General features: G+C 36.5%; 20 protein-coding genes across 44 annotated transcripts; 9 read left to right on the forward strand and 11 right to left on the reverse strand.

Annotated features, from left to right (window-relative positions):
- Nucleotides 1-3,780: 3,780 nt before the first annotated feature.
- LOC106167502 (uncharacterized) lies at nucleotides 3,781-13,534 on the forward strand. Of its 2 annotated transcripts, none has more exons than XM_013546294.2 (3): nucleotides 3,781-4,006; nucleotides 9,528-9,727; nucleotides 10,456-13,534. In XM_013546294.2, exons 1-3 carry the CDS (start codon nucleotides 3,955-3,957, stop codon nucleotides 10,777-10,779), a joined length of 576 nt encoding a protein of 191 aa, XP_013401748.2. In that variant the 5' UTR covers nucleotides 3,781-3,954; the 3' UTR covers nucleotides 10,780-13,534. The 2 variants fall into 2 exon arrangements, with proteins under 2 accessions (XP_013401748.2, XP_086871427.1); XM_087015301.1 differs by lacking the exon at nucleotides 3,781-4,006 and adding an exon at nucleotides 4,069-4,219.
- Nucleotides 13,535-15,150: 1,616 nt separating this feature from the next.
- Nucleotides 15,151-18,752, reverse strand: LOC106167499 (uncharacterized). The gene is made up of 6 exons (XM_013546290.2): nucleotides 18,451-18,752; nucleotides 17,375-17,461; nucleotides 17,093-17,202; nucleotides 16,608-16,679; nucleotides 16,301-16,426; nucleotides 15,151-16,056 (listed from the first exon to the last, which is right to left on the reverse strand). Exons 1-6 carry the CDS (start codon nucleotides 18,464-18,466, stop codon nucleotides 15,973-15,975), a joined length of 495 nt encoding a protein of 164 aa, XP_013401744.2. The 5' UTR covers nucleotides 18,467-18,752; the 3' UTR covers nucleotides 15,151-15,972.
- Nucleotides 18,753-19,562: 810 nt separating this feature from the next.
- LOC106167505 (uncharacterized) lies at nucleotides 19,563-34,971 on the reverse strand. Its single transcript, XM_087015491.1, has 20 exons — nucleotides 34,894-34,971; nucleotides 34,412-34,640; nucleotides 33,321-33,485; nucleotides 32,796-32,903; nucleotides 27,603-27,677; nucleotides 27,014-27,208; nucleotides 26,326-26,439; nucleotides 25,720-25,828; nucleotides 25,399-25,419; nucleotides 24,996-25,090; nucleotides 24,621-24,671; nucleotides 24,326-24,427; nucleotides 23,661-23,804; nucleotides 22,984-23,100; nucleotides 22,446-22,622; nucleotides 22,070-22,206; nucleotides 21,817-21,880; nucleotides 21,302-21,507; nucleotides 20,719-20,905; nucleotides 19,563-20,267 (listed from the first exon to the last, which is right to left on the reverse strand). Exons 2-20 carry the CDS (start codon nucleotides 34,517-34,519, stop codon nucleotides 20,019-20,021), a joined length of 2,424 nt encoding a protein of 807 aa, XP_086871617.1. The 5' UTR covers nucleotides 34,520-34,640; nucleotides 34,894-34,971; the 3' UTR covers nucleotides 19,563-20,018.
- Nucleotides 34,972-35,346: 375 nt separating this feature from the next.
- On the forward strand, nucleotides 35,347-88,922 carry LOC106167503 (uncharacterized). 15 transcript variants are annotated; one of them, XM_013546297.2, is made up of 8 exons: nucleotides 35,347-35,649; nucleotides 53,279-53,323; nucleotides 75,193-75,250; nucleotides 77,375-77,425; nucleotides 82,128-82,280; nucleotides 83,608-83,881; nucleotides 84,337-84,487; nucleotides 84,728-88,922. In XM_013546297.2, exons 1-8 carry the CDS (start codon nucleotides 35,464-35,466, stop codon nucleotides 84,851-84,853), a joined length of 1,044 nt encoding a protein of 347 aa, XP_013401751.2. In that variant the 5' UTR covers nucleotides 35,347-35,463; the 3' UTR covers nucleotides 84,854-88,922. The 15 variants fall into 15 exon arrangements, with proteins under 15 accessions (XP_013401751.2, XP_086871623.1, XP_086871618.1 ...); XM_087015492.1 differs by lacking the exon at nucleotides 77,375-77,425 and having other exon boundaries at nucleotides 35,348-35,649; XM_013546304.3 differs by lacking the exons at nucleotides 35,347-35,649; nucleotides 53,279-53,323 and adding an exon at nucleotides 57,506-58,339.
- A 79-nt stretch (nucleotides 88,923-89,001) lies between these two features.
- On the reverse strand, nucleotides 89,002-95,244 carry LOC106167501 (zinc finger CCHC-type and RNA-binding motif-containing protein 1). The gene is made up of 6 exons (XM_013546293.3): nucleotides 95,020-95,244; nucleotides 92,197-92,305; nucleotides 91,921-92,028; nucleotides 91,471-91,565; nucleotides 90,862-90,952; nucleotides 89,002-90,112 (listed from the first exon to the last, which is right to left on the reverse strand). The coding sequence occupies exons 1-6, from the start codon at nucleotides 95,130-95,132 to the stop codon at nucleotides 89,981-89,983; spliced, it is 648 nt and encodes a 215-aa protein (XP_013401747.1). The 5' UTR covers nucleotides 95,133-95,244; the 3' UTR covers nucleotides 89,002-89,980.
- Nucleotides 95,245-95,260: 16 nt separating this feature from the next.
- On the forward strand, nucleotides 95,261-101,544 carry LOC106167500 (uncharacterized). 2 transcript variants are annotated; one of them, XM_013546291.3, is made up of 3 exons: nucleotides 95,261-95,416; nucleotides 95,967-97,654; nucleotides 98,839-101,544. In XM_013546291.3, exons 2-3 carry the CDS (start codon nucleotides 96,182-96,184, stop codon nucleotides 99,472-99,474), a joined length of 2,109 nt encoding a protein of 702 aa, XP_013401745.2. In that variant the 5' UTR covers nucleotides 95,261-95,416; nucleotides 95,967-96,181; the 3' UTR covers nucleotides 99,475-101,544. The 2 variants fall into 2 exon arrangements, with proteins under 2 accessions (XP_013401745.2, XP_013401746.2); XM_013546292.3 differs by having other exon boundaries at nucleotides 95,976-97,654.
- A 797-nt stretch (nucleotides 101,545-102,341) lies between these two features.
- LOC106167506 (uncharacterized) lies at nucleotides 102,342-113,340 on the reverse strand. The gene is made up of 5 exons (XM_013546306.2): nucleotides 113,182-113,340; nucleotides 112,141-112,775; nucleotides 110,482-111,819; nucleotides 105,258-105,425; nucleotides 102,342-104,645 (listed from the first exon to the last, which is right to left on the reverse strand). The coding sequence occupies exons 2-5, from the start codon at nucleotides 112,649-112,651 to the stop codon at nucleotides 103,873-103,875; spliced, it is 2,790 nt and encodes a 929-aa protein (XP_013401760.2). The 5' UTR covers nucleotides 112,652-112,775; nucleotides 113,182-113,340; the 3' UTR covers nucleotides 102,342-103,872.
- LOC106167507 (small lysine-rich protein 1-like) lies at nucleotides 112,869-119,182 on the forward strand. Of its 3 annotated transcripts, XM_087015503.1 has the most exons (4): nucleotides 112,869-112,887; nucleotides 113,420-113,568; nucleotides 115,269-115,409; nucleotides 116,953-119,182. In XM_087015503.1, the coding sequence occupies exons 3-4, from the start codon at nucleotides 115,407-115,409 to the stop codon at nucleotides 117,196-117,198; spliced, it is 249 nt and encodes an 82-aa protein (XP_086871629.1). In that variant the 5' UTR covers nucleotides 112,869-112,887; nucleotides 113,420-113,568; nucleotides 115,269-115,406; the 3' UTR covers nucleotides 117,199-119,182. The 3 variants fall into 3 exon arrangements, with proteins under 3 accessions (XP_086871629.1, XP_086871630.1, XP_013401737.1); XM_087015504.1 differs by lacking the exons at nucleotides 112,869-112,887; nucleotides 113,420-113,568 and adding an exon at nucleotides 114,790-114,809; XM_013546283.2 differs by lacking the exons at nucleotides 112,869-112,887; nucleotides 113,420-113,568; nucleotides 115,269-115,409 and adding an exon at nucleotides 115,795-116,389.
- A 12,336-nt stretch (nucleotides 119,183-131,518) lies between these two features.
- Nucleotides 131,519-182,196, forward strand: LOC106170810 (metabotropic glutamate receptor 6-like). 2 transcript variants are annotated; one of them, XM_087015731.1, is made up of 10 exons: nucleotides 131,519-131,938; nucleotides 153,630-154,745; nucleotides 173,460-173,676; nucleotides 174,152-174,439; nucleotides 175,027-175,152; nucleotides 175,927-176,121; nucleotides 176,470-176,596; nucleotides 177,097-178,027; nucleotides 178,464-178,644; nucleotides 181,008-182,196. In XM_087015731.1, exons 2-10 carry the CDS (start codon nucleotides 154,221-154,223, stop codon nucleotides 181,202-181,204), a joined length of 2,787 nt encoding a protein of 928 aa, XP_086871857.1. In that variant the 5' UTR covers nucleotides 131,519-131,938; nucleotides 153,630-154,220; the 3' UTR covers nucleotides 181,205-182,196. The 2 variants fall into 2 exon arrangements, with proteins under 2 accessions (XP_086871857.1, XP_086871858.1); XM_087015732.1 differs by having other exon boundaries at nucleotides 131,519-131,846.
- Nucleotides 182,197-184,036: 1,840 nt separating this feature from the next.
- On the forward strand, nucleotides 184,037-188,147 carry LOC147761086 (uncharacterized). Its single transcript, XM_087016303.1, has 2 exons — nucleotides 184,037-185,307; nucleotides 187,238-188,147. Exons 1-2 carry the CDS (start codon nucleotides 184,394-184,396, stop codon nucleotides 187,479-187,481), a joined length of 1,158 nt encoding a protein of 385 aa, XP_086872429.1. The 5' UTR covers nucleotides 184,037-184,393; the 3' UTR covers nucleotides 187,482-188,147.
- Nucleotides 188,148-194,134: 5,987 nt separating this feature from the next.
- On the forward strand, nucleotides 194,135-197,702 carry LOC147761087 (uncharacterized). The gene is made up of 5 exons (XM_087015158.1): nucleotides 194,135-194,265; nucleotides 194,861-194,994; nucleotides 196,721-196,803; nucleotides 197,197-197,433; nucleotides 197,689-197,702. The coding sequence occupies exons 1-5, from the start codon at nucleotides 194,155-194,157 to the stop codon at nucleotides 197,700-197,702; spliced, it is 579 nt and encodes a 192-aa protein (XP_086871284.1). The 5' UTR covers nucleotides 194,135-194,154.
- A 4,273-nt stretch (nucleotides 197,703-201,975) lies between these two features.
- On the reverse strand, nucleotides 201,976-205,603 carry LOC106170802 (uncharacterized). The gene is made up of 5 exons (XM_087015989.1): nucleotides 205,370-205,603; nucleotides 204,744-204,938; nucleotides 203,162-203,176; nucleotides 202,877-202,897; nucleotides 201,976-202,525 (listed from the first exon to the last, which is right to left on the reverse strand). The coding sequence occupies exons 1-5, from the start codon at nucleotides 205,446-205,448 to the stop codon at nucleotides 202,131-202,133; spliced, it is 705 nt and encodes a 234-aa protein (XP_086872115.1). The 5' UTR covers nucleotides 205,449-205,603; the 3' UTR covers nucleotides 201,976-202,130.
- A 3,060-nt stretch (nucleotides 205,604-208,663) lies between these two features.
- LOC147761088 (uncharacterized) lies at nucleotides 208,664-212,287 on the reverse strand. The gene is made up of 5 exons (XM_087015931.1): nucleotides 212,077-212,287; nucleotides 211,508-211,702; nucleotides 209,893-209,907; nucleotides 209,589-209,609; nucleotides 208,664-209,241 (listed from the first exon to the last, which is right to left on the reverse strand). Exons 1-5 carry the CDS (start codon nucleotides 212,270-212,272, stop codon nucleotides 208,847-208,849), a joined length of 822 nt encoding a protein of 273 aa, XP_086872057.1. The 5' UTR covers nucleotides 212,273-212,287; the 3' UTR covers nucleotides 208,664-208,846.
- Nucleotides 212,288-214,778: 2,491 nt separating this feature from the next.
- Nucleotides 214,779-241,003, forward strand: LOC106162055 (Fanconi anemia group D2 protein). 4 transcript variants are annotated; one of them, XM_087015463.1, is made up of 42 exons: nucleotides 214,779-214,836; nucleotides 215,334-215,455; nucleotides 215,862-215,981; nucleotides 216,332-216,399; nucleotides 216,653-216,705; nucleotides 217,120-217,231; nucleotides 217,391-217,446; nucleotides 217,973-218,060; nucleotides 218,591-218,715; nucleotides 219,176-219,263; nucleotides 219,575-219,774; nucleotides 220,177-220,282; nucleotides 220,611-220,790; nucleotides 221,156-221,290; nucleotides 221,769-221,900; nucleotides 222,140-222,247; nucleotides 222,641-222,690; nucleotides 223,060-223,119; nucleotides 223,350-223,533; nucleotides 223,844-223,920; nucleotides 224,216-224,359; nucleotides 224,683-224,783; nucleotides 225,491-225,606; nucleotides 226,250-226,358; nucleotides 226,603-226,714; nucleotides 226,956-227,028; nucleotides 228,292-228,374; nucleotides 228,745-228,826; nucleotides 233,396-233,512; nucleotides 234,018-234,146; nucleotides 234,648-234,766; nucleotides 235,279-235,392; nucleotides 236,000-236,127; nucleotides 236,296-236,395; nucleotides 236,922-237,044; nucleotides 237,289-237,382; nucleotides 237,771-237,842; nucleotides 238,374-238,412; nucleotides 238,731-238,880; nucleotides 239,352-239,498; nucleotides 240,486-240,599; nucleotides 240,894-241,003. In XM_087015463.1, exons 2-42 carry the CDS (start codon nucleotides 215,401-215,403, stop codon nucleotides 240,957-240,959), a joined length of 4,329 nt encoding a protein of 1,442 aa, XP_086871589.1. In that variant the 5' UTR covers nucleotides 214,779-214,836; nucleotides 215,334-215,400; the 3' UTR covers nucleotides 240,960-241,003. The 4 variants fall into 4 exon arrangements, with proteins under 4 accessions (XP_086871589.1, XP_086871588.1, XP_086871590.1 ...); XM_087015462.1 differs by having other exon boundaries at nucleotides 214,812-214,836; nucleotides 215,387-215,455; XM_087015464.1 differs by lacking the exon at nucleotides 214,779-214,836 and adding an exon at nucleotides 215,128-215,151.
- A 5,326-nt stretch (nucleotides 241,004-246,329) lies between these two features.
- On the forward strand, nucleotides 246,330-250,628 carry LOC106162087 (uncharacterized). The gene is made up of 3 exons (XM_013539216.2): nucleotides 246,330-246,476; nucleotides 247,080-247,328; nucleotides 247,580-250,628. The coding sequence occupies exons 2-3, from the start codon at nucleotides 247,091-247,093 to the stop codon at nucleotides 248,944-248,946; spliced, it is 1,605 nt and encodes a 534-aa protein (XP_013394670.1). The 5' UTR covers nucleotides 246,330-246,476; nucleotides 247,080-247,090; the 3' UTR covers nucleotides 248,947-250,628.
- LOC106162088 (uncharacterized) lies at nucleotides 250,625-254,193 on the reverse strand. Its single transcript, XM_013539218.2, has 5 exons — nucleotides 254,033-254,193; nucleotides 253,493-253,709; nucleotides 252,560-252,626; nucleotides 252,048-252,148; nucleotides 250,625-251,186 (listed from the first exon to the last, which is right to left on the reverse strand). Exons 1-5 carry the CDS (start codon nucleotides 254,164-254,166, stop codon nucleotides 250,821-250,823), a joined length of 885 nt encoding a protein of 294 aa, XP_013394672.2. The 5' UTR covers nucleotides 254,167-254,193; the 3' UTR covers nucleotides 250,625-250,820.
- Nucleotides 254,194-254,927: 734 nt separating this feature from the next.
- On the reverse strand, nucleotides 254,928-259,153 carry LOC106162068 (uncharacterized). Of its 2 annotated transcripts, none has more exons than XM_087015441.1 (4): nucleotides 258,617-259,153; nucleotides 257,559-257,982; nucleotides 257,053-257,092; nucleotides 254,928-256,667 (listed from the first exon to the last, which is right to left on the reverse strand). In XM_087015441.1, exons 1-4 carry the CDS (start codon nucleotides 258,702-258,704, stop codon nucleotides 256,134-256,136), a joined length of 1,086 nt encoding a protein of 361 aa, XP_086871567.1. In that variant the 5' UTR covers nucleotides 258,705-259,153; the 3' UTR covers nucleotides 254,928-256,133. The 2 variants fall into 2 exon arrangements, with proteins under 2 accessions (XP_086871567.1, XP_086871568.1); XM_087015442.1 differs by having other exon boundaries at nucleotides 254,932-256,664; nucleotides 258,617-258,925.
- A 722-nt stretch (nucleotides 259,154-259,875) lies between these two features.
- On the reverse strand, nucleotides 259,876-264,349 carry LOC106162079 (uncharacterized). Its single transcript, XM_013539205.2, has 6 exons — nucleotides 263,945-264,349; nucleotides 263,232-263,351; nucleotides 262,636-263,010; nucleotides 262,240-262,366; nucleotides 261,617-261,668; nucleotides 259,876-261,139 (listed from the first exon to the last, which is right to left on the reverse strand). Exons 1-6 carry the CDS (start codon nucleotides 264,060-264,062, stop codon nucleotides 260,612-260,614), a joined length of 1,320 nt encoding a protein of 439 aa, XP_013394659.2. The 5' UTR covers nucleotides 264,063-264,349; the 3' UTR covers nucleotides 259,876-260,611.
- Nucleotides 264,350-264,646: 297 nt separating this feature from the next.
- LOC106162083 (uncharacterized) lies at nucleotides 264,647-270,391 on the reverse strand. Its single transcript, XM_013539208.2, has 5 exons — nucleotides 269,997-270,391; nucleotides 267,417-267,510; nucleotides 266,662-267,162; nucleotides 266,282-266,330; nucleotides 264,647-265,953 (listed from the first exon to the last, which is right to left on the reverse strand). The coding sequence occupies exons 1-5, from the start codon at nucleotides 270,100-270,102 to the stop codon at nucleotides 265,300-265,302; spliced, it is 1,404 nt and encodes a 467-aa protein (XP_013394662.2). The 5' UTR covers nucleotides 270,103-270,391; the 3' UTR covers nucleotides 264,647-265,299.
- A 620-nt stretch (nucleotides 270,392-271,011) lies between these two features.
- LOC106162080 (uncharacterized) lies at nucleotides 271,012-277,065 on the reverse strand. 2 transcript variants are annotated; one of them, XM_087016162.1, is made up of 5 exons: nucleotides 276,197-277,065; nucleotides 274,345-274,761; nucleotides 273,872-274,040; nucleotides 272,647-272,701; nucleotides 271,012-272,403 (listed from the first exon to the last, which is right to left on the reverse strand). In XM_087016162.1, exons 1-5 carry the CDS (start codon nucleotides 276,255-276,257, stop codon nucleotides 271,711-271,713), a joined length of 1,395 nt encoding a protein of 464 aa, XP_086872288.1. In that variant the 5' UTR covers nucleotides 276,258-277,065; the 3' UTR covers nucleotides 271,012-271,710. The 2 variants fall into 2 exon arrangements, with proteins under 2 accessions (XP_086872288.1, XP_086872287.1); XM_087016161.1 differs by having other exon boundaries at nucleotides 273,872-274,076; nucleotides 276,197-277,063.
- Nucleotides 277,066-288,358: the final 11,293 nt, after the last annotated feature.

Below are 288,358 nucleotides of genomic sequence, written 5' to 3' on the forward strand. Positions count from 1 at the left end.
TGTTACACTTCATTATGATTTTTGCAGTCACACCGCCTTCGAGTCAATTCGTTTGCCGTATATTTTGGTACATCTTTTTAAATGTAAATATTCTTTGTGTAAATGTAAATATTTTAATGTAAATATTCTTTTATAAGCAAACTATGACAAATCAATACATAGACTTCCTTAAGTATAAACGGCTATTTGTTTTTTCATTAAAATATCAAAATAAACCAAATTTCCGTCTTAAAATGAGTCACATTTCTTGAATCAATATTTCCATCGATACCCGTGTAGAATACATGTATACGTAGACCTATCCAAATGTAAAAACATATTGCAAGTCGAAATCACGCATCTAAGCATTCAGTGATGAAAGGTGGTAGCAAAATATGAGAGAGAGAAAGAGAGAGAGAGAGAGATGAAACGCATTAGAAATATGGATATCGATATTCCTTTAAATGAAAGAACAAAATGCATTACTAGATGTTGGGCATAACGTAGAAACGAGCGAGCTTCGCAAACACAATCTCGTTGTATTGTGGAGTATTTCAAACAAAACAAAACAATGCATTCCCCTCTATGTTTTTTCATGCAGCACCAAATTGAACCATCAAGATAACCCTGCCAGAAGGATTGCTAAAAGCAAGCGTACTATTTGCTGCGCTTGCTCTGGGGTATTTGCAATTAAAAAGTATCATCGAGCTGATATACCCCAGCAAATTAATGCTCTCTTCAAAGAAGAAGTGGTCAATTTTTGTCCACCGTCGCTCCATGCTACGCATATCCATTAACACTTTCTTTCTTTTTTCCGGGTCTTTATTGATTAATTAATTTTTTCATTGTCTTTCTGGCATGGTGGACCACAGAGCGTCGCGTATTTAGTATAGCGAGATCGCTTCGGGAATACTACAACCTAGGACAAGTATAGGACAAGGCCAAGAAAGAAAGTGGATCTAGATCCGGGCGAAAAGATGTTAATATTAATATTAACGGCACGCTATCCGTATTTGAAAATGTACAGGGGTCACGTTTCTGCGTCAACATATCCTACAAAAACCTTCAAAACAATAAAACCCCTCAGTTAAAATAAGCTACTGATGTCGACGGTTTCTTCTGAAATGTACATGGCTTGACTGGACAGTCTTTTAAAACTAAATCATTCAATCATGAATTATATAAAACAAGAAATCCAAGTCCAGCACCGGTGTGACAGGAATGGAAGTCCTAGGAATGGAAGTCCAGGTTCCCATATGATAAGTACAGCTTAGGGTTAGTTGGGGTATTGAGATTAGTACATGTGACGAATGTCAACTGTACAAAGTGATGGAAACCGGACTACGGTTCCTATAGTGGACTTCCATTCCTGTCTCACCGGGTCCAATTTGACGAGGAAATCATTAGATAGGACATTTTAAAATGCATCCGTTTGTGAAAATGTTATCGAGCAATTGATACACTTTTTGGCAAATAACCAAATTTATCGTTTTCCATTTTTTTTCTTTATACGGCGTATGTGAGTATTTGGGTTTTCTTAATGCGTAAATTTGGCATACAGAATTCAATTAACGAATCTTTCTGGCACCTTGTGCTCTGTTCCAATGCTACTGACCGTTCCTCAATTGATTTCCGATCTCGAAAGTACTTTATACGTCTACACTTTTGGAAATTAATTTTCTTTGAGGAAGTGCAACACTCTGTGTAGATACAGTGTATGATGTGGCGGGGGGGGGGGGGGGGGGGGGGGGGGGGGGGTAGGGACACAGCGGGCGTGTGAATAATTTTTAACAAACGGTGTCAATGCTTATCACTTCTATTAAGTCATGGTAACTCTCCGAATCGTGGCTTGATTGCCTAAAAGAACTCTCATCAGTTTCTGCTAGTTGTGCCTTCTCACATTTCGAAAGAAAAGCAGACAATGTCACCTGTTTGTCCTTTGCGGATTTATTTGACACTGCAGTCACATAAAGTGGTACTTCTAACTTCTGAATAGCCTCTTAACTTCAGGAAGTACACGTTCACTAACATATCCTTGTTGAACAAGGTCTTCAAGAGGAGATAGTGGAAATTGTTTCCTCGGTTTTGTATGCATTGCTTTACTGTTTATAATTGTTGTATAGTCCAAGTCCATCTTCTTGCCAGTCAAGAGCTCACAAACTGTCTTCCTCTGACTCTTTTGTTTTTGTTTTCGCCTCTTTTGCCTCAGATCAGTCTTTTTTAAATCAATCTGGAAGGGGGGGGGGTGTGAATGCTATCAGGGTTGGTCTCGGGTTTCTTGTTTTGTTGTATTTTTTTTGTTTGTTTGTTTGTTTGTTGTTTTTTTTTTTTTTTGTTTTTTTTTTTGGGGGGGGGGGGGGGCACAGGAATTTTACCCGCAGCCCCATCCCTCTCCAACTTAATTACCAGTCCCTGAATAAGTATCGGATGTTTCAAAAGAAAAAAGGAAGGAAGGCCAAAGTATGACGACTCCAGGACTGAAATATACACCAACACTAGCGATTGATTTGAATAAATGCATGTTATAAATTCGCATTTATTGCAATAAGCTTTTTATCAACATTTCATATTCCAGATAAAGCGGTCTATCCATCCGCAGTGAATGTATAGTTGACATGCTTTGATTTGTTAGGCCTATCTGCTCATTTAATTTCTTTTTTATCCATATCATTTTTATCTTCGGTCCTCTCTGTATGCAAGTATATTGGCCGAGTTGACTCTGGCCCTTTTCCCATGGAGAGGTAGGCCCCTATAGCAGGCTCGTAGCCAAGGGGGTTCGGGGCGTTCCAAGAACCCCCTTTTTTTGTCGGGCTCAACTCGATGTGAATGCGGCCTTAGTGATTCGCGAATCGAATCAGGCTGACTGGCCGTGTCCAGTGCAACCTCCGTTCAGGCGACTCTTTTACGTAATTTACCCAGTTGACAATTTCTCAATTCGGTGCAAAAGAGGTAGGCCTACTGCTCCCCTCGATTATTTTCTCTACTTCTATGATTTTTTCAAATCGTCTGCGCGAATCATAGGGCTCATTCCCATTGAAACTATCGGTCTCCGTAGTTCGATCCAACTCTGCGGGGGCTCTCGCTGAATGCAATCAGATTCGCAGATTAACACAGGCTTGGGTGTTTTTTCGCATCTTTAAAATTGTCATCATTGTGTTATTTTGTCTTACGTACGTGAAGGATATTGAAATCTGGAATCATATATTTTGTCTTTCCTACGATCGAATCACCAGGAGTTTCAAGATTCAGCTTGCAACCAACCTGTAACAACATGTGTCGTTTTTAACATAATTGGAAGCGGTAAATCCAGTAAAATCTGAAAGAGACAGTCGATTAGATGGTGAGCAAAAATACGATTTTAATATAGCAGCCCGATATTAGGCCCCTTTTGTGATCTTTTGTTTGTCTATGATTTACTGGTAGAGAGAGGTCCACAGATAGATATAGTTCAGTGTATAACGGGCCCGCGTTCCAAGAACCCATCAATAAAGAAACTCTTTTCATCCCGGGGCTTTCTTTTTCCTTCCTACCCATTATATATAGTCTCGCCTTTTTTACAATTTGTTCCTCTTAAACTAAAACAACAAACAATATATCCGTGGTGTAATCAACGGATAAACACCCTATTTTAAATTCCAGTGCACTATTCAATTCTTTGTTACGGCCCCGCGGTTATTGACTGAGCAAATTTCCATTATTTAAAAGCAAATACGCCGCCTTTTGTTGAAGAAACTGAACAGTACAGTCACCCACTTGTTATACTTGCGCCTCCAGTGACGAGGCTGACCTTTGACCCTTCAGTTCAGGGCGCCCTACCTCAGTAAAAATACAGCTCGCTCAAATATGCTAATCGGTACACTCGCGGAGGCGAGAAACATCCGCGTGTGAGTTGTAACTTTCAGCGATTTCAACATACCGGAAAAGTTGCCAATTAGCAATAGATCTTCACGGTTTAACGCCAAGAGCAGTTGGAAGATGACACCGACAATATTGGAGCTGCTGGTTCTTATTCTGGTCGTTTTAATAGGTAGGGAAGAACCTTGTTAGTAAAGTTTGTCACAAGTTAGGGTTTATATTTTAAACATGGGCTGTTATTTAGGTCACCCACACCAAGCACTTGTAGTTTACATATGCACGTAGCTCGCTCTAAATTTTGATACCGCGCCATAGCATTTTAAGTGACCAAAAAGACCAAAAAGAATGATGCTTTTAAATAATCAAAGTTCGATGTTTGAACCAGGTTTGTAATTACGAAATTTTATAATACCAAATTATAGGTGGGTAACTTTCCATTCCTTCCTGTTGCTCTGAGGGTGAAATTGATACTGAAATTTATACTTCTAGAAGTGTTTTAAAAAGGAAAGATTTTGGCTTTACGAGCCGTAATTTATATATCGATAGCTGTACACGAATTGTGCATTTGGATCTGGTCTCACTTAGGGCTTATTTTTACTTAAAATTGACTGGTCTGGGGTTTGTGACGTCACTAAACGACCAGATTTGAGGGGGAGCCCATATTTTCTCAGACTGTTGCATCTCATGTTAAACTAAATGTATAAACATATACATTGATGTTAAACAGTGCTTTTTAGTATGGTTTAAGTTAGTTCTCTTTGTGAATGCACCCATATTGTAGAGCCCTTTTACCATTTGCGAAACATAATGAAAACTGGTTATTACATTCTCCACGCAATTGATATAATGACAACCTGTTTTCTGCTCAGGGACATATTAAATGTGTTTGTCAATAATGACCAAAGGGCTGATGATAAGTATTAATCATTTGGGATTTCAACATTGGCCAATATATATGTTCAAGTAATGACCATTGTTTAAGCGCACCGTGATGAAGGTCATGTCTGGGTGCCTCTGTCCAGTTTGTCATGTTATTATCAGAATATCTGAATGACAAGTAAACTTTCAATTAAGGGCAGATGTTAAATATAGACTAGTAAATGAAAATTCTTTTATATTTTGCATTAAAATATTGGGACCTTGAAAAAATGTCACCTGCCTCAGAGACTCTTCCAACTTGTGAAAATAATTAGTTACAAATTGAAATTCGAGTTCTAGTGAATTGCTAACATAACAGCCAGTTTGTTAGATAGTCAATTTCTCAAAAAGTGTACTGATACAGACTTAAGGTATCGCTTAAATATACTGCTCAGTGTGAAAAGCGTAGTAGATATTTTGCCAGCAGCAAAACACTCAGTGGGAAATCTTTTAAACAGCAGTTAAAGTTTAAAAACCTTTGTTTCTCGAATCTGTTTGCTACAGATGTTCAAGCACTTAATTTTAAAGTGAAATTTATTTTGACAGAAGACATTTATATATGTAGCATAATAAAAGTGTGTTAATTTCAGGATTTAGTGTGATGTCTATGGGTAGTTGAAGATTTTATTTCATATTTTATTGAGGGGAGGCGGGGGGGGGGGGGGGGGGGAAGGGAAGGGTTAAATTTAGAATTTTTGTAAGAGAATAAACCAACAGCTCTATCTGCTTAGAATCAAAGCTTGAAACTGAGTATATATCAGATTTTGCATTTGCACTCAGGTGCCATTGGTATTACTAGTATAGGCAAACTCTTATTATCTCCATTCTTAATTTATATCAAAAAGATCTTAGTTTAGTTCACTGCCCTTGCAGTGCACAAGTAAGTATTATCTATATTTAGTATTATTCTGAAGTAGCAGAAAAATATGCTGTGGGTTAGTGAACAATGCTGTTTGGCTGCTGGCAGCACAGTTTCAACCAAAAATGTTTTGAACCATTATTTCAAGGATTATTATGGTGTGAATGTTTGCTCCAGTCACGTATAGAAATTCATGAGTTCAGCATGTAATACAGTCAGCAAACAGGGCTGATGTACAACTCCCATGTATGACTGTGATGAAAATGTCCACTTCTACGAATCAGTCCACATACAGGTTTGTTAAACTGATGTTGGACGCGACCTCAACATATTAGCAAACAGGTGGCTTATTCCTTCCCATTAGTCTACTGAGAGTTGATGACAACTTCGCCAGCAGGATATTAGTGCCATTCACAGCCTCTAGAGAAACAAAAAGAAATTACAACTGCTAAAGGTATAGGCGGCTTTTTCTCTTCCATATATATATACGTTCATGAGTATTTTTCGAGACACTGAAGTAGTGAGATAAAAGAGTCCAAATATTGTAAACTTTGCGGGTATTTTTTTGCTAAAGTGCAATCAGTGGAATTGGCTTAATCAGCACACAATAGTTTATTATCCCAGACAACGAAGCTGATTGCATTTTAGCAAGAATCTCCCGAGTTCGACCAACCCAGCTAGTACGATTAATGAATCTAAATGCAGTCAAAGAGAACACGTTTGCCTTCTATTTGTAAGTTTTTGGTCAGACAAGTCGTTGTGGCCCACACGCAGAGAAGGATAACACTAAGAAGGGCTGGCTTATCTTCACTGTAAACCCATCTTTAGCCTTTTTAGACTAAAACTACTAGTACAGATGTGAAATTGGCCAACTGGGTATTGCCTTGTGAAAACCACAGCTGCTAAACTTCTTTAATGATTTACTGCTGCTATACATAGAAACTGTAGAACTTCTAACCCTGAAAAGAGATGGAATCTGTCAAAATGGCAAGGGGCAGAAGTAGTTACTTGATCACAGTTTTATTTATAGGACCTATAATATGGTTTTAAAGCCAGTTGTACATCTTATGGATAATCACTGACAAATTTTTAGTGCTACTGAAAAAAGATTAGAAGTATAATTTATTTTTCACTAAGTTCATTTTGCATGAAAATAATGTCACTGTCACAAAAAAAATAATAATAATAAATAAAATAATAAAATAAAATAATAATAATAATAATAATAAATTAATAAAAAATAAATTATTAAAATAGAATATGTTTAGGATGATCAAGCTAAGATGTGTCTGTAATTCAACCAATTCACACTTGCACCTTTCACATGCAGCTGTGTATTACCTATAAAACCTATTCTGTAACCTGAGATTAGTGAACATTGTCAGATTAAGGCACCTGGTATTCCGCATCTTCAGCAGACATCTTGGATCTTATCATTCTTCAGGTTCCTGAGTGTGACCCAGTGTTCTTTTGATTTTATAAAAGTGGGCTGTTTATATATATATATATATATATATATATATATATATATATATATCCACAGAAGTACTTCTATGATTTGGCCAAGTGATATTGATGTTTTGCTGTGTTCGTGAGTTCGTGTGCCATATGGGTACAAATGGGTCTTTTAGCAATTTATTCTTGCAGCCAAGTCAGTTATTTTTGTTAAGTCCATTATAGATAAGCAGAAAAAAACAGTGACATTACTTTGCATTACCTCGGTCAAAATAAATCACCACAGGGATGAGTATAGAAATACGTGTTTGTCAGAAGCTCAAGTGTGATTCTGCAGTTGTGCAAGTTTGGTAGGACTTATTTTGACTAAACAAATTCAGCAAAATCGAAAATTAGAACTGAGTTGGGGAGAATTTTTTTGAAAAACATAAGGTGTTTTGCATTTACTTTTACCAAATCGGAGGAAGAATTTAGCATTTGGAGAAAGAAAGAAAGAAAAATTAGCATAAGGCAAGAGTAAGTCCAGGGTCACATTGTCACATATCTGATGGATGTGGCTCTGCAAAAATGCCCGTCTCAGTGACATAATTAATGTGTTGTGGTCATCTCCCACCTGCCAACAACAATGGCAGTTTTCATACCTGGAACTTCAAAAGGTCGGAACTGGACTGTTATGTAACACAAAGGCTCCATTTACACTGAGTTGTTCGTGCACAAAATGTCGTAACTATTTGGGCTTATTATAAAGACTATCTGTTAAACACATCTTACTGTGCTAAATTAACTATGAGATATATATAAACGAATGTAGTTGATTCACCTAAAAAAGTTTTTGTCAAGGTAGTAATAGTTTGTTTAAAGGTATGTTTTTATTTTTGAACAAAAAAAAAGGGTAACTGGCCTTTAAGATTTTCTGTGAAATGTGACTCGTCTCTCTAACATTTTAGCATCCCTAGCTTTGACCAAATTTGGACTACATACAGTTCTTATGTGAAGTAGTCCCTACAACTTCATAAGAAGGAGAATCAATATACTAGTACTTAGTGTTTGACAGCACTGGACAATATTTCTATCTTAGGCGCCCTGGGTTAAAAATATTATTGGGGGTGGGGGGGGGGGTTGCTCTGAATATTATAGGTTTGCTGAAGTAAGTAAGCCCTATCAGTAGTCTGAGACAAGGGGAAATTTTTGAATGGCCAAAAAGTGGCCATAGATAAAGAGTGGCATGTAGTCAGTGCAGATATCCTATCAAAATGACAGAGAGAATATTTGGAAAATCGAAAATACCTTGATCACTGGGTGATGAGGATTTTTCTTTATTGGCACTAAGAGAAGAGTTGAAAGGGAAACCTGAATTGACCTGTCCTTTTCTTATCATAACATCATGGTATGTGTTTTGATAGCTATTGTTGCCTAGTCATCCTGAATGATGCACAAATACAGGTCTGTGACTTTTGTCAAGTAACCCTACTAAGCCCAGTTAGGCTTGTAAAATATTCATTAAAGGGTGTTCAAATTATTTTTTGTCTAAAATTTAATGGTTATTTAATTACTATTCTGATTTGGTAATTAATCATCTTTGTGGTACAAGATGAGTTTAGCTTTGTAGGCAGAAACTGAGTTTTGGCGTACAGTGGGTGTCCATTACAGCTGCCATGCTGTGCTCTATATCTAGTAAATCAAATATGTTTGGAAAAATACAGACTAAGTGTATTGTTGTCATGCTATAGTGATATTTAAGTGCACCATCTTCTGTGACTCCAGGGTCCATTTCACAAGAATTTTAGAAGAAAATTTGGTCAGAATATTTAGACAAAAATTTAGATAATAGCAGGGCACCTTAGTTGTCATTCTCTCAAAATATACCACTACAATAGGAAGATTAATATGTAAGCTCCATGGGAAAAAGCATTGAGAATTAAGCATTTGGCAAGAACTAATTAGACCAGAGAGAGCATAGTACAATTAAATTTTAATGTAGGTTATTTCACAAAAAATTACTCTCTGAGTCTCATGTATTTTAGTGACGCGCACATTTTGTGTAATATTTGCACAATTCTGTCTTGTCCCATTTTGTTTGCTATTATTTTATATTATACTATAGTGGAGAGAAATAAACAGTAATTGAAAGTGGTATAAAACTGTTATGCAAATATTACACAAATGTATTTGTCAGTGACATGTCTCAAAGAGTCAATTTTGTGAAATCGCCCTTGCAGTCTGAGGCCCCATGCAGAATAGGTTGCTAGCTAGTATGAGGGTCAAATCTAGCAACCCACTACAAAGCTTGCCGTCTAAAAGTAGACACTGAATAAATTACCTGTGGGGAAGTATTCAAGTGGGTTGGCCATATTTCACCCTCCGACTAGTTAGTCCCCTATTCTGAATGGGGCCTGAGCATTCTATTTTATTCATTAAAATACAAAAAGAAACAAAAGTAGTTAATTATATTCTTTAACAGCTGCTGTAACCCCTGAGTGCTACAAGTGCAAGTCATCGAGGTATTACTCGCCCACTAACAGTGAATTTGTTGACCAGACCCTGGGTCGCCTGCTTCGAGTAGATGCAGACTGTCAAGATGGAAAGTCGCGGAATACAGAACACTGCCCATTTGGCTGCTACAAGACCCAAGCAACAGTCAGTCTGCGTATGAGTACTTATGTGAGTAAAAGGTTTTGTTTACTTATCAAGCTTCGTTTGCATTATCAGCTTAATGCATTTGAAGAATAGTGAAATTTTTATATATGTGCAATACAATATATCAGTTGTTGCCTTTATAAAAGAATATTTATGTTTTGTAAATAATGAGCAGAGATTTTATCAGGAAATAAATTTTTTTTGGAATAAAAATGATGAATAATGAAAATGAAGTTTTTGAAGCATTTGAAGTTTATGAATTTAAATACCATAGATTGAAGTTGTGCTCTGTTCAGATTTTTTCATCATGAAGTTATTTAAGCTTTCACTACAAATACTATACACTTGCATTGGCAAAAACATTTGTGCTCTCAGACCGTCATAAACACAAGTAAGAAAATCGCTAACTGAAGATCTTTGCCTAATTTTATTCGCCCAACATCAAGCTTGTTGTCATTAAGTGTAGAGCTGGTGCTCACTCAATTACAGAACAATCCCCTCTTATGTTGTCCACCTATTCCACAGCCAGTAAATTGCAGTGTTAAGAATAGTGATTTCGTAGGCTCTCGTGCATGACCCTGATATTTATTATCATCCAGCTTGATTTTGTTAAGAAAAGGGGCATTTTCTTGTCAATGCATTATCACTTAACAATTAGTTGATACTATAGGGAAGAGGGGATGTGTTCCCATTAAAAATGTAATTTCGGTCAAAAGTAATGTATATTCATGAAATTTTTTCTCTCGGTTCAGGATCAAGAGAAAGTAATAGTAGACACCTTGGTGCGTGACTGTGCCTCTGAAACAGAAGAAAAGAGTGACGGATCATCGTCCACAACCACATCTCAGAAGTGTCACATTTTAATGAAGAATGACACCAGCCAGCGAACAAAGCTGTTAATGACCAGTTTTCAGTTATTTGCGACCGTGGAGGATATCAAAGGCACCATATGTACATGTACGGCTGACCTATGCAATGGTGCTGTAAACATTAACCAAGCCACCAGTGCTGCAACCCTTTGGCTTCTATTAGTTAGTTGCTTAGCAGCATCTGCCATTTGGTCATGGACATCATGATAGTTCATGAAACTGAAGAATTGTAAATCTTTCAACTACTGGGTTCATTCAGCATCCTCCAATTTTCCATGGACATCATGATAGTTCTTGAAACTGAAGGATTATACATCTTTACACTGCTGGGTTCATGCAGCATCCTCCATTTTGTCATGGACATCATGATAGTTCATGAAATGAAGAATTAATTGAAAATCTGTCCACTGCTGAATGCAAGGAGGATCCTCCATTTTGTCATGGCATAATGATAGATCATGAAACTGTACATGCTTGCCTGTTTGCATACAATATTTTCACTTAAAACTACAGATACTTTGGACAGAGAAAGAGAAAAGGATTTTTATTCAATTATATGCAGCTAATTTATATTCAGCTTCTCTGAAGATCATTAGTTATTTGCTCAAATGTAAAATAACCTGAAATGGGCTCATATCTATTTATTTTAGTTGTGTGACCCAGAACTTACATAATGTACATTGTGCAGTATGCTTGTCTTTATTGTAACATTTGACAGGTTCTAATTACACTAAGACTGGGTTCCCATACTTAGATCGATCCATCTGGATCGATCTAACTCCCTTTGGGTTTACGCTAAATTGCTATCAACTCTGGAGGCTTAAATGTCTGTCAAGCCACCAAATCAGCTAAGGTTAAATATAATTACCCCCTAACAGTTTTACTAGGTTTTACAGATGTTTAAGCCAGTTAGTTTGATAGCAATTTAGTCAGTCTCCCCAGGGAGATAGATCAATCCAAATATCTGTGGGAATGGTCCCAAAGGGGAGAGGGAGTGCTGCTCCCTTTTGCAGGTTTGCTTCACAGTGTTTGGACTGATCATAAATTGTCATAAATAAGTGACCATCTTGAGCACGGATTGGACAAATTCTTTAAAACAATGTGATAGAGACAAATGTACTGCACTATGTGAAAAGAGACTTTATTAAAATGATATAGGGTAAACTTAATGGGAGGTGTCCCCTAGGTTTTGCTGACTTTGTAATACTGAGTGCGAATAGTCATTCATTCTTCATACTTATTGTTGTCAAGGCTCATGTGTGAATATTTGGGAATATTTCATGTCCATGCAATTTTTTGATATATAACAACTGCTAGAAGCTGATATTCTGAACAAAATAATAGAATAATGTATGTGTGTAGGTAGCTTATATATATATACTAGATAAGTGTTTCAGGGCTCATTTAGGGCTATTTTTTATATCTATGGGTTTTGTCCATGTTTGACCTTCAGCAAAATTGAAAATGACAGTTTAAATCCAGTTTTTTAAAAACATTTTTGAGAGAAAAAAGCAACAATACAAGATTTATTATAAATATATAAATGCATAATAATTGTATCACCTAACACACAACTAAGTTTAAAACATAGATACAAATCTCCTTACAGTCTTAGTAGGGGTCATTTCAATAAATCAAAGAGGATTTTTAGAACAACAATACCACATTTAAATGTCACAGATTTTAGTTTGGGAAGCAAACCAATTGATGCATTTTGACTGTGCTGAGAAATTGTTTCCTTGATGGGTGCCATATTTTGATATGGAGTTGCATCATGCAGTACTTTGTATGATAATGGATAGTTGATAATATTTCATATTGAGATAAATTATTATTAGTCACAAATTATTTACACATTTATGTACATGAACAAGGGATCTTTTAAAGCTATATATTTTGCTCTTGCAACAATTTGAAAGCAGTTATTTTTACTTAATTTAGGTAGCTCAGGGGGAGGGGAGAGGGGGATATGATGCATCTCTCTCTCTAAAATGTTTTCACCATGTGAAAACAAACCAATTGAACTGAGTCAGAATTTGCCCCTCCCCTTGAGAAATCCCGAAGGGTCTACCAATATTGATAATAGAATTTGATATATGTATATATTTACAGTGCATTTTCATAGCACATAAGATAAAAAAAAAGATTTTTTTCATCCTAAAGAAGAATTTATTATCAGTATTACATTGTACCTGTTTAATATTATTGCTGGACAAATATATAATTTCGAACAGTGGACTAGGAAGAGTGGATTATTGGCACTCAAGTTTCTAATTTTTTGCCTCTAATGTGGATAAGAAGTACAACAGGAAAAACACTGAATAAAGATTTTCCATCATTCAGCAGATTTTAAATATAAGTATGGATTTGAAGCAAAGCAATTTCAAGACAGTTGTTTGCTTTTTATTTTCCAGACAAAAAAAAAAAATATATTTTTGTCAACTTGACAGCTAATATAGTTTCATTTAGTATAACCAAGCATATTTACAGCTTAAGTTTTAAACCAGGCCCCAGTTTCACAAAAATGTAAGTCAGTTCCCTGGCTTAGTTGACTAGGATTTCCATGACAGTGTTGCTACACTGCTCCTGATAGGGTAAGATGTGCTCATGTGATTATGTAACCTTGGTAATTAAGTTCTTAGCCAGGGAATCTGACTTAAGTTTTTTTTGTGAAACCGGGGTCAGAGCACACCCTGGGTTTCAGAGGTCTTAGAAATGACAGTAATATTGCTGATTACAGAGATGTGAGTTTCCAGTGACCTCCGAAACTCTGAAGTGTTTTGCCCTGAACTTTATACCTGCTAGCACATGTAAACTAGTATTTTGTCTTACATTTGATTCATTGTTTACTGTCATTTGTACCACAGCATTCCACGTGGTTTCATTGTGTATCTTATCAAGGATGTTACTGAAGAGGGATTTTGTAAACATTTTTGAAAATAAAATTATTATTAATACAGAATGTGTCAGTCTCTTTCTCTGTTGAGGTTCAAATTCAAAACGTGAACTGCCAAACGTGATGAAGTGAAATTGTAAATATGAAGTTACTTGCCAATATGATTCGTGGAATGAATTGTTGCAAACCACAAGTTTGTGCATTGACAAAATTGCTTTTAAGTTAACGCCGCCCTTATTTGAAAACCACGTGCATGGCTTAACCACTGTTTGATATGGAATAAAAGAGTGTCACTGTGAACACGGAATGAGATGGTGTGTGTGTGTGTGGGGGGGGGGGGGGGGGTCTATGAATGAGTTTGGTTCAAATACAGATTCTGTGCTGGGAGGACTCATTTAACTTTTTCTTTGTATTTATGAGTTTATCACCCGCTGATGCGATCGCTAATTAAATGCAACGATCACTTTCATCTGCGATATAACTAACATGACCAGAAGGCAATTCAGAGGATAAGGAAAATGCATTTGGTTGCAGCGAGTGGTAAATAGGTAATACAATAAAAAGCTATCTATATATCATGAAAGGGATACTGGGTAGAAACAACGGGTTTAAATTATCGTTCATTTGCCCAAAAGTAATTTTTGACCAATTGAAAAAAGTGATAACATTTTATTTGGCTTTTACCTAGATTTTCACCTTGTGCGCTGATAACGCACCTGTCGTCAGAAGCCTCGCGTCTTCGTATATTAAATTCATTTATTGGCTTATACTTGCAAGGAAAAATTCTGGCAGTGTTAGCTTTCGTCCTTCATATATTGGGCATTCATACATTTATCTGCTTTTGTTTAAACGATGTCAGTATATTTACGAATATTTTTGTCCATGAAACTCGCGCAGTGTCACAAACGTTCAAAACATATGAAAAATTAAAGTAATCCTTTTAAAAACTACAGGTTACGAACGCACTCACAAATAGACTAAAGCTCGTTAGTGTCATTTGAACACCACGCTTGATTAAAAATGCCGTTATGCTATTCTAATTCGGATGTATTTGATAATGCCATTATTCATAATTTAGCAGGATTATCAATCCTTATTTCAGAAATCCACAGACACAGAAAATAGTCTGGAGTACTTTCTGTTCGGACTATCGATTGGTATGAAAGTTAGAGAGGATGGGACAAAGCGCCGAACAGCAATGTTTAGTTATCGAAGTGGATATGTGGTTTGATATGACAAAAGAAGTACAACTTCATACATGTATAATATACGTAAATTTACACAACTTACGAAGGCGCCATAATCTCAAAACGCACGATTTGATAAAGAAATTGCAGGTGAGGGGGGTGGAATGTGATGAAACTAGAGATACGTTTGATGAAATATTCATATGGTAATTTGTTTTTCTTCTTATAGCTATGTAGATCCACTTTATCAAAAACCTGCACCATTTGCGTTCACAGTTTTACACCATTTTCTTTGCCATATCTCCCTGCCTTCTTTACTCTTGCGTAAATTAAACGTGACTTGTCACGTGGCTGGTAACTCGGCTTCCTTCTCGTTTGCTGTTAGAATCATTTGAAGATATAAGACGTAATATTAATTTAAAATACACTATTTAACGTAATTTGAAAGTTTAAAATGTCAAAAACATAATAACACTATCAATTTAAAACACCAGGTTGTCGAAAAACACGTTTATTTGCATCATATACTGCATCAAGAGCAATATTTGCTTTGCACTAGATAAATAGATCTAAATAATTTGCGGCATATTTAGAAACGCAGGTTTTATTTTCTACCTCCAATATTATATTTTTTATGTACAGACACATCGTTTCTGTCCATATAGCCATCACCTGCTTTGCTGAACCCTGGCCTTGCAAAATAATTCCATGCTGACATTGGGTGGCGGCATTTTTGTGTTTAGTTTTAATGGATCACAGACACACTTAGTCAAATAAAAATTCTTCTTGACAAAACACCGATTGCGCTTGCGGTGAACGTAAAAGCTCAACTTTGACTCATTGCATATAAAAACAAATCCAACTACTATGGAAGCAATAGTACAATCATTTAACATTCAGAAAATAGATCAAAAACTTAAATGATATTACCGCAGATAGGCTTACAATGTCATTCAGGACGTATTCATTAATGGCATACTGTACTCTTTAAAGTCGCACATATAATGTGCATCTGCTAAGTCTAAGAAGGATGCATATTTTTTTCAATTTGCCGTGCTAGAGGAAGCAAACTACCCTCAAGATACAGAAAAACTCCCGTTTTTACGTACCAACCTGGCATATACATAAACGCAAACTTTTTTATGCTCATTACATTGTACGTCAAACACTGAAAAGTCCCCCTGTACATTCACAAACACGCTTATTTTATGCGTGTTTATACATAAACCACCAACACAAACTCAAATTTTATGTGATCTTTGTAAGTGTCAAGCTACGTGTACAGACTTTTCATGAGTGGGTTGTGCGACCAGCAGGTCACGACAGAGCAGAAAACCATTGCAGAGCTTCTTGAAGTCCGGTGCTTCCTGACGCCGTTACGCTTGAAGGAATGGCCGTCCACTGAAAGAAGAGAGGAAAAAACTTGAAATATTGACCTGTGCTTGGCGGACACAAGTTTTTCTGCAGAAGTCTTTTCTGTTTCTGTTTACGCCCACATGTTTTCGCCCATTGCCCCCAAACCCACACTATAACGCTTGCCTATATTAGACCTCATTCAGATTCGCGCATCTTACTAGCTGGGTCGGCCCAACTCTGCAGGGAATTCTCGCTAAAGTGTACAATGGCTGTTTGCAGGCAGTTTTACCTTCCTATCCCTGATGTCTGTGAGAGAGAGTAGCTGCGTCACTTCCTCAGGGGAAAGAGCCCCGGGGAGGTCCTGCTTGTGTGTCATTGTACACAAGGGCAGGGCCTGAAGAGCTTCGTACTTCATCTGGAGTGAACAAAATCATGATAAAATATTGTGAGTTTTTTTATTGCATAGTCTATTTGCCCTAGGTGTAAAACAGAACGAAAAGCTGCTAAGAGTAAACCTGATGTACGGTACTGCGTGTAGAATTTTAAGTAAATATATTTCTAATTGTTTCCATTGCTAAACTGTGTTTGTTTGCTACCAGTCGTTCTATCTCTTCCTTTGCTTCACTGAAACGTTCTCTGCAGCTAGAATCGACCACGAAGATTATTCCCTGAAATAAAAAATATGCATGAATAATCAAATTCATCAATTTTGCCATTTTGGCGATTTCTGTGAATGCGTAAAAAGCCTAGCCTGAGGATTAAAGCCGACGTGGGTCAGTTTGTCCATTTTTTATTTTCCACATATGCAGTTACGTGTTTGTAAATTTCCCAGCTTTGCTGTCTAGTTAATTTTCCACATATATCCCCTTATCTATAAGCAAGCAAATATCGAGATTGGAAAACGAATACCAGCAAGCATCTTTGTAAAATAAGGGAGACGTCCACTTTTACTGTATTAAAATTAATTTTATTCGTTTAAAAAAAAAGACCACCCCTTAATCACTCTCCCACACTTGCCCTGTTTCTATCAAACATACATTCTCTCTCCAACCCATCCCTTCTCTCTCTCTCTCTCTCCTACCTGCGTATCCTTAAAGTATTGCCTCCATATTGCTCTTGTTTGGTGTTCGCCGCCGAGATCCCACATTTCAAAGGCTATGCCGTTGAATGAGACTTCTTCGACATTATATCCTACGGAATAAAAGCGCAATGCACCTACTTTGCCATTGGTAACGCATGTATTTTGCTTTTTACTTGTTTTTACATAAAATTTTTATACAACCATTCCAGTGGATAAAATAGGCAAAATTAATAAAATTATCAAAAGTATAATGAACGCAAATAACAGATAAACATTGCTTACCTAGCGTGGATGTAAGTCCAGTGGTGAGAGGAAAATTCCACTTCAAGGTGTACAAGATGGCCGTCTTTCCTGCTCCGTCCAGGCCCACTGAATAAATAACACCTCAATATTTACCCCAGCTTATCTTTTAAAATGTATGACATTTTTGTAATTTGCAGATATTGAAATATTAGTTTCTTGCGTCATCCATATGAATCATTTTGAAAAAATAGTGGACGTTCGTATTAGCATTTTAGTACATAGACCGGGTGTTGCAAAAACGTCGCTTTGGTTGTTGTCGTTTTTTATTTTCATCGTAGAAGTTTACCAACGTGATATTTATTTAGTAAGCAAAACGATAACAAAGACATTAAAATGTTTCTTTACTTAAATCTTTACTTTGCATAACTCGCTTTCTAGCGCTTCCACACAAACAATGGACGTCCAAAAGAACAAGACAAAGACGTACACTATTAGTGTTACTTTCGGGCTGCAAGTTTTCCATTGTTAAAGCCCCACCTTTAACTCGGCTGGTAAAAGCAAGTCACTACACCGTTACACTACAAAACTCGCAATCAATACGCTCTGCTAATCAACAATACCTAATCAATGCGATCGCCAGTTACAAGGGGATCGATAACGATAAGGTGTACATGTGTATGTATGTGTGAAAATAACACGCACAGCCCTGTCTAAAAGTGCAAACTCTCGGCTAAGCCGTCCGGTCTATAAAAAAGCATATATATGTTTTTTTCTAGGTTTCTACCATTTTCCTATTTTCTCAGTTCTTGGATAAACGTAGCATACTTCGTAAAGTAGGCCTACTGGGGCCAATACAAGTCTGAAATGGGTCGCGATCAATTATGAGCACTATCAATTTTTGGGGGGTATTTCGAGACACTGGCTCACTTAAAAAAGCATGGTTTACATAGTTTCCTAATCCATATTTCTAAGTTTACATACGCGGCCAGATTTGGTGAAAGCACACAGAAAACATTGCCATTCGGGACGGAGTAAAATTGCCCTAAAACAGATAACTTGTTATTCGTCCAACTATAACACAAAAATGCAGTGACACAATTTTCATAACCTCTCACCTAGGATGAGCTTCATTGTACTTGCACGTCAAAAACCCCGAACCAAAATTCGGAAATCATCCGAGGATCCATTCGTCCGTCAGCCGGTCCGTCCCCGCGGGCGGTGTGCTTCCTTCTACTCCTTTGCACACTTTGAATAACCTTCAGGCTTCCACAATGCCGAAAGCAAGAGGCTGCCAATAGTGAGAATCAATACGTCGCTGTTTCAGCCACAGAAAATATTGTAATCGTAATGTTCACCAAGCAAAAATATTCTGTAGATTTAGAGAAATTCCTAAATGCGTCATGGCCGCAGGTCTTTTACAGTTACCTATATGATTGGCATATTTTTTCATATGTAGCACCGTTGTGCAATTTATTGATTAAATTATTTGATTTAGATACAAATATCCCGCCGTTCCCGCTAACGCAGATATTTCAGCGCGACGGTCGTTCATATAACGATTTTAACAGAAAACGGTTAACTATAAAGTTCAGGGGCCTGTCAAAAAGCTAGGACCTAAATATTGAAACTTATCTTCTATCCTAGCAAAAAGTCAACGTTCTTATGCTCAGCGTGAACTTCTAAAAGTTGAACGGCGACTTTATGAATTATTGGTCTGTTGTAATGGTTTTATTTATGCCAATTTTACCAATAACTAATTAAAAGAAACCATAAGTTAGACTCCAGAGGAAAAGGAAAATACCCGAAATACAACGAAAAATAGTGTAAAAACATCATACCTATGGTACACCTATCAAAATCTCTACCCGTTCAGGACATTATAAGAATTTGTTTTGCAATACTAATTGCTTATTGAATGATGCATTAGCAGCAATCTCCACCACCCTCCCTTAAACAGGAGTCTGAATAATGATATAAACAGAATACTGTATTGTAAAGTGAAACTCAGATGACGTACATACATGTATGAGATAGATGGTCAGTCAAAATTTCCGTAAGAGAAGCAGCTGCATTAGAGCACTGGATGTGAAAATAAAACATCTACCTTACATCATGCATAGTAATTTATTCAAATTTTATATAATTTCTTTTCCTTTCAAAACCCCATTCTTTTGACCTCTTTCAGAAGTATACATGCGTTCCTGCTAGTAGAACAAAACACTAAGAGAATGCAGTATATCATTTATTCATTTATAAGAAAATAATTTCCTTGAAAAACCAAGGCTGTCACAAACAACTCTGGGGAGAACATATAGGGACATATGTAAATGCCCAAAACCTCAAACTGTTCAAAAAGTTTTAGAAAATTAGACCTTAAGTAAAGTAAGTCCGAATAATACTTGGTTCCTCATCAACTGTGTCTGCATTATACACTTCTTAACTCTATTAAGGAGTAAGTTGAACCTTTGTTGGTTTGTAATTAACATTCTTACTCAAAAAATAATGGACGGATTTTGATAGAATTTTTCAGGATAGGCCAGAAACGGGCTCGCTTAGAATCGACTAGATTTTGACGGCGATCCTGTAATTATTATTATTATAAGTAATAATGAGAATTGAGCTGTCTAGGCAGAAGTCTACTCTCTCTAAATTTTTTTCTAGTTCCTTTTAATCTCTTCTATCACTAGTCATCATCATCATCCTTTGGCATTCTCTTGGACACATTAGCCTTGGCTTGACCCAGAGCTATCTGCCTTGCATTGGAGCCAAACGTCAAAGTGCTTATTGTTTCAGTAATATTCCGAACATCGGGGCTGACGGCCACAAAGAGACAGGCCTTGGCATCGCCCCCAAGAGCTGGCTGAAGGATGTGTGTCAGCTTGGAATTCCTGTATGGTATATGCAGCTGGCTGGCACGCAGGGCACTGAACACCTGGAATGAGAATAAGGAACACTGGGTATAAAATTGTTGTAACGTTTTACTTGCAAAGTGCACCTCAAAGACCTGCTATAATCATATGGGTTTTTGTTAATTACCTGTACTTGAAGGCAATTTTCATTCTTATTTTGAATTATGTATAGAAACTATGACATATCTTAATTTTAGTTTACTTAATTTACAAACTCGTTTGTCCTTACTCTTAGTTTTTGCTGTTGTAAATTTAATTAAATTATTATAATCTTAATTTAATTTAAAATTACTATATGTGAAATATTTTCATCACTACAACAAACTTAAGCATCATACATTTGATTATCTAGATGTTTAGAACATTGATGTTAAATTATCATCTCTGCAGGCCTGTAAGTCAGGGGGAGGATGCCTTGCAAAATAAATAAATAAATAAATAAATAAATAAATAAATAAATAAATAAATGCCCACCTGTCCAAGTGCAGTAAGAGACTTATTAATGGCAGCTGCTTCCACTAAGCGCTGTCCCTGAGCCTCTGTCTTCCCGACTCTTTCTGAGCCAGCGAGATCACACAACATCAGACTTCCGCTGGAGTGGGTACCAGCTTTGCGGTTCATCCCTTCCACTGACAGCTTTAGAATTAGGTGAGACCGAGAGCTGGAGAAGAAATGTTGTGTCTGTCATTAGTGTTTTAAGTGAGAATACCCAGCAGAGTTGAATCCATCTAGCTAGTATGATGTGTCTATCTGAAATTTTTGTTGTGCAGCTGACCAAAGCTATTGCTTGACAATGTGTTTAAAGAAAGTTTTCTACTATCTTTAGTGCTATATCAGCATTGAATAGCCCACTATTAAATCAGCACCCCATAGAAAAAAAGTCAAGTATTATTTCTTATTTAAACTACAACACAAGAAAATGAATTAGAATGCATAAAGGTCAGATATACTTTGAGACATCTCCACAATACATTTAAAGAAGAAAAAAAAAAATACCATGTCAGTTCTTATCCTAATGAAAATAAATTATAAATTCTGTTATTTGCTATTTTCACACCTCTGAGAGTTCATCTTAGTAGCAGCTGTAGTTCGGTTCTTATTTCCCAGTTCCATAACGCGCTGGATGTCCGCCATCGAGGTCACCTCGACCTCAGTCAGCCCAGGGATGACCACTTTGTTCCCTTTGCTCTGGACAGGTAGTGTCTTCACATCACTGGACAGCAAGTCCTGGACATTCTCATTGTAGATTTCTAGGAGTGATACCTGAATTTCATTTGAAAAAGAGACAAAATCTTGAAAACATCAGTAAAAGTTGTTTATATTTATTCAAAGAGAAAAAAATGCTTGAATTGGTTAGAAAAAAATTGTCTCTATCCATTTTAAAAGAAACAAACATCAAATGAATAAGACTGTTACATTCTTATTAAAAATGCAGAAGTATGAGGGTGACATTCTATGTAGTGTGATGAATTTTTTTCATTATTAAAAAGTAAAATTTCCTTAAAATTTCTATTATTAGATATTTCTAAATGTCAGCTGCTGTTATAAATGTTCAATAAAGACACCACAGACCTTTAGAGTATAGTCAGCTTTGTCACTCCTCTCTTTACAAATCTCTAGCAAAGCCTTTATTGATCTGAAGACAATGAAAATAGATATATAAGTCAGAAGTATAATTGCATCACAAATACTTACAATACAATTTTAAGATCTATGATAACCAACCGTAATAATTATATAATTAAAAAATCCATTACACATTAAAATATTTCCCTTTAAAGTTTTTAGTACAAACTTCATAGATATTCTACAAGGCAATAAAGACCTGATATTGACTCCCGGGTCGTGTTCCGGTCCCATCATGGTGTGGGTCTTTCCCGACCCTGTTTGCCCATATGCCAAAATGCACACATTGTACCCGTCAACACAGGAGTGGATGATTGGCAGCGTGTCTTCAAACACCTGAAACACAGTTTTGTCATATTATTTGTTGCAGTACATTTAATTTATATATTTTATATCATTTTCACATCAGATGACAAAGTATCCTGGACTGCTCCAGTTTTAGATATTGTGACTGAAAAGGGTCCTTTTTTGATGTATTTACTAAGCTCCTTCAACTTTTTTCATAACTGCTGGTACAAAAGCGCAGCTGTTAAAAAAAGTTTTCAGTACGTCTGTTAAATTGAGAGGGAAGATACCTCAGTTTGCTTGGAGCTGGGGGAGTACACCTTGTCAAAGCTAAAAATCTTTTTCTGCTGTGTTGCTGGATTGAATGTTGCAATGTCCGAATCTGAAGGAAACTCTAAGGAGCACTCCACTCTGTTGTCATAGCGACATCTGGCAAAGACGCGGATGTTGCCCCTCAATTCTTGTAACTGAAAAATGTTGAGTAAGGGTTTTAAGAAAATTACGACTGGAATTATAATAATCCTGTTGTGCATTCTGAAATTGTTATTATTGGAGTTATATGTGAAATTAAGTATCATTCTCCATTATGAGAGAAACTAAAACATCACAAACTGGAACTCAAATCAGGTAAATAGATATTAAGTGTTTTGTCAGTGGTCTTGCACATGGGGCATTCTAGTGATTTGGGTTAAAGCAATGAAATTTCCAGGAAATTAATTGTTTTTGCGGAATAAATGTTCGATACTCAGTGTGTGTCTCTTTAAGTGAGCCTCAAGTTATCACTGTACATCTGGTTTCACATAAAAAACAAGCTCGTACAACATTCACCTTGTTATACAACAACTTTCTTTCCAGCGCTTCTTTCCTGTAAAGTTCCCTGAGATCTTCGATTTCTCTGGATTGTCCACTGTCACAGCTCCTGATTTCACGCATCCCTTTTATGGCCTGAAATGCCAAGTTGAAATATCACATTGAACACATATATTATGATCATTACAACTGAACATTATCATGTCATGTCATGCAGTGTCATGTCATTTCTATAACTGAATATTAACTCTAGTTATAACATTTACTGTTATAAAGAGCTGTAGATTTCAAAAGATAAAATAACAAATTTAAAGGACTATTATGATTATTTTAATGTCCAAGTGGCATGGTATACAAAACTTTTATTTTGTTTCATTTGTTGCAACCAAGGTATGGAGTTATTAGCTATAAATCACTAATAGTTCTGAGTTGTAGAAGTACTAGTAGTAGAGCAAGCAGGTTGTCTGTCAGAAGCCCAGCAGGGCTCAATCTACATATTCAATTGTAAAAATGTAATTGTCTCTAAAGATGGAAACACACATGCGTGTGATGATGTGACAGCAGTGAGTGAAAGATTAAAGCTGCCCTATACATGACAAAAAATGGACAAAAAAACTAGCTGCATAAATATCAAATTTAAAATGACCACAGATTAAACACTTATCCTTATAGGGTCATTACAGTTCAAGTCTCACCTTCTTCATGAGGTCTGATATCTCCCCCACATGCTTCTTGACTGCCATCTTGAGCTGAATATGGGACTTGTGCAAGTTTTTGGCTGATTCGCTCAGTGCCCTGGCTGTCTTAGGATCAACAGAACTCTTCTCCACAGTTACGACCTGGTATGTCAATGGACAAACAACATGGTAATTACTTGATTTTTTTGAATGGGGAAAATTGTGAATTTAAAATTCTTCAAACATCCATTCTTAAAATTAGAACCTTCCTACTGAGTGGTAGAAATGAAACTGAAAAGCAGGCTACCTAATAGTTCTGCATTTGACAGGAAAAGTACCAAGATCCTACAAAGATTTATATTTTTTGATGTTTTTATAATTTTGTATTTCTGAAAAATTGTCTGAGTGGTAGCAACAACACTGAAAAGCAGGCTACCTACATGTAATAGTTCTATTCTATACAGAAAAAGTACCACAAATGCTGCACAGATATAATGTTTTTTAAGTTAAGAAATCATATAGCTGAAAAATGTATAATTTTTCCCCATTGATAAGACTGAGTCATTACCATACATATCAATATCAGACAGAAATTTCTAATTTTTGAAAATATAGACCTTTTTTGCTCCTTAGTTAACCAAACTAACTCCTGAAGAAAGTTATCAACTGAAATTTTTCCTAACCTTTGCTGTCTTGGGTCTGGCTTCTTGCAGTGCTGTGAGACGCACATTGGTACTCTTGTTTTCTGCCTCAAGTGTCGACACTCTGTCTTCTAATGATACAACCTGCAAAAAACACAAGCAGTGTTATTAATATAGAAATAGCTTATTACTGTAATATATGTCAATATGGAAATTGTAAAAGTAGTATAATATTTGTAGCTAAGTAGAACAACAAGATATTGTTTTATTTTATAAAAATGTCCTTTATTATGAGTTCCGACCTGAAAATGCACATATTAAATGTACTGGCAGTTACCTTTTGATTGCTTTTCTTGAGATCTTCCTTGCTGTTTGCAAGTTGCTGTTCCTGTAAGAAGAATCAAGTTGTTTTTAGACGATGTATAAAAAAAAATTAACATCACTGTAACTCACTTTCATTGCCATCATGTTATAAAAGGTATTACTGGGAATTCTGGAGCATAACTTAATGGTTTATCTTAAATTTGTTTTTAAAATGGAGGCGACTGCATATAAAGAGTCAATTACATGTAACCTCCTTGAGTGTACAATTTTTGTGTGCCAAGTATTGTGATTGATGCACTGATACAAAGAAACATATGTCCAGGTAACAGAGAGCGCTAAAGAATCCAAGGTAGACCACTACATGTACAAGGACTGTTATCACGTTTACCAAGCTCTTGATAGTTTTTTTCAATTTTTCTATTTCTTTGTCCTTTTGTTCCATCGAGTTTGCATCAGCTGCACTGTTTTTTGTCCGTACAATTCCTGTAAATTATGGCAACATCAAAGACCTTAGTTCAATGGGAAAATCTCAGTACCAAGTATTGCAACACACACACACACACACACACACACACACACACACACACACACACTTCTTTACATCTTTAATAGTACATGATTTTTATTCTTAAATTTATTGAACTTAAACAATTTAGGTCATAGCTTTTGTTATTTGAACTTAAACAATTTAGGTCATAGCTTTTGTTATTAACAAATGTGCTTGAACTAAAAAACATTATAATTTAACTCAAGGATGTACTTTTTCTATTATGTGTACACCAAAAGCTTACCCTTCAGCCATGGGTCTGTCACTGAAAATAAAAAAATGAAAACTTTTTAAATGTAATGGTTGAAAAATGTAAGAGAAATGAACTTTAAGCTAATCATCATCACATTGATTTAAGAATAAAATCAAGATGGCAAGCTACTGAGTCTTAACCAACTTTAAAAATTAATTTAGAGGAAATCTAAAAAAAAAAAGAAAAAAAAAAAAAACTCAAATCTCAATCTTCAAACAGTTCATTATAAGTGATTTCTACAATGACATCATTATTTTGAGAACGATAAAAGGTTTCACTTATGTATGTTTGATAACAAGATGGCCACCTCACCTGGATCTCCAATATTGAAATACGTCGATATGCACTCATGTGGGTCATAGTTTGATGCTCTAAGTGACGCTAAGATGTCATGACTATTTGTCCAGTCTGGGATTGTCTCCTGTCATATAAAATGTCACAGTTTGTTATAATATGTCATATATACTGCAGACTTTAACATTAACAGACTTAACTGTCATTCAAAGATAATAAATAAGGATATGTCTTATTTTAAATAAACATTACCAAGCATTTACTGATCTTAAACTTTCTTTGGACCATGTCAAATATTCTCCAACAAATTTTGAAGAGATGAACTATGATCAAATAGTGCAAAATCAAAATTAAGGACACAAAGAGAAAATCAAATCATATTGTTCTTAATGCTATCAATCAACAGTAAACTATAGTTTTTTAAACTTAAATATGACAACTCCCCCCTCCCCCAGAAAATATTCAGCTTTTTAGCAAACATTTACCATTCTGTTAACTTTTTTATTTACAGGAGTATATCCCTGAGAAAACCCTGCATACATGTACCAGAACTTGGCGATAAGGGGATAAAACACTACCATTACAAATATAGCAGTACTACCAGAACTGGAATAAAAAATGTACCTGAATGATATCCATGAAGTCTTTGATAACATCAGAGTGGATTTCATATCCAATGGGCAGTTTGATCCACTGACCAGTGTCATTGTCAAAGTAACAGTGGACATTGACACGTTCCTGGAAGAAAAAGATTTGTCTCAATATGTCACCCTTTGGTGAATCATGTGCTGTGTAAAGTATAGTCCAAATCTTGGACCAGATTTCTTAAGTCATGCTACAATATCTTAGCATTAATTAGGAAAGAATAAGTTTGCTCATTACAAAGTAAACAAATCAGATGTGCTGTAAAAAAATCAATTTCATTCAAAAATTAAAAATATAACATCTGCTTAATTTATTATTAACTTTCCAATACAGACTATGAACACCTTTCAGGCAACAGTCACCTTGCATGCCATAGGTTACTGGAGAATAAATTCTGTTATCAACATGCACAGGTTAGCTTTTTGTATTATCTGTTAAACTCAGGGTTGCATCAGTGAACCCAGAATATTTTCAATTGGTACATTTTTGAATTTCAAAAAGCTTTTATCTCTGTATTGTTGAATAAGCAGTGTGGCCTTAAAGAACTATTTATTTTTATTATTACAACCATAAATTATTATTTTTATTATTATAATTCTCATAAATACAAAACCAGACTCGAAAACTGTATAAAATGGTTCACATTAATAACATCCTATTTTATTACCTCAAAGAGATACGTGGCCACTCTTCCCTTTAAAGGATGGTCAAGATGCCCTTCGCGGTCATCTCTGGGCCGTTCCCTTCTGCTGGGTCTGGCCTCACTGGCGGCGCCACCATGGGCAGCACCTGTGCCACTGGTGACGGTGTTGTGGGAGAGAGGTGGGGTTGCAGATGCAGATGCTGCCTGAGAGCTAGAGTCCTGAAATTACAAAAAACTTGGTCAGTCAGATAATCTACAATAAATGCGAAATAACAATGGACTTATTAAACTGCTTTCATTTTATGTAAATCCTTTCACTGGATTAGTTTTTTTCCTTGAGAAGGTAAATACTCAATAAAATAAAATAAAGTGAATCTGATAATTTTCATCCAAAGTTAATATCACTAGATTTCATTCATATTCAAGAAATAAATATTCAATGAGAATCAACTGCTGGATTACAAAGAAAACAAAACCTTAAATTGATCTATTGCTGACATTATCCTTCATCACTAATAGAAACAATAACCGGCATGTATATTTGGGATATGTATTTGATCATTTAACAGATAAAATGCTCATGATGTGTATGTTTTTCATTTTCAAAACTCACTGTTTCTCCTTGAATGACATTTTCCACAGTTATGTGTCCTTCATTGTACCACTGTACTGGGAAAGGCTGCCATTGCTGGAAGAAAAAAAAAGGATTTTTATTATTTACAATAAATATCTTACATACATTTAACAGAATTGGATGTGAAAATGTACAATTGAACATCTTATCTTTTCACCTGCCCAGTGTATTAATAATATCATGATATAATAATAACATCTTATGACAACTATTCAGCTTTTTCATTACAGCCAAGATAGATAGATGTTATTACATGTACCAGTATTTCCAGCCCAACTTTGTATAAATGAGCTCTCCATTGATAATTTCCTTCACCCACGACAAATGTTTGTACATCCACTACAAATATTATGAGGTATAGAAAGTTTCATTTCTGGACAAGGATAGATATTTGTTGCATAAAACCAATAACTGAAGATATTACACTTCCCTGTACTGGGTTCTTTAATATACCACCGGGTATAAAATTACTTCTAAGGGCTCTAACGCAAACGTGAAGTTCCAAGGTTCGGTACACGATTCCCGACTTGAGTTATGCTCAGAGAGAATATCAACGCAACACCACTGTTTCGTTACAAAATCACAAACTGACTTTTATTTGGCTTCGTAGCCTTCTTTATACTTCAAACCGGCGTGCCAGACCTTTAAGTTTACGAGTTTAAAGATAAGAAGAGCGTCTAAAGATAAGAGTGATTACTGCGATAGGGTAGAGGGAAAGAGCGTCTAAAGACGTGTAGTGTTCACAAATATAATTCCCAGTCATGTAAATTAATTTGATTAGAGTCGATTGCTTGTGCACTCGACTCGTTTTATGGCCTTACCCGTAGTTATGTAACTTAAGTGGACGTGTGCAATTTGAATAATTAAAATTAGTATGTACCGCCAAATACTGCAGCACAGAATCCACCTATAGATAAGAAATACGTATAAAAAGATGTCTAGAATTAAGATCGTGGAGAGAGACTGAAGAATACTCGAAGGAGACCGCTCGACGGAGCTATGGGAGAGGGCCTAGAGCTTGGAGGCTTCACGTATAGAACATGTAGTTAGAGATCGTCAACCAATAAACCATTAAACTGGTCATTATGTGGACTTGGGTTTTCTTTGCGCGACCTCACGTAAATATGACACGAACCGTGGAATTTTGAAATGCGTTATCCACTGAGTAAGTCTAAAACGAAATGTCCTATTTCGAGCCCACGCTTGAATTAAGCGTACAAAATTATATAAGTTTAGGACATTCATCTCATATGTATATGTAAAGGTACATAACATCCCGAAGGGACTGCATCATATCCTGTATAATAAATGTGTTAGATAATCAGTTCATCAATTCATGAAGTACTTATTTTCCTGGGTATTGTAAATATGCTTGCCTGTATTAAGTTACATGTCAATGTGTTCCATGCTACTATTTGTCCTCTTGTAATACCAAATTCAAGTGCAAGAATCCTATTGTTTATTACAGTGCCAGTCACTGAATCGATCTGCTACAAGGATTCATCACCCTTTTTGTATGTGATACATAGGCGTGCTATTGCCTTGGCTATGGTTTGATAATTACGCTCCTATTTATTGCATACAGTTGGCGAATCATTTGTCAATGTATTAAAGTGACAGCTATTTCAGAGAAAGAGTCTGAGGAGGTTTCTGATACAAATATGGGACAAGCTTCTATATCTCTTAAATGTATTGGAGTGGACGGACCCTCTTTAGGATATAATTCTTTTTTTTTATTAGATAATAAAATTATTTTGGTCAAATCTAAGTTTTGAGCTTAATCAGAGAAAGTTTGGTGAAAAAAAAGTTTTTTTCATTTTTATAAGCCAAATACGTGGAAGATAAGCATTTGGCTCAAATTTATCAAGTTTGATTGGCGCAGACTGGTTTCATGAGGAGACTTGTCAGACAATTAAGCTGATTCCTCTGCTTGCATTTAGTGAGAATCCCTGCAGAGTTGGGTCGATCCATATAGTCCAATGGTGTCTATGGGAATGGGGTCTAAAATCTATTGTACATATTTTTGTCCTGCAGTAATTTTAGAATAATACCTGAAAACATGATTGTATTATCAAACTGAGTAGACTCTACGAGTACAGATACTACAACTAAGCCACTAGCATACCATCAAATGCTTGGAAAGAATTGGAAGGACATGTATATAAATAATATATACTGGCTCTATGTATATATACGTATTATGTATTCTTGAGATATGTAGCTGTCATAAAATGGTGGCAAGATGTTTAAATTGTGTGCTATTGCGATGAAGTGGTATTGATTATGGCTCTAAAATCAATTCAAGTTTCTTCACAGGCCATGCTTTATGTATATCTCGTATCCACTGATTGAACAGAGAACTTTGGTCTATATAGGACTTAAACTAGTACCATGATTCCAGTATACAACACCTGAAAAATGATTTGTTTTATAGTCTAACTCAGCCTGCCCTCACAATTAAAACTAAAAATAAAAACATAGGCAATCCCTGTAACTGTTAAGGCAGAAGGATTTTAAAAATACATATAAATATAAATAAATGCTATTGGAGTTTGAAAGTCACATGGGAGATCATAAGATGCACAGGGATATGTCTGAAATTATGACAGTAATGACTGAATGTAAGTACAACTGAAGCCATTGACCATGGCCAATTCCTGACCAATGGTCCAGTTTTCGGCCAATAGGTTCTTAATTAGACCCTCCGGTCTGCCCAGTGGACTCTATATAGTGACTGTAGGTTTAAAATATATCTGCACAGTGAGACACTATATAGCTGAAAAGTCTGCTGAAAATGTTTCTTTTATGACTTGCACCCCTACACCCCAATATATTGCCCTTGGAAGTCAAAACAAATCTATTCTATTGTTAAGTCACCTCCCACCACTGTAGCTGTATACTTATCCGCTATCAATAAACCCAGTGACACAGGGGTCACCAGATACAAGCAACCTGATCAATTAAAATCAATCAAAGTCATGGTCTTAAAAGAGTTGGGCATTTGTTTGCTATGATACAATGCAAATGTTTTGCAGGAAACAACCAAGTTTTTTTTTCTTTGAGCATCCTCCACTAGAAGTTTAGATTTTTTCCTGAGTATTTAAAATGAAAACCAATATCTGGTACAAAGGATGATATAAAAATCAATTTGTTTCTAGGCTTGTCTGGTGTTATAGGCAACATTTTAATTAATTGTAAAGAACACAGAAAATATTTTTAATCCGTCTATGGAAATGAAAAAAATATTTTGAAGATGGCTATGGAAACGTAAAGCCAAAACGACAAATTTACAAGGCCCAAACTAATTTAGCTAAGAGCAAAATATGAATTGCTTTTGTTATTTTTTGTCATTTCATAATTTAGATGGTAAAGATTAGCAACTGGTTTACTATGCTATAATAACACTTGTTCATCATGAAGAATTATTTGTCTACACAATTTTATTTGTGTTTTTTCTTTTCCCTCCTTCCTTCTTTCTTTTTTTTTTTTTAATCCTAAAATTTTCAAGTGTAAGACCTGTTATAAGACCTTCATGCACCTTATTTACTCAAGTCTTATCTATGTATTCAAATTAATTAAACTGATATATCAATTACTATATTTAATTTATTATCAATATGTATGCTAATACATCGAGCACTAGGTACTTGTCTAAAAACAAATTCAAACCCCACACCCCCAATATTTCTATTGATCTGAATATGCCCACTCTTTTCAATCAATTCATAATAATGATGAAATTGCATAATAGTACATGTACACCAAACTGCTGTTTGTTATTGTTCAGGGCAAAAGAGAAAGAAATTACAGTATGTTAAGTTGAGATGTATGATGGTTATTATTTTGAGATTTGAATTTATCATTTATATAGTTTTTAATAGAAACCAGTAAGACCAAAAATTATGTGCAGCAGCTGGTATAAAATATATAAATTTGATTAAAATTATGACAATTACTCCTAAATTTTCAATAAAAATAATAAACCATTTTCAGAAAACAATAATTTTGAAGTTTTGAGGGGAGAATTTGGTTCAAGTCAGCAAAATGTTCTTGTAAGCTTCTCAAAATCATTGATCTTGAAATATATAGTAATGATATGTTTGTGGAGTATGACTTGAAGAACAGACCTTCCCTTGTTTTCCGATACAATTTATTTACCACACATAATAGCTGTAGTGTTACTGCATGATTATCAGCTCTGTCTCTGATTACTTAGTTTGCCTATCTTTAGAAAAATATTTACTCAACACTGACTAGGGCCCATGAAACTGTTTGACAGGTCTTAGCTGAACAGTAGCCATAGTATTGATGGATATACTTGTAATACAAGCTGAACTCTCCTAATTGTAGACCTTAGACTGAGTTTCACAGCCCTTTAGCCAGCGATTAAAGGGGAGGGGGTATTTTTTTTTGAAAAAGTGGACCTTTTATTAGAAACTGTGGTGTTCCTAGATCAAATTGTACCCAGAGCAGACCTTTTCCTAGCAAAAAAAGAAGTTTGTTTGAACTCCCCCCTCTCCAGCTCCAGGCCTGGTTACAGTGAAAATAAAACATATTTTTCAAACTCCCGATCAATGCATCCGTGCTGTTGAAAAAGAAATGTCACAAAAATAGAGGTGATCAACTTATTGGGTAAATAATTCTTGGATTGATTTTTTTTCCATTGTGTTAACTCAACAGACAAAGGGAATGACAAAAAGCTTAAGTGCAGGTTAGAACCTGTTTTCTCCTTGCTTGACGAGAAAGATCTATACAGAAAAAATTGTGAAGAACTCAATTTTTACTCCAGCAACATCTGTTTTTATATGCAATATATAAAGAAAATTACTAGTATAATATGAAGTATGTTACAGTAATTTCTAGAAGTACATACTGTGCATGGACAGATTAATGGGTAATGGATGGACAGACATGCAGGCATACGGGAGTTAGCTATTAGATGGAGCTTTTGACAACTTTGGAACTCTGGGCCAGAAAAATTTGTCAGAGTAATGCAACGATTTGAGACAGGCAACATTTGTGCTGTTTACACTATAATGAAAAAATAATGATACAGTACAATGGTCCACAAAATAAATTCAAGATAATTTTAGTTATAAGGTGCTGGCTATTTCAGAGTCTATTATAGATCTATAAACTACTAGACAGACAAATATTCTCACACATACTTACCTGTGTTTGCCAGGAATCCAGATAAAATCTTAATCCTCCCTGCACCAGACACTGAAACTCCTGGCCACTGGCATGGTGGAATGTCTCAAACACTAGGTCATCATTGTTCTGAAATCAAATTTAAAATATCATTAAAATTTAAACAGGAAATCTTTTTTTTTTCAAATTTTATTGAAAATGTTTTTTTAAACTTTAAACTGAAGTGAAGGTATTTTTTTTTCTGAGGAAACGATTGCTCAACTAAAGCAAATCCAGAAAGGGCGTACATGTAGTCCCTTGGCCTTGGAGGTCCCCCCTCCCCAAAATATAATAAATAAAAAAATAGAAAAAATGACAACAAGTGAATAAGATATAACTTAGCAATTTTTTCCTTCATTTTCCCTATATATTACAGTGAAATTGTCACCATGTACTATTTGTTTTGCTAGTCAAAATTCTTTTTCATTGCCCCCTCCCCCCTTTCCCCCTTAGCTAGACCAAGTCCAGTCATCACAGGAATGAGTCCTAGACATTCTGTCCACTCACAGTGGTAAAATGCTCAGGATTTTGGGCTGCCCTCACAACATCATGCAAGTCATAGTTGTTCTCTCGCCCGGCCGCACGCACAGCTGCCTGGCTCCAAAGATTGGCCTGCGGAGAACCCAAGGTCACATGGTCGTCAGCTTGTTGAAGCTGACGCTCTTGGAAGCCCTGTTCAAAATTTTAGAATAATTTATTAATAAAAAATAAATGAATAAGTATAATAATAATTATAATAAAATGAAAATAGTAATAATACAAAAACAGAGAGGTGTTTATCACTGTCAATGTAAAATGAGTAAAACTTGGGTCATTGGTTATGAAACAATTAAATAAATATCATATACTGTGGGTTAAATGATAATTCCCATCCACAGAATTATAAAAAATAACAATAATAAAAATGACAACAACAATAATAATAATAATAATAAGTGCAGCACTGGTATTTCAATTAATATTTGTAATGATAACAATAATACTTTCTTTTCCAGGCATCATTGAAATGTGTGCAAATATATACCCTGCTGCTATGATATTTTAATACAGTGACAGTAACCAATATACTGACATATACTGCAATGTTATAATAGCACAGATACTGTACATACTAGTGGTATACAAAGCTTGACTTCTTAGAAACAAAGTTATTTCTTATTAATTAAGTGCTGCTTATGTGACTAGCTATGGTATGTTGAGTCTTGACCATTTAGTAACCACTAATTACTTTATTTTAAAACTTAAAGCACTTGTCAAAATCAAATGTAGTTACTGAAGAATTTGTTTCAAAAAAAAAAAAAAAAAAAAAAAGAAAAAAAGGGAAGTAAGTACAGTAGGAAAGTTTCATTTGAGACATACACCAAAAAGTTTAGAATAATCAGGCATTAAACATATGACATAATGAAAATACTGATTTTTTAAAACTTTACTCAAAACACATACATGTATTATAAGGATATTAACAAAGCAAGGTACTGAGTAATCATCTATAGTTTTATGCTCTCTGCAGCACTTTTCTTTAATTCTATAATCAATAATCAATCTGGACTGGCAGGGTGAAATAACATAATTTCGATTTCTGTCCATGTTCAGCTTACCTGGTGTCCTCGGGGAGACCGGGACATATCAGCGTGGGATCTGCTAGTATTTCTATTCCTATTTATGGGTGAGCTATTCTCAGTATCGACAGAGGCTCCATTCCCCATCCCTCACTGCTCACAGAGCACCATTATCTCATTGCTGCACTGATGGCTGAATAACATGACTCTGGGTCTGTGGATGGTCTCCTTTTTTAACTATTTTTTTTATCACTTTGCACAGTGTAACCTGAATATGAAATACACTATTAAGTGGAGTATATCTTATGAAGTGGATAATCGGTATACATATTATGCAAAAGATTTCACTCACTCACTCACACACACACAGAAAATATATGTCTTTGTTAATTAATAAATCTTTTCTAATGGTAGAGGAACTTTCTTAAAAATCAATGTTGAAATAACAATTCATTTCATAGCTATCAGTATCAAACAGAAAGGAGATTTAACTTTATAAATAGACCTGCAAATTTACTCACCTTACAACAGCAAGGCAGAGATGGTTAAGATGAACTACAGGCAGTTGGACCAGCTTTCTTATTTCCCGTCTAGGAGTCTCGGGTGTCTGATTATAGATTCATGTTTCTCACGACTCGCCGAATATGATTGATAGTTTAACTGAAGAAATCAATATTCTATCTACTCCATTTACAATAGTCGTCAACACATATGCACCGTGTTGTGGTATCAGAAACTAGGTCAGCAGGGAGCTAAACGGTCACGTGATCAAACAAATTATCAGTCGCCGGACTACGACTAAATAAGAGTAGTTTTCTGTGTTATATCATAACGAAAGTATATCTGCAATTTCAAGTATTGTTTTGCGTATTAAACTAATAGTAGACGAATAAAGGTTATTGCTTTTTGCGTGTGAATTCCTGCTTTTTTTGCCACCGCAACCGACCAGCGCTTCCTTTCCCGCGAGATCTCGCTCGCGTGCCCTAGCAGGAAGCAAATGACATGCTAAGCACCGCTGAATTTGTTTACATCGTTCGTCACTAGCATGTAATCTCACCGTGGGATGCCACTAGGAAGATAAATGCACTACAATGGAAGTATTCAAGGCAATATGTGACTTTAAACCGCCCAAAGGGAGCTCCAGCCATAGCTTTCTACCATTTAAAAAGGGAGACAAGTTTGAGGTTTTGGAGCCGAACCATACCCAGAAGGAGTGGTGGGGGGCTCGGGCCTTGAAGGGCAACAAGATCGGGTACATTCCAGCCAAATACATGAAGGTGTGTATGTCCCCATAGCGGTTTATCACTGCAACATTATAGTGTTTGTTCAAGATAAAATATACGTGTGTGCTTAAATAAGAGGAGTTTGACGTTTGTGAGTATTTTGGGGGCGGGCCGGGAGGGGGTGACTCAAATGAGATTGTAAAAATGAAACATACATGGACTTGATGAGTTCACACAAGTTGCAGTGATCTTTAGTTGAACCATGTACTGAGGTAGATCAGGGATATTGGATCATTTCTGTACTGAGGAGACAAAAACAGACTGTAGTGCACAATGCTTATATGCTGTCTAGATTCAAATACCAGTATGTAAACATTTTAATTTAAATTAAATAAATATATTTATGTATAATTCAGTATATATTATATATCCCATGATACCTTTATTGGTCATTGTCTTTTTTTTTGTATTTGAACAGTTAGTATAATTACTGTGTTGATTGCCATAGTGAATTTATCATGGATCCACATTTTTATCATTCTCATTCTATATATTGCATCTTGTATGATAAGATAACTTAGGGCACTATTTATAAATGTTTTTCATTCATTTCACCTGGGTATCAGTTGTTAAGATTTTTATCAGATCCTGCATGTCAGAGGGAACCTGTATGTGCATTTGTATGGTGATTATTCATTTAAGGCAAACAACAGGAATTAAACGAATCCCCCCCCCAAACACACACACACACAAGAAAAAAGTTTTGCTAGTAATAGTTTATAAGTTAAAAAAATTGAGTTAATGTTGGAAAGCACTTTTTGGGGTGTCATCAAATAAAAATCAAAGATAAAAACTTGGAAGAAGTGAGATATTTAAAAAAAGAAGTTTGTGCGTACGATTTAAGTAATTACCATGTGTTAATAAATCAGTGTAATTTGGTATTTTCCAATATTTTGAACTAATAACTTGCTTTTCTTTTAGTTGTACTACTGAGGTAGTTGTATGAAAATCAGTCAAACAGTCCCTGATTATTTTTTTGCCAAATCTATACTAGTAACAGAAATGTACCATCTGTGAAAAGAGTTATCTGTTATGGATTTGTAGATTATTTGTATATTTTTTAAAATAAAATAATTGCCATTCCAAAGTTCCTAACTCAATCACCATGACTCTTGATTTTAAATAATGTCAACTAAGTACAATGAAATGAAATTCAATGTCATAACCACAACTAAATGTAAATGAAGGTCCTTGTACTGTACACTGCAGAATCAGTCATGTTTTGTATGATGAATGGAATGAATCACCACAGCTAGCCTGAGCATCACATACTTGACATCCCAAGATAGTCAATACACCTTATTCATCCCAGGTCACTTGGATTAATTTTACTATTGAAGCTATGGCCTCTTTAGAGTGGATTCTTCATTCGGGCTTCAATGGAATAGTTTACTATACATAGTATAGTCATGATAAGGTTTTGAAATAAGTTGGGTACTCTGCTGCTCTCAAGTTGAGATCAGTAAATAAATAAATAAATCCTATCCAAAAAGCCATTTTCTGAGGCAGTAACTTAGTGCTTTGCTTGCATAAACCATATAAAAGTTAACAGAAAATGTTATTTACAATTCATTTATTTTTACTGAAAATTATAATATAGAATAAATCATGCAATTTGGAAAGTGTGCCAAAATGTTTTCACAGAGTCTTAAACTAAAAGATGTCCAGTTTGTCATAATATTTTAAGTACTAAACAAGATTTACTGATATTCATTTTTGTAAAGTTTCATGCATAATGCGTTCAATACAGTCAAGCTCACTGTAGCTTAATATATATGCACAATTGTACTGTTCTGGTGACAGTTATTTTACTGTGCTAGTACTTAATGTCAGTCATCATCTGTGGATAGTATATCTGGACACTGGTGGACACCTGCAGGACAGACAGAGATTTGTTGGCTTAATCTCTTTTTTGAATGCAAAGATTAATTAAGCCTATGTCACAGCTAATTCCCCGTTTTGCCAAATGGTGGCTTTGAGAAGTAATGGTTGTCCTGGTTGAACTGCCACAACTTATACGTTATATTTTTTAAAAATCAGTCCACTTTGTCCAAGGATTAACATTAAAGTCCTTAAAGTTAAACAGTAGACTTTTTATAAACCAACCAGGCTCAGGATTATGACACATTTTGGTCATGTCAAGGGCTTATTTTGCTCTAGATGTGAACTGAATTGCAATAATGAACCAGTCACCGGTTTGGACGTACTATTATTATGGTGGTTCCATTTCCATAATTGTTGTTTGTCAGGCAAAGTGTACACAAAATATGATAGCTGACCACCATGCAAAGCTGGCATTGTTCAGATGCCCCAAATATTTAAGCCAAGCTTATTTATAAATGGCCTCTTGTTTGCTCTTGTTTGCAGATCTATATGAATTTCAAACTAAAATATTTTTAAATACTAGTTTATGAAGATGTATGTGTTTAAAATGTCATGTAACATCACAGAACCATGTTTAAAAGCATTCAGAGTGCAGTCCTCTACCAAGAGTCTTATTTCTCATTAGTGTTAATTGATTAATTAATGGATTGCCACCAAAATGTAATTAATTTTAAGTGAGTCCATTTCTGACCTATTCTAGAAATTTTATCAAAATCTGTCCATGGGCTCTTTAAGTTATAGGCTGTTAACTAACAGACAAACAACAAAAAACAACCTCCTTGACAGAAATAATAATTGTTTTGACTCCATATTGTGTTTAATTTAAAAACAAAAACATTTGCCAGAATGAGCACAGGAAAATGACTCCAGAAACACATTACACCTGTTCATTAGAATAAAAATCTCTGTCAGATGATGTTGGAGTTACTAACTTATATATATATATATATATATATAATCCCATTGCGATCTTATCCAGAGTCAACTAACACAACTTGCTGACTTGTGTTGGCTATGGAGTGATTGTGACATTTTGCAGTTCAGCTTTGCATACTCTAACACAGTATCAGCCTTGGCTTGCTATATTAATTTACAGCGCACAAAAACAGGTCTACTTTTTATGATTAACAGGTTCCCTTACTAGTACATTAGTGCAGTATACAATGTTAAATGATCAATAAGATCCTTTGCACAGTAATACATTTTGGTTATTTTGAGAACAAAACTTGAAAGACTTCCTGACTATGAAGTTTTATACTTATCATTTGTGTAGGAACCTGCATTTTTGCACTACTTCATTCACAAATTTAACTTTGGCAGCAACATCCAGATTCTTGGGGATTTAATAGATTAGTAAAGCTATGTTGCTATGATGATTCAAGGGGAAGGCAGTTACCCAGTAAGCAATTATTTTTGAAGAACATTATAATCAATTTTTATCACTTAAGAAGTACTATTTGTGTAAACTTTCCCAATATCTCTAGTTTTTGTTCAAATTATTGATTTGGCCAATGCTTTTGATTTATACAGACTAGTAACTGAAACAAAAATAATGTAGTAAGAGGTGAGAAATTGCTTCCTGTTTTGTTCATTAACTAATAGCACATTGATTTTTGTAGAATATGTAACTGCTGTAGCAGTAGCAAAATTCTGTGAGGCACATTCTTTTCATCCTTTCCGCCTCTGTTAATGTTGGAATAATAACCTATTATAATTCACTGATATAAATGTATAGCTATCTTGTCTAATTAAATCAAGACTATTTATCTTCTCACGTCAACAGAAGCAGAGTGCATCCTGAGTATTATCGAATAGATTTCTGCCTTACAGGGTAATGCAGAGCCAATATTTTGCAAATATACATTGAATTTATTTGATTCGTAGATTAAGCTGATGAAATATTGACGGAAACCTGACCTCCAGTGCAAACAGATTGCTGTAATGTTGCATCTGTCATGCACAGCAAGTCTGCTTGCTATCGTGTCATCCGTTGGGATTTAAATAAGGCAGTTCGCGTCATACATGTAGCATGTGGCTTGATCGTATTGGTCTCTGATTGTGCATCATTTTATTGTAAGATGAGAGTATGTTCTCACTGTTGGACAGATAACTTATTGCTAGAATAGAAACGTTAAATCTGCATTATTTTAGGTCTTTTGATCAACACAGTCTCTTCACTTGGCAATTCCCCCATAATACCTGCCCACATCAGAGTAGCCCTGTCATTTAATTCTAGTTTTTTGATGTAGGACTATATACATGTAGTTGATTTCTTGTCCTAGATGGAAGAGAATTGGCTTTGGAGCTCATTCTAAAATGAATATTAAAAAAAAAATTAATAGCTGGAGAATACAAGACAATTTAGAATTAAGAAATATAGAAATGCTATGTTTTGTTTTCTGCTTCCAAATTAGAATTGAAAATTTTATTATACTGTGTGTGTGTATATATATATATATATATATATATATATATATGTTTTGTTTGATACATGTGCTCAAGTAGTTTAGAAGATTGATTTTTAATAAGCCTTAATGCTTATAATGCCTTTATTAAATTCAATGTTGCCTTTGTATATTTAGGATCATTTCACTGTAGATTTAAAAAAAAGGATTGTTTTTACTTTTTTATTTGCCAGCCAACCAGGAGAAGAGCATTTTCCATGGTAACTTGTGAAAATATGTTTTTGTTTTTTATCTTTTTGATGTACACACCTTCTTTCTTCAGACTTGGTTTACAGTTATAACAACAACAAAAATGTAATTAAAAAATTAGACAGCCAAGTAAAGGAAAATAAAGGTGTATCTTTATTTTCAATGTTTTTGGGTTTGAGAAAAAAAAAAAGAAAATTATGAAACAATTTGTATATTTATCTGTAAACCAAGTTTATATCTTTTATCTTTAAAGTGAAATCTTTCATGTGGATACAGTTTTTTTTTAAACTTTGACTGGTTCTGATGCTTGTTTTGATAACTGCATTGTATTTTTTATATTTGGGTCTTTATCCATTTCAGCTTGGGGGTTTATGTTACAAATACAATTTCCCCTGAAATTAAATTCTGTCAACTGTTTTCATTCATCTTTTCATTTGACATGTCCTTAATCTTAAATTGAAGGTTTATTTGAGAGTGAATTTCCTTTCAAGTTTCTGTTTTACCAATGATTTGCATATTTTGCACAGTAGTTGACTTTTCATTGCCAGCTTTAAATAACTATATAGTTTTCTTTAAAAAATTGTTATGATTACAGATGGCTTAAAAATAGACAAACTTTTTATGGGCCCAAAATAAAAGTGTTCATTTTAGATAATCTCTGCACTGTCCTGTCCCTATTCATACTTAAACATGGTGATAAACCTTATAGACTGCTAAATAAATTAAACATATAGACAACTATATTATATGTAAAACTGGCATAGAACAATGAATCCCTTTCATTGATCTGAGGGTGTGTTTACATATTGGTTAAGTTGGCCCTTCCCTGCTTATTGCCAACTTGAGAGTTTATCATAAGCAGCATGAATGCACCCGCTACGTGGACCACTTATATTTTTTGCCAGATTTTCACAGATACTTCATTAGCTTATTCTGCCCATGTTTGTGTACTGTCCAGTGGGAACGTTTGCCAAAAATAATATCATCAACCAACTGGCTTCTGGTAGAGAGGTTTAAAGACGCAGGTGGATTCCCTTTTATCTTCACTGATATTTTGTTGTGGCCCGTGGTGGGGGTGATGGTGGGTAGGGGAAAAGAGGGTTACATCTGCTATTTTGCTGAACTCAACTTGCTCAGATACCAGGAGGAGGAGGTTTTCTGAGAAGGGAATGCCCAACTTGTGTATTAATCAGCCTTAAAACCCAAGGTTGTGATGGCTGTCTTGGTGGTGTTGAAAGTTGACAAAGGAATACCATTTCCTATGTGATTTTAAAGCCACAGTCAAAGAGGGTTTCATGGAAAAATACTATCTGGTCTCACAATTGACTTATTCTGTGTTAAATTATTTAAAGCACAGGAAAACATTTGCAGAGAAAAGTCCATTAAGATCACCCTGAGCTTCAGAGCTGACTTGACACTAACCTTTTCACTGTAGCCTATCTCCATCGTGTCAAGTAACCTCTGACGAAAATAGTTTGACCTATTTTATATAAGCCAATCGAATCCATGTTTCAAAATTTTTCACCAAAGTTTGGTGAAAACGCTGATTGGTTGATCGTCAATCGGCAATCCTCGGCTGATTCCGCAAGCTCCATACTAACAACATAGTTATTGTCGAGTGCGGAGACATCCGAGTAGTTCCGAGTGGTTCCGAGTGCATAACCGTACACAAAGAAAGCATGGAGTATATCGGAATTGAAACCAGAGCAGTATGATGCCCTGCATCATTATCTACTGAGGGATGATGTATTTTGCGTGCTGCCCACAGGTTACGGCAAGTCCCTGATATTCAGCCTTATCTTTGATTGGTCCGGATTTGAACAAAGCGCGCTTTGACTCGTTCGCGTTCATTGGCTAGATCGTTCAATGAGTCATTGAGTGCGGGCTTTAAATTTGATTGGCGGGCGGCGGGGGCACTCGAATCTGGTCAGAGGTTACTTGACACGATGGAGATAGGCTACAGTGAAAAGGTTAGTGTCAAGTCAGCTCTGAAGCTCAGGGTGATTAAGATGGGCTTAGATCACATTTTGATAGCCTTTCCTGCAAGTTTCCTCAAAGAGCTTTCCCTGCTTCACCATTTATTCAATAAGATGTGCTTGAAAATATTGTATTTTTATGGACAGATAATAGAACAAATAGCCCAAGTAAAAAATGTGGGCCTTTTATTTTTGATACCCTGGATCTATTAATGAGTTACCGCGATCAGTAGTGTAAGGTAAATGTCTTTTCCCTCAAAGGAATTTATAAAAAAATGGCAGCGCGTTATGCAGAGAAAACTCTCACCTGAGATACGATTCAGTTGTTGATAAAATTTCCCAGGTAATGTAGTATTTACCATGGGCCCTGTCTTTGTTCTCTGAAAGCTATAGTTCCAAAGGCTTAATCAATACTTGCCTTTATAGAAACTAGATATATTGAACGTCCATATTTTGAGCCTTTGTCTATGTAAGAGAAATTTTCTGACCTGGAAAAGATTGTTGATTATCCAATTCTCTGTCTGTGTTCAACGTCAGACTATGAACTCAGACGGGATATAGTCTTGTTTTGATATTGCAATTCTGGATGTTTAGTATTTTAAAATGCATTGCCATAGGTTGTTTTGATTATGTAAATGGTGTGTATTTTGATGATGCAAGGTTAATAGAATTCAATAAAAGAACCAGAGGTGTAATTTTGGTCAATTTTGCTCTTTACTGTTCTTATAAATATGCATAAATAAATTGTGAGGCTGTGAATTAATGTGAAGATATAAAGGATGAGAAATCCAAGACTTGAGGCAAATTGTTTAAAGTTGCATACTATTTTATAATGAAAAATAAACCATGATCATATTCAGTCATTGGACTGCATTCTTGGCCTTAATTTGGGTTTCTATGATAATGTCCTTTTCTCCATTAATTAAGCAAATCGATTTCGGGTAACCTTTATGTAGGAGTGCACTCACAGCTTCTGGTCTTGATAATGGGTTTTTATGGTGCAAAAGAATGGATATTTATCCACATGGTGGCCATTTTTTTTTACTTGGACAACATACCCTACTAACAGCTTGCTTGCAGATCTTTATTACATTGAATCACCGCATAACCGCATAGACCAATTTACCAGATGTTATAAAATTCAACATAATGAACGTGTCTGATGGCCCAACTTTGTGTTTGAACGCATTCAATGTAATATTATATGTGATGTGCTTTAGGGCAGCAGTCGTGTCTCAGCTTGAGACGGGATCCCACACGAAATTGAGGCTAATTCACAATCTGTGTCAACTTAGACCTGTTAAAAATCGATTGAAGTCAACCAATCAACCAACAAACCAATCACTCAAATGGAAAATAATTTTATTGAAATAAAACTAAATAATAATAAAAAATATAAAGGACAATTTCACCAGATGACATTATTGATTAGCATAATTTTTATTTTAAGTCAGCTTTATCCTGATATCAGCTTTCCATCTGGTGATTATAGATTAATAGAGATTTAAGTGTTCCAGATTTATCTGCACAGCCAGATGTTTGGGTGCTGTTTTTTCCCCAGACAGAGCTGCATTTTTCTGAGATTTAAAAAAATGTCCACTTTAATCTCTGCATTTTAGATGATACATTTTAGTCAGTTTTGTTCCAAGTTAGATCCTTGTGTAAACTGGCCCACAGTTCCTAGCCAGTCACTCGACTGGTAACTAGACACTATAGATCAGTAAGGCCACATTCAGAACAGTGGACTAACTAGTCTGTGGGTCAAATATGGTGACCCACTTGAATCCTTTTTGTGTCATCCCCGCAGGAAATCTATTCAGTATCTAATCCTGAATTAAGTGCCAAGCTTTTTAGTGGTTTGCTATATTTGATCATGCGGATCTGCCAGTCCACTGTTCTGAATGTGCTCTGAGTTCCCCTTTGATTGGCAGGCATGCTATTCTTGGGTGGGTGGTACCAGCCCATGTAGTCGTGATCTATGAGCTTCTCATCGACAGTCTTACAGCTGTGTGACATATGAGGAATGTCTAAGGTTGTCGTAGGCTTGGTAAGCCATATGGAGGCACAGTCGCTGGGTTGTCCAGTGCTTTGACAGTATTAGGAGGAGTAACGGCAGACATTGTGTTTTACGTGAAGTCCTGACTGATTCATTCAATGAGGACAGTGGACATGTAATTACTTCCTCGGGTGATTCTTTAATTCTCTGTCACCGGCAGTCAGTATTATTTTTTTTCAGAGGAATACATTATTTATCAGAGTACTTGGACATGTACCTGAATGTAATTACTGGTGCATAGGTGACATTTTGAGGTCAGTGACAAAGACAGTTTTTGGATATTGGGGAGAAGTGGACTTCATTGTTTGGTCAACAGTAGGTCAATATTGTCTGCACTATTTCTTTGACATTTTGTGTCTGACTTAGGAGGGAGTTGGCTTTACTCAACCTTGTGTAGGCAGCACATAAAATATGCATAGCTGGAGGGAGAGCGAGAGTGCTAAAGGTGTGACTGCATTGTTCATAAACATGCCAGCAAATTAAGAATATCTGCATACAGCCACCAGATCAATTATTATCGAGTGGTTTACTTTTCCTGCTATCAATAACGTTGGATCATCAGTATGGAGCATATGGAGTCCCTGGGGAATTGTGAACAATGGCAAAAGCTGGAAGTTAACATCTAGACATTACGTGTTAGCACGATCCTTAATCATTACATGTTGTCTGTTGTTTCTCACTTGTGGTCAAGGATGTAGGAGGACGCGCAGCATGTTGGATGCATATTGGTAATGTTCACAGGCTGTCTGCTAGCATAGACTAAAGGACAAGCTGATTTAGAATTAATCAAAGCATCTTCAAAGGATAGGATGGAAGTGAGTATGGATTCAGAGACATGCACAAAACACAGAACAGAGATTATCGAGGATCTGTGATTATTGCTGTAAGAGCATGGGGTCAGACTCGTGTGGAAAATAGTAGAAAGCATTAACATACAGTGCACTGTGTTCATATAAGGAATTGATGGACTTAGAAAACCTACTTAGAAAACTGATTCAGTAAATCATTCTAGTGCTATATGGAAAGACATAAAGAGGATGGTGTGGAAGTGTGTCAGCTGGTCCTAGCTGGTAATTCCCAAGAGACTTAATTGTCAGATTTTTTTTGAATGGCACAGAATCAGTAGAAAGTTCAGTTGGGGAAATGACATTGTTGTCAGTGGTTTGTGAATGGTTATTGTGGTTAACACCTTGAGTGCTTGAATACAAGTACACATGCTCAGAGTGCGTCATTGACAGTTAATACTGATCAAATTCATGAGAAGTTTGTGAATTAAAGCCTGCTGAGATCTGCAAAGTGTATCATAATCTAGTTGGAGGAAAAAAAAAAGAAGAATAGAAAAAAATCTTGGTGGAGGAAAAAGGAGTAGTAATTGTGAACATATTCTCTCTGGCATAGCTCCATTGATTTTGTGTCAGGAGTTTAGAAAATGGGTCAGCGTGCTTCGAAAAGGGCGTTTCGCCAGCTTGGATCCCCGGGGGAAGAAGACGCCTCAACCACCTCAAATGGTGACCCCCACACTGCCTACAGCTCCACCTATGTGCAGATGCAAGAACCACAGGGGGAGGAATCCAGCTCATCATGTGTGAGAGTTGAAGAGCCAGAACGGTCTGTAGAGGGCACCACAGGCAGTGTTACTTCAGCAGGAAGCAGTAATCGAGACTCAGATCTTGGATTCTCTGCTAAGACGCTCCTGAACTATAAAGGTTATAAGCGGCAGGATTCTGCTGTCGCCAGCTTGGATCGCATTAGTCACATGGCGAGGCAGGGGTCCAAAGCATCGCTCACAGATGTCGGCATTGAGGAGACTTCGGAAAATAACGAGGAGAAAACCTCCATGTTTTCTTTTGAACAGCTAGAAGATGAGGATGAGGAAGAACCAGTGTTACTATGATTTATTTATCGCTGTATCAGTAGGACTCTGAATTCAGTGATGGTGCTGATAAAGATAATGAACAGTTTGGTTTTATTTACAAATTAAATAGAAGTTTCCCTGACCCAACTTCAATATATTGTTTGCTGCACATAGTACATCAAAGCTATGGGTGTAATGGCTGGACCTTTTTTTTTTTTTGAGTTAATGGTAATATTTTGGAGTTCAAAATTGATCTGCCATTCAACAACAGTGGTTGCTAACACATATTCATATATTATTTGGCAATGGAATAAGAGAGGATTGTGCTTCTTTTTTTCTGAAATACAACTTGCATTAATATTAACGCAGTTCAAGTTAAGATACATGTGGATTTAAGATTTTGGAATGGCACGTATCAGGATTGCAACATGTGGCAGGGAAATCAATGTTTTCCCAAAACTCGGTGACATAAGCCAAGCCCAGTTCTAGTATAAACACTTTTATCCAACTGTACAATATGAATTTCTGAGATACTTGATTGTAAAGTGAGGCAACATAGAAGTATGTACGAAATGAGACCTGTATTTTATAGATCTACTAAATCAACAGTGATCATTGCTCAATTTCTTATCCTGAACACAGATCGAACAACTCCGCATTCAGAAACAGCCACATGCAGTACAGACACCATCATCAGATAGCACTAACTTCACAGGAGCTAGAGGATTTCATTTCATTCAGTGATGCTTCTATCTGTCTGTTTACCTAAATGAGTCTTCTACTTATCAGAGTAGTATGCTACTATGTGGCACTTGCTTCTGTCCAGAGCGACATGTTTTAGTCACTGAAATCAATGGTGATGCACGCAATGTATGCACAATATGAAAACATGGAAGAAAAGGAGAAATATATTGTAGATTTGTATGATCATAATTCCAAGGTGTTCATCGATAAAAACTTGACAGTGACAGATATGGAAAATGCACGTCGTGGTAAAATGCACGGAAGATACTTTGATACACGGAATTAGAATTATTATCAAGAATATCCGGAGTAACACTTAACGCAAGCTTCATGTAGTAATCATGTGTAACTTTCATAAACACCGTAAAGATCGATATTATCACTGCAGAGGAAAACGTGTAATTGGTATTGCTTCATTAATATAAGTATTAACAAGTACTGCAAGGATTACAAAAAGACAAAGTTGTTCTTCATAAAAAAACTTTGCTTATTCAGTCTGTGATAACATGCAGACACAGTAATTAAGCCGTACGAATCTTGATGTTGCATTAAGGCTGAAAAAATCCATATTGTCTTCTCTGGTGGCTATTTATAGACTGACCTGTTCAATCGTCCTTGGAGCTTTAACTGATTGCAGCCATTGGAGAGGAAAATTGAACTTGGGAGGCTGTAGTTACTATGTGATTTAGTGGAGCAACTAATTTTTCCACCATATTGTTGGACAATTGCAGAAAAAAATTAAATATCTTTTTTTCTTATTCCGTTGCCAAAGTGATTTACCAGGAGTATTTGGTGGAAAAAATGATGTAACGCATAGGCCTAGAACAATGGTCCTTTGCTAACAGCTAATTAGATGTTTGCCAGATATTGTCAGTCAGTTGTTGAGGGTTTTTGTGTGGTCATGATTTGCAAATCTGTTCCTCTTTCTTTTCCACATGTTCACTGAATAATTAACCAAAAATACATCAAGTACAATATATATATAAAGATAAACATTGTGGACAAAATATGATGATCTTTGCCCCCTTGATAAGAAATGTAGATTTTAAAAGTAAAATGGGCAAATTATTGGTGAATCATGCACCACAATTCAGATTTCATATTTCCTTGAATATTTTAAAACAAATTTTAAACATATTGAAGTCGCAGCAAATTAGTTGTTAAAACTTCCTTCACTTTGACTTCAAAAGTCACATGTATATTTCATTTTAGTTTGACTTCAAAAGTCACTTGTGCTACCTTCGATTGATTTTAGTAAAAGATAATGTACAAGTCATGCATCTTAATGTGAAATACAGGACATATGGTCATTACGCAATCTTTTCAGTGGGCAAAAACTACCAAACTTTCAGGTATGTAATTTTATACACAAAAAAAATTTATGCACAAAATTATTTTTCTGTGTAGCATTTGAGGTGCTTTTACTGCATAAAATATAACAACAGAGTAGCCTTTTAATCTGATTTCGTAGCTACCACTCAATAGGAAAGTTCTACTTTTAAGAAATTATGACTTAGATAATACGGTATCTGTAAATTTCACAATTTTTCCCCATTGAACAGATCTTGTAATTACCATAATTGATGAGATAAAGTCGAGCAAATTATCTCCTCTGTATTGCATAAAGCTTCAATTCATGACAAGTGCTTTATCGGACATAAACCAAGGTTTGAGCAAAAAACAATGGGCCAAATCATGCGTTTTTTTTTTACTTTAACATACTAGTATGTCATAACTACACAGAATAGAGCACAGTGCCACCTAGAGTTTTCTGGTCGGACCATGGTTTTACGTAAGAAGGAGCCTGTTCCCATATTAAGATATAAGTGCCTAATTGTAATGAAATGTGATAATACAGACATAATATTATAAACGTAACTTTTAAGTATGTCATTGGGCATAATCTTTGTTAGAACTAGGAACAAACTTATTCTTTGTGTTTCTGTGAGAAATATTGTCTGTCTGCATTGTATCGAACAGTAGCTGAGAATTAAACATTGATGGATATAAAGTAAATGTAGTCCGTGATGTTAACACTGGTTCCATGCCAAATGCCTTTAATACTGAAACCAGGCCATTAGAAAATTGAAAATTTGTTCAGTTACTTTCAGTTTTTGCTGTTGGTCAGCCAGACCATAGTGACTCAAAGGACCAGGAGGCTAAAACATTTTAGCACATGCTTAAGATGGCTTGAAGAAAAGACTATGGGGCCATTCAGAATGGAAGATCCGAGTATCAACCAGTCCAAGAATCAAACATGGGGACCCTGTAGTGGTCTGTCCACCTCTCAGATGCCTTTCCACACATCTGGTTGAATGGAGCTCAGATTTAATTACTGTGCCCCTGCAGGGATGACGTGTAGGGAGGCATTTGAGAGGCGGAGAGATCATGACAGGATTAAGCGGTCTTCCTTTCAAGTAGGGTCTGTCATATTTGATCCTTGGACCAGTTGATCCTTGGATCTTCTATTCTGAATGACCTCTGTGAGGATTTGTGCAAATCTAGGAGCATTAAGGTCCAAATATATATATATTTATATATCTATATATATATATTTTTTTTGCCCTTTGTTTAAAAACACATGGATTGTTTTGGCTGAAACATGTTTTTTTTTTTTGTTCTTCACTTTAAAAAAATGTGTGCATTGTACCCAAAGTGCCTGCCTTGACATCTGCCCAAAGGCTCTGTTTGTTCCAGACAATTTATATACTCTACAGCAACAAGAACTAGGGCCTTAGGGTATGTTAAATACTGAGCAATGATTGGATTGTAGATACTAATGGGAATTAGCTGATCTGAATGAAAATTGGGTGGCACATTGGTTGATGTGAATAAAAAAAGTGGGTGGAGCATTGCATGATTTGAATAAAAAGTGGTTGGCACATTGGATGTTTTGGATTAAATTGGGTGGCCTGGGGTATTGGTTGATTTGTATAAAAAGTGGGTGGGAGATTGGATGTTTTGGATTAAATTGAGTGGCCTGAGGTATTAGTTGATTTGTATAAAAAGTGGGTGGGACATAAATTGATATCATATGTCTCTTAAGATTTTACTGAGAACATTGATCCTATCCTCTACCTATGGTAGCTTTTAAAATTAGTCTCTCATGTGGATATGTGTACTTTGCTTGGGATGAAATTAGTATGGCTAGCCTAATATTTTGGCAAAGGCTAATAAAAACAAATTTTCAACCTGAAGTTTTTTTTAGCAAGAAAGCCAGGAGTGTTTAGAATAAGACCCAAAGGAGCATTTATACAAAGTGCACTTTCTCATTTGTATGAGAATGTTGTCATGGTTATTGATCATGTAAAATACATCAACCATTGATTGCGAGAGTTTATTGTCAGCATGTTAGGGTAATGTTTAGCTATCTGTAAGCATAAGATTACATAGTGATGATACTGCTGTATTTGATAAGATGGCTATATTTGGGATTGGAGTGATGTATGAAATTATGTGGACTCTTCCCATATCTTCTGCTCTATACTCTTAAGGAATATTTTTACACACAAAAACAGCCAAGGTACAAGCATAATGAATAGTGTTTTAATAAGAGATTTTGGTGTGGCTAGGGGGAAATATGTGTATCTGTTAGATGAGCAGACACAATTTTAAGTATGGCTGTACTTAGCACTGGAAGCACATTCAGCAAATAACAATTGGAATAATAAAAAACAAATACAACACAGTCCTTGATAAAATAGGAGAAAGCCTATTTCTTGCCATTTAGTGTAGAATTAAGTGATTTTACAGCATCTAGAGAGGAGAGTGGAGTCAGAAATAATGGCTGTCTTGTAATTGCAATGCATAAAGAAATAATTTATCCATTTATGTTTTTCTGGCTGTTTGCTTTCAAGTTCTGTCGAACATTTTTTTGCTCTATGGTGCAAATGCTACATATTTTGCATGTCTCTTTAGTATCACTTTCTAATATGCCATGTCCATCACAATGAGCTTACCCTGGTGCTGAAAAGTAAACCCCATCTCACGCAGAGCCTCGAAGGTTTCCTAGCATCGTATGACATCATGCAATGTTTGCCATTAATTCATGTGGGTTGTTTTCTAGGAAAGAGAGAGTTTGAGATCTGATATATTAGAAAGTAATTCTCTCAGATAATGTTCACCAGAGGATAATTGCAAAGAGCGACCCTGCAACGTGAAAGATGTTATTGATTTTATGATAGAATTATTGGTATCTTGATACTTCAGTGTACAGTTTTAGTTTCCAAATTGGCTTCTCTATCCACAATTATTTCTAATAAATCACATTATTGTATCTTGTCCACGCAGGGAATTGTCCAATATCAGTTTCTGCAGTGTCTGTGTGTGAGAAAATTCTGCTTGTACCTACAGTTGCCTTTTGTTACATACATGTGTAGCTCCTAAAATATTTACTTGGATTTCTACTTCTCTAAAAAGGCTAAATTGTGTACTTCTAGCTTGAACATCTGCCTTTTTAGGAGCAGAAGGTAACAAGGGGTGTGTAGAAAACCAAGATTGCCTTCCAATGGAACAAAACTTTAAAACATCAAAACATTTCAAGGCTCCCCATGTGAATAGAGCTTTTATTAGCTAGCATGTTTTCTTATAGACATTTTCCTCTGTCTTTGAAAGGGAGGGAACTTCAGTCAGTTCCTATGTGATACTTGCTACAAAGATGGAGATTTAAGATATAGCTTATATTTAAATGCATTGGCTAAAATTACACATATATTTGGCCAAAATGAATCTCATCCCAGAATTACAGAAATTTAAATGCAGTCTGGGCACTAAAATATTTCTAATTATCAGATGATGTCATTTGGTGTCTGTCAAAGTTACTCCTGTGTATGAAAACGTACAGTACTAAGCCAGTAGCTCTACTCCTGCAGTCAGCGCATGGAGAGAGAACCCATCAACTCATGACTAGAGTTACATTAAAGAGAGTAAAGGGTTATCAATCATTTACTTTCCTGACTCGATAGCTTTATCCAAAGCTTAGGAGCACTCTGAGATTACATTCACACTTTCTTGTTATTGTGCAGTCGAATGGAAGAAATAGACTCCGCCAGATAAGATGCATGAGGTTGTGCTTTTTTTAAATGAAAAGTCAACTGATTGCTAGTCTATCAGTGCATGAAAAGGGTAAATTTCTAATCTAGCCAGTTTTCTGCAGGGGAAGTGAGAGGAAATATGCTTGTATTGTGAAATCACATTTGCCTCTTCGAAAAGAAAGTTGCAGTTTTCTAGGGATGGCTGAGTAATGGGAAAACTCCCATGACCTGCTTCACAATAAATAAATAAATAAATAAATAAATGCCAAAGGATAATATTTTTGTCTACTTTGGCCCAAGATAAATGGTTAGTAGTCCATTGAAATAAAACAGTGAATCTACTTTAAAGATTTGGTGAAAATTGTTTGTGGTATTATTAATACTAGCAAGCATCACATATAGAAGTTCTCTGTCTGCATCACATGGATGTGACACAGAGTTCCTCTCAAAGACCCCATTCCCATAGATTTTAGATCGATCTATCCCTGTGGGGAGTCTTACTAGATTACTGTCAGCTTAGCTGGTTTAAGCGTCTGTACTGCCTACTAAAAGCTGTGCGCGCTCGGCTGACTGCAAATTAGTGTGAACCCCCAGGGAGTTAGGTCGATCTAAATCTAAGTCTCTGGATCGATCTAAATCTCTGGGAATGCACCCAAAGAGTCCTTCCTCATCTGTCACAATCAGATTCAAGATGTCAGGTGGTCCACCTAACACACTCCCCTCTACCAGGATGTTCACAGATGTTTCTCTGTCTTATTCTGTGCACATTTCTGTGATGTCCAGCAAAAAAAAAAAAAAAATAATAAAATAAATAAATAAATAAATAAATAAATAAATAAAATAAAATAGATAAAAATAAACAAATAATATAATTAAAAAATAATAATGATTTAGAAGTAAATTCAGTTCATTCTGCACAACATTTGGAATTATTGAGAACGAGGAATTTTCAGAGGGTGACCATTTTGCTTCATCCAGTAGTGTGATTTCACATAACAGAAGAAGATAAATGTTTGGGGTAATGCTGGCAATTTTTTTCTCTTAACCAAATCACTACTTTTTCATCACTTTTTTCTACAAATGGTTTAAATTTGACTAAAACAAGTGAAATCAACCATTTTTTTGCCATCTTGAGTCCATTTTAGCATTTGACTAAATTGGTGATTGTTAGCGCTACCCCAGAATGTAATTATGGATAAATGATACAACAATGACCAAATGCAGTCACCTGACCAGTCAGTTGGGTCACTTAACACTTATTTCCCTGTTGAAGATCAGTAGTACCAGTTGCAACCATAGATGATTGCTATATTACTTCACAAGTTCAGTGATAGATCTATTTTTTTTAGATGAATCAAGAATATTTTGTGAATTTTATTTTTTTCACGTATATATATTTATTTACTTTTATCTATTTCCAGTATGAAGAACGTAGGGCAGACAAGGCACTTCCAGAAAATTACAAGGTAGGAGGAAGTTGATGATTTAATGGAACTGTTCACTGTTATGTAGACCAATTTTGACTGAAAAGTGAATGAATTGTGGCATTTTGACACTTAGGCTTGAATTTTTTTAATCCACTTTGTCTGTATGTGTTTCTTTGTGTGTGAGGTCTTTCTCCATAAAATCATTTAACTCTGTGGTATTTATCAAGCTGTGGCCCCTGCTTTAAAAATGTAAGAAATAATAAGCCCCCCCCCAAAAAAAAAAAAATGCTCTTCAAAACTGAAAACAACTTGGTATGTAAATTTATGCCATTTAAAAATACTTTTTGTGTGAGGGGCACAATATCCTCATTGACCTTGACAGCTGCTCCGTATCATTTGTCAAATAAGATGCGAGCTGTTTGTCTTTTATTTAAAACCAACTTTTTACTTTGGTTCTGCATTAAACTGGTCCCTGGTCAACAACTGGACCCTGGCCATCATATATCTCTACATTCAGCAGTCCTAGAAGGATGACGGACATACATACTTGACGCGGTTCTTAACCATGACCAACAACAACAACAAGGCAGTTGACAGACCATTTTAACTGACCGACAAAATGCCAAGCTGAGATCAGATCTCAAAGTCAGATAACAGGCACAACCCAAGGCTGTTTGTTATGGCCAACTGTTATCTGTTAGAATCCTCACATGTTTGCTGCTAGGTTTAAGCATAAGGGGGACGTGTTTTATCTAGAGGTTGGTCACATGCTTGGGTAAAGGAACGTTAGATGGGTCCCTGATATGGCATTGCCAGTGCATTGGTTATATATGCTATAGAGAGTTCATCCCCCCAGGGAATAGTTTTCACATTTTAAAATCATTGAACAAAGTAAGTGGCTGTTCTTGGTCGTGTTCACACACTGGGCTAACTTGGACTGGAAATTGACTAAACTGTGTCATATGACATCATTAGTTCACTGTTTTACCTCTAAGATAAGTAAGCTTCTGGTGCTTTTTGTAAGGGAAGAATCATACTCAGTCTCTGGTTACAGAGGTTAATTTCTATATATCTCTGAAACTCAGGTTGGGATGTGTTTCATAGATATTTATCCTACTATCAACCAATCAGAAGCCTTGTTCTTGAAGCCTTCTGGAACAACTTATGGGGATTTCCTCCCTCAGTCTCGATTCAATAATGCTAATGAATTTTTGAAAAAAATTCACACTTGTTTGCTTACCTCAGCTTCAAGAAAATTTAATGTGATGACTTTAAATACTATATATTAAAATTTTTTATTGTAGATTTTTAGAATATAAAAATGTTAGTTGTACTGCATAAACAAGGCCTTATTTGTATAGGTGCCACCGAATCCTTGTAAAACAGATCAAAAATGTGAAATGACCTCTGTTTTATTTATTTATTTATTTATTTATCATTTCTGAGGCATGTTGTTTTGTTGGTGTCTGACATACATGTAAGAAAAGGACAAGAACTAGCCGAGGCTAAAGTAGTGTTGTTTTGATAGATATGGAATTGAAGAGAGCCTCTGTAAATTAGATGATTGTGCTGATATGAAGTGGTTTGATGTATTTTGATATGGAAATGACTTAAGATTTCTAGATAACCACAGTGCCGCACACTTATTTTTGTATGCTAGTCCAGGAAAAAGAGGCATAAATTGTTTTATTGTAATGTAAATGTAATGAATATGATATTTTTTCTTTGCCTGAAGTTTATCATTTATTGTGCCAATAATAAATATGGATACAGTCTTTACCTGATTTTAATGTCAGCTATTTTCAACAGGTTATTAGTAAGTATGATACTTTGACATGTTTTGTCAACATTTTAGCACCCACCAAGTAACAGGATGAAGAACATATTTAGATTGGAGAAGTTCCTTCGTAAAGGAATGAAATAAAGGTTTTGTTTGGAGGAAATTTTGATAGGGTATTATTAAGCAAAAATTGCTTTATGTTTCTTCATATTTTTAAAGGTAATTACTTCTGGTGAGGTGTAATATTTTTATGTAAGAATCATTGTCAAGCCCTCCCCCCTTTAAATCTCCCCCACCCACTCAAACATACATGGTTTCAAACACTTCAGTTAGATAAAGTTTTTAAAAAATTTGCTGTGGGCTTGATTCAAAATATGAATAAAGTACTCAAAGTGCTTGAAGATTATTTAGAAGAAAGGAAGGATTTATTATATTTTATGCAATGACATTTTTTTTTACTTTATACACATATATTCAGAACAATTACTTTTTATAATGTGCAGCATTGCAGTGTGAGAGAATACAGTAGACTTATTTCTCATGGCAACTCCTGCCCCTTTTCAGGTTTCTTTTTGTATTACGCATTTTTATCATTCATTGTGCAACAGAGGTCATTTCGCCTGTAGATGAACAGCGATAAGCTTTGTGGAAACCCTTTCAGCTGAATTCTTTCACTCTTGCATTATTTTTTAAAGCTAAATAACCTTTCTCTTTACTTCAGTAAAAAGATGATAATGAATAGAAGTACATCTGCATTGTACATGCTACTAAAAGAGAAAATTAAGATTTTGATAAAAGTCACATACATATCTGTACCCCCCCCCTTCCAAAAAAAAAAAAAAAAAAAAAAAGAAAGAAAAAAGATCCTAATCTTGTAGGAAGTTGTACATATATATTGTAGACGATGAACATTTAATATGGTAAATTTACATGTTTAGTGCCCATTCATCTACTGCAAATGGAAATTTTATTGAAAGCAGTTTTTGGTGATCGTTACCCATATGCTCAGTGCCGTTTTAAATGGAAATGCACAACAAATATGCTCTGTCTCCAGAATTCTTTCATTCACTGCAACAAAACCTGGATGTTGCATGAGAAAACTGATCAGTTACGAGTAAGTAGCAGTACTTACTGTGTCAAAATAAAGCTAGGTTGGTGATCTATAAGGCCTTTATGACTTTAAGTGGCACTATGTAGAGTTTTCATTGTTTTTAAATCTTCATATTTTCTGTTCAGAAAGATTGCTGATGCCTGAGACACACCGCACCATTTAGTTAATGGGGTTCCCTCCCTGTGGTGAAAAATGTGATTTTTTATCAAAGGAAATGGCAATGAATGCCTGTAACTGTTTACGTGGCTTAGAAATGGTCTTCAAAAAATGATAAAGATTAAAGGACATGTGTGAGTTTTGAACTACAACCCTTAGAACTTTTTGTGACATAATGGCATGTACAGATCATGTAAATATTGTGTGCTGTTTCAAACATGCAATCAGGACTAGTTGGGAAAAAAAATAACTTAAGATAACACGCAATGAAGCTTTGAATGGGTGTATGGCATGTCAAGTGTTTGACTTGTTGAACCAAATAAATAAATAAATAAATAAATAAATAAATAAATAAATAATGTGTTTGCATACACTTTTTTGTTGAGTAAGTAAAAATTGTTAAGTAGAAATAATATTAAATGAATTAGAGTCCTTTTTAACAGCAGTTTTGTCTGCATGGATTGCCTGCTGTAACATTGCCTGCTTGAAGAAATCACTCAGATACTGAGAAAAAGACATTTTTGTACATTACAGGTAATTGCAATGCATCTCAGCTGTCATTTGGTTAAAACACTTGACCTCATCTTTACGTACGTTGTAATGAAATAGTTTTATTAGCAGGTAAATCTTACGTGCAGAAATTAGTTATACAAAAGGGAGGATGAAAAAATGAAACAAACAGGTATTCACTGGATCAAAAGAAATACAGATGATCCTAAAGTCGTTTTGTTTTACCTCCACCAAGGATGTTATGTTTGCCTTGAGCTCCTTGGTGGAGGTCTTCACTCACTGAGTTTTTGAAAAACTTGAAATCAGTTTGGCATTATTAACTCAGAAATTGCTGATGTATCTGGATGTATTGTCAGTGTGAAAAAAATTTGAATTAATACAACATTAAATTGGACTGCAGTGGCTAAAGGGCAGATTAAAAAGACGCCGATTATTAGACACATAAAAGATATGTATCGTGGGCTTGAATAAGCTGCTACTTGTAAAAGTCTACTTTTAAATGATGTATGTTATCAATTTTGATTCAGACAGTTCAAAATTGAAACTTATTAGTAAACATGAGACAGAAAGGTGTGCCAACCTTGCTGTCTGAACAGTAGTTCAAGTGTAGGGATGGGATTTCGGAGGCCACGAACAAAATAGCATATATTATAAAACATTAACCCAAACCTGTTCATTTTTACACGACAGTAGTTCAAGGCTAATGCGTACTTACATGTTAAATTGATGTCATAGTTGGCACGGTTCAATGAAAATGTGTTATATATATTGTACGCACTTCAGTTAATTTGAGAGGGAGGTGTATACACGCACTTGGGTTGCCCACAGCTGCTCCGTTGGAATGTAAAAGGGTCCACATCAAAAGTGGTGGACAATGGGACAACAAAAGGATGTTTTGGGGATGGCAGTGGAGGCTGACAGCATAATGGGAGGGTCAGTGGATAAATGCCGAGGGGCAACGACCCAGATTTCCCATTAGTATTAAAAACAGAATTGAGCTGCGACTTGGTCATATTGGATGGTTTGAACCGATCAGTACTTTCCACTCTATCCAGAGGAACTAGGAAGCACTGTCAAGATTATGTGAATGAGGACATTCGTATGAAGTGTTTCTGGTGGTCATTTCTCTTCTGGCTCCTCTAATTTTGGACAATTTTTTCAAACCGACATTCCATTGACAATCATAGACAGAGATTGTGAAGAATTTGGTTTCAAAAAAAAAAAAAAAGTATTCCCATGTTGGTGTTTACACCATTAAGGCTAATGATGTGATTTATGGCAGCAGGTATTTTTAACCTTATACACGGATTTGGAGGTAGATAGGGTCACGGTGAAATTGTGGTTGAGATGTGAATTTCTCAACAGTATACCTTAAGATACATGTACTCCTGAAACTGTCTTCCAGTTTTGTTTTCCAAATCGAACTTTGATTTTAAAAAGCAAAGCAAAAATGTACAAAATTCGCTATTCGGGAATCAAGAGGATTCATCAGGAACAGGTGAGAAGTATTTTTAGACTGCTATTTTTTATTTGTTATCACATTCATGAGTATTTATTTAAAGAGAGATGGTTTAAGTGACATATGATAGTTGGCATTAAGAAGTTTAAATGTTGACATCAAGTGCAATTTTCATTTAATAGGAATAAATAATCCATTAAGTTTTTTAGAATGGAACCTCTCTAGCCATTACTGAAATTAATTGAAGGTTTGAGGGAAGTTTTGTGTATTCACCTTTAATTTACTGATGGTTTAAAGGCAGTTTTATACCTTCTGATCATCATTAATAATATTCTCTCAGTGTCATCTTTTATAATATATTCAATTTCAGTGTATATAATACAAGAATATGTTGGCTATTGTGCAGTATCTGTGGGCCCTACTGTTTTTACTTATGTTGCTGAAGAGTGGCTTCCATTTTGCAAGTGTTTACAAAAGTATCAAAACAAAACTAAGATTTTACTTGTTTAGAATGTGATGAAATTTTTTGTAATTCATGTGACAAAAGGCCATTATATTTTTTTTAAAATGTCCCAGACAGTTGCCTCTTGCCCTTTGATATCGATACATTTCCTGGCATACAGAACTTTTTGTCCATCCTTTCAATTTGTACATAATGGGTTATTTTTTTCTGAAAAGGTATCATTAACATGGGTGGATCACATATTTGAGAGAGAGTGCCAACGCTAGTGGCCTGAATTTACATGATGGCTATAGAATATTGGTGATCCATGGAACAGCAAAATGGCTTATCTGTACCTTATATGGTTTCCCACCTTTTCCCCTTAAGAAATTAAAAGAGCACCACACATTTGTATTTAGATGTATTTTTTATAGCTTTTCAGTTATTTCAAGTATTTTTGATATGCTTCATGTGCTTTCTGGATTATATATAAGTGTATGCAAAATATCCAAAATCATCCATCCGTCTTGGAGGCGTCATTCATAATTCCAGAAAATGAAATTCAGTTGATACATTAAAACGTGTACAATTTTTTTTTAATTGAGCAGTTGTTTATTGCCATACACTTATTAGTACCACCAGCGTGTACGCTGGCGGTACTCATGGTTTTAGTCCCGACCCGTCTCGTACAGCTCCGCAGGATGACGTGGGATACAAGTCACCGTTACCGCTTCTCCTCCTAGACCGCAAGGACCTGTGTCCCCATCTCTTGGATTTAGGTCACATATAATCTCAACTTGAACACCCAGGTTTTTTTGTCTCAGTTGGTGCATTGACCTAGGCGTGACGCTCGTTGAAACGCACCCTTGTCAAAATTTTTGAAAATTCAATGCTAAATATCTCCCAAACCAATGGAATTATGGGAAAAATTTCTACAGATGGCTGACCGAAAGTCATATGTGAGGATTTCAAATATGCCCTTGGATTTGACCTTTGACCTTTATTTCAAGGTCAAATGGGCCAAAATTTTCTAAAAATTGGAAATTTTTGCAAGAAAATTTTTATTTCAGCCAATTTTCAGAAACTAAACAGATCTTACCTATAATATTATGGGCAGGTGTTACCCTTAGGGTCATCTTTCATTTTCGTGAGTTTGGGGTCAATCGGTGCATTTTCATGGTAGCAGCAGCTATTAGATGTCGAAACTGAAAACTCTCTCTAATTCTGGTACTGTTAATGCTAGAGACCTCTTGTTTTATGCATTTTGTAGAACTTGTCAAGGGCAACACTGGGGGGTGGTGTCTATTTTTTTGTTTTCAATACGGCTAAGGCATTGCACTATATCAAAAAGTTCAACATCCTAAATTCAGTGGTGAAAATAAAATGTGAAATACTCAAAAATTAGCAGAGATATGCCCATAGTTACTTTTGAACTTGAATAGGAAGTCATATACTGGTAATATAACTGTGACCTTGAAATTGACCTTTGACCTACTTTTCATGATGAAGCACTTTGCAAGTTTTCTGATCTTTATATCTCCAAAACTGGCAAAGATACGCCCATAGTTACTATTGAACTTGAATAGGAAGTCATATAATGGCAATCTAACTGTGATCCTGAAATTGACATCTGACCTAATTTTCACCATGAACTGAACTTTCAAATTTTCCAGCCCTTATATCTCTTAAACTGGCAGAGGTACATCCATAGTTACTGTTGAACTTGAGTGGGAAGTCATATACTGGTAATCTAACTGTGACCTTGAAATTGACCTTTGACCTACTTTTCACCATGAACTGAACTTTGAAAAAATTCTCTCCCTTATATCTCAAAAACTGGCAGAGATAAGCCCATAGTTACTATTGAATCTAAATAGGAAGTCTTATACTGGCAATCTAACTGTGACCTTGAAATTGACCTTTGACCTACTTTTTATGATGAACTGTACTTTGCATGTTTTCTGACCTTTACATTTCCAAAATTGGCAAGGAAATGCCCATAGTTGCTATTGAACTTGAATAGAAAGTCATGTACTGTGACCTTGAAATTGACCTACTTTTTCATCATGAACTGAACTTTGCATATTTTCGTGCCCCTCACATCTTCAAAACAAGCAGAGATATGCCCAGTGTTGCCCCTAGGTTTTCTCTTTTCTCAGCATATATGCAACACTGATAACTCATTTCAAGGAAAAGCAATAGGCCTATTGTCCAGAAAATCACAGGAGTGATCAATGTTAGGAAAATACAGGCCAATTGGAAAATCCGCTTGATTGAACCATTTTTATGTTATATTTTTTTCGATTTTTTTTTCATACTTTGAGAATTCTTGTTTATTGCATAGAGCTTGTCAAGGACAAGACTGGTTGTGGTGTCCCTTTTTTGGGGGGGGGGTTCCATTCGAATGCTCTTACTCCAGCTGGTGGTACAATATCCGGAGGCGGTATTGCCTCTCTGATCCTCTAGTTGACTGTTGTAGTAATGTGTATAATATTGTAACAGTAACATATGTCTGTTTTGGGGCTCATTAACAGATTAACATGCTTCTGACGTTGATAAGAATACAGAAAAGCTGGTGATGATACAAGTATGTTGGAAACAAGAGGAGATGTTCTAATCTGATTGTATTCAGTGATCAATCAACATAGAACAATAGTCTCATTGGGAATGAGCCCCTAGATTATTTGATTCAAAGGCCTAGGATTATCCTTGGAGTAATTCTTGCAAAATTAAACATCCATTATATGTTTGCATTCAGCAGCAGCTGATGGTGGTGAACTCATTTGATGTTTAAGCGTTGTAGATCAGTGATGAGGGTGTTTAATAATTTATGTGTCAGAAGCAAAAAAAGGTTGCACTTTTCTAATATCATATCCAACATGGTTAGTCACAAAATTTTTTCATGTGTGGAAAGTTATTTATCCCATATGGGGTAGGAGTGTATGTGTGTGTGTGTGTGTATGTGTGTGTGCACATGCATATGAGAGAGAGAGAGAGAGAGAGAGAGAGAAGATAATGTTATTACAATAGGCAGTCTAAGTGAGCCCAGTTTTGACTACTGAGTCTCTATAAATACAGAGACCAAATTATGGAATTACACATATCTATTAGGAGAAGACAGGTGGTTCGCCTGAGGTAGATTAACTTAAAGATATTGACGTCATTTGGACACCTACACACTCTCTGAACACCTGCAGACATGACTGATATACTCTGAAGTTCTGTATAACAGTACTGGTACAATTATTTTTTAAAAAGATTTTTCCACATGGTACAATTATTTGGACAGTACAATTATTTGGAACTTCAGAGTACTAGTATATACATTTTTAATGAATCCGTGTAGATTAAACTTTGTATAAGACATTTTTGAATGACAAAAAATTGGATTTGAAAAAAGATAATGATAAAAAATTAAAAGGAAATCTCTCAAGGTATTATTTAAACTTTGAATATAAAACAGTTTGGAATGGAAAAATATTTGGAGCAACAAAAAAAAAAAAATCTCTCAAACTGGCACAATGCAGATAACTAAACCACTCAATGTGAAACGGGCCTTGGGAAGTTTCTCACAGATTGTATTTTGTTGATTTGTTTGTTACATAGACAATATTACCAGCTTACAGGCTGTTAGAGGTTGTAGGTCGTGTTGACCTCTGCCCATTGTCCACTGTCTCCATCCATCACTGACCTGTCAGAAGACCACTCTGCTCAAATTTCAACAATTCTTTAAGAAAAAATAAACGTTATTCAGATTTTAACAGAGAAAATGTACAGGTGAAAAGATATGTTGACAAAGCAAGATAAGTTTTCCTCTTAAGCAAGTCTCTGGCCTTTGGGATATTGTTTAGAAAAATGTGACAAAGGTAGATGATGTCTGTATTTAAGCTAGGACCGGAGAGAGAAAAAATGTTGTTTATGACAAATAGTTTGTATATATGTATTCTTGCAAATTACCCACCATGACTCGGAGGAACACAGCATCAAGTATTGTGTTCACTGGTGACACACAGTTATAGTTCATATGTGTAGACAGGAATTGCTGGAGGAATGGTAGAGATGGCTGAATTATAAGGAAGCCTTTGGCAAATGCTGGTTGTCAGTAGAATCTGAACCTGTACATGTCATGATATGGGAGATGTGTTCAGTTTATGCTGTTTGATGCCTTTTTATTTCTCTGTTCACACACTGGATCAACTTGGACCAGATTCTCTTTTCACAAAAAAACTTGAGTTAAAAAGATGGTTGGAACTTTAAGTTTAGGATAAATTTAGTTTATTTTGTTATAGAACAAGTCACTAGGAGGAAATTTTAATGGAGAAAAACACATTTTGAAGGATAAAATGTGTTAAATTGTAATTTCTAGGCTTTTGCAGGTATATTTCGCATATAGATTTTGATCTCCTGAGCAGATAAATAGAGAAATTGATGTCTTAAGGAAAATAGGGGAACTTTTTTATGTTGAGTAAGATTTAGTCAAAGTTTTTGACTGATAGCTGTATGCTTTATATTAATGGACTACACCAGTTATCTCTGGATTGAAATGGACCAGAATGTCCAGTCTTAAATAAACCAATTTTAACATCAATTCTTGACTTATTTCTTTTGGGAAAACGGAACCATATGGCAAACTGTTTCATTTGATATTGCATCCTACAACCAGATAGTAAACGGATATCCCATCCTGCCTCAGACTGTCAAATCATACCTGAATTAATCTGTCCAACACGTGATATACAATGATGCATTTTGGTCAGTTTCTGGTCCAAGTTACTCCTGTGTGTGAACTGAGCTAACTCCAATAAACAGCATGCATGATTCCCACAAATCTTCTCACACAGTTGACAGGGTGACATCGGAGCTGTCCGAGCCTGCAGGAATGACAAACTTTTGACACTTTTGAATTTATGTGCATTTGTGAGTTTTGATAATTTATGTGCATCTGTGAGTTTTCATCTATGTGAATTGGACATTTTCTGTACTGTGTCATATATATTATGGATAAGGACAGCAGCCTGCTGTTGCCCTGATGGTTCGTTACTGTTGTTGACAGGAATACTTTGATTTGAGGACATTGTTCTATTGAGCGAGACTGATGTGGCTTTGATTTTGAATCGCTATTGTTGCTGATGAGTTGGACAGTAGTAGTGAGGAAATTGTATGGATGCTGTTGTTGACAGAGATCGATGAATCTGGGAACATTGTTATAGAACTGCTGTTGATGAAAAAAGGAAGCATTGCATGGTAACTGCAGGGAAATGTAATTGACCATCTTATATTGAGACAGCAGTTGGCAGAAGATTAATTTGTTACTGTTCTTGAAAAAAAGGTGAACAGAACATCATAGGATATAACAGTATTGAAGTTGTTACTGACAGCATTTGGCAGAACTAAGGCTATTGTATTGTTATTGTTGTTGATGTGTTTTGATACCAAGTGAGTATGTCATACCTATACCGAGGACTACGATCAAAGCCAAGAGACCACAACACTTGGAAGACTAGTGGTGTAAGTTACTCTCTTGCAAGTAAATCTTATATGTATAATACTTAATAATAAATGTGCATTATAATTTAATAAGTTAAAAACTGCAGTTAAACTTCTAATATTCTTGAATATCTTAGCTGTCACCCATTATGGTCCCAGTTATAACACAAATTATATTTGCTCAGTTAAACTGATTACATTGGAGATGGGCCAGCCCAAACTGACACTTACAGGATCTTCTTTGCTTATACTGGTGTGTATCTTGTTTGCGGGCAACCAAGTCGGACCCCTCCCCCCTCCCCCCTCCCCCCCCCCCCAAGACCCCTCCTCCTCGTCCTTATACTCTGTTATTTACATGACCAAACAGAGCCAACTCTGAAGTTCTTTTGCAGAAATGACCCCAAGTATAACTGACTTAATTCCTAAGTCAACTGTTAAGACTGTAGTATCAGGCTGATAAACTAAATACCAGATAACCCCATCTAAACTCCACCATTCAGAAGACACACATGTAGAGTTCAGTGTTGTATTTATCTAAACTGATTGTGCTTGGTTTCACACTGAACATAAGTAAAAAAAAAAATGCTGGTAAAAAAAACTTTGCATTAGAATGGTGTTAATGAAAATTCAAATATATTGCAGATTTTTAATAATAAACTTGTTGATAAACCAAACTTTCATACTTTTTGTTTCATAAATATCCAATTATTTGTATAATTAAGTAATCAAACAAATACCTTAACAAATGGTTAAATGTTTTGAAATAACATCAAATAACCATTTAGTGTTACATGGAGGAGGGGGAGGAGGGTGTTAGTACTTGGTGACCCTTGACTTTCATGTAAGGAAGTGATCAGGTGTGATGGGGGAGGGGGGGGGGAGTTAGGGAACTGTGTCAGCGCCATAACTTTCATGCATGAAGTGATCAGTTTTGAGAAAGTCATAGGTCATTGGCATTGATCTAGAGTGGACAGGAAGTAAATTGTCTATTCTGGTAGTGGAATGAAAAGCCTTTTGTTTGATCAGTGATTTAAAACATGGAACAAAGCCATTTCTAAAAGATGTACAAACGATAGGTGGAGGGGCAGATCAGTGTGTCCAGACACATTGTTATATGTTAATGCAAACATGACAGCCCTTTTTGTCTTATTTGTTATTTCAGAGTCTCTCTCTCCCTCTCTCTTTCTCTCTCTCTCTCTCTCTCTCAGTTTTTTATTTTTCATTTTCATTGCTTTTCTTTGAATCAGACTTGTAAATTATCAAAAAGGAAAGAAAACGGAAAAGGAAATGCTCCAAGTTATATTCGACTTGTAAATTATTGAAAAAGAGAGATAATGGAAAAGGAAATGTTCAAAGTTATATTAGGAAAGTTGCTCTTAAAATAGAAACCACAACCTATTTTTTTTAAACGTGTAAATTTTAATGCTTAGCTTATCTTAGTTTTAATTATTCGGAAGAAGGCATAATCCTTTTGATAATAATACAAATCTGCATAAAGTGATAAGAAAGAGGATACAAGTCTAATACGTAAGAATCCCGCATACTTTGCATACATTGATTTATGGGTGTGATTTGTCACATGTCTCAAACTTTATCAGTACTTCCTTCAGGCTTAAGAATTATTCTGATAAATGTTATGAAAAGAAAGTGAAAAGGGAAGTTTACCTAAATTTTTTTTACTCAAAGGTAAAACTGTGATGCTATTAGTTGGATTCTTAATATTATGGCTACCTCAGAAGTGAAGAGAGGACTGACGGAGCGTCTGCCTTTTTATATGGGGTTTCAAGGTGGAACAACATGGCCACAGGTAAAAATGGAAATATTGAAAAAATTAGTTAAAAATTATAAGAACTATTTTAAACTTTTTCATTTTCAAGTTCAGACAAGAGATTGAAAGCACTGTTGTGGGAGGGGAGGGGGGGGAAGGGCTTATATCTGGGAATATATCATTTTTTTTTTTCTTAAATATAGATACTTGCTGTAAATGCCATACTAATTATATTAATTATAGTTATTGTATATCAAAGGTAGCCCTTGGGGATAATAACAGGGCAGGGAATAGTTCGCTTTTCCCTTAGGAAGTAAAGACATGCTAAACCCACATTAAGAAAACCGTATCAGTCTTATTCGTAGTCAATACATGCCTTCACACACTGACACAGAATTATTTTGGACCAGGAATGGACTAAAACATGGCATTTGATATCACATGTGTAAACGGCACAGGGTTGATTGGTCATGGCAGCGTCCAATGAGCTGGATTACTAAAAGAATACGCAGGGAAGCCGCGTGGTGATTTGTTGTCTGATAATGTCAGGTGACACCTTGGATTCGATATCCAGTCTGAAATAGTCCCAAGTGTGAACGCGGCTCATACCTTCCAGGTACCATGGGTTAAATAAAAACTGACTTTTATTTCTGACATTTTCTTTCTGGAGGTTGAAGAAGAGACATCTTACGGGGAATGATATCTCATTTTCTTTTAGTTTTCTCAGTGAACGTGAATTGTCTGCATGTGTCTTTAAGTGTACACTACGAGAACTGAAGCGATGCAGACTTTCTGGATTAAGGTCCCCTGATATGTTGTTAGATGTGGTCTTGGAAGATAACAGGAATTAATTGAAGTACTAATAGATATGCAGATATTTATCACAATCTTAACGAGGGAGGAATATTTTAAGCAAATAGCAGGAGAAGGTATGTAAATTAAGCTTGTGGGCAACTTTGATTTAAAGTTGACTCCCGGACACCTGTGGTGGACACTGAGTGACCGGTGGTGGACACTGATTGACCATAGGAAGTGGTTGCAGGATTTCTAGGCAAGGATATAGTGCTTGAGTCAAAGAAGAAAACAAATCTTGGGCTTTCGAATCAGCAAGATTTTATTGAGGTCCATGGTGATTGGAAATTGCTGCAAAATTGTCTTCAGGGAATTTATTGGCATTGTCATTTTCTAAACACTTTTAACAAAGAAAAGATTTGAAAGCAGTGGAAGAGGAACTTGAACCAAGCAGCACCAGTAAAAAAGGATGTGGGAGTAATTAATGAGGAACTTGGCTATTTCATCTTCTGTATTAAAATATTTAGATTTATTCTGCAACAGGCTCTGTAACAGTGAATTATAAAATAGTGGCCATTAGTGCATAGTAATGACCATTAATGGACAGCAGTAATTGCAAAGGACAGAAGTGACCATTTTAAACAGTACAAGGTGGTCAGTAGATACCGGGTCAGCAGATGGTAAAGCTTACTGATTGGCAAACTGAGAAACAAATCCTGGACATTTTGTTTTCAAGTGACATGCTTTTTAACTTGTGAACAAGGGTACAATAAGAAACGGTAGCAATTTCAGCTAAAGACATTTGGAATAGTAACGTTCACAAATTTTAAACTGCAAAAATGTTCAAACGCACCACAACACCCAATCGCAGGCCCCTGGGGAGAAGTCACTCTGTTGACATGGAAACTATTTACAACAATAACTGGGTGACGTGGGAACTAGGAGTGCATTTTCAGAAAAATAACGTGAGGAACCGTCAGTACCATCAGTGCTATAATAATATGTCACGAAACTGGGTAAGTTTTTATAGTTCTGTCACACTGCAAAGGTGGCACTGGCCCCTTGATAAATGCATGTAAAATATAGAACCCTGGGCAATGGAATTTTGCCATTTGTTTCAGTCACTGGCCATTGTGACATTTTTTTTTTGTCAGAAAATTCTTAGACTCTGGTGGCAATATAACCAGTAGGCTAAAAGCTTTTGGCACAGACTAATAGTCAGATTCTCTGAAATAAGTTAAACTTACTTGTTTTCTACAGAAAGTTTCAATAGTGGTCAACCAGTGTCCATTTTATTGCCAAAAAAATAGTTTTGATGGCAAATAATGTATCTTAAAAACATATAAAGGAGAAGTTATTTTGTTATTTTTGAAAATGGAAAGTTGAATTCTATGTGTTGTTCCTGTACACTATGCAAGAGGTAATGCAGTCAACTTTGTAAAATTATGTGATGTTTGTTTTAGGTTGATTCTAAATTTATTGCACGTCTCATAAAGGCAAATGGTATATTAGAAAATGTCTTGTGAGGTGGTATAAATTCAGAAATTAATCATCAAAATGAAAACATGATGAGATGTAGAGAAAAAGATATATTTACGTGAGAAAATATGAAGGAATTGTGCAAGACAAGCTATACTTTTTAAAGGAATGTGAAACATTGAGCATATGATTACTAGTAATCTGCAGTATTATCCTTTAGATCACAAAAAAAAAAAAAAAAAAAAAAAAAAAGATTTCATTCATGTAAAAGATTAATGAGGCAAGAGTTTTTGGTGAATTTGATCGTTATGATGCATTACATGATAAGAGACATGCTGCAGCTTTTGACATAAACAGTGTTGGCCATCACATCCCTAAAGGAAAACATATCATAGTCAAGATTTTTTTGCAGAATTTAAACGAATTTCCACATACAAGAACCATATGAAATTGTCTTTTCCAATGTTTTGATGTTTTTTTTCCTCAATACCAATTTTTACAATTGAAATATGATGCTATTGCTTAACTGCAGTCCTTGCTGATAAATAAGTCAAAGGTTGAGGTATTAATGATTAATTTTTGTTTACACCAAAATTTATCTGAACTGAAAACAGAAAATAAGGACAAATATGCTACAGTAATACAAATTTTTGAATTCATTTTCTTTGGCAAACTAAATTAAGTTAGATTAAGTTTTTGGGGTACAGATGATAAGCTGGTGCACATTAAAAGCCTAGACTCATGTTTAATGATATGAAAATAAGATGCTCACCTAATGAAATGTTTTTAATATTAGCATTATCACAAGTGCAGTGTTTTTATCAGGGTCAGTTGGTTCGGAATTTACATTGTCTACGTGTGATAACCCAGACAAAAGGAAAGAAGTAGGAAATTATCTGGGTGGCTGGTTACATTGCTGATAAAACCAGGATAAATAATATATTAATGACATAACGGTCAGGTGAAGTGATTGCACTTGGAAGCTTACTGCAGTAGCTGGTGGGTTTTACTGGGTATATTTGTGCAGGTATGCATTATATATGTATTCTTCAGCTTCAAGTCTTGATCAGATCTGATATTTAGATGATACAAGTGGTAGTTTGTAATACCAAGGTAATTATATTCATTAGGTTATAGTAGCCTTGTATCTTGATATTCAGTATGTAGTTAAATTCAGTATATTGAAGAAAGTTGAATATCTACATAATAATAATGGTTTTGCCGTTCCGAGGGAATGGATGTACCATTTGTGCCTGTGTCAGGTGATTGGAGGTAAAAAAAACTGTCACCAGGTTGATTTATGAACCTATTTGATGATTATTTTAGACCCTTCTCTTTGTGTGTCCGTATCATTTAGGGACATGGCATTTGGGCCATAAAACCTTCACATGTCACCTTTAAGTTAATATTATCATTTATTATTGTAAGTGAGGCAATCTTCTCTGCCTGGTCATTGTTAACGGGGCTCGAAACGACACAAAATGCTTGACATAAACACCAGCGTGCTTAAGCCAAGGTAGGACATTCATGCACCCTCCTTACAAATATTTGAATAGAATAGAATGGAATGTTAACCAGGTAAATATCCATACTAGCACAGTGGCTTGGACAGCTACTTCTAGAGACAGATTCACACCATGCCTAACTTAGACTTCAATTGGAAATTGACTGATTGACATCGTCAGTTGACCCAATTGCTTAAAATGTTTTTTATCTTAATCAAAGGCACAGTATGGATTCCTAATATAATCCTGTGGTTCGATGACCATATTAAGTCTGTTTTCAAGTCTAAGTTGATCCTGATGTGAACAGATCTTTGGAATGGAGGCAGTAGTGAGCTATGTTAAACTGGTGTGTTTCTATCCCCTTGTTGACATTTGTCCAGCGGCCGCGTGGATGGTGGAGATTGTTGGATGTTTAAGCAGTAGTTAAAACGCTGTACGTGGAGTGTTGTGAAAAATAACACAGTGGCAATAGGTGTGATTTACTTCACGAGTTGACATAAGCTGAGGATTTAACGTACTCCCGCTTACTGAAGTGGGATTAAGTCGCCCTGTGCCTGGAGATAACTGGACATTACTGGACATTGCTGACCGATATTCTCTTCTAGAAAAATGTTATGTCTTCATTCTGTGGAGGTATAAAACATTTTAGTCAAAATTACATACACATTGGGAGTCTTGAGGTGTAAAATGTGATGTTTGTGATTGTCTGGATTCACACAGGGGTCAGTCACAACATTTAGCCCCTGACCACTCATCAGGTATCAATAGGTGAATGACATTTCAGGCTCCTGCTTGACCACAGCCAGGTGACCAGACACTGAATGCGTTGACCACAAGTTCCTGGTGGACTTGACCATTAAAACAACACAAAGTATTGTTACCAAGGAAAGACATACTGTGACAAGGAAGCAAACTGACCAGGAAAACATCTAGGCTATAGAAATATGAGGATTAAGGAGTGGTGAGGGAGGGAACCTGCTGGTCATTATATGTGCTTTGTTAAACTGACCATTGGTCACCTGGAGAGGGACCCGTTAAGGACAAGTGGTTTGAGTACTAGTAGCTGGTTGAACACAAAGATCAAAACAGTTTGACATTGAAGTTAACCTACTATCTGGTCATGTGCAGTGTTAAGGTATGGATGATGATAATGGCAACTTGGGTTATTTTTAATCTTGGACAACACTACTAGTACTTGTGATATTGGACTTGAGAATGGGAATTTAACTTTGATGATTTGTTATCTTGAGATGATCAAGAAGTTATAATGAGAAGGAGTAGAAACAAGGGGTTTCCTTTCATCCTATCCTCGTAACGGGCTTAATCCTAATAATTACCCAGCTTGTGGTCTTAGGGAGAGCTTGTGCCTAATACATATTCAAAAGACCATTCACGTGGGTTGCTTCAGCCAATTGGGATAAAGCCTCGCGAAGTCTCTAATAATCTCACAGAGAAAACATGGTGGGATTACAGAAAGGTGTAGAGAGAGATTTCAAGCCTGGACGCAACCATTTCGGGAAAAAAACCTCAAATTATGCAAGATACACCTTCATTTGATCTAGAGCCGATCAGTTATACAAAATTTAGTTTCACATCAAGAATGTATGAGAACAATTTCACAAACCCACCTTCAACGCTAAAATTTGCACCTGTAGAAGTCTCATATTTATTTTAAATTATTTTTGTCGTGTAAAGGCGTGTAAAGGAAATTTACCTTCATCTAGGAATGACACATTCAATTCACAGCCGTGTACACAAAACAGTAGTACTTGCAATTTCCGTATGCCAGCCTCGTTTCTTTCTTTTTTGGCACATTATTGCTTATATACCAGGTAGAGCTTAAACAGGAAATTTGGGGAAATGTAAATAAGTTATTGCACTTAGTATGATTCTAAATGAAATTTCATCAATACATATTTTTGTTTATATCTTTGTCTATTACATGAGGCCAACTAATAGTAGACTGATAGTTTAAATTCATTAGAAGAAAAAAACAAAGAAATATTTTTATTGATTGATATTGCTTTATTTCAACATTCGAGCAACTTGTATATTATCTAAAACAAAGTACCAGCAATGAAAATATATCAATATTGTTACACCCAACAGTGATTAAAGCAATACAAAAATGGTTAGTTTTTATTTTGATGTGGTGATTATTTTATTTTATACTTTAGACAATTAGCCAGTGAACACTAAATTCCCTTTTAAAACTTGGACCACTAAATTCCCTTTTAAAACTTGCACCTCTTGTGCACTATAGTTTAATATTAGTGGTGGTAAGAAAACAGAGCCTTGTGCCTCATCAAGTTGCTGCTGGAAACAATCATTTTGACTGTTCAATTATGGCTACATGTACATCTGCCAGCAAAACTAAAGATCTTTCACCTGCATTCTCTTCAACCTGAAATGAGTAAGTGCGGAATTCATTACAAAATATAACTCTATATCCTAAACGAAACTCTGCAAACATCATATTGCAATGAAAAATTGAAAAAAATTCCGAGAGTTCCCTGTCATCAAATTTTGGACCCACCATTTTGAAAAAGTCCCATGAAAAGTTGTTTATTTGAAATGATGTTTTTCATCTAAAGGATTGATTCATTTAATATCACAATGTTATATTGTAATGGTGCACGTGCTTAACTAACCAGAAAAACATAAATTATCTGCATACACCACGTTAAAATTACCAAAAATTGTCCCAAACTGTCACCCAACTGTCTCTAACCAATTTAGGGACCCGCCATTTTGAAAAAGTCGGATGAAAAGTTGTCTATTTGAAACGATGTTTTTCATCTAAAGGATTGATTCATTTAATATCACAATGTTATATTGTAATGGTGCACGTGCTTAACTAACCAGAAAAACATAAATTATCTGCATACACCACGTTAAAATTACCAAAAATTGTCCCAAACTGTCACCCAACTGTCTCTAACCAATTTAGGGACCCGCCATTTTGAAAAAAATAGGATGAAAAGTTGTCTATTTGAAACGATGTTTTTCATCTAAAGGATTGACTCATTTAATACTAAAGGGATGTATTGTAATGATGCACGTGCTTAACTAACCAGAAAAACATAAATTATGTGCATACATCACGCACTTAAGAAGAAAAAAGTCCTAAACATGGAGGTCCCGCTGAATCGGCCTCAGATCTTCGAACTAACGCTGCTTTCTGCACTGACAAATTTGACTGACAGCCACCGTATGAACATAAAACAATGCTCAAAGCAGATTATCAACTCTCACTCACCTTTATATCGCTCGACTTGGCGTTTTTCTAAGTATAACTTCCAAATATTCGCATTAAACATGAATAAATCAAGACGTATACGCACTGGTTCAGCTTCTCCGTCTTGAGTCACGCGGAGGCGAGCGGAGGATTAGACCAGTTACGAGGATCGAATTTCAAAGGACGCCGCTTTGAAAAGAATGCTGCGATCTGATTGGACGAGAGAGATAATTGATGTCCCGTTTCTACTCCTTCTCATTATAACTTCTTGAGATGATAAAGCTTACGTATTAAACATATTGCTCACAAAATATTACCTGATTGGTTGAGGTCAGCTGAAAAGCTGATGATATGAATATATAGATTTGGATTGAATAAAAAAAGCACTTGACTGACAAAGTCAATTGCCCTGTAAATTTTAACAACATGTGTTATTACCCATCCCAAAAAATCATCAGCACAATATAAAAATGTAAAATTTTTGGTTTACTTTAAGTTCAGTAATATCTAAAATGTTCAGTCATAGAAAAAATCTTGAAAATCAAAATATTAGAAAATATTGATAAGCAATATTTATATGTTATTACCATGATAATTAAAAGAAAACAATAGATACTGTAGCATGAAACTTGTCCCTATAAAAACGGTGTTTCTTTCCCCTCATTAGGCAACATTTTAAGTTAATAAAAAAATGTATTGACATCAAAGATATCCATCATTTCCAATTCAGGTTCATCCAATTTTAAATTGGGTCCTTTCACAATATGAAAATTTAAAGAAAAATTGATTGTTTTCTGAAAGACACAGATGATGATCATGATCTACCAGAAGCTAGTCTAATCCACTCAAAAAACTCCAGAAATTCACCAGATAGCAGTCTAAATCCTCCAGAAGACAGTCCTAGTCCACCTGTAATGTAATCTTCAGTGCATCTGTTAAGCTACTCTGCAGTGCAATGGCAGTAATAAGTAGGTGTGTAATAATTATGTAGACCTGCTGTTATCTTGTACAGCTCAGTCAAGTGCTTGCTGATGGCTCTATGAGACTTTGGGACAGATGTAGAGACCTTACCTGAAAGTCTGGCATGAGATGAATGGAAATGGGCTTTATTAACTATAATGCTGTTGATCTGGGGAGAGTGGCATGACCTTTAGTGTCATGAATTGTAGACCGAAAGTTGGTCTTAATTTTTCGACTGAAATTTTAGTCAACTTTAATGCAGGGTAAATGGATAGTAGTCAAAACTCCAAACCATGATAAAATATATGACCAGATTTTAATATCTGGTCATATGATATCTTTACCTGATGGCATGGAATGATGGAACTGAGTCATTGCCTGGTCTAAGTTAGTCGCCTTTGTGAACAGTCCCATATTGGCTCTGCATAAATACATAATTAACTGTGGTAGTGATTACAATGTGTGAGGTTAAACAGGTGCAGGCTGTCCATCCATTATAATGTTACTTACCTGGTGGACTCTTGCATCCTCTGTTTGCACTTAAAGCCACCCACAGCAGTGAAGGTTCAAGGACCCAGAGGAATAGAATATTGATATATTTTTATGTGCATTTATTTATTATTAACTGGATAAAAAGATGCAGTATTGTCAACCGAGGAATAATTCACAACTGACTCATCATCAGAATTTTAAGATTGTTCATGGAATTTGTACAAGTGTTAAAGGTTCTAAGCATAAGGTAATACTCACTGAATGGGAGATTTTGATTTTCTGAAATATTGCCCTATTTTTGATGATTTAATGTATGCTGGTGCTCGAAGTTCAATTTTTCATTGAAAAAAAAAATGCGTGAAATTTTGTGTGTATAGTGTAAAGAGCATGTTAGACTTTCCTTGAAATATATTTGTCAAATTTTATTTTCACATCATCAAAAGAGTTAAACATAGAGGACTTTCACCTTATAGAAAATATTCATGAAACATCTCATTTTGCTTCACATGTGGTGAAGTCATGTTTTTTATTTGTTCAGCTCTTCATGAATGAATCATTTCCAGGAATGGGATCGACTGCTATTATTCATCTTCCATAGAATGATACTGTTTCAGCTATATTGCCAGGAATCTATTGTAGGCTGTCTAGAGATTCCATATTTCAACTTTACATGTAGTAGAATTGTACTGTACTTTAAGTAAGATAAGACTTGTTATTGTTTTTTTACAGTCCCAGAGAGACGAAAATTTGAAGAAACTGGCCGACATGCAGAGCAAGTCAGACCCAGGTAAAGTAGTGTTGTATGTATATTGTATCTTTACTGTATGCACTGTATGTATGTGTAATAGAAAGTGTGTCATTGCTTTGTATTGTATCTCTACTGTATTCATATTCAATTTCGCTGTTGTATATGTATTGTGTCATATTTACTGTATGTAGCTTTAGTCAGTGTGATGTTGAATGTGTATTACATCTTTACTGTATTCATATTCAGTTCCAGTGAATGATATGCTGTATGTATATTGTACCTGCTATGTATGTACTGTGTATTTGTGTTTGCTTTGTATTGTATCTGTACTGTGCTCATATTCAGCATTAGTCAATGTGATATACTGTATGTGTTTTGTATCTGTGCTGCATATGTACTATATTTATGTATGTGTAATAGTCACTGCAAGTGTGGCATTGCTTTTGTATTTCATCTGTATTTTGTTCATATTCCATTTCAGTAAATGATATGCTGTGTGTATAATGTACATGGACAGATATTATATATGTATATATATATACGTGTCCTGTATTTGTACTGTATGCATAGGCATGGACATTATATACAATTCCAGTTAGTGCAACATTGTATTTGTATTGCATCCCTATTGTATGATAATACTCTCTCAAAAAGCAGGCCATTGTATTCAAGCTGCACCTGTGTTTTATGTTGATTCTCTGTGTTCTCTGGGTGGTTTTAACAACATTACAATATCAGAATCTATGTTTATAATTATTACTCTGACTGTATGTAGAATTACCAATTCCTACCAATGTGATGTGAACAAGTCTTTTAAGATTTTTAGATTAAAAATTTAGCTTGGGATGGAAATAGTCCAAAATGAGCCTATTTAGTAAAAAATGGTCTGGTTATTACTGAAAAATGATACTCATTTTGGTGCAATCACAACAGATAAAATCACCATGGCTCCCTAATGTAAACATTAAGTGGCGACAGGATAGTTTTTACCACTGTTTATTGCCAAAAAAGAAACTTGTGATGGGAACATCAACTCTGATACAATCTTTGTAACCTTAGAATGTATTTGAAAGTAAATATAAATAGGAGTATGAATGACTTTTAAAAAATCACGTGCATGCATAAATGTACACATAGAGGCATATACAAGCCCACAAATAAATGTACATGCAATTACCCACACACATGCACGCACACTTGTATATATGCAGGTGCACACACAACCACACACGTACACACATGCACAGGTACAAACATATACACAAAGATACACACACGTATTAAAAATACATGTACAAGAGTATGTATTCAAGCACACAAACGTACAGGTACACACCATGCACATACAAAGGTATGCATACAAGCACACACACAAATGCATGCATGCAAACATTATCTTATACACACTCATGTCTTTACCCTTATGACAGGTACAAGAGGTAGCTATGCTGCTACTGAATACAAAATGTCGTGTAACAATGCTACACTGTATATTTGTTGTGACAACATAACCCCACAACCCGTGTGCCAGTAGTGCAAAAATATCTATCACTCGCTACGCCCTGAAAACATTCTGCCACTTACTACACACAATGTCAGTTCGACATGCAATTGCTAGCATGTTTTACCCATTTGTTGACATTATGAGCCAGCTCATGAAGGACTTAAAATCTTGGGAGAAATTGAGTTTTGAATTGGCCTGGGGCCTAAAGACAACTGGACTGAGATAGATGTTAATGTTGACCTGTGCTTGAGCCGAGCTATTAATGGCATTAATGACATTTGATCATGATGCCAATCTGTCTGGGTCATTGCTGTCCATTGTTTTGTCTAAACTTAGACTGTTTCTTTAAAGAGATTTTATTGGTACATTACCATAACTGTTATTTTCCATACTGTTTTAGATTAAAGGTATGCTATGGGATCCTTGTTGTTGAAAAGGTCTCATAGTCCTATCTTTATCTCCAATATCATGGAAAGGCTGGCATTGATTTGGTAATAATTTGATTATTTGGACTTAATGTACTCTCTCTCTCTCTCTCTCTCTCTCTCTCTCTCTCTCTCTCTCTCTCAAATGTACTTTTGCCATATCTCATTTTTATTCTGTTTCATTCTTGTTTTATTTATACATATTAACTAAAGAGATGATGCTTTGTTTTTCAGTTGTTTCCATCCCTAGACCTCGTACAAATTTAATATGCCGTCCAAGATTCAGTAAGAGGTTTTGTTTGTTTTTAAGCTCTGCATGGTCTTCATATGTTGTGCTTTGGATATTAATTGGAGCATGCATGTTTTGAAATATTTATTGTTTTTTAATCACCATGTATGATATTGTTTTCAGCATATTTAATGCCTGTATGGTTTAAAGCATTGCATTTATTATACTATCACTTTGCATTTTGATAAATGGAGAATTTAAGTGAATTATGTGGATAGTAGTTTCTGGTAAAAAAAGCAAACTTTAAGGAGCCCCTGATCAGACTAAAATACAATACAAAAGAAAGGAAAAAATGTAATTTTGCAACAATATGGAAAACAGAATGAAAGTCTTATCATTTGCCACCTTTTAAATATAGCCAGACATTTAGTAAATAATCAACCAAAAGTATTTTAATAGAATATCCAAATTAAAAAAAAAAAATCTGAATTGACAAGTAGGTTGTCATGAAAATTGATTTTTCATCAATTATTTGACCCTGAAGGAGATCCATCCCAGGAAAGCAATTAGTTCACAGAGGCAGGGAAAGCTAGCTTCAAATTATCAGGATGTGACAAGTCTGTTTTATATGATCTGAAAGCCCAGTGATTAATTACTGTTATTCTGTATACCTGTAGAGAACAAAGACTTGGATATTCCAAGTGACAATTTATGTTACAACGTCTGACTCATCTTGGCATTTTAGATTCACTAATGAGGAGCTTTAATGGAGCAAGATTCCGTCTTCTGTCTGTCTGTTTGTCTGCCTGTCTGACTGTCATTTTGTCTGACTTTGTTGTGTCTAATTTTGGCATTGTTCACATATGAATATGTCAAAGTAGAAAAAAACGACATATATGCTGCTTCAGAGGTGGATGGAACAAAATTAATGATTCTAATTATGCTTTTAAAGTGTAAAATAACAGCAGCTAGTATTGCTCTGAAAATGGCGATGGGGCTGCTTAACAGAGTTACATCTCATTAATTATTTTGAATTTGTGAAATCAATAGCATGGAAAACTATACCAAACTTAAAGCTTGGCATATGGGTTTTAAGCAAAAAAATCAATAAGCAATTGGCAGAAAAGGTGAGATGTTTTAAGGTTAATATTCTGTTTAAAGGCTTGAGTAATGTTTGCACAGCATTGAGAAGCATTCTTATGTCTTCATCCATGGATAAAGTAGATGATTAATGCTGCCAGAAAGCACTTGAGAACAGAAGAAGAGAAGAAATTTGTGGTGAAATGATCACTTAGATTATTTGTTAGTCATAGGCAAAATAATAAGAAAAAAAAAACCCGCACAGCCATGCAGGTTGTGTAACAAGGCACTGCTGTGTGAAATGTTGGTGGAACATTTCTTGGAATTTGCTCGTTTTCATCATAAGAGCTAGATTTGGACATTCCTCTCAACTTCTTAAATAAAACAGGAAATTTCAAAAAGACATTTTGTATTGTTAGTAAAGCAATATTATGATATAATATTAAAATACTTAACATGGCCAGTTAATAAATTATTAATAATAACTTGTTGGGAAATTGTATAAGGGAGTAAAAACCTCTGTCGCATAATTTCATAGGAATTGTCAGAGTGGACCAGTCAAGTTAAGTGTACCCCTCAATATGAAAAAGGCCTTTAAAAGAATGCTATTCTGATTTTATGACAAGGTCAATTCTCTGCCCTGAATAATGGAAACATCTCTCAAGTACACATCTCCTGGTCTTACTATGAAGCTGAAGAAAGGATCAAATCACTGTGCAGCTGTTAATGTTTCTGGCAATCTGAGAAGTAATGCTATTGATTATCAGAAAATATACCATTGTTATAGGTCTTCAGTAAGTAAGGATTCCTTTTTCACAGACAACACAGAGTAAGTGCTGCCGAGTTCACTGAAACAGCTGCTCTTGGATGGATTTTCAGCATGAAATCTAGAATTTCGATAAATTGTAAGGAGTTATGGTAAAGGTAAGCTACAGTGCTTATCTGAAACTGTTGGCTAGAAACATCTGAATAGTGTTGATAAAGAGGAAGTAATGATTATTGCTGAAGCTGCTACTGTATAGAATTATATATGCCTTCAGTCGAATATATTTGAATTTTGATTAATTGACCTAAGTAGGTTCTAGATCATTATGTACGATAAAGATGGAATTATTCTTATTATAAATCTTGTGCTAGAGCTTTCATTTAAAATGGAGGTCACAATGTTTCAGCTTTATCACTGAGGTCCTCTTCAGATGAACTGAATTTAAGCTGTCACTTATGTCACATGGTGGCAATCTAAATGAATGAATCAAAAGTTTCATTTTGATAACTAGAATAAGTTTTTCATGTAAAAAATCACTGCCTGAGTATGCATTGTCTGGAGAATTCACCACTTGCCTTAGTATTGATGAGCATTACGGTAATGGATTGTGAATTTTACAGATACTGTATTTTTACATAAATTCTTTAGATTAGAACATGCCTCTTGAGCAAATATAAAAGCAGCCTATCCTATAGTTCTGTGCTGCCTAGTAAAAGCACCTAAAATGCTACACAGAATATAATTTTTAGTGACTCTCAAATTATGTATCTGAAAGATTGAAAATTTTCCCCATTGAAAAGATCTAGCCATTACCGTACATAAGCTCTCACACTGCCTATGAGGACAGTAAATTTAATTATTACTTAGCATGTCTAGCATTATCTTGTGTCAGCACTTTGAGAAATTGTACTTTACGACTGAAAGGGCTGTCAGAAAGCTGGGTTCTTTGTTGTATGGACTGTGGTAAGAGAAACCGATTGTTTACCATGTATTAGAGGCTGTAGGGCTGGTAAAAGAAGTTATTATAAACTGTGTGTATGTGTGTGTGTGTGTCATTTCCGTTCATATTAGCTAAACTCTGACAGACAATTAACTAGACAACTAGATAATTTTATGCTGTTCACAACATCTAGAGCAGAATCCACTTGGTTCAGCCCTTTGAAATGTCATCTAATACCCCGTTCACACTACGCTCAGTTATCCGGATAAGTTGCAAATTAGGTCACAATTCGAATAAATGCAGTAGTGTGAACGCAAGAGGATTTTGAAAATGCGCATTTTCAAAATCCTGCAAGCGAGGTGGATTTCTAAGCGCGATCCGGATAACTTACCGGAAACGACACCTGTACAGATCTTACTGCGCATGTGTGCAGATAAGTGCGGGTATCTATGAACGCTGGTTTATTACTTTAGCGATTGCACCAAACGTATTTGGCGGTCACCACTCACTACAACATGAGGAAACAAACTTATTTTGCCACCTTATACTTCTCAGGAATGCTGGAATGTCTTTTGAGTTGCATTTGTCGTCACAAATTTTTGTTGATATTTTAAGCTTTCCTGTGCGGCGCATGCGCGAGTGTTCAAAACAGGAAGTTAAACCTGAAATTTTCAACGTGGGATTCGGATTCGCTTAGCGAGTGTGAACGCAATACCGAATTGGATTCCTTACGAAAAATCCGAATTATAGAAATGCGCATTTTGGCAACTGTAGTGTGAACAGGGTATAAAATCTCCGTGTTAAAAGAGATTTGGCATTATCTATGCTTGGAGGATCATTTTTGTGGCATTTTTATAAGGTGTCATTATGACAGCATATTACAAACAGGTCGTAGCCAGGGGGTTCAGAGGGTTAAAAAAAAACTCCTTTTTTGCTGGAAAAAGATCCCCTATGAGTAAAATTTTATCTAGATAAACAGAAGTTTCATGGTAAAAGGTCCATTTTTTTCTGAAAAAAAAAAAGGAAAAAAAAACACCCTTTTGAAATTCCTGGCTATGGGCCTGACAAAATATTGGCAGAATTTTATCTCACCATTCTCCAAAGGATTGCGTATTATTCCACAACTCCTGGACCATTTTTGCTGGCCGAGTCAGGTTGGCCCCTTTGTGTATGTCACATGCTAAGCCTCTACAGGCAGAATGGCTTGCATATTATTATTATTATAGAGGCTCTGAGAGAATTTATATGATATTGCAACGTAGAGATTCCATGCATTTTGCCTTAAAGGCTAACAGAATAAATAAATCAAATGATACCTAGCATGGCATTATGTTGACAGTGCTTAGACTAAACCCTCACTTTAATTTGCAGATAAAGGACCAAACGAACTCAGTGAGAATTGCTTTAAGTGAATTTTTATGTAGAAGATATTTTTGATTTCAGATTGATGTGTGTGCATCTTGTCACATGCATGTCGCCATTTTGCATGTTCATGTAATATTTTGTGCGAAATGCAATTATGTTGTGATTTATAACCGAAAAATTGGTGTATATTCACTATTTCTGTGTCTTTTCAAAGTGGCATTCAATATGAACTGCAATACCAAAATGAAAAATTGTGTTTTGACATTTACATATTTGTCATTAATTGCAAGAGAAACATTAAAATTGGCACTTTCCTGTTCCATTATGATTATGAAATATTCTTTTGTGGTACAGTATATATATTGTTTTTTTTTTCCAATACAATCACATATCATTTCATTTTCATATTGTATAATTAAAAGTACAGTGACCATAACTTCATAAATTCCACTTAATTACGAGCCATTTTTCCTGACAAACTGATTCATTATGAGCCGAGAACGTTATCATGAGAAATGGAGAATTCATAGCTTTGGCCTGATTTCACATGGTATTAATTATATTGCCTCCTAGAGCTTGATCTGCATATTTGCCATCTTGCTTTCAGATGAGATGAACTATTATAAGCGTATAAGTCTGGAGCCAGACTATGACGTTGATAGTGACGAGAACGGTGATGCCAGCGAGCCAGAGGGGTATCCCAGAGTTCCTGTGATGATACCGTATGAAGAGTGGGCCAAAACGGTCACCCCAGACGACGGTAAATCCCCAGCCGTGACTGTGTCATATGTGATATGTCTGAGAGTCTTTTCTAACATTTCAGCACTAATTCTCTGTCAGTGGCATGGGCATGTTCTCTGTTATCCCTGGTTTGATTTAGTTCATATATTGTAGCAACTCATAGATATTGCAGGCATGCTGTTTTGTCTTCAGTATTAACCAAGGATATGAAGCTTATAAGAATATTAGAATATTCTTTATTTACTAATGGTACAAGGTAATGGTGATGTATACAACACAGATATGGAGTGAATGGAAGATTTGAGAGAGAGAGAGAATTTGCCACATTATAGTTAACAAAACATTACTATGCAAACCGATTTTATTGTATAAGAGAGAGAGAGAGAGAGAGAGAGATAATTAACCAATGTCATGATAATTTTGCTAACCAGTATTATTACATTTACATAACATACTTAGTATAACCAATTTTTTCTTAATTCCATGGTTTTGATTTCTTTTCATTTTCAGTTACTGTAACAGGTTTTGGTTTTCATTTCAAATTCGTAAAACTAACCACATTAAACAAAGTACTTGTTTCACAGGTCTGTTCCTTTCTCTTTATTAACTTAAACATTGAATTATTTTCAGTTTATATGAGTATGCATGTTTTAACTTCTTAGATATTTTGCTGGAGTAAGTGCAGTTTTCGTGACAGTCGCTTCAGTGTTCAATAAGTTGAAAAGCGCTAATATCCTGCACCCTGGGTCAACATGACAGTAACAGCTATTATAGAAAATTACTGTACAATATAACTGGAGCTGTGACACCCGGGTGAAATGATTTCATGTTTGAATTCATTTTAGTCTTGTTTTCTTTTTCTGCATGTTACTGTATATAGTTTTTAAAAATGTCATTTCCTTGCTATTTTGTTAATACCTGTGTCTGATCAGTGATTTAAGTTTTTGGTTATGTTTAATGCATGTAATCATTTTGCTTGAACTGCATCAAATTAAATTTATATGTTCAAATTCATATCTACAGAAATGTTTGGAAACAAATATGTTGCTTATCACCCTATTTATATTGGTAAATGCTGCAGGCCATATGCATTGTTTCCTTATGAGTTCTGTACCTTCGTTGAAGATTCGGTGTCAGATTTGTCGATCATACTGTTAGACGATCATACAGCTGTTGTGTATTGGAGCACTTCTATATTAAGGGAGGTTGCACATAGTTTGCTCTTGTGCTTAATTTATTTATTTATTTTAAATTTTTAACCAATGGCAGAATCTTTGTTTGTTAAAGTGGGTACTAAATATTTATTATATAACCAATAAGTTAACATTTTTTCTTCCACATCACAGATCTACCTGATGTCCCAGAGCCAGATTACAACGATGAAGACGAGGATGCTCTAGGATTTAACGAACTTCAAATAAAAACTCTCCCCATGCCTAATGGCTCTTCTAATCAAAAGTCCAAAGATCGAGAAAAGGATGAGATGGATAGACACCACAGGAGTGTGTCGGAGCCGGGGAAACCTGTTGGCCTCATAGAGCCTAGGAAGCTGAAAAACCCATGTCTAGAGTCCAGGGATAGGATGGAGCTTCACCGAGAGCTGCTGATGAATGCGAAACGGTAAGTAATGGCATTCAACTGGTTGTCATTTCGGACATTGCCATTTGCTTAATTTATTAAATATGATGGTATTGTCTTGTGGTGCTCAGTTTTGGGAAACATTACTTCTGTATATTATTTTCATTTTATTAAATTAATAGTCTAAAGAATTTAATATACGGTAATAACTCAAGCTTTTCAACGGGGAAAAATGTGGATTTTACAGATACCACATTTTTTAATTCAAACTTTCTTCAAATTAGAAAATTCCTATTGAGTATAACAAAGTTAAAAAAGCAGGCTACTCTATAGTTCTATTCTATGCAGTTTAAGCACCACAAATGCTATTTTGAAATATAACTTTGTGATATTATTTAATTATGTATCTGAAATTTTGATAATTTTTGCCCATTGAAAAGATTGAGTAATTACTGTAATTATTTTCATTTAAGATAATGAATTTTATTTGTTTACAGAGGAGTAGATGTGTTAAAAAAGCCAGAACTACAGCGCGAGCTGTCAAAGAGAAGTGAATCAAGGAGGGTGAAGGAATGGGATGCTGAGAGGAAGGCAAACAGGACAAGCCTGGAGGTTCAACTGGAAAAACAGGCAGAAAAATTGAAAGAGGTACAAGATTCTGGGTGGAATTTAGGGAAAAAAAGGGAGAAAGAAGTACTTCATTTGTAAGAGCAGATAGGCAATGATAAACTCTGATACTGATTGAAAAATATTTTTCATTGAGTATTCATAATAAAATTGCATTTTTGAAGTTTGTATCTATGATTGTAGAATTTAGTATTATTTCTTGCTTTGTAGCTATTTAATTTTGATAATTTCATATTAAAAAATTCACACCTATTTTTCCAGTATGAACAAAAACAGACCAAAATTATAGAAGAAGAAGAAGCCAAGCCAGAGTTTGTCAAAGTTGGAGAAAAAATCAGGTCCAGAAGCATATCAGAAAAACACGGGGACACTCTCCCCACCAAATGATGAAGCACACTGTGTGCCATGGTTTTTATATCAACCCAAACCAGGGACCTCAAAATGATACACAGAATGAAAAATAAATGGCGCCCACAGCCATTGTAGTGTTCAGCCATGCTTCTGCAATGTCATTGTTGTTGCTGTTGACCTGATTAAAATGTTATGTGTATCATCGTTCAACGCCATATCGGCAGGAACTTTAACACTGAACATTGGTGCTAATATATATATATATACTGAAATATAATGGTGTTGAATACCAGATGGATATTATAAATAACCAGCACATCTTGCATTATGGGATAGAACACTGTTGGCATCATGGAAAAATTGTTAGCATTATGGGATACACCACAAAACAGAAATCATTGTGGGAGAACTAGAGGATACATTAAGGTAAAAGAAACTAGGGGGAAATGTGTGAATAGAATCGCAATGGATATTTTTTTTAAAGGGAGATGGGTGCATTTTTTCATCTACGCATACCCCGCACCCCTCCTCTCTTGTAGCAAAATCCTGGATCAGCTGGTGACTATAGCATGCGGACAGCCAGAAGCAACATTGTGGCACATATAACACAATCAGCACAATGTCACACCCAGCAGACTGGGGTACAGAACTGGCATAGTAATCACAAACCCAGGTGAGAGTCGAGCTTACGGCATGTCAGACTGACATTGAGTATCTCTCTCACAATGAAGGGGTGACATACTCAGCTGACAGCCATCTCAAAGGGACATCAGTTTGGGAAAAAAATTAAAAACAAGTGAACTCAAATGTACTTCAAAATAAAGTAAAATCACCGACACGTAGCAGTCCAGATAGCATTTGGAAATCAACATGAGGATCACATTGTGACATGACAGTTTGATATCTTGGCGATCTCTTTGAGTGGTTCAGCATAAGATTTCGTTGAAATGGTGCAGAGACTCATGTAAATTTCCAGTGAGATGAAAGTTTTGATGGAGTTGTGTCCACCTTGGCATTTGATGGGAAGAACCCTTATCTTACAATGTACTGTAATTAGCAAATGGTTGCGAATCACTGAGGTACATATTTTGGATTATCAACACCCTCAAACGTTATGGTTTTGAACGTGGGTGATCACTGGATTGCAATTTATTGATGTTTTAAGGCATACATTGAAGAAGCTCCTAGTGATGACAAATTCAGTTTTGAGCACCAGCATCACAGTTGAAGAAATGACGTCTTCCATCAGAGACCCACCCAGTGACGTCTGCTGCAGGAAATGAACATATTTCACAGATATTCACACAGACAAAATGCAAATGCCTTGTGTATGTGCTGATACAGCTGTACCTGTGCTGTATGCTGATTTTAACATGTAATTACTCTACAGAGGCTGCCACTGCTTTACTCCCTGTTTGCTTCCTGCATGCTTAATTGGCTGCATCTAGTACTGGGGCTCTGTTGAGGCAACTCTCTTGTCAACCTCTCAAAATGAACCAGTATAGTATCTAATTGCAACAGTTAGACCCCATTCCCATAGATATTAGATCGATCTATCCCTGTGGGGAGTCTCACTAGATTACTGTCAGCTTAGCCGGCTTAAGCATCTGTCCTGCCTACTAAAAGCTGTAAGGGGGTAATTAACTATGGTGCACACTCGGCTGACTGCAATTTAGCGTGAACACCCAGGGAGTTAGGTTGATCTAAATTTAAATCTCTGGATCGATCTAAATCTCTGGGAATGCACCCTTAGTCATGCCACTTGATGTGACATTTACTGTATGAGCTATGTACCTGTAATTTTTGCTTGACTGATTTTTTTTTTTTTGATCAGGGATGGAGAGGAAAGGATTCAAAAGCACCCTGGGTTTAAGAATACTAAAAACTAACACATTCTATCATTTATCCTTTGTCTTTAGTGAGATAAATCAGTCTGTGCTCTGAAACGCAGGGTGTAGATATTTATGATGGACCTGAAAAGGACCTCTTTTGAAACATCTTTAATGTAAGTTATAGTTACCAATACAACTAATTTATTCTGCACTGTGGGTTCCTATGTTGATAAGGATATTTTAGCTGATGATTATTAAGGTCAGTTAAGTAGCATGTAGTTGGTGAAGGACACATCTGGAGAAGAAAATCACAGAAATTTCTTTCATTAAAAATTTTCAATGTCAGCCATTGGCAACTTTTTATGAAAATGGGGCCAGTTTTTTTTTTTTTTTTTTTTTTTTTTTTTTTTTTTTTTTTTTTGTTAGAAAAAAACTGATGTCCATGAGAAAACTAGTCAGTTTTGATGTAATTAAGTAAGTGCATGACTGGCAAATATGGTCATATATAAATCGGGTTATCAATTATTGATAATCTTTCAGTTCTGCTTTTTTACAACATGTTGGGAGTAATTGCATTCCTTTGATAATATGCGGATGTCTGATTGACTGTTTGAAGACTTTTTCATGTGTGGCAGTTAATTTTATTGTAGAAAAGAGAGTTGTTGTGTGACTTTTTTATTATTGTTTTTTTATTTTTTTATTTTATTATTATTATTATTTTATTTTTTTTATTTTTTTTTTTTGGTGTCACAAATTAAAATTTGTTACCAAGAAAGGCACCTTCATCTTGCAGAGAATATATCGATTTTGTTTCTCTGAGACACAGAGAGAGAGAGAGAAAGAGAGAGAGAGAGAGAGAGAGAGAGAGAGAGCAATTATATTTAGTTATTAAATTCTTATTGTTTCTTAATGAAATTTTTCAAGGAGCATCCTGAGATTATGTACTAGGTGATACATGCACCCATGTATTTTTGAAAGTTGATAACAGTAATGAATTAAAAACAATAATAATAATTGTTACATTCCGTTACACGTTGGACCAGTCATTTTTATTGCAACAAACTTGCCACATTAGCACTCATTATTCATTTGCTATATATATTATGAGGTGGGTGTCAATGAAAGAACCTGAAATTTATGTATATATTACATTGTGGTATTTAAATTTTTTCTTTTTGTGGATATGTTATTATCTGATGGTGGGTTTAATTTACGTTAAAGGTTGTGAAGAAATATTCCAAACTGCTGTGAAGGTGTTATATTATGTATTATATAAATATATTGAAGATGTGTTAACAATCATGAACAGAAAGTGATCAGCCCAACTGCTACATTCATCATTTGTTCTCTTTGTGGCTTTTAAAAGGTCTAAACAGTCCTTTAGCATCTTTATAGTTTGTTACTTGCAATATGAAGTAATCGGTGTGCTTCAAGCACTTAAAACAGTTATGATCATCACTTCAAAATCTGGCAGAGCTACATAATGTCCCTATAATAAATAATCATCATCAGTCTTAATTATTCTATTTTTTATGTTGTGAACGTGTTATTTAACTTGTCAGCCTTTGGTGACAATAGAGGCAATTTTTATCAATATTTTTTAGTCTGCATTTTACTTGTAAGCATTAAAGGAAAAAGACTGGCATCCTATATAATTTATATATAAATGTTGGTTGTTAGCAATAGGGTGAGCCTCCTGATGTTATCAACTCCTCATTCCTATTAAATGTAACAACACAGATTCACTACTATCATAACTGAACCCACCTTGGGGCTTTTAATAACTGGTAAATGCTCCAACTTGCATAGCCAGACAACTGATGTTAGATGAAAATATTTGATGGGTTACATTTGTATTGGGCTAGTCAGAATGCTGCTTTATACGATTAACGCCATCTTAAAAACTAAATAAGATGACTTTTTGGTTAGCATGTAACTTGATAATTTCCACCTCTGTAACAAATGCATCCGATCTGGAATAAAAACAAACTAGTTTTTATTCATTTTATTTCTCACTTCATGTGTAAATAAAGATTTGCACGAGTTTTAGGAGACTACTCCTAGTTTAGGAAGTCGTAGCTGGCAGTTTTAACAGTTCCATTTTTGTGTGAATGTTTTCAAGAAAAAGGTTTCAAGCAAGATAACAAAACTAGTGGACATGTTGATATAATTATAATAGTAACTTATGAAGACAATTTCAATATAGATATTATTGAAGCAGCTCCTGTAATGAATTACTATGTTCAATAAAAATGCTTTGCATATCCTGTTGATGTCAAGTTTTCGTAATCACTGATGTATTAAAAGAAAATGTAAAGAAAAGTTTTAAATTAAGAGAAGTCTTCAAATCAATTAGAATTTTTAAATAATTTTATTTCAATAAAATTATTTTAGATTCTCACTAGTCCACTTCTGATGCTTTACGTATCACCTGTGGTGTATGGTGTAAACTTTCAGAGACAAAGACAAGTTTTATAGAAGTAGTGTCAACCACTAAAAATTCTGCCCCTTTCCCACACCCCATATCTTGTAAGATCAGGTTACTTCAAGGCTGTTCAAAAAGTATATTTTCTCTGTCATAACTGTTATGACCAAACAAGCAGCAGCTAGTAAAACCCATGATATTTTACATCATTAATTAAAAGTAAATATAAGTCAATATAAATAATAAATGTACTCAAATTGATCTTGAAGGCAATTGGACTGTGTAGTGTGAGACTTCAAAGACTAGACAAAATTCTGTACTTTACTACAACTTCACAGTGCTGTTAATGTAGATGGGTAAGTACAGGAAAAGAGGGCAGAACATTGCACCTATATGTCTCTGGGACATAATGCAGTGTGTCCAGCATTCAAAGCATTTTATTTTTCCATCATAAATCCCTCAGTCTGTATTTCATAGGTTACAAATTTTTAGCAGGCATCTTTCATTTTTTCCCCTCTATTTCCTTGGGCTCCATTCTTCCCACCATGAACAACTAAACTCCTTTTTGAATACGATTTACTTAAATGGTCATTCTATTCACTTGGTTTCTGTCTTTTCACTTGAGATATTTTTTTCAGTTGCTGAGGTCCCCTTCAATAATGAAGTCGACTAATTTTGCGTTGACATAGACCTGTATCAAGTCTGTAGATTTCTTCAGTGTTTAAAGATGGTCCAGTGTCAGCCAATGGACTACTCTTCCTCACTGAAAAAAATCCCTATTTGCTGTCTTTCATAGACTTTCTTTGGGTTGTCCCTTTCTCTCGGCTCCTACTCTCCATTAAAATTAATCCTCCTTGAAGAAGAACAATTTTTAAAATATTTTTTCACTCTCAAGATGATCCCACATCAATCACTAAGCTCCTCCTCGTCACTGAAGTAGGCATCTTTTTTGTATTTCTTTTTCTTGGTCTCCCCACTGCCCCCCAGAGAGGCCCCAACACTCAGCCTGTACTGGTACTCTGCCTCCATCTTCTCTTGCTGAAACGACCAAATGACCTTGATTGACCAACATGAAATTTCACATTTTATCTGCATTTTTAGATGTTTTTATTTGTGTCTGTTTTATTGATCCTGCTACATGTCATATCACACTTCTCTTTCCAAATTCTCTAAATTCTTCTAAATTCTTCTCCTAATAGTGCATATATCTTAAAGTATGCATACATTTAAACTTCCTGTATTGTCATCTTCATAAGACATCAATTTAGATAATTCTTTATGTCTAAATTAATTGAAATTATGAGACAAATGATATAAAATTTTATTTCAATCTCATAAAATACCCAGTACAGGGCAGATAGATCATCTTTATGTGTTTTCCTTACTACACTTACATACCCTACTACTTTTTACATTAAAAAGAGACCCAACAGTTACTGTGTTTTATCAAGAGAATATAAAAGAGTTTCATCTTAAATGATGCAGGAGGTTATGCTTTTCTAGGCATTAATTTGTCTGTTTGTTAGTGCAAAAGATTTCACATTTCTCCAAAAATATGTCTACTGAAATTTTTAGGATAGACATTCAGAAGAGAAAGAAGTGATTAAATTCAATTTCAACTGAATTCCGGTCTTAAAAGGTTTTATAATTTCAACTGAATTCGGGTCTAAAAAGGTTTTATAAGTATTTTTATTGTATTTTTGGCAGAGGTCTGTGCTCGTGGGGTGATCCCTAGTTGTGAACTTTGCCTTTGTGGCCAATTTTTCAATTGAAACATAAGATCTTACCTGGAATTTAATTGCCGCAGACAAACTGTCTTCTTTAAGGCTAGGGACAGCATCATCTTCATCCTCCTCCTCATCCCATTCTTCATTGTCCCTATACACATAAAATTGAATGCAATCAGTCCTTTACTGAAGATTTAAGCATTACACAGTAAGTCCTAAGCATGAACCATAATTTTGATTTAATAAATGCTAAACACATATTATCAAGGTTACAGTAATACAGTTAATACTACTATTGGTTTGCATGCTGATTGGAATTTTTCCAATATTTCATGTAACTACAAATAACAACTCATTAAATGGCCACAGTTATCATACTTACTACATTTCCTCACATATGTTAATAAAAATTCTAGATGAGAGTAAAATCACTGATCAAATCTAGCTATAATAAATATATAATAATAATTTTTTTCTTCCATAAATGAAGTTCTGGCATTTTCTTAAAGTAGTTTTTTGCCTTTACAATATGATCATGATCTTGCTTGCATTACGTTTACAAAATCATCTAATACTTGTAAGCTATACAGTCAACTTTCTTTATGTACACAGGAATGATTACCACACTGTGATCATAAGAGTCAAGGTTAATGTGATTGAAAATCATACTCTGCTTTTCTTTTCTTCTTCTTTTCTTTCTTTTTGGGTGGCTCCCTCTCTCCCAGCAGATTCTTTGGGCAATTATAGCTGAGGTGCCCAGGCTCCTTATCAATAGAAAAAAATAAATACATAAAAAATAATAAGATTAATTACCGCATCCCTTTTTCAATAGGTAAATGTGATGCTTGGTAACAAAATGGTCAGTTATAAATGCTTTACAAATAAAAGCTTACATTTCTGAGATTCTTTTCAATCTTGTGTAGTGTAATATGTGTTAGGAAGTTAAAATTTCCAAACTGAGAACTTTTAACCAACTAGAGGCTGGCAAGCCATTTGGAAAATATATCTTTATCCTGTATTCTAGCTAATTTAAAAGTAATACAAGCCTGATGAATTCTGAAGACAATTTTGACATAAATTCATTACATGAGAATTACATAATTATATAATTATATTTACCCCACACTCATAGCATTTGGATTTGTCTGGATAATCTCTCCTGCGAATGAAATCAGAAGCTCTTCCATTGTCTTTGGCTATACTGCACTTCAGATTTCTTCCAAACATCTGAAAACACAAATGGCGAAACACATATTTTACTTAAGTTCATGGAAGGTGGTATGCTTTCATCTGTTTTTTCTTCCTGTTCATTGTCTCTATCAAGGCAAAACTGATTTGATTATAGGCAAACAAACACAGACACATAAAAACACACATACATATTTGCAGATTTACCTGTGTATTGTTCAATGCCCTCACTGCTCTGTGAGCTGCATCCCTATCCAGGTAAAGTACAAAGGCCACACCTTTACTTTTTCTGTCACGGTCTTTCAGAATGGTGACCCTGAAAGTTTTTGCAACACGTTACTTTTAAGTGCCCAATTTATATATGTTGCAATGTATTACTGCAAAATCCAAATGTAAATCAATTCCATGAAATTTTAATTGTAAACTAGAGGATCAGAGAGGCGATACCGCCTCCGAATATTGTACCACCAGCTGGAGCAAGCGCATTCATATAGACCCCCACATATACAAAATAAGGAACACAGCCACCAGTCTTGTGCTTGACAAGCTGTAAAAATGCAATCAACAAGAATTTTCAAAATATGCAAAAAATATATATATTACTAAAAATGGTACAATCAAAGTTCATCGCAAGGTAGGTCAAAGGTCAATTCCAAGGTCACAGTAAATTGCCAGTATATGACTTCCTATTCAACTTCAATAGTAACTATGGGCCTATCTCTGCCAGGTTTGGAGTTAAAAGAGAAAGATATTAGCAGAGTTCAGTTCATGATAATAAGTAGGTCAAAGGTCAATTTCAAGGTCACACTTAGATTGCCAGTATATAACTTCCTATTCACGTTCAATAGTAACTATGGACCTATCTCTGCCAGTTTTGGAGATAAAGGGGAAGCAAACTATGCAAAATTCAGTTCATGGTGAAAAGTAGGTCAAAGGTCAATTTAAAGGTCACATTTAGATTGCCAGTATATGACTTCCTATTCAAGTTCAATAGAAACTATGGACCTATCTCTGCCAGTTTTGGAGATAAAAAGGAAGCAAAATTTGCAAAGTTCAGTTCATGGTGAAAAGTAGGTCAAAGGTCAATTTTAAGGTCACATTTAGATTGCCAGTATATGACTTCCTATTCAAGTTCAATAGAAACTATGGACCTATCTCTGCCAGTTTTGGAGATAAAAGGAAGCAAAATTTGCAAAGTTCAGTTCATGGTGAAAAGTAGGTCAAAGGTCGATTTTAAGGTCACATTTACATTGCCAGTATATGACTTCCTATTCAACTTCAATAGTAACTATGGACCTATCTCTGCCAGTTTTGGAGATAAAAGGGAAGCAAAATTTGCAAAGTTCAGTTCATGGTGAAAAGTAGGTCAAAGGTCAATTTTAAGGTCACATTTAGATTGCCAGTATATGACTTCCTATTCAAGTTCAATAGAAACTATGGACCTATCTCTGCCAGTTTTGGAGATAAAAAGGAAGCAAAATTTGCAAAGTTCAGTTCATGGTGAAAAGTAGGTCAAAGGTCAATTTTAAGGTCACATTTAGATTGCCAGTGTATGACTTCCTATTCAAGTTCAATAGTAACTATGGACCTATCTCTGCCAGTTTTGGAGATATAAGGGACTAAATGTTATAATTTCGGAGTTACCATAATGTGCCATAAATTTCCTACAAAAAAAATAATTAAAATAAAGAAAAGGTCATTTTGGTCAAAATTCTTGAAATGGGAGGTGCTCTGAAGTTCCAGATGTTCAAATTTGATGAAATAATGTCATTTTTGACCACAAGTTGTCTGCTTTGCCAAGCCTTATGTTTTATTTTTCCGGAGTTCAAAATTTATTATCCATTACCGTACTGCACATTTTGCTTTCACCACCAATATGTACTTTTTGATACAGCGTAACTCGAAAACCATATGGAATACAAAAAAACGGAGACCACCTTCAGTGTTGGGCTTTACATGCTCTACAAAATGCAAAAAAGAATGGGTGTCTAGCATTAACGGTTCCCGAATTAGAGACAGTTTTCAGTTTCGATATCTTATGGCCGCTACTCCCGTGAAAATGCACCGATTGACCCCAAATTCACGGAGATGAAAGATGACCTGAAGGGTAACACTTTCCATTAATATTATTAGTTAAGTCTGTGTGGTGTCTGAATAAGACCGCAAATAATTTTTTTTTCGGCAAAAATTTTGTTTTTTTGAAAATTTTGGCCCGTTTGACCTTAAAATAAAGGTCAAAGGTCAAATCCAAGGGCATATTTGAAATCTACACATATGACTTTTGGAAAGCTGTCTGTAGAAATTTTTCCCATAAATCCTTCTGTAGGGGAGATAATTAGCATTTAATTTTGCCATTTTTGGACAAGGGTGCATTGCAATGAGTGCCACACCTAGACCCCAATACCGACAAAGCCCAAAATTTTACGTGGAACGAGTTGAGATTATAGGTGACCTAATTCCAAGAGATGGGTATGGAGGCCCTTACCGTCTAGGAGGAGAAGCGGTAACGGTGACTTGGCGGCGGAGCCGCAGGAGCCGGCGGAGCCGGCGGAACATACGGGTCGGGACTAAAACCATGTGTACCGCCAGCGCCTACGCTGGTGGTACAATTACTTCTTCATCATTTATTGAAATTATCATTTCTACTTCTATACTATACATTTAGCATGTCAGCTTCATTAGTGGTTGCTTAATTAGTAATATTATTACAACATAATGCACAAAGAACAAAAGTAAATGAAGTGATAGGGTAAGTTTATAACCCTTTCAACATCAGGTGGTAAACTTGTGCGATGCAACAGAGACTCAGAAAACCTAACATGTAATATACGCTTCATTTAATTACTGATTTACGCTTCTTGTTTGGGCGGAATTATAATAATTGGCCGTGTTGAGTTCGGGGCTTAATCCATAGACCAGAGGTGGTTTTTTTCTTAAGTATTGGCCAGATATTTTCTCAAAATGGACCGGTACAGACTGTATACTGCACGATGTGAAAGGAGCCTATATCGCGTAAGGGGGACAACGTACTTCACCACTTGTCCGTATTTCTCGAATATCTTGTGAATGTCGTTATTCGTCAAGGAGAAAGGCAGATTGGATGCATAAACTGTGCTCTTGCTTGGCGCTAAGCCCCCACTCATCGTTAAATTGTGAAGAGTTTACGGAATAAACGAAAAAATGGAAATAATTTTATTTTCATGACAACTTCGGTCCTCCATGTTTCTTCTCGCGAGATGTTTGGAGACAACATAATTTCGACCAATAGAAATCGAATGTTAATTCTCTTCCCTTAGCAATGCACATGGCCGGTGCATTGGGCACATGTAATAGTAATGAAAAGAGATCACATGCCTAGATAAATGATCGTATCGGAATGATGTGAACGAATTGATTTTCCGTGCAGAAAAGTTGAAGTATATTGAAGGTAACAAGAAACTGACAACAACGCCAAAGAAAGCACTAAGTTGCACTCTGAATGGGCAGGGGGGAGGGGGGGGGGTGAATTACAATTAATGCCAATACTAAATTCACTAGTTGTTTAACGATCTATGGCATGAGGTAGTCGTGCACAATACACGTTACTAAAACAGAATTTGTTCAAAGGAAAGGTAATCTAACTTGACAAGAAAGCATTTAAGCTTCTTCTCCCCGTTCGTTATTTGTTGTTATCTTACTTACAAACGCCTGTTTACTGTATTTATAAAGGAACGATCGAGTATCATTACTACATGAATTATAAGATTTAATTTTTATAGAAAATAATGGTTAACAAATAAACAAGGGAAAGGGACAGAGAGAATTCCATTGTCTTCAACTTACAATACATACAATAGTTGGTATCATTGTTTATTGGTTTATAAGCCTTGCTTTACTGTACATGTACTAGTACTGTACATGTATATGCCATAATATAAATGGAATTAAAACCTTTATACTGTAATTGTTGATTCATTTATAAAATATATACATTTTAGGAAATCAAGGCAAATTTTATCTTCAAGAGACCTGTTTAATCAGCAAGAAGAGACAATGCTGCTGAGAAAAAAAGAGGACAGTAGTAGAAAGGTAGTTACTGAAGTGCCCTTGATGTCAGGCATACAACCAAGTTGGGACTTAGTAGTGAAGTTCTAGTCACAACTGAGAATTTACAATATAGATGCAGAGAAAGTGAGAGATCATACGTGGTACTATGGCCTTGAAGCATGTAGTGAAAACCACCCTTCTCAGCCTGAAGCCAAAGTGCAGTGCCATCTACAGTAGAAATTGCAGCTCAAATGGCAGTATTCTATTGGGCGACTGTTTGGGACTAACACGACAAAGTGAAGATCGGTACATACAATACAACGCTGACCCCAAGGACAGTTATGTAAGTGACTATGCAAGCCGAGGAGGTGAAGTTATTCCACCTAAGAAAAGGTTTCACTTGCAGAAATTGCCTGACAGGTTTCGGCAGCACTTGTCTGCTTCTTCAACTAGATTAGTCGAAAAAGAATATAAAGAGTTTCAGCAAGCTGGAAATGTGGACAGGAAAAATGTGATGCAATATATGTTTGCTTGCACTGCCATGTACCAGCAGTCCATTAGTGAAAAAGCCAAGTTGCAGCAAGACCAGTTATATGAAGTTGAATTGAAAAACATTCTCAATTTTCAAATTTCTGAAGAATTTATAGGTAGCTCCTCTTCATGTGAGGTGAATGATATTTTGTACGTTGGCCAGTATATCAGCAGCACCTTCCATCCATTTTTTGACAAACTGCAGTATTGGATGAGCCCTTTGTGGCGTCGATGGACTGTAGCAGATCGTTTGCGTCATGCCAAGGAGTGGCTTTTATTATCGATGGTCCATGACTGCAGTTACGAAGTGATGACAAAGGAGATAGTGCATTTTTTAAAAAGTCTAATAAAGGCCGATAATTCCTTGAACCTGACGCCAGTGGAAATTGATCTCTTGTGTGGTACAATAGATGTTCTTTGCCTCAGCAAGTACTCATTGAATGGATTTGTAGCTGATGAGCTGATTGACTTGAGTGCCTCCTTATTGGCCATTGTAGAGAAAGATCTTTTTCAACAGGGAGATGAACCATGGCCTAACTATAACCTGAACTTATTTTTGAGGGCAAATGTGATGGCAGAGAGGGTTTTAAACTTTTCTGTCTTGAGTGACATACTGAAGCATATCCAGACACTTGCTAGGGCCAGTAAGTATTTGGATGTGAGTTTGACATGCAATTTTTTGGACGCTTTGTTTGCACAACGTACCAACATGGAGCAGCACTCTAAGCTGGTGGTCAGTCTGATGTCCACTATTTCCTTGTACATACAGTGTCAGGCAATGACCACAGTGGAATTAGTCATTTTAAGTTCTGCAGTGTCCAGGCAAAATTACCTCTGCCTACCTCTACTCAAGAAAGCGGAAGAAGCCTTTCATGACTCACAAAGAGTAGCCCACTTGACCAGAAAGCTGCTGAATCCAATGTTGAATGCCAGTATGCGGTCTGGCTGTATCCCAGATGTGCATTGTGTCAAAAAAATCACAAAGTTGGTACAGGACCCGAGGTTTATATGTATCTTGAAGCCAAGAAAAAGTGGAAGTGAGCTGCTGAAACTGATTAAGGGCTCATTTGCTTTAGGCAGTCATGAGATATCGGAGAGCTTGTTGGAGGTATTGACCTTTTATTATTTTAGTTTTAAATTAGTGCTTTGTCATTTTAAAGTATCCCCTCCCCCTTTAGCGACATATTAATACACTCTTGGCAAATAAATTAGTCTAGTCAAAGAAGATGCTCTGACCTAAAATAGATTAGTTGCAGTCCAGTTAAATGAAATGTTATGTGCAGACACATATATTATCTGTACATAAAAGCTGCCACCTGCATCAGATTCTGTTGTTGTCACCATGGACTTTTCAATGCAATATTTGGAAAGACTACATGAGTTACTGGTATTTTTCACAAACTTGCTTATCAAGTGAATTATGGCACAAAAATACACGTCAGCCAGTTCAAATAGGAGCTTTTATTAAGGTATTTTTCTTAGAAGTTATTTAATTTTTCTTCACCAATTTTTCATCAGTAATGACCAGTTGGCTCTTCCAAATTGTGGCTTTGAATCATCATGTGCCTGAAGCCCTTGTCCTTGTCTGACAAACTTGAAAATTTGTCAGACCAAAACAAAAGCCCTCAGACTGAAGCAAAATTATAGAAATACCACAATATTTTCTTTTTATGTTTTCAGGTGTATTTATTATAATTGTTTTCAATCATAGACAATGTAGCTACATTTCATACACTTTGAAAAAATAATTAAATTTAAAAAAAATTGGAAAAAAACTATTTGCACAAGAAGTTGTTTATTACCGAGACAAAATTTGTCAAGCATGTCGAACAGTCCGATGCCTTTTGTAAAGTCTGTAAAACATTAGTGTCTTCTATGTATGGCTTTGAATTCCCGTCCATGGGCCTGAAGCCATATGCCAGTAAGTTATTTTGAATACTGATGTTACTTTGAAGGCGATCATGCTATTAAGCATGTAATATTGCATCAAAATTTACCAAAAAACTTACACAATAATTAGTTTGTTTATTTAGAACTGCTTTATGTCTGTACATTAAACAGCTTTGCTGTCTTGTTTCTGTTTTATAACAGTATAGACATTGCTAATATTTTAGACTTAGAATTTTTAAATAGTAAGCATTGTCTTTTCTATGGAGACAGAGTTAAGGGCAGTCAAGAGCAGTACCAGTCATATAGGAAAACCTAATATTAACTTGATATCGTTGTGTATTTCCCACTTGCAGTTTACCTACTTAAATTTTCTGAAGCAAATTGTTTGTAACTTCCATACAGGTGCTGTTTGACCCAGACACGGAGAAGGTTTTGCAGGCTGAGTTCCTGACTTTAACTAAGAGGTCAATATGGAATGCCATGCAACTGTTGGAAATCTATGGGGCTATTGAGACCATTGGCTTCTTGGATCATTACATTGCGAGAATACCAACAAGCATATTCAAACTGCCAGCAGTGCAATATGCAGTCAATTATACAAAAACTATGTACCATAGAACGGACTTCAAGTTTCTCTTGCATGTCTTAGAGGGCACTGTAGGCAAGGAGAAGATTAGGACACTTCCCGTGCCCTCCATGCGCACTGTCATTTTGGAAATGTGTCTGAATTGCAAGGGGAACTTGATAGACATGAAGCAAGTGCCGCCACTGGTAGACAAAAATGGACGACTGAGGAGAGAGCACCCGTCCTCTTCCTCTGTTGTTTGGAGACGGATAGCGGTGAGGCCTCTCCATTACAGGCATTTCTTGATTAACCGATCGCAACTCAATGGATGGGAGCAGATGAAGTTGCAATATTTGCGTAACATGGGATACCATGGTATAGTGCTGCCTATCAGATTGTTGGAACAAGCACCTGGAAAGTTAAACGAAGCCTTTCGAGGGGCTTTAAACGAGCTGGGCTGGAGTGGAAAGTGAGGTAGAAGATAAGACCCACACAAGTTGGATAGTCAGAGTAGGCATTCAGAGCAGGCAATGCATGCCTGGGCGCTGTGTAACTGGAGTTACAGTTAGAGCAGTCACTGCATGCCTGGGTGCTGTGTAACTGGAGTTACAGTCAGAGCAGGCGCAGCATGCCTGGGTGCTGTGTAACTGGAGTTACAGTCAGAGTAGGCACTGCATGCCTGGGCATTGCGTAACTGGAGTTACAGTCAGAGTAGGCACTGCATGCCTGGGTGCTGTGTAACTGGAGTTACAGTCAGAGCAGGCACTGCATGCCTGGGTGCTGTGTAACTGGAGTTACAGTCAGAGCAGGCACAGCATGCCTGGGAGCTGTGTAAATGGGGTTAGGACTGGATCTCTTCAATGGGGAAAATCGATTTTCACAATTTTTTTTTTAAGTCACAAAATTCTTGAAATTAAAACATTCCCTATATTGAATGATAGCAACAAAATTGAAAAGCATGCTACCCAGTGGTTCTATTCTATACAGTAAAATACCAAGACAAGTAGAATTTTAATTTTTAATCATTTCAAAATTATTTATCTGAAAGATTGATCTTTTTTTCCCATTAAAAAGATCCAGGCATTACGGTATCATTCTGTTGTATAATCTGAAACTTCTGTGAACATTGCTCAACTCCAATCTTTGCATAACTCGTAAAGAATTCTATTGTCGAACAAGTAGTTCTGCTCCATTAAAGCTTTTTTCTTTATTTATTGACTCAAATATTAATGTAGGTTAATTTATTAAACTTTTTGGTCAGTGATAATTTTAATAAGTATGGTTGGCTTGGCACAAATCTTGAGAAGACCAGGCTTTGTAAGTCTAGCATTTATTTCTTTACTCAAAAAGCTTTGAAAAATGTTTGGAAATTGTCTATGTTATTGCAGATTTTATGTCATGTTGACCAAATTTAGGTCTCTGCCTTTTGCCATAGACAAAAATTACCACACTTCTAGTTCTTCCAACAGAAATTGTCCTCAGTTCAAGGATGGGTTTTCTTTTCATAACCCTACATTCATATGCCCATGCGCCCTTACTCTCCCCTCATCATTTTTGAATGAGGATTAAAAATATAATTACCTTTTGGTTCCCAGTATTTTCTCTAACTTTTTGTATTAGAGGATTGTTTTATGTCACATTTGCTCAATGGGAGTAAGAATGTAGAGGAGTAATGGTGCGGCGTAGCAAGGATGACGGGTAGCATGAAGGCAGGGGAGCAACTGGGGAGGGGGGGGGGCACAAAGGGATACAGCCTCCAAGGCAATACCTGTATTGAATATATAATATTCACTTGTTGAAAGCGTCCAAATTAAGCTTCCTTTTAGAATAATATAAATTTGGACTTTAAAATTAATTTTTAGTGCAAGTTTGGACTGTCAATGGTTTCATATTGGTTAAGTGGTGACAGAACAATTGGCGATGTTAATCAGTGCAATTGTGACGAAGATCTGATTACAAAAATGACACTGAATTGAAAGATCTTCAGGCATGCCTTAAAATGGATTCCATTGTATATTATATGCAACGGATGTTCAAATGAACTTATGATGTCATGTTATTTTTGTAGCAAGGGTGTTGAAAGATATTCAGTAGACACATTATATAGGTTAGCTTATTGCACAAATAAGGATGGACTAGATTCTATTGCTCTTTGGCAGGACACCAGTTAGAGGCAGTATAATAACATGGTGTGTTATAAAGATGTTGAAGATATTTGCACTAGATCGATTGTTAACAGATCAAGTGGTTTTTACAAAGTCAATTTGTATGCCGTTACCTTTTTGTTTTAATTTTGATTTATTATTATTATTATCGTTGTTGAAACTTAAAGGCTTAAGGCCAAGCAAGCCTAAATAAGTGTAGTATTTTGTGACGTTATTTTACATGCTGTCAGCATATTCGACAGGGGTTAATATGCTGAAGGCATGACGTACAAGATTTTGCACAAACTTAGTAAAAAGGCTACATTTCTTCTATGAGAAAAAATTATGTACATTTAATTTTATATGTCAAATAAAATTCAAAAACAAAATCTAATTCAATAGGAATTTTTACTTACAGCTTATCTTGATGACACCTCCTGTTATAAAACAAACCAAGTACCAGTGTTTGCATTTCATTTCTTTTTCATATATCTCAATTTTATACTTTTTTCAGTGCTCTTGTGAAACACTGCCATCTAAGTTTCTTCTTCATAGATAATTTTGAGGAAATCAAATACAGTACATAAATATTTCAATATGATTTTAACAATTACATTCTGGAACAAATGCAACATTGTCCTCCTCATGTATCCAGCAATTACACGACAGAATAATAAAAGGTACCACTGGAGAGTACTGGAAACCATCCTCCAGTCAAAAAGATTATGTACTTCAGACACACACATCTTCAACTGCTCTGCCGTTTTGGCACAAATAATTAATTTCATGCCGCAGATGCAGCAAGAAAAATCCATGCCCTTTCAAATCATTTTCAAATTTGACCAGTATTGTTCTGCCTGGGTTGGTATGCCTCCAGTGTACATCAGAGGCGTGCTAAAATAGAAGTCAGTTAACAGTAGTTTCTGAAACTGGAGGAGATAAAATTGCTTAATATTGAATTGAACCAGAGCATTCTGTTAAAAATGGGTACGCCTCTAATGAGCACTCTATGGAAAACTGCCAATGAACATGAAACTTGTGTCCCAAATCATTTTCAAAATGGGCATCAAAATAGACTTTTGAAGTTCATAACAAATTTGAGAAATCTGATAACTATAAAGAGTATAATTTCAATGACAACTTTGGAACAGGCTATTTGCATGACCACAAACATAAAAAACAAACAAACAAAAAAATTCTCACAGATCCCATTACTTTTACTTCCTTCACTATAACAGTTATTTCTAGATTCATTTCTAACCTTTACGTTTTTGCTGAACAAACTCAAAATTTGCTGCTTTTCACTCTTGTTAATGCACCAGACAAACCTATTGTGGGATGACACATTTTACTTGGGTATAATGCCTCACTGCCCATAATCCATACTATTCAATGTCATCAACTGCCCAGACAGACCAATCTAGCTTATATGTTTTAATTAACACTAACATTTAAATACAAGTTATAGACAATCTTTTAGATTATATTAAAAATACAAAATACTAAGAGCACAAAGTAGAATATTTCATGACTAGATTATGTAAGCACGTAAAATAAACTGCAGACAAAAATATTACTATCAAATATGTATGTTCTGCAAAACCACAAAATGGTTTGTATTGATAAAATAGCTTAAAATTAATCTTTCACCTTCCATTTGAATGGAGTGTCACAATATGTGAGAGTTCTGCATATTTAACAAAAATAAAAGCTTCTACCTCAGCATCAGGCTTTAAAACTGGGAATAAAAATATGTTAACGTTTTTATGCATGATAGTCAAGTGCAAGAATTTGTTTAGTGATGAACAGTGTCTGACCCGTGCATTTAACAATGAGTGGTAGTTTTCTGTACCGTACCCATTCAAGTGGTGCTAATTACACCAACGTAATTACTTTACAGGGGTTAACTTTCACAAGCTCTTACATATCAACCAAAGTTAACCTGGTAAAGAAGCCACATGCGCGATCTCTTATGTGATGGCTACATTCAGTTATCAATCTCTCTGACTTGTATGGTACAGAAAACTTGTGCTGGCCGTGAAAAGTGTCAACTCAGTTGAGAATTTAGACTATAAAGTTAACAGGTAAAGAGACAGTTCCTACTCAGCTAGCTCTGAGGTACAAAATGAAAAATTTGGTGCCATGCACCTTTACACAAAGTAAATGAGAAGGCAGCTACAGAAAATCATATTGCACTAATTGGTCAGCAGATATTCAGAGACCTTGTCTGGTATCGCCAGACCACCGTTAACGTAAAAAGGAAGTGGAAAGATCTCCAAGAAAAAAAAAAGCCAAAAAATACATAAAAATTAATAAAATTTATAACAAATGATACAGCACATCATCTATGTGTCTTTTAAAAAGAACTTAAACTAATGCAGGTACTCCCACCCCTCTACCTGCACCAACAGATCCCTACTGAATCCTAAAATGCATTTAATAACATCAGGTTACAAAAATTTGGTCATCCAGTTACAAAGACATTCATCTTAAAACTGCTCTTAGCAAATTCCTTCATGAACACACCATGAACAGGAGCGGATCCAGAGATATTTTCTGACAGTCTTCAAAATTATTTTTGTTGATCCATCCTCCATTTTTGACCATCTTCTGACAGAAAAAAATAGATACCCGTCAATGTAAACTTGAAAATCTGACCGTCTTCTGGAAGACCCAGAAGAAGGCCTCAATCCGCCCCTGATGAACAGATTAACCCTGTTAACTAAATTAATTCAGGAGAGCAATGAATGCACCTAAACCTCCATAGCACTCCTGGGGGAAAGAAGGTGGGCAGTGTTGTTGGGTAGATGGCATCACGGGAGCCCTAACCCCCATCTCCCCTTGTAAATGCTGCTGCTGGCCCTGATGATGATGCTGCTGCTGCTGCTGTTGTTGTTGTTGTACATGTTGTTGTTGTTGAGGAGGAGGAGGAGGAGGAGGAAGTTGCGTTGTCACATGCATAGATTGTACTATTCCCCCTGCAGACAGCACACCCTGGTCTTCCTGCGATAACGAGACAGGAGGAAACTGCAGGCCGTGGTTTGTTGCCTGAACCTGCGCATGCGTGGACCCTTGGGAAGGATTCATGTCTGCTTGGGGTATGTACCCCTGACCCCCATCCCCAGCCACTTCACTGAGTGTATAGTTGTTATACTGTAGTATCTGACTAGGCTGCAGTTCCTGCTGCAACTTGGACGAACGTCCTTTGCGAGGCTTGTAAGGAGTTTTTGCAGTGGCATAAATTCCATGATGTTTCTCAGTATGTTCCTTGAGTTTGTCTCTTCTTGAACTGGCATAATCACACTCAACACATTTGAAAGGTTTATCCTCTAGATGGATTCGCTCATGGCGCACCAAGTGACTTTTCTCAACGAAGGCGCGGCCGCAAACTTTGCATGTGTGCTCTCTACTGGCCTGGTGAATGCGTAGATGAGCCTTTAGCTGGCTCTTTTTGGGAGTGAAGTACTTACATGTTGGGTATGTGCATCTAAAGACATCACCTAAAATGGCAGAAATTGTTTCAATGTTATCTGAAATCTTGAGCTATTTTCAGAGTTATAGAACTTCATCATTCATTTCAATATATCATTTTGTTATAAATAAGAATTTCGTGGAAAGGACAAGAATCAATTAATTTGATTAATTACTATAAGTTTTCAAAAGTTCAAGAATCCTATGCCTCAGAAAGACTAATCTTTAGCTCTCATGGAGTTTCAAGAGCAAAGGGAAAATGTTCATCATTGGCACATTAAAACAATTTTTGCAACCAACTAAGGACAGCCGTGAGAAGAATTGGCAACTATATCATTGTAAAAACACAAACAAAATCATTTCAAATGTGATAGATGTAAAGATGATACCCGTAAAGAATGAAAGTAACCAGTACAATGTATCTACGTAACCTATTATTATTGACTTACACTAAATAACAGCAAAGGATTTCATCAGACATATTATTCCGTCAAATTATGAGAATATTCCTTCTAACAGAACAGCAGAGTTCAGCTGTTGTCTGAAGACACTATTCTCATAACAATTGTTATTATTGTGTATTCTCTTATGTGCAATGAGAAGAGACTGATATTTGGTTGAGATCTATTTACTACCTGTACCTGTATGTATCCTCTTATGCGCAATGAGGTGAGACTGATATTTGGTAGAGAAGCCGCAGAGATCACAGAGGTAGGGTCGGAGGTCACCATGGATCACTGTGTGTTGCTGCATGGTGTTCTTGGTGGCAAAACAACGCCCACATGTTTGGCACTGCCATGGTCGCTCACCTGGAGGAAAATGCATCATCTCTATTACGAAAAACGCAATGGGCTCTCAATCTATGAAACAAAAAGACTTAAGACTGAAAGTGTATCCTAACTTTTTGACTAAAATCTTGGCTTACTAGAATACAGAATAAATGGGAATATCCCCACTGAAACTACAAACCTTCCACTTGTCTAAGAAAGTTGAGGATAGATATTCTAAAAATTTCCAACAAACCAAGTACAACCCATCTTTATAGACAAATAATCTTTTACTAGTTATGTAATAAATCATTTTGGACAATAACAGTGTTGTACTAAAATTTCACTAGTTAAAAAAAAAAAAAACAAGGCAGCAAAGCTGTCAAATGTACAGACAAAAAGCAGGAAATAACAAAATAGGCTACTGTCAATTCTGATGCAAAAGTACATTATGTTAAACTGCAAATTCAACATCAAATTTTAATTATGCTCAACAGGTAATACCAATGTAAGTAAAATGTGAAACAAGCATAAAGCTTCAGGCCCATGGGAGTTCAAGTTCACACTTTGAAAATGTAAAACTTCCAGAAAAAGAAGTCAATTAGACTGCTTTTCCAACTCAGGCTGCATTTCAGTCCTGTATTTCTTTTTTGAAAGTTTGGCAATCATAAGTAACATGGTTTTCCCATAATGGTCATCATGGCAGCAGCACCCAAAATTGTGTTTTCTTCTATTCTGATGCAATATTACATAATGGTTAACAGCATAATGACAATCAATTTTTAATAACAAAATATATGTATCATGGATTTTCAGAAAATGTGACTAGCCTGGGTCTTCAAGCCTGTGGAACTTCAAAGTCACACCTTGAAAATGCCAATATGTGAAAAATTAAATTTTCACAAAAAAAAAACTGTTTATCTGGCAGATTACATTGCCTACTGAAGCTGTATTTTAGTCCCATGTTTCTTTCCTGTAAGTTTGAGAACAGTAAGTGACATGGTTTTTCTTAAAAGGTAATCATGGGCGCAGTGCCCAAAATAGGTTTTTTTCAAATTTTGATGCAATGTTACATAATGTTTAACAGCATAATGACCATCAATTTTTACTAATAAAATATTAGTATCATGGATATTCAGAAAATGTGACTAGCAAAGGTCTTCAGGCCCATGGAACTTCAAAGTCACAACTTGAAAATGCCAAAATGTAAACAAGACAGCACTGTTCTGAAATGTTTTTTTCCCCATTTTTAACAATTTTTAACATAAAACAAAATTAACAGTTTACTGCCATTTTTATATGATCAACTAAGAAAATTGATGACATGAGAAAAGTATCAATAGAGCAGGGTTAAATGTCCAATTTCTTCCATTCTGAGATTCTGAACATAGTGAATGATTGAATCTGACAAATTGCAATGATGAGTTTATTTCCATTTTTGAAACTCTATTATACAATACATGATAACAAGTTTACCATCATTTTTACATAATCAACTAACAATGTTGTAAAGATGCAGGAAATGTCAAACAAACACTTTCACGTATCTTATTAGTTTAATAATGAGACTGTAAACATGCCTAAAAATTGAATCTGAAGAAATGTGAAAAAACAGCATACCTTCTAAAATAATGGCACGATTATGCTGATTTACGAACTCAACCTGCATTTTAGTAAAATTGACCACTCCTGTGACTTTCATGACAATTGGCCCATCTGTTTTTCTTATATTGTGTTTACAGTGTTGCATATAGGCTGAAAAGTGTAAAAAACAGCATAACTAGTAAAATGGTGGCCCGATCATGCCGATTTTCGAACTTGACCTGGGTTTTAGTAAGATTGATTACTCCTGTGAGTTTCATGACAACAGGTCTATCGGTTTTCCTTGAAATGTGTTAACAGTGTTGCATATATGCTGAAAAGTGAACAAGGCAGCAAAGCTGTCAAATGTACAGACAAAAAGCAGGAAATAACTATGCACAAAATAGGCTACTGCCAATTCTGATGCAAAAGTACATAATGTTAAACTGCAAATTCAACATCAAATTTTAACAAGACAGCACTGTTCTGACATGGGTTTATTTCCATTTTTAACACTTTTTTAACATAAAACAAAATGAACAGTTTACTGCCATTTTTATATGATCAACTAAGAAAATTAATGATATTGGAAAAATATCAATAGAACAGTGTTAAATGTCCAATTTCCTCCATTCTGAGATTCTGAACATAGTGGATGATTGAATCTGACAAACTGCAATGATATGAGTTTATTTCCATTTTTGACACTTTATTACACAATACACGATAAAAAGTTTAATCATTTTTACATAATCAACTAACAATGTTGTAAAGATGCAGGAAATGTCAAACAAACACTTTTACGTATCTTATTAGTTTAATAATGAGACTGTTAATATGCCTAAGAATTGAATCTGAGGAAATGTGAAAAAACAGCACACCTTCTAAAATAATGGCCCGATTATGCTGATTTTCGAACTTGACCTGCATTTTAGTAAGATTGACCACTCCTGTGAGTTTAATGGCAATTGGCCTATCGGTTTTTCTTATATTGTGTTTACAGTGTTGCATATATGCTGAAAAATGAAAAAACAGCATAACTACTAAAATAGTGGCCCGATCATGCCGATTTTCGAACTTGATCTGCGTTTTAGTAAGATCGATTACTTCTGTGAGTTTCATGACAACAGGCCTATCGGTTTTCCTTGAAATGTGTTAACAGTGTTGCATATATGCTGAAAAGTGAAAAAACAGCATAACTTCTACAATAATGGCTCGATCATGCTGATTTTCGAATTAGACCTGCATTTTATGAATATTCATCAGCTCTGTAAATATACAGCCAAAAAGTAAAATTGACTTCCACTTATCGTGTTTACAATGAAAGTGCACGGCACCAGTGACAGTGACGGCGACGACAGATGCAGGTGATGGCAATATGTACAGACACATCTGTACATATTTACTGTACTGTTTGAGAACAGTAAGTGACATGGTTTTTCTTAAATGCTCATCATGGGAGCAGTGTCCAAAACAGATTTTTTTTCAAATTTTGATGCAATATTACATAATGTTTAACAGCATAATGACCATCAATTTTTAATAATAAAATATTAGCATCATGGATATTCAGAAAATGTGACTAGCAAAGGTCTTCAGGCCCATGGAACTTCAAAGTCACAACTTGAAAATGCCAAAATGTAAACAAGACAGCACTGTTCTGAAATGATTTTTTTTTTTTTTCATTTTTAACAATTTTTTAAACATAAAACAAAATTAACAGGTTACTGCCATTTTTATACGATCAACTAAGAAAATTGATGAGATGGGAAAAATATCAATACAACAGTGTTAAATGTCCAATTTCCTCCATTCTGAGATTCTGAACATAGTGAATGATTGAATCTGACAAACTGCAATGATATGAGTTTGTTTCCATTTTTGAAACTTTATTACACAATACACGATAACAAGTTTACCATCAGTTTTACATAATCAACTAATAATGTTGTAAAGATGCAGGAAATGTCAACCAAACACTTTTACATGTCTTATTAGTTAAACAATGAGACTGTTAACATGCCTAAGAATTGAATCTGAGGAAATGTGAAACAAGACAGCACTGTTCTGACATGGGTTTATTTCCATTTTTAACTTTTTTAACATAAAACAAAATAAACAGTTTACTGCAATTTTTATATGATCAACTAAGATAATTGATGAGATGGGAAAAATATCAATACAAAAGTGTTAAATGTCCAATTTCCTCCATTCTGAGATTCTGAACATAGTGAATGATTGAATCTGACAAACTGCAATGATATGAGTTTATTTCCATTTTTGACACTTTATTACACAATACACAATAACAAGTTTACCATCATTTTTACATAATCAACTAACAATGTTGTAAAGATGCAGGAAATGTCAAACAAACACTTTAATGTATCTTATTAGTAAAATAATAAGACTGTTAACATGCCTAAGAATTGAATCTGAGGAAATGTGAAAAAACAGCATAACTTCTAAAATAATGGCCCGATTATGCTGATTTTCGAACTCGACCTGCATTTTAGTAAGATTGACCACTCCTGTGAGTTTAATGGCAATTGGCCTATCGGTTTTTCTTATATTGTGTTTACAGTGTTGCACATATGCTGAAAAAAAGGAAAAAACAGCATAACTATTAAAATAGTGGCCCGATCATGCCAATTTTCGAACTTGACCTGCGTTTTAGTAAGATTGATTACTCTTGTGAGTTTCATGACAACAGGCCTAACAGTTTTCCTTAAAATGTGTTTACAGGGTTGCATATATGCTGAAAAGTGATAAAACAGCATAACTTCTACAATAATGGCCCGATCATGCTGATTTTCGAACTTGACCTGCGTTTTATGAATATTCATCAGCTCTGTAAATATAAAACCAAAAAATAAAACTGTGTTCCACTTATCGTGTTTACAGTGAAAGTGCACGGCGACGGCATTGCCATCGGCATCGGCATCGGCATCGGCATCGGCGACGACGGCGACGACAGACGCAGGTGATGGCAATATGTACAGACACATCTGTGTCTGTACATAAAAAACAGCATAACTACTAAAATAGTGGCCCGATCATGCCGATTTTCGAACTTGATCTGCGTTTTAGTAAGACTGATTACTCCTGTGAGTTTCATGACAACAGGCCTATTGGTTTTCCTTGAAATGTGTTAACAGTGTTGCATATATGCTAAAAAGTGAAAAAAACAGCATAAATTCTACAATAATGGCCCGATCATGCTGATTTTCGAACTTGACCTGCGTTTTATGAATATTAGTCAGCTCTGTAAATATAAAGCCAAAAAGTAAAACTGTCTTCCACTTATGGTGTTAACGCTGAAAGTGCACGGCGACAGCGACAGCGACGGCGACATGATCGGCGACGGCGACGGCGACGACAGACGCAGGTGATGGCAATATGTACAGACACATCTGTGTCTGTACATAAAAATTGAAAGCACTGCTAGTTCGTCTTAAATGACTGAATGCAAATGTTAATATTGAATTTTATATCAATAACACCTACTTTCACTCACCAGAGTGTATCTTAAGATGTGTCTTCAGATTGTGTTTGGACCTGAATTTAAAGCTACAGACAGGACACTCAAATGGTCTGTCATCTGTGTGCTTCATGCGATGGTACAGCAACAGCTGCATACGGTCCGCTTTGTACTCGCAGCCTGTGAAATCACACGGGTACGGCGGGTGGCCGAAATGTTGTTTCATGTGCCGTGTGTACTCACGGATCCACTTACTTTCAAAGCCATTACAAATGTTACAGGTGTAAGTTGTGTCATCAGAGTGTGCCTTAGCAACATGTTTCTCCAGTCTGTACTCTGTACTGCAGTGATAGGCACACTCAGTACAGCTATAAGTTGCCTTCTGAACAAACTTCTGTTTCCTTTTTTTGGCGTCTCTTTTACCTTTTGGCCGTCCTCGCTTCCTCAGAGGCTTTGTCTTCTGAACATCAACATACTCATAGTCTTCATCATCATCATCATCATCATCATATTCACCATCATCAACTTCATCTTCATCTTCATCACTACTCATTGCACCAGTTTTGAAAAGATCATCATCTGCCATGAGATCCAGATCTTTTGAGATGTCCTCTTTTACCTTTGCTTCACCTGTGCTGGCAACTGTCTTTCCCTCACTCCCTGTTTTCTCATCCTCGATCCTAGCATTATTTTCAACTGTACTATTGCACTTATCACCTTGTTCACATTTGCCGAGCTTTGCTGTCTTGGCTGTATTTGGCACTTTTGCTCTCCTTTCTCTGGCTGCTCTCTTCACTACTTTTAAAGGCCTATCTGTCTTTCTCCCCCTTTTTCTTGTCTGAAGCTCCACACTATCACCATTTTGTGCCTCTCCAGCCATTTCTGTGCTACAAGATGTGTTGGAGAGGTCCCCAATTGCGCTGGTTTCCTCAGTTTTCTCACCTACCACATTCTCCAATGAATTCTCCTCCTTATCGCTCACCATAGGATCTTGTGCCTCATCCTCCTTGTTACTACAAAGAACCTTAGCATTGGCTTCCGCCTCGGCTCTTTGCACCTGGTCCTTGAGTTGAGTGAAATACTCCATGTAATTAGGCATGAGGAGACTGTGCTCCAAAAGGGTCAGTAAGAAGGCGTACATGCACCGCTCATCGGCCTTCAGCATCTGGTTGTTCTCCATGGTGTGAAATATCATGTTGACGTCGATGCGATCCCACTGGATCCAGGCCAGCATGCCGTACAGGTGTTTGTGGCGGCCAGGAACGTCCACTTCTGTCCACCTCATGATCAGGTCCAGCTTGACCTCTTCGGTGAGGAGGAAGTTCCGTTCTGCCAGCACCATTTCAAGCTTGGGAGGTGGGACTTGTAGGACACCTTGAAAGTTATAATTTATAACAATTACTACAGGTATATAAATTTTGTACTAGTAATCTGTGGCTTTTTTACAACACATAATGGCCAAATGATCACTTTTAATATCCCTTATTAAAACTAATTAATAAGGTTATTTATGATATGATTTTTTTTTACCAAAAGTGACACAGTTATATCACAGTTATATCAAATACATATTGCATCATGTAATTTCATTGAAAATATGCTGATGAGAAAGAACTTATCTTTAAATCACCATTATTTCTATTTTTTTTAAAATCACTTTTAACAAACTATGGCAACACACAAGTTTCCCCCTACCTTCCTGCAGGACTACCAAGTTGACATTACTCTTAATGAAAGTCGTTGCACTCTTTTCCAGAGCAGGCATGCCACACTTCTCAGCTACATCCTGTATCTGCAAGCAGTTAGTAATGTTCATGTATCTCTCCAGGTACTCACTGCAGTGATCCTTCAACCTCCCGATCAACAAATGATTGGCCAGCTGCACCAGTTCAAACACATTCTCTTGATCCACAACCACTTTTCCTGTGTACACGTAATCCAACAGCACTTCAAAAATGGCCTGGTTTTGACAAGGGAGAAACACCTGTTCTTTGCTGATGGTGCTGGGCTTCAGCATGGAATCAAAATATGGGCTGCAGGCCGCCAGGACATTTCGGTGCGCCATGTATTTCTTCCCCTCAACGTGAAGGACCACGTCGCAAAACCGTCGCGCATCCCTCTGGACCCTCATTTTGTCCAGTATGTTGCTCCCCTGATGGTTCTCTGTGAAATTCATGGCCAGGTGAGGGATTGCTTGAGTGGACATTTCTGCTACTGCTTGCTAATCACATGAGTGTTTGATGAACTAGCAAGGGCTCAGGGAGTCATACTGCATTGTTCCGTGCAAGATGCTGGTGCATGTTGTTCATTTCCCTTAGTCATGGGGCAGACTGTAAAGTATGAAAAACACCTGTATTGTAATAAGTGGTGACTTTTCTGTCAGCAAGTACATTACGTCTAGTGCTACAGATTTTTTTCTAGTAAACATTCAACAATTTACAGGTAAGCAATATATTTCTGTTTCCGAGTTCCCGAAACGGCGATGATGCGCTAGCTGAAAGTCATGTTATTGTTATCTCTATCCGATATATTTTATGCTAAAGTACAAAGAGTACATATCAAAATAAGAATTTTCGTGCTACCACCGTACCAGTTATTTTCTGAACTCTGTAGAGCTCAGTACACCGTGTATGAACACTAGCCATTAGTAGCAGGTGGTTAAATTAGGTTAAGTATCTACATGTGTAATGACATTGTCCACACAATTAATTTTTGCATGATATACAAAGATTTTACCTGTAAAATGTAATGATCAAGCTCTCGTTTGTGAAGAAACTGAACTTTTTTTAAGTCATAATAATTTATCTCGCCAACTTGACGCCATATTGAAATTCTTAGAGGCTTTCGGTAGATTGCTTAAAAATCACATTTTCTTTAAATCATAATCTTAACAATATCCTTTCTCAAAATATATATTATCTTTATGAAATTAGGAAATTACTTGAGAATAAAAAACTTTTTAAATCAAAAATAGAAAAATTCGCGAGAGTGGGACCATGTGATCTCCATAGCAACAACACAGACTCGCTCTCCAAAGCGTGTGACCTCTAGCGGTAATAATAACAAACAGAGCAGTGCGTTTGATTGTTAGTTGGACTGCAACGATACACGACTTACAGTGAGGTAAGACACATGCAACTTGATGTTTTATTGCTTAGTTCAATTATCAATGTGCATTACGTCCCATTAAATAATAATTTTATTAATAATTTCTCACAGTTGGATTAAATCATAGTAATCTGAGGGCAAATACACTAATTTACAATAAATTACTTCACTAATCATACAACATCACCAAAGGAAAGTGAAAAATGACAACTTTCTCAGGGTACTTACTTAGGCGCTAGTGCTATTTTGATCATCACTGATGACAGGCTTTGTCTTATTTACACGTTTATCTCCTGATTTAGCCAAATGTTAATTATAGAAGCCATTTACTCCCTAGAAGATTACCAAACATATTTTCTACGGTAGTCGGAGGAGGGACCTCCCCAGCTTTTACTTTTCAAAGGGCACATTATTATTGCAGTACGTGTAAAAATATTGTTAATTGTGAGGTGAATGAAAGCACGTGTTGTTTGGGTGTGTAACCCTATAGCCCACTTGACTGTTTTATAAGTTGAAACATTCTGAGCTAAATAAAAATGTAATACAGAATTCTTAGACACAGAAACAAAAATTGATTTTTTGGATGAGTAGTAGGGAGAAATAAAGCTGACTATGTCTACCGCAACCAAAATTGTCATGTACAGTAACTTCATGGTTCAAGTCATTACCAGTATAAGATCACCTGCAGTGAGTTAATTGTATTTTTATGCAGATATTGCTACTTGTCCGGAACCGCACAAAATTTAGCTATGAATCAAATTTAGAAACAGGCTCGAAATATGGACACTGATGTAGACTTTAGGTTGGATAACACGTTAATGTTACCTTCCTGGTTCGTGGTCAAAATAGTTACGTGTAAATCGCTATGAGGAAATCCAACGCTGACAACAATAACCAGTTTCAATCATTTAATGATCACTCGTCGCTTGCTCAGGTACATTCTGACGATATGTGTAGAATTACACCCTTAAGTATCTAACCAAGACAATGGCTTCATGAGCTTCTTAATACGTGGCTTCTTAATCAGAATAGTAAACAAGGCTTACTCTGCCTCTTTAGACTTGACATGATGTATTATAGAGAATTACGGTTTACAATAAAAAGTTATTACTTGAAGTTACTGACATTGCCTATGAATTATTAAATGTCTCCGACATACTGTTTGTGTATAGGACTATTCATGATTTTATTGATTGGTTCCTATGCTGGTGATGTAATAATTGTTGTATTGATTGAGCAGTGGAATTTTGCTTACTGTAAGTCATTTTAACTATAATGTTGTTGATATGCACTGTCTGTAAAATTATCATTCCTATTAGTGTGGCATCAACATATATTTTTATTGAAATATTGCTAGCCCAAGTCCAAGATGAAGTTTTCTAGCTGTTTTATAGAAAAAAAGTTATAATATTTAAAGATATCCTTTCTTGGATATTCATGCCAAATTTAACTTTTCCATCCCGACACTTGTATTCAATGTTTTATGCCATTTTTAATTGAATATTTTAGTTCTAAATGTCTTCTCAGAAGGAAATACTATTTATAAGTATTTTTATTGGATTATAGATGATCATTTTAAAGGTCTGAATTGAAAATGAAAAGTGGCTTTTCAGGATATATTAGGCCATAAAAATGTGACTTTGGGATACTTCAAATGCATCAACTCATGATATTTTTAAATATTAAAATGACTTAAATGTTATGATTATTTTCAGGATCCATGATGTCTGATTTAGATGGCAAACTGATTCATTGTGCATCAATCCTTTGACTGTGGCATCAGTTTATAGCTGCATTAGGAAATAAGAATATTTAGGAAATAAAAAAAAAAAAAAAGAAAAAGAAAAGAAAAAATGGTAAGTTGAAATCTTGAAAAATGCCAAATAATATCTGTCCTTATATGGGAAAGTATATCAGAGTGTGTGTCTGCATCGATTTACATTTGTATGTTTGTGATGATTATTATTAACACATTACGTACAGAGATGGACTGGTCAGCATTTTCAGAGAAAGGGGAGGGTCTTTTTGGAAAAAAAAAAATGTGAAAATCTTTACCCCCTTTGTTGATCCAACTTGAGGAATGACAAAGAAATTTTTTACAAACATATTAGTGCATGTCAGTTGCTCCAACCTCTCTCTCTCTCTCTCTCTCTTTCAAAAAACAAAAAAATTGTTGCTTCCACTTAATATGAGTGTTCTTATTTCAAGAAATTACGACAAAAAATATATAATATGTATAAAGTTCACAATTTTTCCCCATTAAAAAGATAAAGTAATTACCTTCATTGTACATGCACTAGTATGCCAATACATTGGGAAAGGATGACTCATGATATTCAATAAAACTCAGCATAAAGAAAAGAAAAAACACTTGCATCAAAGACTGACCCTATAAGCTTTTTGTTTTCATTTTGAGATCCATAAGCCAACTCTCCATCAGTTTTCTCTCACCATTAAAACATCTTTGTCAAAATAGAGGCACCTTGTAAACGGAATTTATTTCAAATGTTTAACAATGATCAAATGAATTATAAATCTACTCTAAACATTTGCTTAATTTTGTAAACTTCTGGCCCAATATTCCTTTAGAGACCAAAGAATGCCCGTGGTTCAGTTGTAATAATGCTGGGTCAATTGATCCCAATAGGAATCAATGTTAGCATTACTGGTATTTATCTTGTACCTAACGACAGTTTGATTACAACTGCATGACGAGTCAACACTTTATAATCATACTGTACATGTAGCACGGTTTTCATGACACAGGGTAGGCAGACTTGCTAAACCTTTATCCTGGTTTTAAGAGGTCATCTGGGGAAGGAAAATGCCTCAGTCTGTAAGTTATACAGAAAATATACTAGTAAATTTACTTTTCTTCATTATGTTGAGAAAATTTTGGATTGGTCAGGGTTTTTTTTCTTTTTAATTAATTTTTTATGTTGAAATTTGTTAATTTTGAAAATTTAATTTCATAATATACTTATACTTTCTTGTATAATATAATGACCTTAGTAATTTATACTAGTATGTACAAGTGGTGCATTAAGTGTATTAGACTTTTAACTATTATGGTATAAATAATAGGCCCTTGGCCAGCAATTTCAAAGGGGTAAAAGGACAGGTTACTAAAAAGTGGACCCAATATTACTGCAACTAAAGGCACATTAGAACCTTGAAAAGATAATTTACTGTGAAAGAATTTTTACAGCTTCATATTGGCTCATTGGTCATATCAGCTTATATATTAGTAGGTCAGCTTCAGAATATGACCTTTATCTGACCTTTGCTAAAGATAAGATTTTCCCTATATCCTATAGACTTAAACAGGAAACTGAGTTCTTTGTCATTGTTGTCCAGTGACAATTGGTAATTGATTAAATTTCCCTTTATGTGTTTTAGCCTGTCAGTGCCAAACGACTACCCAGAAACAAGAGTGGGAAAAAAGGTGGGAAGAAGAGTGGGAAAAAGAGTGGGAAGAAATCTGCGTCAGCAGTGAAGGAAAATGTAGACATTATGAGCGAAGCTGCCATGAAAAACTTGTACTACATAGCACATGGGCCCGTGGAAGCCCTAGAAATGAGGGGTTTTGGTTGGGAGGGTGCACCCAAGAAAAAAGGAAAGAAAGGCAAGAAAAAGAAGAAATAGCATCTAGACATGTACCTGATTTTGTTTATTTATTCTGTCCATTGTGTAATGTGCATGTAGTGTTTGGAACAGGGCAGTAGGAGAATGAAAGAAGACGGGGAGAAGAGGACAGGTGCAGTGAGATACAGCTCTGTGAAATAAAAAACAGAACTTCATAAAGGAAAATTCAGCCTAAATTTTTATCTGTGTTTCATGACAATCAATTTTTGCCTCTTATTAATAAGAGAATGTTCTGGTGCTGCTATGCAGTCAGAGAAAAAAAAACCCTGTGTGACAGACATAACAGGATGACAAATTGACATACGAGACCTTTTTATTTCTTGATGATCCGGGTCAGCTTTTGGACAAAACTGGATAAAAGTTATATTATTAAGGACTGGATAAGATTCTTTTAAACATTAATTAAGGCACATTGCAGTGTTTTCACAAGAGCTAACCACAATTTTATTCTATTTTGAACATGGCTGTATGACCGATGCCAGTGTTGTATCAACCTGATTGTGCCTTGGTTAACTACTGATATTAAACAGGGTTTCGATTCATTTATGTAGGCATACGTACTGAGCACCTAAATGGAATGTACATGGAATATATATGGCGTGGGTTTGCAACAGTTGTGCATTACTTTATGAAAGGATTTTAATTTACACTTGTTTAATCAGGTTGATTTGATTCTGAAATAACTGTTCAAAATTGTTTGACAGGATAGAATTCTGTCAGCCTGAATAACCTGGTTGCCCCTGAATGCAAAATTACTGGGTTTTTTTTTCATGTTTTCATGCATTGTTTCACAGTGCATAGAAAACATTTTGCATAACAGCAATTTTCTTGACAATCTACCAGCAAATTTACCAAATGTGTGTGACATGAATTATGGTATTATTGTTATTTTGTACAGTATGTCCTAGCTTAACATTTGGAAACCTGGTGAGAGATTTGCACTGAGCATTTTATTTTCAAAGCAGACAATCGCTTCACTGTAATATAACTATTTTTGTTTCAAATATAATATGGTTAATGCCTGTACATTGCCCATAGTTTAGTAGTTAAGCTAGTCATATACCAGCTGGCAGCCAGAGCACTATCTAGTCACGTGCCGTGCTCGGTCAAACAAAGATTGGGATATTTTCGAAATATTCCATGTGACGTGGAACGCAATTCAAGCAGAGGTGCTGCTTTATCATTACAGGGTTTTGACACAATCCCAGTTTAAATTTACTACATACTGGTGAAATTCATAAGTTTGAGTTTAATGGCAGTAACAGCGTCTGAAGTGGAAATTCATACAACTAGAGGAGTTTTAGTTTTATCACAGAAAGCATTATATTTATTAAGAATTGAAAATGTATGTATTTATTGGGGTATTGCCTTATTTACAACTATGCAAGATGAGGGGTAAACAGCTCAAGAGGGTATTTGGTAGAGCAAACTTTTTTTTTTTTTTTTTTTTTTTGATAAATTGCAAATTTTGAAAATTAGGTAAATTATTTTGTACACACTTACCAAAATTAAGTGTCATGCTTATTTGCATATTTTTTTTTTACTATTTTGACTAACTGTCCCTAATATAAATCAGCCCTGAAATTAAATCTACAGCAAGCTTAATATGATTTAAATAATCTTAAAGTTACTTTGAAATATTTTCTGTAGGTACAAAAGCTTTAAATATTTAGTCAGTCATGCATAAGCCTACTAGTATCTTTCCATGAAGGAAAGGAAAAGAAGGAAAGTGTTTGATATTTTTGAGAAGCAATCTTATTGGTGAAAGTGGTTTTCATGAAAAAGATACTGTGTGCAAGTTCTAATTAATTACTTTTGCTTTAAGCTGAGCACTGCCGACTCTGCCGAGGGAAGATTTTAAGGGAAGAGTCTAATTTTCATCACAGAGTTATTTATAATTAGTTATTTTATATAAATAGTTTTCTATTTTTATGTTAATAATTGTAAAATTATTTTGATTTGAAATAATACATTTGATAATGTACCAGTCTTTTTGTCTGTATTTTAATGTACTGTATACACTGTTATCACAGATGTCAGGCTTGAAATTAATTTACCCGATTTTGACTTTGTGTGTTTGGACACTTTGCTAAAACAAACATCAAAGCACTAACTTGTAACGTTTTTCTGCTAAAAGAATTAACTTGAAGAAAAGGGGGGGTACCATTTGTTGCCGTTGCGACAGGTGAGTGAAGAATGAATGCTTTAGATGTGACCGGATATTCATGTAGCGTATCCGTAAGCGTCTCTATCACAATCCATCCCTGAAATTGGCACCATTGTAGATTGCGGGTACCCTGTGTTTCGATAGTGTGAAACTGAGCTTGATACTATCAACAGAGATAGTACATGTCCGGAAACACGGTTGTCTCCGCCCATGACGGCAAGTGTATGCTCAACGTGGCACAGAGGACGTAGCACTGGAACCACAGGGTGCAGCTAATGAGATTAATAACTATTTATATATACAAATCCTGTGATCAGACAACATGCAACTGATAGAAGAGAAATCGGTTTCCAGAGACCGCTGAAACTCGGGGTAAATTGCAAAAACGGAAAGAATAGCGGCAAGGAATTTGCTGTATCAGAATCCTTTGGATGTAACATAAATTTTAGGTAGGACATCCGGATTTCATAGTTTAAATTTCCATTTTGTTTAAAGCTTTATAGTCTGCGTACAGTATGATCCAATTACATCAGCAAAATATGGGGAAAATTTACGATCTAGAAAAAAAGCACTTTTTGAAGAATAGGCCTACCCAGCTAGAATTGTCAGAGGCCTGTAAATACATGTGTAAAACATTTTCTTTTTGTTTTTCTGTTTTCTTTCTTTCTTTCTTTTCTTTCTTTCTAATGGCTCAAGAAGTGGAATTCTTTTATGCTTAGATAACCCACGTGAAAAACGCAGCGCATTGGCTTGTCGCGGTGAGTGAATTATATCAAGAAAAATATCTATGAACATCTAGTGGAAAAACTTCTCCCTGTGACCCCGGAAGATGGAAAACATAGACCGTGCTTCTTAAAAAATGATGGAAGTCTAGATCAGGAAATAGACACTTGATTGCACATCTCAATCAAATAAGCCACCTCCTGTAGTTAACAACCGAAGGATTATTTGCTAAAAACAGAATTACTTATACATAGGAACCGTCTAAGTGTACGGCCACCATATTTCCTAGAATGCTTTTAATGGGCATATCAACACGGGTGGGAAGTCAAATAAAGAATATAATTCAGCACTGCTACACGAAATGCTGGAATTAGTATCAATTTCTGTCAGCAACTTGTACTCAATTTCTAATGCATAAAAATCACCACCGCTTTGTTCAAGTTCGTGGAAATGATCTAGGTTCAAGACAAGCGTCTCAAGTAAACTACCTTTGTAACAAGATTTGACGACACTGTTTTCACGCATTAAATATGGATTTTCATCTATCCGAGAGAAAAAAGACCCAATATATTTCTTATCATTGAAGAAATGCAGAACTTCTCGGTATGATTAAATTCTAATCGGTATAGGATTATCTAAGATTACCCTGCGTATAGCGCCCCCTGTGACTCTTCACAGGACCATATAATAAGCCAGTTTCCATCAGAGATGCGTCGACCTAACTTAGTCTAAACCGTCTCAAGAAGTCGTTTATTTACAATATATTTATCACAGGGTTTTGTCTCGTGTACCCCATGTTACATCGAGGCAAGTCATAAGATATTCTCTCTGCGCTGTGTAAGCGGCGCTAACAGGGAGAATCCGAAATAGCCTACTAGCAAACGTTAAAGGGACACAATGAGCGTAAAAACTTCGTTTGGCAAAATTTTGGACATTTCAACACCTTTCCTATAGCCATCAAATTTTCAATATTCACATTTATCGAAGAGAATGTTGAATTTCACATTTAATGATAAAAACAAGAAATTTAGAACGAAAATGGGTTGAAGACTATGGTTTTATTAACTGTTCTGAATAGGGTAAACCTAAGGAATATAGGAGCAATTGCTGAATCGTCCAGGATTTTCCACTTTTTTTTCTACACAAGTGTCTAACAAGAATTGTCCGCCTTTAAACCCTTGACGTTATGAAATCGGAGAACCTCCTGTGAGAGATTGGTAGATACATATGTACCACTTGTCTGGAAACAGTCTTTTTCCACCGTGACGGCGATTGTATGCGTATCGTTGCACAGACGACGAAACACTCAAACACTGGAACCACAGGGTACATCTTATGAGATTGATAACTATGTATATATACAAATCCTTTGATCAGACCTGCTGGCGAGCGTCGTGATTAGGGAAATAACTGAACGAGGCGGGATCTTTTCAATTTGTATTTATATTGAAGTGCAAATTGCTTCTTGATCGCCGTTAACATTATGCAGATTATAGTTTGATTTGTTTTGCGTAAGATCTTTCGGCGGTGGACTTTTGAATATAAATAGTGACAAATACAAAGACTTATCCTCTTCGACCGAGACAGTTTTCTGTATCCCAACAGTTTGAAAGACTAGCATCTTTATTTGTTAGGAAAGTGGTGAAATGCATCATCGGTGATGTTGCACAGACTTCCTTGTGTATTCTGACAGCTTATCTTTGGTCAGTTTGGAAACAGTCCATCTCAGTTGACCTTCCAAACATTATAAGGTTTATAAACCCGCATTCAGGACCAGATTTTAATAGGCAATTATTTGAACAACCATAACGGTATTGTTACTACATATTTCGTGCCAAAAACCATTGGATTGTGTAGCTATGTAAGAAACAAATTATCACTAAGGCTCTTTTCATACAATTATAGCCCATAGTGCATTAGCATGCTTTACGCCACATCTGGTATTGACTGTTGTGTTGGTGTCGTGTTGTATGTGCCGTTTACAGTCACACTGACATCAATATACACGTATATTTAGATATTTTATCCTTTATTTTATCATTTATTTATATTTTTGATGTAAGCATAATAGAGTAGTGTTAGAAGTAACTTAGACAGCGAGCAATGTTAAATTGTAACACTTAAAGCAGAATAATTTATTATTATTATTATTATTATTATTATTATTATTATTATTATTATTATTATTATTATATTCCTAGAGGAACTATCGTTGGTAGTACATGTGCAGCCCCCCCCCCCCAAAAAAAAAAAATAATAATAATAATAATAACAATAATGATGCATTGAAATCTACTGAGCCATACCGAGAAAAAAGCTATTTCTAGATCCCAACCTAAGGAATCAATGATAGCCCACTTCGGTTTACCTTCACAAACGCCTTTAACTATTAGATTAAGGGTTCCCACTTTGAAACGCTACATGGTCCGCTAGGGCTAATCAAGGATGTATACGTACCTCCTTAGGCTAATTGTGAATCCCAGTTGAATTGTGTAACATTTTTTCCGAAGAGGCAAATGGCAAGATAAACGACACCAAGTAGAAATGTGTGTAGTTTCTGTTCCCTTGGTGTATACAGCTCTGCAGGTAATTAAGGTTACAGACAGAGTTTATGATCACGAACTCAATCTATACAGTGAGAAAAGCCATAATGTTGATGTAGTTTCTGTTCCCTTGGTGTATACAGCTCTGCAAGTAATTAAGGTTACAGACAGAGTTTATGATCACGAACTCAATCTATACAGTGAGAAAAGCCATAATGTTGATGTAACGTTAACAACCCTTTCTTCACCTCTTTATCGCTGTTTCTCTATTTTTAAATATTAAAATGCCTGTAATGTACTTAAACTTGTCCCTCTTCCTTAAAAATCAGAATGCGTAGTGGTAAGGAATAGAATAGAAATAGAATAGAATAGAATGGAATGATATTTCACAGATCATGTTGGAGAATAGATTAATGCAAGAACTGAATAATTCTAGAAGAGAATTTACTGGTGAAAAAGTTCGACATCAAGATCTGTCATCAATCGAAAGGGTGAACCAAGCCTTCTGACTTAATGTACAAATTTGAATTGCGAAGATTGAGAAATCCTGTACTAAAGATTAGAAAAACGTGTTATTTTGTTGCAACACTTTATTTTAGAATCCATGAATCGTCCTCAGGACACACGTCCAAAATAAAAACGTGTTTGGGGTTATTATTAATTTAACGAAAATAAAGGAACACATTAACACATCACAACATATATGTTATCGAAAGATCACGTACGCTTATTTATATACATAACGGTATGCGTTTATCACTTCCATGGCCGGTGTGTGCTTTCTAGAGGTAAAATAAAGGGAAATGTGGTAGAAGGCTGGCGTTTTACGGTATTTATTATAAAATGCTACATACGATTTCACCAACGCACAGTACAACACGAATTACACCGGAATTAGGTCTATAAGGAAATAAAGGGGTTGAAATGGCAAAGAAATAGAAGATGAATTGGCAAAAAAAAAAAAACGGTTTTGAGCATATACACGCACGCAAATAAATAAATAAATAAATAAATAAATAAATAAATATACCATCCTAATTCAACAAAGTCTAAAAACCAAGCTCTAGCTTGAGATTTGGCTTCAAAAACCAGAATAGTACAATAACGTATGTATTTAAAGCACCATTTCTCAAAAATGGCAATGACATCGCAAACGACCGGAAATGAAGGGACAAAACGGCAGCCCGATTTATATATATATTCAGATATACTGCCTAAAGATAGAAGCCGCATGTATCCGGAGTCAGGAATGAAGATGCATGGGCTACATCTATCGTCAGCCAAGTTAAGATAAATTAAGCTGTCGTTCTTTCTGCTGGTCTTATGTTTCAGTTAAGGAGTTTTAACCATCGACCCCGCGTTCGACCACCTCTGTACACATGGCTTCAGTCTAACATGGGTTTGTATTGAATCGCCCAGATATATTATACAATAATCGTTACATGTGCACTACGAGTATATCTGCTTGCCAGAATCGGTATTTAAGACTGAAGTGCTATTTATGATAGCGAGCTGTGAATTTACGAGGTACGTCTGCTTGAAGGAAATATGTGTTGCAATGAAACTGGCATCTTGGCCTCGCATTGGACCTTTCGCTTTGTTGAGGCACCTACTTTCACGTTTTCTAAGGAGATTGACACGCGCACACATGCAAAATCACAGTGCTACAACCACCTACATACACACGCGCGTGCGTGCACACATAAAATGGGAGTATTTTTGCGCATTTTTTGAACCATTAACACGTTAGGTTGCTTGTGCCAATAACATATCCTAATTACCAGTGGCTTAAAACACATTCACTCTGTTGATTATCGCTTTGAGACAGCAACGTCAGTGCCAATTCGACAGACTTTTCCTTAGCTAATGGTGATAATTGCATGTATTCTTCTCTGAATGGGTATCCAAAGGTTGAAGGCACACACATTCAGATACTTAAAAACAGAAAACAAGTCGCCAAATACCGATTGTGGCTTAGATTGTGTCCATTTTTCTAAGGCATCAAACAGGAGCGAAACTGAAACACAGTGTCATTAGACGTATGAAACGTTACGTATACCAATTAAGTCGATGGTCTTGATGGCAGAGAGATTTGATTTTATGGCTCACCATATAAATCCCGCCGACAGAATGGCAGAAATGGAGGGGGGTGGGGGTGGGGGTGAGGAGGGGGTAGGGGCATAATTGTGGCTGTTTATTTTCAAAAGTTGAAAACCTCGCTTGCTTCTTATGGGAATTCATATGTGTATTCTGTTGATAATGATCATACAATGTAAGTTTGAACTTTTCACTTTCTACACATAACTGAAGCTATGCCTCACAAAACTTGGTGATCTTCCACAAGTGTGTGTTTCTATGAGACTGAGCACTATGCACCAATGTCTTAGTAATAGTGTGGTCCCATTTGTGTGAACATCGTGTTAAAACGGTAATAAGTTTAACCTTATGATCTTGCTTGGTGTGTTTGGTATATTTAAAGACAATGTGTATAAGAATGTGCCATCCCATGTGACAAAGAGGTGAACGTTTAACAAGCCCATTTATTCTTGGATACGAAGAAACATTTCGCCAGGAAATGTGTCTGAAATTGGACAAAGCTCAACGGGAAATTATGGTCGGGAAAAAAGTCTCCCTGGCTCTTTTTACAACATTAAATGTTTAACTGGGAATGAGTTTTCTGGCATGATCATCTACTAAAGATGGTGAATACAGGACGGAAAAAACCAATGAAGCCCCACTGAGATTATAATTATATAACAATTCAGTGGTGTTATCCTCCGATTAAATTGTTAAATTCCATTATCCGATCAGGTTAGGATGAGAAAGAAAAAAAAGACAAAAAAAAAAGGAGAAGACTAAATGCATCTCGTTGAATAATTTGAGGGATATAGCAGTAAATCGAACCAAGTTGAAAACACACACGCAAGCCACACATGCATGCATGCACGCACCATGCGCGAAGACCGGTAAACAGCCTCTCTCTCTCTTTTCTTCTTCTTCTTCTTCTTCTTCTTCTCTCTCTCTCTCTCTCTCTCTCTCCTACACTGTATAATTAACCACAAATGTACAGCAATCCAGATCTTGAGTTCAATAATATCCCAAAGTCAGCCTAGTCCCGATTTAGATCCGTAAGTACGAGCATCGATTAATCAAAGAGTTGATCAGATCCTAGACCGTAGTTGTCTTCGGGGCACCCCGTCTTTCAGCGCCTATTGGAATCTCTCCACTTTAAAATACGTTTACTGTTCATTTCGTTCTACATACAACTTTACAGTAACACAATCAGTGTTTTATCAGTATAGACATTTTACAGAGCGAAGTGTATTTCTCCTAGTAATTTATGTGTCTTTACCACATCCAAAACCGTTGACAAAATAAAGGTTTATAAGCTAGTCATGAATTTTAATCCCGTTTCTATATTTTGAGCCGCTCTCGCAGAGATGGAGACGGGTGAACTTCACTCGTTATGGTAAAAATTAAAAATGAATAGAATACACACAGGTCGCAATTTTCTAAAAAAAATTGGATAAAGTATATGTTTACTTGGTGTGCTTGATAACGCAAAAAAAAAAAAAAAAAAAATGACGAAATTTTCTGAAATTCATTTTTAGCTATACAAAAGTCTCATGTGCATTATATGTCATTAATGGATCGCGTATACAGTAGTACAGCAGGACGAACAACACAACATAAAAAAATTGACCTTGAGCGAAGGGCATTGCTGAGAGGCCTGGTTGTGAAATACGAAGCCGAATAATAACAAGCTAAATCTCGAGCCTGGCTGTTTTAACACAAAGTTATAAAGTAAAAACTCGTGTCCTGCATTCAACTTGCTCATTTGCACAGCTGCGCGAGAAAATTCAAAACCCAGAAGTGCAAACTAAAAATATTGCACGCGAATATGTTCACAGCTCGGCAGAGCTAGGATTCTAGTACCATTACTGGATTCCAATAACATGATCTGTGTGTTTGGTATTCATATCCCAATAATAGATCTTTCAAGTAAAAGTAAAATATTTTTTCAACTTACGGCAATTCTTATGGTACAGTAGCTAAGTAAGTTTAAATAAGCCATATGGTTGATGTATCGGATAAACTTTAAAGTAAATATAGAAATTCGAGATCAATCACGGCTGTCTGAATGACGAGAGTTGGTAAATACATGTAATATTGAAATCACAATAATAACTATATCTATTTTCCCATCACTTTCAATAGGAATGCCTGCTAGGTCAAGATAGGTACCATAGTGATGACGTAGACAGGACGTGATGACGTCAGATGATGACGTAAAGTAGTGCTCTTAATTACCATTGTCTCTCGCTACAAATCAAAGCCGTTTTCCCTTCATCGCATTCAGTTCATGTCTCGTTTACGCAAGATGCCCCTTAAGAAAATTTTCTATAGAATGTCCTATGGTTCATCTATCGGCCTCTGAAAAAATCCTTCAGGACACTAGGAAATCTGTCGGACATCCTATGGGATTCCTATCTAGGCCATATGTCCTATATAGGACCTTATAGGGTTCCGAACAAATGGTCTATTGGACGTCCTATTGGACCCCATAGAAAATTTAGGTAAGGAATTGTACAGAGCTTGGCTTGGCTTAAAAGGGTAGACTCGGAGAGCCGACTACGTCAAGTCGACTATGCGACATTAGACAAAGGATGTTTTCGAACGATAAGGACCACAATAAATGTATTTGGCATGCCTTAACAGGCTAATTTCACCGATGAGAGCAAAAATCATTCTCAGGAAGAACAATTTACTGTAAGGGCAAAGTTCAAAAACCGAAAAATAAGGTGAAAGATCTTCCACATTTTTAATGTGAAACGCAATTTGGTCAAGTCTTTAAGCAGCTTGTATTCACGTGTTCTTTGAGCAGTCTGAATTCATGTATTTTTACCTGTATTTTTTTTTATATATAAAAGGACTAATTTCTGTATAAAGACTGAATGTCATGGATAGATGACATTACATTTGACAGTTACAACAAGTAACTTTACGTCAGTTCATATAGGTGGTACAGAGGGAGAGTACTGCAGATGACGGGTCGTTAAATGATCAATGCATCTTTCATGCGACTCGCGTTCTTTACCTAAAACACGGAAATTTGTGCAAACTACAGCTCCAGGAAATCGATACAGGGATTATGGCCAAAAAGAAACCTGGGACGTAAAGGTTTTGCATTACAATTCAGGAATTATGTGTCGTTTTTAAAATATCTCCTGCAGATTTTTTTTCTTATTCATATATGAATTTTCGGAAAGGGTGTCGAGTGCAGTAACGTACTTTGTCAGCAGGCACACTACGGCCAGGTAAAATATAAGCTAGCTCTACGTGAAAATTGAATTTGAATCAGTCATGTATCTTTTATATACATAGTAGGTTCCTTTATAGAAAAACTCTCTCTCTTTTCTCTAATTTAATTTGCTTAAATGTCGCCAGGCTCGAGTTGGAAGTCGTGTGGAGTTAAAGGTGGAGGCGGTGGTGATGGGTCTCTCTCTTTCTATTCATCATAATTAACTCTTGACCAGTCCGACTCAGAGAGAGAGAGAGAGAGAGAGAGAGAGAGAGAGAGAGAGAGAGAGAAGTTTAAAAGGAAAAAAGTTACTAATAATTCAACTAGTGTTGTGGCAGATAGGTGAATGGCTTATTCTTAATTACTATATCCCATAAGAAGGGAAGAGGAAGGGCACCAGACGAGAGAAATAACAGTCAATCTATCTGATCGATCTGGAGTCATCAAGGTACTGATAGTCAAAGCCATTACAGCGGATATCCGTCGCCTTTAGTTCCATGTGCAATATCTGAAATAATTTCATTGAATTTGAATTACGACATGTCTCGAATATCAGTGCGTGTGGAGATATACTTGTTTTGACAGCCGTGAAAGATTTGGAAAAAAACAAAAACATCTCCCGTCACCACCTGCAATTCAAGTTCATTTTACCGTGACTCATGATGAAATGCAACCACAGCCGTTGATTTCCCAAGTATTCGAGAAGCACGCGTACATGTACCTATTGGCACTAACTGCCCAATAGCCTTTAATTTGTTATCGTGTTTCTTTGCATTGAACTTTACTTTACTCGCGCAGGTTCGTTGCCTATAATTTTCGATCTAATAGCTCTTCTAATTAAGATTTACTGACCGGCTGGAGACTGGTAGAAAACTCATTTTTTACCCTACACGATATGATGGCTATTATTAACAGCTTTACGGATCATTAGCAAAAGGCATGGGAAAGCAAAAATAATGTATAAAATCAATTGTTCTTAGGGTTTTATTATTTTAGAATTACGGTCCTTCCGTCCGGAAGATGGAATAATATCAGCTATTGGTACGTGCACATATAGTGCGGGTTAATCGAACAAAAAGGCCAGGATTGTGGTAAAAAGAAAGAAGACGATTTACACATGCACACATACACACACGCACAAATATACACATAGTTGCATGCACAAACACATACACGCTCGTACACACACAACCACATACATAAACATCAACACGCACACGCTCGCACACGCACACACACACACACACACACACACGTGACTGACCCTCGGAGACACTCAGCCCCGACCGTCAGGCAAAAAATAAATCAAGTAAAGTAATGGATGAACATGTTTTGGTTTCAAAATATTATCGATATGATGCAAGATTACGATACAGCATTTGCTCCTTGAGACTTCGATTAAGTTGTATATTGTGAAAGATGATATAAAGTCGAGCACTCAAGATGAGAAAAAAAAATGTTTTCAAGTGACTGTTAACTAGCTATTGCAAATCGTATCGGGAATCATGAACACCCCATTGACATACACAGAAAGGTGCGTGTAAGCGCAACGCTGGAAATTAATTTCATTATCCCATTCATTAATTAACGCATATCACTGTATTAAATCTGAGCATGAAAATCGATCGTTAATGCAACGTTGCGAGTGTAGGCCATTCATCCATCCTCAGGACCGCGTGATGAATTCTATCAAGTCATCTCAGATGAAACACCTGTACGGAAAACTCTTCTGTCTGCTGCTTAGTTCACACAGGATATGAAGGACACTGTTTTCACTTTTCACGGATATCATTTCTCTGAATGAGCATTTCATCTTCGAATGTCTTAAATGGTGGACATCTAGTTATTCTTTCACAGACGCTGGACTCTTTAATTACCCTGTAAATTATCTGGTTAACCACATCTTTAAGATATGTAGTTGTTAAGTTAACAATGGATACAGCGGAATTGAGCAATGTACAGCAATGGGCAAGATTCCTATTCTCAAAGGCAAAGTGTTTCGTGTTATTTATGGACGCACAAATAGCCGTAAAACAAATGAATTGCGCCGCGTGGTCTTCAAAAGTGGCCTCTAATTAACAGTCATTGCTCTCCGTCATATATCAATATATATCAATACTCACTGCCTTGTTCACTTTGATAGGTGTATGTTCTGCCTGCAGGAATATATATCCGTCTTGACATATATACTTTTGCCCGTCGTATTTTTAGTACCTCATTTGCGCTCCGTAAAGGGTAAGCCACCAGCGGGCGTCTGCCAGAGCTGGTGACCCGGTTATGATTTCACTGTTATGTGTGGATGAAAAATGAGAGAGAGAGAGAGAGAGAGAGAGAGAGAGAGGGAGGGGGAGAGAGAGAGAGAGAGAGAGAGGGGGGAGGAGCGGGGTCTGAGAGAGATGTTGAAATGCAATCTAACCTGCTTTAATTTACGTGTGCGTTTTACAAGCTTCGCCACTCGGTCTCACATACGAATCTGAAGTTTGCCATCAGCGCATTTGTTAAACCTTGTCGGTTGTCACAGAGAAATTCATTGGGAACAATCGCTTCCGAAACATTGTCCTGCTACGGATAAGTCCAAAAACAGCTGAAACTGAGAAAAATGACAATTACTGTGACAAGTAGAGAAGCGCGCTGTAGGGAATTAAAATCGACCGGTTTTCTTTAAGGGCTGTTTATCTACAGCTATTTGCTATATTTCATGTGTTCTTTACTGTTAAAATAAACATGGCTTTGCTGATCAATACGATGGTTCAATGATGTTCGTTGTTTTATGTTTGAACGGCGAGATAGCGATGCCGAGGTATGCAATGTTTCCACAATCTGAGGTAATAATTTCCCCTTTTATGCTCTTTTCTAAAGAACGTTTCTCTGTCAGTGTTTCATTTTGTTATTTAGTTTTCATTGTTTGATATGGGATGTTGCATGCACTATTCTAAGTGACTGAGTAATAGACGGCTGAATATTCAGTCTCGGTCAAATCATAATTTTTAGAATGTTTTGGCTTTTTTGGGGACCGAATCCTTGGAGTAAATAATCTTCAACTTAATCAAATGTTTGCAGCGGAGGTCGTATAATATTATTATTACCTTGTTAAATAAACAGTTTTGATTTACTTTGATTGACAAGCACGTTTTAGAACACCCAAAACTACAAAAAAAATGAACAAATGTACTCATGTGATTTAATTGCAACATCCGATTATTTGTGCTAGAGAAAGAGAAAAATGAAGAGGAACTGAAAGCAAAATACTTTGAAAGACAAACACTATTTAGAATACCCATAACCACAGAACAAAGAAAACCGCGAAGGCATACTCATGTGATTTAACCTCAACATCCGTTATTTTTGCAAGAAAAAGAGAAAGAAAAAACTCCAACATCACATTATTTGTGAAAGAGAATGAAAAAGAGAAATAGAAATTGAAACAAAACACTATTTTCATGCCTTTTTTGCATGGATTTGTTAGTATGGTCGTCAATGTGAAATTGTTTGGTGGCTTCAGCCCTAGTGTCAATAACGTGGAAAGAACTGGTTGACAGAGACCCACGCGCATGCGCTATGTCGCCAATCGAAACTCCAAGAACGGTCTATCGGGGCACGCAACTTCGAGCTTTCAGTATACACTCGCGGAATCAAAGCGTGGCACGCCGCTAGAGTGGCGATAAGCAGCAAAGTGCATATCAGCGAGCGAGAAACTGGACAGATAAGCCTAATATTTAACCTTCCACTGTGAAGCGGACGCTCCAAGTCAACACCCGGTCTGCGTTACGCTGCAAGGGGTTCAGGTTAATCTCAAAGTGGTTTTAACATTTAGAGAGCGCTCGTGTCCACCCCGGGCGAGTTAAGTTAAGAATTCTAGGAGAATTAGGAATTCAAGGAGAACGCACAGAGTCGAGGGAAATAATGAGAGGGGGTAAGCGAGAGTTTTATCCCGAGGACATATAGTGTTAGCCGTATATCCAATTTCTCACGACGTGGAGATACTACTTTATGCGTACCTGTCAGGTAAGGGGATAATTATTTACGTTATTTAAGATCAGCAGATTGACACCAAGGTAAATTTTTGATACGCAGATGGTATTGTATCAAAATTTTACTTTTCACATGTCGACATAGGTATGAATGCAGTTATCATAGCGGATTAATTTTTAACGTCTCGATAACGGACCGTGGCCGCCGAAGCAAATCTTTGTGTAACATAGGAGTTTATTTTAAGAAGCAGTCCTCAAGGCTTTGATTAAGATAATTCATGAGCAGGTCATTTGTAAACTTGGTGTTTTCCCCCAACACAGCCACAGCAAAAAATCTAATACAAAACTTCAATATGCTGGTAAATATTATACGGGGCGTTCAAAGCAATTTGATTCTGTGGTTTAGCAAGTTATTTTATTAAAATATATGCATATGGCGTGTGTTCATGATAGGGGTGTATATCATTTTCACATTCACAAGATATAGGTGTTGAGATGCGTTACTACAAAGTATAAATACGACATTCTCTCAACGCAGGCCTCGAAGCTAGTGCGGTTTAGATGTAAATACCATCTTCATCTGTTTGCGTATTGGCCTTTCTCATCTGGGAGCTGGACGTCGGCCCATCTCTGTCAGATAGAAAGTGTGCATAACCGACTTTGATAAGGGTTTTGATGCAACGTTACGCATCGACGAAACCCGCCAACACACTTTTACATAAACAGTTCGTCCATGTTGAATTCACATCAGAACAACAACAAATGACTGGGCGCAAATTAAGAACATACATGTGTACACAATTTTTGGCGCTTAAAGAAGACAATTGGTACTTGAAATTAAACGCGTGATCAACTGGTGTTCATTGTTGTATGAAAAGGAAAAATAGAAAAAAAAAAAGAAAAAACAATCGAAGTATAAAATTTGAGTATCCTTAGCGAAGCGAAAATGACAAAAGTGTGCGTTAAGCCCTCAATCGCCTGTAAACATCGCGGGACAGGGACAACGATACCTTGCAATCTCAATTTCCCCCTCACTGACGTTGACTTTTTGCAGTTTTAATTAAACAAGGAGAGATTTCCCAAAGCTGGAAATGAAACAAAACTGTACTATTTTTCTTTGCCCGGAATGTAAAAAGAGAGGGATAAAAACGAGAAAATGGCCCAGGAAGAAAATTCACTTAGGTGGCATAAAGATTGAAGGATTGAAGGATTGATAATGAAAAAAATGGTGATTTCTCACCTTAAGCAAGCCCGTAGCCGGGGAAGGGGGGGATTCGGAAGAAACCCCTTTTGTGCCGGGAAAAAGGCCGCCTCTGGGCAAAATTTTATCTTAGTACACGAAGGTTTCATGGTAAAAGGTCCCCTTTTTCAGAAAAAGAACCCCCCTTTTGAAATTGCCGGCTACGGGCCTGTTAAGTCACAAAAGATGTGAACTTTCTTAAGTTTGCTTGTTATACGTGTTGATTACTAATGATTTATTGTATAAAATTTTCACATATTTAAGGCACGCGTTTGAAAATGCTCATAAGTCATTTTTCCTGCAAAGCTCCCTATTTTACCCAATCCAGACCCCCCCCAAAAAAATGATAAATCTGCCCAAAAGAGTTCTATGGCAGACCTGATGTGGATATTTTCTTCTGAGCCTTAAAAGTGCACGTGTGTAATGAAATATTCTAAATCATACACAAGGCCATGGTACGAAAACACCGCGGTCATTTTATTGTAATGGAATAAAAACGAGGATTTTTCTAAATGTGGCAGTGCATGTCTTGTGAAATGTATGGAAAACGGATGGCGATCTTAATGTTATGGGGTGCTTTTAGAACTAATTCTTTTAAATGAAAAATGGATCAGATCATCCAACCCAAATGCAGGAATGGGTTAAGTAATGATTCTTGACTAGGAAGAGATTGTTCCCACCTCCATTAAAGCTTGCGGACAATTCAACAGAAAAGACAAAATCCCCAAAACTCCTAGAAAAAATTAAGTCGATCCGTCTTAGGTGGTAACTTTTTTCAAAATTCATTCCAAAAATAAACACAAAGAAACTTTGAACGAGGATAAAACGAGGATATTCCAGCAGTTGGCCCATATAAGGTACATCCGGCTATTTCTCATTTCCCTTTAGCTCTTTAGGGTCTTGTTGTCTTGTGTAGCTGATACCACAGGGTATATTGGTCGTATATTGGGTGACTAATCATTTCAGTTAGTATACTGAGATTTCCTTGTAGGTTATTCTATGGGGTTTTGTCTAAAGTTGGGCAAATCAATTCTATTACAGCATTTTACATAATTTCAATCTTTATACTTTTCGTTATTGTAATTTGCTGTGAGCTTCGAGAATTCCCAAAGGTTTCCGATTCCCAAAGGATCCCTAGTTCGCGAAGGTCTAGATAATTTGGCTATTGAAGGAAAATTCTAATCTGCTTTTTTACGAGACATTACAATCTATGAGACTTCATATACAGAAATTCAAAATTTATTTTCAAAGCATTGTCATTGGTGACTGCAATTTAATGCAGTTTATTGGCTTGCCTCATAATGCGCATTCAGAACAGATGATCCGCGGACTAACTGATCCACCGACTAAATATGGCCGACCCCGCTTCAAATGATAGTCTCCCCGCCTCCACACGCGCCACTAAACAGATTAAATCTCAGCTCCGACGTTTAATTGCTAGGCAGCGAAGGCGTGTGTGGAGGTGAGTAGACCATTAGGGAATTGAGGGCATCGCTTTTGAAGTAGTGTCGGCCATAATCAAATCGGGCGACCCACTAAAAAGCTTGCCACTTAATTCCCGATTAGACACTGAAAAGATCTCCCACGGGGATTACACAACAATCATTCAAGTGGAACGGCCATATTTGATCTGCAGATCTGTTAGCGCGCTGTTCTGAATGCGCTTTTACAGTAATGGGCTTATTGAGATGAATTTTATTAGGATGAATTCAGGTACTATTTTATTCCTTTGTGGCGATAACACGGAAGGCTTTGCTTTTCAATTTAATTCAGGCACTTTGGCTCCAAAATGAATCTTATAATATGACAACAGATACATTATAATGACAACAGATACATTATCCCCTACTTGCACCATTCCGCTCATTTCTCCTAATATCGTGCTATCACTTAAGTAGACAGGAGGTCCAGCTAGATCAACACGCAACTAATCGCCCACGACATCCCAAAACGGACACCAATAAGATGAAACGTCTTCCTTTGCCACGATTTTATGTATATGGTACATTAAGTTCATATTTCAAAGGTACATAGGATTTCCTGGTTAGATTAAATTACAGTTCTGCTGGACCTAGGAGAATAAGAAGAAATTGCAGATAGAAAAGAGTTGAAGGTATTTTTTTTTGGCCACAATAATTTAGGCACATGGCAGGAAAAATGGCTCGATTTTTGTTTGTGTTACACATTACGCTGTTGTCCTTTTGGAGGAAAGAGAAGCGGAAGAGTGAGGTAGAGGGGACGGGTTCTAAATAAAGAGGCTCCTGGATCAGTAGCATTTCAAATAATTCGAGCTCGCGGCGCATCTTTCTTGAGATATAGCATTTCTTTTCACCGAGTCACTTGCTGTTTGTGAGGACACGAATGTTGTGCAGAAGGGATTATTGGGAAACCTTGTCAGAAACTGACTAATAGAAAATGCACGGAAGGAACAAGGCACTGGTAATTCTCCCCTTCACCGACGTTAGCAGACTAATTAATTAAAGTGATGACCTGAGATATTGTAATTAACCCGTTCAAGTAATTTTGCCAAATCGGAAAGCTAACGCATCTCTGTAGACCGCGAACGTCATTGGGATCGATAAGATCTGAAGTCAATAAAAGTAAAACGCTGCTGGGTATCGCACGAGTAAGCTCGAGTTAATCATGCGTGTACATGCAAAATCCACCTAATATACGTCAAAGATCTGCTTGATTTAAAATTTATAGCAATATAAATGAGAAGAATAATAATGATAAGTTGAGTTATTTTATTGGGAAGTTATCCAATGCATACCAACTCACCTAAACTTAAAGTAAATAATGAACTAGCTTTCACATACATGTACCAAGAAACTCTCTATTTAAAAATAGTTTTAAAAAAAGTCATCGACCGGATGACCCACCAAAGCAGGAGTACTTGTGTTCAACCTCATCTGGAGATATATCAGACCTTCATAAGCATATCTGCTGTCTCCTTGCTTGGCTTTCAGTACTTTGGAGCTGAACCTGAGGCACCTGGCCTACACCTTTAGCAATGAACGAAATTGGCCTTAATCTACCTTTCAGCGCCTCGTACGGCAGTTGGGCTGTATCCTCCCCAGGGAGGTGAAAACGTCTACAGCCAGCTTGAATAATGGCCAAAAAGATATGTCAAGCCTATTGTAAACCCCACTGAGACGTAGTTCGGTATGTAAGAATCGGACTTGACGCCAACAGACCTGTCATCACTCTCGATCTCGTTGGGAGTTTGGAAACATATCTCCTGATCTCCCGATTCCGACTAAAAAGCTTCCGATCTATCAGACATTTCTCTCTTTTCTTTCGGTAGAATGTGCGATGACTTTAGTCATGAACATGTGCTGACACGATCACATAATTGTTTTATGGCTTCATTGATGGAGGGCATGCAGTGATCGCAGTAAACAATGAGAAGGAAAAGCCAAAGAAAAAAACCCACGTTGGGTCTTTGTGTGAGTACCATACTGCATACTATGACGAAGCTTGTTTCGAAAGGAACCAAGATACCAATCATTTAAACCGCGGATATTGTTTGTAAAAAAAAAGTACAAGTAGACTTCCTTAGTTTAAGTTTAAATGAGCACAACTTGATCCTGTTGAGAGAGCGGACCTTCTCAAGAACCCCTGGCTACGTGCCCGCTTATCCATGATACGTGCGATATTTTTCACCTTTTGCCAAGTTTTTGTAGCTGCGTGAACTTCGAAACAATAGATTCGCGTTGCATTGTGGGTTCTTAACTCTAAATGGCTTTGCGAAGCGGCAAGCCTGTAGCGGGTGAAAGTTGTGGAAGAAGACCACACAAAGTGTCTGCGACGAATTTTCATATCAGGTATGGTTGCCAACTTGCACGAAATGTTGCACTTCTATTCCTTTTTTTTTCGTTTTCGTTTATGCACTATGGCCTTTTGTTCGACCACCTAGAATTTATCAGACAAAACAAAGATCGACCCAATTTGTTATTCCAGTTGGACGTTATTACTGAGAACAATTGTTTCATAATTTGTGATATTGATATTCTGTGTAAATATTATACTAGAGAATTTCTGCACTAGTTCTAAGACCTCTGAGGAGTTTTCCTGAATGTGAAGGTAGTGATAAACACACGGTTAGCGGTATCGGCATAACTTCGAGAAGCAACTGATGTCCTATTGATCAAGTAAGCAGTACTCCAGTTACCATAATCCCGCCACTTAATCATAACTGTTCACTTATTAATTATATCTAGTCGGCAAAAATGGTGATTTGTCACAGTGGCGACTGTATCAGATATTTTGATCATGTGATGTTGTAATTGATGGCGTACAGTGGTTTGTTTCTGTACAGAACAGGACACAAAGTATAGTTACACTGTCGACTGTATCAAATGTCTTGGTCCTGTGATGTTGTAGTTGATGGCCATGACAAACAGTGGTTTGTTTCTGTACAGTATTGCACAGAGATATGGTTACACTGTCACAATGTTACAATTGCTGACGCAGAACGTTGTTCCTTACAGCAACGTTTCAATTTATGACGCACAGCGTCCAAGACAACGTGGCTCAATGCAGCACAGCATAGATATATGGTTGCCAGTACAGTAGAATGTACATGTATGGCTGACTTATGCCCCCATTTCATTCTGCGGGAACTGTAGGTTATTGTTTGATATGAATACATGTACATGTATATGTCAGGTGAACTTGAGGAGGACGCGCAAACGTTTTTGCTCATTAAAAAGATTTTTAGTGTAACGTCGTTATAGCAAAATTTATATGCAGCATATTTGAATTGAATTTTGTTTACGGCAGGCATCTGTGGATATTTAAAGTATACATTGGTAGACGAAACACACAAAATGTTATTTAAGGGTAAAGAGTTCGACATTCTTACAAAACAAAGTTAGCTTTTTGAGGGATAAAGTTAGGAGACATTCTTTAATTGTTTTCGCTATCCTCTTGATACATTTTCAACCTTTCTGTTCCTGTCATCAAATAACCCTGCAAATTAAGTCTTTAAAAAAAGGTCTGGAATCACGTCAACGTATCGACATACAGCTCAACACCGTATCGCGTGACGGCAGATAGTATCAGTTTCCTTGCTAGTCTCCGTGCTAGAATTGGTTTTTTGCCATTTCCTCGTCCTCAGAGTGAGATCGTAGTCAAGCCTTTTCCAAGAAGAAAAATGTATCCACACGTCGGGGTATTTTTAACAGTTTCCATCGAAACAGTTTACGATCTTCCACAGATCTTCTAGATGTTACAGAATTGTATGGAAGACTTATCGTCTTATATAAAATTTTGTTGCGGCTGGAGGCCTTAGGTAGAGAGTAGATTAAGTGTATATTTGCCAGGGAAGTACGCGGGCGAGACGAGATAAAGAAAATATTACAATGCTCTGTTTGTTAATTGATTGGTAGATCAAACCAGTCTCTATAGACTTATATAAAACAGGTTTGCTATTTTGTCAAATAACCCCCATTAGCAAACAAAGCATAAGTAACTTCTGATTGTCAATTTTCATGCGCAGTGTGCGTGATGCAAGATCTTGGTAAAAATTACTCGTGGCATACCTTGCTTAAGAGTGCCTCAAAGCCCTTTGAACAATTGAATAATTTTTAGCGAGAAATACCTCAGAGATTGAGCGTCTTGCCGTTCTAAACATCCCATACAATTGAGCTATAGGTTGATTGTAAGACAAACATTTGAAATCTTAGTTTCAACCAACGGCACCGTAAGGTTTTTATTTATTATATACATGTAATATATATGTAGGATAGATGGCAGACTGTAGTGGAGCGGTTATCGCCAATTGTTCATTTTTGGGATAGAAGCATGAAACTTGGTCAGATTGCATAAAACGCTGGATATAGAACCAGCACCTGGTGACACCCGGTAAACTTTTTTTTCAAAATGGCTGCCAAAAGCATAATGACCAAGTATGATTTCACTATTGCACAAAGACATGATAAATTGGATAAAATTGAGGTTTTTGTGATGTCTAAACTTCTCTGAGGCAGTGACACAAGGTTGTTATCTTATATGACTGCCAATTTAAGATGGTGCCATGTTTTTACATAGTACTGGAAAAAATGACACTGAAAATTCAAAAGAATAGAGACACGATATTTTCCCTCAGATTTCTTGTTTGTGAAACACTAGAGATAAAGATATCTTGAGCCTTATTTGCGCTTATGCTTTCCATGATACAATTCAACATTTTACCACATGGCAAATGTAAGTTAGTTTGGTTGAATACCATAAGAAGTGTTTTTCTTATTAAGCAATATGACAAGCCGGGAGTAATTGCAGTTCTTGTTAACAAAATAGCAATAACAGTCAAACAAAGTGTAACCCTTGAAGACCATAAGTGTTTTTCTTATTTAGCAATATGACGACCAGGAAGTAATTGCAGTTGGTGTTAACCAAATGTCAATAGGAGTCAAACAAAATGTTACTCTCCATTCCTGTCGCAAATTTGCAATTTTGTTGGGTTTGCGGATTTCTAGGACCCCGTATAATAATTATACACGCAAGATTTCTGATTGCACAGAACTCATGCGGCGGTCATGCCCCTTTCATATGTCCATATTTAGATCGTGAATGCAATGTCGGTTGTGAAGGAAATAAGACTATGTCGAATGTCTATGTCGAAATCGTCTTAATATAATCCTTTGGGAATCGTATAACAGTGACTGGCTTTGCGTGCAGTTTCTCTCCCGGACATGTTTTCTTGAGCAAGCATTGATGCTGGAATGATTCGATCTGCTCTCAGACTTTCTTCCTCTTATCAATTTCTGTTCTGTAGACCGTGTATTTTATTTTGATGTCGACGGAGGTTTTAATGTAGCGTAATTTAGTATACATGTAACCAGTTGTAATGCGTTTTCCTTAAGGAATTTTTCGTTTGAAGCAGTATTTTGTAGTCCGATTCAAATTGAAAAGCTGAACTGTACGATCCAGTTTGAGTTGCTTGGAGTACTACCCAGTTTACTAAAAAATCTATGCCATAACGTCATCAGTGTGAGTTTAAATTAATTTGGAAAAAGAATGTAAAATATTATTAATACGATTAATAAATACAATAATAACATTATCATATTGTAATTGTACAATTTATGTGAAAACCGTGGCTTACAACCTAGTTGGAAAAACGTCCTCCACCCTCAAGTAACTTTTTATGTAATAGGTTTCAGTAGGTACAGTAAGGTCCAATGGCTACGTTGCAATTTTGGAGTAGTTGTGTTACTTTTATGTTACTGTATCCACAGGTAACAGGGTGTGCATAAAGACACATATTGGTGATAATCTATCAAAAGGGACACAGTTACACGTAGCAGTAGATATAAATATACTATAAAGCAAAACAATAATTTTCCTAAAAAAATTAATATTCCTCCTGAATAATCAGGGTACACTTAATCCAAAATTACTATATATAAGACCGTTTTTGATTTCTGAGTTTCTCAATTTGAATATCATCCTGTTTTGAAAATGGATCCTGCATTGCTAGTGAAATTCATCCATAGCTTTATAAATTAAATACATGTATTGAGAACTGAAAGGCAAGTTTCAAACTGATTTTCTCAATACTTTTGATCAGATATACGCATGTATTTTAATGGTTAATGAGTGTTGAAATTTCTCGGAAATATTATAGGTGTCATTTTTTGGTTGTAAAAAGGTCTAACATACCTGGAATACCTTTAAAGATGTCTTCCTTAAAAGGACGCTTTTTCAGTGACTGAAATAACTACATTTGTGGATAGCGGCGAGAGAGAGGATTTTATCATTGAACTCTCCCTTTTTTGTGGCGCTGTATCGGAATATGAATTCATAAAATTTGATCTGAGTGACGTATCCGTCCGTATACAAGAAACACATTGTATTGTTAGTGAATGACACAGCATGTTGATTGACAAAAAGTGCAGTATCGAAGAAATCCCACAACACACCCAGCATAAACATTTATCCACACCAGAGAAACGCGTATTGCTGATAGTAAATCAAACATAATGCATAAAGTGAAGAAATATGTCGCAAAAGGCCTTTCTATTCAATCTGTGTCATACCCAGTAACGTCATGACAAAAGCCATCAAAACTCCATCAACAGCAGCAAGAAATACTAGTGATTTATTGTAATTAATTTCCGCAGCTTGGATCCGTAGTCTCAAGCGCCGCATTGCGTTTGTACAGAGTTTGTGCTGAGGCAATTAGCATCTGAAATGATTTTTAATAAAACGGGCCGTAGAGAGGCACGAGTGATTGAGTGCGGTTCTGGCCACCGACATGCTTCGGGGATTTAATCAAAGCAAGTGGCTTTTGTCTTTCATTGCACTCAGAATACGTAGGAATAATGCGAGGGAGTTTGGCTGGAGTCGGGCTGGTGATAATCCAGATGCCACCACAGATTTTAGTACATTGAAAAAGGGAAAACTTATTAATTTTTTTAGGCATAGGGAAGAGGGGGAGGGGGTGGGTACTGGTCTGGTTGTAAAAAGCAAACTTTGTTCTTTCTTCGCTTGGTGTTTTTCCATTGCTAACCATTTAGGGAATATGAAATAGGGACACGACCCCCCCCCCCCCCCCCCCAACAGCCCCACCCTCTCAAGGAGCTGGAGGATATTGACGTTGATGAACAGTGTTCTCATATACACAGTCAATAAATTGCACCAAACTGTGCACGATTGTTCCACAACTGTGTTTAAATAGATTAATTAGGCCAACTTAAAAATTATCAGCTATGAGGAAAAAAATCAAACTCAGCACATCTCAAAGCTGAAATTCTGCAAGAAGCTTTGATACGAAAGAAACTTCGTTCAGTGTCACCACTACATCCAAATTTTAGTTTATTTTACATCGCCTTGACTTGATGAATCTTCTTTTTAAATCTTAGATTTCATTAACTATACAACCTACACAATGTCATGAACTTGGATCTATTTCAGAATTCTTTGAAGTTCTTTGATTCTAAAGTAAATTCTATTTATTTCACACAATAAAAATTTCCAGCGGTTTTGTTACTACTTACTACGTTTATTTTCTAGATTTCATTTGCGTTAAAACCTACAAAGTTCTATAAATACACACAACTAGATTTCTGGAGTTCTTAGAAATCTTTGATTCCAAAGTAACGATATTTGGTGTACAGTGTAGGGACTGCACTGGGAATTGATCACCTCATCTAGTGAAAAGTACATATCTGTTTAATTTTATATCCTACCCATCGTGAATTACCCGTAGAGAGAAAACAGAATGTACAACTAACGACTAATGAATTGAATCACCAGGGGAAGCATTGCTTAATTAAATCACAAAAGAGAGAAATTGTTAATGCCTCGTCCACAGCCCAGAAACGTCAATTGTTAAAGAAACGGGTAAAGAATAGCATTTCCCTTACGGTCATGGAGGGTGTATTATAAAAAACCTTTCTATGTGTTTATAGTTAAATGAACGTACAGTACAGTGGGTACATGCACGTCAAATGTCGGTAGCGTAAAACGACGTGAGTATAAAATGCCACAGAATATGTCAAACCAGGATTCAATTCAATCCCCGCATCTTCCTTGGTCGATTTACAAGATGACCGAATCGCTGGTTTGGTTATTTAAAGTTAGCTGACAATACATCACATATTGATTTTAGTACATTTATTCCGAAGTGGAATACGCTTCAGAATATGTTGCTTGCCTGGCCCAAACGGTGTCACTGCAAAGAATAACAAATTCTCATATGGCCTTTTCCATTAACGTTCTAAGTATGCTCTAAATGAATATTATTTAAATTATAAAAATACTGACACTAGAAGTACAATACAGTGACTTAATACATGTACTCTGAATAACTATTGCAGAAAGAGTTCATGAAATATAATACTTAGTAAGTTTCTTTTGAAATGTTAGTTTTCAGTAAAGTTTAAGTGTTTTAGAATTGGCTCTCTTAAAAACGTATTTATGAGTTCATACTCTACGCCGTCCAAGTCATCAAGTATTCATGGATTAATGCTGGAGTTAATAGTTTGCAAACAATCATGTTAAGTGTAATAATCTTACAAAAGACTGTCATTCTCCATTCTCCCTGGAAATTTCCCGCTACTACAGTACAAGATCCGTGTCCAACCAACCAGGATATAAATAGAACAGATTAGCATTTTCGCTGATAAATTTGCGACGAAATTATCAACGAAACTTCAATTGAATAAATGTATATCAATAATAGATACCGTAATATGTGCTTACTGAAATGCTTATACTTAAGTCTCGAGTAATCATGAAGTCAAATATAGCCAAGAGCCTTATTTGGAAACAAAGTGGTATATTGTAGAGATTTCATGCCTTAATCGTACGTTGGATATCAAGTGCACGGAAACTTGACTAGTATAAGTGGCATTACAATCGTGGCTAATGTATAATAATGTGACACCGGGTGCGATCGTCTAGGCATTGACTTTAGCACGTTTTCCAGATAAACTTCGGTGCTCAAAAGTTGAACAACACTTTATTATTTATCAATTTTCTTAAAAACCAAGCCTTTCTTTGATTAGTGAGGCCGTGACACTGCCCGACTGGGTAAGGGGTGAGGGGCATATACGAAAACACTCGTTTGTATAGGCTTCAGGGGCACATGTTTGATAGTTTTTCAGAAAAAAATATTGCAAGAAGACAACTTAAAAATGGCGTAAGATTCTAAATGGCACAGAGTCATTAAGCTTTTTTTCTATCAGGCAGATAAAAGACATTTTAAAACAATTCGCTGTTTTAACTACCATATATTTTTTTTGCTTTGTGCTGTTTATACCATTTAATTACTCAGTTTTTGCACATTATGACGTTATATTATTATTTTGTCGTCCTCCTGATTGCCATGGTTTGTAGCCCCTTCGATATCTCAAATGACAACTGTGATAATAGCAATTTTTGAAAAAAATCAAATTGTTGCTATGATAATCACTGTATTTCACGGACATCCACAAGACGTCCAAAACTTTGGCTCAAATCCGAATTTGCATATTATTTTAGGAGTTTAATATTGCAATGTATGTCACATATTTTATTATGAAGTAAAGAAGACCAAAACTCACAGTCTTAATGTTTTTAAACATTTAAAGAGCACTTTTTAATTACTAACGAGACCAAAATTGATTTTCCATATTTCAGGAAAATGCCCATATCTGAAAGATAAAACAGCACAAAGGTTTGGAACAGAGGTAACTTCTGATGTTATTCCAATATAGAGTGGACAGCAAATAATCTATTTTTCAACTAAAGTAAACTAACGACTTCTAATCTAAAAGTCGAGACCAACCTTTGACATAAGTTCTTTTGTTCAACCATTCACTGACTATGGACCAAAACATCGTTCTTTGCAGGAAGGAATAGCATTCAAAAACTGCACAAATGTAGTTCAATATTAGGGTTTCGTTGGGAACTGAAAAGAAACGCTAGTTTCATTGCAGTTTCTATCGAAGAGTGAGAGCTGTGTAAACAGACCTCGTTTTCTCACTGACAGTAATATGTTTGCATACGTTAACGAGTATAGATGCATTGCAATACACGTTTATGTTTCGATTTTGTCGGTTTCAGAGAACTGCATCTGTCGGCAAACATACGAACAATTGAGAATCGATCTAAAGATGGCGTATTGTTTGGCCACAATGGGAACATGTCATGAAACTGTGATAACTAGCAGCTTGTTGCAAAGGTGATTCAAGCTTAGGAATTTCATTCTGTCGCTTACTGTGCATGCTTTACGCCTGCTACCAAAACAGTTTCAGTATTTTCTACCACTTGCCGAGCAATCTTCGCACGTGGCATCCGATTGTTAGTTATATGCTTTAGGCATTTAAGACACTTTTTTTGGTATACTTTCAAAGCAATTATTCTCTCTGTTTCAGGCATTTATTTTTATAGCTCTCTAAGCTTGTGTAACAGCTGACATCAATTTCATCTTCTTTCATTTTCCCCCTTTAAACAAATTTCTTAATTTTTATTGTAGTGTAAGAAATCGTCACAATTTTCAAATATGCGAGCAGTAACTGGTACATAAAGAAAAAACTGTACATATTATGTATAGGATGTCCTAAACAAGTTTGAAAATTTGAGAAAAATACCATCACCTATGTTATGCACAAAGTAGTGAACTTTTTTCAACCAAAAATCTTGAAAACGTTTTACACCTCCAATATAGGTTTTCCAGTCGAATACCCTCTAACCAGGAGATGCACATGCCCCTTACCTACTGTCATTCGAATCACGTTTTTGCACAAATCGAAGTCCATATTGTAGTGAAAAAGATGAAAGATAGGTATACTTCTGAGGCAATCTGCCAAAAAAAAATCTCCAAAAGGAGAAACGTAAACGTCTTTATCTTTCTCTCTCTGTCTCAGGTGATTTAATCTTTGTAAGTAAAGAACAGTTTCTATTACTCAAGGGACCACATGGACTCCGTGAAAAAGTCCATGTGTACGTCATCGTTGACCAGCATTGGCCTTAGGTCTTTATTTATAATGAGTCTTTAGTATTCATATTTACATTTATGGATATCTAAATAATTCCCGTTGGTATATAAAATGATGTTTTGAATGATTTTCTTTGCTTATTTCATGTACAGCTCATCGACAATAAGCTAACACCTGGGAATTGCGTCACCATCAGACGCATGTCCCAATCGAGATTCTTTAAAATATTTCTATATTTTTTGCAGCTTGTTTATTTACTACAGTTTCAATAAACGTCAAATATCAAAGACCCCTGAGTAACAGAACTATTAAATTATACTTCCTACAGCACGGTTTCACATACTCTTTTGAGGATTTTTTAAGTGAAGAGGGATCTGGGGTTTCAACAGCATAGTGGCATTGAGCTCTAGCAATTACTATAGGCTTTTGCAGGAGTAGCTCGTGCAGTAAGCGGGGGTACCATTAGGGGATTAGCGGCAAAGCTTTCAAGTGGGATCGGTCATATTTGATACGCGGATCAGTCCGTCCGTCGATCTTCTGTTCTGAATGCAACCATATATTATATGATGGGGATAAATGCCAGTTAAATAAAACTTGGTGTATAAATGCCTGTTAAATAAAACTTGGTGTATAAATGCCTGTTAAATAATACTTGGTGTATAAAAAGCTGTTAAATAATACATGGTGTGTTTGCTCTGCGTTTCATTGACACTGACTACTTGGAATCGGGTAAAAACCTCTTTTTGGGAAGCGCCAACCATAAAAGACAAGTCTCAAAAAAAAAAAAATAATAATAATAATAGTAAATAAACAAATAAATAAATAAATAAATAAATCGCCCATACACAGGTTGATCTCCATGTTTTGTAACCCTTGCGCCCTTTTGTTGACAGCTATCCCATTGGAAACGTCATACTCAACTTGATTTCTTATACATGGCTGTTCTTTGTAAAAAATACGTTTAAAACCGGGTGAATGAAGCGTATTTCGTCTTTCAAGTTTCATTAGCTCTAACGACAGAGTACTCTTAGCATACAAGACATTAGGCAGAGTGGCCTTGATACTCACTTGCATAATTACAAAGATTATTCCAAGCACGGAACGCACTTTTGTGCCAACGAACGACCGTGTGGGTTGTTCTTATCTCTTGTCAGACAATTTCCCCTGTTGAAAGACAGATATGGTGATTCGACGCTTAATATGGTTATAAAAACTCTCTGCAGTTTGGCAGTTTGTACAAAATCAGCGCCTTTGTTTTGCCAGTATTCAGTACCTTTCGTGATCAGCAGTATGAGATGGTTTTATGTGGTCGTGATAATTGATAAATATCTTTACAGAATGTAACTTGATTAACAATTAAACATGGTCCCCCGATCACCTATTTGATGACGTAGAGCGTTTAAATGAAATTTTATGCGAATGTGTCCATCATCAATTCTTGTCACAGCCTTTGCAGCAGTTTCTTTTGATAGCAATTCGGTTAAGGGAAATCGAGTGGTTTCCAAAAGTTGGGATCTCTTTTATCTCCTAGCTCACTTTATCACGACACCAGGTTTTGCAATTTTATTGACATTTGAGAGAGAGGGGTCAACGGCTTCTGATCACTGGGTTTCTCTTGAGACGAATTAAAAGGCATGCAGAGTGCGTTTCAACTTTATAACGCAAAACTTAATTTTCCTTGGAAATTTCAGCACTTACCGTAATCACCTTGGCACACGTAATCTAAACCAATAGCCTAAATTATGCCATGTAAACACGGTTTGAGTAAAAGATTCTAATTTTTTGAGTCAATCACGTAATGGTAATGGAGATCGATGGATTAAAAAACCAACTCACGAAAGTATTATTTTGCCTAGCGTAAGCTATAAAATAACAACGTTAATTTTTTATGTGTTCTGATGAAGAAAATGAAATGTGTGACATACATGTTTAAATTTGTTTTAAAGTCAGGTCAAATTATGTGCAAGATGGTTTAATCAACGTTTGACCAAGACCACGAGGCGTATTTGACATCACCACGATTTTATTATTTGCCAAAGCCCTAACGAACAAAATGGTCCGGGAATGGGACGCGCAGGAAGGATTGTTCCTCGACTCGGCCATCATGTCTTAGTGCAAAACCCATCCTTTTATGGGCTAACAGGGCCTGTCGGTTAAACCAGTTGTTTGACGGGTCCTAGCAAGCACGTGCTTGCTTCCTCTTTCTCTTGGACCCAATTCTTAAAAGAGCGTTTGTTTGTTCTGAGATGATTATCCTTTTCCCTTTGCTACCTCTCCCTTCTTTAACGTTTACAGATTAAAAGGTGACAGAGTCAGTGAGTTCTGTGACTCTGTTCGCACGAACTGTACAGAGTGTGTAAATCATGGCGAATTACTGGTTGACATGTGCCAATTGGAAACCATCATACAGATAACTGATCGAATTAAGAATATATATCCCATCAATTATTTAAGCCGTTATTTTCGTTTATAATAATGTAAATATACTTGTGCATGCTTTGGAACTCGATAATGTTATATGGACTGACCCAATATCGCGTGATGTCTTTTTGGGATATGCATATTGAATATTTTGGAGCAGGTAGTGTTACGAAGAGAAACAAGAAATCAGAGAAGAGGAAATGAAAAGTGAATGTCAATAACACTGAACACGCACGCACGAGCTCACAAGCGGAGACACGCATGCAACCACGAAGACATACACGCGCACGGATTGACGCACGTGCAAAACATCTTGAAATATGACACAAGAACATTATTCTGCATGAAACGCTGCATACTTATTATTATTTCTATACTTATGTCCTTGAAAACAACTCGCATACACGACGGTGCATTAATTACCATTGATGACGTATAGATTATCGAGGCTTTTAGTAATAATGGGCAAAGGACTGGCAAGTGGCGACTGAATATTTATTGAATATTTATTGGCATACGCATTATCTGATGGCTATGGACACGGCCTATTCAAACATTTTAGCCGCTGAGGCTACCAACGAGGCCAAGACCCACGAGGCCTGCTGCGTGAATTCTGTTCCGTAAAACGTATTTTACGCATTTTAGTATCCATATTAAGCCTTAAATCATAACATGTTCATTAGAAAATGTATATTTTATAATATAATATAAAAAGATAAATAATATAATATAATATTTTATAAATAAATAAACGAGACTTTACTCTTTTAGTTTTAAGTGCAAATATTAGGTATTATTCTGTGGTGGAAATAACGATTTTCATGCCTGAAAAATATAAAAATCTCACTGACAGTGACTTGACATATATCTATGGTTATATTCTGCGTAGATATTTTATGGGCTATATGGTTTCAGTGAAAAGACCTTTCGTTTTGATCGCATTACTGCAAATTATTTTACCCTGCAGTGAGAGCCAATTTGTGAAATATTACTCGAAACTGAATGTTTATTAGAAAAGTGCAGGCGAAAACCTGCTGGGAAAATTCTCAATTTATTTATTTTTTATTGAGTAATATGATATTGCTTGATGCTGATGCGATCCCGTTATAGATGTACGGATCTGCTCTACACTTAAGAGGGAACTGTACCCAAATAGGGCTAAAATCACGTTTTTATAGATAATACAGTAAGTCTTTAAAGAAAAATCCCCGAACCTCTTTTGTAGCACTTTGTTCAAGTGTTATAATACCATTAAGAGCATGTCTATAGCTGTCCAGGTGCCTGAGAAAATCAGGAAACCAAAAATAATGTTTTTTGCCCCAAAAATCCTAATATTACGTCACACGATTAACTTCGAGCTGTGTTTCAAGCATTATTCGATGTTTTGAAGATACATTAAATAATTACAACAGGAATAAAAAAGCTAAGACCTTTAATTGAAGTTAAAATTACCAACCTTCAGTCCTCCCTTTAAATGTGAACGAGACTTTACTGAATATCTGAGCGTCAAAAATTGTCAAGTAGGTATTTTCGTATCATGAATAGGTATTAAAGTCTAAGTTCAATTTCTATAGGCCTGGGGTAAGTTGATTTTCTACTTTTTATGGTGTCAGATTGTTGAATACACTTGACCCTGGGACGTACTGCACGCATAATGTACATGTACCATCAAACCTCGACGGGTAGATGATCAACAGAAAAAACCGGTGTCTTTTGTGTGTGAAGTCTTTGTTGCTCTTATCGATCACCGATATCATCATATTTCTTTAACAACCGTTTAATGACAGATTTTACGATTCCCCTCGAGTCAAAACCCAAAGCCCATGGCGGTCAAACAGGTTAGTCGTATGCTTAGCGTTGAAAAAAGGGACAAACGACGCGATTTGTTCCACCCAGGGTTAATGCTGTCTCTTCTAGTGATTGCGGTTAGGATTTGACGCCCCCATTGGCAGATCAATCACAATTTGCCTGGTTGCCAATAACGGCATGTGATAAAGCGGCATTGATTGATGCGCTGAAATAACCTGGCTCAGAGGAAAAGGTGAAAAGTCGACCAAGAAAGCCGATGATCTGTCACTGATGGACTAGAAATCTTACTCCGATTGACATGTACATATCTTTTGTTTTTAAATATTATAGCGATACATGTGTAAAGGGGAAAATATCGAAGAAAACAAAATTTAGCAGTATGTACGTTTCATTTTCCAAAAATTTCTACAAAAGTGAAAAATTAAATAAATAAAAATAAAAAGGAATAAAAGAAAAAAGGGAGAAATTACAGGCTTTGCTAGACCTTTCCTGAGGTCGTCGTTTCTTCCTGAAACGCACAAATTAACAAGAAATACCCACATTTGACATTTAGAAGTCAATTCTCCATAACGATGGAGGTGACACCCAACCTTAATTTTCCACCTTCATCCGTAAAACAATATCCAGTCAAAGGGTGAATTATTCAAGAGGGCCTTAGATCCAAGCCATTGCACTTAATTTGCGAAACTTTCTTTGAAAGGGAATCGTTCTTTGAAAAGAAAAAACAAATCACCTGGTGATGAGAATTACCCCATTTCTCAAGACAAAGCAGTTTTTGAAAGGTCAAAAGGTTTGGTGATGCAAAAACAAACCGCAGACAAACCACAGACACCGTTGTCTGCATGGCCTGGCAGCAGAAAATGTCGCAAAGTTTTACAAGACTGACAGACACTTTAAAGACCATGATTGAGTTTTTGGCTGGGAGTCAAAAGTTAAAATGTTACATGTAATTTCAAAAACAGCATTTGCAAGAACATATTAATGCGGTTATGCCTCAGTGTTAAATCATTTTAGTCTTAAACTTATTTAGTTTATGGAGTGGCCATATTTCTCAAACTATGCGGCAACCTTAGGTTCTGAGGCTGGGGGTGTCCAAAAGTACACGGCATTACATGGCACTTAATTGTGTAATACTGCAATATACATGTACATGTATTGAACCCGAATTCGCATTCCCCAAAGGATCACCTCCACATTGGCTGATCATGCATATACAATGTATTTAGTGAAAGCCACTACTTGGTTTATACGGTAAACAAATAACTAAATCTTATTTGGTTATGTGTTTAATCTTCTAAGAGGTTCTGCGATGTAGATTTACCAGTACAGGGAGCTTGACTTGACGAGTCCAAGGATCTAAACAGGTACCATTCACACTGACAAAAATGGCGCCATTCCGCTAATAATAATAATAATAATAATAATAATAATAATAATGTTAGCAGGACAGCAGAAGATGACGTGAAAAGACATGTACATTCAAGGCCAGATAACTTATTTCCAACAGTTTTCTAGCAATTGTCCACAAGGTTCGGTATCACAAACGGACTAAAAATAAAAAGTTGTCCATCAATGTTAAGGCAATATAGACGACTAAATTCCGACAACTTATCCACAGGGTGGCGGTATCACAAAATAACTGAAAAGGAAAGTTTTTTTTTAAATTTTACTTGGAGCTAGGACACACCTATATTTTGGTCTGTTTCACATAGGGAGAGATTGTTTCAGATCAACAATTGCTATATTTTAGTATACAAGTAAAGGTGCTTCACTTAAGAGAAAAAACATTGAGAGCAAAACTTTTATCTTTTTGGTCTAAGATAAAAAAGGGTCCACTGTAATGTAGTGCGTTTTTTCCCTGAAACTTAAGTCATGTTTTTTTTTTGTAAGAAAGGCCCTGTGGTTTATTTATTGGGCAACTCCTTTTGTATCACAGCACATTATAATTTGCTGTTTCCAATTAAAAACTTCTGTTGGAATAAAAAGGTACTAGTTCAGATGCCTAATTTCTTCACAACATGTAGAATCTCATACGTCCACAAGAATGACAGCTAATGTTTTAAGTCGATCGTCTGATGGCCTCTCACAGGATAGGACGCATCAGACAGAACTCATCACTTTCTTGCATGTAATATCTCAAGGCGAGTGTATTAAGTGTTATTATCCACACGTGTTTGGTGAGGTAGCAGTCGCCTGTCAGACTAAAAGAGGTTAAACCATCTATTCTGGGATTCCCCCTTGCGCTGTGGTCTGTCTTGACTAGTAGTCAAAGAGAGGCACCATGGGAAGAAAACGATTAAGAAAGCCACAGGGGCCTCTACTCCCACGTCCTATAAGCGCTCTTTTGTGTCTGTGTATTAGATCACGTTGAGATTCAACCGTCGGACCAGCTGGATCGATCCAACTCCGCGGGAGATTCTCGTTTTAGTGCATGCAGTGTTACCAGCTTAATTGTCTGATAAACCTCCGTGAGTAGCGAGTTAACAAGTTAATTACCCCTTAGAAATTCGAGGAGGTGTGTCACACATTAAAGCCGATTACCCTGATTGCACTTATGGAGAATCTCCGCAGAGTTGGAACGATCCAGTTAGTGCGGTGGGTTTATCTGTGCGCTCCCTAACGTTTTACATCGGCTACTGCTTGTCTGAAGTTTGACGTCCGGTATATAAGGATGTATGTAAACAAATGGAGTTAAGAAGAAGTGGAGCAGTTTTACAGATTTCATAAAGGTTTGTAATCGTACTTATTGATTGCAGAAATAAACGAAAAAGGAAAATAGAAAGCTACCGGAAAAATACTTGTCCACGTATTTATATCAGTTTTCGCAAAATGCAAAATGTTTTAGCATGCTGAAAGTAAACCAGAAAATGAGATGATCTATAAATATTTTTCATATGGCTATCAACCTGCATATATGTATCTATTTATCTATCTACCGGTGTCATTAAGCACGTGTGATTACGTATATGCCAGTTCCAGATATGACGTAATAAGAAATTGAGTATATGACGTAATATTTTCCAACAAATGTTGATGATAGTATGGTCATTTACACTATTGGTACATACAACACGGTTATTACTTACTCATTATCGACGAATATATCTACTACTACACGTGTGGTAACTATTTGGAAATAGATGTAGTTCTGAAACGTGTACATGCAAGAACCCACATAGTCAGATATTATACTGTATTCTCAGCCAAGCTGAACATCATAGCTGTAAATGATTTTTCATGCAGCGCATGGAATGTGTTTTTTTGCCGTTGGAAGTAGGAATTCTTTACAATACGTATTAAGTTATTTTAGAGAGTATAATTGTAATCGTTCTACAGGAGGATATAGTTTCACTTCTTTGTAAAAGGAGATGTGTAGACACTCAATGTGAACTGAGGGAAAATGCAAAGGAAAACCACGGTCATCACACGCATTGATCTATATTTTCGTTATTGCAGCCTTTTTCCTAGAAGGATAAGGGTACATTTACAGGGACGTCGTTGACAAGAATGTAATTGGCTATGTTGCGGCTTGAGAGTTGTGCGGATAGACTCAAATTCCTTTTGCTAACAAGACTCTGGTATGTTTTCGTAATCATGAATTCAGATGACCATTGATTTGTGCATATTTCAACGCAGATCTGGTTCAGAGAGCTCAGGTCAGCAATCAGGGCCGTTTAACCCAACCTTACGAAGATGGGGGTGGTCTTTATGTTCGTTACTCTAAATCTGAGACCAACTTCCATGTTTTTCTTTTTAAAGACGACAAAAAGCCAAGAATGTCAGTATCTTTTATTCATTATCATGACCTTTTCACTTCGTTACAGGTAAAGACTCGAACGTGCTTGCCAGGTGTTTTCCAGATGAGGACAGACAAGTGAGAGGAGCACAGCACAGAGCCACGGTCGCTCCTGTCTTGCCATTGCTGTAGTATATTTCGTCACTCGCGGAGAACACAAGCCATTCCATCGTCTTTCAAAATCTCGAACAAGTCACGAAACTACTTATGTGCATGTAACTACCTTTGAACCGTGATTTCTCATTGGCATGAAGGCGATCCCGTCTTTCCGGATTGAAGGGTTTTACATTGTGCTAAGCTCGTCGTCAGTTTTGTCGTCCACCTTGGACAAGCGGATTGTCTCGTTTTGCAACCACCGTCTTCCTCTCCCCCCAGCCTCCACCCAAGGACACTCTTTACCACTTCATAGCGGGAAATAACGAAGGCGCAAACTCTGCCCAAGTTTCGTGGAGCTCGGTATCAGACAGAGGGCAGAAATCAATGCATTTATTGCCACCTTGATCGATTCGTTCCCACATTGCTGGTCAACTGCCAGTTTAGCTATAAACTCTGGCGTTCGCCTCAGACGGAGAGTCCGAGTGAAACAACAACTAAAACAGAGGAAAAATATTAGGAAATTATGTCAACAAACAAGGTGTTGTTGGTTGGGCATGTTTTACACTGGTGCATCCTAGTACTCACGACCACCGTGCACACATCCGGTATAGGAGAGAGCGGGGGACACTCGCGAAATGAAGGAGAAAAGAAGCTGAAACTACCCGGAGACATCATCTTCGGGGGGCTGTTCCCCATGCACGAGAAAGGCCCTGTGGGGAAAAACTGTGGCAAAGTGAAAGAAGAAAAAGGCATACAACGGATGGAGGCAATGCTGTACGCAGTCGATAAAATCAACAATGATGACAGTTTACTACCAAACATAACCCTCGGCGTCCACATCTTGGACACTTGTTCTAGGGACAGTTACGCCCTCGAGCAGTCCATGGATTTTATACGGGCTCAGTTTAACAACTTCGACGAGGGGAATTACCAGTGCAAAGACGGACGCCTTCGTAAGTACGTGAAGTCAAGGCCTGTTGCCGGAGTCATTGGAGCGGCGTCCAGTTCCGTATCTGTCATGGTAGCCAATATTCTAAGATTGTTCAAGGTAAGTGGAGAAAGCGAAACTCTTTGTTTTGTTTCAGACATTTTTTTTTGTAGTTTGTATTGTTTTATCGGATTGCAGAACAACTGTGATTGATCTTTAACTTTTACATGCAATGAGCTCCTTTTCTCTATCGTATTGGGTATAGTTACCAATTAAATATGTCTTTCCATGTGAAAACATGTACAGCCTAGTGCAAGTAGCAGAAGTGGGTGAACATGTAACATGGACATTAAATCTTCATGTACCGTACCAAACCAACCCACGCAAAGCCTACAAATCTGAATCCAAAATTATAACTATCCTAAAAACATAACTAATCATCTCCGGACTTCGTTTCCTTATTCCTCCATTGAATTTTTATTCTAAATACCAAACTTAATTTTACCTTACTGTTTATACTGCAATGTCACCAAGGTATTTGAATGGTTGAAATGAAATTCAGGAATGGCCAAAAAGTGTGCTGCCCTCACCCTTAATTTGCTGTTCGTTACTGTAGCCGTTAACATCAGTTAGTCTTTTACATTGCCAACCTGCGGATGCCATATTTTAGTAACCCTTCAATCTTGCCATTTAACACATTGTGTCTTAATGAATTAATACTATCGATGATAACAGTTTGTAACATAACTTTTGTGTCGCTCTTTGCAAAGTCATTAATGCTTGAGTTAAAACACATTTTGGCACCGTCAGCTTTTTGTACCGGAACAATCGTTACAGCTTTTAACATTGGAATGAAGCAGCGCATAAAGACAAACAGTTTGTTGTTAGCCCTTCTTCTTTTTTCTCCTGGTTTCTGAATCAACAAAGAATCTGCGTCCACTGAACTACTTCTTGAAAACCAATTCTTGGATGTTTTTTCAAATAATAAATTAATCATATATTTTTTACCTTTTTGGTGTGTGTTATTTGTGGACAAAGGTCGCCAACGTGCCATCCGTTTTACGGAAATGCTTTAAGATATATGCCTTTTTCTTATATATATATATATATATATATATATATATATATATATATATATCGTGGAGCTTGGTACCAGCCAGGCTTACGAAACCCGTTGATTATGACGCCTGTTTGAGCACACTTTGTTTTGAAACCGACCTTCAGTTCTTAACTGGCAGTCAATCCCAGTAATTTGCCTGTGTACGCGGCAAGGGACATAAGACGTTTGCCAGTTTTTGTCGCATTTGTATGCCTAATCCGCCAGCAATTAGCGAGAGCTTTTAGTCACTGTAATTGCTCGACTCAATAATCTAATTCCGCGTAATCTACCAAAGGGGACGCGACGAACGCACTGATTTTCCGTTTTCCCCATTACCGTGGTGTTGCCTATTAGGTAGAGCTGATGAAGTAGACGATGAATTATGCATTGCAGCTACATGAGAACTCTTCAATTCTATTTGATCATTTAGTGTCGGACGTAGCAATATCCGGAACTACAAAGAAATTGGTGAGATTAAAAGAGTGCATCTTTAATACTGAATACGAATGCATCTTTCAAGACGGGAGTCAGGTGCGCATTTTTTGTGTCTCTTGAGACAGATAATCTAGTAGCAGTGGAATCACGACATTTTTTTTTTTGTCTCAGTAAGCTAACATTGTCACGAAAAGCTTCAGAGCTTTTAATGAAAAGTGGAATGTCCCCAAATCACTTTGTGACATGCATTTGTCATTTGAGACTTTTGTTTTCGAATTTCTTCCATAGAGATTGAGAACAAAACAACCCGTTTTAAATTGTATACCGTCTTGAATGAATTCAGCATATACTATAGGTCATTTTTACTATTTCCTATGAACAAGAGAGACGTGAACAATCTACGGTTTATCTACAACCGATTATCTAGTGACATTTCAAAAGGCACGTCGCTTTGATTAAGGCTTGGTTTTCATCTGCGTTATGTGTTATTGCCGTAGATATAGAAGAACTGTACATTTGATAAGCCTTGACATTTACACATCGCAGCCGATCATATAATCTGCCCCAGTCGTCTTAACAATCCTCTGTCATCTCTCTCTCTCTCTCTTGCCTTAACAATCCAACAATCCCCTGTCATCTCTCTCTCTCTTTCTCTCTCTCTCTCTCTCTCTCTCTTTTCTCTCTCAGATCTCGCTCTCACTCTCATGCTATTTTGGAGTGATAGAAAGGCCCCAATTAAATGTCACGGTAGCGTGAATAGGCAAAAAGAATGCTTTTTGTCATATCTTATATCAGACTATGTTCAGATGTGTTCCACGAAAACCAAGTGAAATAGTAGCTCTTTTCATTATTTGTTTAAAAAGACAAGGCGAATAGTGCGTCATTTTGGTACATTGTGATATCAAATTACACATGTAAAAGCAGGGTAACATATCCACACAGACCATGCATTCGGCTGTTTATCTGTATAGTGGATGCAAAAAAAAAAAAAATTCATTTTCAAATATTTTCCCATAACATTGTCCAATACACACGGTCATTGCTTCTGACACAAATACGGTTCTGAATTCTGTTACGTCTTTTTTGGAGCACAATACGGAAATCACACAAATCATCCCAAAACGCAATGCACGAATCAAGTTTTCAAGATTTTCTATTCAGTAAGGAACTAATTTCATTTGTGCATAGCACCAACTATCAAATCAATGATCGCTACTACGTGTATTAATAGTTGTGGCCCAAAATGCTCCAAGTTTCCTTGAGATTTATGTTCAGTTGAGTTTTTTTAGTATTAATGTGACGTCAGTGCGTTGTGCAGAGGCCATTATGAACCCAAATTGTTCCAACTCACTTCAACTCGCAAAATGTTATGAGTGTATTGTTTTAATCAAGGGAGAAGTTAATACGTACTAAGCAGGGTATTCCAGAATAGAGACACGACGTCAGGGAAACCCAAATGCATTTATCCAAGACAACTCTTGCGCAGAGGGTTATTGCACTTGTGCTCGGCTCGTAGGTTTATCTTTTATTTAAATAACAGCAAATTTAAGACCGGGAAGGAAGTGTTTGAAAACGATGCCAACTGAATTGTGCTTGGTATGTGAAGAACCATTATTTACCATGGTTGAAGATAAAGAATTACTACTGAAACCGAAGGGAATCGATAGACGAAGTTAGGAGATTATAGGCAAATAAATCGAGTTGGCAAATCAGTTTTGGTCTATATAAATTTTTCAAATGCTAAATCGACGTCCAAAGGGTCTATCAGCTGAAACTTGTTATTTATCAGATATCAGACAGTTTTCAACAGGGGAAATAGCATCCATGGCAAGCTCTGAACTTTGTCCCTTTCTGAACATATGTCACATACATGTATGTCAAACAAGACGTCACAAATGCTTAAAGTAACTTGACCATTATTTTATCTTAGACATACCGGCCTATTTGGTTAAATGTTTTTTTGTTAGCAAATGATGACACTGCATGATAATAACGATTGTTCCTTCCTTCCTTCTTCTCTCAATGTGAAAAAAAACCCCGCTCAGTAGGGCCTCTTTTAAGAGGGACCCAACCAAGACGTCTTTTAGGACATCCAATGATCCACTGGGAAGATGCGATCTGCGGCACTTTTAATTTTCAATAGGAGCTGTTCGTGTTTCACATCGCATTACAAGAGCGTGTCACTCTTCAAAAAATAGTGCGATAGGTTGAGATGCTATCTTCAGTCTTGTCGGAAATGAAGAGAGTGCTGATTCTAAAGAAAGTGCATCCTTTCAATACTTTCTAGCTCTGCAAAAAGAAAGATACGAGTTGTCCGGAGAGCTGGGCGCGCTTGTATTTCACGATTTGGCAAGCAACAAATACATGCTTGCAGTTCGTGTGGTTTTGAGCCACTCGTTCTACACGGTCAAACTCATAAATTGTGCACTAGAAATACATGAAACTGGAATGAAGAACGCTAATGGAATGACGGATCCATCAACTGGATGGAAGGGTAACGCAACTGAACACATCAAGGAAAAATAAAACCGATAATATTCTTGAAATATTAATATTAAAAAAATGGAAACGCGTGTTTGCATAATAAGATGAGTGCACCCGCCTCCTAATGTTTGTGATAGTGTTTTCCTCCAAATCTGTGTTTTGCATGACTAATTTCTTGAGCAAGGTTCTTGGGGGACTCAATTAGTTGTGTACAAGGGCGAGTACGTCACGGTGATTCCAGTGTTTAATATTTGAATGTAGACATAAGCCGTGTTTAAGTTTTTAAGTTCATGGGAAATCTGGATTAAACATTGAAAATAAATCTGCTCAGGGCTTTAACACCTTATGCAACGCTATATAATTAATATAGTAAATACAATGGGCAATCAAACCTTATTGGACATAAAGGGGACCAATCTTATTATATATATATAGGAACTTTTCCTACAGAACCCAGAGTTAGGGGTACTGTGCATATTTTGACAAGTAGTCACGTGCACAAAATCACTTTTAAAATGTGAAAGTGATTAATAAGATATGATTGGACATTCTTTTACATTAAATTTTGCCAGCACGGCTGTTCCACAATTTAAGGTTTTTAGGATATATCATGTGCCATTAAAGCAAAATATTTTTGGAATACAATGAGGTGCAAATCAACTTAAACCATGATTAGTTCCAATAGAAGATGGAAGTTTTACATATTTTTATGAAAACCACTGTGAAAACGATTCTTGAAGCATTGTGCCGCTGTACAGGAATACTACAAAACGGAATGGAAAAGAAATCTACTAAGAGTACTCATGGTCACTCCATGTAAGCCCTGATAACTTGATTTCCCAAATGCCTAAGAAACATTTTAGTTTTTAATAACATTTAATCCCAAGTCAATTCAAATGGTTTACGGCAGTAAAAAGGCCTTGAAAGCCTTATGTAACGCTATATAACCTATATAAAGACGATGCTTTGAATCAGTTTCGATTCGTGATGAGAGTTCATCCAATTAGTATCGGGAAAAGCTGCAGGCGATATTTCTGCACTAGAAATCCTACGTGCAATAAGATTAAATGGCTGAGCACGGCTTAACCTTGTAGATAAGCTTTAAGAAGTTGACTATTAAACACATAAGTTGACAAAACAAAAGCAGACCTGTGGCGCATTAATTTGACGTAATTGATATTCCAATTACCATCGAAATATCCGAAATTTTGTTTTACCTTATCAACAAATGTACATAAAGCCATACTTTTGAACTATAATATTACAACTCTTCGTATTTATTCGCAATTCTTTATAAATCATTGCTTTATTTTTCCATGCCCTTTGCATCGATTTCAAATGCATGATGAACAATGATTGCATTGTGTTTGATTTAATCTCAAAATTTCTCCGAAACACTATGAACTTTGGTTATTTTTCATTGTTTACCTTGTTTTTGTGTATAAATCAATTCATTTGATTTTATGTTGCATCGTAACACAACAGATTTAGGGAATTTTTAAAATCCATTGGCAATGTTGGGAATGATGACACTAGTTTGCATATAGCATGACTGACAACGAACGTGAATGCAAGTCTAGAACAACCACCAGTGAAATTCCTCTCAGAGCATCTAGTGTTTGCGAGGTATATAAATATCACTTGGTTGTGATGGCACAGGATCACTAATTGAGAGAGCGTGTTTGGTTTTGTACATATTGGTCTGATACAATAGCAAATGTTACTCTCCATTTTTTAATGCAAGCGCCTTATTACATGTTATTGTAAGCCCTGCTGACACTGCTTTATCTTGGGTCAGAAGAGACATAAGTTTTAGTCTCAAGCTTAAGAAAAAAATCTCAAGGTAAAGTTTTATAATTGTGAAACAGGTCTTTGATCATCTCTTCCATTTTCAGTCGCGTTCGCAGTTATCACGGACTCATCTAGGAAGCATGACATAGTGCTTTTTTGTTATCTCAGCTTATGCGTATCAATTTTTCAAGAATCGAACCTGGAAGTGATGACCCAAATCAACCCTTAATTATTATAATAGAATCAGTTCCGCTTAATCCATTTATAACAAGCTTCAACCAAACTAATCCTGGTAAAATAGATAAAAAAAAAAAAAAAAACAACTGCAAAACATTTAAAAAGTGTCTACTATATGTAATTTGACAGATTTTCATAAAGCCCCTTCATTCAATTAGAAAAGCAAAAATGTTATTGTACCTCCACATTTGAAGTTATTGTTTGTGTTAAATAACAATAGTAAAATATAATAAACAGATTATTTACATGTTGCGGATTGTATTTGTACAAGGTATCTCAATAACGCATTGCCGTCTGAGAAGTAAGACACCTTTAACTTTTGACATAGAAGAAAGACGGATCAAAATGACTTGAATTCATTACATGCAAACGCATTCATCTTGGACAGGAAATAGTCTGTATAGGCCGGTATTTATGACTATGTCCTGCTCGTATACGACTGTGTGGATATCCCGCAGTATGTATGAAGTTTGCACTTCCTAATAGAAAACTGTGAGCTGATTGAAGCAATGGAAGCGATTGAAGTGCGGTGTGTCGTCGCGGCGTCACTTTGACTCCATACCGCGATATTAAGAGAGAAAGATATATATGTGTGTGTGTGTGTGTGTGTGTGTGTGTGTGTGAGAGAGAGAGAGAGAGAGCGAGAGAGAGAGAGATGTGTGTGTGTGTGTGTGTGTGTGTGAGAGAGAGAGAGAGAATAGATGTCATTTTGAAGTTATGTAGACTACCTTTCCATAGACACGTTATAGACTTGTTAGCGGAAGTTTTCAAATAGTCAAAAAACGGCATCTAAAGAATGAGATATTACTTTATGATTAGTGTCCACGTCATTCACGTTGCCCATTTGAATTTAAAGATATTTCTCATGCCACAGATAAATGTACAATAAACGGTAACACATAATGCTGTTAATTGTATGATGTAAATTTATGGCTGTTCATAGTGGAAGCACAATGGCAATTTTAAAACTGTTTTAAAGACTTCATTGACAACAAGAAGATATTGATAACATATTTAGTAGATATCGTATTATATTCATTCAGAATATTAGTTTTCTTTATTATTATTTTTTATGACGTATTAAAGACCTAAAGTTAGAGGCAACGGTTTTGATAAAGACAAAAAAAGTTCATGAACAAGAGCGATGGATCATGAGTTATAAATGCAATCTGTTTTTTTTTAATACGGTGAGATCTTACTCAAATTAAATCATACTTAGTTCCTGCAAATTGGAGATATACAAGCAGGAAATCGGATTGGGCAATGGGGTTTAACTGTATTTTCCAAGAAACCCAATAAAGAAGTGGGTTAGAATATACAGTCTGGAATTTTGTGCAACTCGACAGCTTATTATTATTTTTGTTAATAATAATAATAATAATAATAAGTTAATTAATGCACAGCAACCAGAGGGTTGAAGTTGTCCATAAATTGCATTAGAATTAAAATTAGGACTTGAAACATTTACATAAAATGAAAGATATACAAAAGACGAAAATGACCAAAGTTAAAATAAAGCACAAACATCTAAAAGATTGAAAAGATTGATAAAAGCAAAGGGAATATAAAAAAGATATACATTTAAGACCAGGACGAGACAAAATAAAACATAGTTTGATAAGGAAAAGGGGATAAGGTGTTTTTAAAACCTTCGGTTCTGAATTTTGGTATAATAAAATTTGACTGTCTATGTCTTAGTTTTCTCTGTGGTTTGCAGGTAAATAGGTAATTCAGCTTGTCTTTGTCATTTTTTATTTTTACAAAGAATGATTGGCAGACTTCTACGGCAACTCAGAAATCAAATCATGTTTTACAATAATATGATCTGTTTGAAATACAAGCGGGTCTTGTTCAAAATGACACAAGATACCAATGATAATGGGATCTCATAAAGTTGAGCAGACTGACTATTGTCAAAAGTAGGCACAGTTCTTGACTCTGTGACAATCTGATGGTTTAGAGCGTACTCTTTGTGTACACGACCGATTAAATTTTTCATTTATTTGAAGGTTCATTAACGGGGGTATGTGATCCTCACGTAACTGCAGCACATTTTGCTAAGGAACCGGTTTTTAAGTTTCACTTTTGCGTGTGGGAAAGTACGATTAAAAAGAATACAAAGAGCCACGCAATTTAAGTTGAAAAGTGCATGACATTAATTGTACTAATACACAACAGCAGCCTGTATTTCTTGGCTCACCAAAACTAATCAGGAATCATTCGTGATTGTGAGTCATCAAATCCGAGCAATTTTATTTTTTTCTTCACACTTGACTGCATTCTAATGGTCAAGTACAACGTGCTGCATTGCATTGAATGATTTGGCAGAGTTCTTGACCCTCTGAACAAAATATTCGAGGTACATTTCCCGACAAGACTATGGTTTTTAAAATATGGCAGTTTCAAGGCTAGTTCACAAGTGGCAAACTCCCATAATATGTAGATGAATTTTACTTTTAGAGAATAAACGTGGTGTATTAATCTGAGGCCACGTAACAAGACCCAAAATAGGGCACAGAAATGGTATTTGAAATTTGCGGGATTCTACGAGCTTTCGTCACTTCACATGAAAGCGCAACGTTTGGGCTGTCTACTCAACACTGCACGATGCACTGTAATAGCGGCCGTCATGGCTTTCTTCTTCGGGAGTAATGTTTTTTTTTTAATTTTTGTTCCCTGTGGATAAGCTCAAAAAGAGCAAATGGGACGTACTGTGTCAATAGGTTTTGACAATTATAAGACGAGTTAAAGTCGCGCAGAGCCTAGCTGCTCTCGTGAGGCTGTCCCCGGAAGTGCAAGGCTCTTCCCGGAAGTGGGTGCCAAGCGCAAGAACGTCACAATGTTTGTTGTGTTATCGCTCACATACAAACGAGATTTCGGTGCCTTATTGATCAAAACTTTTAGACCCAAATTTGGTCGACTCCAGTTTCAGACAAATCCACAGTTGCCCACTTTTAAGAATACATTAGACATTGATCTGGGACATAAGCAGAGTCTCTCCTGCTATAAAACAGACATTTTTATTTGATGGGACTGCTACATATTTATCTTGTGTCAGGTTGGACTTAAACTTTGGTCTATATATGCTCCCATTTACCGAGTTAAAGTTTAGCTTGCTAACTTAAGGCAGCTTCCGAGGAGGCTAGGCTTTGTCGACTAGAAGCTAAGAAAAAAAAAACCACACAAACCGAATTTTAGATTTTTCCTGAAACGGGACTTAGTGACCTACGAACTTAATTACGTTGGAAATCAAGCTCTTAGTCAGGGAACACGACTTAATATTTTTTGTGAATCGGGGCCAATCCTCTTTTGTATACCTGACCCTAGCTTAGCGATTTATCTCTCCGCTTGTGCTCATTGCTGAGTATATGAAGTGTGTCATTTGCAATAAAAAAAGCATTGAGAACAGCTCTTGTTCTGTTGTAACCTTTCAATTACCTGTTACATGACAAACTAGAAAAGCACTCAGAGAGCGCAGACCTCCGCCAAGGCAGCAAAGTCTCCATCCAATGCCGTTTCACCCCTAAATTTTCGATATTTTTGATTATTTATTATTGTTTATTGATTGATAATTGATCCGGATCGCCACCAAAAACTAATCATCTATTCCATTTCTGACAGTTCCTGAAAATTTCATCAAAATCGGTCCATAACTTTTTGAGTTATGTTGATGACAGATAGACAGACAAACAAACAGGGGTGAAAACATAACCTCCTTGGCGGAGGTAAAAATATCAGAAACAGATACTCCTTTCAATGAACAGTTACGTTACATGATATAATTTCATAAACATATGCGCCTTTCAATAAACAGTTACATATATGACATAATTTCATAAACAGATGCGCCTTTCAATAACTTGTTCCATATATGACATAATTTCATAAACAGATACGCCTTTCAATAAATTGTTACATATATGACAAAATTTCATAAACAGATGCGCCTTTCAATAACCTGTAACATATATGACATAATTTCATAAACAGATGCGTCTTTCAATAACTTGTTCCATATATGACATAATTTCATAAACAGATGCGCCTTTCAATAACCTGTTACATATATGACATAATTTTAGAAACAGATGAGCTTTTCAATAACCAATTACAGGACATAATATCAGGAACAGTTGCAGTACAGTATCTAAAAATGGTTCCATTGAGATGTGCTAATGGGCAATGGAAAAATGAATGTCATGCTCTATGTGAATTCATTATATTCACCATAGATTTTTAGCCAACGACTTTACTCACACTCAATCTCGAGCAGTCCCCGGCGCTCTGTTCAGAAAAATAAATGAGCCCACGACTGATATACGCACTTACCACACTAATCAAAAATGTCAAGACGTAGTCTGCTTGCGATGGCTTGGAAAGATATTATATGGTGATCATTTAGACCTCGCTGACATAATCTAAGACATGATACTAACAAATTGCCACGCTTTGACAGAGACATTGACGAATGAGTGCGCGGAGATGTCGTGAGCGAGTTAAATGATACATTCTTTATACCACGTTATGGAGGATATTGCGCAGAATATCCCGAGTAATTTTTCTCGGGAAGCCAGACCGGTGTCAAGAATCATAGTGGGGCAATTCATTTGTGGTTGTATTAAATCGATTTTTTTAACAACGTAAGTTTTGTAAGGTTTTATAATCCATGTTTGATGTGTACCTTTTATGAACACTTTTTTAACGCAAGGAAAATTGTAACTTCAGCTAAAAAGGGTCACAATTTTTTAAAATTGGAAATAATCTTGGAGGTTAAGCTACAAATAAAATAAGGAATGCAACAGAAGTAATAATAGAAGTGTGGTTCTGCGTTAAAGCTAGTGTTTACCCGACGAAAACAAATGAGACATTTAATTACACATTTAATACCACAACCATTTTATTAAATTTGTTAAAACGCGTATTTGCCAAGGCAAAATGTACTTTCTTTTTCTCGCAGTGCTTAATTCAGTTTAATCTAGGAAGACATTTAATATGCTTAATTATCCAGAATCAACATTTTTGCAATTACCGGGAAAAACGTTATCCTTGAAAATTGACAATCAGCACGCACAAATTTACCTCATGGGGACGTGACTACAATATCCACGTGCGATACACATAGGTGTGGGTAATAATGACGTCATTACCACCAAGTCACCTCCCAAAGACCAAAGAAGTCATCAATCGTTTTATTGCCCGGCAAATGGATAACATAAAGTATGCCCAGAAATGAGAGTACTTTGCCAAACTTACTTGTATTTAAAATCAATAGATCTTAATTATCTGTAACAAGGGGGATCCTTAAAATGTGCCAACTATCACGCACAATGTAATGTATACCATGACAGGACACATTTGAACGCGTGTCGGATATAGCAAAAGTAAATTCGAAGCAAACTAAAATTTGCTTATAGATTTAAAGTCTTTACTTTATATAATTGCACTTACTTTGTAAGGACATATATATGTGGAATGTGCTCTAAGGTTTTGATAAGATTATATATATAGGCCTACAGTCTCGTAGGACTATAGCCACACAATGAAATAACGTCGCCCCCATATGGTCAGTGCATTCACCGTGTCATCGCGGCGCCCGTATAATGCCCGTATAGCCCTTTTCGTCCGAATACAGGCGGTGACGGTGCCAAATCACGCGGATTGACGGCCTTCGTAGCCTCTACGATTTTGTCAGGTTAATTCTTTTTGACAAACTTTGCAGATCGTAAGCCCCTAGGCCGTAGCAGTATCGTAGATGGCATTGCTCATACCCCGCACATATTGTACCACCATTGTCCAGTGGACCGGACTTGAGGTGATCGTGCAGCATTTTGACAGCGTCGGGGGCCGTAAAATGGTGCAGATTTTTAAAAAAAGTCTACTTCATTTGCATGAATTTGAAGTTGTGTTTCGATCTCCTTATTTTTATTACGTGGATGCTCGAGACACACGGGGGACTGCACTGACGACATTTCAATCAGCAAGGAAGGTGTGCTGGGGGGTGGGGGTGTAGCCAGCAATTTCAGAGGGGGGGTTCGTTTTTCTGAAAAAATGGACCTTTTACCATAAAATCCTCAAGTGCATAGGTTAAATTTTACCCAGAGTGGACCTTTTTCCAGCAAAAAGGGTGGTTCTTTCAAACCCCCCGAACCCCCCTGGCTACCGGCCTGTCCACTGAGATTGAAAGGGGCACATTCATGTATAGGTCTGATAACTTTTCAACCAACAAACCAATTTTCCGACTTGACCACAAGGTCATTTGGATGACATGGATTATTGCCTGCATTACATAATGTAAACATATTCGCCATAGCCTGTAGACACCCACGACGCTTAAAAAGAAAATAATATTATATGCCAACATATAATAATGATAAACCCCACACAAAATCGTATACGCAATTTCATACAGCGTGCGGCGCCCGTGGTAAATACAACTTGGGCTTCCTAACAACTAAAGTCACAAGGTTGTATAGTGCTAAAACATATAATATACAAGTGGAAATTTTCATTATATTTTTCCTTTCACTTTGGTTTTAATGGATAAACATCGTGTATATTGTTCTATATTTTTACACCAATACCGGTTCCCAACCTTTACGTGCATACTGTTGACAATTCATAGACGATAAGTTTATACAGTTTCTTGATGGAGGTGTAGTGCAGAAACGATCAATATATATTTGCAAATTGCATGGCACTTGATAATTGATGAAAGCATTTGGCACAAAATCAGTACTAAAGAGTAGATTACTCTTTAAATAAAGCAGAGGCGTTTTCGAATTTTGGTTAAAATGATAATTTACAAGTGGATGTTATTTAGTCGACTATACTTAAGTGTTTGAGTGCTTGGATACGCAGGCTGCATAAAGAGTGGGTCACTCAAATACGTATTGGAAACTATTAATTAAATGAAAATCTGACAGGTATATGACCTTGTAAAGGCTTCAATATATACTTCAGGGCGGATATGTTTAATATTTGTAGCTATAGCAGCTGTGTATCAGATGTGTAGCCAACATTTTAAAGTCACCCATATAAATGGATGGTGTTACATCACCACGGAAAAAGCTATATTTGTTAAACAAAACCTTTCATGATTGTTGCCATCAGACCCAGTTGTTCAGGGTTTTGGATCCAGGAATTTTTTTCAACCACCAGTGTATTTTCAATTTATCAAATTATCTTGTGATTTGATCTAGAAAAACAGAATTCCTAGCACTGTCACAGTTCTAGGAATATAGGAACATTTGACGTGACCCCTTTTATTATTTGCCCTCTCTGTTTATGCCGCGGATCTCAACTATCAAATGACTACACATCAGCAAAAAAAAAAAAAAAAAAAAATACTTCATTTAGGCAAGAAGCCCGTTAACGAATGGAAATATTTCTATATTTCGAAAACGGCACGCTTGTTTAAATTAACAAGAAGAAAGAAACAAAGGGTGCAGCAAAATTAGTGACTAGAAAGCATTAATCTTGACGTGAGGGAATTATTCTTGATTGATCAATCACTTTAACTCCTTCGTTAAGGGTTTACGGCTGCTCTCTCATCAAGTGTCATGGCGAAGTGCTAAGTTGAGGCGAGCACTTCGTTTTTGACATCAGGCATTGATTGATAATTGCCCTCTAGCATTTTGAAAGATACTGTCGTGGATGTGTGAAAAAAAAACACCCATTCTCTGCCTCTACCTGTTCCTCCTCCTTTGTCTGTCTGTTTGTCTGTCTGTCTGTCTGTCTGCCCCCAGAAAAAAATCAGCTGAGGAAGTTATATTTGTCTTTAAACTGGCCTAAAACTTAAAACTGACTTTTGTCAAACTCGCTTTTCTGGATCTGGACAATAGTGTAAATGTTTGCTCTTGCCTCCCCCCCCCCCCCCCCCGAATAAATAAGCATTTTAATTTCTATCGAGAGAATTGAGTATTATTCGGTAGGGGGTTTAATGGCGTGATGACGGTCAGATGTATGTAATAAAAGGGTCTCTCAGTGCACGCCGTTTTAAATTTAGACGCTACGAACAGTGTAAATTTGTCATTCTTAGGAAAGCCACAGTATCAGGTATTGACATTTAAATTGCATTGTGATACGCCGAACATGTTAAAAAACTATCTACCCTGCGGACCGTACCATCAATTTGCACCTGTTGCCTGTCCTTCTCCGTGCTCTTTGGCATTATTAGAGAGCCAGAGACACGGGGTGGAACGAGTCCGATTCCTGGCAGACGTCTTCCCTATAACGCCGGCTTGCCAAAACTCGATCATTGAAACTCCGGGGCATTCGATTAATGCTTCTAAAACCAGGTTATTTATTACAGCTGGTAATACCGTGGACAAATTGGTTTATCAAAGACGAAAATATAGTGAGGCTTAAAATAGTTTATGGTGTTAAGACCAAACTGAAATGCTGATTTCAAAAAGTGGCGGTTTGTAAAAGTGGTTCGTCATATATGTTACAAAAAGAAAAAAAGAAGGTCATTTTTTCCATCGGTTTGTGGTTACCTGACTGGTTTCTTAACTTAAAATCATACTTCATATTTACTCACAGCCATGTTCATTAGCATACAATGTACTAATCAATGGCCGACCCGGCATAATTTCATAATGAGTAAGCAACTTCTTGCTGAGAACAAGCTAGGTCAACAGATGAAGTTTTTTTTGTAGAACAACAGTTATATTGTTAACACACAGACATTCACACATAGTCGTACGCACAAATGTCATGATCTTCGCAGTTCAAATAAGGTTTCTTCGGCAGAAAATATTATTGGCCTTCTTCTGGCAATTTTTTACCAGAATGACTTAACAATAACGGCAGTTGATACGAAACATAGCCCCTAATAACAATGACATTTCATCACAACTGTGCCTGATATTGGCTGAAAAATCCACATTACCGAAACAGGCTGGAACATGAACGGAAAGTTGGTGCTACGACGACAACTCAATTAGCTTCAAAGAGTCGTTTCAGCAAACAGCAAGAGTTCAGTTTCAAGAAGCTATGATTGGATCAACGTTGGTTTGGCAGTATCGAAAAGCCTTGTTTCTCTTTTTTTTATCTCCTTTGATATTTGATGAGATATTCGCCCACTATACGTGATCTTAAAGTCGTTGATTTATATCGTTGATATCATTGGACTTATTGTGTGCAAGTTTCTGATTTAGCTCGTTCAGTGTAGTGAAGTGGGATAGATTTGAGTTCCAAACCAAAAATCCAATAATTTCGTCCTTAATTTGTTTCAAGATAGAGCGTGGGATGTTAACCGCTAGTAAACTCTTGCCATTAGATACGAGAGAACTTACACATGGTGTTACTCTGGCATCGATTTTAACGGTGTTATGAAAACAAAACAAAGACTTTAAATCGCAATTATTGTCTTCCGACGAGCTGTACACTTTTCATTGACGACTCTTCCGTTGGAGAACTAATGCAGATCGAATATCAAATAGCAAGGTGGAAATTCACACAAGTTCCAAACAAAGACAGACATGCCGCTAATTCGAAGTCACTGTAGCTTGCACACGAAATGTTCTGGGAGACACGCGGATGGTTTCAAAATACAATATCAAAGAAAGCTTCGTATTTGTATTTCGCTTTATTGGTAATGCTAACCTGTCAGATGGACGGTAGGCAGTATTGACTTTACTGAGCTGTAATTGATATATGTGTGGATTTGCTTGTTAGCAGTATGAAAGAAGGGATTAAAATCTGATTCCCTTAAATGAGCAACTGATGGGCATGTGTATTTTACCCCCTCGCTCTCGTTTCTGCTGGACACTCAAACGTGAGACGCTAATTTGGTAACAATTTAAAACAATTTTGTACTCAGAGAGTTGCCTTTGTTATTGTGAATGTGACCGAAATAGAATTGAAAAGTTTGCGACTAACAGTCTTTATTCAATTTTGTAATTTATAGTCGTAACTTCCTGTAATTCAGCGTGTTTGTTAACATTACAACCATTATCTATATAACGCGGCTGTCAGCGGATGATACAAAGTTTCGGAAATACTTTTATGTTTGGCTTTCGATTTAAAACTAAAACATGTATAATCTTCTCTGCGATGATTGCAATACAACAAAACAAACGGCGCCCAGTGTGGTCATACCAATTGAAAGCAATGGAGGGCAATGCCAAGGGCTGTTTACGTTGATGATTCAATTGGAAACATCCTCCCGTGACAGAGCATGAAAGGTTTTCTTCTTGGCTTCCTAGGAGAATATGGCCCCATTCAGAATAGGGGACTAACTAGCCCGAGGGTCAAATATGGCGGCCCGCTACAAAGCTTGACGTCTAATCGGCTAATGGACACTGAATAGATATCCCGTGTGGAAGTGTTCAAGTGGGTTGGTCATATTTAGCTTTCAGACTAGTTAGTCCGCTATTCTGAATGGGGCCTAGAACAGTGGACTAACAGATCCGCGAATCAAATATGGCGACCCACGAGAAACGATTGTCGCTTTATTCCCGATTTGACACTGAATAGATTCCCCGCGGGGATTACGCAAGAAGCATTCAAGTGGGTCGGCCATATTTGATTCGCGTATCTGTAAGTCCACTGTTCTGAATGCCCGATATCACCCCCAAAATCTCTGTTCGTATGACCGGGTATCACATCTAGTGGGATCTTGGGGTATTTATTTGTTTATCCAAGGACAGTGAACTCGAAAAATTGATTTAAAGCAAGTTCCCGCAAAGATGGGTTAATGCGACATTCTACTGGACGTGTCATTCAAAAATAAGTCTCATCGGGTTTAAATGTAACCAGCCGCTTCTCTGCCACGCACACACCCACTCAAACATACACACACACACACACACACGCACACACACACACGCGCGCAAATCTTTGAAGCTCCTGCGGATGATACATGTAGGTTCTACAGTGTATACACCGCCATATGTAACAAAAGTACGAAATTTGAGGATTTTTATCCATGCCCACTACATGTATGATATACCGTCTGTATCACATGCCCACCAAGACCAATTCTGAGTATCTGATAAAAAAATAACAGTATCCAAGGAGATTTAACGTGTTTTTATTCCTTTGAGAGCTGTCGCTTGGACCCTTCATCAAATAAATTAGCCTTGTTCCCATGACCAGCCAGTCGATGGAGGTTCGTAACACCATGACGCAGGTAGAAAGAGTTTCGTTAAGAGTTTCCTTTTTCATTATTCACAAGAGAAATTGAAAAACCCATTTTACTGGATGAAAAATATATATCCCATACTTATGAGCAGAATCAGTTCCATTAAAGTTTTCAAGGTTGGACAGCTCTCGTCAAGAAAAATCAGTAACGGTTTGTCTGGAGTTTTAAGCTGAAGATTCTCTAACCTAAGGCGAGAATATTATGATATCATCTGTTGTATGCTTATCCATGGACAAAGCTTATCTTACAATTAAGAATTGGTGGCCATTTTTTCAATATAGTCTCAGGCCCGTAGCCAGCAATTTCAAAAGGGGGGTTCTTTTTTTTTAAAGTGGACCCTTGCCCATAAAAACTTCATCTGCCTAGATCAAATTTTACCCAGAGTGGACCTTTTCCCAGCTTTCGAACCCCCCCGAACCCCCCCTGGCTACGGACCTGAGTATACATGAATTTTGGAGCTAAAACATTTAGCATTAAATTTCAGTTTATATGTATTTTTCTATCCGTTCCACTAACATATTCTTTTTGTTGATAACCTACATGTTTGAAGTATGATACAAATTTAGGCGCGATAGAATCTTTTGCTATACAAACTGCACAAAATACCGATTTTCATTCACAGTCAACCTTCATATTTTTTAAATGACGAAGAGCAGGAGTTAACTTTAAAAAGTCCCTTATGAATATTTTCTTCCTCGTAGCGGCGATGTATTCCAGAAATACATGTAGAGGTCTATGTTAAATAGAAACCTCATCGATCGAGCCCCTGCATTCTAGCAAGGAGTTAAAACAGATTATAACTCCTTGATTCTAGTACGGTGTATAATCAACGCCAAAGTCTTTTAGAGGACTATCTCTAAAAATTCATCTACCAGTAATTCTTATTTTTAAGACACACTATATTCAGTTGTGCGTGTGTGCTATGTTTGTCACCCTGAGTGTCAATATTCACGGAAACTAATCTCGATTTTAAGCATGCTTCTGCCGGTCCCAATTGTACTGAGAATGAAAGTTGGTCTTTAGTAAACTTTGAATCTCAGGGGGTGTACTTCTGTCGAGACAAAACAATTGGCAAACTGATTTAGTGAGGCGCCTATTAAACGGGAAACTGCACGCCAATGAGCATAACTAGCTGTCAGATGAGTGGCCGGTTTCACCCGGAGACAGAATCAATGACCTACCCGTAATCTCTGTAAAATTAAAACATGAATTCAGACAATAGGCAGTATTACGATGTAAGAATGTTGACAAGCTGCGTCGTATTCTTTGCTGTCTGTACACATTATGTTGCTACCCCATTGATTTTCTGTTGAGCTGTTATGCGGCATATCCTCTGTGTTTTAACCTATAGTTTTGCAACAGTATGACACATGTACCCCAGTAGTGCATACTGGTATGTGCGTCGTGCCACTGTGCCACTTGACGCCGAGGTCAACAAAAGTTTAGAACGTGTCTTGTGTCTAAAATCTACCACAAGGTGTCACTCCGAGGCAGAGTTCTTCAATTTGAGGTGCTGTGATATAATGTTTTTGTTTAAGTGCGCCGTGCATATTTTATAATCGTCAGTACATCTTAAGGTGTAAAAATGAATAGGCATTATGCCCTAAATCTGTAAGGTATATCAATTCTGTATGTATTTCAGATTCCGCAGATTAGTTATGCGTCCACCAGCGAGGAACTCAGCGATAAGTCTCGTTTCGAGTACTTCTCTCGGGTCGTGCCCCCGGATACTTTTCAGGCCCAGGCCATGGTTGACATAGCAAAGGCCCTAGGATGGACCTACATATCTACTGTGGCCGATGAGGGCAATTATGGAGAGAAGGGAATAGCTGAATTTGAAGAGCTCGCCAAAAACGAAGGTATGACCAATAAACAAGCGGAGGATGAGATATCTTCGCGTCACGTCATACGGCACGTGGTTTCTTTATGAGGTTCTCATATCCTGAGAGGCCAATAGTTCGATGTCCTGTTTTAATAAGTTAAATGTTGATATACATATAAACTGTATTAATGCAGATTTTTTGTAATAACGGCTCGGTTTGTAATATCAAAAAGCATTTGTCTGAAGTGCTTGAAAGTTTAAGATGGCACTAGGTATCGTGAACGCTTTCCTATTGTTTGCTTCTGAAATATAATTAAGTTTCAACATTAATATCATTCTACTCTGTATATCGTTAACACTCATTTATTTAACATGACCTATCAATAGTAGGGCAGATTCACATGCTGCCTGAAACCGTTTGAAAGCGAAAGTCGAAACGGAGGGAGAAGTCAGTTTTAATACAACGTCGTGTAAAGTGGCGTCCATTAATTCAGCTTTCTCGTTTAATCAAGGATTATGCATAGCACAGTCGTTGAAAATCCCAAGGGATCCCAGTAAAGACTTGTTTGAGACTACAATCACCGACCTCGCTAAGAAACCGAACGCTAAGGGCGTTGTTATGTTTGTCAATGAGGACAATTGCAAATCCCTTCTGAGAGCGACCATAGATTTGAATAAAACTGGGGACTTTTACTGGTTGGCAAGCGACAGCTGGGGAGCAAAAATTCACCCAGTGGAGGGCCAAGAAGAGGCGGCAGAGGGCGCTATTACCATCCTTCCTAAAAGGAAAGTACTAACAGGTAAATTGGGAGACAAATTGAAGCTCTGTGTAGTGGATACGAAATTAAGACGACTGAAGTTTTCTGCTATTCCTCTCACACACGTTTAGCATTGTGAGCATTGGCTCCAATGAAACAATCCTGTTCTATTGGCGCCAGATGCTGCTGTGGCGTTTTAGGTGTTATTTCATTTTAAATAACTCAGTGTTACTATTATATTGTTTAGAATGTTTATCGTACTATTGCCCATGTATATAATGTCGTTCTGTTACAAAAAACTATGTAATCGATAGATCGTTGCACTTTGAAAACGCCGCAGCTTTTTTATTCCGATTACAACCCGGTCGTGTTTATATCTCTTACTACGTACATGCAGTAACAAAAAGAGTCTAACCTACATGTGTATCATATTGATTGAAAAATAAACCAAACATGGAAATTAAACAACCAGGCAAGATTCAAACATGTAAGACGTACATTTTTATTTGTCCCAAGCATCAGGCAACATGCAAAATTGGACTGATATATTAGTTTTATGATACCATTTCTTTAATGATACGATAGCACCAATCACATCTTTTCATTTCCGTGTCTGTTTTCTGTTCCAGAGTTTGACGATTACTTCAAGCGCCTGAATGCGTCTCATAGCCAGTTGAACCCGTGGTTCGCCGAGTTCTGGGAGCAGCACTTTGAATGCAGGCTCAACGATTCCAAAACTGGGAAAAACTGTTCTGGTGAGATTGACATTTAATTTATTTTGAGGATCACTTGAATACGGTTTTGCATGTCACGGAATGGCACCTTGGTGTATACCCGAGACACATTTTGACTCGCAATGTATCATTGATTTATCACTTAATCTTGTAGACATTGTACTTTTACAAAGGACGTTGCACTTTTACAAAAGATGGATGTAACTGAAAAATGATGATTCCGTAACATCATGCCATACATAACTTAAATGTTTCTCTCATACCACTTCTTTACCACCAGAGGCTCTCCTTGCTGAAATCCTTCAACCGATTTTGAAACAGCTGATAGAGAGTGTCATTGCTCGCCTAAATGAAAATACATACTGATGTCTAAGGGTGGTACTATGGTACTAGGTAGTTCTAAATCCGCGGGGGCTCTCGCTGAATGCAATCAGATTAACAGATTAAACGTCTCCTCCTGACGTTAAGGAGAATGCAGAAAAACTGGTGACTACACTGGTCAGTTGGAGATAAGTGGAGGCGTGTAAATCTTTTAATCTGATTGCATTCAGCGAGAATTCCCCCGGCGTAAGTTCGAACTACCTGTACATGGTACGAAAGTTTCACTATCAACGGACCCTAAAAAATGCTGTTGCGGTTTAAGATTGGTTCTTAAGTATGCCTCATGTTTCAAAACAAATAAGGGATAATGATACACAATTGCGCTGGGTAGTTCATACAGAACATAAAGTAGGTGCCACTTAACATATGCGCACAGTATATTTCACATATTATATTTATCTTCAATGCTCGTAGAAAAGCGACTGGGTGTAGATGACCATTATGAACAGGAAGGCCTTGTCCAGTTCGTGGTGGACGCTGTCTACGCGCTGGCCTACGCCCTTCAGTCTCTCCACAACGACACGTGCTCTTCACCTGGGCTCTGTAAGGAAATGAGACCGACAGATGGAGCCACTGTGTTGTCCTATATAAGGAACGTGAGCTTTAACGGTAGGCTGATTTTGAAAACCAGTACAAAACGTTGGGTGACATTTTTAAAAGACGAGGTTGTTCTCTCGATCACACTGTGCAGAAGTGATCTTGGTCACATTTTAAAACTAAAATTTACTTCTTTTTATTTGATTACTTTTAATATAAGCGCATAAATATTTTTCTGCTATATTGATGAACAATACAGGCACATCTGCAAAATTCGATGGTCTTTATAATGGCAATAATGAGATGACTCGTTTTGTCAATGCCGGACATGTTAAGGTGTACGCATTTTCATTTATATATCACATTTACATAAAATGGTAAATGCCAAATATATTGGAATGTGTAACAATGTTTTCGCAGGATCAGCAGGAACGACTGTGCGTTTCAGTAAGTCTGGGGACGGACAGGGTCGTTATAACATCTTCCAATATCAGTTGACAAATTCAGGGGAGCACCAATATATACCCATAGGAGAATGGACAGACAGGTAAATGCGCATGCTCTGGATCATTCGGAACACCTCGATCGGCTGATTCCGTGCATTGAATCTTATTTTTATTCTACCCCGGATAATCCGGTACACTGTGGTCAAAGTAGGCGGAAATGTTAGCCTGAACGTTAAAACTAATTACTGAATGTTTGAATCTTTTTGCGAAATGGTCATCAGAAATGTTTCCAGAGTGGCTGCTTGGTGCAGTAGCGAAGTAGCAAACTATAGATGCGTTTGCGGTGATCTCAATCGAAGCCGCTGCAGCCACAATCTCATGAAACACAGTTCTTCCTTATCACCGTGGAAGTGAAAAAAATTCAAAGCATTTTACACTTCTTATATACATTAACTCATCATGGATCATTTATATAAACATATGGTGGTGATGGTGGTGGCGGCGGGGGGGGGTTAATATAATAAACAAAGGCAAAATCACTTTTAGTATAATAACCCATATTACATAAACTATTACTAAAGTTGGATCTCTGTTGTTTTAGGTTAAAATTAGACATGAGCAAGACGCATTGGCGCTATGACAACGATACATTTTGGCTACCTCGATCTGTGTGCAGCGAACCGTGTGGGATCGGCCAGGCGAAGAATGTGAAGGGGGAACCGTGTTGCTGGTTGTGCATACCGTGCAGCGAGTATGAGATTCTCTACGACGAGTCCACGTGCATTTCATGCGCCAACGGCACAATGCCAAATCACAACAAGACAGCGTGTGAAGCGCTCCCTATACAACACATGTTGTGGAACAGTCCATGGGCCATTGTGCCGGCTGCGGTGGCAAGTTTTGGAATTATTAGCACGCTGTTCGTTATTGTCACTTTTATACGCTACAACGCCACGCCGGTGATCATGGCTTCCGGAAGAGAACTGTGCTACGTTCTCCTCTGCGGGCTCTTCATGTGCTACGTCATGACCTTCGTGCTCATTTCAAAGCCGAGCGCCTTCAGCTGTGCACTAATGCGACTAGGAATAGGCCTGTCACTGTCCATCTGCTTTTCGGCTTTATTTACGAAAACGAATCGGATTTCGAGGATTTTTAACCGCGGAGTGAAGGGACTCGCAAAGAGACCGAGCTATACCAGTCCTAAATCTCAATTAGTGATTTGCGGTTGCCTTATATCTGTACAACTCATAGGGGCCTCGGTGTGGCTCATACTAGACATTCCCAATACAACACGGGCCTACCCTAATAGAGAGACAGTGATTTTACGCTGTGAGGCCAGCGAATTGGCTCTCGTCCTCTCCTTACTTTACAACATGCTATTGATAACACTGTGTACTGTGTATGCCTTTAAAACGAGGAAGATTCCCGAGAACTTTAATGAAGCCAAATACATAGCTTTTACCATGTATTCCACGTGTATTGTTTGGTCAGCCTTTATTCCTATTTATTTTGGGACTAATCAGGATTTCAAGGTAGGTGCCTTGACGTGAATTAAAAAACCTTAATGATTAAAAAGAAAGTACACACCATTTCTAATAGTAAAAAAATTAACCATGCAATTATATCGATCTTTATGAAACAGTAATGTTGCTTTTCTCTTCCTTTTTTTATTCTATTGACAAACAAACCCAAAAACAATAACAATGTGCGCTGGGTGTTTTTTCGTCTGCTTTCAATTATTTGTTTGGGTGATGAACGATAAAATAAAAACTGGTCGTTACTTAATCTTTACTCTTGCTAAGGTTTGTTACATGGAACAATATACTGAACTTTTCCGAGGTGAAATGTTCCAACCTGTCTACAGACATACTTCTTAATGTGCCAAACTTGTCACAGTATATAAAGAAATTTAATTGCTATAAGTTTGACCTTGCTGTGTGATCCTTTTGAGATATCGTTTACTTTCAGATACAGATCACCACTCTTTGTATGTGCCTGAGTATTAGTGCCACTGCCGCTCTTGGTTGCCTTTTCGCCCCTAAGGTTTACATCGTCCTCTTTCAACCACACAAGAACGTCAGGCAAACCAATTCCACCATGATGAACAGTGCTTCGTCCAAAAGCATCCGGCCTTTCTTTGGGAAATCCGGTACGGTTGGGTCCTCTCTTGGCAACCACAATGACGTCAGTGTTGGTGTAGCGCAAAATTTCAATAGCACGAAGTCAAACGACACGCGGTTAAGTGACATTTCTCTTGATTTGAATTCAGACGTATTTGATGAGGCGGAACCGAATTCAGATCCACCTGAGTGAAAAACGGGGCTGTGATTCTACACTAAGTGACACAATGGCCAATTTTATCTTTAATTTATTTGTTTTTGTACCAATGCAATATTTTCTATAATATCTAGGGGTGAAAAGATGCCAATACAGACCGAGAAATTTGTATGCGCTCAATAAAATTGCACAATTCACGACGTTATTTAATATTTAACCGATGTTTTCTGAGATGAAATACACCGTTGATTGCACGCTCATTTGTAAGGGTATATTCTCTTGGGTATACAACTAAATAAAAATGAAAGGTTGTTGCCCATGTAGATTCAGCACATACCTCACTAGATGCATGGGTTGATACGACTCTTTACGTTATTTATATGACGCTGTATGCAGTAAATTGTTTTTGTACCTGTAATCACCTTTATGTTCATATTTACACTTCGTGCGGCTGTGGTAGTATTCAAAATGTATATAGATACTTTTATTTACTTGTTGTTATTAACGCTTTGCTTAATAAAAAGTAGTTACGTTGACGAACGAGATGTTTCAGAATATGCAGATACAGTTAACATACATCCCACGTGCTGTGCGCAAGGATCATTTAAGCAGGCGCCGGAAGTATATGGGAGCATTCAGATTCGGACTTTGTACCAGCTGGATCGATCCAACTCTGCTGGGATTCTCGCTTAAGTGCAGTCAATGTTATCAGCTTAATTATCCGTCACGCCTCCTCGAGCAGCTAAGGGGTAATAACGTCGAACGTGCACGGAAATTAATTACCCCCCTAGCTGCTCGAGGGACGTCAGACAGTTCAGCTGATTACACTGATTGCACTTTACAGTGACTTAAACGAGAATCCTACAAAATTGGATCGATCCAACTGCTGCGATGTCTGAGGCTGATAGTTCCCCTAAGGATGCAAAAGCAAGCAAATGTACACGAACGAACGGTAAAATAAGTCATCTATATGCTTTAACAGAGAAATTAATAACAATTATTATATCTCGACAGAATTGAGAATTTTTAACTTGAATTGGTCCAATTCCATAACACGGCTTAAGAAGAAAGCTGGTCTTAGATATAAGAAAGCATTTTATTTTGACCTGAGTTTGTAACGTTTTTGGCCGTATTGTAAGTTATTGCACTAAAACAAATTTATTTTGAAAAAAATAAGTTGTCTGAAGATCAAGACCGAACTTGTTTGACTTAAGATATTTTATGAAGTTAGATATGATCCAGACTAGGGCACGCGGCAATCACAAACTAGTGTTGGCTGGCTTTAAGTACGTGTCTTTACAAACGCCAAATCAGCACTTAATCAAATGCGCACGTGTCAGCTATGTCGTCGTGCACTAGTATGAAGATTTTATTTCAGCACTGTGCCTGATGTTCACACCTAGTTGCATCAGTAGCGTACGCACACTTTCCTGTTGTCTTGGTTACGCGTGTGGTGCACTTTTTGTTTGTGTTCGTTGTACTGCACATGTCCACTACTTGTCCAGTGTGTCCAGTGTCCAGTGGTGTTTATGGTCACGTGGGTGTTAATACAGGTAAGCGTGCATTCAAACCACGTTTCATCTGCATAATAAACAGCTCTTTAAGTGGTTCGAAATTTACTAGTCACAGTGAATGGATATTTCGATGGAATCTGCCACGGCGTAGATACAGATTAAATTAATACTGTATGGTCATAATGAAAGCTAAAAATGCAAATCAGGAATTTCCCCAGTCACACATTTAGAGTAATTGCGACGTATCACTGTTGAGTTTCAAACGGCAATTTTCCTGTTAATCAGACATATTCAATATTACCTTTTCCAACATGTGCGCTATGTAGTTGAACTTCTTACATTCACTTTGCTTGAAGGAACAGTATTAGCAGCAAGGGTAATTCTTTTGTAACCTCACAGGGACGCACGCCAAGTTCAATAAAAAAAGCAAATTAAAGAAAGTTAAAACCCAATGTAGATTTTTCTAATAGCATAGGATGCAGTGCGCGCGGGTGTGTATTTTACTTATTACACGAGTAAAACGACACATTTAATTATTTTCGAAATTCTAATTTTCGATGTTGGAAAATCTGAAAGAATATTTCTCTCTCTCTCACACACTTACACATTTTTTCAATACATTCTTAATATCACGCTCCCTCTCTCTCTCTCTCTCTCTCTCTCTCTCTCTCTCTCAATGGTCCTTTAACTATTTTAATTTTCCATATCTCAATCTTTTCAGTGGGCCTCGCTGTCCTCATAGCCCAGACCTCAGCTGGCATGGGGACTATAGACGAAGAGCACCAAGACTCTCCTCAAAAAGTCGCTTCAAATGGTTCGACACAGTGCGACGCCTTCCTAGACTCAGGTGCCAACGACTCCCTAGAGGACCTGAGCGTGTCCAGCGCTGACCAAATGGACGTGGAGACCACGCTGTGATGTTGATACCCGCATCGTGCCCGTTGTTTGCAAATTGACGGAAGGGTCAACGGCGGAAGGGTCAGTCGGTGAAGTTCCCTCTGTCCTTTGAGGTGGCGGCCAGTCACTGGTCACATCCGGGCTAAAGCTGACCCCGGGCTCTGCGAAAATGGTTTTCAATCTGGCTCTTTGAACAATGGACCAGTGGTGCTCTCTACCAGGGCTGCATGTATTATAGGCATATTTTTCACCAGCCACCGTTAAGAGACATTATCTGTGAATATCTAGTGAAAAAAAAAACAATCTGTGGGCTGGTAGAGGGTACACCAGTGGTCACTCGGATTGATATGACCAACGCTATTGAGTTGGAGTTGCATACATGTATATTAAGGGAACGCAATTGCTAAAACAAGAAAAAAAATATTTTCTCTGCAAAAAGTCTAACGTGTACTTAAGACATTTAATTACTCCCTGCATAGCGCGTGTGGGGGACCCAGCTGAAAAATAAAGACCTCCCCACGCGGCGTAGCCAAGCCGTCACAAAAAGAACCGGCAGCCCACTTCCTGGGGTTAATCTTTAAACGGTTTGATTTAAAACAGCGCAGGTTGTGACCTCTATAATAGCGTCTTTCAGCTGTAAGTTCTGTTTCCAGTGACTTCTTCACCGCTGAGGTATAATAAACAGACTAAAAAGATTGAGAACAATGCATTAAGAAAATGTGATACATGAAGGTCATATTATACAGAGATACGACACAGTAAGGAGACTATACTATATCAGATTGTCCACATAAGAAAGATTACGCGATACTGAGTCCCGGTGGTTTACAGATTTTGAACTGTTTATTGGGTAGTAAACGGGATTGCATAAAGTCTACAAAATGCTTATTTATTGCGACAGTGCTGAACGTTTGAAAAAAGCCGGCACAGAAAAGGACTTCCCTCTTGGCAGATCAGTATATTTTGATTAAAATACTCGCCAGGCACAAAAAAAAAAAAAAAAAAGAAGAACAGCTTTATGGATCACGTCATCCCGTATTCGTCGTCTACTTGGCTCATGATTGAGCTAACAACGAAGTGTGGTCCATCGTATACACACCATATTTCCGGGGTCTTTTAAATCAAACAATTTATTTCAGAATTAAGATACGTTGCACTTTTATCTATTTCAGATTTGGAACAGACGCACAAGAAATATGATTTTATCGAAAAAAAAAAAAAAAGAAAAAAAAAAAAACGAAGACGGTAGAGACACGTCCTTGCAGTAATGGATCTGATAGAAAAAACTATTCAACTTCGCTGTGATCGACTGTATTGAATTGATTTATAACCATTATATCTTACAAGAAAGATTAAAGATGTTGACAATAAGACACAAGGGTGGTTTTTAACCACAGCTCAATTTGCTCGACAGAATTAATAGATTTCAAAGCAATATACCCTAGTTTTTTTACAAGAATAGGAATAACATTTTGTCCTTATTTTTAAACATAACGAAAAGTACCGTTCTTTAGTTTTGTTGCATGCAGGTGGAATATTTAATTAGTGTTCGTACAAAGATATCTGCTTGCTGAGAGAGAAGAGTAGCACGGAACATGCTTTTTTTCCCTAAAGATAATAAATTAAGAGATATAAAATTACGTTATTTAAACAATAAAAAGATTTTACTCTTAATCTTCTATCGTTGGGTTGTATTACTTGTACTTTATACATTAATTTGTCACTTTTTTCTTACCAAGCCTCATTAAAAATATGGACAGATTTCTTGGAGGTGGAATACAATGTATGACTAATTGGCATACACTGCTTAGTCATGTTTATTAATAAACAAATCATTCAAATTACTTCAGTATAATTTACTTCCCTGATGTATCTGGCAGCTTGCTGATGGATAAAACATCCTTAGCTCCTCTTCTTAGGCAAATATAAAATTATTTAATAGTCGAGGGCATTTTCTGTAATATGTAGAAAAAGGGTTGGAAATTGTGCTTGGTTTCATCTCGTTTCACTTGTTATATTGCTTTGCAGGGTAGAAAAGCGGGTGCATTTGTTCCTCTAAAGGTGGGGAGGGCGGGGAGGGCTGGAATATTGGACGCATGGATCCACCTTTGAATTCTTAAGCTCTTAAGTGGAGATGCAAGAACAGTTGCGCGCTTCAGAAAAAAAAAATCAAAATTGCTTTTGGTGTTCTGGCACACAACTAAATCATTTGTAAACTTTAAGGCATCTTCGCGGGAGTCCCATTACGGATCGTTTATAGAATGACACAGGCAAGAAAATTCTTCCACATGGAATTGATGTCAAAACCCGTCTTAATTCATTCTTCAGTCAATCATTTACATTTCCTCAGCAGTTTTACTCGTCGTTATTTTTTATGAGATACCATCTTTCCATATTAGTGTCTCCGACCGAGAGATTTGTACAGTATACTTCATCCCAAGCTTAAGACTGCGTTTACTAAACAAATGAAAGGAATGAAATCAAAACTATCAGTGTATCCAATGTGCATTCTAAAATAAGGCGAGAGCCTTTAAGTTTGTAAATATTTTGGAACGAAGTAATTTAACGTACGTAATAAAAAAAAGGTTCAATTTTGCATGAACAGTGAAATACACTCAGGACAACTTTTTGCTTTAACTGGTCGAAATATTTTATAAGTGTATAAGTGCGAATCTAGTTGATTTTGAATCTGTAATCGTCTTTTTTTTCTGAATGCGTACACGATTCAAAAAGAGGACACACAGCACCTATCACCCCCCCCCCCCCCACCCCAAATAAGACCCGGATCCTCCAGTTAGCTAAACTCTCATGTACTAAAAAAGTTATCACCAGCAATAGGCTTGTATCGCCCACGTCGTACGAGGCCTACTGCAGGAATAAAGTTCATAATTCCAGTGTTCGGTATTAAATATCACTTTGAATCTTGCCCGAGTTGCTGTAGACCATATGTTTCGTGGCACAGATCTACTCTTCAGAAGTCATGTCGTAACTTTAAGGAGACACTTAAGCACAGGAAAAGTGTGGGTGTGTTGCAAGCAACTTCCGCTGGACGCGTCTACGCTCTATTCATTCGGAGACGCTTATCTGCAGTTTTTAGTGGCGTTCCTTCACTCGACGTTCCTCCGTAGACTTTGAAACGTCTGTGCTCGGTATTAGTAAATTAGACCGCCGTCTGGGAACAACAGCGGAACAACATTAAAAGAAACCAACATGGCGTTGTTCCTTTGCTGCGTCTTCTCCTTGTTGGTCATCATTGGAATGGCTAGCGGCATGGGTCAAATGACACTAACAAGCGGTCAGCAATGGAACGCGCAGAGCAGACAGGCCAGTCAGTTCAGCCAAAGCCAGATGTCCGGTGGCGGTCAGGCATGGCAGCCGCAAGCCGCACCCTTAAAGACTGGTCAAAATATGCTGGCAGGAACTGGACAGTATGCCCAGACGTACCAGGGTGGCGGTCAGTATGACTGGACCAAACAAATGGCCAGCCAGACCAGGGGTCAACCTAGCCAGAGCAGTCAGATGAGCAGTCAGATGGGTAGTCAAATGAGCAGTCAGTTGGGTAGTCAAATGAGCAGTCAGATGAGTCAGATGAGTCAGATGGGCAGTCAACTTACACCATTCGGCCAGCCTCAGCGCCAACCTAGAGGACAGTTAAGAGGACAATACGACCAATCTTACCAGACACAGCAGATGGGTCAAAGAAGTGGACAATACAGTCAGGGCAACCAGATGGTCAGTCAGCAGAGCGTTCAGATCCCACCGTTCGGCCAGGTCCAGGATCAACCGCGTGGTCAGTACAGCCAAAGTAGCCAGATGGGAACACAATTTGGCCAGACTTACCAAGCCATGCAACAGGGGCAGACAAGGGGGCAGTATAGCCGAGGAAGGCAGGTGGTCAGTCAGGCAGGTGGACAGAGGACAACATTCGGCCAGTCTCGAGGTCAACCCAGCCGTCAGTTGGGGCCCATGGGCGCCAAGCTTCAGTGCTCGGTCCAGGCCATGTGCCCACAACAAACTGTGATGGTCGGAAGGACCGGAGGACAAGGGTGCATTTGCGGCTGCTACTCGTATACTATTGATAACAGCAAGAACAACATGCCGGTTCAGGGAACGATTCATTACAGGTATAGAACGATAAAAAATTGTGTTAAACAATATGAATTTGATGCTTGATATACCTGTTAGGAACATTTTTTCTTTTCAAAATGTTAAAAAACTAACTTGTTTTCTGTTAAACATGATCAATCTGACATCAAAGTGTGGAAAAGTATTAACACAGATACGTAGCGAAATACAAATGATGTGTTTCATACAACCCTGTCTATTAGTGAATTGGCACCGATTCCGGCGGATCGAATTATGTAGTACAAGTAAATAGTGTGCCATTCTCTTGGGTCGAAGGTTATTGGCATTAGGTCATTCCACTAAAATTGAGAAAATTTTGGTCATGTCAATGGTACATTTTGTGTAATATTTGCATAGCTGCTTCATGTCACTTTATAATTGTTGAGGCCTTTCCACATGGGGGACTCTATTGTATAAAGAAAAGTAAGTAATGGTGCAAGTCAGAATTATGAAAATATGACACAAAATTCGGGCGTCAATGACGAGACTCAAATATTCACTTTCCTTTGTAATGCGTCCACTGTTTTTAATATGAAAGTTAATTTAAGTCGTACCCTCTATACGTTCGTGTTGCAAGTTAATTTTTTTTATCTTTATTACGTGTCTATTTATCATTGTTGCTATCATTTGATAGTGCTTGTCCTCTTGAAAAAATACAATAAATTGTACGTGGGTTATCTAGAGCACAACCGTTATTCTGTTGACGGACAAATCCGCTAAAAAGAGATTTTGCCACGTTTTTTTACTTTTTCCTTTCAAGACCTATACGATTTCACATCATTCGATAATTGGAAACACTTTTACAAAATTTGTTTTCTGATGAATTTTTACTGATCTTGAATATACTAGACGCGGTTTAGGCCTATTCAATTTTTATAAGTCTTAAAATATGTATCTTAACCATAGAGAAGTGATGTATATATACATAACCATCAAACGTAATAACATACATGTATATCAAACATTTTGTTTGAGGCAAAATTTATTTTTGACTGATATTATATCATTTAAAAAATACTGTCTTTTTGGGGAGAGAGTGTATCAATGAGGAAATTACAGAAAAATTATCAAATTTAACTGGGGCCTTTAAAAATTCTGCAAAAGTCTTTTTATACTGTATCAAAATACATGTATGTTTGAAAATCGGGGTTGTTTTAAAGTGGCTTCAGCAAATATTGCGATGAAATTCGTCGTTCTCATTGTTTAAACTCTGGTATAGATGACACCGAAAGCACCGGCGTCCAAAAAAAGAAAAAAAAAGACGCAGTACTAACAAAATCATTTCATTTGGAATACACCGTTTTCTTTTTAATTTTTGATTTAATTAATAAATTAATCATTTTTGTTTATCATGTTTGTCAATCATGTTTATTTGGTAGATGCATCATCATAGTAATACGTGTTCGTGTATTTTTAAATTTCTTATTTTTTTTTAATTTTAAAATTTCTTTGCCTTAAATCAGCACTGTTGGCAATAAGAATGCTAAATGATATGAAACAAGGCTTAAGTGTTTGGGCACAGATGGGCTTAACAGAAAATGAGACAATTTTTCTCAAGAGATGAAACCTAGAATGCATATAAACTTTATACTTTAAAGTTTGGGATACCTTTGACAATGTAAAAACAGATAACATGAGCTATACATGTAGCGCTGTCTCGTGTAATAGTATTGCAGTCTAGTTTCACTTATTGTATGCTGTAGTTTATCGCTAGCTGAAGCGTAACTTGCAGTAGGCCTATATAATAAAAACGTGTACATATTTCTTCCAATGTTTGCTGCATAGAGTGAAACTATTTTTGTGCGAATGAAATTAGCATTCTTGTCAAAATGGGGCGGTGGGCACATTTAATATATTCAATATACTTAATTAAATATACAGGAAATAATAATTTGTACTGATGAAAAATAATTTCGTTTTTTGTTTCAGATTAACGGATACCAAGCTTGGAGCCGTATCCCCCGGGGTTGGCCGTTACTATGCGGGTCCTGGCACAATAATGAGCCGCACCTGCAAGCGTGTCTGTGAGTGGCGTAACTACAGAGCCTCGGACGCAGGTCCCGTTACCATGACAGCAAGCTTGCAAGTGACAGGGGGCGTGTCTGGGTATGGCTCTGATATGTGCATGTTCAACATACAGAGCCAGACTATGTTTCGCATGTGGAAAAAATAAGAAATAAAGGAAGGATAATTGGAATTGGAATTCGGAGCCAAGAAGGAGAGAAAGGGATTTTTGATTGATGAATTGTATTTGGGATGGATCATATTTTAATTATTATTCAATTCAATTTCTTCTTTGAGAGTAAGGAAGTTGGTTTGAATTTTTTTTATTGTATGAGCGCAGTTGATGTCTGTTTGCATAAGTAGTCCGCGCGGCGTGCAATTATCGTGCTTGTTAAGTTTCTAATTTGAATTTCAACTTCGTAATCTTACCTCATTATATCCCATGCGGCCTAATCGGAATTGGTTTATTTCTTTCATGGTTTAAAGCATTCTTGCTGCATGACATGCCAAATGTTGTTATCAGTTAAGTTTTTTTCAAAAACATCTGATCTTATGCTTGTTAATTCAATCACACTACTTGGAGAAAGTAAAGATCGCATACCACTGCACTATATCACCAAATGCATGGAAGTCAGAATGTTAGTTGTTCATGTCGCTTAAAAAAAAAAAAAAAAAAAAAAAAAAAAACGCTCAAAGAGAGTTGATGACTCTTCTACTTTTTATATTCAGATATCTTTAAATGCTTCTTTTTATATCTAGAAAGCAATTGCAGATTACACGTGATTACTTAACTGTAATGGACTTCCCAAATGATGAATAAATCCATGTAGTTATGGTTGGCAGATGTTTAATTTTTTTTATAAACATGCCTTTTCAAATAGAAGAGTCCTTGCAGCACGTGGATTGTTTCCCTGGGTCTGGATTCAAAGAGAAATATCTCTTGTTGTTTTTTCGACTGCTTTGATTTTCAGTGGCATGCATTCCACCAGCGTGAACATACAGTTACATGTATCACCTACGTGGCTTCCTCTCAGACCCTAAGATTAATGGGTTAAAAAGCAGTTTAGATATTTACCAGACGTTTTTTTATTCCTTTTTCACCCTGCTGCTTTATATTCCCAGTGTTGAAATTTCAATATGAAATGCGGGTATTAAATAATAGACACCACAGAATCTACAGGGTGACTAAAAACATCAGTCAACAAATTCATTTTGAGGCATGTACCGATCTTTAGAACTCACGGAAAAATCTTAACGAACCGTCTGGCTTTTTTGACAACGAAAGATCGTTGAATAGTTTCCTTATGTGCCCCGCTCCTGAAAGCAAAGTAAATATCAGTAATTTTAATTTTACGTGCATATAAGTTAGCTAACATAAAACCAACGCCCGATGACTGCCACCTTCTTCTTTGTCTTACTTCCATGTGAGCCCGGTGTAATGTTGCAGAGCCCCATGATATAGAGTCCGCTTCCCATTCATTTGCACAGGTAAGCCTCGCCCTTTGGTCAGGCTAACCCTTACTATTATAACTTAATGGAGGGCGGACTTTCTGTTACACAGACCCTCAGTTTCGTTACACCGGCGTGTGCGTGGGAAGCAAATCTTAAGGGGGATGGGGAGAGGGATGGGGCGGGGGTCATCACTCAGGAAAAATTGAGGGGTGTGTATATTCTCCATAAACCACTGCTTCTTGCGTTATGGTTGCGTGGTTGAAAAGCACCTTCCACCCCCACCCCACTCCCCGGCTCCTGCACCTAGCTATGGTAATCGATTACTTCCAGTATTTTAGGAAGAAAAGGCCTTGCCGCCCCGCTCCCCCCCCCCCCCCCCCCCCCCCCCCCCCCCCCCGCCGGCTTTAAAATTCAAGCTCATATTATTTCAATAAAGCGATCTTCAAAAAATTTAATTTCATTTAGGACCTATGTAAAATCCGATGCATGCGTTCTACATGTATTTTTGTCCTATCGTTCATGTTCAGTGATTGGTGTCTAACATTACTCTTGGTACAAAAATAAAGCAAACCATTTGGGAAATAGTTCAGGAATAGAAATTTGATAACCCAAAGCCGTCGTTCAGTGACATTTAAAGCAACGTAACAAAATGCTGCTATCGTATCTAGCCTATTATTTGCATGCTAGAAATACATTAACGTAGAGATTTTGTTCGGTAATTCTTTTATTTCTTGAAACAATCCAGATCTTGTGAATAAACAGCAATTTCTGTGTTCTTTTTATTATTCAGTATCACAATGACTAAGACGTGGTCACAGTATATGGAATAACACATCGTCAAACTAAAGACTTCACGAGGTTGCTTGTATATATTGTAAATTTATGCCCAGCCTTATTACTCTGGAAGTGCTGTAGTTTTTTGATGACGACTATAAATTTCTCCGTATGGTTCATTCTATGTAATCTTGTATACATTGTCATAATCGTTATTTATTTCTTTTAAAATACCGCACGCAGCCTACTTGACTTTTGTCGTAATACTTTTCGTTGACAGACGTGGCATTTGGACGTTTACATTTCCCCACGAAAGATGTGCGCAGTTTTCACATAAATATTTCTCTCTCTCTCTCTCTTTCTTTTTTTAACTTAACAGAGTTTCAGTTACACTAACTGTGCTATGATACTGTATAAGAACTCTAAAAAAGAAGAAATAAAACAAAGAAGAGTTTAAAGTAACCTTTATACATGTGTGTCTGGGTTCCCCCACTGATCCGTATTTAAATCCCCGACTTTTGGAATTTTGATACCAATTAAATGCGCAAGAAAATAAACAATTAAGAAATGCATGGTAATAGAACTAGTCCCAGACCAATAAACTTAATGCGCCGTCGGAGAATTATTGTAACCAAGATGGTCTGTGATGTAATTTTATCGGCATTGAAAAGCAAAAAAGCATACAGTTTTGCTTTCCAGCATTGATTGATCTGGCTATTCACTCAACGTCTATCCGCAGACGTGTCAAATTCACTGAGTAAGCTTGTTTGACATTATAATGCATTCTCAAAGAGGTACAGGGGGATACAGCTATTTTATTTATTGCTTCCTAATTATTTCATTGGCACTGAAACAAGTTGTCTCAAATCTTCAGGTTTATTGCTACTGAAAACGCACTTTAAACTTGCGTATTTTCGTTTCATGTAACATATGGGAAAGAGGGCAACTCTGGTGTTCGTTACACTATTGGCAATATAGTACTAATTTAAAAACTTTAGCCTTCAGCGTGGAATGAAACCTCCCTCGTCATTAATATATCACAGTTATCACATTTGTAATGATATTGATTCATCATCAACGATTTAAATTGCAAATCATCAAATAAACATGACAAATAATCTTCGGATGCTCAGCTGTGACTTTCACCTTCTTAGAACACGAAATATAAAAAATAAATAAATCGTGCTTAAACTTGTTGCAATTGCGCACTACAGATAGGTCTGTACATAGCTTAAAAGCTCTTGAGAAGAAAAAGATAATCGGTAATGTCTACAAGACGTAATTGTAACCGCTTGTGTCAATTTGTTATGGAGACCGAAATCTTTATTAATTTCGGAGTTTGTTTCCAGCACTACGCAACCAATGCAATGACGTCGTCTTGCCACTTTCAGCGCTCGTTTATTGTGTTCGCTTGCGTGCCAAGCAAATGGATACACATGTTCAAGGCTACGTTTTTTGTCTGTTCCTAACTCAAGACTTTTTGTAGATAAGAGCTATAGCATTGTGCTGGATGCCTGGCAGGATCTATTAGAAGTCATCAAATTTGTGTAGAAGATCAAAAAGGGTAAAAAAACGCTCCGTCAGTTAAGGGGATGCGTCAAACTCGCAAATCTTTGAATCGTGAGGTCAAAATGTCGGCCGCCGTTGAATATATGATCCGATCGTTGGCAAAGGCACAACAAGTTGCTTTCCGTTCACATAAGATGAAAAGAAAAAATAGATGAAAACATGAAAGCATCTGTTACACGTTATTACTTTCATTTTTTGTGCTATTATTGTGGACTTCTTCATCAAAATGTTAAACATATTAATACTTAAGCACTCGCTGTGTATGCTGTGTTTAAGAAATACCTCTTAACAATTAAGCAGCACCCAGTTAGGCCTTTAGCATATAGATATGTCAATATATCGCTTATCTCAGCCCCTTTCGAGAAGGAAAAAGCTTTCATGGAGAAATTACAAATGAATGCGTCAGTTGAGATTTTATCTTCGATGTCGCAGTAGTTGCCCAACTATTTTTCGTCTGACGGTCCAGTGAGAAAAAAATACCCCCGGATACATGTGATTGGTAATGTTTCAGCAATTAAAATAATTGAGATAAAAAATAGAATGCAACACTTGAACACTTCAACACTTACTTTATAATCGTGAGCATTATTAACTGCCCAGATATCATTTAAATTCGGAACTGAATATAACGGCCACAGTTAGATCTGTAATCAATTAATTGAAATATTTAAAAAGCGGGTGCCTCAAAGAAGCAAACGAAAAGCTATAAGTTTTGGAATTAAATAAGACTATCTGGTAAATGGGAAAGAAAAAAAAATCACGTTGAGCACCTTCAGGCTTTTTGCATCATTAGAACGACGTATATACAGTAAATTTTGAACTGTATCCAAATGAAATTTGTATGAATAGCTTTCTTTTTTTCCCATATTTATAAACTGAACAAAACACATCCACTAGTATTACTTATGGATAAATACATAAATAAAAATAAAGATCATGAAACAGATGAATCAGTGAATTGTTTTTTTTCGAATACAAACTAATCGCACATCATACCAGTAGAACTTGCTGACATTAAAACATTACATTTACTTGAAATAATCTTTTACATACATTCAAATATGCATTTCATTCTTGTTCACTTATTTTTGGGTTCGGTTCGTTAGGTATGACATGTCATTTTTACCTGATTATCGCATGCTAATGACAGCATCTAACAGCTTTATTCAGACCTCATTTTCATATGACCATATATTTATAATATTTCTTTGATTATATAATATTTCTCTGACTGGGAAATGAAAACAAATATTTAAATTGTGCATGGTGTTTTAATATTTTTTCAACACTTCGGTGTCATTGTGACATCAGTCCTTAAGTTGAATTTAGCGACAAAGCAAACAAAAATACACAGCTGACTTCAAGCAATAAAACAAACATTAAAAAGTTATTTGAATCTTCATATTTTCCAAATTATCATCACTTTAAAACTTACACGCTCCACAAAGGGCATTCATATCGGCTCCTAGTCAAAGCGGCGGTCAGTGGTACGTTTGGCCTTATCTGGCTGCTACCAGGGCTCTCAAGCGGAGAAGCACTCCTTCTTTCAGGTTTTTTTATAGTTTATTCTTAAATAAAATTCCAGGCATTCCAAGCATTAGGCAGAGCTTGTCCGAGTTGGTTCAAATTTGTTGTAAGACCAGTAGATTCGGTCAGTACAGATGACGTGTTATTTAATTTTTTTTTTGGAATCATTTAAGGAAGTACCATTTGAATATTATTAACGCCATCATGTTTTAAGCACCTTCATGTTTTTGCACAAACATCATTAGTATGACGCTTATACTTTTTGAGCTGGTGTAAAAATAAAATTTGTATGAATGATTTCCTGCTTACTCTATATTTATAAACTGTACAAAAACACACCCACCAGCATTATTTCTCGATGAATACACAGATTAAAAAAAGAATCTTGTGAAATAGATGGATCAGTAAATTGTTTTTACGAATAGAAATGATCTAAATGCACATCAGACCAGTAGACCCTACTTGAATTAAAACATTACATTTATTTGAAATGGTATTTTACAAACATTGATATATATATATATATATATATATATATATATATATATATATATATATATATATATATATATATATAATCACAAAAATTGGCATAGATGACCACAAATCTGTGAGCTTCAACCCTCTACCGTAATTGTTGCTTAAATGTTTTTGTTGTGGTGTTATGAACCTCTAATTACATATTTTCTTTACACAAAGGCATTATTTTGCTTTGTCAACGATTAAATATGTACTAAAGTTTTTGAGAAAAATTGCTGGCAGGGTTTTGGGGTAATAAATGATGTTATTAAATTGACCTTAAACGATGTTTGTGGGCTAAAGAGATATTTGAGAAACAGATGTTTCATTTTTGCCCCAAAATCGCAATTATGAGATAACATGTATGATAATGTTAATTAATTTAGTCACTGTACACTGAGGATTTATCTGTTATACTAGAGAATGTATATAAGGAAGTAAATCACACGATTTTGGCAAAGGTTAACACTATCCTTGTAATACAGTCAAAGGTTCTTTCATTTAAGTAAAATCGATAATTCAAAACCATACGGGGAGAATTCTTGGTACGAAAATATCACTGGAACGGATTTTTGCTGCAAATGCAACAAAAGTCTATTTTCAAAATGTTAATATTACCTGATTATTTCATCCAAAGTTCAGCATCAAACAGCCTGATTCAACCCACTATTTCATACAACCATATATCGCCATTATACGTGTTCAAAACCTGAAATATTTAAAAAGAACGTGTCATATTTATTGACAACTAGGTGTTTTTATAACCCTGGGAAACTGCACTATTTTGAAAGTAGCGTTATTGGTTGGTCTGGCAAACGTAACAAGATCGTTGGCGTTTGCTCCTCCCATTCAGTTGTGATCTAGCCGACTTGCTGAAGCCCGTTTCTTGACAAAATTAAATAGACCGAACTGCTCTGCACAATCAGACGTATTAATTGTATTGGCATAAAATCAGCCGCGACAATTGTTTGTTTCATTGAGTCCTGGCAAATCGTAACGCTATGCGTGTCGTCTGCCTCCTCGCCTTTGTCTGTGCCTGCGCTGTTTCGGTAGAAGGATCCCTGTTTGGCTGTGTGCCTTCTACATCTATTGAGAATTTTGAGCCTAGGAAGGTGAGTAACTTTTCTCGTTCTATAGTCGGGATTTCGATTCTAACATCCGCTTCATTTAAAATTTAAAATATAAACTTAGCGTAGGATCGAACCTAAAATAAGTGAACATCAGTTCGCAACACTGCCTATGTTTATTAAACATATATGCATATGGTTTCTTTAGATAGTTGGATTACAATTAATCCACCTGGACTAAAAGTCTACTACGTGTACAGCTAAGTTGTACACCCAGCTGGTTTCAAATTCCTTTTATCTAAAAAAGATATTTTTTTAGGGTAGACAGTTGAGGAGGGAAAGGAGTGGTTATGAATATATATATATATATATATATATATATATATATATATATATATATATATATATATATAAATTATTATTATTATTATTATTATTATTATTATTATTATTATTATATATACAGACTTGACATTAATGTAGATTTTTCCCCAAATTATTGTTCTTCGATTACTTCGTATTTTTCTTTTTAATGGTTCATAAAATTTAAACCGTCTTCAGGCTAAAATTCTTCTGTAAAATATTCCCACATCTTCAAGATACCCTAGAATAACACTGGTCTAATGTTTGTATATTTCAGGTCTTTGGGCAGTGGTTTGGACTAAAGATCTACTGGCCATTTATGTCCAGTGAGCTATGGAGAGATTATACTAGCACGTTTATTGTTGGATTTGGCAGTACTGCAAATATTATGTGGAGATTGTATTTTAAAGGGTAAGATCATTTTCACAGACATGCACACATACTAGTACAAGCAAACACACAGAAAACGAGCACACATAATTATGCAGCATTTTAAACAACCTTTAAAAATGTATATAGATAATAAGAAGAGAATAACATATGCGCACGATAGAATACTTAGGTGTGTTTAGGCTGCTTTAACAATGAATCCATCGTACTACTGCGCACTAACTCCACGGGGACTCTCGCTGAATGCGATCGGATTCACAGATTGACAAGCTTTCTCTTGTCTCCATCGTACTCGTATAATCATCAGGTTATCTGTATTCTACTCAAAGCTAGGAAGAGGCGTGTTAATCTGTTTTAGGTTAATTGTGAACACTTTCTTGGACACGAAGTTACCAACGCATATATGACACGCGTCATGGCTGTCGTGTTCTTGCAGCCGTTTACATGTACATTAACGCGCAGGTCGATTAGCTGTGTATAGCAGATTTTTTTTCATCAGAGCTGCTATTATATACACGTAAGGCCGCAGCCCAGAATGATGCATATTATCAGTACATGTAGGAAGAAAACTAACCAAGAGAGAGTCAATTAAATCTCTCAATCCTAGATAACAATAGACATGAACTAAGACTACACTTGTTATTATGATCAATCTCTTGTATAAAGACGATAAAAGATTAATCAATGTTAAGTCTTTTTGAAAGATGTTACCCCCTCCCCCATCTACACTTTCAAACGTCAGGGGCTAGCATGAACGACTGTGTCATCTTATCAAAGATGAAGTGTCGAAACTTCGCAATTTACAGAAAAAAGTCAAGATTAGACACTACATTAACGATATAATTTTTACCATAGAATAAATATGCACATGTAGATGTATCTTTTACTCATGGTGATGTAAGAACATAAAACAAAACGTCTTTTCCATTTAAGACTGGGTTCCCACAGATTTACATAGATCAATCGTAATTAACTCCCTGGGGGTTCACGCTTAATTGCTGTCAGCTTCCGGGAGCCGAGCGCGCAAGAAAGTTAATTCCCCCTTACAGCTTTTAGTAGGCGGGACAGACATTTAAGCCGATTAAGCTGACAGCAATCTAGTGAGACTCCTCAGAGGGATTGATCTATCTAAATATCTGTGGGATTGGTCTCTAAGAAACATACAAAGTCATTTTTTTTGCCACAAAAGCCAACTAAATACCAGCATATAGTTTTAAGTAGTATAACTTTGAGGTATTGTTTAATTTTACCCAAAAAATGATTTTCCTGCTAGCATTCTATGATGTATGTCAATGGGTCACGAAAGTAGGAAAATTTTAAAGAAAGCAGCAGTCAAAGACTGCATTCCCATAGGTTTAGATCGATCCATCTAGATCGACCTAACTCCCTGGGGGTTCACGCTAAATTGATGTCAGCCGAGCGCGCACGGTAGTTAATTACCCCCTTACAGCTTTTAGTAGGCGGGACAGACGCCTAAGCCGGCTAAGCTGACAGTAATGTAGTGAGACTCCCCACAGGGATAGATCGATCTTAAATATGTGGGAATGGGGTCTGAACCTCTTTTATGGCTGATCGAGTGATTTATTCAGTTTATCCCTTGGCATGTCGAATTTATTTGAATCGTATAAGAAACTAGTAGAAGTGGTTTATATACTGTATGTTACTGGGAATCCACGCTCCCCCAATGCTCAATTCATATGTACCTGTATAAAAACTTTGCATCAGTTTTCTGTTTTGTGTATTCAAGGGCACCGGCATATGATGAATGCGTGATGAACGAGGAGACGATTCAGTTCTCGGGTACATTAGGCACTTATAACGTAATGTTGGGTAGGTTAATCTCTCTCTCTCTCTCTCCTTCTCTGTCTCTCTCTCACGCATTTATACAAAGACACTAAAAATAATAATAATAATAAATTTAGGTAATAATCATTATAAGTATACATTAGAAAATGGGCATAATGTCTGTGAATGTGCGTTAATTTTTTTTCACTACGATTATTCGTGTGTAGGTAAAAAGTATTTCGATGTCTAACTAGAGCAGGGAATGAGGCTATACCCAGTATCCTGTAGGACCCTATATGTTCAATCAAAAAGTGTCCTACAGTTCATATGCCTTAGATAAGAGTTCCATAGGGCATCCGGTAGGAGATTTTTGGAAGTGTTTTAAGGCACATAAGTATACAGTATATATAACAGGTATCTCCAATAAAAACATTCCAGATGGTAAAGTGGTGGACACACTGGTGTTTGCTAGTACTGACTACGAAAACTACGCCGTCACTTACGAAAAATCACCGAGTAGTCAATATCCAAGAATGATCACTTTATGGTCTCGCACCAAAACTCTACCCAGCAACCTCTCAACCAAATTCAAAGAAGTCTTGAAAGAATCGTTTTGTCTCGATCTCGACAATCCCACTCTTGGGCGATGGGTTTTCACAGTGAGGCACGTCGAAGGTAAGAAGCACAATCATGTGATACGTTTTCATAGAAACCCATTCACAGTCAGCCCGTTTCACACAAAAAAGTATAATCCCAAAACTGATCTTAAATTTAAGAACACAATCATCGTCCACTTTGACACAAAACGAATCGGAACATTGTAGTAGTCCGAGTGAAAGTAAAATATTCTTTTATAACAGCTCGCGCCTTATCAGCATAAGTGCTCCAGTCTATGCCTTAAATGAGTCCCATTCTATTTTTCCGTTCCAGCCTGCCCGTTTTGAGACAAGGCATAACGTAAGGCAAAAATGGGATGTGGACAGAAAATGTCGACAATATGCCACAATTTTTTGTAGTCGATATTCATTTTGCCTTTAAAAATAAATTCGAAATAAAAACGTGCAGTGCGTACTTCTTGATGCCTGCTTTATATCTAGACACGCACGCACACACGTAGACACTCGCTATATATTTGGAATCCCGGAAATTTTAATAGTTCTCCTTTGGCCCTGTCCTAGTTATATCGGTAAAATGGTGCACCAAACTCTGCTCTGTTTGCGTATATGGTACTTTGAGAAGATGGCTTTGCAAAACAGCCCTTCATGTTCTCAGCCTTATCTGACTTATCTTACGCGGTAAGTTATTGTGGGATGATTACGTTTGGCAAGAATAAATGTCCGGTCAGCCTGAGAACGAAATTGAAATACCAAGCGGTGAAGTGTGCTTTAATCGAGAGGGTAACCCCAACGGCATATGTGGGACGAAAAAATAATCTGGAAACAACAGTCGCTTCTTTAAGCGAAGGGCGCAATGGTGGGTCATGCATGTTAAACACAGGGCTATGAATTTTCCCAACTAACACACTTGATATTCCTGAATATCCTATAAAAGCTGCCGAGTTGTAAGTCTAGCGTTATAATAATTTCGTATTTTGGCATGGCGATATCTTTAGAAATGCACTGTTCATTTAATTTTGGCTGCAACAGTGTGACATATATCAGTCACCTGGTTCATAGAAAGAAAAAAAATTGTACAGTGATCGATGATGTGGAATACATAAAACATATAAATATATAGGATACAGAACTGTAGTGCCCAAACAGTCATGTACAATATCTTCCCACAGATCAGGATAATAAAGATTAGCATCAGCCAAGAGAGCAATCGGGAACAGAGGAAGATCAGAGACATTTGCGAGACAATTATGACAAACAGGCACTGACGGGCTGTACATGTGGCGAAACTTCAAGACAAACCACTGGACCACAAGAACAACGGAGTGGATTCCGAGAATGGCCAGATGGAGGGACTATATACCACCATCTGGGACCCACCTGGCCAAACCAGGCCAAGCCAATGCAAGGGCCATTACCTGCAGAGGGAGGTGCCCTTCCAGTTGGCCCTGGATTGATAGATTGATTGGTTAATTGATAGATATAATATATAGAAAAAATAATTCCCTGATGGAGATATCCTGTTAGACGTCAAAATATTGGTAAATCAATTCCAAGACATATCAGATCTATTGGAAGCAAAAAAGACAGAATTGAAAAACATCAGACAGAAGAAACTAAAAGGTATCCTTTTGCGAGCAAAAGCAAGGTGGGTGGAAGAAGGTGAGAAGCCGACAAAATACTTCTGTGTTCTCGAATCTAGACACTACGTGAACAAAACTATACAAAATCTATAACTGCAAGACTGAACTGTTATTTTTGATCAAAAGGAAATACTTAATGAAGCTAAATTATTTTATGAACGTCTGTATTCCTCAAAAATAGAATGTGTAGAAAAAACTGATCTTCGAGCCCTTCTTGACCAATTTAACCTGCCTAAATTAAATGATGCCGAAAAAGAACTGTTACAGGGAGAAATCCCCAAGACAGAACTTCTTACAGTCCTAAAGAAAATGAAGAATAACAAATCTCCGGGCTCCGACGGTTTTACAACTGAGTTTTACAAATTTTTTTGGTCAGACTTGAAAGAATTTATGATCCGAACGGTAAATGAAGTATTTCGTAAAGAAAGGTCACCAACTAGCCAGAAACTCGGCATTATTACTTGTATCCCGAAAGGGGGCAAGAATAGAAATTTTTTACAAAAATGGCGACCTATAACATTATTAAATGTATTTTATAAACTAATATCCGGATGTACAGCTGAACGAATGAAAACTGTATTAGACAAACCAATTTCCCCTTCTCAATCTGGGTTTTTAGCTGGCCGCTATATAGGAGAAAACACAAGGTTGATATATGACCTAATGTACATCACAGAAAAACGAAATATTCCAGGCTTGCTTGTTTTGATTGATTTTGAAAAGGCTTTCGATTCGGTTGACTAGGATTTTATAATTAATGTACTGGACTTCTTCAATTTTGGTGACGCAATTAAAAAATGGTTTGGGATATTAAGTTTCGACTGCAGCGCCTCCATTAGTCAGTGCGGTCATTTATCCGAATACTTCAGAATCTCAAGAGGATGCCACCTGGGTGACCTCCTCTCCCCGTACATTTTTATTTTATGTGCTGAAATACTTCCGTTATTGATCAAGAATAATAGTGATATTACTGGTATAAAGATAGAGAATACAGAATTTAGAATATCACAATATACTGACGACACTACCCTCACGGCAGCAGACTCATTTCTTGCAGCATTTTATACACTTGATTTTTTTCAAAAATATCAGGTTTTAAAATTGGTCAGACATGTTTGAATTTAATTAGCTTCAGCAAAATAATATATTGCACTTTTTTCTTGTTTAATAATCTATTGTAGTTTTGGTTGAATACATTGTGGTATCGATCTTTATTATTATTATTATTATTATTTTTACACCTATTGTTCATGAGATTATAAACTTATATTCGCGTGTTTGAGAGAGAGAGTGTGTGTAAGAGAAAGAGTGAGTGTGCATTTACCATACTTAGGTATATGTACATTCTTGTACTGAAATTTTCAATAAAAAAATGTCTGTCACGCCTAGTAAAGCTGTAAGGGGGTAATTATATTTACCCTCTAGCTTTTCGGTAGAGACTCAGGGAGTTCTAGATGGATCAATCTAGGCATGGGAACCGAGTCATAGCCTCTCCACTGATAACAATCTTTTTCAAGAATGAGCGTTGTGTTTTGTGTTAAGTAAATGTTGATCCTTGCCTTCTCACTCCCACAGCTGCCCACCGTTGTGCCAGGTCTTCCACCCCCCCCCCCCCGTAATGTACTAATTCTTAAATCACGGGTGGATTGAGGCTGTCTGCTGGGTCTTCCTGAAGGCGGTCAGATTTTCAAGTTTAAATTGACGAGATCTAAATATTTCTATCGATAGACGATGAACAAAAAAAAAAAAAAAAAAAAAAATTCATCAACAAAGATTTTACTTTACATTTAAAAGCTGACAAACATTCCAGAAAAATTACAATTATAGAAAGACAAAAGCATTTTACATGGTGATCTTTCAAACCGCAGCAGTTTTACTTAACAGGGGTGAAGATAATTTGCTTTGGGCTGAAATGAATTGACGAAATTCTGGAAAGAAGTTCTCGACATTCTACTGGCATTTTATCTAGCACCTCGGATATAAATTCTTATAGATGTGCAGTCGGCTTACCAAGTACCTTCATAAAGTTGAAATATCAAATGATTTTTCAAAGGAAAACTTTGTTAAATGTAGGACTTTGAAATGCTTAGTAACTACCAGCATGTTTTTACATTTGCAGACATTTCCAGACAGAAGGCCTTTATTTCACACTAAGCCGTTTTGTGATGTATATGTATATTGGACGGATTGAGGCAGTTTTCTGGGTCTTCTGGAAGACGGCCAGATTTTCAAGTATATAAATTGCGACGTCAGAGTAAATTTTATTTTTGCTATATACAATGTGTGTCCTTTTCCCGTGGGAGATAAACTATACCTTAAAAATGGTATTTATCTGTTAAATTTTCTCAAATGTAAAATGTACCTTATATCAATGGCAGAATAAAAAGCAATTTAGTGAGACTCACCAGAGAGTTCGACCGATCTAGATGGATCGATCTAGGCATGGGAGCACAGTCTTAGTGTTTTTTTTTGGAGGGTGGACGGCCATGACTGCCATGACATTTGACCAGGAAGGTTGTCAGTCACTTTTCACATAAAGCTGTAAGTAATGTATGTAAAATACCAGTACGAGTTGCAAAGTCGCAAGTGTTTTACCTGGCCTAAACCGTTCTCTGATTGGCTACTATATGAATATGCTGCTCTTGCGATATTTTACTCATATATGTACTTGTGGTCACATTACCCATGTCTTAGACGAGAGGGAATGAGCGGAAACCCCTGCCAAGAGACAACACCTGCCTAACACGTGCCTAATCTGTGAAAGAGGAACTATCCAAGATATTTAAAGATATTCATATTAGCCGCCGGGGCGTGGGAGAAACGGGGTCATTGTGGGGCTAATTTTCTTGCTTTTGCTGTTAAAAATTCAGTTGGAATGACCTATTTTTACAGTGTTGTTTTTCAGTGAAAACTAACTGAACGGTTTTCAAATTCGGGATTTTATTTTAATTTATGAAGCGATTTACGGCTTATGAAGTGATTCAAGTCAACTTGATCACTTTTTTTTTGGCAGCTCCTTTTGTTTGCTGGATCTTACGAAAAAACTAGCAGACTGTGGATTAAATTTGGTCATAAAACGCCAGTCTCTAGTATAGTCTCTCCAACAGTTCAATTTCTAACAAGAGATTGAAATAGTAAAGTCTCCATCCATGTTTAGAAAACCGTATACACCTATTGCATACGTCCCACTGGGGAGACTTCCTTGAGGAATCTGGAGCAAAGAGGTACCACCTGAACAGCCGTTTCCGTCGTCATTGAAGTCCAAACTGTAATCGAAATGGACGTTGCATGTCTGACTTCCACCGGATACAACATCATAAATGAGCGAATCACAGTGAAACACAGACAGCATGGTGTCGTAGTCGGCGGTGTTACATGTGGAAATAATGATATCACTGTTTCCAGGGTAACTGATGTAATATCGCAGTGGGGCCAGATTATCTTCCACATATTGGTAACTGTCGGAAAAGGTGTAAGCTGTACCATCACACATGACTTTTTGAACATCCGCTGTAAGTAAAAGCCAATATAACCCACCTTAATTTCCAAAATGCAGAACATAGTGCTATCTTATCTTATCAAAGTACTTCCAAGTACTTTACCCTAAAAAAAAAAAAAAAAAAAAAAAAAAACTTGTTTTAGCTTTTCCCTTTAAAATTCGTGAAAGGTTTGAACCATTATCCAAAAGCACACTTTATGTGTTGGAATATTACTTGATATCCTGTAAATATACGTTGACATATATTGCAAAAGCCCAAGGGTCCAGAATAACATACATATCATATACATAATTATAGCTGAAACGCAAACTAATAAAATTAAATAAAAGTTCAGATAGGAAAAAGCAGAAGCCATACTCACGACATCGTGTTGTAAGTGCAGCTAAAAAATAAAAGAGATATATTGAAAAGTTACAATAACAAAAAGTTGCTATATTTGAGTAACATGATTTGTTTTTCTAAGCAGCAAATTACACAACTCTACATCAAGTAAATTTTTCCTGTTTTTTTTATCTTGAACTGTGACATACACGGCATTTATTGGCAAAATATTTTTCAAAACGCGTCACATCAGAGTTTATTGATTTTCAAACTGTTGATAGGGAGTGATAAGCTTATTTTATGCCTAGTTTTATCTTATACTTACGACATGGCGGTACATCTAGGAAGAAAAAGGGAAAGTAACATTATAAACAGAAAGCACCACTTGAATTTTAATTATTCAAAAACAGTTGTTATGGAAACATTGGCATCGAAGATGCGATGACAAGTGTGTTTGATTCTTTGATAGGTATAATTTATGCGATTAAAGAAATGGAGCCATTGGGATAAAAGACAGAATAGTGGAAAAAGATTTACATCAAATTACCAAAAGAAAAAGATATCCAACACTTCTTCTGCAAAGAAAAATTATCTAAAATGTTCGATACATCATGATTTGTATTCATATTCATAAAGATAACGCTGTCTTATCAAAAATGCACCGCTGTGCACTTGCTTATTCTCTAGGCTCACTGATTTATCAGATAAGAGGCGAAAGAGTACCTTTATACAACAATTCACTTTTGCTGAGGTAACCTTTTGCCTAGCTTCAACCCGAAAACTGGGATGGCCTCTTTGCAACCCCGCAAACGAAATGCGTGCAAATTGTTTGTAAATAATAACTTTTGCTGACTCGGTACGTCACAATTTCGGGTGATGAATCTTGTTGAATATATGATATATATTTTTTTATCCCTTAGGCCATTTCATTCAATACAGACAACAATTTGTTACATTGTTAAAATTATTAGGATAGTGGGGTTATATAATAAAAGTGGCCTTGTTTTGCCAAAATTCGAACAATCGCTATTTCTTGTTGCCTTCTTTTTTTGCTATGAATGGGACCTTGAAAGTTTGTGGTACACTGGAATGGAGGAGACATAAAATTGACTTTTGCTAAGGTAACCTCTTGAATTATCTCAGCTTCAGGTTGAACTTAGCCAAATGGTGACCAAAAGAAAAAGCCTATTTCCACTTTGTTCCATGATCATGGATTTTCAAGGTATGTGAAAAGAGCGCATATTTATTTATTTATTTATAAATATACCTCTGTGCCAATAAAACAATGTTTGGTAGTGTCAGAGAAATCAGAAACACTAGAAAGCAATATCACATGTCAGAATGCCAGCGTCAAACAATCCTTCGTGCTTTCTAATTTCAGTGTAAATTTTTGGTAAACATTGGTTAAGTTCAGATATCTCAAACGCCTCAAAAAAAATAGTTTTGAAACACAAATTATGCCTCTAATTTCCAAAATAGTTCATGATTTAAGCAAAAATGCACTATATCCTTACCCTTCAAAGAGGGCCATGTGGAAGACAAGTGCACGCTTAGCATGTTCTACACCCTTTAAATTAGGTTCATTATTTTTATCATTACCATGATTATTATTATCACAATAATTTTTTTTGGGGGGGGAGGGGGGGGCTCTAAAAGACTTTATCTTAAGATCACTTATATTTATATAAGTATTTTAAATAAAAAGGGCGAAAAACTAATACGCAAAATGAAGACATTTATAGTGTTTATAACGTATCAAATCCCTTAAAGATAAAGCAGAAGCAGAAGAAGAAGCAGAATTATAAGCTTCTGTGTAAAAATTGTATAAAATGCACGTTTTTTTTCACAAATGCTGAGTTGCGATTCACTTATCATAATGCAATGAAATTTAAAACGGCAGTTCTCACCTGGAACGCAGTTTTGGGAGTCTGGGTCAGAAGGGTCCATGATGAATCCTTCATCACACACACATGACCATTTATTTGGACAAGGTAAGGCTTTACCTTCTTCATTGGTCGTATTCTTGCAGTGTGTCATGTTGTTTTGTTCTGTCTTACAACATCTTGAGTTATCTCCGCACACAGGTTGACTCTTTCGAGTTGCTGTAAAATAAGTTGGTCAATGAATGGTTTCATTCTAGGAAATAGTAACAATGTTAATTGGAATGTGTAAGTTTGTCAAACTTGAAGTATATACTATAAATTATTCATGTCAATAACAATAGAAGGCCAAATCGTAGTTGAATAAAAGTGTTATGTTTATGAAACAGGGATTGATATAATCTTTGTCATACTAAATAGAAACGGTCAAAAATAAATAAATAAATAAATAAATAAATAAATTGATTAATAAATTAATTTAAAAACCAATTTTCTTTGCACTGTGTAAACTTGGTCAAAGCACCATATACAAACATTTTCAAAGGTTTCACTACCTCAGTGTTAGCGTACATTGCGCATTTATTTTTTATTTTGAAATCAGTCGTGAAAATTTAAAATAGCCATTTTGAAATTAAATGGGAGTGAACACATACCTTTAAAAGCACCATCAACTGCATACGCACATAGTGACAAAATGGACATTAGAACAAAAAGAAGCACCGGGCTGTTCATCTTCACGTTCGGTTCTAAAGCTGCTTCTGCTGATGAAGTCAAGGAATGTGGATCCGTTGAAGGGCTCAATGGACTGAACCTTATATAGGTTATTCCCAATGTTTGCCGTTACTGTTTGAGAGATTTTAACCAATCATATACTCGGAAAATAACATTACATAACTTTATACCTCTGTCCTCTGCACTGCTGTACCTAGAAATTGTTACTTGCTGATATTGGAACTATTTTACGTATAATCTTTCCTGGCCCAACAGATGGTTATAGGAATAGATCTGAGTATCTCTCTCTCTGCAATATTTAGTGCCATTACGAAAAGAGGAATAGCTGATGCGAGATATTTTGCCATTTCAAGGTAGGGTAAGAACTCGTCAAGGTTTGCCCTTATGACCCTCTATAGTTAAAAAAATTTAAGTAAAGTATCTTCACAAGTATAGACAAAAACAAACACTCCAGTATCTTCACGACACAGTTTAGGGGGCTTAATATCGTCGCCATTACTTTCAACGATGGAATTATTGATAATTTTGGCTATACCGTAAGTCCTATCAGTGCCAGTCTTTGCGAGTATTTGGATCGATCTATCTCCTTGGGGAGTCTTACTAAATTGTTATCAACTTAACCCGCTTTAATGTCTGTCACGCCTAGTAAAGCTGTAAGGGGGTAATTATCTTTACCCCCTAGTTGATTCGGCAGAGACTCCCCAGGGAGTTCTAGATGGATCGATCTAGGCATGGGAACCCAGTCATAGCCTCTCCACTGATAACCATCTTTTTCAAGAATGTGCGTTGTGTTTTGTGTTAGACCCCGTACGTGAGGTAAATGTTGATCCTTGCCTTCTCATTCCCACAGCTGCCCACCGATGTGTCAGGTCCTCTAACCCCCCACCCCCACCCCCCACCCCGCGTAATGTACTAATTCTTAAATCACGGGTGGATTGAGTCTGTCTGCTGGGTCTTCCGGAAGGCGGTCAGATTTTCAAGTTTAAATTGACGAGATCTAAATATTTCTATCGATAGACGATGAACAAAAGAAAATACATCAACAAAGATTTTACTTTACATTTAAAAGCTGACAAACATTCCAGAAAAAGTACAATTATAGAAAGACAAGAGCATCTTACATGGTGATCTTTCAAACCGCAGCAGTTTTGCTTAACAGGGGTGAAGATAATTTGCTTTGGGGTGAAATGAATTGAAGAAATTCAGGAAAGAAGTTCCCGACATTCTACTGGCATTTTATCTGGCACCTCGGATATAAATTCCTATAGATGTGCAGTCGGCTTACCAAGTACCTTCATAAAATTGAAATATCAAATTATTTTTCAAAGGAAAACTTTGTGTAATGTAGGACTTTGAAGTGCTTAGTGACTACCAGTATGTTTTTAAATTTGTAGACATTTCCAGACAGAAGGCCTTTATTTCACACTAAGCCGTTTTGTGGTGTATGTGTATATTGGTATCTTTGCCAGAGGCGGATTGAGGCCGTCTTCTGGGTCTTATTGAAGACGGTCAGATTTTCAAGTTTACAAATTGCGACGTCAGAGTAAATTTTATTTTCGTTATGTACACCAGCTGTGCGTCCTTTTCCCGTGGGAGATACACTGTACCTTAAATGAGGTATCTATCTGTTAAATGTTCACAAAATGTAAAATAAGAAGGGAGGGGGGCTCAGAAAAAATCTGAAAAAAAAAATTATTGACTCACAGTTCTTAACCGTGCCAAATGGCACCGTTCGTAAAACACATAAAAATTTAGGGTACCGCTGAGGGCGAGGTGGGGAGGGGCGGCTTCGCATCCGCTTTCAAATAATCTTGGATCCACCCCTGCTTGTATGCTTTCTGAATGTGTCAATTATCATGCTGATACTCGATAGAAATATTGCAGCATGCCACTGCAGTCCCATTTTCGAACAGGGGTAATCGAATTTCAATATAGGCCTAGGGACCATTCCCACAGATATTTGGATCGATCTATCTGGGGAGTCTCACAAAATTGTTATCAACTTAACCGGCTTAAATGTCTGTCACGTCTAGTAAAGCTGTAAGGGGGCAATTATCTTTACCCCCTAGCTGATTCGGTAGGCGTGCCAGACATTTAAGCCGGTTAGTTGATAGCAAGTTAGTGAGACTCCCCAGGGAGTTAGACCGATCTAGATGGATCGATCTAGGCATGGGAACCCAGTCTTAGTGTTTTTTGGAGGGTAGACGGAGGTCAGCCATGACCTTTGACGAGGAAGGATGTCAGTCACTTTTCACATATAGCTGTAAGTAATGTATGTAAAATAGCAGTACGAGTTGCAAAGTCGTAAGTGATTTTTTTTACCTATCCGTTCTCTGATTGGCTACTACATTATTTCACTCATACATGTACTTGTATTCACATTACCCATGTCTTGGATGAGAGAGAATAAGCGGAAACCCATGCCAAGACACAACACCTACATGTACATTTTACCAGTCGATAATTCTATGTGGGGATATTAAAAAAAATTATTGTTATACATAGATAATAATGGTACAGAAAATCTCATATTATCTGACAACTAAAAACATGTAACAGGAGTGTCAGTTAGCCCTGAAGAGATTGATTAATTGGTTAACTGATTGATATAATATATAGAAAAAATTAACCATATATAAATACTACAAAAGTTTGGACGATAGAACGAACTATGCATGTGCAGAATTGATTGATATGATATTTCAATATTGGATTCTTTTTTGCTATTAAATTGTTTTAAAGAAACTGGTTGAATTAATATTTTAATACTGATTGAACTCTTTAATGGCAATGAGCTATCTTAAAAAACCAGTTTAGATTTAATATTTTAGTCATTGAATTTTTCTTTTATGTTTAATTGTCATAATGTAATTGGGCTTTTGTCACAATTTGAAAACTTGCCGGTATATGTAAAATCCAACTTTTGGATGCAAGATATAAAATTTCAATACTAATTGGATTCTTTTCTAAATTGAACTATTTTAAAAAGCAGTTTAGATTGAATGTTTTAATCAGTGAATTCTTCTTTTATGTTTAATTGCCATAATGAATTTTCGCGCTTACATGTAAAATCCAACTTTTGGTTGCAAGAATAAACATTATTATTATTCATAAAATCGGGGGCAATTTTCCTGCTCTTGCTTTTATAAATCCAATTGGAAGGACCCTTCTTACGGTATTGTTCTTCAGTTAAAACTATAACTAAACGGTTTTCAAATTAAGAATTTTATTTTAATTAATGTAATGATTAATGGCTTATAAAGTGATTCAACTCAACTTGACCACTTTTCTGGCAGCTCCATCTGTTTGCTGGCTTTTACAATAAACTTAACACACTGTGGATTAAATTTGGTCATAAAATGTCAGTCTCTAGTATAGTCTCTCCAACATTTCAATTTCTAACAAGAGATAGAAACCGTAAAGCTTCCATCCAAAAAGAAAACCCCATATACACCGATTGCATACGTCCCACTGGGGAGACGGCCTTGCGGAATCTGGAGCACAGAGGTACCACCTGAACAGCCATTTCCGTCGTCATTGTAGAACAAACTGTAATCTTCATGGACGTTGCATGTCTGACTTCCACCGGATACAATATTATACATTATTGCATCACAGTCAAATAAGGCCAGCATGCTGTCGTAGTTGGCGGCATTACATGTGGAGATTATGATATCACTGTTTCCGGGGTAACTGATGTAGTATCGCAGTGGGGCCAGATTATCTTCCACATATTGGTATCTGTCGGAAAATATGTGATTTGTACCATCACACATGACTTGTTGAACATCCGCTGTAAGAAAAAATCCAATATAACCCACCTCAATTACCAAATTGCAAAATATAGTTATCTAATCTTATCCAAGTACTTAATTTAGACCCTTACATATAAAAAATTGAAAATTGTTCAATCTTTTCTCTCTAGTATTCGTGAGTTTGAACCATTATCCAAAAGCATACTTTATGTGTTGGAGTATTATTTAATTTTCTGTAAATATACGCTGAAATATATTGCAAAAGCCCACAGGTCAGATTATCATACATATCACATACATAATTATAGCTGAAACGGAAACTAATACAATTTACAGATTGGAAATAACGGAAGCCACTTTGTTCTAAACTTGACGTCATACTTACGACATTGAGTTGTAATTGCAGCTGAAATATAAGAAAAGTATATAAAAAAGTTACACTAATGATATGGTATATTTAAGTAAAATGAACTTTCTTTTCTTAGCAGCAAATCACCCAATTCTACCGCCATGCAACTTTTCCTGTTTTTTTTTAAATTTGTTTTATTTTAAACGAGTCTAGCTTAAACCGTGACATAACATTAATTTGGAAAATATTTCTATATAGGTCACATCATGGTTTATTGATTTTAAAAATGTTTATAGAGAGTGATAAGCTTAATTTATTCCAAGTTTTATCTTATACTTACGACATGTCGGCATATCTAGGAGGAAAAAAGGAAAGTAATATTGTTAACAGAAAGCACCACTTGAATTTTTAATTATTCAAAAACAGTTGTCATGGAAACATTGGCATTTTCATAATCCAGGATGCGATGACAAGTGTGTTCGATGCTGTGATAGGTACAGTATATGTGATTAAAGAAATGGAGCCATTGGGATAAAAGAAAGAATAATGGAAAAAGTTTTATATCAAATTAGCAAAAAAAAAAAAAAAAAAAAAAACAAAAAAAAAAAAAAAAAAAAAAAAAAAAAAATCCCACATTACTTTCGCAATGAAAAACTATCCAAAGGGTTCAATATGTTATAATTAGTATTCATTTCCGTTAAGATAATGCTGTCTTATCAAAAATGCACCATGGTGCACTTGCTTATTCTAGGCTCGCTGATTTATCGGATAAGAGTGCCTTTATAATATATTTCACTTTTGCTGAGGTCACCTTTTGCATAGCTTCAACCTGAAAACTGGGATGGCCTCTTTGCCACCTCACAAATGTGTCTGTCCAAATTGTTTGTAAATAATAACTTTTGCTGACTCGGTGCGTCACAATTTCAGGATGATTAATCTTATTGAATATATACCATATATTTTTTATTCCTAAGGCCATAACTTTGCATACAGACAACAATTTGTTACATTGTTTAAAGTATTGGGATATTACATAATAAAAGTGGTCTTGTTTGGCAAAATCTCATACAATCGCTATTTCTTGTTGCCTTTTCTTTTGCTGTGAATGCTACTTTGAAAGTTTGTGGTACACTGGGATGAAGCAGACATAAAATTGATTTTTGCTGAGGTCATCTCTTGAATTATCCCAGGTCCAGGTTGAACCTAGCCAAATGGTGACCAAAAGAGAAAGCCTATTTCCACTTTGTTCCATGATCATGATTTATGAAGGCATGTGAAAAGAGCGCACATTTATTTATTTATTTTTTTTTAATTTACCCCTGTGTCAATAAAACAATGTTTGGTAGTGTCAAAGAAATCAGAAACACCACAAAGCAATAAAACATGTCTGAATGCCAGCCTCAAACGATCCTCCATGCTTTTTTATTTCAATGTATTTTTTGGTAAACATTGGTTCAGTCCAGATATCTCAAACACCTCAAAAGAAGTGGGTTTTGAAACACAAATTATGCCTCTAATTTCCAAAATAGTTCATGATTTAAGCAAAAATGCACTATATCCTTACCCTTCAAAGAGGGCCATGTGGAAGACAAGTGCACGCTTAGCATGTTTTATAACCTTTAAATTAGGTTCATTCTTTTTATCATTACCATGATTATTATTATCACAATAATTTTTTTTTTTTTTTTTTGGGGGGGGGGTTCTAAAAGACTTTATCTTAAGATCACTTATATTTACATAAGTATTTTAAATAAAAAGGGCGAAAAAAACTAATACGCAAAATGAAGACCTTTATAGTGTTTATAACGTATCAAATCCCTTAAAGATAAAGCAGAAGCAGAAGCAGAATTATAAGCTTCTGTATAAAAATTGTATAAAGCGCATTGTTTTTTCACAAATGCTGAGTTGCGATTCACTTATCATTATGCAATGAAATTTAAAACGGCAGTTCTCACCTGGAACGCAGTTTTGCGAGTCTGGATCAGAAGGGTCCATCATGTATCCTTCATCACACACACATGACCATTTATTTGGACAAGGTAAGGCTTTACCTTCTTCATTGGTCGTATTCTTGCAGTGTGTCATGTTGTTTTGTTCTGTCTTACAACATTTTGAGTTATCCCCGCACACAGGTTGACTCTTTCGAGTTGCTGTAAAATAAGTTGGTCAATGAATGGTGTTATTCTAGGAAATAGTAACAATGTTAATTGGAATATTTAGCTTTGTAAAACGTAAACTAAATACTATGAATTATTCATGTTTATAAGAATAGAAGGCCAAGTCGTGGTCGAATAATAGTATTATGTTTATGAAACAGAGACTGATATAATGTTTGTCTTTCTAAACATAAACGAAAAAAAATTCTTTTCACTGTGTAAACTTGTAAAGTACCATTTAAAAATATTTTAAAGGTTTCACTACCTTATTGTAAGCGTACATGGTGCATTTGTTTTTTTTAATTTTGAAATCAGTCGTGAAAATTCAAAACTGCCATTTTGAAATTTAAAAAGGAGTTGACACTTACCTATAAAAGCACCATCAACTGCATACGCACATAGTGACAAAATGGACAAAAGAACAAAAAGCACCGGGCTGGTCATCTTCATGTTCAGTTCTGAAGCTGCTTCTGGATAATTGCTGATGAAGTCAGGAAGAATGTGGATCCCTTGAAGGGCTAGAGCAGACTGAGCCTTATATAGGTTATTCCCAATGTTTGCCATTACTGTTTTAGAGATTTTAACCAATCATATACTCGGAAAATGACATTACATAAGGATATGTCTTTTGTCCTCTGTACTTCTAGACACAGTAAGTGTTAGATGATAATATTGGAACTATTTTACATATAATCCTTCCTGGCCTAACAGATGGTTACACAAGTGCTTTGGAGTATCTTTTTCTTTCTTTCTCTCCAATATTTAGTGCAAAATTAACCAAGATATGGTGTTAAGGGTATTCTAAAGTCTTGGTAAATATGATTCGATGCGAGATATTTTGCCATTTCAAGGTAGAGTAAATAACTAGTCAAAGTTTGCCTTTATGACCTTCTATAGGTTTTAGAAATAGATATAGTTCAAAGGATTTTAAGTCAAGCATCTTCACAAGTACACACAAAAACAAACACTCTAGTATCTTCACGAAACAGTCCAGGGGGCTTTACTTTAAACGATGGACTTATTGATTATTAAGAGTGTACTATAAGTCCTATCCGTGTCAGTCTTAGACCCCGTACTTGTAGTAAAGGCTGATCTCTGCCTACTCATTCCCACAGCTGCCCTCCCATGTGCCAGGATCTCCAACATCCCCTAATACTTAATTCAGGGGTGGATTGTAGGCTGTCTGCTGGGTCTTCCGGAAGGCGGTCAGATTTTCAAGTTTAAATTGACGAGATCTAAATATTTCTATCGATAGACGATGAACAAAAGAAAATACATCAACAAAGATTTTACTTTACATTTAAAAGCTGACAAACATTCCAGAAAAAGTACAAATATAGAAAGACAAGAGCATCTTACATGGTGATCTTTCAAACCGCAGCAGTTTTACTTAACAGGGGTGAAGATAATTTGCTTTGGGGTGAAATGAATTGAAGAAATTCAGGAAAGAAGTTCCCGACATTCTACTGGCATTTTATCTGGCACCTCGGATATAAATTCCTATAGATGTGCAGTCGGCTTACCAAGTACCTTCATAAAATTGAAATATCAGATGATTTTTCAAAGGAAAACTTTGTGTAATGTAGGACTTTGTAGTGCTTAGTGACTACCAGTATGTTTTGCAGACATTTCCAGACAGAAGGCCTTTATTTCACACTAAGCTGTTTGGCTTGGTTTATCATTATCAGGGATAGAAATGTTTCAAGTTGAAATAAAGGAGTAAGTGTAAAAATTCCTCGACGAAATTCTACGTTACTTGTCTCCTCTATTATCACCACAGCAATCTTATCTAACTTTCCACACCGCTGTTCGGTGTCTTGGCCGATCCGGACCGATCAAATTACTTGTATATTTGACATGTTTTTGTTGACAACCAAATTGAGGATTGTAAATCTACAGCATTTGACTGTCGATACCCAGCTGTTCAGATGTTCGGTTCTGTATACTTCAATCTTTAAAGTTTATACTGCACTACAGGTGCGGATCCAGGATTATTTGAAGGGGGGATCCTCCCCCTACTCCCCACCCACCACCCCCGGTTGGCATGGACCGCTGAAGGGTAGAAGTTTTGGTATTTCAGAGGGCGAACGGTGCCATTTGGTACGGTTAAGTACAAAATCAGCAAGTCAAAATTCCTATTCTAAGAGGGGAATATTGGTGTGATTTTTTCACAAACCGAAGTGGGGTTTCTTTCTTTTCTTTCTTTTTTTTGAAGGTGTGCAGGGGTCAGAGATGACATTGGTGATGAAATTTGACGAGAAAGGTTGGACATGTAAGTCACTTTCCAGACATACAGTAGATGTAAGTAATTTAGGTAAAATACTGTACGATCGAGTTGCAAACCCGCAAGTGATTTATCTGGCTCAAACCATTTTGGTTGGCTACTACATGCATATATGCTGCCCTTGCGATATTTTACTCCTACATGTACTTGCAATCACGTCACGAGGAAGAACGAGCGCGAACACTTGTCTGAGACGCAGTTTTTTTGTAAGTCTGTGATAGAGAAACTATCCAAGATATTTATAGATCTTCATATTAGTCGCCGGGCGTGGGAGAAACATGGTCATCTTGGGGGCCATTTGTGATCATTTTTAAAAAATCTATGAATACTATATATATATATAGGCCTAATATTAGGGGCCGGGCCTACATCACAATATAAGACATAGGCCTATATAAACATTTATACCAGATGGGCCTGTAACGCATAAGAAATATTTTACACGCAAATGTCAAAGAAATATTTCAACAGTGAAAGATTCCTAAAAATTATAAATAAATGAATACATGTACCATACTGCAGAACAATACTTCTTACCAGATGACAATTATATGTGGGGATATTAAAAAAATATTTCTTATGCGTGGGTATTAACTTGACCAAGTATAAAGATAAGTTTTTTTCACTCATATACAAACAGGCATGTGAGTCTGTCTTAAGTTTATCTTTTTTTTAAAGACAACAGGAATTTGTGTTCGTTCTTAGCCCTCGTCCATGATAACTTTATGCATTTCCCCAAAAATCCACCAAAACACTATACGAGCTTGTCTTGGCTTATGAAGAGTAATATAAAGGAGGCAGGAAACTGCCAGACAGTTGGCGGGAGAAACAAATATGGCGGCAGGTAGGTCACCCACATCCGTATGGTCAATATGTGTCTGTATAGAGTAACACTGGCCAGATTAACTTAAAACACACACGTCTGTGTGTGCGTGTGTGTGTGTGTGTGTGTGTGTGTGGGGGGGGCTAAAACATGCTAATACATTTTCGCCAGCTCGTGTTTGTTTGTGTCTACATCACGTCCAAGATATATTATACTCAGTCTTATTGAGTTGTAAACTTTAAAATAGATGTCTATAAAAATATTGCACCAGTTTCAGAGATTGACAACTTGATAACATGGCTGTTACAGAAGAGGGTCACCTAAATGCTTGACGTGGTCAGTTAATTTTGATTGGTACAATGGGGCTTGAGAAAGTTACCTAACCCCCCTCCCTCTATAATTAGTTTAATAATGTGTTAGGCTATGTCTGGTACAGTATACAGTAGATTACTATGAGGCTTGGTATGAAAAGGGCTTAAATTTTTTGTTTGTAATCCACCTTTGACTTCGTTTCCCAGGTTTCGTGACACCTTTATAATCTACTGAAAGAAAAGGAGTGTTATTTACATAGACATTGCAGTTAACATGGCCAGGAGTAAAAGGAAATCATCAGAAGTTGACAGTGCAACAACAGTGAAAGGTACATGTACTTGACGTATTTCTTGATTTATTTTATCTTTCTTAGGGTCGGGGTCACATGTGTTTGTATGCATGTGTGAACTCTCTCAACACCTCACATGTACAGTTCACACTAACATGTACTCACACACACACACACAGCAGGCACACACCCATTCTATGGGAATTATGCTTTAGCATTGGATTTGGCCTTAAAAAGCAGGACACCCTGCGCCCCCCCCCTCCCCCCCCCAATATAAAAGTACTAATTAAGTCAAAATGTCTGTGTTGAAATGCATTGTCATAAATAAAATGCTTTTAAAGGAAATATCCTCTTTTTCATAGAGGTACAGTTAAATATGCATTTGTGCCAGTATTTGTGTGATTATATCAGAAATTGTTATATATTTCTCCTGTTTTTATTTTAGCCAAGCGACAGAGGTCCAGTAGAGTTGACCCATGTCCAGTTCAGGAAGAAGGTCTACTTGGACAGTTGGTCAGCAAAGCTGGACTGACCATTATGTCTAAGAACAGACCAAATGAACTAAGTAGGTGACCATCTAGGATTCTTTTTATTTTTATTTTTTTTGCAAAGTTGCATGTGTTGGATGTTATTTTATTTTTTTGCAACTGCTGTAAATTAAAATTGGTGAAAAATGAGTTAAAGAATGAAAAAAAAACTTAATGAATGAAAATAGAGATTTATTCAATAATATGCTTATTTGTCCCAGTCTTAGAGTATGAAAAGAAAGATCATTGTTATTTGACTATTTTAGGTAATAGGGCTGTTTTGACTAGTTTTGAATTGTGAACATAAAACAATTATGAACTTTTGCTTGCAGCCAGTATGATGTTGTACAGACCTCAGCCAGTTATTTTATTTTTGGTTTGGCTATAGGTGTAGACCCTGCTGTATTCCAAAGGAACCTGACCTTGGCTTTGAAACGACATCCTGATTTTCCGATGGTAAGACCTATAGAAAGAGTCACATTTGATCTATAGAAAAATGAGATTATGATGGGCAGACTTAGATTTAGATGATCGTTTTAGAGATATTCAGATTTTTTTCCAAAAACAAAAAGCAAAAAATTAGATTTACTTTTCACTGTACAGCTTTGAACCACAATGCGTGTTATTATGTATTATTTGCTCAATGACATAAAAATATCTTGGTTTAGTAAATTACCATTAAATAATAACATCCAATTTTCTTGAACAGGTGGTTGAAGAGTTCATCAGTGCTATTCAGAGTCATATAGCTGACCAAAAGAGGCAAGTAAAAGAATACTGTATAAAATTTTGCCATTTAAAAAAATTTAAACAATAGAAAAAATTAAATGAATGTCAAGTGTAGAATTTTTTGGACTGGTTAAATAATAATGTGGAAGGATGTCAAGTGAAGAATGCAGAGAGTTAAAAATTGTGAACTGCCCCTAATTTACCAGCAGAAGTTCTTTGAAGTAACATTTTAAAAACAATGCGCTTGTTAATTGTCTTGATGAGTTAATCCCTGTGATTGCAGTGACCTAGTCGGCATTATAATGATTCTTTCAAGAATAGGATTTTAATTCTGACAACAAAAACTTAATAGAGATGAACAAAAATCTGATGAAAGTATAATGAATAAAATAATGTGTCAGAAGGGAAAATTTTGAAGAGGTAAACTGGTCTGTAATATATTTCTAGGTTTTACTGGAGTTTGATGCCTACGGGTGTGGATGCGGATAGTGAGAATGTTTCTAGAGCAGGAGCACAGGACAGTTTGCTTAGGCTCCTTTTGGGCATTGATCTGATTCAGGTAAGGAATGAAATCTGTTGTGTTTCATGGTTCTGTCTATTAAAGAACGGAGTCTTCTCAAGTGTCCATTTTCCATTCAGTAATTTATAAATCATTGTACTTTTTTCGATAACTGTGAAAATGTTTTATTTTACTTTAAAAAATATTGACTTGTTTTAGCCTGCTGTGATGAAGATGTTACTGGAGAAACTGCCAGAATTCACTGAAGATCAAGAGTAGGTATCAGACTGTAGATGGCAGCACCTTACATTTACTCCCAATTCCAACTTTGATCTCCTCCATGAAACCACATGTAAAAACTAAAAGCTTTCTTGTCAGGTTGGCACACCTAACACCAAACTACAGCAAATAAATTTTTTTGTTGATAAAATTAATGTAATCTGTTAAATTATATGCATAGCTTATATGCATATATTTAGATTTTTTTCTTTGCTTTTATATCCTGACTATAGATGGAAGCACATGTACATATATCAGATTTAAGACATGACCTTTAATTCATAGTTTGCCTTTTGAATTTGATAAATTATGAAATGAAAGTAAGCAGATGTAACCTTGGATGTATTGTAAAGTTAGTTAAAGGTTCAACTGGTATGTTCCTTTTTTCCATATACTGACATTCCTGTTAGTATGATGGAGTCATGGATTTCTTTACTTTCTGAATATAGATATATCATGCAGATGTAGATATAATTGTGTTATCAGTTCCCATGATGAAGCATAAAATGCAATTTCTTTCAGGTCAATTTTTGAACAAGGAGAAAAAGTTGACATGCCAAAACTGATAATGAATCAGTTCAGGTGGCTAGACAGAATAGTCAACAGCAAGGTAACTTTAAATTGCATGGAGTTATTTGTTTAACACTGATATGTCTGTCTGTTCATCCGCCTGTCCATCCATCTTTTCATCTATCTAGCTGTTGCATTGGTATTCAAGCTTGACACCATGTTTTTACATGTAGCAACGAAGTTCTAATCTAGCAGTTCAGTTTGAATCTATCAATATCTTGGATTGTTGTGTTATTCATAAAAAGTAAAAGTATGATGGAGTTCACAAGAATTGTTTTTAGTTAACTATGAATGCATAATGCTGGATTTATGTTTCAAAGACTTGTCATATAAAATATCAAATTAAAGAAAAAAAATCACTAAATTTGAGTGAAAATGAATACAATTTGGCACATATGAGAATTGTTCTAAAATCATATTTGAACATAGTATGTTTTACATCTGTAAATGCAAGGATTTTTTATATGTTCTTGTTATACCCCTATATGAAGAAATAAATTAATATGACTGCAGTTTTTTCTCCCCTTGAAAATATAAAAATGGATATAATATTGTTATTGTTATTCACAGGAACTGACAGATAAAATGATGGAAATAGTGAGTATTTCTTCGATGGATGTGCAGAGAGAGGTGATCACGTGTATACCTGAGGTGGTAGATGACACAGAGCATGGAGAGGTGGCACTGCAGCTCAAGTAAGGGGAAAATGTTCGTCTGTCTGTCTGTCTGCACATTCACTTGTGGAAATTTATGTATCTTGGGTGTGTCCACAATGAATCTATCATACTTGCTACTCCACATTAACTCTATGGTAACTTGCTGAATCATATTATGACTAACATGCCTCCTCTTGTTTCCTACGTGCTGGTATAATCACCAGCATTTCTATATTCTACTCATTGCCAGGAGGAAGCTTGTTAGTCTGTTTCTCTGGTTGCAGTAGCTATTAGGATAGATTCATTGTAAACTCCATTTTTTTTAGAAGTGCCAGGAGTATTGTCAATAAAACAAGATCTATAGGTAAAGATTGTTTAAAATTAAGATTACATGTAACATGATGACCATAATTACTGCAGAAGTTTGGCAGTAAATTTTTTACCGTTTCCCATGCTTTTTTCTCTTAAAATATATTAATTAGTTTGTCTTTATTTCCAGGGATTTATTGACAGATAACAACCAGTTGATAGTTCCAATTCTTGATGCTCTGTCAAATTTAAGTCTTAAACCAGAACTGGCATCAGAGGTGACACCTACTTTCTATTTGTAATATTTATAATATGATTTTTTTATAGGTTAATACTGTACGAAGCTTATGAACACTAGAAAAGCTTTTTTTAAAGGATATAATATAAACACATTAGATTCAAACTTTCATTGCTATTCTGTAAGGATTTATATTATTATAATAATATCAATAGTTCAATGACAGAAAGTGATCAAATAATATATTTAGTCAGTTCGAACCATGTACCAGCAGTATGACAGTTACATTGTGAACACAACTTAACATGAATTTTTTTATAAATATCCAGATTCACATGACTTGTTTTGCAGGTGAAGGAGTCAGTCCTGCAGAGTCTCCCATCCATAGAACTGGACGACCTCCCGGTAGTGGTCAAGTTCTTACTGCAGACTGTGACCAGTCAGGACGCACAGGACGTGGTGTCCGAACTGAGAAACAACTTGGATTTCAACTCCAGCTTCCCGCCTACTTCATCTTCTACTCCGCATGGAAAAAGGGCTGCAACTGGAAGGTTGATATTGTACTTAATTAGTGAAATGATTATCACGTTAATTATAATAATAATTATGATGATTATTAATAATTATATAAATATTCTAATTATTGTATTATTTTACAGATCATATTATTATGATTTTCATATTATCACTTATTTTAACAAATAATTATTATTGTAATTAATATTACTACTATTGTTTTTGTATAAAAATCTTAAGATACTCATTCAGAAGTGAATTTATTGCAACAAAGGAAAAGACCTTTACAACTCACAGATAAATGATCAGAAGATTAAACCATTGCTGCAACTTGGACCTACAAATATTACCAAAAGTCCTGAGTTGTTTACAAACACAGAATTTCTGAAACTGATGATTTCGAAATATATTCTTAACAAAACTTTACTCTCCTCCAGGGCAAGTGTGGCTCCAAGGGCTCCGCGGGGTGTAGAGGCGTTGACCTTGGATGCCATCAAGTCTGCAGTCAGGTTTCAAAAGAATGTGGCAGAAGCATGGATTAAGGTAAAGGATTCATGCTGACAACAAGCTGTAATAAGATAATTTACAAATAAGATTTCTAAAAACCAGACAACAAGATTTTCAACCATTTTGACTAGTTTCATAGGACCTCAGAATAACTTGTGAAAAAATCATGGTTTCTTCAGGTAGTACTCCTGAAATCTCTAGGCCCACTGCAGATATCAGTTAACATCCAAATGGTGGCTTTTGACAGAAGTGCTGATGTAATTTTTTCACTTTGCTCTCATTGTTGTCAGCTGTTTTGTTTACTGTATTTTGTTTACTGATTTTTGTTTAATTTTTAAAAATTTGTTTACTTCTTTGTATCCAGGCAGTAGAGAGTGTTAAGACCCCCGGGGAACACAAAGTAATAGACATTCTGGTTCTGCTCGTGCTTCACTCAGCCAGCGCCAACAGGAAAAAACCAGTGGAAAGTCTTTTAAGAAATAAAATCAGGGCGGGCCACTTCACAGAATTATTGCTGAGAGCGACCTTTGGGTCACATGGTCAGGTAAGGGACACCTGCTTGGGTCTAGCGTGGATTTTTTTTTTCCAAATGCTTGACTAGTCTTATTCTAATTTCACTAAGTAAAATGTAAAATATTTTATTATTTGTATGTATCTGTCAAAATGATATTGTTCATTACATACATGTATCTACTACAAATAAAAGGTAACTACTGAAAGTATCATAAAAATTTAGTTAAGATGAATAAGCCTTACTTTCTTTGATGTCTTTTGAATGAACAGAAAAATAGTAATATTTCACTAGGTTATAAACTGGTAGTTTGTTAGAAGAATCAGAAAGCTACCTTTACTAAGCATAATAGTAATTTTTAGAACCAGCTAATTTGTCATTGTAATGTTTTTTCTTAGGTGCTGAGGGACTATTTTTCCTCCATCTTGTCTCTGGCTGAGGTGCTGTTGCGCTCACCTGAGCCAGCCGTGGCTTCCTTCGGATGTGCCATCTACAGACATGCTTTTGTCACATTTGACACTTACTGTCAACAGGTATATTACACTGTCATCTCTGACATGCTTTTGTCACATTTGACACTTACTGTCAACAGGTATATTACACTGTCATCTCTGACATGGCATTGTTGGAATTCACATACTGTCAACTTCACATTGTCCATGCTGATATGCCTTTGACATATTTGACATCCACTGTCAATAACCACGATACCTTTTATCATAAAACATGTCACAGTCATGTTTATCTCTTATAGTCAAGAGCTATGATGGCCGGCCATACACAATGTCAATGCTGTCAACTGACGTATATTTGTCACATTTGACTTATATTGTCAACAGATATTGTGTCATCAGCAGACATGTCATTGTGACAGCTGGCACATACTGTCAACTGACACCCCATTGTCACAATTGACACATGCTGTCAAAACTATGGCACAGTACCACCATAAGACACACTGACATCACATTTGACACATGCTTGACATAATTTATTTACTGTTTTCTCCAGGAAATAGTTGGTAACCTGGTCACCCACATAGGGAGTGGTTTTCCCGGAGAGATCGACTGCTCCCTGGATGTGCTCGCTGAACTGGTGGAAAACAACCTGGAGAAGATGGTGCCATTTGCAATATTTGTCAAGGTAATTCTGAATTTTTGCCTTTTTTATTTTGGTGAAACAGACCCCTGATGTTGCTGGAAAATTTGCCACAGCTAGTATATGCTAATCAAAACCAAAACTGAAGCAAAATGATTAGCTTTTGAGAAAAGACTCACAGTAAAAAGATCATGGCCATTTAATAAATACACTGTAGTGTTATGTGTGACAACTTAGTTATAGGAAGTAAAATTTGATATGTATTTTCTGCCATTTATTTCCAGGGAGTTTTAGATTACCTTGACAACTTAACAATGACCCAGATCAGAAAACTCTACGCCATGCTAAGTGTGTTAGCTTTTCGGAACTTCAGAGATGGGGGATTGATTCAGGTATGCCTTGACCACCACCGAGTTCAATACTTATTGTTAGAAGTATTCATTAGTATTTTGTTTAGTACAACTTTCTTCTTTTTTCATAATAACTATTAAAGACCTTTAATCCTAGAATATATATATCATCTAGTATAATTACACGTTTTACTTAATTTTGAAGTTTATTGTAACCAAAAAATCATAATTGGTACAAACAAAAAGTTTATGTATAAAACATTGTCAGATACCGTTTATGTTGATATTGCACCTATCATAAAATGTAAAATTTTTTGTTGGTTTGGTATTTAGTTTTATGCTCTAGATAATGGTACTGAGTTTGCTGATATGTTAATTGGATTTTTTGACTTGATTAATTGATTTAAATTGTATGGGGTTTTTCTGTTTCTTTAGGATGATATGCACATTCTGATCAGAAAGCAACTGTCAAATAATAGTACAAAGTGAGTATTTGCTTTAGGAAGGCAGTGGCAATTAAGAAAAAAACATCATCAAGTTAAGTGTCAAAAAATAAATATTATTTGGTCACTGACCTATACTTAATTTTGCTTTTAATTATAATTTTGAATTGATACAAAGTATTATTAAGTGTTAATTATGGAGCACTGGTCTTCCTCTGTAATTCCGGTATTTAAAATTTTTACTGATATATACTCAACATTTTTAATTGGGAAATAGTGCTCCGAGTTTTGTGAAATTTTGTATCAAGCTTCTTAAATTCTGAAGACTGCAGTCCTCTTGTTGAGATTTGGCTAGCATTCATAGATAGAGGGTGGAAAAAGATTTACAGACATAAATTATTATATTTCTAGATATAAGAAAATGGGAGTCATAGGTGCCATGATGGTTGTTAAGTGCCTCTCTGCAAACAGGTACAATTTTAATCACATTTTTATAATTTTAAATTTGCCTCCATGTTGATAACACCAAGCTTGTAAAACAGACTTACATGTCACTTCATTGTCCATGATAAAGAAGCATAAAGCTGACAGAATTATTCATCACTTTATAAATTTAAGTACATTGATCAATTCATCATGATCTAATACAAACAGATCCAATACAAATGCAAAAAGTTTTTTTTTCTCAACTAAATCCTCAGCCCTGGTGGAGGTGCAGACGAGTCTTCCACAGAGGTGACGATGTCAGACGAGATGTACAATCAGGTGGTGTCGTTGCTACAGTTAGTGCGCGCCAGTAGTAGCAAGAGTCCGGATGCAGCGGGTCTCTTCATGGATGAGCTGGGTAGTGTGGTGGAGCGAGGCGAGATAAATCAAAGGATCGAGGTGTGTTTTTCACGACTGTTACTTATTTAGGGATCTAAGTATTCTAAAATAGCAGTTTTGTATTGCAGTTTGAATAACTTTGCTGTGAGTCATGTTAAAACTTTGTGAAATTGCAGCAGGCCAATCAGAAAAAATGTGCAAATATGGCATCTTGCTGATCTGGCAACATGCTGACTTCTACATCAGATTGATGACATTATTTGAGCATTTTTGATATTTTTATACTTGTAAATGCCCCATATTATTTCAACAGATTTTATTAGATGTATTGATGCAAATATATTTACATATTTTTTTTTCTTCTAAAAAGGCCTGGATCAGTGAGAATGTGATCAGTGACTTCCAAGATGATTATGTAGTGGACATAGAAACAGGGGCCCCTAAAGAGTGAGTACATGGTTTTAAACACTTGTTATTTTAATTTAAAAATATTAAAAAATATATTTAAAAATATAAAGCTGAGGTTGTATTTTGACTGAAAACAATTATATTTCCTTGATAAAATACTGTAATCAAGTTTTTTCCTTCTTACCTGTTAAATATAATATCAGTCCAATTTTCAGGGTCATTTTGTCATTTCAGTCCTTGAAATAAAGTACAAAAAAGTTGCAAAATTTCACATATTAATTTATCTCTCTCTCTTTTGTAACTTTATGTAGTTGTCTCCCTTCCCTGATTCCAGAGATGGAATGGTTCCCATGACACTGGAGTATGGTTTAGATGACACCAGTGAGGGCACCATAGCTGTTAATATCCTGCCTCTGGTAATACAAGATTACAGGCACAGGTCTCACTCACTGCACAGTAAGGGGAAGGAACAGGAGAGGTAATTATAGTAGTTAATTTCACCTTCCTTCTTGCCTGCCTCTCACCTTTTTACCCTGCCCCACTCCTGACTGACACACACACGCACTAGTGCACGTGCACACACACACACACACACACACACACACACACACACCCTGACAAGTACACACACACACACACACACACACACACCCTGACAAGTACACACACACACACACACACACACACACATACACACACAGAAAAACAGAAAAATAATTTTGATAATTTTAAGTTTTTAAAAGATCAGAAAAGATGAGGATTTATCCATAGGATTTGTCTTCAGTGTTTTTTCTCTTTCAGACATGTGTCTCCCCTGTGTTTATCTCCACAGTTTAGAGTACTGCAGATATGTGAAAGGCGACAGCAGCAAGGGGACTTAGAAGGCATAGATGCTTTACTAGGTAAGACGATCTGTGCCAAAACATTTCAATCTACAGGTCTACTACCAGTAGCTTTTAATAGCCTGCTCACAAAGAACAGAAACAGTCATGTATAAATATTTTGATTTGATTTTAATGGTTTTTGGCAAGGGACTAGTGATAAAGGCATACAGTGCACACTAGAACTTAAAAGTTATAGAAAAAAAATAGTGGAAAGTTTTGTCATTCTTTTAATCACCAATGTATACCATTGAGATAATTACTTTTAAATTTCTCACTCATGGTTGAAATTTGTATCATCCAAATTGCAGTATATATTTTGACCAAATAATAATATGAAGTAATTCAATTATAAATTTAACAAAAATTGTTTACATTCTGTACCATATTGGAAGCTTTCAAGCAGTTAGTTAAATCTATCATGCATAGTGGGTTTATGCTCTGAAATTTTTATGCCAGTTGAATGAACTTTAATCTGGAGGAGAGTGATTGTGTTAGCTGTACCGGTACATTCACCACAATTGAGTTCACCACCTGTCATCTGGGTAGAAAGTAAATTAATTTTTCATTTCTTTAATTTGCTTCTTTCTGTGTATGATCTATTGTTAAATAACTGCCTTGATGTTCAGGTGCATGTATAATTTCAGATTGTCCGGTTTATTTCCCCAAACCTGAAGTATTTGAGAAGTTTCTTAGATATTGATGTCTAGTTGTATGTATAATTTCAGGTTGTCCGGTTTATTTCCCCAAACCTGAAGTATTTGAGAAGTTTGAGGTTCTCTCACAGGAGGAGAAAACAGTAGTTTGCACCACTCTGTTCCACACTGTGAACTGGTTCAGAGAGGTAATGACAACTTAGTTAATTTTACTCTGTCTTTTTCTCACACTGCTGCCTCAATACCCTCATTTTGTAAGGTGTGATCATTTCCATTAACACTTATGTACTATTATAGATATTTCTGCTTCTTTTTATATTCCTATTGTTTAATCATACCAACTATTGACAAATATACACGAAAATACAAAGAGCAAATTATAAAAAGTGGTCCATTTTCACTCGATTTTGCTGAAAGTAGTGGGAATGTTGCCTCCACTACAGACCGGAATCAGTGGATAGATTGAGGTGCAATCTTAGGAGAATGAAACTACTGCAATAATTTGTTGGAAAAATTTTTTGAATTAAGTGAATAGATAGTAGAAAATGAGGCTATATTGACCTTTGTAGCCACTGAAATAATAGAGATGCAAAAAAAGAAAGATTATTATTAAAATTAATTAGTGTAAATTAGTGTGAAATTTTTAAATTTTTACACTTTTAACTTATTTCCCTTAACTGTGTGACATATATACCATTTATGTCTGATTGTTTTTTATTTATTATTTTTTATACCTAATAATTGTAATTATTATTATTTTTTGAAACCCTTATCATGTCAAAAATCTAATATTAATGTTAACTATCAATTACAATTGAATTATTCTGCCAGGTCATCAATGCATTTGCAACCCAGAATGACCCAGAAATGAAGGGCAAGGTCATCAATCGGCTTCAGAACATTACACAGACACATAAACTGATGGAAAAATGTTTGGCAGGTAAAAAAAATGAAATTTTCTGATCACAGAACTCTTTTAAGTATTACCTAGTTCTCAAATCTCTACTTAAAAGCTCCACTTTTTCAGAAAAAGAACCATGGCCTGCTCCTTTTTGAAATTCCTGTAATTACTTCTAAATGTTCAGAAGATGGTACAATTCCAGAAGTGGAGGAGACACAATTTTAGATTTCTTTGCTTTGATCCCTGATAACAATTTATATGTGTTGTCTCTGATTATTTGTAGCCACTTTGACCTATGCACCACCTCCAGCTCACTTTGATGTAGACGATGGCCAAGACAAGCCAGTGTCCATGTCTGGAGCAGTGAAAAAAGGAAAGAAAACAGCAGGAAAAGGGTATATTTCATAAAAAAAATCATTTTTTATGATTTTCTAAAAATTTTGTTACCTTCTTACAAAAAAAGTTTGGGAAGCAAAAAGATCATAGTTGTACACTATTCTATTAATAGAAGGGGCACGTGATTACCATATACTGAATAAATTACAGGGACAAATTAAAGCACTTTTAAATACTTTTGTTAGATGTTTGTCCATGTGGAAGTTATATTTCAACCAATTTCATTCATCTTTATAATAGGAGGAAGAAAGAAAGTAGTAGCATATCCAAAGACGATTCTGATGAAAGTAAAGATTCCACACAAATTGAGAAGGTACTTGATAATGTTTATTATTGGATATTTATTTATATTTATAGTATTGGTATCATTTATATTATTATATTATAATAATGATGAAATGCCTGTTAAATGTTCATGGTATAGAGTTATAATAACAATTGAGGATTCATAGTTGGAATCATATAAAGTCTGGCATAATGTAGAAACAAACAAGAATTTTTAAGGGATTTAGAGGAGAGTGGGGTCAGATATAATGGCAGACTGGCAAGTGCAGCAAATAAAAGCTGCCATTTTTATTCAGAAATATTTCCTGGTCATTTTCTTGTTGTTTTGTTGGAGTGCAGTCTATTGCACAAATGTCTGCATTCATTGTGATTTATGGGTCACTATTGTATTGCTGTCTCAGACAATATTTTAACTTCATAGAGTAATATATGCAGTAACCATTATCACTTAAAAGTTGACCCCACCTTAAGTGGAATTTTGCACATGGTTTAGTCTGGTGTGAAGTCATGCCAGGGACAGATTTAGGCCGTCTTCTGGGTCTTCTGGAAGACGGTCAGATTTTTAAGTTTACATAGACAAGTATCTAATTTTTTTGTCGGAAGGCTGTCAAAAGTGAGGATGGATCAACAAATATAATTTGGAAGAAAATATAATAATAATAATAATAATAATAATAATATTTATTTCTTAAAACCGCACTACACTAGCGTCTCAGTGCTGTTTACAGGTAAAATTATTAGGATTACAACTTATTATATATATAATAAAAGCTAAGGTAAAAAAAACAAAACAATTAAAATAATTAAAACTGGTTAAAATAGTAATGGTCTGAACAATAAAACTTTTTTTCTGATAAAATGAGAAGATATTAATTAAAATACTGTGCAAATAAGAATGTTTTTAAATCTTTTTTAAAAACCTCAACACTGTCAATAGTCAGAATGTGTGAGGGTAATTGATTCCATAAAATTGGTGCTGAAATTGAAAATGCCCTGTGGCCGTAGGTTTTGGTTGTTTTTTTATTATCATTTCTGATAAAACAAGGAGTGGAGGTGGATCTGGTAGACCTGGTGAGACTGGGTGTACTTGGATGTAGCATCGAGTTAAAATATGAGGGGCATTCACCTCTAGTGAGGGGCATTCACCTCTAGTGAATTTAAAAACAAACAATATATCTGGATCCACTCCTGCATGCAGTGAAGACAGCCTCATTTTGGGTTCTGTCACATGTTCCCTGTTGATATTTGATAGTGGGAAAACACAAAACCTAAAATTACATTGTATTCCTAGGACTCTGAAATTATAGACAAGGAAGATGAGAACGAGAAACAGCAGGTTGTGGTAGATTTAAATCAGTTTCGACACTTTTTCAGGTAAGAATTAATTGCATAGATTACAATTTTTTTCATTGGTGTTAACATGGATGAAAAAAATTGCAGTGATGAATTTAAAAAAAATTGTAATTTTGCCTTTTTCCTAAAAAAAACTCAAGAATCATTTTTTATAAATGAAATAAATAATTTTACCTCTGAGTTACTGTAGATTATTTTAAAAATTGGTTTGTAAGACAGAATACTGTCATCAGTCATCTCAATTTGATATTTATCACATATGTATTTCTGATTATTTAATGTGATTATTCATATTTTTAATTTATATCTTGAAAATGTAGAACATTTCGCAACTAACATTATTTGAAAACAAATGTCTGCCCTATTACTTATCTTTAAATTTATTATTTAGGGAACTGGACCTTGAGGTCTTCTCCATTCTCGGCACAGGAATGATAACCAAATCTGCCCTTGACTCACAACTCAACACCAGTGTAAGTTTTACCTCTAAAAATGTATTCTAATCATTTTGTTTAATTTAGAAATACACACAGGGAAGTTTGTTTTGAGGAACATGTTATTCATTGATGCAAGATCATTTGAAATCAAACTTTGAAGCAGATTAGAATATTGCATATTAATTATATTTTGTGATTGCATAGCATTTTTTTCATATACAACTGTATATAAAGCTCTCCATTTTCAATACTAGTGTCTTGTAATCTTGTTGCTTGAATTTCAATATTATGACTTTAGGGGAAAGATTGTGAACCACCTTAATGAAATGTCCTAACTGGGATTTTCTTACAAAATTAAATTTTCCTTGGAAGAAAAAAAAAAGGGAATTTTGTCCTAAGTCATTGCTCATCTCATCTGTGCACTTAGATTCATTATTTTATACCATATTTTGTAATTCTGAATCAACTGGCTAGACACTTAGACTTCTACAGTCAACCGCATGCTTAAGAATAAAATGTTGACATAAAGTGCTTCTATTTTAGGGATTTTCTGTTCTTTTTTTAAAGGTCTGAATTGGAAAACAGCTAAGTACGTTTGCATGATATGTAGACACAGAAAATATGGCTTTGGGACATTTTCAAATGCGGATAGGATACCTCGAACATAAGACTAACATAATACCTGCTCTCGTAAATCCTGAATACCCATAAGCTTTGATTTCACCTAGGCCTCCTCTACCAACCTTTAATTTTTGATAACAAAAAATTATGGATTAAGAAAACAAGGAGGCATTCTTCAAACCTTATATTAATTCCTTACTATGTATGCTTTCTTTTGAAGCCATGCGATAGCTTTTAGTGGTAATAATTATGTTATCGTATATGACACACATGCGCAAAGAAATGTTATTTTAGACATGAATTGAAAATGTAGCATTTCTTTTTTTATTGTGAAAGTTGTTTTTAATGTAAACATCTTAATATTTGATTACATTTACTTGGTATCAGATGACTGAAGGTACCTGTTAGTTTTTGCATGGACTCCGATATAAAAGCAATAATTGCACCTGTCAGAATAAAAGTATTTCCCATATGATTCTTACTACAATATCTGTCAGGTAAATTATGGAGTAGTGGGTACTGAGCTGATTCAAAAGCTGGCACAAATTTTTTTGTCTGAGCAAAATTTTAAAAGATGCTTGTTAATGCAAATCTTAGATGATTTAATTCATTTTGATACTCAGAATAAAAATAAATAAAAATGCATGATAATGTTGAAATGAATGTATAAACATGACTATTCTTACATGTTAAGCCACAGAAAAATATTCCTTTTGTTGGAATTTCTGTTTTCCTAAATATGCCTAAAGTGGGTATATAAATTTTATATGCAAGTATATATTCAGTTATGATATTTTCTAACTAATAAGTTAAATTCATCTACTATATCACAGTACTGAAACAGTCACCCCTTCTGTTTCATTCTTCTTTGCTGTACTTGGCAACTCGATCTCCAAAGAGCTTGGCAGAGGATATTTTTTCTTAAAATCGTCCAGCTTTCCGTCAATCATGGTCAGTCTTTTTTCATTGATGACCATGAGCTCTTTCTTTGTTTTTGGCAGCGTTTGTGATAAGGAGGGTAAATCACTAGAATCGAGGTGAAAATGTTTGGCAAGTACGGACGGTGGGACTGATTTTGGTCTGCTGCACAATGGTTTCTTTCCAGAACTACATGACTCCATGGTATCTTCTTCAGCAGAACTATGTTCCATTTCTTTATTTGTAAATCCAGCATGGCTTACGCTTCTTTCATCTGCAAAATGTACCCGTGTTGGAGACCGAGGTTGACCAGTGCTCGATTTTTTGGAACAGGTGACTTTGACACATTTAGGTTCTTTAAGTTCTTTGTCCATTTTCTCTTTGGCTAGTCTGCGCAGGGCCTGCAGCCTTTGCATCATGTTTGCATATTTTCCGAGAAGATTTGTAGTTTTTGGTCGGTCATTTTCCATGGTTGGTGTTTCATTAGCAGGCTGTTGTTTGGGGTCATGCCCCTTGAGAATTGTTCCTCTGTTTGCCCCATCTTTGCTCATGGTGAGACTTGTGGTGGCTGGAGCGGACTGACTCCGTGCCACCCGTATTCTGCGCAACGTGTGCGCCACAGTGCTATTTCGTTCATGGCTTGCACTAGAACTCCCTTGGTCTGATTTCACAGATGAAGATCTCCTCATTCTCCCCTGGTTCAGCTGTTTCTGTATTTCTCTGGTACAGGGCTTGGGCATGTTCATTTGGCTGAGTGAAAATGGATTCTTCAGCCCCAGCCAGGCATCCCTTCGCACTGTCCTTGGTATTCTTACGATTGGTTCTTTTCCCGTCCCTTCTTTCTGAGAATCCAAATCCACTCCTTTCATCCAATACGTGATTTGTTTCTCAATGTTGGACAACCGACTCTGCAGGCGACCCTCTTCGTAGTTGTTAAGGCGCCATGCATGTTGGACTCTTGACGAGCTTACGCTCGGTCTCTCTTTCTTCGGTGGCATGTTATATCAATATTCCTTGATTGAAAGGGTATTTATTACTAATCTGTGCATCGTTTTGATTTTCCTCTTCGGCTGTGAAGGATGTGTCTGTATCTCCTCATTTGTTAGCATTATTGACGCAAGGTTCCTAACTTCACAATGGATTCACAGTACAGGGATAATACTCACTATTTCCTACAAGGTCTTGTCTTATAAACAGGATTGGTATTGATTAACTTAAAAGGGAAATGTAAGATCCTTTGTCTGTTGTTTGACTAGCATAGTAGCCATTTGGAGATTGTTTTCCTGCTTTCTTTTCATCCTCTTGGTATATCATTTATTTATTCCGGATTGGCATTCCATATTCAATTTGACAGTTCAGCCATACTGGAAAACATGACTTCACTTTGAAAATTAAAATCAGCTTTCAGTCCTCAACTCAATGTCCATCTTGTAAAACTTGTAAGGTGTAGCGTAGATTTGAATGTTATTTCCCACCTTATTTAAACTTTTGACCAGGTGTCAAATTTCATTTTTCTTTTATATTAAACAAGTTAAATGAGTTGTTCAGTCCATAGCGTTACATCAGTAGCTGTATTCAATTTGAAAAACTTCTACAATATGTGGTAAATGCCCTTGATGAATAAATGCCCTTGCTTGTAAATGTATCTGATTAACTTAGCTGTTTTCCATGTTGCTCTTCAGAATACTTTAAGATTTCACCATCAAATTTGCTACGGATTAATATTTTCCAACCTGTCCGATATGGATCCCGAGTTAGATTACCACTGTATAAAAGCAGGGACATAGTTTTGTGCCTATAGGCACTTAGCAGCAACAAGAGATTATTTCATAATTTTGCACAAATGACCTTTGTGTTTTGACAAGCGTCTAGCCAGAAAATGAACAGGGCAGCGTAAATTAGGACCATATGAACCCCCCTTTTGGAATTTAGAAATCACAGCAAGTTCGCTGCTGAGTGAATTGGCATTGGTGTTCATTGTGGCGGAAGCCAGCAAACACGGGAGCCTTTGTCAGGGTATTGTTTGACGAAAGAGCGTTTTGTTGTGATTTAGATAGAGGGCAGGAGTGTAGGCTAGTAACCTAATCTGCTTTGATGAGATCTCTTACAGTTTGCCTTCCAGTCCAATCGGCCGTTTAATGAGCTCTTTGTCGTAATCAATACACTCAGCCATTTAAGGGAAAATATTGAAGTACAATATTTTCATTAGGATATAATTTAGTGAAATAGAGTTAAAAAGCAAAGGATTGTGTTTCATGTGCAAAAGCACTTCCATTCATGTGAGGATTTGCATGCATTTCAGTCTTATATAATTTTTGGTAAACTAAATCCTCTGTAGGTAAATACTCTGACGTTTTCACACCTGTAAGGTGAGAGGACATTTGAAACACATATTGCCCAGTTAATTTTGATTAACATATAAAAAGTCATGTAATACTTATTTGAAAAACCTGTCGTGAAAGCATGTTATGCCAGTTATGGATCTTATTTAAAACATATTTGAACCCAGAATAATATTAATTGCATCTCAGAGTCTATCAAAAAAGAAAAACCATAAAATTATATAACTCAGGGATTTCTTTACAGCTTTAAGTATTTTAAGATCATAAACAGGTAATATATTTTTAGGTACACACAAACAAAAATGTTTATTAAATTATATATTAATAAAAAGTCAGGATTTAAACTAGCTGATTTTTGACTGAGATTATACAGTAGAAGGTATTGCTTCCTTAATCCCAACAACATTTTATTGTTAGCCATTCACTACAGGGTTTGACCATCCTTTACATGAAAAATAAAAAACAAACCTTTTTTTTTTGCAAAAGCCTTCCTCAGTATTATTTTCTTATTTCCTTGCTACAATACCCCTTTGAAGGGTTGATAAAGAATTTCAACAATAATTGGTTTAGTGAATTACAGTAGTTGTTTTTAAACCCAAGTGTCCTGCAGAATGAAACTTCACTACATCTCCAGCCACCCCAGCTAGAATTTTTATTGAAAAAATCTGTCCAAGAGAATTATATTTTTATTATAATATTAATTTTATAATTCCATGTTCTGCAGGATGAGACCACACTGCAGCTCCAGCCACCCCAGTTAGCATTTCTCCTTGAAGATCTAACCAGAAAACTTAGTCACAGCCTCATAGCCTCTGCCTCTAAGAGGAGGATGTTTCTCAAGGTAATGTGTACTGGGGGAGGGGTTAAAATTGATGGTGGTAGTGTACTAGTAGTGTTTGGGGAGGAGGGGGGGGGGGGGTTAAAATAGAACTGCCTTTTTTTCTGTGAGAGGTATGTATGCTTTAAATCAATTTTATCTTGTACGTGCTATTTCATATTTTCTATAATTTGGTCACTAAGGATGGGGGAAAAGCCCTCTTTAAAAAAAAAAGACTTTTGACATGGCAGGCTACAGGTGGACATTGCACAAATGTAACTGAGGTAGTTTCAATAATGGATGTGAAAGAGTATCATCTATTCTAATTTTAAGATCATAAGTTAGTTCTGAATATGTGAATAGAAAAATTAGTTTTTAAGATTTAAGTTGTGGTAAATAAACCCTCTTTTAAAATAGATACATAAATAAATATGAAAGATATCTACATGTAATTATTATGAGGCATATTGCAGTGGATTTGGAGCTTTGAATCTTTGTAACAGTTAAATGTGAATTGATTTTGTTTTAGGTAAAGGGTTCCAAGAATGCAGGTTTTTCCCACCTGGACCATCATTCAGCCAGCAGCGTGGCCAAGAAAGTGGTTCTGTTACTGCCAGCACTTTGTGATCACTTGGGGGCTGCCTCTGGGTTCTTTGAGGTACGTGTTATCGTACCACCAGCGTAGGCACTGGCGGTACCCATGGTTTTAGTCCCAACCCGTCTTGTCCACCAGCTCTGCCGTATCCACCCTCATTTCACCATTACCACTTCTCCTCCTAGACTACAAGGGCCTGTGTCTCCATCTTTGGATTTAGGTCACACATAATCTCAACTCGTTCCAGGTGATTTTGGGCTGTGTCAGTGCACTGGTCTAATCTGTTATTTAGATGGATGGCAGGGCAGATGAGTGACAGACAGACAGCCAGTCAGATAGACAGTTATTACATATAATACCTATTATACTTGTATCACATGAACACATGTATGAAACGAATATCTAGAATAAATCTGGAAGAGATTTTATGATTTTTTACGAGAATTATGACAGTCTGGTAATATTTTTGGTTGTTGAAATGGATCCAAAAAACAACCACATTTCTCTTACATTTTTTTTTATGTTTAAGGGTGTCTTGAGGTTTGTTTTCTGTTCTGTTTCTAGGCTCTCACCAGTGCTAATGATGGTGTGATTGATGGTCCAGGCAGCATGAGTGAAGAAGCCATCTTGATGGGCACTTGTTTTCAGCATCTTCTCCAGGTCTTGCTAACTTTCTTCTCTTGGTGAGCAATTTTTTTCCTAAATCATTTGTAATTGTTGGACTCATCTTTTTCATCTAAAAACTTCTATTTTGTGATAAGTAATATTTAACATTTATTTTGGTTGCTAAGATTTTGTAATGTCTACATTTCCTAGTTTCAGTTACAGAAGTAAGACAACATATTAATTCTTGAAGTATCTGATTTTCTCTGTCAAATTATGTAGCAAATTCAAATGGCCACAATGTGCTTGGGGAGTTGGTATTTTTGGTAGCCCCCCTCCCCCCCTCCATACATACACATTTAGAATGTATGTGGAGCAAATTATATATTTATTGTAGTATAATTATTATAATGATGGAAAAAGTATCAGCCATTGGTCAAGATTCTTTGATGGAGGGTTGAAACACCATACCATATACTAGTTAAAAAAAAAGATTAAAAATTTAAAAAAAAACAAACAAACAAAAACAATAAACATTTTAGATTCTGCAAGAACAAATTAGTACTTTTACAAGTACTCGTTTTTTTTTCAGGAATGGCTTTGTAATGGCAGAACATAAACCGTTGCTGAAGGAAGGTCTGGTGGTACTGGCAAGCAGGATGAAAGGAGCTGCAGCCAAGAATATGACTTTCCAGGAACTACTGAAGTAAACTTCATGTTTTGCTTGCTACCTTCAGTCTGCAAGTAGCTGCTGGCTCAATGCCATCTACCTGAAATTTTTGAGCTGGGGCATCAAATTTTTTATTTGTTGTTTGTTATGGACAACTGTTTCTGTTGTGGTCACATAGATTCCTACTTAGTACAATTCTAAGTGCTGGTCAGTTGAAAAGTCCATATTCTTAATTTTGCCTGGATGAACTTTATTATCTTTTAACAATTTATTTGCCGTGTTAACTTTTATGGATCAGCTTTTTCTTAATAAATCTTCTTTAAAAGGATGTTTTGAAAGCAAAAAATGTGCACTGTAGATCAAATCTTATACTTTTGCTTGTTTACTTTTAGATTGATTAAAGTTCAATAAAGATAGACATAGGCATATTAATTTGCTTGAGCAAATACTTTAATGCACTATTCACTGTACATATTATTTTGATTTAATTACTGTTTATATTATAATTATATGCTGAGTTAAAAGCTGCATAAAAAATATATTGTAGCTTTTGAAAATCCTTGTCAAGTGTCAAGCCATTAAATTGCCCCTTTCAAACCCACCTACTATCCTAAGGGTCTCATTTTGTAAATGTTCATTGCAGGCAAAATTTTCAGTATTTGGAGAACTTTTCCGGTTTTGTTCCAAACTTGATGACGGCAGTGACTCTGGTGAAACTTCTCGTCGTGATGGCGGAGAAAGGAGACAGTGGACAGTATGGTGCTGCTATAGGTACAGTTTGATTTAAAATCCCATTCAAGTTTTACATAATTACAGAAAAAATTGAAATATTCCAGATAAAAAATTCACATGTATTGAATCTGAGTCATTGGAATTGGTGTGCAGCAGGTTGCTGTGTAGAATTTTGTTGTATTCAGTCACCTAATTTTTGATTGACAGCTGGAATGGCGCAGGAGTTCTTGAAGAGGGAGTGGTTGGGAGAAGACGGACAGAAGCCAAAAGGAGCAAAACATAACGAGATGCTGCAGGGGCTGATACAGTGAGTTAGCATTATAATTACTTCTCCTGAACAGGTCATGTGTTTGCTTTGCCGTTTTTGGTTTGTCTGTTTGTTTGATAGCAGCAATATTGACAAACTTGGACGCATTTTGACAAAATTATCAGAAAAGCTTCAAAATGGTCATACTGTGTACACAAGTGATTAATTAATGAATTCACTTTTGTGACAGAAGTGTGTTCTTCCTGAGTGGTTTTCGGTTTAATAACATGGTATACTACTCAATCTCAGATCAGGGATTTTTCTTCAAATGGTGTCACTAAAAATGAATTTCTTCTTTCTTTCCATAAGCTGGGGAAAACTAATGAAACTGATCAACAGAGAAACCTTATAATCTGACTCAGTTTGAAATGTACTATCTATATCTAACATATTTTCTACATGTCCATCAAAATGTTGCCATCGAAACTTTTTCTCTAGGAACTTTTTCCTTTTAATTAAGAAATTTGAGGATGAGTGTATTGATATAATATACATGTTTATATAAAATTTCAACATATTCGTCCAGGATGTACCTGAGTAATTCTGAAGATGTCCTGAGTGCTATAGAGCACCTGTCCACTACGGCTATTCCCGAGCTGGTCCAGTCAGACAAGAATGCTCAGTCAGACACCTATCCTACACTGACCAGGTATGTTTTATGATCATTGTAATAATTGTATGATAATGCTTGCAAATACCACATAAAGTGCAAGAATTTCAGAGTGTATTTTTGCGACATAACCAAAAGTAAATTGTTTTGTAGAATATTATTATTATTATTATTAGGTCAATTTATTTAAATTAAAGGAGTATTTATACTGTCATATTAGATTTCCTTAATCCTCATGGCTGGAGAGTGAAGCCAACTTTAAGTTAGTATTTTGATTTTTTAGGAATTCCTTCGGAGTGTATTACCGAGTGATTCTCTCAGAATTGGTTGTTGTGGTGAGAGGAATTCCTGCAGGAAAGCCATCTGATTCTACACAGGTAAGGGGAATATTATTTGGGATTTTCCTTTGGGACATATTTATGTATTTCAGATGCTTGAGATTTATATTTAATTGTACTTATAATATTAATCAACCCAAGCCCATAGCCAGATTTGGAGGGGGGGGGGTCACTGGGCTCAAATGAACTCCCTTTTTGATGGGAAAAGGTCGGCTCCGGGTAAAATTTGATCTAGGTACTGCACAAAGATTTCATGATAAAAGGTACACATTTTCAGGAAAAGAACACCCACCTTCCACCCCCAATTGGCTGCAGACATGCAGCCAAATGATGGAACAGAGGTTCCTCAACATAACTGTTACAATAACGGTAGTGTCTTATGAGTCATGGTACATGTCTCATTATTACCATTTTATATCAATTTTAGGTCAAAGTTGATAAGTTGATTCGCTGGAACCTTGCTGTGAGGACATTTCACATATTGGTCAACTTAATCAAGGTAAACTCACACTATGTTACACACTTTGTTCTGGACACCAGTTTGTCTGGCTATCAATGGTCAGCCACTCTTTCATGTGACCAGTTGGACCTTTTTGAACTAAGTATGGTCGTTTTCACAGCAGATAATCATAGACTAACTGATCTGCAGACTAAATATGGCTGACCCCACTAAAAAGCAATGTCGCCTAATCCCCTGATGGTCTCCCTGCCTCCACATGTGCCATCTCTGCTGGGCCTAGCAATTAAACCTTAGAGTTCGGATTAAATACCATCAGTGGCATGTGTGGAGGGAGGGAAGCCATCAGGAGATTAAATGGTACATGTACTAGTACTAGTTGGGATTGGCCTTATTTAGTCTGTGCATTGGTTAGTCCCTGATCAACTTGTTCAAAATGCCCTCTTAGGTGTAAACAATGTTGGATTTAACTGAAAAGAAAAGACAATAGCAGTTTGGCTAAATATGTTTCATATAATTGAAATTCACTGTAATTTTTAAAACTATATGTGAATGTAAACGTCTTTCTTTCAGGTATTTGATGCTAGGGGGAACCTGACCTCAATATTCAAGGTAAGAATATGGGTCAAACTGCATAGAAAAAATGTACGCCATAGCTTTTTCAGTGGAACTTTTTGATGATACATGTATTGTGGGATTTTCTTATGGAAATTCCTAATAATTCTGTGCTACATGAAGCAATTTAAATGCCAAAGACATTGAGGATGTTGATTTTTGTCACACATGAGTGCTAGATGTACTTAGATTTATACACTGTACATGTACCGGTACAAAGCAGCTGCAAAGTACAGCACAACAATACAATAACAACATTAATATGATACAATACAATATAATATCATGATTAAACAATAATTTGCATTGTTTCAGTATGGTCGCTTGTTTGTTGAGGTATTTCTACGCCAGGGTATGCCATTGCTTGACCACATGTTCCGCCATCACAAAGATGATGTACAAAGTCTGCTGAAGAACCTTCAACTGAGTACGCGGGCCATACATCACATGTGCGGACACTCAAAGGTAAACTTTTTGAAAAAAGAAAAAGACAGAAGAAAATTGTTACTCAAAGTCATATGGCATGATAGGTCAGATTCTGTTTTAATATTGGAACAAATTATTGCTGTAACAGTAATAAAGAATGAGAAAATTATCAAAATGGCCTTGTCTTATCTAAAAATTTGTATTGATATATCTGAAGAATTGAAGGACAGTCACTGTTGTAGAAAGAAAAGATTGATGTAAACCATAATTAAAAGAAATGTCTAATTTCTTGAGAGAGACCCTGATATAAAATACATTGCTCAAATAAGTTTATGAAGATTGTGTGTCATTTAGATGAGATACTACATTTATTTACTTTTTTCTGTTACTGGAATTAATAATGTAAATATTTACTTTTATTTTTGTTACTGACTTAACTATGAAATCCCAATATCAGAATCAAAAAGGATTTATTGTATAATTCGTATATATTTGAAATCTTTCGTTCAGATAGTGAAAGACATCAGTCTGACCAACCAAGTGCCCCCCATGAAAAGATGCTTGGAGCTGTTTGTGTACAGGGTCAAGGCCATGCTGACAGTCAACAAGTGCTTGGAGGCATTCTGGATGGGCAACCTGAAGAATAGGGATCTACAGGTACAGTAACGCTCAGTTAAAACACTGTTGTTTGACTATCTTCAGGTACAGTAATGTCCAGATAAAACACTGCAGTTTGACCATTATTGTTATTTCTGAATTTGGTTGTATCAAGTTGTGCTAGACAATGTATCCTACTGCCATACTACACACGGGTCTGTAGCCAGTAGTTTCAAAGATGAGAGGTTTATATTTTTTTTGCAAACATTTTTACCATGAAGACATCAGACTTAGGCTTCGTTCATATGGAATGTCTATTTTCTAAAAATCTATTTTCTATTCGCGGCATCTTATGATCACGGTCTGTGCCCTGAATATCCCGCGGCGTAATTACTGGCAGCGCGAACCAGTTACTTATAGTAACTTATGGTAACTGGCTTGCGCTGCCAGTAACTACGCCGCGGGATATTCAGGGCACAGACCGTGATCATAAGACATACCGCGAATAGAAAATAGAATTTAAAAAATAGACATTCCATGTGAATGAAGCCTTAAAATGTACAATGTAGAGCAGACCTTTTCCCAGCCTAAAGACCATTGAACTTTTCAAAGCATCAAACTTTTTTGTTTACAGGCCTGATTCTAATACAAGTAGTTGTAATTGATCATTTTGGTACATGTAAGTTTTTAAGTTTTCATTTTAATTTGTATTGCATACAGTGTGTACTGAGGCGAATGTAAAGTTTGGAGTAAAAAAAGTATTTATTACCTCTGCCAAGGAGGTTATGTTTTCAACCCTGCTTGTCTGTCTGTCTGTTTGTTTGTCATCAACATAACTCTAAAAGTTATGGACCGATTTTGATGAAATTTTCAGGGTAGGTGGGAAATGGGTTAACTTAGAAGTGATTAGTTTTTGGTGGTGATCCGGATCAATAAAAATCAAGAATCAATAAAAATGAAAAATCGCTGCCATGGCGGAGGTCTGCGCTCTTGGAGTGCTTTTCTAGTTATTATTATAAAATTAATAATAATTATTATTATTTCCAGGGTGAGGAGATTCTGTCCCAGGTCTCGGAGGCAGACACTGCCAATGCAGGAGATGATACAGAAAATGATGCTGACAGCTTACCTGAGGATGAGGATGATGATGAGAGTGAAGTAGTAAGGATGCTCTCTGCCCCCCTTTCTCTCTCTCTCTCTCTCTTTCTTACACACACATACACATTCTCTCTTTTTCTCCTTCTCTCTCTCCCTCTCTTCACATGCTTATGTATTGGTGAGTGTGTTTCTCAAAAAGTCCAAAGAATGCCAACTGAATGTCGTAGAACAGAAAAAGGATAAAATGTACTTGTACTAGTATATGATTAACATTGTTTACAAATCGGGGGGGAAATAAGCAATGCCATTTTTGACAAACTTGTTCGATTTTCATATACATTTTTTTTTTAATTTCAGGAACTGGAGAGCAATGCTAGTAATGAGAAAGAAGAAGAAGAAGAGTCTTATAGTGAACAATATTAGCCACTCTTTCTGTCACACAGACTGAGAGCCATTTTTTGTGCATTGGACTGTATCTAGTACACTACAATATGCTATTCATACATGATGAAAAGTTAGCAAACTTCAAAGTAGATTACTACGTGGACATTTCTAATAAATACTTAAAAGAATATTACAGTAGGTACACTATAGCTAATAAGTCCCCGGTCACTTTAATAGCACACGCTGTCTACATCAGACGCGCTAATGCGCACGTCCCCGACAGAGTTAATGATAGGGGGATTACGATGGACAGCGCATGTTGCTCACAGCAGTAGGCACTGCCGCCGAAGTTAAACCGGTAATTAAGTCTTTAACTTGACTAAACATGTTTTGCTTTGTAACTTGCGTCCTTCAGTCTTGCTGTTGCGGAAGCGCCGGCGGGACATATCTCCACCTTGCCGATATTTATCCCGACTCTCGACTTTAAAAGTATTATTTGTTTTGATTTTATCAAAGTCTTATTATATCAGAAAACCTGCATATTTTCATACGTTAAGAGAATTATAGAAACTGTAGAAAAAGCTACTCGTACATCAGGGATAAAAAACAACACCTTGCAGCACTATTACCTATTATTCATCACAAGAAGTTACTGTTTCACTTTTTTCTCCCAAATTACAAAGTCTGATGACAACTGAAAGCCTTTAGCCATACCTCAGGGCAGTGGGAGATAGTCTGGATTTGATTAAATGTAATAAAAGTATATTTTGAAGAATTTTCCTAGCCTTCGGCAATTTCCGCAAAGCTTCGGCATGCGCGGCAATACAGAGCTGTCGATATCTGCATGCGTGAACAATAGAATTGGTGGAACAACGGTTAACGTCGTTGAGTCTCTGCAACCTATCCGACGGGAGTTCGTGTTCCTGTTGGTACTTTTGAAGATTTTGAAATTGTCATTATTAAAAAATATCTATTAATATATAAAACAGTCGTGGCTAATTGTATTTGCAACGGAAAGCACAGTAGGGAGGTTTGTTGTTATTGTTAAAGTTATTATTACTGGGGACATAAATTAGTATGCTAATCTCTTATCATGGTATAATGATTGATACGATGGGTATCAAATAGTTTTCCTTTGATATAAACAACAAAAGAGCGGCCTTCCAAATATCTTTGCTGAATGTTTATAACGTAGGTACTATTATGCGCAAAAATATTGATACATGACGCAAACGCAATTAATAATTTTGGTAATATCAATTTTAATTAAAATTAAATTTAATTGAAATTAAAATGAAAATTTGTCTAAACGTGCATATTACCATTCACCTTGTTTAAAGGGTTCGCAACACTTTACATTCTAATACATCTTGCCAATTTTCATGTTTGCTAGTTTATTTTGATTTGAGAGAAAGCGAGAGAAGACCCTCTACTAGGGCCGCAAATTAATTATGAGTATTTTTCTTCAGTGCAAGAGACTGTGTAATGAAAAATCAATCTGTAACTCTGGTATAGGGTGGCCTTGTGTGTGTAATAATATACAAGTAGGGGCAGGGGTACAGTTTTATAGTACAAATAGTCATTTTATACATCTTATTGATCTCATCGTCGGGTCATTGTTTACAATAGCGCTTTGTCGCTGTGCGTACCTTTTTGCATTTGAGTTAGACTCAGTCAGTAACAGCTGGTGATTTTGTCTTTTTTGCGTTTCATTGACAATATTTTGGCCACTTAAGTAGGGAAATGTGGCTCTTTGTTTTGAAATGACATTTCCATTGTTCCTTTGAACACGCAAAAGTCAACAGACTTACGTCAACATACTTACTTTGTAATAACAACCCAGGGGAAGAAACAAAAGCCTCATAAGGTGTCGTCATTCACACTGTAAAAGGTGTTAATTTCATGCTTCTATTGTTTGCCCATGAATCATTATGACAAATTTGTAGGGTTGCCAGATCACTGGCGCTTCATTCAATTCTCTATATCTGCCCTGCAGCCTGGGATGAGTGATACTTGACTGACCTTTGTTTACATCTGGAGATTTTCTTTATAATTCGATCAGTGTGCATAAATTATGATATTTTCCATCGGGAAAAATACGTGATAATGTTACGATTCTTATTTTACGGATACATAATTACAAAAATTAATTCCTGATTTAATACCCCCTATTTCAGCGCCTATTCCTGGCTGCGTTAATTATGGGGGTTGGAAAGTAATCCGTTAGAACGCAGGAGTGATGATTGCTACTCTTACCAACGGTGCATCACCGATCAACTAATCTCAGCCACCTGAAGCAGAATCACCAACAAAAGACAAATTGGACTACATCTGCCTTCTTGTTGAGACATCTTATGTAAAAAAAGGCGATAACGGTCAAAACATACGTGCTTCGTGGTTTATTAAATGTTCATCGTATTTTTTCGTTCATTATTCTTATGAGTTAAGCAGCTTCACCTCCGTGACACCCTTTTTATTTATTTAAACCATTGTTAGATAAACCATGGGTTTCACTCCAGATTTCACGATCGAACAGCTGATCATGAGGAGAGTGTAGCATGCTATAGTAAACTACCCCAAATATATATACAACACCTCCAGGGTTTCACGATCGAGCAAGTGATCATGAGGAGAGAGTGTAGCAGAGAACTTCATTAATGGTCGTCATAATTGGTGGTTGCCTTGGGAAAATGAGTTACATGATTACATAATACAGATACATAATAACATAAGATTAATACTAAAATTTTCCCTGATACAAAAACCCCTATTTGAGCGCTTATTCCTGACTGCGTTAATTACGGGTGATTAGAAAGTAATCTATGAGGACGCAGGAGCGATGATTGCTACTCTTACCAACGGTAAATCACGGTTCACCGATTTACTTGACTCCGCTACTTCGAGCAAAATCACCACCAAAAGACATATTAGACCACGTTCGTCCTCTTATTAAAACAAAGAATGTAAAAATGTGATGTCGGTCAAAGAAGAGGACTAGACTACGTGCTTCATGGTTTATTACATAGGCCTATTCATTGGATTTTTTTAGTTCATTATTATAGCTTCACCTCGCGAGACCCTTTTTTATATATTTAAAACACAGCACCCCACTGGTTTCGCGATCATGAAGAAAGGGAGTGTAGCAAAGAACCTCATTAATGGTCGTGATAATAGGTGGTTGCATTGTAGGTCTAACCTTGTTCATTTTAGTCGACAGACTAAGCTAGAAGAAAGAACAGATCATTATCGCCTCTCTTTACTTAGGAACAATAAGGATGGCTAGTGGCAGCATTTATAAGTTCTTTATTTAGAAACTTTCCGATCCTTTGTCTGGGACTGCGTCCGAGAAACGGCGATAACGACAGAGACGTCCTCGAACATTTTTGGACTCAGTGCAAATAAAAAAAAATCCGTTAAGAAGTAGCCTTTAAATGTCCCGGCAAATAACTTTGCGATGGCTCAGAGAGTTCTAGAATGAATGACAAGCAACGACATTAGGGTTAATAATAGACTAAAAACTATCAGAGTGTAGGCCTGTCTTAGGCCTACTTCATTTCTAAGGCCATCTTGTGATACGAGTCATGCTACACTATGATTTAATACAGGGATACCATCGATAGTATATCAATAGAAAATCGCAATCCTCAAATGTTTTTTAATTCATTAAATATAAACGGTCTTTTCTCGTACAATGGGTCTGGTATAGTTGTATTGGCCTATCAGTTGGAAACACGTGGTTCGTCTACAATTGCAAATGGCGGAGGTGCCGTGGTAGTTATTGTCGTAAAATTAGCTGGATACGGTGCACGTGAGAAAATTATTCATTAAATTTAGTTTTCGAGCGTCAGCTTAATCTGGTAATATGCGAGACGAAAAAAAATCATAGATAGAGCCTTATGACCCACTGTAGAATGATGCCGAATAATACATCAACGACGTAGTTTATCGGCAGATAAACGTGTTTCCATTCTCGGCTGACTGAGGAAAGTTTTGAGAGAGCATTTAAAGAAGAGGCGGTCGAACCAATAGTGAGTAGGAAGTGTGCTGCAATCAAGACGAACAATACCGATCATAAGTGGACAGCTAATAACCCCTAATTAAGCCCGGGTTACGCGCTGCTGTGTTGACTCCTTGCTGGGGAGCGGGAGCGGCCTCCTACTGCTGTGAGTAATCACGCATTGTCTTCTAACCTGCGGCTTAGTTGACTCCTTGCTGGGAAGGGGTAGCGGCCTCCTACTGCTGTGCGTATTCAAACATTGTCTTCTAACATACGGCTACACGACGGTTGCATTGTATTAATAAAGTAATACCTATTCATAAGGAAGGGGGCGGATGGTAATTTTACGAGAATTAAATCAGTTACCGATCATACGCGTACCAATAGTCGTGTTTTTTTTTAGCTATACGGTACATGTAGTAAATAAAAATGTATATATTAGCTTGATTCTTGTTTAAAAATCAAAACATGGAAAATGACATTTGCTCATTTTCTAAATGACTTCACAGCTTTTATAACTTTTGCTTTTTAAAGTTTGGATAAGTCCAAAAATATGTAACAAATAAAATCATAGCAATACACATTTGTTTTGTTTAAAATGTTTGTTGAAATAGATAATTAAACAATTGGTGAACACTAAATCTTAAAAAGAAAAAAGATTCAATCTATTTGTAAAATCCAAAATGACTCTTTAGTGATATAAATGAAAACAAAGTAAATAGATACCATTAGCTACGAATATACAGTGCCTCCTTTTGCCTTATGTTATGTTCATGATTCTGAAGGATCTACAGGACCTGGTACATTATTGTACTGCGGGACGCATCAGCCACAGCGCAAACTACTGTACTAAATTTGATGATAATAATGTAAAATAATAATGTTAATTTTGCTACCAGTAGTTTAAACAAAAGGGTGTGTCTATATTACCCTTCATTTTGGCCACTTCACAACGATCCTTCTGCATCGACAGGAGGTCAGAGCCATGTTCTGGGATTAAGTTAAAAAATGCACTTTAGAGCATTCTTCAGTGTACTGATATCTCAATTATTCCTCTCGCTTGACTCTGTTCATTCTTAACCAGGTATAGGGTACTACGAGTAGTACACGTATGTCACTGGGAAGGTTCAAAATGGAGGCCTAGGTGGTACAGGTACATGTACTGTACATGTATATATGGCATAGTGTTCTGTGGTGCAAGCACTACATATACATTAAAATTTGCATAGCAGCACATGTATTTACTGTTCAAAATAATGCTGATATTTTTTCTGCAAAGATGAGCTATTTCTGTCGTTCAATATTACTATGTATGGATAAAATAAAAATGGACCACATAGGATGCTTAAATCCGAAATTCAAAAACAATATCCGCCTTGTCGCACGTGTAGTTGTTTACATTTATTTACTGCCAATCAGAAATAGAGGAAAAGTAGGTCATCGCTGCGGGATGAACTTGGCGGGAACATACGTCAACAGTTAGTCATTCATCGGTCAGTTGCAGATGTCCGGCCGTTATCCGTATAAGTGTGGATGGGGAGTTTAGAATCTTTTTTCAGGTGAGTATTAAACTAGATTGCGTATAATGGAGTTAGATAAATTAAGATGTTTGTTATATGGCTTGTGATTGCAGTGAAAACTGGTAGCCGGCTCCCGGGGAAAGAGGTCACGCACAATGTCAACAAAACAAAAGAATTCCACAGATTGCTTCCATCAAGAGTAACTTTTCAGAAGCTTTTGATGGTTTCATTTTATATAGGCAGGTCGACAATCTCATCTTGTCATTTATTTAATGCGCACTTCTGTTTCGCGAGCAGGTATACGTTCTTAATGTTTTGGACACCAACCAACCCCATTTCATTCGTTTACTTCCCCCTTCTGTCCATCATGTTTTTTTTTTTCTGCTGATCTCATTTATTAATGTAGTTTTTTTCTTCTGATTTCCCCATGTCTTTACTTGCAAACAGCCCACAACTAACTGTTCAGTCGAGCATATTTTTTTTTATTTAATTACGTTTTCTTGTCATCCATTTGTACTTTTTTTAATTGTTATATACAGTAATTGCATTAGAAGCAATTGCCATGCAGCAAACATGCAGCCAACAATGTTTACACGCAATTTCAAAAGATTATTATTATTATAAGCTACATGTGTTCTTCAGTACAGCAAGTCATGGTGCTGACCAGATCAGAGTACAGACATGTCTACCCCTCAGACAAGGGTCCCAGGGGGAAGAGAACTGCCAGAAATCCCGCCAACACAGGTGGAAAGACCTCCAGGAGAGGTAAAGATGGTAGAGACTTTTCACGAGTTGATGGTGGATTTAGTGGTGCTAGTAAAAGCCCCAGGAGTTCAAGAACCCAGTTTTTACGATCCACACCCAACAAGTGTGCTTTGCAGGATGACACAAGTAAGGCAAAGTTATGGTTTATAGTTTCTTCATCTGACAGTTGAACTCCAAAGTTTCCTTTCTATTATTTCATTGCATAGAGTTTGCTGTAAGGCCAGTGAAAAAGTCAGTTAAATGTGTTTGTTAATTCAGAAATAATCTAGAGGCATAGTTTTGTGTTGCATTTACATCATTTGCATTAATTTATTACAAAGAGCAGACCTGCTATGAAATTCTTCCAATTATATTTCCACTTTAATTTTATTCCATAGAAGAGCAAACTACAGAATCAGTACCAGAAATCCAAGAGACTGATGACAAAACCAGCCTCAGAAACTGCAAGAGACAATCAGAGCCAGAAATGGAGTTTGCTTTCCAAACCCCTCCATATAAGACATGTAAACTGTCTCCCTCTGGTGGCAGTTTGGCTCAGGCAAGCAGAGCATTGTTTGGCACAACTGAAGATGGCACTGCAAGACAAGACAATAGCCCCTTTAAACCTCTGCCATTACTTGATGTAGATTTAAGTCCAAGCAGTTCAGTACATGGCAACCCCCACATGTCAACAAGTAATACTCATTTTACAGGACAGAGTGCTACATGTTTTTCTCCAGCAAAATCAGATGATGGAATTTCTTGCAACTTTGACTTGAGTCCAAATCGGGGCACAAAAGTTAAATTTGACACTCAGCGCCAGTGGAGTTTTTCCTCAGACACTTTCCTAGAGGAAACTGTTCACTGTTGTTTTGACTCTGACCCTGAAGATATCACTGTGTCCCAGTCTAAGACACTCAGTTTTTGCAGTGATGATTGTGATGATAACCGGATGAAGTCTCCATTGTTTTTCGGTACACAAGATGGCTCCTTGGCTCTGATTGACTGTAAAACACCAACAAAAGGCCCTGGGTCAGGTGTAAAAAAAGCTCGCGCTGAGTTCAAACGCCTCTTGGATCCATCACTCAATGCTCAAGCAGACACACATGACATTGTTAACACAGAAACAGCTTCAGAGAAATTAAAGAAAACTTTCTCAACGAAGGCGCCCATTTCCTCCAGAAGAACAAAGTGCACCATATCCAGTCCCGAGGGAATTAGAGTAAAACAAGAACAGAGTTCTGGTCTGCAAGCAGAACCAAATGGGAAAAAAATTATGCCTTTAAATCTTGACATAGTTCCAGAACAAAAAGAGACACGTAGTGAGTTTTCATGCATCTTGGAAGGCAACTACCCTTTTAGACCATTCAACAGTGTGGTTGTGAACCAGGAGAGAGAAGTCAATGTGACTAGTCTTGGTGGAAACCGAACATCCTCGGGTGAAATGAAATTGAGAAATAGATTTATCACGAAGACCCCTCTGTCTGAGGGACTGTTGACGTGTGATGAATCGGTTATCGGTTCTCTCGGTTCTTTCGGCAGTGTTTCTCCACAATGTGACCTAGATAAAAAAAATCAATTAAACAATCAGAAGACAGTTAAAACAGTTGGAAGTCTCTTTGGTGTTGGTAACGTGAAAGAAGAAGCTGACTCTTCTGACGTAGGGAAAGTTGGACAAACCTCAAAAGAAATGTGGAAAATTGTTCCAAAAACAGAGAATAGAACTAAAGGGGCAACAGTTTTACTTGTAAAGGTGGTAAAGTGAAAGATGATAATACCCTGTGTTCTGGAGATATAGTAGTAAGAATATCTCAAGGTCACATGCCTTTTCTCTTGAGGCCACGTATTGGCCCTTGTATACATCCTAAGCTCCATTTTTTGAAAAATTTCCCTGAGACTCTGGGATCTGCTTTGTCTTTGAAGTCTGATTTGCTAAACAGATTGGTGCATAGCAGGCCTCCTTCAGGTGTGTATATGTAGACAGCCATTGTAGAATCCTTCTCTCTTGGCAAATTTCGGTGCCTTTTGTGCTGGTGTATCTTCCAATGTCTACAGTACATGTTCAAGCACAGAATCTTTAAGATTAGCCACATTAAAGATAAAGTGAATGCTATGAAAACAGCTCTGTGGGTATTGTATTTATATCCCTTGGAACTCCCATAGAGAACTGTGTGCCACTGGTGCTTTCATTTTCCGATTTTTTGAAAAAGGTCCACTCTAAACTCTAGACTAACATGAAATGTGCTCTTAAAAGGCATTAGTACATGTTAAAGAAGAGCAGGTTTTGGTTTAGAAATATTTGCAGAGTGTTTTGCTTTATGTTTTGATTTATTGCCATGGTTTCAATACCATAGCTATTTTATCATGGGGAGAATACCTCTCAGATAAACAGCCCATCTTTACAATTCTTTTGAGCCTTTTGAAGTATCATTTTCAATGTGCGCTGTTCATAGAAATGCACTTTTTTTATGTTAAAGCAAACTTTTTGGTTTTATAGTGTTGCAATGTCTGAAAATCACTCTATTTTGACACATCTTTTATTAATATATATACATGTATTTTTTTTTTCGAAATTTTGCGATAAAACCTTTCCCGTTCTGTTTTCGTTTATGGAAATCTACACAATTAATTATCGGTGATTACTAATAGCCTGACATGTTTAGTGCAGATTATATTTATATGTATGTAGTTAAGATTATATAAACTTGTTTCTATAAGCCAAATTTATAAAGAATAAAAACCTTTGTTGCAAAGAAATAGCGTGCAAGCTATAAATTTTAAGTGAACCTGATACAATTTCACCAAAAATCATGTATCAGCACAGTTGTGCACTTATATTGGGAAGAGTAATTCTTAATTATAGTCGTATTTTAAGACTTTATTGTATTATATTATAATATAATTACATAGCACATTAATCATTCATTTTGCACTGGATACTGATACATCATCCTTTGAGATCTTTGCTTTATTTACTATAAAACTATGATAAAAGTCTGACTGATACAGTTAATGATGAAGGGGTGTATATCGTGTTATTACAATGTTAAGTTGATTCTAGTCACTTAGAAGCAGTTTTTCAAATGAGAAATGTGTTCAAGAAAACTATTTTTTTATTCATAATTTTTTTTTAAAAGACTGTAAAAATGAGTGTAATTACACACTCTTTGTTTATGTGATTAAGATACTTATAAATATGACTGTCCAATTTTAAATTTTAGTAGATTTTAGTTACTTGAGCTCTGTAAAATTATTTTAAATCTTGAAATATCAGTGCAGTTGTTGTATTTTATTAACATTTTAAGTTTTTTTTCATTATGTCATTCTTTATTTCCTTGTCTGGTCAATTAAAATAAAATCCAGAGCTACTGTTTAAAAAGTTTAAAGACAACAACTAAGGAGTTAAGGCCCTCCTGCAAACATAAATATATCTTTAATACCACTTCACTGATGTTTTGATTTATTTTATATTCTCAAATAGGTTGCAAAATAGCAAGTAGGTATTTAAATAGAACTTATAAAAAGTATATTAGTGGTGCAATGAAACTTATACCAATTGTTCAAAATCAAAGAAAATGCTCAATTGCTAATAAAGCCAGCTCTGAAGAAAAATGCTTGGCGGGTGTCACACATGAAATGCTATCTATCTTCATCAGTTTTATCCTTATCCTTGTCACTGGTATTCTTTTCTCCCTCGATTCTATGTTGTTTCTTTCTATCTCGTAAAGTCTGCTTTCTCTCCTCCATGATTGCTTTCCTTTGCTCTAAGTCAGTCTTATCTTTTTCCAATCTCCCCTGCAGAATACTATCTGAGGTCAAATTTTTTATGTTCATTTCCACTGCTTCCAGTTTTTGATTTATTTGGCCATCCACATCTTCAGCATTGTCAACATTTTCTAACATCACCCGTGCTCTCATTGATGGGACTTCTTCTCCAGGTATGAAAGCTCCAGCCACATATCTGCCTTCTGAGACTAAGAAATTATACAAGGGTACGGCACGATACTGAAATAAAACAGATATCCCACTTTTAAGGTATTAAAAACGCTACTAACTGATACCTGTCACATCAATCATTGAACCATGATAAGAGATTAGTACACATGATATACTATACTATTTATATACTATATTAATTATATTAATATATGTTTATAACAATAATAATAATAATAATAATAATACTTAAAAAAAATAAAAGACAAAAAAATGGGACTGAGTGGGAATCAAACCTACTCCGCCATGATTGGCAGCCAGAACATTACCACTTGGCCAGCAAATCCTGTTATCTGATGTAGTGTTATTGACAACTTATGATACCTGTCACACATGCCGAAGCTTTACGGAAATTGTCGAAGGCTAGAAAATGCCTTCAAAATATTCAAAATATACTTTTAACAGTTAAAAGAGATGACTGCAGACTATAGAGGATGAAAAAGAAAAATATACCACAGTAGAAAATTTAACAGCACAGAGATGAAAATATTGCTCTGTCTTGGCTTCTTTCGCATGCATGATATTCTAGATGTGATTTTCCAGTGTTCCATGATGTTTAAAACACTAAAGTGCTTGTCATGTACAAATTCCTTTAATTATTATTATTATTTTTTTTTTTGGGGGGGGGGTCATATTTTGTGAATGTATGAAATACAGTACCAATGTTTTCAAATGTAATGTCCTTTTAAAAGTTGAAATTTAAACAGTAATTCTAAAAACTTTCCTTACTTCAAGGATAATCATCATTCTAAAATTTGAAAAAGAAAAAGAAAATCTTATTTTTTAAATAGGTTTTTACAGAGGTTCTTTTCGGCAAGTCTAGTATTTGAAAATACATCCACTTTTACATTGGACAGATGTAATACTTACTGTAGTAGTAAATTCCACTCCTATCCTTTTTTTCTTGAGATAATTTATAACTTTCAGATCAACTTGACTTCCCTCATCACCGATACCAAGCACCAACATGTCTGAAAAAAACAAAAAAGAAAACATTTTAAATCATATTAAGCAAAGAACTTCACATTTACATGTTATCAACAAAATGGGTTAATTTCACATCAGATTTTATTTATTTATTTATTTGTTTAATCTTATTTAATGCCATTTCAGTTTGTTTCATAAAACAGCAAAAAGTATAGATTGAATTTAGCTTAGACTTCTATGTTTAAATAGCCAACTTTATAATGCCATCATCAGTTGCAATATTGGACTATGATGATCATTTCACAAATAATACCTGATGACATGAATAAATAGCCCAGTCACTTTTAGTAAACATCAGTGTCAAGATATAATTATCAAATATGGACTAAAGTATAAAAAAACTGCAATCAGTGAACCTTTCAAAGTTGTCTTTTATAATACTTCAGCATACCCACCCAGTGATGGCTGTAAGTTAACAAATAAACTAAGTGATTCCTCTGTGATTTCCTGGGGACTGTAAACCTAAAATATAAACAGGAGAATTCAATACTCAACAACTTTCTTTCTTCACAACTACCAGTATGTAGATTTATGTGTCTCATTACTGAAGTTGCATCTAGCCTGATAATGTCTACTCTTGCAACTGACATTAAATTAGAATTTAGATATAAAAAACAATAAAGTGTCACCTTTGAACAAGAGAACCACATTCTTACTAGTATACACTCATGACCACACACACACACATTTTCCAACATACTTTACTTACCCACAATCAACATAAAGACACAAAAAATCATTTCAACTCCTTAAATGTACAAATTCGTGAGCTTTTACAAGGACACAGAAAAAAGTAGTTATATCTCCAAAAATAGGGAGAAAATAGGAGCCTGCTGCAGTTAGGCTGAATTGCGCAATACACTGCACACTGGAAAAAACACGTCCATTTGCAATTAAACAGAAGCAACGGTCATTCCCAATAGGCTGATATAAAAGAAAACTGTATTTCTAGGTAATTAAAATTGTTGATATAACTTAACAATTCAGCAAGTCGGGTTGGCAGTCATGTTGGCGAGTGGCTCTTCTTGGAAATATTACCTGCCAAAAGGAGCCACTCACCAACATGGTGGCCAACGCAACAATAAAATAAAATGCGAGTTTGTCGAGTTGTATCAACTATTTTAAGTACTTAGTTATGTATTTCGCTTTTATATCATCCTATTTGTTTGAAACTGCCCTTTCCTCGTGTTTACTTGCATCTGTACTTGTTTTTTTTTCAAGTGTTTTTTTCGCTGTATTGCAGTGTACTGTAGAACTCGGTCACACCCATCCTGCGGTAAGTGTTTAACAAATATTATTATTATGACTACTATTCCAATGGTACTTACATTCCAGTGAAGTATAGTCTTGGGGAACATTGCAACTGAGCCCAGGACCCTGATGCCATTGTTCAGAATAAACCCCTGGTTGTTGAACCCTTTAATCATGAGAAAATCTTGGTTCAAGTTGATAATTTCTTGGGAGGACCTCCACTCTTGACCATCCAGGTCCAAATCGCTCACGTGTCCCCTGGACATCATGCCTACACTGCCAAGAGTATCACGCCTGGATTGAGAGATCATACTTTTTAATTTCAAGTTTAAAAACATAAGCTGCCTTTGCAAGAAAAAATATGAAATCCGCAAGAAGGTGCCAGTTTGCTGTGATGAGGCATCGTTGAACTGCACTTGTTAACAACGTAACTGGTCTGTTGAACCGTTATTAACTTAATTTTTAGCTTGGCTTTTATCATGCCTGCACTGAAATGTCATGAATTCTCTGGATATTTGACGCTGAACCTTCATCAAATTTTCAGTTTCACTTGCAATTATTAGCAATAAAAGGCACTTTTCCCGTATGATCTTGATGGTACGTAAAGCAATACTTACGGTGAGCTATAACATCGCACATTATGCTGTAGTATTTGTCGTCGAAATGCTGCAAGCGTGCACAGCACTGTTTTTCCTTTGCAAAGCGGCATCTTATGCAAGGCGAGAACGAATCTCATTTTGCAGAAGATCATGCTTTGCCCAAGACGAGCTTACGACATACCACTCAACACAGCAAAACGCCGTAACACTATGTACAGTGACACAGCAAGCGCCGTAGCACAAAGACTCGTTATTATAAAACAAATATTTTCTCCTTGTACTTTTCTTTATCTCCTATGTGGTTAGCCTTTCTCTTGCATGATTTCGGTCAACTTTGACATTTGACATTATTTCATATGATTGGCTTCAATTAACGTTAATTACTTTACTTAAAGTTCCATTTCTATTACTTCTTTTTCTTTTCCAATTTGAAGATGCAAAAGAAAGAGGTTTTACTTTCTGAGTACATTTTAATAACGCTCTTTGCATATCAGAATGTATAAAACTCTGGTCCTAACAAGGAATAGGAGCAACTTTCTGGCATGCCAGTATTTTGTTCTCATTCCGAACCCCGAGTTTCGGGGGGGGGGGGGGGGGGGGGGGGGGTCAAATACATGTAAAACAACGGAGGTACATGTGCGAATATCAGCTGGGTGTATAAGCCTATGGGTAGCAGAAAGGCCAGTCTCCAGTGTTGCCTGAAACTCGGGGTGAATCCTTAGGCCTATACGTTCTAGATGTGTACCCTACAGTATCTCTCTCTCTCTCTCTCTCTCTCTCTGACACCCCGCATCAGCAGGCACGATGCAAGAGCTGGCATATAAGGTTTCATAACATATAGGTCATTAACTCCTGGACATAAAAATTATTATGTCCAAGATTAACTGGTTTAAAATTTAAGACCGAATATTCTAATGTAGTAAGATCAATCCACGGGCGTCAATTAAAAATGCGATATTGGGGTGGAAGGCAAAAATACAGGTGTTAAACACGTACATTTCGTGTAAGCGGACGGCCGTAGTTTGAGCAATATTGTTGTTCTTGTTAGTTGTTGTTTTATCTTCCCGTTTGTAATAGTGCTTGTACTAGCTCATTATGGTTAATATTATATTGTTCTTTTTTATAAGGCTAGCTGGCTCCAGTGGTCAGAGATCTATAGTAGGCCTATATGTAAAATAAGAAAGCCCATCATAGCCATCTACACTGTACATATCAAACACTTGTTTTCACCTAGAGTTCGATTAGCAATGAAATTGCAGTGATTAATTAGACTGGTTTAAATGACAGAACACGTTTGACCAGAAACATGGATTTATTTGTCAAACACCTGACTCGAAATATAAAAGAGGTAACGAATTTTGCAAGTTCTGCAATCATGAACAATCATTATATAAAAATTAAGCCGCTATTGAGTAACATTTTACAAAGATTTATTTTAACATTATTAAAATAAAAATTTAAACTAAGTTTTTAAGCAATCATCGAGAATCAAGATCAACCACCAAGGCTTTTACTGGGCTTAGGGTATTGAATTTCATTTGTTTAAAACGATTTTTACTAACAGGCCCAAAAAGCACTCTAAGAAAGGGTATACTTTGACTGAAATGGGGGGAAATGAACATTTGAGTCTGAAATATGGAAAAGCACCACAAAAGTTGCTAGATCGTTCTTGATTTTCGTGGAGTAGGCATTTACTTAAAAAAATAATTAAAATTCTCCCCTCTTGCGATGTTTAAAACCACCCATTCTTAAAGTTATATACTGAATTGATGTTTTTTTTATAGTAACGTAAATATCACTACACAGCTTGTGAACGTATCAATTAACATAACACAGCAATCTTTGTAACGTAACACTTTTCAACTGGCCAGTACAAGCTTTGCCTTATATAAATGGAGGTGGTTAACTAAATTCTAATTGATACGATGAATCGTAAGTTAACCGACCCTTCACCTTCGAATTCCTTATTCGTTTGATACCGACTTTCGGCGACTTAGGAGATATACATGTACAAATGTAGGGCCTATTAACAAGTACATAACCTCTTGTGTTGGGTCTTATTCTTACAGAAGACAAATTTTGCTAGGCAATTTAAAGTAGGCTTTGTCGTTCGTTCAGTTTAAACCGGATCTTTTGCTAGACTATAAGGCGAATCGTTGGCTGGATTTTCGGTCGGATCATCTGGTTGACTGTCACCCGGATCATTCTGTAGATTTTCAACTGGAACTTTTGCTAATCTGCGGGGCAAGCTACCTCTGACGTTAGGGCTATTCTCTGCTTTCAGCGTCTGCTCACCTTCACGATGAGACAGAGGCGTCTCGTACTCGCCCGCACTTCCCTCATATTGTCCCTCCTCCGCCACTGGGCTGTAGTATACGTTACCGTCTTCCACCGCGGAACTTTCCTCTTTCTCGCGCGGGTTTTGTGGCGTCTCATCACTGGTATTGACAATGTGGTCGTAAGCGTACTCGTCGGGAGGGTCTAAGGTCGCGTACAGTGGGTCGTCGTATTCGTCGTGAGGGTTGTAGTAGGCGTTGCCGTCGCTCGGCTTGTACAGGGAGTTGTTTTTAACCAGAGTTTTGGCCCGACTGGATTCTATGTGGTTAGGGTTGTAAACCGAACCTTCATTGGTAAAGCCGTGGTCGTTTGCCTGCTGACAGAAAAACTACGTATGCATGAGTTATATCTAATAAAAAGGAGTCCATTCAACAGGAAAGTTGTTTAATAGGGCATATTACATGCCTAACATAATCTCTAAATGATAACCATGCAGTCAGAGGATTTTTTAAAATTTCTTTTAAGATTTTTTATTTTCCGGAAATTAACTAAGACTCGCTATATATCAGTGTATTACCAAAAAATTTAACTGGAACAGATGATTTGTTGAACGAATCAAAAGGAAAAGGTATTCCAGTAATCAGTATATCCCGAATCAGAAATATTCAATTTCGCCGCAAAATTTATACGTGCAACAAATCACCAGTAAACTTATTTCATCATATACAAGTCAAAATGCTTTAAAAAGTTTCTCAACTCACCGTGTCTGCTGAACGCTTCTTGGTGACTCGGTTCCAGATACTACAAAAAGACAGGTTTTGAGAAATAAAATGACGTAAAGGTATAGTAATACATAAAAATTATCTAATTCTAAAAACCTCTTTTATTTATCCATCTCCTTGGATAGAGACATTTACATTCTATTACCCATGTGGGTTTTTATATGGAACATCCAGTCTACCACCCCGGGGAGGCGAGAACGTGGCCATCATTTCACCTTGCCTGGCTAGTCATGTATGTGTATCTTAACCAGGTGTCTATTCTATATCCATTATATACAAATATATCTCTCACGTACAAATTCATCCAAGAATTGCAATGGCGTTATAAAGTTATTATTATTTTTATTATTAACAAGTGTTAAGGGAAAGCAAAAGTTCATTAAGACCTGTTTCTAATAAGTTATAGATCTAACAATAATTATTTTTATTATTATTAAAATTTTAAGGTAAAGTTATTATTGTTATTATTATTATTATTATTATACCTGAGCAAGAGCTCTCTTTTCCTCCACCATAAAACCCCAATCACGAGAACAACAAGAAGGACGAGGAGGACAACGATGACAATTGCCGCAATGGCGCCACCGTCTGTACCACCGCCACCAGCGCCCCTAGCGTCAACACCTGGGCCAGGGGGAGAGGAGCTGGCATCACCCACCACCGGCGGGATTAAACCTTTAGAGACTGTTGTAGCAGTAGTAGTGGTGGAACCTGTGGTTGAGCAATTTGTCTGTTGGCAATAGTGAGGTGCATCTGATTTGCAGCCAACCCCAGAAGAACAGTTATGTAGCGTCCAATTGCCGCCAATGCATCGAAAGAAGGTTTCACAGTTTGCCGGGTTTGGTAAATACTCGGTTTCTTTTCCAACAGTGTCACAAGTGTAATTAGTGTATCCACATGGAAGTGAATCTGAAATAAATATTACTCAAATATGATCATACAACCATAAGTAATTTTGCACATATATTTTAATAAAACCACGGCTATCAGAACTTAAAGATATTTGAAATCAACCACATATTTAGAAGAAGAAAAAAAAAAAAAAAACAGCATGACCAGCGAAAAGTGAAATCTGCTTCTTTTTCGTTTACCAGATCTTCCTGTTCAAACATGTTACAGCACGTTCTCCTGACCCACCCTAACAACGTGACAAAAACGCGCGAGTTTCTATAAAGTATGGACCCGGCCTAGAGTATTTGTATGGTCCAGGTGTTAGGGATACATTAGAAAAGAAATCCCGCAATACAAAGTAACTGCATGCAGTCTCAGACCCTTTCTCATATACGTTGCCATCAAATGAAAGGAGCGCAAACGCACGCGTGATTTGTGTCAAAATAACCCCTTGAGCTGTCGGCGAACTCGACTCCTACCTCTGCTGTATCGACCCAATTATGAACCTTACTGATGAATATAAATAAACAACAGTAGCACGATTTATAAATGTATTTAAGTACATCTTCAATCAAAATCAATGCTTGCAGAAATTTATAGCTTACTTTAGGAGACTTAACTTTCGTATTAAATACTACAGGTGCATACTCACCAGTTGATTCTGCAAAGAAAAGAACAGCTAACGCCACGGCCAGATACCTGTACATGTTTATGTCACAAGAAGTGATTAAGTGTCCCATGACTAACGATCGATGGCTTGCCTCGATGACACTGCCTGGCTTGAAACATCAGTCCAGTGAGAACATCTTGATGGCCGTATATTGTCACTTTTTAATCTACGTGGCGTTATGTTTAAAAGAAGGTTATGAAACTTTTGAAGCGTACCTTGAGTAGCTCACGCTGTCAGCACCGTCGCCATTTTGCACTATTATGTTTGTGCAACGCAGGCCAAGTCTACACAATAGGTTATAGAAATTGTATAGATTAAGGGACTTCTTGAGCATGTGAGTAATGTTGTATATATAGATTATTTGTGTCGTGAAGTTCTGAAGCGTCGGAGATAAGTTTTTATTTATAAGGTGCTTGGGCGATCTGCTGTTGTTTTAGGGCCTACTTGAGATAAAGACCGACGTTTAAAATATTGAACGCTTGAAATGAATGGGGAATCTTGGATGTGTTATTCGGATATATTATCGGCCCTTCAAACTTTTGTTCGAGTTGTTAAAAATAATAACAATGTATTCTACGCAGGTATTTGGGTGGTTCACGCAGCAGGCGGATCAATTGGATTTATACAGACTCATGGTTACTTTTTCATATCAACTGTTTTAAAACATATGCATCCGATTTTTCTTTCTTTTTTCCCTTAAATTTTACGATGTTTGCCATTATAATGCGCTATTTGATACCAGAGTAAATGTAAAATGAGAGGTGCATTATCTGACACTTCTTTATGCATTTCCGGAACGAACGACGACCCTTCATCATTATCTGACGCTTCTTTATGCATTTCCGGAACGAACAACGACCCTTCATGTTCGACCTGTAAGCGTAATAAGAGACACATCTGCTCCGTGAAAAATGCGTACCCATCCTGTGTCAATCAAAATAGTCTTCTTATATTGAATAAAAAGCATCAATTTTGTAAAATTAACATGAATTTTCTTTCGGTCGAAGCAAGGAATATGACCAAGCTAATGTAGACTGCTCTTTCGTTACCAAGGGGCGAGCGTTACCATGGAACCGGCGTATATAATCAGCAAAGTCTGTTCTCTCACACTTAACGAGGTACATACACACACACACACACACACACACACACACACACACACACACACACATATATATGCTCACGGTCTGGTTATAGCTATGTTAGATATAATTTTTCATCCAGCGAAATTTCGTACTGAGTCGTCTTTATTTGTCGATTTATTATCTGGATTATTATCTGAATCTCAAAATACCAAGATTTTAAGCTACAGTGTATAACGTCGAAGTTAGGATTTCATATTTTCAAAACTGTATATAACTGTATATAAATCGGACAGACATTAGAACAATTGTTACAGTCAATGGAATGTCTCAACTTAATAGACTGAAATATAAATACATATAAATATCTGCAACATTTTACTAATAAAAACGTGTGCCAATCTGCTTAGAACAAAGCACCTCGCAATTTTGTGATATGGTATGTGTTGTAGGTTAGAATATTACTTTTACCAAAACCTAAATACAAAAGCTCTTTCAAAACTTTGTAGTAAATTCCACGGATAAACTGTGATGCGGATTTTAACATGAGAACGGAGTGGTTTTTATACTCATTTGATCAAGGAAAATCGGGAACTTTTGATGGAACCTTTTTCAAATAAATAAATATGATGTCGTGACGTAAGAAAAAGCCATACTTGCCCAACATTAGAAAGTACCATAGGCCTATCTTTTTCACAGATTAAGTTGATTTAAAACATAAAAAATTTTCACAGACAAAGTTAATTTGAACTATATCTCCTTTCCAAATAAAGTTAATTTAAAATGTACCAGATTCCTCCTTTACAGAGTTTTTTATCTTTATATATAGAGTTTATTAAGTTCGTTTACTGCTACATGTAAGTATAGGGGGATCATACTTTTAAACTCATTGTGGTTAAGTTTTATAATGTGCGCACTCTGCCGGGTTCTCCAATACATAATAATGGGACTTCTCCGACTTTGATCGCTCTTGGTTCTCGTCACTATTTCTGATATTTAGATTCACCTCCTCGTAATTATGCGGCAAATTCTTCTGGTCTCTTGAAGGATTTTCTAATTGCAGAGAAGCACTTGCGGTATCCGAGTCCGTTTCTACAGGAACATCGTCGTAATGCACAGTAGTCTCTGGAATTTTTGACAAAGGCTCCACTTCTTCATAAGGGTTCGGCGCTCGAGTCTCTTCGGTAATTTTAGGAAGAGTTTCCACGAGGTAAATGGGTTCTGCCTCACTCGGAGAGTATAACGAGTTCTCTTTGATAACTATAGATTCTGTAGTCGGTCTTTTAGCGTCGCCTTTTATTGGACGGCTGTAAAGTTGACTTAGGTCCTTTTCCTTTTCGTCTAGTTGAGCATTATGTATATCTTGTGTTTGCTTTAAAAATGGCGTCTGAAGCATGTCTGAGTCTTGATATGTTGGATCGTTCTAAAATAAAATTTCAATTTAGGACAACTTATAATTGGATGAAACTATACCTCCATCAGTTTCTACACTAAGTAGATAGTTACCCAAATCGTTTCGTTGTGCCATATCAGCAGACGCACGATGTGGACATTTTCTATATTTTAAAAATACTTTTAAAAACCGCTGGTTAAAACCATCAGAAAAGCGCTAATCAAAGCCACTTGGAATGGCCTTTTATAGTTTCATCGTATTTACTATTCGGTTCTGCTGCGAAATTCTGACTTCAAAGCTAAGATTATTGGGACCACATGTAGAACTAAACGTATTTAACTGCATCCCCCGCACCGCTAGCAGTAGAGACAACGTCTGACCCTGAGGTCTAGTTCACAGACAGCCGTTCATGCAACTACATAGATTATTGACAGCGGCTTACAACTGAAGGCGACTACCTCCCTCATTTAAACGACTAAATTGTTTCAAATAAAAGGGTGTCCTTACCATGTCAACGTTACCTCCGCTTTTGACCCTTTCTTTCTTCTGCCTCCTACAACTTAAAAAAGTAAGAGAGGCAGATAATTAGATAAATTGTGTAAATTATTTGTATATATCATAATTTCATTTCCTAAGGCAACTTGGATATCTCGCCTTGTTTCCAGCTTGGGGCCCTTTAAACCTAATGTGATTTAAGTGAGATTGGAGGACACTGGTTTCAACGCAGCGGTTTAACAGTACTATTTTGATAAACAGAATAATGTTGCTTTTAGATCCAAATCACGGAAAATATAGATAAAAGTGATGGAATCTTTTGTCCCTGCCTCCATGAACCGATATCAATTTCTAATATCAATCGAAACAAGTTTCTGTTAAATTCCGGCTACCCTGCAAGCAATGTTTATTGATTTGCAAATTTATACCCTAAAGACTTAAGTGCCGTGGTGGGGGTGGGGGGGGGGGGCGTAGCCTCTTACACACACTGTTGACAACAACTTCAGTCATATAAGCGCAGGAAACATGGGGTCAAGAGGAACTCCCCTTCATTGATAATTGTTTTTTTTTCTAAATGAACCCACTAAAATTTGATTCTAGATAGACAGATAGATAGATAGATAGATAGATATTACCTTGACATGGAGTGTCCCCTCGAGCACCTGCAAACAAGCTCCACTAATACAATAGTCACGACTACACCGCCTATCACAGCTCCAGCCACCACCCCAGGAGCCAGTGCACCTTCCTCTTGGGCTGGAACTTAAATATGAAACGAAATTATGATTTGGTTAGATTATTGAAAAAATGAATGCACTATTGCATTGAAAGAATTTATATCTTCGCAATAGTAGCCGAAGTGGAGAGAGAGAGACTGGTAGCCATTCAGTGAGTGTCGCATCAGACTAAAAAACAAACGGACTGCAGGCATACAAACAAAATAATGACGACAGACAGACAAAAGGAAAGCAGATAAGCAGAGAGAGAGAGAGAGAGAGAGAGAGAGAGAGGGGGAAAGAGAGAGAACAAACCTAGATTGGGTGTCGTAATGTCACTCATCGACGTCGTCGTCGACGGCTCAGGCAGCTTCACAACCTTCGTCTCATACCCCCGGTAGGGTACGAGCACACAACCCCCCGTCACCTGTCGACATGTACGCGTACGCCTCTGTACGCAGTCCCCGTCCAAAGCCAATGGATTATTGATCTCAAACAAGTACGGAGTGTCCGATAATTGCTCAGGGCACCATTTCTCCGTCCAGCGCCATTTCCCCGCCGTACCTGTGTCTTCGGTAAACCTGAAGGCACATATGAAGAACCGCCGACAGTCTCCGGGGAAGGCCACGCGTTTGCCATTGAGATCTTTATCACAGTTTAAGTCAGGAGAGCCACATGGCCGTCTGTGATCTAAAAGGTGAAGTAATGCAGATTTTTTTTATCAGAAACCATGGGATATATGTCACACGTATTACATACTATTTACATACTTTTTAAAACACTACTGTATATCGGCAGTGGCGTTTATAATTGTCACGCCATGGATTTTATAATATAGGCCTATCTGCCGAATTATCAACGCACTTCCACGGTTTGTATTGTGAATATGTGAGTTTGTAATGTATATTTACCATGTGCATTTACCGGTGATGACGGTTCGGAAACGCCAGATGCAGGGCTCGTGGAGTGAACGGTAGAGGGGCTGGCAGGGCCATTCTGTGCTAGGATTGTGGAACGTCTTACTCCTTCCTCTGATAGAAAAAAAAATGATGAATTTATTACAATAATAGTAGTATAAAATGTAGATAGAATACATAATGTACGTCCACAATTTTGAAAAAAAGACTTGAAGTGTCACAAAAAATGTTACTCACATCCGAAAACATAATCTGCCACTACAAACAACCAGTTAGACATCACCATCAATGACCCCCAACCACCCTCTCTTTCTCTCTCTCTTTCTCTTTTTCTCACACTTACAAACACACAGAGTGCATAATATCCCCCTTCTCTCCTCTCTTTTTCAACTGTACGTGTTTTTCACATATATCCTTTTGTACCATTACAGCCGTTTCATACCCGCATGGCTCCATTAATAAGTTACGTGATACTACCTTACACGTCAGAATCAATAACGAAGTTCGTAACGAGCACAGCATTTCTATTTTACATCAATTCAACGTGGCTGTGGATGGAATATGTAATTTTGCCAGAGATCTCTATTTAACCACCCCACGTTTACCGACACAACACACACAAATATAGATAAAAAATTGAAAACTTTTATCATTATCGTGTTGAGTCATCTATGATGATGAACACTAATAACCAACTGTACGTGTACCTGTGGTCGTCAGAGTGGTTGTATTCTGCTGTCCACTAGCCATAAAACGTACAATGAGGACCAAATAACATAAGAAAGGGCCAACGTGTTTGTGGAAACCCAACGCTATCCTTGCCATTTTCACGACGTCGACCAACACCGGCTAGTTAAAGATGGAGATGTGGACGCAGAGAGAGCTTTTACATCACCATTTTTATCTCAGTCTTGTTGTATATGATGGCCCGCGAGCGGCTGGCGTCGATTTGTGTGTAACACCGTTGAAATCATACCATTCCACGTGTTTCCTTGCCCGGTAGCGCAACTCTTACAACCTATATCGCCATTTTTGTCATACTTAGCAGCGGGCGCTGACCCAATTCATATTGTAGTAGCTTAAAACGTTAGTCAACAAGATTACTCACGCGTAGACTACGCTTACCTGTATGGCGTCTTAACAGAGTCAAAACGTGCGTAGCGCTTAACTGTAGAAGCACGGTGACTCAACGGGTTTTGTGTGAAATGATTCTTTGTGTTTGATGTGACAAAGGAGAACAAAACAAACAAGCTGATCGTTTTTATGTCTACACTGCTGATACAACAGGCAGACAAATAAAGGTTAGCGGTGATCTTACTTCGAATCATATCCCGTGTTCAAATCAGAACACCCTGTGGATGCTTTCTATCCACACTCGTGCGTCTTAAAATTAAAAGGTCTCTAACAGCTCTTTTTTAAATATATTTTATTCAAAATCATGACGAAAAAAATATTAGAATAATTCCAAATATTAGTAAGTGCATTTTAAGACATACATACATATATGTATATAATCTATTACATGTATATCTACACAACATGGCAGTGGGACTTTGTACGATAAAATCGCTGAGGGTGCATATACTATTGATACTTTTGTCAGCTTGTGAAGAGCCCTAAGTCAATGGTTCGACAGAAAGGAAGTCCATTGCGCTATCTCCCATAAACCCTGTACTACATGTACGTTAAAAATCAGTCCGGCGCGCGACCTGTGTCACGGGGGAAAGGCATGTGAAGTCATAAGCAAAAGATCTAAAGGCAGGGACTAAAAAGGAAGATCGATTTATATTCCTTGAAATATATTGATGATTTGACAAATAGAAAATGGCTAATAAAATTGCTACCACTAATCGATTATTATGGAAAAAAGTATTGTAAGTTATGAAAAATTACTGGACACACCTTTATAAACGGCTCTCAAAAAAAAAAAAATCTTATCAATATGCCCTGTTTTTATAAGGTATAAAATCCCAATGTGACCAGCACGTGGTATAAAATTATTTTCTAGTAATATTGGAATGTATGAATGGAAAGCAAATAATAGTTCACCAGCCGGTGAAAGCTAAGCGACGCTGCTTTCTTTTAACTGGGCAGTATTTTCATACACCTCAGTTGAGCGTTCTAGTTCACTGTACGGGTGAGGTTCAGATGCAGCCACTACAAGATGGCTATATCCAGATTCATCCGTACTGCTTTGTTTACGCAGAACCTTAGCATATGGAGGATGTTTCGGTTTCGTTTTCAGCTCAGGTGTCATAGATTTAGTGCCCGTGTCGTGTCTTTTGATTGAATATCCAGCTAAAGTTTCAGCTACCGTATCATAATACACGTCATCTGATCCCACGTGACCTGCCAGGTCATAGTGCGCTTGCGCGGAAGTGTTGTCGTCTGCTGGAAAAGCAGGATTGTCGTTTGACGCCAAAGAGTATGTTGGTTCTGACTGGGGGTCATCGGCAAAGTGATATACTGGTTCTTCTTCGCCATTGTCGTTGACGGAATACAATGAATTAGCTCGGTGCACAAAAGCTGGACTTTTCTGCACTTCATTGTTTTTGTGAGCTGTTGCCAAGATCGTGGCTTTGGTTCTGAGAGGTTCTGGTTGCGAATCGTTGGCGTAAGTTTGGTCAGGCAGTTCTGTGTAAATATCCTCAGAATCAACGATATACGTGGGTGATTCTATTCCTCTTTTCTCGGAGTCCCGGTACATCGGATCGTGCTACGGAGTAAAAGAAAAAAAATGTCGAGAATTAAAGGCTTAATATCAATTGCAAAAACCCCACATTGTTTTATATTCAAGTTAAAAATATTTTCAAAGAGTTTTTTAATGTTTCAGTTACTCAATACTTCACTAGACGTCTTCTTCCTAGATTTTATCTAGCAGACAATTTAGAAAAGTAGGGGGCCTACAATACATATGTAACACATGTTACAAATTAATATTATCAATGGACATGGTTAATGAATTACAGAAACAACACACCTGAAGCGAACATATGTTTATGCAATATTTAGTTAACATATGGAAAATAAAAAATAAAAATTACCATATCAACAGCGCCTCCCTTGTCCTTCAGTTTCAATCTCTCGAAGATACTGAAAAAAAAAGAACAATACGGAAAGGGCACTTTTATGCGTTACTGGTTTCACATTTTATTCAAAGTCCATAAGAAATAGCTGAAGAAATAGCATCAATCTCTAGCTGATGCAAATAGCCGTAGGTTGTGACGCATATGCTTTCTCTGTGGCGTCATGGATTAAATAGTAAGTAGCTATCTTTATTGTACTTTATTACACAAGCCCAATATCCTATCTGAAAAGACAAATCAATGCAACTGTAGTCTTGTAAACAGCATAACAGAAAAACAAACACCTTGGAATATATACATTATATATACCTGAGAATGAAAGAAGACAACTAGTTTACCTTAGCACCCATTCCCTCCTCCGCCACCAAAGAAATCCCACCAAGATCAAACCCAGCACGAGCAAGGAGCCGATCACTCCGCCAGCGACAGCACCGCCATCTACACCGCCGGTTTGCTTCTCTGTTCTTTCGGGAAAGTTTCCTGAACTGTTGCTTGGTAACGGAGATATACTTGGACTGCTTGATGGAGGGTCTGAAGGCGGTGTTGGAACAGACGTTGATGATACTGTAGATGTTGATCTGGGTGTTGGCGTTGTTCTTGGGGTGGTTGTGGTCGGAATGGTGGTTCTTGGCGGTGGCGTCGTGGTTGGCGTCGTAGTTGGTGTGGTAGTTGGCGTGGTGGTTGTTGGCGTTGTGGTTGTTGGCGTGGCGCAAGGTACGGGAGAACAATCCGCGTTCAACTGACAAAATCCTGTGAGACCGTAAAGCGGGACGAAAGCTCTTTTTCTGCCACAGTTATTTTTCTCCCATGTATATGTCCCATCTCCGGTGAAGACGCATCTGAAGTATCCCAAATAGTTAAGATCAGGTCAGAACCTATGTATAAGCAGGGTAAACACGTGCTTAGGGCGCCACGGCCAAGGGAGGGGGGGAGCTATTGGAATTAAAAGGTCAATCAAATAAAAGTGAAGATGTTTAATAACAAATAAAAAATATTAATTTGGATGTCAGATAGAAAAGAACAAAAGCATGGAAGAATATACGAGAATGTTGCCGTTTTAAAGGTTCCTGAAAAATTGTCGTGTAGAGAGTACCTGAAGTACTTCCGGCAATTGCCTGGAACTGCGAATTGCCCTTGCGTATAGTCTATGGCAGTACATACTCTACTGTTGTATCCACAAGGCCAGTCTGAAAATTTAAAACGATGTTGGTTCTAAAAGTATGAAACTCAAATGTTATCTCTCATTTTCTTTTATCCGATAACTTAAGGTATCAAAAATGATCATAATTTTTTGTAGTAAAATGCCTTGAGTTATTTGTAAAAATATATCTCATTTATCTCAAAATATTCTTTTCCCTACAAAAAAAGTAACTAAAGATCGCTATATAATTTACGTCTCTTGACTTTTTAATTATTTATTCATCTATTACACTGCATTTTCATTTTCATCATCCGTTTCAATCCATGAATCAGGACCACAATTGATTACACATGGGAACACCATTCCCTTCCGAAATTAAACGTTTTGCTGAGCAACTTGATATAAATCGCAAATAAATGAATAGACATAAAATCATATGACACGGATTATTTTCTATTTGAGATAGTGTTTCAGTCTCTGTTTAAACAGGGCACGGTGTGTGTACATGGAATGTTGACATAATTACAATATAAGGCGTCTGTTAGGACGTCATACAAGTGCCCGTCATCGAACTAGTATTGGACAAACGGTATAGGCTCCCCTGTAAACTGGATTTATTTGCAATGTTGTAGATGCTTATTCGGCATGAGATCTGGTCAAGTCACAAACAAAATAATATGTATTGTTATATAGAAAATGTTTAAAAGAGAATGATTATATATACAACTACATGTACAGCAGTAAACCGCCATGGGTTTAGTAAGCCATCGTTGGTTTTGTAAGCAAATACTAAACGAGCCAATTCACGTAACGTGAGGCGTATTAAACCATTCTAGTTCTTTTTGTTTAAATATATAAATGATGAAATATGCATGAAACGGAAATTAGTTTACCATCTCGGGTTTTAGAAATGTCAAATAAATAAAATAATGCCGGCAAAAATTAAAGGAAAAGTTAAGAGTAATTGGTAAAATTATTATGTTTTACTCTTAAAAGGAGGTACAGCGGTTGGATGAAAGCTTTTTAAAAACCGTTTATTTCCTCTAAAAGGCAAAAGTCTATATTTGCATGGGAGAAATTTAAAAAGCTCATCAGCAGGATGAGTAATATCGTTCATAATATTTCGGTTTTGGAAGCCACCCTTTACATGTAAATGCTTTTAAGAGAGGGAGATCCAACCTTACGATTCTTCTGCACTTCTCAGTAAGTCCATTTTATTTATGAATATCCTGCACTGTGGTTCGTCCATACAAAATTGTTAGGTAGGGCATTTTGATGGACTAATTTTAATAAGTCGGCAGTAGAATATTGCTGCAATCTGACAAGAAGCTTCACTCTTCTCTCTCTCTCTCACACACACACACACACACACAAACACACTTACGCGCTCTCTCTCTCACTGTCTCTCTCTCTCTCTCTCTCTCTCTCTCTCTCTCATGTTCTCTCTCTTTCTCCTTCGATGGCATCGGATTTGAATATAAAATCTTTATTGCCATCTGGGAATTCTTAGCTGTTAAATATAGTAATTGGTTAAAGGCATAAAGATGAAAAGATATAATTTCACTAGAATTTCACCTATCCACGCTCCAAAGCGCCCAAACCATGAATACTCTCAACCTTTGAATCATCTTTTCTCTTGTTGCAAAATGAAGTCTGTCAACTGGCGACCATGCTTCCACCGAAGTAATTATTATCATTAACTTACTTGCCGTTGGTAATTATATGTATATGATATCTTGTGGATGTTGGTGATACACTGTATGTAGATGTCATTTTTTGTAAAATTAAACGATAGCAATATGGACCCAGTATATAAGCTATGCGCCATCACATTAACTGTACTCGAAGAACCTACATGTATATATATATATGTAACTTTTAAGAGTAACTCACACTTAGCTGTGTCAGGTTAACTGCAGTCTAGCATTAAATATATGCGTTGATGGCGGTGACATAATAACTGCACCTTGTGTAAAGGATCAATAAATGTACAGGTCAGCTTATACATACTATAGTATAGATTAACCGGATTTGCTGACCGGGAGAAAAGACCCTTGAATTTAGCCCTGGTATCAAATGACCAGCCGGAGTAATGTTTTTATGGTTTGTTTGCAGCCAAATTTTCAAGTTTGTCAGAATGTGAGAATGGATGATATGAGAAAGAAACAACTATGAGTAAAACAGCATCCTGATCGTCCGCGGTTGTACCGTGCCTTTATGTTTATATGCGAGTGTGTGTGTGTGGTGTGTCTGTGCTTTAACATTAAATCTTTTGCGGTTATCACGTTAATTGTTAAAAAGAATGAAATACTGTAACACGATTTTGGGTGTTTTTAGTTTAAATTTTCATTTAGAGAAACATGCCCTAGAGGCTAAATATGTATATATATTGGAACGTAATATACCCGTGTAACTCCACAAATATGCGCCTTTTGTAGAGACATCTGAGTATTAGTCTGTGTATTCACCTGTACAACCCTACTATACAATGACATACACTGTGCAAGTGTCGACCATGTCAGACACACTTACCTTGAGCGTTAACGGTGGTTGATATATTCCATAGAAATAGACAAATTACTCCACACAGCCTGGTAAACCAGTGCAGAGATCCGCGTTTTAATGTCATCATCGGCATGAGGCATCCAGTGCCTTGTTATATAAAAAATTATGTTTGTATGAAAGCCACTGAGGAGTCTAATTCTTTTCCCTAACGTCCACAGCAACAATAACTAAGAAAATGATATTTTCATTCTGTTCTTAAATAAAAACATGTCCCATCTTCGACAAATAAGGTTGTGACCAACGGACGTCTTGTGGTCAGTCTTCAACCGCCCATCGTAGTGGTCAAATATGCCCAAGCAAGATAATGGTGGCCGCACACTGTGGCCCAAGTGTTTACTCACTGATTGTCACGTGATCGGAGACAAAGACGCTGATTCAAAGGTAAACAATTATAGGGGCGCGGAAGTGGAAGTTTTGACACGCTGCTGCAGTATAAAGTCTATTGGGTTGGGTCATAATGTCATAAACAGATACAACGGGTCACATTCTTTGCGATTTCTTCGCTGGAAGAAGGTAGGAATTATACCGGTGCCCCTACACAGTCCTAAAGTACCGTGACTTCGCAGTTATTTTTTCCCGAATAGAAAGAGTCTGACACGAAAATACCTGTAGAAAACACGGCCTACAATGACATACTAGTACGCTAACGTTAGTTATGACGTTAGTTTAATTATAACATTTTATGGGCAGTTTGACAATATTTTCGTTTATACCGTATAAGGCTGTTGACAAAAAATACCTCTACTTTTTAAGTTTTTCCGAAAAGATAAATAAGGTGACAAGTCTCCTTTCGGCAAGGAATCTGCAGTATTTTTCTATTTCTTTTTAAGATTAAATAACAGAACTGGGCATAATGAACCTCGGGTCAAAACAAAATATTGTGTTTCACTTGATTTTTTCCTACGGCAAATGTTTTAGCAAGTGACAGCTAGGTTTTGGAAAGAAAAACGCACCAATTTATAAGACCATCGACAAAAATACATACAATTTTTTCTGTTGGCACAATTGCGCCAGTTTTACTCGAAAAGGACCTGCGAGTTATTTTAAGTACAGGCGATTTCGAATATATGTGCTAATAATAATAATATTATATCTGCGCTAATAATAATAAAAGTGCACTCACGTTTATTCAAGCAGGGCTGTATTAGAGATAGACCCTTCTCAAGTGTATTTACTCATCTTGACCTACTCTGTTTTAAATTCACTTATCTTATAATTCGAACTCAGGATTAATTTGCAGTTAGTCTTCTTATCAATGCTGACTCAACTTAAAAATTAGTTCTCTAGAAAAATTGTCCCCCAACGGTGAATATTTTATTATAACAATAATAGAAATACAGTTGTCAGGCTTAAGCATATAAGTATAATACAAGATTTAACTATCACAGATAGTTTTTCTTTTGTTTTATTTCAGAATTAAAGAAAGGAATTCACCGTTCTGTGATAGTTAGACCAGTTGTTTCACTCGCTTGGCATTGCATATAACCGGTAGTAAGCACTGATAGTCTTTTTGCAGATTAATATAAAATTCAAACTCGAATGTCATGTCATCGTGTTTATTGACACACACACACACTCTCTCTCTCTCTCTCTCTCTCTCTCTCTCTCTCTCTCTCTCATACACTCACACAAGCACAAGGTCATTATGCACATATAATATCAAACTGAAAATTAAAATAAATTATTTTGAAGTTGGTGTATTGTAACTAATTAATTCTAAATAACAAGGTTCTGTCTCGTTGATATCTGCCAGACCAATTTTCTCGTATTTCATACCCTCAGAAATCCTGCTGTAATAAACATCACCATCCACGTGCTCACGTGACAGATCCTCATATTCGCTCCCATTTCCACACTCTTTAAACCGCGTTCTGTCCAACGCAGAGTTTTGGTGCGAGTACGCATAGGAATACACGTTGTTACCATTTTCCCCCTGGGTGGGAGGAGTTATTGGGACATGGTATATTGGGCTCTCCGGTCCACCTAGGTAGAGGGAATTCTCTCTCATTTCTACTGGTTCATTGCCCTGTCTGGCCTTATAAGTTTGTGCATACGTCCCCTTTATATTACCCTCTGAGTCATCCGACAAAAGAACTGCCCGACTGTCGGTGCTACTTCTCCGGTCATCTCCGCGGCCATAAAGGGAGTTGTCTTTCAAATGTAACTGATCAGAATTATTTTTCTTGTCCACAGGAAGAGCGGTGTGGTAAAGGGGGATATTTTGGTAAGTGAGTTCTGCCATATTTTTGTCCTTGGCAGATGTGTTGTGTCTTTGCTGTGTGGTTTCTCTGGGACTTGGTTCGTTCATTTGGTCATCTGTCAGCTTTAGATCGGAGAAAATGACTTCAGATGGGTTTTGATACGTGTTACGATCCTAGAAATAATGAGGTGACAAGGCAATATACATGTAACTCTGTACAAAATAGTTACTGGGATTTTCTAGTAGAACAGAAAACATAAAAGTTCTTATCTGTACTGATAATATCCATTCCTCATTCATACAGTATATATAATATTTCGTTTAATTAACAAAATAGTAAGATTTGTGAACTGCAACTTTCTAAAATTCATTGGATTATAATATTTTAACTGAAACGTTTATTTTATGCAAACTTACATGCATCGGGTCTGATTTTGCAATTCCCTTTCTCTTGGTTGAACATTTAAAAATCCTGAAAAGAGTAATACAAGTAGATGGGTCAAGGTGTACACACACACGCACGAACACACACACGCACACACACACACACACACACCACACACACTGTAGGATTTGTCTATAGGGTACCTGTATATGTAAAACTGGCTGAAATAGATATGTACATCGAGTGGGTCAGGTTAATAAAGTAAAAGAAAAAGATATGTGACCCTCACAAATGTGTTTGCTGAAGATATAAATGTTTCTCGAGTTACAGTCACGACTGCGGTTAGGCTGGGATCATAAAAGGCAATGGAACAAATACAATTGTCAGGCATTAGCATATGGGTAGAATATTAATTTGGTTTTCTTTTTTATTTGTTTCAGAAATGAAGAATGGAAAACTTTCTTTTATAAACCACTACCGCGCGGTACTAAACTCCTTTTTGCAGATTAACATAAAATACAAATGTCATGCCATCGTGTTTATTGACTCTCTCTCTCTCTCTCTCTCTCTCTCTAAACACACACACACACACACACACACACACACACACAATAATAATGATAATATTAAAATGAAAGTGAAATTATTTTGAAGTTGGTGTATTGTAATTCATAAACTCTAAATAACAAGGTTCTTTCTCGTTGTTATTTGCCAGCCGTTTCTTCAGTACTATTTTCTATTAGTAGGCCTACACTGATAGCGTATGGAACGAGTGGTTTCTCTATAAACGGTAGACAAAGTAGGCCTGTTTAAAATTTTTGATTATTATATGTTCAACGAGCATTGCCGCTTAATGTTAGAAATGGACGGTGCTTAAATCCAGTTATGTTTTTGAGGAGAAGAACTGTTAAATCCACAGTATGTGTGTGTGTGTGTGTGGGGGGGGGGGGGGGGGGGGGGGGGTTAAAACATAAAAACAACAGCATTAATTTAAGTTTTTCCTGGGGTCAATCGTAAATTTCTCCCGCTTACCAAACCGATACCCAATGCATACAAAAAACAGGTGCATAATAATAATAATAATAATAATAATAATAATAATAATAATAATAATAATAATAATAATATGGGCCTAAATTAAAAAATAATAATAGGGGCCTAAATTAAAAAAATCTGAGTTCCTCAATACTAGTGTCAGTCGCGCTCGTCCACCAACTTCTCAATTTTGGCTGACCAAATCACAAAATGAACACCTACTTCTTGACGTGCTCTCGTTTTTTCCACCAAAGCACTGCAAACATTGTGAGTACTGCAATGAAGAAAGCGGTCAGCACTCCGGCCACTATGGCAGCGCTGGACGTTCTTACGTCATCTGACGTAAGCACTGGTGTAGTTTCGTTGCCAGATGGCACTGCTGTAGGCATGTCTGGGAGAAGTGACGTAATGGAATGGGATTCTGAAACTGTTATAATAACATTTATGACGTGAAACTGAAAAAAATAAAAATAAAAAAATTAGTAAACCAATTATAGGCAAACAAAAGCCGTACGTAGAAAAAAGTATCGATATTGAATCTGTCTGTAAAATAAAGGCACAATTAACTTTTACTTAGGGCCATAAATACAATTTTATTTTGATTTCATTTGTGTTTTGATATTAAGAACACACGAATCTTCACGTAACACACGCGCACACGTATCCTAACTAGATATCAGAATACCGATACGTACTGGTGGTTGTGGCTGAAGCTGCCGTGCTTTCTAAAGTTGTTGTAACTCTTGAAGTAGTTGATGGACGTACTGTTACTGTAACCGATGTCCTTGGTTGTCTTGTTGTTATTGTTGTTGTTGCTGCTGCTGTTGTTGTAGTTGTTGTTGTTGTTGTTGTTGTTGTTGATGTTGATGTCGTCGTCACACAAGTCACGGGACTGCATCTAAAACCCTGCCTACAGCTCCCTCTATAGTTGCTATGGCTTATGATAAAAGCGGACTGCCCCTTACATCTACGTTCCTTCCAGGAGTAGCTTCTACGGTCTCTGTTTTGTGCACAGACAAAGTATTTTCTACAGTCTCCAGGAAAAACGAAATGGCCTTGTACATACTCCTGGGCACTGCATGCTTGGCGGTCATAACCACACGGCCATTTCGCTGGAAATAAAGAAAAATGTAACCAAATGAATTTTCTGGATGGTTAGGCCTATAGAAAGTCCTGTTCCAATTTATTTTGAGCTGACAACGTGCTTGAAATGGGTATAACATTTAAATGTATACAGCTACAGACAAAAAAGAGTCATGCATGCCCTCTTTAACGTGGTATCTCGACAACACTGGCATATTGAAAATCTTGCCTTATTTTTCAAAGTAATATTAGGGAATTTACTGAGGTCAGCAATTTCTAAAGGACTTTATTTATTTTCTGAAGAAGTAAAAATATGTACCCAGTAGTTGATCATACAAATTGAGAAACGGCATAGAGCGTGGAAAACTCCCCCCCCCCCCCCCAAAAAAAAAAAAAAAAAAAAAAAAAAAAAAAAAAAAAAAAAAACCTGCCGTAGGGTCCGGTGAATCTAACGTTTGGTTTTATCTTGTGTGGGTCTTATCACATACACGGGGAATTTCTTACTGATATACGTTATATGCCTTTGCCTACGAAAAGGATTCACTGAATCTGCAATGTTATCGCCAGTTTTCACATAGAGCTACGTATACGTTCGTACATAATCGTGACATTAAACATTTCAAATAGCAAACCCTGCACTTTGCTCTCCATAGACGACTGACTACATATAAAGTACATCCTTCATACAAAAATGCGGTTGATGAGTGCTATAAAAATAAATCACTTCAGTGTTGCAAGGTCAAGTTTTTTTTAATCTTATATCAGCCTAGCGTGTTAACAAGTACTTGTGGACATCAGTAGGGCATAAACGATATCAAAACGACAAATAATACTTATAGCCTACATGTACTGGTATATGCACTTCTACTTGACTCATGTTTTGGGAAGAAGTCCAATTTCTAGCATATATGTGCTCGCACAGTATACATCATATAGTGTGTATACACGTAAAATTCTCTCTTTTTTGATTATTTGATTACACCCTCTCCAGACTGAAATTCTTCTTTTTCTCATCGCAAGGACACCTTATATACATTCTACCGCCCTCTTAAAATTGTTAACTATGAATGTGTGAAATACTGTAGATGACCTGTCCTACATATTGAGGATGAAATGTAAGCCACGAAAAGAACGTCAGTGTTGAGGAATCCAAGCATTGCTTGCTTCCTGTCTATGAATAAAAAGGCATTACGTCGGGTCATGTTAAAGGATTAAAACCTTAGGCTCGATTCCATGTTTAATGCAAGTTGATTATTATTATTATTATTATTATTATTATTATTATTAATAATAATTCAAGGTTATTTCATAAGTCATTTGTTGTAATTATTACTACTACCAAGCAAGGAGTGTTCTGTAACTTTTGACAGAAAGTGAACGACCAGTGCATATGTCTGTTTTACATGTACCACCCCCTCTCCCCCCACCCCCAGGCACCCACCCCTACACACAGACCCGACTCACCTTTCTGCATGGTGACCACCGCCGAAATAAAGAACACTTGGAAATAAACAGGGATATTCATGGCAGCTCAATGTGTCGTTTGTCACTTCTCTGCCCGCCCAGGTAACCAGAATTCCTCGCTCGTTAAGTCCTATCATTTATAGAATAGGGTAATTAATCCATCTTGTCTCATAAATTTCCCTGTGATTACATACATATACATGTACGAGCTCCTTGGCGTATCTATTAATTCAAGTTTTCTGCCGTCTATATGATGTTGGCATTTAGTCGGCAAATGTCGCAACACTTTTCGTGTTGTTTTCTAACCTAATCAATTGAATTCTAGGGTTTCAATATAAGACTATACGTACGAGTATGTGTAGGTCTGTGTATATAGTCCCCCAAAACTGACAGCGTCTCTTCAAAGTACCTCCGTTTCTTCAATCCAGGTCGATGAAAATAAGGTAAAAAAGCTTGTGAAACTTATTTTATCACACTCCATGCCACTCAGGTAAATATTTCACATCCACGTGACCATACATAAAGAAGATGGCCCCATTTTTTACCATTGTCGGTATATAACTGGTGTGAAAAGCCGATAAAAGTGTCAACGAAGGTCATCGTCTTCTTCCGCAATGAGTTTGAAATCTAAAAATACCACGATAAGGACCGTCTCGATAAGGACATCAACTGGTATCCCTGGATACGGTAAATGAAAACACAGCCTCTTGCGTTAGACCATTAGAATATTATTCGTCGGTAAATTGCTCCAAAAAGACCCGTGTACAGCTTGTTCTAGCCTCAAAGTGCTGCGTACGTCTTACTCATAGCAAGGACTTATGAAATAATGATAATGTGTGCGTCATGTTCAGAGTGGGAGTTCACCTTAAGCAGAGCGCGTTTTAACGAATGGCGGTCTGTAGAATAAGGAAGTAAGCGGAAGAGAAAACAAAACAATGCGTTGTGAAAGATGAAACTTGGGTTAAAACAACTTATTAGTCATGCTTGAATTTATTGTAGTGGGCATGCAATGGAATAGCTGTGAAAGTGGAAATTCGGTTTAAAACAACTTGTAAGCTTTGACATTAAATAAAGTACTGTAACTACACCCTCTACCAGGAACACAGATGCGTTTTTCGCCAGATATTAACATTAAATGTTTTTCTGTGGCCAACTCTGTGCTTATCTTTGTGCTGTCCACCAAGAATTTTTTTCACAGGATTTCATTAAAAAATAAAACGTTATCACAGAGCTGACTTCTGGTAGGGATTAACAGACTAAGGGCGCATTCCCATAGATTTTAGATCGATCTATCCCCGTGGGAAGTCTCACTAGATTACTGTCAGCTAATCTGGCTTAAATGTCCGTCCCGCCTACTACAAGCTGTAAGGGGGTAATTAACTTTCGTGCCCGCTCGGCTGACAGCTATTTAGCGTGAACCCCCAGGGAGTTAGGTCGATCTAGATGGATCGATCTAAATCCATGGGAATGCAGTCTTAGTGTGTTAATCTGATTTCATTCAAAGAAAGACAGCCCCAGTGTTAGTTAGGTCGACACCTGTAACTCATTCTGAACGGCCCCTTGTTTTTTCAATAGCAGAATTGTGTACACAAAACGTAAATAAATCCACTTCTTACGTCTACTTCGAAATTGATTCGGTTGCCAAAATGAACAAACTAAACAAGGCATGCTGTTTATTAGAACAAGCGAAGGACACCTGTAGCGAAAATTGTTAGATGACTTGAGTTTGGTGGAATGTTTTGACGACTCTCAATATAATGTCTACATAGGCCCTATTATGCAATTATGAATGAACATGCAGCCTCTCCCCCCCCCCACCAACCCGTTGCATGTTCATACAATGGACAAATGAATACAAAATAGATATGTTCAGGGGCGGATCCAGGATATCCTATGGCGGTCATTTTTTCACCGCCCCCCCCAAATAATAATAATAATAATAATAATAATAATAATAATAATAATAATAATAATGAATTAAAATAGTAAATTGTAATAAGGGGACAGACCAATTTAATATTAAGTAAATAATAATTTAATATACAAAATTTAAAGAGTCATCAACCTTACGGGATAGCTAACCCTGGATGTAACTGAAATGAAGATTCTATAAATGACTAAAATATTACAAAAACATCAAACAATAATGACCTGCGGCAAAAGACGTCACAAATTTCTTTTTCAATTTTTAAAAGCCAGATGACACCGCGAACGTTGCTGCAATCTATTTTTTTTGCGTTATAAAAAATTAATTAAAATTAAATTAAAAATTAAAAATAAACTACATCGTTTGAGATTGTGCTGCGAGCAACAGTAACAATGGTTTAATTTTTAGTCCGTTTTTTTTTTGTGTCAGAACAGTAATTTTTTTCTAGTAAATTTTTGCAGTAATTTAAGATGCTGGACTGATGTGAGTAAAATTTCACTTGGACAAACAATTTTTTTCTCTCGTTAATTCTTCTTAATGAATTTTTTAAATATAAAATGAACCTATAGGCTGAGAATCAGTGAGTGTTCTCAGACAAGACAAGTCCAAGGTTCGATTTTCAAACTGATTTAACGGGACAGAAATTCCCTCAGGATAGAGAGTCCGCTTCCCATTCATTTGTACAGGTGAGGCTGGCGCTAGATTTTGACCCACGTGCACTGTAGGACAGGCTAACCCTACCCATTATTACTAAATTAAGTGCAGACTTTCCCTGAATCTATTTGTATTTTATCATTAGTAAGAAGTACTATCAAGTTTTGAAGGATTCTTTCAGCTGTGAAAGGATCGAGTAACTTTATTTATTAATTTCCCAAGATAAAATTGGTGTTAGTTATTACCTCCGCCAAGGAGGTTATGTTTTCACCCCTGCTGTTTGTCTGTTTGTTTGTTTGTCTGTCTGTCATCAACATAACTCAAAAATTTATGGATCGATTTTGATGAAATTTTCAGGAACTGTCAGAAGTAGACCAAGGAAGAGATGATTAGTGTTTGGTGGTGATCCGGATCAATAATCAATCAATAATTAATAATAATCAAATATCGCTGCCTTGGTCTGCGCTCTCGGAGTGCTTTTCTAGTTATAATTGTGTTTCAATGTAAGTCTCTTGTAAATGTCTTAATTGGCTTCAGCACCTTTTTCTGTAGGAATAACTTTGTTGAGTTTTTGTGCCTCATTTTAAGTTAAGTATATACGGAGAATAGTTTGCAGTCACGAGAGAGACTTGATTCACACCATGCTGTCTAAAAGGGGACGACATTCTTGAACTATACGGCGCCGTGCCAATAAAAAACTTATGTTATAAAGTCTGAAGTATCCGAGCGTGAGCGCTTTCCCAGCATTCCCCACGAAGGGTTTAGACGGGTTTTCCCCACGGCCCGAGAACATCGGGTACCAGCTTCCGACCACAATACCTGCATTATCAGACTGTCAAAGTTCAGATGTTAGATGATGAAGACAGGAATGGAAAACGTACTTTGTCAATTTGTTTTAATAATTAAAACTAACAAAAATTATTCTGACATATATTTCTAGTCAAAAGACGTAACATTCATACTTTTAATCTTCTCAGTAATTTTAACCATTAAAAGGCGATAGGGGCGGTGTAAACTTCCAAAACAGGGTCAAATGCACGACTGCAATTTTATAAAAATAAACAAATTATAAACACACCTTTAATGTTCACTGATAAATAACCATACATTTAACTTTTTATATACATGTAGCTAGTCTGACCCAAAAATTGAATTTCTATCTGAACTGATTCAGCCGAATGGGATTAAGTAAACATACGATATTCACACCTCTTAATTTCATTTCCACAACGAACCTTTTATCAGGTTAACGTTAAAAAACAATAACATATTTGTTCGACAGAGAAATGCTTACTAGTGGATACAACATGTATGACGGCGGTCTTCTTTTCAACATTTCACAATTCAAAATGCCCCAGAGTACTAGTCAACGATAGTTCTAGACCGTTGACGGCTGTATTCTGACTGCCAAACTAGATAATTAAGCACAAAAAAAAAAAAAAAAAAAAAAAAATGGACAACAAGAATAAGTTCATAGACGATGCTGATGGTTGCTGATGATTGTTTGCCATCTTTGATGTTTTACATATTCAAAATTCAATATTTTTGCTGTTATAGTCAATTTTAATCTATCATACCGAAGATAACAATGAAATACAAATGAAAAAAAAAACAACAAAGATTGATAAATATTGGTTCAATTGTATGCTATGAATATTTTATAACATCATTGTCAAGAGAATGGATTTCACGACGATCGATTGTCATTCGGGCCTCGTGTACTCCCCCGAGGATTCCACCCCAGAAAACACAGCCCTAGTGATCCAGGTTAACTGAAGGCGCCGCCAGATGGTAAAAAATGGACCATAGACGAACAATATCAGTAACAGAATAATTCATCTTATCTTTTTTACCAAACGTTAACTGAATCTGAATCACCAGAAACATATGCTATAGAATCAGACCATTTTGCAGCCCTTTTTTTTACTCATTCCAACTTGTTTGGGTGTCAGTTTTGATTTTAAAGGTTTCGTGCTGAGGTAAAATCATTTGTTTTTTATCTTCTCTGTCGGTATAAATGTTCACTGGAGAACAAAACACAGATTTTCTGTCGAGTTACGATTTTTTTTTCTGTTTGCGCTCATGGATTAGCTGCCGTCTGGGAAAGTATTCAACATCTGGGCGGTACGCTTGGCTATCAAGCTAATTTTTGCTATCTTGGCTATAAAAGTCGCACTTCTGTATCATCAGCTACATGAAAACATATCAGCTTTAGCATGTAGGCATTTTGGTCATTTGAGTGAAAATGAGACATCCTCATCCAATGTTTTATCTCCGTTTAGGACGTTCGAACTTCAACCCTGTAGTGATCCAAATCATCATCGTCAACGCCCTCTACCTCTTTCGTATTTTCAGTCAACCTTTTTTATCTTCATGACAGCCCAACGAAGCAAGGCGTTCTCATTGTCGTTGTTACTACCAGGCAGGCCATTGTGCTTAAACCACGGCCAACAGTCCTTCTTGCATTCTCCTGGAACGGCCATTTTGCCGGTGAGAGAGACCATTGCGCAAAAATTGTACCACCAACCTCCGCGGAATTTTTCGCTACAACGTTTACCATAGGTTCTGTCATTAGTAGAAAACAACATGTCGAAACTATAGGACCAAAAGTTCCCTTCAGACAGGCTTCCAGATCCGCGCAAAGATTTGTGCAACACATATTTCTTCGATTCCGGGCCTATGCGAAAACCGTGATGGATTTCCCAGTAGTAATTGTCAGTGAGCAAGCTCCTTACTTCGACCATTAAGGAGTAGTTTCCCTGGTTGGTGAGATGATGAAACGCTTCCAGTCCCAGCCAGTGGTCGCCGGCAACGTCATCGAATCCGTTACGGTAATCGACCCAAGGCCTACAGTGTATATGAGTAAAAGTCAAAATAAAACTATGTCGTCTTTTATTTATCTCCAAAATCAAACGTGAGCCAAGCTAAAGCACTCTATTACACAATGTATGTAAATTAAGATATTCTGTTCTCTCCCTTATCTATTTTATCTTCGAAATTTAAGAAAATAAATTGGAGAACACGAGAAGCAGGGTTGAGTAGAATTATCGTCATTAACATGAACGTTTACCGATCATTTACGTTAATTGCTGTACTAAATAATTACATACCACTCCCCTTATAAAAGAAAAAAATGATTTTTTAAAGATTCACATCAAGACAAAACTGTTGCCCTTTTGGAATCTTTTTGGTTAAATCCGGCCATACCTGTTAAAGTTTAACTCAGGTTCTGTTCTGCGCATCAGAACCGTCCACCCTTCCTCACATGATACCCGGAGTTGTCTATTCATAGAGTTGACGTTAATACAGTGAACGCCATCCAACCCAACTGGAATTAAAATGACAGAAATCATAAGGAGACCAACGGACATTATAAGAAAAAAAAAACGGAATGATGCAAATAGAGACAGAAAGAGAGCCATGGAGATAAAAGGAAAAACACACATCACCTTCACAGAGAGATTAATAAATGGAATGGAACATAGGTACCATTTAGGTGTATTATCTCAGTGATTTTTTAAAGTATCCTATAAATGTGCACATTAAAATAAAAACTTACTATAATTACCGCAGTCGTGTGGGACCTAAAACAATATGAAACAAGATATTAGCGAACGTTCTGCGGGCGTTAATGAGAACACAAAATCATAATATAATGATAATAATACAGATTGCCTCCGTACTGTTTTCTTCTTCGTGTATAAAGTTAAAAAGGTCTTTGAACCTTGGTAGTGCGACATAAGAAGACTACTGGTACGTTACATACCTTTGTGTAATATCGACTGGCGCTATCGTCACTAAGGGCCATTTTGGTGGGTGTGAAATCAACTGCGGAATTCAATTCACACACGGTGTTGTCAGATCTTACGTTGAAAGACTTGCACTCTGGGTTTGCCTCGCATTCCGCTGCGCATTCTATCCTGCTTATTCCTCCTGGTTTTTCTCTGCTTTCTAATACAGCATTGGGTAAATACTTTCCTGGTGTACCATAAAAAATGTCGGGTCTTGCTGTAACGCCGTTTTTCGTGCCCGTGTTTAGCCCACAAGCAATCGTAATGAAAATAGAGAAGCGAATAAAAAGTGTTGATCGCATTTCTGTCATGACTGCTTGCATACAGCTTTTAGTCAGAATGAGAATGACACAAAAAATCACCCAGATATCTACCGCTATGGAAATGTATATGATTGATCAGTAAATTGGGAATTGTTGCTAGGTAACTTCAGTCCATGATTGAAAAAGCCTTACGTCATATGTCTCCATGTTTGCATTTCCCACATAGCTAATGAATAAAGCTTAAAAATGAAAAATTACTGTACTTATCATATTACATTTGCCTCGACACGATATACGAGAAGGTAAGTATTATTCGCGCATACATGCATGTATTCAAATTATTAGGAATTTTCAAAAGAAATTCACACTGCTTTTTATTTTTCGAATCCACAATTAAAGGAATCCGTAGTCCGTTTCCCATTACCTTCGTCCTTTACAGTTTCCATTTTCTCCACTTACTGAGCCCGATTTGTACTTCTGGTTAACCCAAACCATTGAAAATTAACACTGTAACGCCTCAAAACCTGGAATTAACTCGCCCTACATGTCACCTCTTTTAAACTCAAATGGACTCGAGCCACCTGTCACCCTTCAGATTCTGGAATGGACTGACACCAGCTGTCACCCCTCAAAACCTGGAATCGACCCGTCCCACCTGTCACCCCTTTCTAACCGGAACGTACTCGTCCCACCTGTCACCCCTTTCTAACTGGAAAGTACTCGTCCCTCCCATGCCACCCCCTCAGTCTGATATGGACTCTCCCCATCTAGCAACCCCTGAAACGTGGAATGAACTCGCCCTATCAGTCACTTTTGAAACCTTGAATAGCCTTGCCCCACTTGTCATCCTTCAAACTGGAATGAACATCCCCTTTCTGCTTTCTGTCCAATATTTGAATAGAACTTTCTTACCTCAGCCCTAAAAAAAAAAAAAAAAAAAAAAAAAATCACGTCGTCAAATAATAAAATGATTGAGGGAGTTGAACGGGCTGAAAACAGGATAAGATTTATTGCACCTTTACAACTGTACAAGAAAATTTGAAAAATTATTTAAAGATATATTTCCAAGTCGTGACATAATACATATCCTGACAGAGATGTCAGGACTGTCAATTCCAACTATTTTGTTTTTCATATAAAAAAGCCAAAATAATTAAAATGCATTATTTCAAACCGAGAAGAATGCATGGTATGATGTACAGGTACGATTATGGCGAGAAATTATTATTCAAGTATATAACACTGCGTGTGAGGGAGGAGGGTATAGATGCCCCCCAGACAGCCGCAACGAAGAGCAAGTTTCGCGTAGTCAAACGACATTTTAAGGCGACAACAGTCTCCAGAAATTGTTTACGATAGTGGGGCTATATAACAAAAGCGGCCTTGTTTGGCCAAATCTCGAACAACCAACATTCTATGTTCCCTCCCTTCTTGTTTTAAATGGGATTATGAAAGTTTGTGGTACACTGGGATGGAGATGCTATGAAAGAAGGTAGAAGTAGAGGAGGACAAATGCAAGACCGGTGTGGGCGTGCATGCTTTCCAGTGCACACCATATTTGACCCACGGATCAGTTAGTCCTTGGATGAACTTGTGTGTGAATGTAGCCCTTGATATATTATCACGTGCTTCATCTCTTGTTAACCAGTAGTACATATGAATAATAGACTGCCTTTCTTGCATATAAAAATCTTCCATTCTATTCTGTCAATGCATTCAACAATCCCCTTGAAAATATTTCACGCCCCATCAAAATAAATCGGCTATCTAAAACGCCCCAAGTAGTACTTAATCAGTTAACGGAAAAAATGACAAACGCAACATGTTGGTTAATTGTCTTAGGCCAGTGAAGGTCGTTTTTATTTCTGCCTAACCCAAATGAGACTTATATAATGATTTTCTTTCAATTAATTGACCCCAAATTGTAAGCGTCCAGCGAGCAGCTGTTATAAACGTCATGACATTTTACTTTTTTGATTGTGAAATCAAACAATTAACATAATCCTGGAGACATGAATAAATTCGATTCTTGTCTAATACAGAGTACAGTTCTGCACTACAGGCATTTAATCTACTTCCTAACAAAATTATACTTGCAGTTTAAAGTTTTCAAAATTCTAAATAATTGAATTTGAATAAAAATTATGCTAATTTGCGATTAATAAAACGGTAACCGTATTTTTTTTTTTTTGCTTTACAACATGACAAATGCACAACATAATACATTCACAACATTTAAACCTTCAAATTCTTTAAAACGGATTAGAATGAATGTCAAATTACGCAAATAACTAATCATAAGCCTAGATTACATTTGTCATGCGATGTCCTTACGGTGCAGCCATACTGCCCGCAAATCCATATTCGTTCCGCGTCTGAACGGAGGCAAGCGGCGACCTTGCAAAATCTTGTGGAATTCACGGTAACCATAGCCTCTACGATATTGTCAACTAAAAATTTCGTCAAATTTTGAATATCGCAAGCACGTCGGCCGTGACAATACCACAGATATCTTTGAACATTTCCCGTATGGGTATTGCTCCGTGGACTAGCGGTGATCGTGATGATGGCTGAACCTGTTGTTGGGCTTTTTCCCTTCCGCCTTTGGTGGTTTAATCGGGCATAACAATAGTAAAAATATCAGAGAAAACTTTGTGTTGATCACTTTCACGAATTTCTAACCACATCGGTGCCAATGATCGTAGGGTGATGCACCGACAGCGAATCGATCTTCAAGGAGGCCGCAAGGAAGACGTATGGCAACTGCACTGAAAGGGCTCTGAGCCCCCACTTTTTAATTTAAAAACTGTTTTTTTGCCTACTTGACCTCAACTTCATGTCGGAGATATGCCAAGGCATCGGCACGAAATGCAAACGTCCTCGCCGTAGCCCGTAAACACTTACAATCGATGTCAAAAAAATCATAATAAATAAATAAATAAAAATTGCAAAGAAAATCGTATACGATTTCATGGTACTTCGCCGGTGGCAAATGTAACCTAGGCTTTTACAAAGAACAAATAAATCCTTTCAAACATTGCGTAGAATAATAACATGATCTTCTTTTCCTATTTTAATAAAATTAATATTAATGCTTAATCTAACTAAAATCATGAAATGTATACACACTGGACAATAGAAGTGTCACCCCCTGAATCAGAGTAATCAAAGTTATTAACCTGAAGAGGCGGAATATAAGCAATGTCAGAATATCGATATAGTTTAGTTGTTCAGTCAGAACCGTTTCTTTTGTGAAATTTGATGTTAATAAAATGATACCAGGAGCATATCATTCCACAGTCATTTATCTCCCCCAAAGTATTGGTTCAGAAGGGGTGACACTTCTATTGTCCAGCGTGTGTAGATTACTTGAAATTTACGAATTACACGAATTGTCAAATGGTCACTTAATCTTTCATCAACGCACGGTGTACCACGGATGATAAAACTCATACAACTTGGTCTGATTCTTAGAAACTCAAAGTCCCATCGATACTCGGTTCATACATATATATGTACCTTTCATCGAATAAAAAATCGCTACCATAATATAATCTATTCTAAGTTGGCCCATTTCTGACTTATCCTGAAAAGTTTATTACTATTAAAGTTAGACTGCTCACTAACAAACAAATCAAGGGTAAAAAACCAAACCTCAAACAACTATTTGAGACGAATTTTGATAAAGCTGTAATCGTTTAACCTTATAATAATCAAAACTTAACAACAGGTTAAAACGTACAATACCAATGTATAGCTTGATCAGCCAATGTATCAGCCAATGATCAGCCAATCAGCCTAGTAGCATCTAATCCTACCTGTATTTCTTTCTTGTAATGCTCTTACCCAGAGCTAGAAATCCCTCACCGCTGCCACCGTCGCCATTAACACCAAAAGCCAAAAGTTACCGTTGTGACCGTTTCCTCGGTTCTGCTTCGGGGTTGAGAGCGTGGTCGAACCATAAAATGGAGTCACAGACCCGAGGTGCGTGGCGTTCTTCATGCAGGCAGAAAACGAACCTGAACGTATACCAACTGGTCCTCCGGATATCTCCAACTGCTCGTTTTGCAGAGACCCCTCCATCCACGCTTGTACCTGGGCGAAATATTTGCGACTTTCCTCGAAATGGGCTAGTCTCAAGCGCAGAGTGACCGCTGTGTTAACGACAAATGTGATGGACGTGTTTTTCGCGCCGAGTTTCTGACTACAGAAAGTAGCACCTGCCTGAACAGCACTCCGTACAGCTTTCAATCGACTATCTCGTATGATATCATAACAGTCATCTCTTGGTGTTGGAAGCCAGCCACAGGGTTCAAAGTGCAAGGAAACGACTGACTTCACTACTGTAAAGTTGTACATAACGGGGCGGCAGTCTTGGCCATCGGGAGCAAAACCAGGGGGGCACAATATCTGTTCGTCTTCAGGCTGGAAAAAAGGCACTTGTGCAGAAGTATATGCATGGCTTTATGATTTACAATTTAGGGCGGCAATTTAAATAATTTAAACCAGGACAGAAACTGTTGACAAAAATTACATTATAATATTGACATGACGTGCAGAAGAGCATATTCAAAGTAATGATACCAAACATTTTTATCTATATTCAACTTTTATAATATTCCTCATCATTATGAAGATATATCAGTTCGTTTTCTCACCCTAGTCATGACGCCATCGCTCTGCTTCCCGTCTTGGTCTCCCAAGTACAATAGGGCGCGAAAAGAAAGACCGGGGAATCTTTCTGGCGGCGGTGTTTCATCCTGATCTGAATATAAGATTTTAATATATTGAATTAATTAGAGGACATGTGATCCTGGCACACAAGATGAGCTAAAGTTCCTTAACTGATCTTGTTGTTGTAGTTTAAACTCCTAAAAATATTCGTTTAAGTGCGAGGGGGTCAAAATCAAGCGCGTTTGTCATCGCGAGTCTTGTGAACAAGGAGAACCAACTGCAGTGTGGCAAAAATAAAACCAGTTCGAAGAGCTATTGTTATCGTACACTTATCTTTATCTATTCAGTAGACTTTATTTTACATGTATCCTACACACTATGCCTTAAATAAAGATTTTTACTATTTATTGTCAGTATAGCCAACTTAAAACTTCGTCACTCCATTTGCACGATTTGTGAAAATGACATTTATAAATGTCGCTGTTATTCCCACAAAATTAATTTCCTGGCACAATTTCTAAAAGTAACAAATGGTGGATGCATTATTCATCAACATTGTTGATTAAAATATTTATTGCCCATACGATAATTTTATACTTATTCAAAATAACGATGTTTCTGATCTTTTTTTGGCCAAGTAAATATTAGTCCAGGTTCTTCGTCATGATAGTTTAGAAATGTACCATATTTATGTAACACATATCAAAGCTACGACTAAAAAAAATAAAAATGAGCGAGTTTATTGTAAAAAATTATTCACGCCATTAATGTACGATTCTGCAAAATTTTACATTTCAAGTTTCTAATATAAAACGCTCCACTCACCTTCACAGAGTGTTAAATCAGTGTGATA

This window comes from Lingula anatina, chromosome 6, assembly GCF_051362555.1.
Source record: "Lingula anatina isolate TDL-2025a chromosome 6, LinAna3.0, whole genome shotgun sequence".
NCBI classification, from domain to species: domain Eukaryota; kingdom Metazoa; phylum Brachiopoda; class Lingulata; order Lingulida; family Lingulidae; genus Lingula; species Lingula anatina.

Excerpts from the sequence above, each read along its gene's own strand:
- LOC106162079 (XM_013539205.2), bottom strand. The coding sequence starts at position 264,062 with ATGGCAAGGATAGCGTTGGGTTTCCACAAACACGTTGGCCCTTTCTTA. Across the intron at positions 263,352-263,944 it reads AACCACTCTGACGACCACAG|AGGAAGGAGTAAGACGTTCC; the intron begins GTACACGTACAG and ends TTTTTCTATCAG. Across the intron at positions 261,140-261,616 it reads GCGGAGGTAACGTTGACATG|AACGATCCAACATATCAAGA; the intron begins GTAAGGACACCC and ends ATTTTATTTTAG.
- LOC106167501 (XM_013546293.3), bottom strand. The coding sequence starts at position 95,132 with ATGAGTGGGGGCTTAGCGCCAAGCAAGAGCACAGTTTATGCATCCAAT. Across the intron at positions 90,953-91,470 it reads AAGAAGAAAAGAAAAGCAGA|GGACAATGAAGAATGGGATG; the intron begins GTATGATTTTCA and ends TTATGTGTATAG. Across the intron at positions 90,113-90,861 it reads CTGCGGCAATTAAATTCCAG|CAAGAGAAGATGGAGGCAGA; the intron begins GTAAGATCTTAT and ends TGGTCGTTTCAG.
- LOC106167499 (XM_013546290.2), bottom strand. Across the intron at positions 16,427-16,607 it reads AGGAAGAGATAGAACGACTG|ATGAAGTACGAAGCTCTTCA; the intron begins GTAGCAAACAAA and ends TGTTCACTCCAG. Across the intron at positions 16,057-16,300 it reads CAGACATCAGGGATAGGAAG|TGGACGGCCATTCCTTCAAG; the intron begins GTAAAACTGCCT and ends CTCTTCTTTCAG.
- LOC147761087 (XM_087015158.1), top strand. The coding sequence starts at position 194,155 with ATGCGTGTCGTCTGCCTCCTCGCCTTTGTCTGTGCCTGCGCTGTTTCG. Across the intron at positions 194,266-194,860 it reads AGAATTTTGAGCCTAGGAAG|GTCTTTGGGCAGTGGTTTGG; the intron begins GTGAGTAACTTT and ends TGTATATTTCAG. Across the intron at positions 194,995-196,720 it reads TGGAGATTGTATTTTAAAGG|GGCACCGGCATATGATGAAT; the intron begins GTAAGATCATTT and ends TGTGTATTCAAG.
- LOC106170810 (XM_087015731.1), top strand. The coding sequence starts at position 154,221 with ATGTCAACAAACAAGGTGTTGTTGGTTGGGCATGTTTTACACTGGTGC. Across the intron at positions 176,122-176,469 it reads AAGGAACGTGAGCTTTAACG|GATCAGCAGGAACGACTGTG; the intron begins GTAGGCTGATTT and ends ATGTTTTCGCAG. Across the intron at positions 176,597-177,096 it reads ATAGGAGAATGGACAGACAG|GTTAAAATTAGACATGAGCA; the intron begins GTAAATGCGCAT and ends CTGTTGTTTTAG.
- LOC106167502 (XM_013546294.2), top strand. The coding sequence starts at position 3,955 with ATGACACCGACAATATTGGAGCTGCTGGTTCTTATTCTGGTCGTTTTA. Across the intron at positions 4,007-9,527 it reads TATTCTGGTCGTTTTAATAG|CTGCTGTAACCCCTGAGTGC; the intron begins GTAGGGAAGAAC and ends ATTCTTTAACAG. Across the intron at positions 9,728-10,455 it reads GTCTGCGTATGAGTACTTAT|GATCAAGAGAAAGTAATAGT; the intron begins GTGAGTAAAAGG and ends CTCTCGGTTCAG.
- LOC106162068 (XM_087015441.1), bottom strand. The coding sequence starts at position 258,704 with ATGGGACACTTAATCACTTCTTGTGACATAAACATGTACAGGTATCTG. Across the intron at positions 257,983-258,616 it reads TTTCTTTGCAGAATCAACTG|ATTCACTTCCATGTGGATAC; the intron begins GTGAGTATGCAC and ends TATTTATTTCAG. Across the intron at positions 256,668-257,052 it reads AGAAGCGTTCAGCAGACACG|CAGGCAAACGACCACGGCTT; the intron begins GTGAGTTGAGAA and ends TTTTTCTGTCAG.
- LOC106162080 (XM_087016161.1), bottom strand. The coding sequence starts at position 276,257 with ATGAATATCCCTGTTTATTTCCAAGTGTTCTTTATTTCGGCGGTGGTC. Across the intron at positions 274,077-274,344 it reads AGCTTCAGCCACAACCACCA|TTTCAGAATCCCATTCCATT; the intron begins GTACGTATCGGT and ends TTATTATAACAG. Across the intron at positions 272,404-272,646 it reads CAAAATCAGACCCGATGCAT|GATCGTAACACGTATCAAAA; the intron begins GTAAGTTTGCAT and ends CATTATTTCTAG.
- LOC147761088 (XM_087015931.1), bottom strand. The coding sequence starts at position 212,272 with ATGGCAAACATTGGGAATAACCTATATAAGGCTCAGTCTGCTCTAGCC. Across the intron at positions 211,703-212,076 it reads AGTTGATGGTGCTTTTATAG|CAACTCGAAAGAGTCAACCT; the intron begins GTAAGTGTCAAC and ends CTTATTTTACAG. Across the intron at positions 209,242-209,588 it reads TGCAATTACAACTCAATGTC|CGGATGTTCAACAAGTCATG; the intron begins GTAAGTATGACG and ends TTTTTCTTACAG.
- LOC106167506 (XM_013546306.2), bottom strand. The coding sequence starts at position 112,651 with ATGTCCACTCAAGCAATCCCTCACCTGGCCATGAATTTCACAGAGAAC. Across the intron at positions 111,820-112,140 it reads CTTGGTAGTCCTGCAGGAAG|GTGTCCTACAAGTCCCACCT; the intron begins GTAGGGGGAAAC and ends ATAACTTTCAAG. Across the intron at positions 104,646-105,257 it reads GCATAAGAGGATACATACAG|GTGATGTCTTTAGATGCACA; the intron begins GTACAGGTAGTA and ends CTGCCATTTTAG.
- LOC106162088 (XM_013539218.2), bottom strand. The coding sequence starts at position 254,166 with ATGATCTTCTGCAAAATGAGATTCGTTCTCGCCTTGCATAAGATGCCG. Across the intron at positions 252,149-252,559 it reads TAACTTACAGCCATCACTGG|ACATGTTGGTGCTTGGTATC; the intron begins GTGGGTATGCTG and ends TGTTTTTTTCAG. Across the intron at positions 251,187-252,047 it reads GAGTGGAATTTACTACTACA|TATCGTGCCGTACCCTTGTA; the intron begins GTAAGTATTACA and ends GTTTTATTTCAG.
- LOC106162055 (XM_087015462.1), top strand. Across the intron at positions 221,901-222,139 it reads CATTTGCAATATTTGTCAAG|GGAGTTTTAGATTACCTTGA; the intron begins GTAATTCTGAAT and ends ATTTATTTCCAG. Across the intron at positions 233,513-234,017 it reads AGAGGAGGATGTTTCTCAAG|GTAAAGGGTTCCAAGAATGC; the intron begins GTAATGTGTACT and ends ATTTTGTTTTAG.
- LOC106170802 (XM_087015989.1), bottom strand. The coding sequence starts at position 205,448 with ATGAACAGCCCGGTGCTTCTTTTTGTTCTAATGTCCATTTTGTCACTA. Across the intron at positions 204,939-205,369 it reads AGTTGATGGTGCTTTTAAAG|CAACTCGAAAGAGTCAACCT; the intron begins GTATGTGTTCAC and ends CTTATTTTACAG. Across the intron at positions 202,526-202,876 it reads TGCACTTACAACACGATGTC|CGGATGTTCAAAAAGTCATG; the intron begins GTGAGTATGGCT and ends TTTTACTTACAG.
- LOC147761086 (XM_087016303.1), top strand. The coding sequence starts at position 184,394 with ATGGCGTTGTTCCTTTGCTGCGTCTTCTCCTTGTTGGTCATCATTGGA. Across the intron at positions 185,308-187,237 it reads CAGGGAACGATTCATTACAG|ATTAACGGATACCAAGCTTG; the intron begins GTATAGAACGAT and ends TTTTTGTTTCAG.
- LOC106167505 (XM_087015491.1), bottom strand. The coding sequence starts at position 34,519 with ATGGGGAATGGAGCCTCTGTCGATACTGAGAATAGCTCACCCATAAAT. Across the intron at positions 27,209-27,602 it reads ATGTCATTCAAGGAGAAACA|GACTCTAGCTCTCAGGCAGC; the intron begins GTGAGTTTTGAA and ends TTGTAATTTCAG. Across the intron at positions 25,091-25,398 it reads GACAGACCCATGGCTGAAGG|GAATTGTACGGACAAAAAAC; the intron begins GTAAGCTTTTGG and ends CATAATTTACAG.
- LOC106162087 (XM_013539216.2), top strand. The coding sequence starts at position 247,091 with ATGGTGCTGACCAGATCAGAGTACAGACATGTCTACCCCTCAGACAAG. Across the intron at positions 247,329-247,579 it reads TGCTTTGCAGGATGACACAA|AAGAGCAAACTACAGAATCA; the intron begins GTAAGGCAAAGT and ends TTTATTCCATAG.
- LOC106167503 (XM_013546297.2), top strand. The coding sequence starts at position 35,464 with ATGGAAGTATTCAAGGCAATATGTGACTTTAAACCGCCCAAAGGGAGC. Across the intron at positions 53,324-75,192 it reads CACTTCCAGAAAATTACAAG|TCCCAGAGAGACGAAAATTT; the intron begins GTAGGAGGAAGT and ends GTTTTTTTACAG. Across the intron at positions 75,251-77,374 it reads GCAGAGCAAGTCAGACCCAG|TTGTTTCCATCCCTAGACCT; the intron begins GTAAAGTAGTGT and ends TTTGTTTTTCAG.
- LOC106167500 (XM_013546291.3), top strand. The coding sequence starts at position 96,182 with ATGGCCTTGAAGCATGTAGTGAAAACCACCCTTCTCAGCCTGAAGCCA. Across the intron at positions 97,655-98,838 it reads TATCGGAGAGCTTGTTGGAG|GTGCTGTTTGACCCAGACAC; the intron begins GTATTGACCTTT and ends ACTTCCATACAG.
- LOC106162083 (XM_013539208.2), bottom strand. The coding sequence starts at position 270,102 with ATGCCGATGATGACATTAAAACGCGGATCTCTGCACTGGTTTACCAGG. Across the intron at positions 267,163-267,416 it reads AATTGCCGGAAGTACTTCAG|ATGCGTCTTCACCGGAGATG; the intron begins GTACTCTCTACA and ends GGGATACTTCAG. Across the intron at positions 265,954-266,281 it reads AGGGAGGCGCTGTTGATATG|CACGATCCGATGTACCGGGA; the intron begins GTAATTTTTATT and ends TTTACTCCGTAG.